General features: G+C 41.2%; 8 protein-coding genes, 1 long non-coding RNA gene and 1 other non-coding gene across 16 annotated transcripts in view; 4 read left to right on the top strand and 6 right to left on the bottom strand.

Annotated features, from left to right (window-relative positions):
• Positions 1–426: 426 nt before the first annotated feature.
• Positions 427–9158, bottom strand: zdhhc20b (zDHHC palmitoyltransferase 20b). Of its 2 annotated transcripts, XM_019274562.2 has the most exons (14): positions 8991–9158; positions 7824–7850; positions 7162–7256; positions 6963–7083; positions 6782–6851; positions 6652–6684; positions 6092–6212; positions 5535–5570; positions 5156–5288; positions 4840–4966; positions 4439–4528; positions 4196–4308; positions 4036–4083; positions 427–3894 (listed from the first exon to the last, which is right to left on the bottom strand). In XM_019274562.2, the coding sequence occupies exons 1-13, from the start codon at positions 9106–9108 to the stop codon at positions 4040–4042; spliced, it is 1128 nt and encodes a 375-aa protein (XP_019130107.1). In that variant the 5' UTR covers positions 9109–9158; the 3' UTR covers positions 427–3894; positions 4036–4039. The 2 variants fall into 2 exon arrangements, with proteins under 2 accessions (XP_019130107.1, XP_010731881.1); XM_010733579.3 differs by lacking the exon at positions 5535–5570 and having other exon boundaries at positions 8991–9157.
• Positions 9159–10178: 1020 nt separating this feature from the next.
• Positions 10179–11697, top strand: LOC104921141 (arylamine N-acetyltransferase, pineal gland isozyme NAT-10). Its single transcript, XM_010733599.3, has one exon. It carries the CDS (start codon positions 10373–10375, stop codon positions 11234–11236), a length of 864 nt encoding a protein of 287 aa, XP_010731901.2. The 5' UTR covers positions 10179–10372; the 3' UTR covers positions 11237–11697.
• Positions 11304–23976, bottom strand: marchf6 (E3 ubiquitin-protein ligase MARCH6). 2 transcript variants are annotated; one of them, XM_027274278.1, is made up of 26 exons: positions 23864–23976; positions 23528–23662; positions 23027–23126; positions 21084–21157; positions 20737–20880; positions 20105–20177; positions 19790–19958; positions 19479–19668; positions 18372–18433; positions 18200–18232; positions 18037–18088; positions 17632–17690; positions 17456–17536; positions 17221–17289; positions 16870–16944; positions 15623–15757; positions 15315–15535; positions 14985–15122; positions 14647–14869; positions 13787–13856; positions 13395–13576; positions 12978–13112; positions 12729–12818; positions 12463–12595; positions 11983–12118; positions 11304–11882 (listed from the first exon to the last, which is right to left on the bottom strand). In XM_027274278.1, the coding sequence occupies exons 2-26, from the start codon at positions 23544–23546 to the stop codon at positions 11795–11797; spliced, it is 2751 nt and encodes a 916-aa protein (XP_027130079.1). In that variant the 5' UTR covers positions 23547–23662; positions 23864–23976; the 3' UTR covers positions 11304–11794. The 2 variants fall into 2 exon arrangements, with proteins under 2 accessions (XP_027130079.1, XP_027130078.1); XM_027274277.1 differs by having other exon boundaries at positions 23832–23972.
• A 710-nt stretch (positions 23977–24686) lies between these two features.
• trnat-agu (transfer RNA threonine (anticodon AGU)) lies at positions 24687–24759 on the top strand. Its single transcript has one exon. It is a non-coding gene; the product is annotated as a tRNA-Thr (tRNA).
• Positions 24760–25504: 745 nt separating this feature from the next.
• On the top strand, positions 25505–27622 carry cmbl (carboxymethylenebutenolidase homolog (Pseudomonas)). The gene is made up of 6 exons (XM_010733621.3): positions 25505–25662; positions 25875–26089; positions 26196–26303; positions 26403–26545; positions 26806–26897; positions 27095–27622. Exons 2-6 carry the CDS (start codon positions 25875–25877, stop codon positions 27272–27274), a joined length of 738 nt encoding a protein of 245 aa, XP_010731923.3. The 5' UTR covers positions 25505–25662; the 3' UTR covers positions 27275–27622.
• An 88-nt stretch (positions 27623–27710) lies between these two features.
• On the bottom strand, positions 27711–32183 carry cct5 (chaperonin containing TCP1, subunit 5 (epsilon)). The gene is made up of 11 exons (XM_010733634.3): positions 31938–32183; positions 31450–31510; positions 31109–31273; positions 29921–30119; positions 29606–29798; positions 29197–29346; positions 28982–29101; positions 28619–28804; positions 28388–28525; positions 28095–28275; positions 27711–28005 (listed from the first exon to the last, which is right to left on the bottom strand). The coding sequence occupies exons 1-11, from the start codon at positions 32040–32042 to the stop codon at positions 27878–27880; spliced, it is 1626 nt and encodes a 541-aa protein (XP_010731936.1). The 5' UTR covers positions 32043–32183; the 3' UTR covers positions 27711–27877.
• Positions 32184–32330: 147 nt separating this feature from the next.
• Positions 32331–58487, top strand: mtrr (5-methyltetrahydrofolate-homocysteine methyltransferase reductase). Of its 3 annotated transcripts, none has more exons than XM_027274092.1 (15): positions 32331–32475; positions 32911–33055; positions 33231–33384; positions 33553–33670; positions 33782–34292; positions 34370–34483; positions 34583–34739; positions 34873–34961; positions 37160–37340; positions 41723–41765; positions 45240–45420; positions 46112–46230; positions 51303–51395; positions 55797–55994; positions 57291–58487. In XM_027274092.1, the coding sequence occupies exons 2-15, from the start codon at positions 32912–32914 to the stop codon at positions 57433–57435; spliced, it is 2247 nt and encodes a 748-aa protein (XP_027129893.1). In that variant the 5' UTR covers positions 32331–32475; position 32911; the 3' UTR covers positions 57436–58487. The 3 variants fall into 3 exon arrangements, with proteins under 3 accessions (XP_027129893.1, XP_027129892.1, XP_027129894.1); XM_027274091.1 differs by lacking the exon at positions 32331–32475 and adding an exon at positions 32700–32816; XM_027274093.1 differs by lacking the exon at positions 32331–32475 and adding an exon at positions 32766–32820.
• Positions 39542–41716, bottom strand: LOC113744460 (uncharacterized). The gene is made up of 2 exons (XR_003461552.1): positions 40642–41716; positions 39542–40598 (listed from the first exon to the last, which is right to left on the bottom strand). It is a non-coding gene; the product is annotated as an uncharacterized LOC113744460 (long non-coding RNA).
• A 38266-nt stretch (positions 58488–96753) lies between the features above and the next one.
• On the bottom strand, positions 96754–213941 carry sema5a (sema domain, seven thrombospondin repeats (type 1 and type 1-like), transmembrane domain (TM) and short cytoplasmic domain, (semaphorin) 5A). 2 transcript variants are annotated; one of them, XR_003461587.1, is made up of 23 exons: positions 213269–213941; positions 182350–182561; positions 172854–172953; positions 170366–170411; positions 161567–161629; positions 158289–158387; positions 153727–153940; positions 151248–151533; positions 149253–149388; positions 145001–145205; positions 139956–140163; positions 138032–138149; positions 135042–135223; positions 134193–134336; positions 129702–129849; positions 120283–120508; positions 107954–108163; positions 105816–105986; positions 105440–105595; positions 103297–103341; positions 101784–101995; positions 99153–99391; positions 97883–97956 (listed from the first exon to the last, which is right to left on the bottom strand). XR_003461587.1 is itself a non-coding variant. In XM_027274323.1 (22 exons), exons 2-22 carry the CDS (start codon positions 182495–182497, stop codon positions 97837–97839), a joined length of 3237 nt encoding a protein of 1078 aa, XP_027130124.1. In that variant the 5' UTR covers positions 182498–182561; positions 213269–213936; the 3' UTR covers positions 96754–97836. The 2 variants fall into 2 exon arrangements, 1 of the variants encoding a protein (XP_027130124.1); XM_027274323.1 differs by lacking the exon at positions 99153–99391 and having other exon boundaries at positions 96754–97956; positions 213269–213936.
• A 30447-nt stretch (positions 213942–244388) lies between these two features.
• timm21 (translocase of inner mitochondrial membrane 21) overlaps positions 244389–249862 on the bottom strand; it is an 8025-nt gene continuing 2551 nt past the window's right edge. The window contains exons 6-7 of one of the 2 annotated variants that reach the window (XM_027274126.1): positions 245462–245515; positions 244389–245231 (exon numbers count right to left, since the gene is read on the bottom strand). In XM_027274126.1, the coding sequence (XP_027129927.1) occupies positions 245109–245231; positions 245462–245515 (177 nt within the window). In that variant the 3' untranslated portion in view covers positions 244389–245108. Of the gene's footprint in view, positions 245232–245461; positions 245568–249862 lie in introns of both variants that reach the window. The other variant, XM_027274125.1, reaches the window with a different exon arrangement.

Genomic DNA, 249862 nt, shown 5'->3' with positions numbered 1-249862 from the left:
CATTAAAAAACGGAATTTGAATCACATAATTTGAATTTGTATTGTTCAATTTGAATCATTGCATTGAAAAACTGAATCTGAATTGTAATTTGAAATTGAATTTATTAGTTTGAAAATTGAACATTCAATTCTCACAGTTGAATTGTGAGGAGGTACTGATTGGCCGAAGAGGCGTCCCGTGTATCTGCGCTCGATTGCTCTGCCTCAACTACCCGAATGTTTGTCACAGAAAATTTAAATTGAATTTTGAAAACTGAATTTGAATTGTGAGAACTGAATGTTCGCAGGTAGGCAGGTTTAAACAAGGAAGAAGAATGTGTGTGAAATTTGTAGTAGTGAAGTGCTCCTTTAAGTGTGTATCTTAAAATATTTAAAAAACTGAGAGCAAGGCAAAACTTAGACTACTACTACTACTTGGACTTAGACTTGGAGGTTTAAAAAAACATTTATTGTTATTTTCACGTTAATTGTGTGGAGGCATGTACTTCATTCACAAAATAGGAACAGTAAAATTAATCAGACAAGAAAAATATATATGTAGTCTTCTTCATACATTATCAATATATATACACACATTGTAAAATAGGACATTGTAACAAAAAGAAACCAAAATGTAGCAATAAGCAAGTTATGATAGGCTACATCTGCAATGTGAATACAGATGTAAAATTGTCAGTCAAAAAAAAGAAAGAAATTTTTTAGATCCTTCCTCCATTTTTCAGGAGTTTTTATGGCTTCATTTATAAAGTTGTGACAAACCAGAGTAAAGCTAATTTAAAACATGACGCACCTAGCAATAGTTGAAAAACCCCAATGTCTGTTTTAACGCCAGAATCCCCCGTCAACATGGTTATACACATTTTTACAGAAGTTAGGCGCCATGCTTTTGAGCATTAGTCAGACGTTATGAATGTACACAGACATGTAAAAATCTCACGGCTGCACAGAAGCATTTCTCCCAAGACGACAATATTACAAAAGAACACTCAATTAAGCATTACAAAATACACACGCGCACTTTAGTCTCGAGGCCAAACTGCCCAGAGAGAATATAGGCAATTTGTAAAACAACAAGACGACAGGTCCAATGTTTCAGAATCAGTGGCCGTAAGTGACAAGTGGAACGAGCCAGGCTCCTTACCAAGATAGATATATATATTTTTTTGTCTTTTTCCTTTGACGAAATGTTTAAAGGTCAGTGTGTAGAATTTAGTGGCATCTAGTGGTGAAGTTGAATATTGCAACCAACGGAATACAGCATAAAGGAGAAGCTACAGCGGTTTTATAACTCATGAAGTCTGTAGTTATTAAATGACTCAGTCTAAGGTAACAAAAACAAAATGATTTTTATTTGCAGGTGATTATACATGAATGAAAACATAGTTATATATATTTATGTCAATAGATCCCCTTAAACTTTACACACTGGACCTTTAGGTGTGAGGTTTAAAAAAAGATCTACAGATGACCAGAACACAACCTTGGCTTGAATCATGATCTCTGAAAGTAATTTAACCTGCTATCATGAGATCAAACCACAGTGCGATTCTGAGATTTAGCCACCATAATTAACACAGTATCCTCCAATCACCTGTTTGTAAAGAGTAATTATAAATACACTTGGGCTCAAAAAGGTCAAACATGATTGGTAGGATAAAACGTAAACATAAAGTTCAAAGAGCAGGCTGTTTTTTTTTTTTTTAAATGCTCCGTCATTTCGATCAAATGCCCTCACTGTCCCGTCTGTGGTACGTCCAGCACGACTGTGACAACGATTACCAAGAAACACACCGTACAAACACCACTAACTCACTCTACACGATAGAAACAGCTGTAAACATCACAGGAGTCTGGTGGGATTTACTTAGTAAGAGGCTCATCCAGCAACAGTCAGGGATGTAATCAAGTAGAGCAATGTCAGACATCAGGAATTTGCTGGTTCTCCTCCAATGTGTATCGGAAAGTTGCATATAAATAACAAAATTCCTGGGAAAAGGGTGTTAACTCATTCCTGAACAATTGTTATTTGGTTAAACCGACAAAACAGTCCACTCTTCTATAGATATTCATATATTGTGATATGCATGAGTCATAAAATCTAATTCTCATCCCAGATGTTCAACACAGACGCGAGACAGTTCGCTGAGGCGCCTTTAACAGTTCAGTAGGTCACAACACTGAGCCGACTTCCGAAGTACATACTGAGTAGACAAAGTGAGCAGAAGCTGTAGTCGACACCTCTATTTTACAGTAGATCAGATGGGTTCAATTCACTTTCATTTCAAATTAAATATGAATATTATCACAGGGAAAGAATGCATATTAATGACATATTATGAAAATATTGAATTCTGAGGAAAGCTGCACCTGCAAATTAGACTGAAAGTGAACTGAGCCCTGAGCCACAAGTCGATGAAGTTCAGAAAAATCTCCATCTGTGAGGGCAGATAACAGGTGCACTGTCGCCACATGTTGGCCAGCACTGGTATTGCAAGGACATCATGGCCCACAACAGGCAGGAGGGACAGATGAACCTTGTATAAAACATTGCGCCACGACGACTTGTAAAAAGAATTTGGTTACGATGACATTGGCCCGTGAAGATAAAGCTAGGATGCTGTAAACACTTCAGAGGTCAGAGCTTCTGACAGGTCAGCCCTTATTTGGCAATGAGTGTTGGTGTGTTAGTAAAGGTTGAAGCTGTAGAAAAAACAGGATGAAGTCGTGATGGGCTATGAATCACTGATCGGCATATGACATAATTAACTGAGTCTAAAAGAACAGGTAGTGGCCGGTGCCGCACATTGCACTGTGTGAAATACATCCCAGGTCATACTGTCTGTTTATAAGCAGCATGATTTAACACGAGTTGGCCACAAAACACATAAAGCCAATTCTTTTAATTTGTTAGAAAAAAAAGACTGCCATTGTAACTGTGAAACACATTCACACACACAAACAATACGCCATGAATCACTTGATCATTCAACATCCGTTATACCTGGGATGCTTTTTGGACTTGATTTTTTTTTTTTTTTTAAAGCAGCACATTGTTTGATGGACATTGATTAATCTACAAAGTGCAAATGTGCCATCTTGTGCTCTGATATCCAAAACGCCATCCAAAACCCAGCTACAGTCTTCACCTGTGTCGCACCGGTTCAGTCCACTGAACAGTGGTAGTCCACCGGATTTTGTTGGGAAACACCCACCGGAAAGGGTGCGGACCACAGATGAGCTCCAATATTTATGAGTTAAAAAGAAAGAGACAAAAAAAAAGGTCACGCAGGTAAACTAATCCATTTCCATGGGATGTACTGCCTTTCTAAAAAACACAAGATAAATGTTCAAAACAAAAAACACACTGCTCCAGCTTATCCCCCACTCTTCACTCCAGCTTTGTGCCTTAAAAAACAAAAGAAAACAAAAAAAACAAGTCCCGGTGCAACCAGGAAGCTTTTGGCACCAAAAAGTATTCTCATCTAAAAAAGAACAAAAACACCAAAAGCAGCTCATATTCTCTTCCAGGATTCGTCACTTTTCTCGTCATCAGTGAATGCCCAAGTGGCGAGACAAAAAAAAAAGAAAAAAAAAGAAGCTTAACAACAACAACACAATGAAATATGCGGAGAGTGTTGGATGTGTGACTGTTAGCGTGTCTGTGTGTTGGTGTGTGAGTGGACTAGTTTGTCCTGTGAGGGGGGGGTGGTGAGATCTGCATGCCAAAAATGCCAGTGTCATAGATGCATTAACTGTACTGCGATGGGCAAAAGAAATGCATTTCCATAGTTACTCTGAATGAGTCTGTGGGGATGAGGTTGCACTGTTGCCATGGTGACAAACTGAACTGTTGCGTTGCTTAAGGCATCGTATTAGATGACTGAGGAGTTTCTCCTGTGGCAACAAACAAAACAAAGATAATTAGCAACATCACCGTTGATTACACTCAAAATTGACATAATTGTGCACGCAGAAAAAAAAATCTGTATCCAAACATTCAGACCCGACTGACTCAAGTGGTTCACTCATAATCACCTGGTTAGGACTTGCTCTCCATGGAGATTGTAATGGTTTCACTGTCAGCTGTGAAGCCAAACAGAAAAGGTGATAAGGTGAGACCCCAGACATTTAGTAGATGATTAATTAACTAAATTAATTCTGTCTGTGCAACACAATCATCCTTGAGAGTCCTCACCTGATTCGAGGGTGTTGTTAGCCAGATGGTCCCCGATACTGTTGGCGTGCTGGTCGTTGCTCAGGAGACGATTCTGTGACTCGCTGAGGGGGCTCACGGGGACATCAGTGACACTGGAAATGTGCCCAACAAAATAATGATTTTAAAAAAAGCGAAATGAAATCAACAGAGCATCCACAACATAAATCGTTTTGAGAGCCTCATGTCAAATAACATATCAGTTATTGCACCAACATTCATCACCTTTTATTGGGCTCCGGTTCCAGTGTGACCGTGGCCTGCTCTACATCAGCGTTGACCAGCCGTGTGGGGAATGTCAGACCATCTCCCTGACTGCAGAAAACAAGGAAGATGGAAGAAATTCAGGATCAGGTGCAGTCGGTCTGCACGGCAACAAACTGTAGCTGGGTTAGATTTCCACTGGAACTACAGCAAAGGTAGATATAAGATCCACTGTTTTCAACTTGTTGTTTAGCATGTAAACATCTGTGGCAAATACATTTAAAAGTTTTTTTATGGCTGTATTGTAAATTTAACAACAGATTGCACAGATGGGGAACTTAGCCTGAGTCTAGTATTGTTGAGACTGCTACAAATATCTCCGCGCCTCTCTTCAAAGTCTTAGTTCTACACTTTGTCTCTACCTGGTGAAAATGGGCAGCAGCCAGTATTTCTTCTGGTCTCCAAAGACCTGAGCGATATTCTTCCGGAAACCCAGAGAGAAGCCGTTCTTATCAGAGCCTGTCCTAAAGACTGGAGCTCTGAACGCCTCTGCAGAGAGGGACGAATAAACAGAGAAGACAAACACAGATGACATTAAACAACCAACAGGTGAAATTTCATTTGATGAAAAAGGAAGAAACTTAATTTAAAATGTTAAATTCAATATCAGTGCTCGATAAATACATACAGGGAAATGTTTTTAACCGGTTTAACACTTGTTGAACGTGTGTTTGTTACCTATAGTGGACCTGTTCTTTCCTACAAGCCAAAGGTGGTAGCTGAAGAGGGACAGAATACTGATGCAGAACATGGCTGCCACAAAAAAAAGGAACAAGACGTGGAACTTGGCGTGAGTGTCTGGCAGTTCGTTCTAGGAGGAAGAGACGAGAGAAGAGAAAGGAATCAGTGACGACTTCACATTGGAGGATATTTATGGAAAGAAAGAGAAACAGGAGAGTAGACATAAATAAAAAGAGAGAGAAGTGATAGAAATAAGGAGAGCGTCATGTGAACCACGTCACCGCACGCACATAATGACAAAAAAAAACAAAAAACAAACATGGCACCAATGGTTTAGCGGTTCGACACTAAAGGCTTTGGAGGACAGCTGTGTTACCTTTGGGCAGTTCTCTGCCGATTTCCTCCGGCAAAGCTTTAGTACAAACAGAAACGAAACTGGTTAGCAACACCAGGAGAGAACAGGTGGGAGGGGAGGAAGCACTTAGAAATCAGCAAGCAAACACACGTCAACGCCAAGTTGGGTGAAAGGGGGAAGGGAGGAGGGGGGGAGAAAGCGAGTGGGTGAATGTACAAAATGTGCCCAGAATGGAGAGAACAAAGGGATGAAAGAAGGAGAGATGAGAGGAAATGGAAATGAAACGGCTACGGAGAGGAGAGGAGGTGTTTTGCAAGCGCATGAGTGGTGTGACTGATGGTTCGGATAGTGGAGGGGCCGAAAGAAAAGGGAGAGATCAGAAAACAATGACCCAGTGTGTTGACAACTGGGGATAACAGAGGGGGTCGGAGGGTGAAGGGTGAGAGAGGACAGAGAAAACAGAGGAGAGGTCAGCACCATGCACAACCGACACAGAGGATGCCCGTCCGTCGCTTCGACGTGCAAACCACATCTGTAACGTTCGTCTACATGCTGCGTGTGACCACGTCGTTACTCACTGTCCAGAACTTTATGAAATACTGCAGCACGGTGGCTGCAATGAACAAACAGTACACCAGCGAGTAGGCCAGGAAGAGGATGAAAAACTTGTAGTTGGAGAATCCCACACAGTTGTTCACCCTGGAGACACACAAACAGCGAAAGGTCAGGTCTGACATCACTTCCTTTGAGTGGAAAAATCTTATCGATGTGACCTTCAGGAAGGTGGAGGCTTTGTCGTTGGCCTTATGATTGCATGAGAACAAGATCCGCGCAGATAACCGGGTAGTTTTTGAACAGTTTTGGAAAACATGAAGCTGCAGGGTTTGTAACATTAACTATTAGCTCTTCAAAACGGGTAAGAACAAATGAATGAGAATCAATGAAGAAATCAGTTTGCTCTATGAGGAACCGCTGACTGATCAGATTTATCTCCTTAAACTTAGAAAACAAACAAAAATTCATCAACGTGATGGGAATGTGTGGCTGCCATGAGGTGTGAATCATCCTAACTCGAGAGGATTCAATTGTGAGATGACCTATTTGCAGTATATCTCTTTATTAAGCATGTCTTACATACCAGGGACAATGGTGGTCCATCTTCAGCACACACCTGCCACACACAGGACAGATAAAAAAAACAAATTGAAGATGGTTTAAATGTTGAGAAACTAATGGAAGAGAACTAGTATTCAATTCAGTTTCCTTACATGTCGCACGCGGAGCAGTGATGGCACCGGTCTGGCTTGATTACTTGACAGCGGTCACAGTAACGGATTGCTGCAACATGTCAAAAAAAAAAATAAAAAAATCACATTGTTGGACAACTCTAACACAGAGGTGCAAATCTACATTTGGACACACACACACACACACGTATTGAAGACAGACCTCCGGCTCCTGTGCGGGTGTATAGAGGCAGACTGGTGGCGACCCTCCACAGGATCTCTTGCTGGGACTCTGGCCTCTCTTCCTTCTCATAACGCTCCTTCTCAGCCTTGGGCAGGCAGAACTGGTGCAGAAAAAAAAAATCAAGTTGGCTTTATAGGGATAAGACAAAGGTTTGTTTTGGAGACTTGGGTTACTGTACCTCTTTGGAGGGGTTGGCAGGCTTGGTGAAGATGGTCTTCCAGTAAGACCATACAAACATGACGAAGGAGAGATGGAAGAAGATCAGGTAGACAACTAGAGGGAAAGATTAAACAAAGCGTCAGCATTGGAAAGTTGATCGGATAGTTGGAAACACTGTACAACTACATATTAAATTAATGAGAGTGGAAAGCTGAATGAGGAGCTTCTCTGCTTTCGGTGGACCAACCTCAGCACTTTGAGAGATTTTCTGTGCCAGCGCTTTTTTCTTTTTTTGTCTTAGCCAAGTGTACAGAGTATATTTCAGCGGACCTTAGAGAAATTATCAGATTAAATAGCAAACTGGCTCAGTTGTGTAAACTCCCATTCACAAATGTATTAAATTAGTGGTTCCCAAACGGTGGGGCGTGCCACAACAGTGAGGCATAAAACCACTGCAGGTAGGGCATGTATGAAAATTATGGAGTGACGTAGAGGAAATAAACAAACAAGTCTATTTCTCTGAGGTTGCTTGGTTGCTTCCCCTATTCTTGTTAATGATTGATAAACTTATGGAGTAGGGTGGCGTCAACCTTTTTCTGGCTCCTGAAGCGAGGCATGCCCCGAAATGTTTGAGAGCCAATGTATTAAATAAACATTCTTATGATTCAGCAAGACACTTACTCTTCTCTCCTATACTCGGGATGGTGACTGTAAGAGAGGAAAACAGAGAAAACAAAAATATGTTAAATAAAGAAGAGACTGGCATCTTGCATTACGTAACGGCTGATTAAAAAACGCCGGATATAGATCTGACAGTGAGATTAAATGCTTAATAAAGCAAACAAGAAATCCAAACAAAACCAGGCTTGCAATGTGTCTCCGATTGACAAAAACAGTCTCACATGGTCCATTCGGTGACCGTCCTGAAGCTTTCAGTCTTATGACACAAACTTCCTCTGCTGATCGGCTTCGCCCAGTTTTCATTTTCCACACACACACATGGAAAACTTTAAGGACTTCTCATACCACATCGTTTCCTGGGTCAAGCGTGATCTCTCGGTCTCGACTTTTTGAGCAAATACAGGATTGGAAAAAAGTCCTTAAAGTGCTCATGAAAATGAGATCTTGGAACATGTTAAAGTTTACTTATAGCTCCTTGAAAAACACTTTCACCTCTCCAGACACGAAGGTGAAAGGAAAAGAGAAATCACTGCTCATAACTCATCAGCACAATAAGAGCATATAACCTGTAACATGGTGACCACATGGTGAACCCTGACAACAAATGTATGTGTGTGTGTGTGTGTGGGGTTATCTGTGATGCTGATATAAGTTTGGTGACTCCTTGAGTACACATGTACACAGTTCAAACATACCTAATTTCATTCCTTAACTATAATCTTACATTTTTCTCTCCCTTTAATACAAAAACTCTGCTGGCCAAAACAACCCGTACCAAGCTAATTACCGGTACTCTAATTAGAGGGAAGTATTTATCTGGTCAGCCGGCCAGATGGCGTTTACTAAGCGTTTTAAATTCTTCATTCAGCTCGACAGAAAAACACACAGACAAGACGGGCAGCAGTGTTAAAACAGCACGGTGAAAGTTTATCTTTGTCCAAAACAATTACCCCCCACATACACACTAAAATACGAACATATAATTAGCTGTATCTAGATTTGAACTCGGCTTGCCAACAACCATTGTTGGAGCTGCAATCCACTGACTTCCTGCTGGCCAGCAGCAGCAGCAGCAGCTGTATGTTTGTGTGGACAGCACAATAGAAACAGGAGCGGGTTGAAACGTTTTAAAACAGGCGGACAGACTGCGGCAGGACGTCTACTTACATATACAAAGCTCCACCACGTAAGCGTAATAGGACCAGCAGACGACCAGGGCGATAAAAATCACAGGTATCCATGCTAGAAACCGTTGACAGCATCTCAGTACGTGTATGGGCGCCATCTTTCTCCCTCTACTGGGGGAAAAGGGAGTGTCGACGCGTGACGTCACCGGAGCAAACTGAGACGGGAGGAAATCTGAAAATATTATTTAAAAAAAAAAATTTGATTAATCAATCAAAGCATTGATTGGAAAGTTATTATCATACATAAAGTCCTTATACATAACAAGGAAATAATAATAATACAGGTAATGTATTCACGCAATTCAATTTAAATTGATTTTATTTTGAAAAATAAAGTTAATCTAAAGTCTTTTTTGGATTTCCACCCCTCTTATATTTCAACGCTCATCCGTCTTATTTTATTATACTTCCGTTTATATCATTTGATTGTGCCCTGTTTAACATAATATGAGAAATGGGAAATCAATGACCAATGATCAATAAAGTTTTGACAAGTCTACTACTCCAGTTTGGTAAATTAAATAAGATAAATTGATTGGAAAGCCTTGTTGATAAGTTGACACACAATTCTTTACAACATTTTACTGACTTTAAAAAAAAAGGTTAATCTGCATTTTTTTCATTTCCCCCTCTAATATTTCTACGTTCATCCTTCTTACTTTATTATACTTTCGTTTATATCATTTGATTGTGCCCTGTTTAACATAATGAAAAATCGGGATCAATAAAGTTTTGACAAAAAATGTTTGGAAAAAAGTGAAAAATAAAATGTTTTTTAATTAGTCTTCTACTCCAGTTTGTTAAATTAAATAAATAAATTAATTGAATATATTGATTGGAAAGCCTTGTTGATAAGGGAAAATGAAAAAAAGTTAATCTGCATTTTTTTGCATTTCCCCCTCTAATATTTCTGTATATATCCTTCTGCTTTATTACACTTAAATTGATATTATGAATATGAAATTATATGGAAATCAATTATCAATAATGATGACAAAACGTGTTTCACCAAAAAGTGAAAAAATGCTTTTCAATGAGGCTACACGACACTAATTAACACAAATCATTAAAGCCTATCTTTATACTTTAATACTTGTTGTGTAGTAGGCGCTGACGTCAGAGCAGTGTACTCTTTATCTTATGGTATTTTGACTTTGCCCCCAAGACCAAATAAAAAAGTCTGCAGCAGGAAGAGAAGGAAACTGTAAGACGGGAACCACGATGGTTTCAGCTGCTCGGTGAACTTTATTTCTAGACTTTGTTCAAAGTCTCGGGGTCCGTAATTAAAAAGGAAGTTGAGTTGAATGAAACTGAAAGTAGTGACAAAGATTCTTGTAGAGACCTTTTAAAAAAGCAGCGACGATGACTTCCGTCGACATGGATTTGGGTAAATATTTGTCCCGCATTGGGTTCTCTGGCCCGGTTGAGCCCAGCCTGCAGGTGCTGAGGTCGGTTCACACCTGTCACCAGCTGTCGGTACCGTTTGAAAACCTCACGGTACACAGCGGCGGTCGAGTCCAACTTGACCCTCCTCTTCTTTATGACAAGATAGTGAACCAGCGTCGAGGAGGTTTCTGCTTTGAGAACAACGGCCTCTTCTCATGGCTGCTCGACAAAATGGGCTTCCAGGTGACTGTGCTGTCAGGCCAGGTGAGGAGTCTTAAAACGGGTCGTTACGGGCCACCTTTCGACCATCTCATCCTCATGGTGAACCTTGACGGCCAGCGCTGGCTGTGCGACGTCGGCTTCGGTGTCCCGTGCTTCAGCGTCCCCCTCTCACTGGAGACCAGGGGCCTCCAGGAGCAGGGCCACCGGGTGTACCGCATCAGGGAGGGCATGGGGATGCTCTTCTTGGAGTGGCAGCGGGATGAGAACAGAGGACCGGATGGAGACTGGGCAGAGATCTACAAGTTCACCCTTGAACCCCGGCGTTTGGAGGACTTTGCTGAGATGTGCCAGTACCACCAGAGCTCCCCATGCTCCATCTTCTTCTGCAAGTCCCTCTGCACGGTTTTAAAACCAGGCGGAAGGCTCACCTACATTGGCCGCAGATTGATCAGCGTCACATTTCCAACAGAGGGGACAGGGAGGGAGGTGGAAACCACAACCAGGGAGCTCAAAGATGAGGAGATCCCAGGAGTTTTAGCAGAGCATTTTAGGATTGTGTTAAAGTCTCCACTCATACCAAAGGATGAGACAATCACACCACCACCAGTTATGTATTGATCATGCTTCCATGTGAGGTATCTCTGTCGTACAACAAGATTTATGAGAACATGCAACAAAAAAAGATAAATTGTCAGTTTGATTTAATAAATTATACATACACTTTTAAGATGTACAATGGTCATTGCATTAATCCATATCCATCTTTTTTCTTTTTTTTTTTTAAGACAAAGTCTGCGTTCAAAGTATTTACACATGTACAATTATCAGGCAGCACTTTACAAAGCAAGGCATGAACGACAATACAGATGTGGAGCTTCAAATCAAACCTCTAACCCTCACCCTCCTGCCAACTCCCATTTCTTCCTCTGATAGGATTTACTCAGCTGTCCCATGGTTATAATACACTTCCCCCATCCCACCTTTGATGGGCGTGAAAGGGAATTCAAGCAATTGAACGACATCCATTAAATCCACCAAGATCCATGGGAGATTCAAAAGAATTAAGGTCCGAGGACTGAGCTGAAAATCAAAAAGGGTGGTGGTGGTGGTGGTGGGGTAACTGGGAGTACGCAGGGTAACAGGTGCAAAAATGTGGCAACAGGTGACACAAAAAAACTACTCTGCGACAGGGTTGGGGGGCGGGACTGAGGTTGCTCTTCCTGCTTTCCGTTCGTAGTTCACCAGCCTCTGACCAACCAGGTACCTGTAAAGAGAGAGCAACAGAATATTTATACCATGATTCTTATTGTTTTCAGACTTTTAATGACTGAAACAGACGGTCTACACTAAAAAAAGATCCTTACTTGTCGTTCTTGATGTGCTCATAAAGGCGTTTAAACTGTCTGATCTGGAAGGACAGGATGCCGATAAGCGAGACCACCATCAAGAGGAAGGGGTAGATTCTCCTCTGCATTAGGATCTCCATCTCTGGCGTAACTCCTGCAAAAGTGATGCACAATGTTTAAGTCAAACACTCCGTGATGCTGACCTTTTAGTAACCACAACAGTCATCTGAGGTGAGAAGGAACATGATAGCTCAGAGACATCTCTGTAACTTCATAGCACATTCACAAGATTTACTATAATGGAAACTTTAAGTGAACAAGGCCAGTGCTTCACTCCTCTTCTTTTACAACTGTGATTGTATGCATCACTGAGCACAGAAAAGGGTATTTACTTGTCTCTTAGGGTGATGTTCCAGTAAGTGAACAGAGTTGTTGAAATGAACAAACCAATAGAGAAAATAATAAACTCCCTGTGTACACATGTTCTCAGACACTCACCTACAGCAGGCACCACCCCAGCAGCAATCACATACGGCACACACAAGGACAGCAGCAGCACTGAGATGACCGGAGCTGCCAGTTTTCGGATGATGAACTGAAGATCAATGTTGCGAATTCCGTTTGCGTAAACCTAAAGGGAAAGTTTACAGTGAAAATACTGTTTAGCCAATTGCAACGCAACTTGGAAATCACCTCGCCTTCAAGCTACAAAACAACACCTATGGACGTGTTTTGGGTTGTCTTAATATCAATATGAAACCCACCTGCTCAATAACAGTCTTCAGCCACCACTGAGGGCCCATTAGAGTAATGGCAGCGATGATTTTGGCATGGAGCACCCCAAGAGCCCAGTCCTGTAGGCACCAGACAGATCCAAGCATGAACATGGATGTAAGAACTGTAATTTCTTATTATTTAACGGGTTAAAGGAAGAATTAGTCATGACAATGAACCGCTAAAAGGAGAACAGGTAGAAACAGATATATCCATACAACTCATACCGACAATCATACCTGCCAAGGGTAGAAGAGGGGTGTTTGGTCTAGGGGTACCCTGAGTGGAGCCACAATGACCAGTTCAAACAGCAGGCCCAGAAGCAGCGGGATGACTCCAGCGACCAGCAGAGCTACGACCAGGGTCTTCAGGATCTGCACAAACAAAGCAGCCAAAGTTAAGTACTTTTTTTGGTCCCAAATTTCTTCCTTCATGGGACAAAACTGCTGCAGCACTGCCAGTGCGTTCATGTTAGTTAATGAAGCTGCAAGGTTAGGATATTACTACTTGGCAGCTGCCAGAAAAATTTGGGATATCGGCTAATGAGCTTGTAATAAGCAGCCAACCATTTAGCAAAATCATTGCATCCAGGTCCAGCTCGAGACAATCTGAGTTATGATGTTTGACAACAATAGAGGCTGCACATGGAAACCTACCATGAGCGTCCACTCCTGGACTTTGTGCATAATGACGGTGCGTCCCTGGGGCATCCAGGCCAGTAGCACAGTGACACCTCGGATAGACAACCAGCATACATACAGGCCGCAAGCCGCCGTGTACAGCTCATGGATTTTGGAGCTTCCTGTCCAGAAGGACATCAGCCAGCGCCCGGTGAACACTGAAACACACGTGACCAACCAACATGAGCTCTCACTTCAACCATTCCCAACTTCAAAGCGTTCCTCAGACTATTTGAGCTAGCACTTCAAAAGGAACAGCTCAAACAGCAGAGATGTGCATATATATAGATTCACCCTTTAATTATGGTTTGGGTGTGGGTCTACAAAGTAGAAAATTGTTGGCTGTGCTTTATGCCACCACATCTCACCTGGTAGGGTTAGACACACCAGACTGGCCACCAGCAGAGTGATGCACATGAATGCTATAAGCAACACAATCTGGAGAAAAGAGAATGCAAATTTTAGAATAAAAGTGAGCTTGGACATTTGATTTTGATTCTGTACTGTATTTTATGAACGACAACTGGAATATATATGCCAATTCTAACAATGTATATGTTGATCAAAGCCTTTTAACGTGAAGGAGGAGGGGTGTAATAACTGGGAGTTGAGTTGTATGGCCTCAGATGTACAGTAAGTGGTGCCTTCAGTGTCACGTCTAGAAAACCACAAATAATGTGTGGCCTGAGTCTATTTTACAGTCAGTTATGAATGATGAACACATTTAGACTAACCTTACACATGCATGGATGTATGGAAAGAAGGTTGTGCCAATTATAGTGTCTTACTAAAACTGGTTGTCTTAAATATACATTGTGATTTTGTGGTTCTGCAGCCTATAGGAACCATGGTAATTACTGCAAGTTTGCAAAACCAGTCATTATTATGATTTCAGAAAAAACTGCACAAGTTCATCTATGAGCTGGAATCCATGCATCTATGAATTGTAAATTTTAACTAAAACTTCATATAACTGGAAATCAAACATACAAAAAACTATACTAAAAATGGAAAACAATAAAACGTATAATTCATATATGTGTTTGGGTACACTGGCGATGATAGAATGAAATGGACGTTTCATTTAAATGCTTTTAAATGAACTACCTTTGTTTCTAAAGCTTGGAAAAAAACCATTAGGATGGTTTATTTGTTTAATATTATTGGTCTTGTAATGCTGTTTTTATGTGTTTGTTTCTGCTCTGGTCTTTTTCTAATTCTTTCTCACCCTGAACGGGAAGCGTAGGGGTCTGTGGTAAGGCTGGAATCCCACTGGTCCCCCTTGCTGCAGGATGGCCTGATGGGCCGCATGCAGCCCTTCGCCAACGGCTGGTGCTGGATTGTTATTGTTGTTATGGTGACCAGGAGGAGGGTTGTTATTGTTGTTGTTGTTCACAGGCTGGTTGGCATCATTGTCCTCCTGCTCCCCGAGGAGGTAGGAGTGGAGGTCTCTGTGGAGGTCAAGGTGTGTTTGGTTATAGAGGAAAAACCAGTGGCTTTGTAAGAAAATGCGTGAGGCGAATTCATAAAAACAGACTGAAAGTGTATTAACACGTATACACTTACAATAAATATCCAGCACTGACTGTCCAGGCCCTGACGAGGCCTTTGAGCCACTGGCGAGTGTGTCCTTGCTCCAACAGAGCCGGCAGTACAACCTGAAGTAATAATAGCTCCAAAGACAGCTCGCTGACGGGGGCATCGCTGAGGGGAAAGAGGTGGACAGGGTCAGAAAAAGCCATTTCAACAGTGTATGCCAGGGCATGAACTACATGTTTACACGGAACAGTTCTGGCATTTGACAAAATGTTTTGGCTCTTTGGCTGCAGAAAAAGCGGCAGCTTTCAGACAGTTTATCGCTCAGTGATCTATGCTTCTGTCATGCCTCCTGATTACCTGTAGAGCATGACGTTGTATGGGAGGAAGGTGGGCAGCAGGAGTTTGATCAGCCTGATGGGCAGCCACAGCATTAGCAACACGATAGAGCCGAACACCACAACAGACAGGATAAACCGCCGCAGGTGTCTGTAGATGGGCAGGTGAATCATCTCCTGCACTGGATTAAAATCTGGGTCATTGAGGTTTCTCAGAAACCACAGCACTCCAGGCCTCAGCACCTGATGGACAAACAACGACAGAGGTTAGCAGCAGATTTATTTATTTTTTTACAAAAATGTAAAAATGTGTCATCATTAGAAAAGTACCTCTCTCAGTAGGAGGATGAAAGAAGCAAAGTAGAAGACGTAGACCATTCCTACAAGCCAGTGCAGGAACATGGTGGTGCCAGGGGCGGATTTAAAACTCAACTCTCGGTCTTTCAGGGAGGCATCGAACATCTCCTGCAGGATGAATAAGTAATGTTAAATAAAGAAAGCATTTAGACTGACTCATATTCAGTGTTTGTTCTGAGATGATGAATGCACAGTTGGCTGGATGATCAAATGTGCTATGAATAACATTTGCACATGCCATACGCTGAACAGACTAAAATGAGACAAAGCTCAATAACTTTGAGGGATGATGAAGGATTCATCTGCTGCTGTTCACAGTTAAATCCCACTGTGTGCTTTAGTGCTGTTGTGTCCTATATATTTTAAAAATGTATTACAACTCCCAAAAACAGCATCGTAGCAGAGACTAAACTAGCTTTGTCATCGAAAGCTTAATTTAATTTACGGGGCAAACTGAAAAGATAAAGATAGCGTACTCCACTCAGTCCTTTTCCAGGCCAGTTAGATTTTTTTTTTTAATGGGTGAACAGCTGCAGAGCAGGAAGGATGTGGTTCACTTCTGCTGTGTAAGCTGCTCCACCTGTTCTGAGGTGCTGATACTCGCTTAGTGCCAAAGAATGAAAACACACCGACACGCAGAGAGACTTGCAGATAATGAGGGAGAGGTGCGACACGGAGACATATGCCACTCTCTCCATATATCTATGGCAGTTTTTGTTTTCTGTTTTTCTGTGTTATTAATGTATGAACTGTGCGATCAACAGCATCTGCTTCTGTCTCTGCCAAACAGCCTTGTTAAAAGCCACTTTAATGGCGATGTGACAGACACCTCTACAGGGTAGAGAACACCGCTCTCGTCTTAGCAAATCATGTTAAAACAACTATAAGCAACCACTCAAATGTCAACAGGAAGAGAGGCAAATTGAGAAAATCAGGTTAGCTGTCACTGACACTGGAGGAACCCTTCGAGGCTGATAGAAAACACGGATGCTGTTTCAGAAAAGCATGCGTCACTCTGAAATATGGTGCTGTACCTTCTATCTAACTCAATCAGGCAGGAATTCGACCGTGATATTAATCCAAATCTTAACACTGCACCAGTTGAATGAAATATGCAGACAAGTGTGAGGAACTGAGGCTCTCACAAACAAAGATTGAGCTAATTTAACGGAGCGAAACAGGTGTGATTCAGAACAACACGTTGAACGAGGGAGTCTTACTAAAGAGCAGATGTCAAGCCACCAACCACAGATGAGTGGAAAAACGCCAATTTCCACAACAACCAGCAGAGACACCTGGAATGGAAGCAGAGTGTCTGTCAGTGGCACGTTACAGCTTATGCAGACACATGGAAAACTCATCTCTATACAAAGGTGATGAAATACAGTAATGTGACACCTTTTTTTTCTCAATTCAGGTTTTTGGAACAGTTAGCGTAAGAAATCTGATATTTTTAGGTCATACTGTATTAAATTATCGCTGATAGCACCTCAGTTAGCAAATCTTTCTGTTTGTATTTCCACCATATCTACATGAGTTACACTAAGCAGAAATGCACTTCGAGGCGTTACCTTGACAACAATGTAGCAGACTCCCAGGAGACGTCGGGAGCGCTGGAACCTGACCAGAGCAGCAAGTCCCTGAGACAGCTATTAAGGATCAACACTGCTTACGCATTTGCACCTGCACACACACACAGTTCATTTTACATGTCTGTGCTTGTAATATCGTGAGACTACTGTACAACCAAGGGGTTTCGCATTTCAGTCGAGTGCAGGGAATTGACTGTGTTAGATGGAAGGATACATGACAGAGGATGAGCGTCATTGCGAGCAGGATGTAGCCAACTATGGTTGTGATTAAGCCCTCGAAGTGGGAAGCTTGGACCTGCAGAGAAGTGCAAAGTTGGTAGTTGATGATTAGTCATAATTGAAGAAAAACGATATTGCACAATAATGCCGAGTTGATGAGAAGTTTCTTACATATTCCTCAAAGCCGAGACCCACAACGGAGAAGTGCCCGATGTGGTACGGACAGAATGCTGAAAACAGAAAACAAGACATTTATCTATTTATGGCATGTAAACTAAGCCAGTGCAATAAAAACACACCATTACAGGAATAACATAATATATTAGAGTGGATACAAGTCTGAGATATTAGAATGACAAGTATCAGGATCATATTAATGTACAGTATTTCATTTTTTGTTTGTTTTTTGTGTTGTATGTTATGGTCCACAATGGAAATAAGCCCTTTTAGACTTTATCGTGTTTAAATACATGAAGATTGTATCTGCTGCTGTGCAGGTCATTGAGTAACATTAATTATTACATAAGTTCAATCAAACAGTCTTTATACATATGATAAATCTTTATGTCTACTCACCAAACACCAGGATGAAGAGCGTGTTGAGAGACACTACCCAAAAAACATGCTCCTACAAGACAAAGACACAAAGAGTCCTCAACTGGTTGGGTTTTAACTTTCAAGCTCATCATATGAAACATTTGTGGTGTAAAAAACAAAAATTATGGATATAAAGACGTACCAAAAATACCAGTGAACCATCCAGGCCAAGCATCTAAAAGGAGAAATGGAAATATTTATTTAAATGTGCACAGACGTATAAGAGACACAGAAAAAACCTCTGATAAGAGCTTTGTAAAGCGTGTACTGGGAAAGGCCGTGTTTGCAGATAATGTAATGTTATGCAGAGTTACCCTTTCCCAGGTGAGCTCCTCTGCTGCTCTGTCCCACTCCAAAGCATTCCAATTCATGTCATCTACACAGAAAGATATCAGCTTGAATTACAGTGAAGATTAACACGCTGGCAACAGTCAGCGACTTAAAAAAAGTATACACAACATAAGGGAGAGCCCATCTATCATTGTCAAAATAAATTCAATATCCTGCTTGTCAGATATGGCCACAGCATTACAGTGCGCCACAGAGGAGACAGAAAACACTACTGTTTGTCTGCTCAAATGTTTTTGAGTTGGCTTTTAGCTAAACGCAGACAAATAATAATTGAAAGGGTGGTTAATGTTACATTATTAATGAAAATCTGTTAGTGGAGTCAAGAGAAACCTATTGTGAAAGTTTTCCACTGCATTCATTTAGCTGTGGCGACACCCCACAGCTAGAATAATGTATAATACAATCCCAATTCATTATCAGCCCCCTTTCTTTTTTTGCCTTGCCTGCTGCAAAATCAGACCATTAACCACAGTAAAACAAAACAAATTAGTGTGATACGAGTGCTGCGGGTAGCATTTTGACACGTCATTGTATCATTCTCAAATTAATTGTGATGCCTTGGCAAACTGACAAATGGGACCATTGTGGAAGGCATTTGTATGCTGTAATGCCTGTACTGTTTGTTCTAGTTTTTTTTTTTTTAAACCTGCATTTCCAAAAACCCTGTTGTTCTCTGTTGCGAAAAGATGTTACTCCAACAATGGTCTTGTTTGTTGGAGACGAAACGTTTTGGAAACACTTTTAATGATGTTCTGCTCTGTTTCATTTGTGCATGATCTGCACTTTCTCAGTGTTTTGTGATGACAAGCAATTTGATTTTGTAAGGTAAAGCATTTCAGCATATCTCCAAGAAACAGGGCCACGCAGAACAACATGTGAAATGTGATAAATTGTCAGGCAGAGTGCCACTTGATCACTGTGTTTATGCTAATACACGTCAAACATGTCTGATAACTTTTCCAACTTCAATATTGACCACAATTACAACTAAACCTGCCAGAAAATGTTTCATAGTGTGGTTTATTTAAATCAATGCTAAAGTCAATAACAGCTCCTTATTCAATTCTAACCTTGTGCTCCATTGTTGGGATCTGCATCTTCAGCTGCCGCTCCCTCCTCTTCTTCCAGCTCTGGGTCATCGGCCTGGTCTGGAGGGACATCAGGGGGCTCGGGCTCTGCTTCATTCTGGGCTGGTGGATCAGCTGGAGCTGGCTGCGCTGCAGGGGGCTCATCAGCTGCTCCCTGGCCTGCAGCTTGTGCCTGAGGATGAGGGGAAAGGATGCGTGACTTTAATATGGCGAGTTAACAGTAAGAGTGATTTGTATATAGATCAGAACAAAAACGTGTATATATCTCATTTGCAATGAGTCAAGCAAAGCACCTCATTGGCTTGTCCGGCTGCATTTGGTGGTGGCGGCTGGTGCTGCTCTAACCATTGGGGAGCGCCACCGTGGACTATCTGTTCTCTGAGCCACACCAGGCTGATGAATGCGCACAGCGTGCAGGTGACCACGAAGCAGCCCTGTAGACAATCTGCAAGCAGGTTCTCTCTGCAAGAGGCACAAACATTTATTTCCTTTAAAAGTTAAGCCAATTGGAGATGAGTCGAATGAATAAAGTAAGTAGAATTCACTTAGTTGGGCATCATTTTTAATGTGTGTGTGCAGTGCTGGAAAATAACAATGTCATTACTCACGTAGAGAGCATGTCCAAAGGCAGTGTCAAAAGTGAGCTCACAGAGCCGGTAAACAGACACTTGTAGATGCGACCTGTGAGGAAAATGACCAGGTAAATGCATTAGTGTCATTCTGAACTCATTAAATCGGTTTAAACTGCTGCATGGTAACATCTCACATAATGTGAGAATTTAATGTATCTGGCCGACGTCTCTTGCATTGAGTACTGAGGGGGGATTTACATTATCTTGGAGCACACACGACATTGCCTGATATGTAGTGGTGTGAGAGCTGCAATTCCCTTAAACGTGTTAAACCATAACTTAAGATAAACATGTAATCGTATGTCATGGTCACTTCATAACTGTGTTATGTGCTACACATGTGCACAAAAGTGAGACGCCTCCTCTTGCCCAAATAGGGACAGAACCGTAAATATAAAGTTTACACTTAAGGGGTGAACATGCAGTATATTAAACATCTGCTTTCAAACCTATGGAACGACCTCAGTTCTACCTCACTGCTTTGATGAACCCATTTATGAAGAGAAGACATAGTTACATGTTTAAGATAATAAAACCATGACATCAAGGTGTAACCCAGCATTTAAGAGGTCACTGTGGCCTTGTGTGTATCTCTGTGTACTACTTACATGCAGTGAGAGGAACCACCCCGAGCCACGCGAAAGCCACCAGTGTGTAATGGAACCAGTAGCGGATGGCTGTGCCCACACTGGTCAGCAGGCCGGCACAAATGTCCTGTATGGGCAGACGTGAGGGCATGTCTGGGGAGTAGACTGAAGCGCAATGAAGAAAAGAGTCAACCAGAGATGTTTGTGTATTATATTATTCAACAAAACAACTTTCAATAAATGAATAATCATATTCAAAAGGACTGCTGCAAAAAGGAACCATATGGCTCCATCTGTGAGGTTTGTTTAGGAAACTTGAGGCTTGCTTAATATATTAAAGTGGATGATTCATCAGTGTCAGTACTTACTTGGTGTGAAAGCAAATCGGTGCTTGCATAATTCGCAGTACTCCTTCCTGCTGTGCTTCAGCCACTGGACCAAACTGTGAAGCAACATTTAGAAGGTCAAAAGTAGTACACACCTCACCAACTCAATTCAAAACATGTGCTTGAGAGCTTTTTAAATCACGACTTGGTATGGCAGGTGTAAATTAAGAACTGGATATCACAAAACAGAATATTTACATCAACAGCAATGGGAACCTGCTGTAAAGCACAGATCAATTCAAACACCAAATGGACTACATTTGCAGGACTCAACTTCATACTGTCCCAACAAACAATTCCAGTGTTGCAGATTTAAACCACAGTCTGGTCTACAGTCGTCTTGACCCAACATAATTTCTTGAAGAACACCACAATGATATGATGAAGACATGCTCAGCTGTGATGACCTCACCAGGACCTCTGGATGCAGTGCACACTTGACTGTGAGCACTTATCATGTTTCATCGGTGGTAAAACACTCACACCTCTGATTAACAACTAACAGAAAAGGGCGTATCAGTTATTACCGAGAAGAATTGTGCTCATATGTTTCCCATAATAACACCATCCCAGCTCGTGGTGACATAGGTAAGACTCAGGGATTAACAGCTGGGTTATGTAAGAGAGTCCAGCTGATTCCAACACATATGACAGTATTAGTCATGAGACCTACAGAAGAGGGTTTTCTTAAGTTTTCACACACATGACGGGACAGGTTTCTTCCTTCCTAGTTTGTTAACAGAATTTGTTCAGTTTAGAAAAGTTGTACCGAAAGCAGCACAGTAGTTCGTCCACAGTTGGGATTTCTGTGGGAAACTGGTCATGCCTACTTGACCAGCTCAGAAATCAATAAACATATTCTGATATATGTCTATAAAGGGAGTCATCTGAAGAAATTTCAACCTATAGGACATGAAGCAAGCCTGATATCTGAGTGTTGACAGCTGGTTGTCTGTATTTCATTTTTATTAAACAACCACAAGAAAAGAAGAGAAAACATCAGCAGCAGCCTCTACACACTCAGCACAACAACACTTTCCATACACAATAGACTGTTATTCTAAACTTTGCAGGGGGGTGACCGTGAACTAATATGAACACAGAAAGAGGTTCAACAATTACCACAGAACAATCCAGACCTGGCCTCCGCCTAGGGATTTCCATGCACCTGACCCACTTGTAACCAGTGCCGCTCACAAACAGGACAGATGAGGACAAAGCATCATCTGCGAAATACCTGCAGGGGCTGGTATTGTTTTCCAGCAGGTCAATACCACACCTAAAGACCAGTAATCTAGGATACCATTCAACCTGGATGGGATAGAAGATGAACCTGTTCTGCGTCCTTTTGTGATTCTTCAAATCACATTTGCCGTTAGGTCATCACTATAGGAATATGCCTCAAGTTATCCACTCAGACACCCTGTAATATAACAAATCATTATACTGAACTAATCCTGTTAAAAAGGTAAGCATGGAAACTGATCCTGGTTTCTATTTTTAGACTGAACGAGGATTAGGAAGAGGACATTCTTTTGATTGTGTTTGTGTGCAACCATATTTAATGTGTGAAACACTATATGTGTTCTTTCAGAAATTGTAATGCGTGCATGTAACACGACACTAGGTTTGAAAAAAAAAAAAAAATCACAATCAGCTCTACACGGTGTATCTTTATTCAGCCATGCACTGGAACAACGTGTTCATTTATGGAAATACGAGTGACGTTAGTGTAAACTAGGGTTTCTGGAGTGACTAAAGCAACAAGTGTTCAGCCTTAGACTAATTAATTACTCGCCTAGTGTCAAAAGTCTCTCTGCGCACTACGTGAATGTTTAATAAGGGGAAAGTTTTCTGCGGAGGGGCGTCTGAGGTGAAAAGGGGAGGTCACAGTAATGACAGCTGAAGAAGCCGGACACACTTACCATTCCTGGTGGATGAATTTGATACTGCCAGTGCAGACACAAGGGTGGTACAGGGGTTTGTCTGGGGTCCCCTCAGAGCGGCACACACGACAGATATCCGCTGCACACACACAAACAAACAAACAAACAAACATATTATATGTTAATATGACAACAAGAGATTAGAGACTGGTACAGGTGTTTTTAGATAATAGGTGTGCATGCATTTAAGTCTCTTATCTATATGAGCATACATACAGGGTAGTGATGACATCACCAGTAACTTCTAGTCTTTTCTACGATCTCTGCTCTCATGACAGCATTTAGCAGCCATGTCCCACCTGCCTTAATAAACCTCGCATTACACTGGCAGGCTATTGAGCTAAGCTAAGTTAACCCACTAGCAGGCCAGCCCGGCAGCAGCAGTAGCAGCAGCAGGCTTGGTGATGCACTTAACGAAGCTAACGCTAACCCACAGCCACACGCAGGAGAGCAACAAGCGACGGCTTCGGGTCCGTTTACCTTCCTCGGCGGTGTCCATGTTTGTTCGCTAAGCACCGGTCACCGTTACTTCCAGGAGTATGTTGTACAGCGAACCCATCCACGACAGCAGACAGCTTCGTTTAGCTAGCTTCAAGCTAGCGAGACGAGTATATCCTGATGTGTCGGATGCATTGACAATCAGAAAATGGTTTCCACACACACACACACACACACACACACTCAACTCCAGCGCTGTGTCCTCTCACATCCACAGTCTTGCTCCGCCAACAGGTTTTTTAAATTCTCAACGGTGTAATTTTGTTTTGTTTTTTAAACAACAAACCTGTTTTTTTTAAAAAACAAACAAAAACAAACCCGGACACGTTACATCCTCCGTGTTGCTGAAGTGACAGTTTGAACCTGGGAGACAAACGGCTAACGGCTAACGCATGCGCTAACGTCACTGCTAGCTCCTGTCACAACAGTTTTTTTACGTCACAGCAGCGGTTGACGTTTTACGGCAACGGGCACTTCCATAACAACTGTCACGTGGTTACCAAGGCGCTGGCTATGAATGACTCTCTTACCAATGTGCATGCATCCACATATAAGATAATATTTTTAAAAAAATTATACACAGATAAAATGTACACTTGTATTTATTTAAGGAGTTCTTCGCCTTTATTTTTCTTTATTATTCTAATCTTTATTTATTTCTACAAATTGGGTGTCAAATGCTAAACAGCGACATCTGCAGGATGTTACCTGAACAAACATTTGACTTGCAGCTCTCAGCATAACGTATAAGACCGAAGTAGAGTTCAACCTCAGTTATATATATATATATGATTAGATTTATAGATTTATTTAGACTTGTTTTTAGTTATATTATATGGATAATATTAATCCATTCATTTTTATCTTCTTATTTTTTCAATAGTTATTCTCCTTTTTTGTTTGAATGTCTTAACTGAAACACCACATGCTGTGTTGATGTTTCAGACAACACAATTATATTGTGACATAATTAATTAAAAATGTAATTTAGTCACAGTGTAGATGGGCGATGAACCTTAATTAGAAATGTGAGTAATTACGGTAAGTATTTGATTATATTAAACTTTAATAACTAATATCATTAATAACATTAGCATAGTCTGACGGGAAATCATAGTGTGCCATCGCGGTCCACAGCAGCGGCGCCGTGGTTAGTTGGTTAAAGCGCCTGTCTAGTAAACAGGAGATCCTGGGTTCGAATCCCAGCGGTGCCTTTTGAGAGGACGGTGTTACGGGGTTTTATAAAGTAGGTGAACGACTCAGAAAAACCTCCAGGCGTTGTTTGACGCTGTGAAACATTAACTACATCTTTGGTGAAGCCATACGCAAACACAGAACTCGCCGGAAGTGAAGTCGTTTCCTCACCGCAAAAATCACTGAAACGCCACACAAAGAGGGAAATGACGAAACTGACGTCCACTTTAGAAGTTTATAGCAGCTGCAGTATTAAGACAAGAAAAGCTCCACAATGATGACACATTGACAAATTTATTACAGTTTACCATCTTTAAAATTATTAATTAATTTTAATTTAAAAAATTTAAACTTTCATAAAACTACAGTGAAATTGTTCATGTGAGTTTTATTGCTGTTTTACTGTTTTAGTTTGCTGGAACCAGGCAATGTCAGACCAGTAGGAGAGGTAGTCATCTCAGTGGCATTATAATAGTTGATATGAGTAAAAACCACATTGAGGTATGTTGCTCTTTGTGTTTTTGAATTAATACACAGTGTTTTTTTTTTTGGTTGGATCTACAGAAAGAAGAGGCAGTATTTCGACATAAATGACACATTGTAAATATAATGAATACATGAACAGATACATATATTATTAGCTATGGCACTTTGATTGCAACTACATTTTCTTTCTTTCTTTCTTTCTTTCTTTCTTTCTTTCTTTTTTTTTTTGAAGTTTGTTGTTTGTTTCAGAGCTGTTACAGGCTACTCAGAAAATGTGGAAATTTGCAGCTTTTATTGTGAAGGCCATGACAGGAATTTCATTCTTTAACATTGATCCCATTAACTTTACAATGACTGGCTTTTCGTGAAACTTTTGGAGCTCTGCAGAAAACCTCAGGTTGTTTCCTTTCTCATCGAAAAAATTGCAAACCAGCACGGTATGTGTTTTCCCCCTCTCTTTTCTTTGAGACTAAGAGGAGATAGTGGAGAGAATCTAGAGCTGTTTTTGCAAGAATGCTTTGTCATTGTGCTTCAAATCAAGTTTAAGTCACTCCCAGGTCAAGCACAAGGCAGAGAAATGAATTGTTGCTTTTAAATGTCACCCAGCTGACCATTCTTTCCAGCTAACTTTCCATGTGCCTGTCAGCAGATGGCAAATGAAGCCAAACCATGCCCCTGTGATATTGGTGATCGGATGGACTATGGGGGTGTCGGCCAAGAAGTCCAGATAGAGCACATCAAAGCTTATGTAGTGAAACCATCCTCTGCATCAGACAAGGCCATTATTGTCATACAAGACATCTTTGGATGGCAGCTTCCCAACACCAGATACATGGCTGATATGCTGGCTGCCAATGGATACATGTGAGTAAATCACTGCCAACAGAAAGAGTGGATAGTGATAATCATCAGTGTTGTCCAGTTTGATCTATAACAGTGATTTCTTCTGCTGTCGTTCTGCCCTGAGCAGTGCTGTTTGTCCAGACTTCTATGTTGGAAAGGAGCCGTGGAGTCCGACACATGACTGGTCCAAATTTCAGGAGTGGCTTGAAGACAAAAAGCCAACAAACATTAATAAGTAACTAAAAGCCTGCTTTCATCTTTGATATGAGCTGGTGTTTTGGTGTTTGCTGATTTTGTATGCTTAAGACATTTTGATCATATTTCCTTCCAACAGAGAGGTGGATGCAGTGCTGCGGTACCTGAAGGAGCAGTGTGGGGCCAAACACATCGGCGCAGTGGGCTTCTGCTGGGGAGGGGTCGCCACACATTACCTTGCCCTGCAGTATCCAGAGATCAGAGCTGGCGTGTCAGTTTATGGTGTGTCATTAGTGTCCGTGTCTTTTTAATTCCATTACAGTATTACAGATATGTTGTTTTAAAATTGTACTTTGGTGCAGAAAGACATGCCAGAATGACAAATGTGCACAACTTTGTCTTGGTAAACATGTTGTTGCTGGAAAAGACTAATCACATCCAGATATGTACACACACCATTCAGTCGGTGTGTGTTCAAGCAGAAAAGTATGCTGTGGTTGCTTGACAGTCGTTTTATAACTGATTTATGTGATACTGTGCAGGAATCGTCCGTGAAAGAGAGGACAGATATGACCTAAAGAGTCCTACACTCTTCATCTTTGGGGAAAAAGATGACGTTATCCCTCTGAACCTGGTTGGTAGTATCTTTCATAAATATACTCTGGCGTTTGAGCACCGAATTATATCCTTGCAACATCCATAAGCCTCTAATATGTCAGTAAAAGCTAAAATGACACATGGAATTTGTATGGTGTAAAAGTTCACTTTAAATGCCATCATCTCTGCCATATAACCACCAACACCCTGTCCTTACATCCATTCGCTCCTCAGGTGAGTGTCCTTGAAGCAAAGCTGAGTGAGAAATGCACAGTGGATTACCAGGTGAAGATCTTTCTCGGTCAGACTCATGGGTTTGTTCACCGCAAGAGAGAGGACATCAACCCCACCGACAAACCGTACATCGAAGAGGCCAGGACAGACATGCTGAACTGGCTCAAAAAGTACATGTAGATAAGGTCGGACTTATCAACACGTGGAGTAAAGGGACTTAGTTACACCTAGTGTAACATGACTCTCACAAATGGAGCTTGTGTTCTGTGTTTCTACACAGGATGATGTGAAAACAGTTGTTTTACATTTATCTGATCTGACCCTTTATTTCAGAGGTCTGTATGTTTATGTATGAACCTAAATGTGAATTTTAATTGTGAAGTCAAAACTATTTAGCACTTTTGCCTTGTGCCAAAAACAAATATGCAGTATGTTGTCTTGTTCATGTAAGAACACAAGGAGTAACATTCATAGAATGTGCTTTGTAAATTACTTCTCACACATCAGCAATTTATTGTGTGAAGTTTTATAAGACATGTAATGTACACCTGATGAACAATGCACCAATAAAGATCCAGTATTATCAGGTTGAAATCAGAACTACAGAGTCTGGAAATGTCAACTGACCCACATTTTAATGGTGACTTTGATACGACAACAGCTTGAACACTTTGTTATCAAATGATAAATAGCAATATGCAGTGCGGTTTGGACATGGTGCTCGGGGGAAGTGCCTAAAACCTCTAGAACAGCACAGAAAACTTGAAGTGTTCCAGAAGGCCTTTAGTCCTCGCTCTCTCCCGGGCTTCGGATGTCATCAATCTTCAGGATCATCTTGACCACCTGCGTAGCCAGTGAGATCTGCTGCTTCTTACCAATCAGGGTCTCGACCACATGTTGCTGCTTCATGTCTGTGTAGGAACAAAACAAATAATAATTTATGATGAGAATGTGAGCCACACTATTGTGCAGTGTTGTGACTGACTGTTCGTTTTCTTACCATTGGTGTTGTTGTGCAGACAGTCGATACCGAGGAAGGGATTGGACTCTTTGACCTGTCTGGCTCTGACCTCTGTCATGGTCTGGATAGGGTTCAGTCCACTGTTCTCAGCCAGCGCCATGGGAATTACCTCCAGAGCATCTGCAAACGACCTCATGGCGTACTGCTCCAGTGATGGGCACTACAAAAAGGAGGGGGACAGAAATAAAGATCGATCGAAACAAAATCTGAAAGAATACCATACTTCATTTTGCTCAATCCAGAAACAATCTGTGGATTTCAGGGCTTCTTACCTTATCTGCAGCCTCGTTGACAGCCAGAGCACATGCGATCTCTGAAGCTCCTCCTCCATACACGATACGGTTGTCTTTGACCAGATTACGAATTACACACAGAGCATCATGGAGAGCACGCTTGGCCTCTTCAATGATCTAATGATATGGATAAAATTAAAAAGGTGAACCAACAGCAATGGATTTGCATACATAATACCTTGGCACGGATTAAAAATTTTTTGTGTGTACCATTTTGTTGCCTCCACGGATGAAAATAGTTACAGCCCTGGTGTTTTTGCACTCCTGGATGACCAGCATGTGATCCTTTGTTGTGCCAAAGGAGATCTCCTTTACCACACCAGCTGTGCCAAGCTTCTCAGCGGTCAACTCACAGAACCTTGGCACAATGCGGCCTCCTGTAGCTATGGCAATCAGCTGCAGAGAAAACACATTTGACATTGGATACTTAAAACACAAACCATTCTGCTCCATAGTCTCTGCCCACCAACACATGGTCATAAAATAGTAATACATGATTGATTGTGTGTGTGTGTGTAAGCATTTTGTTCAAGAGTAACTTTACATCAAAGAGTTCCATCAAGCGTCTCTCACCTCAATCTCAGGCCCTCCGACCCAGCGGACAGCCGGCAGCTCATTCTGCAGCAGAAGGTGGTTGGCTTCATCATCAAAGCCCCACTGGCAGATGGCCAAGTTCGCCCCGTTGCTTTTGACCTAAAAGAGAAAACAGGAGTTTTAAGATGAATCCCATGTGCCAATGTAGACGTGAAGAATTAAGTTTCTAGATGCTTCGACGCTGCAGCACTAACCTGTTGGATCATCTCCTCAAACTTTTCCTTTTCGTATTTCTGAAGGGCTTTGTAGTCCTCCACAGAGGTCACATCCAACTTATGCTTGGTCTTGGGCTTAGGGGGCTCAAACGGGCAGGTAAGGATGGCGATTTTAACATCTTTCAGAACCTGAGTGATGAAGAATAAATAATTGATGTTAGGTTATATTGCACTTGTCTTTAGTGTGGCCACAGTAAAATAATAAGACTGTTAAGTTTGATTACAGCAAAGCAAATATCTGCATCACATAATACTGGGATATTTAGTGATAGATATATAGATGCACATCAGGCAGACATGTCAGCTACTTGGTTTCATGTGATCAAAGAAAGATCACATTAGAGAGCAGATGACATCGTCTCACTGCAAAATAGCCTTCTGATTGTACCTTGGGCATCTGAGGGTGGCTGAACTCCTTGTCAACTATGACTCCCTTGATGAGCTGTGTGTCCTCCAGCTTGCCTCCCACTTTGCCTTCCATCTTGATGAGCTCAAAGTCTACATCCTTCCTCTCCATGTCTGCCACAGTGAGGATGGCATTCACTGCGATCTCTGCCATCTGTCTGTGGCATCGGTTGATACTGAAAGATAAGAGCAGGGCGAGTGTTATTATATAACCATGTCTTGTAATGCTGAAAGCTAAACCAAAAGAGATAGTTCTTGTTGTATTGTATACTGTATTATAGTGAGATGATAAAATCACATTTTGGATCCGAGCGTCGTCATGGCGGTCTCAATGAGCGGTTCTGTGTTGTTGGGGTCGCAGGGCAAGGTTTCTGCAATTTTGTCCAGCTGCTCGATGGCAATGCGTGCGGCCTGGTCATAGCCATCAGAGATCCTGATGGGGTGGATCCCACGGTCCAGCAGCTGCTCAGCCTGCTCAAGCAGAGCCCCAGCCAGCACTGAGGGGGAAGAGGAAAATACATTCAGATAATAACACCAACAATAGCTGTAATATGCTTGATAAACATCAGGCTGTTTTGGTCAAAGCTGCAACACTCACAACATAATTATGATTTAGATATTTCCAAAGCACCGTTTTGTTTTGATATGGCTACAGGATGCTCAAAGGTTTCAGCGCATTTATGTGCCAACATCCTCAGTGCATCAAGACTATGAGATGTGAACCCATAAATACCGTATTATTTATATTATAGCACACCACTGCTGTTAGGTAATAACTAAAGACAAAGTATCTGAATAAAATGCAGTCACACAAAATCCTGCTGCTTTTAAAAGATGAAGAATGGCTCAATCATTTCCTGCTCTACAGTAACACTGAATTTATTTTTTATGATCCAGTGCAGCCAATTCCAGGGCAAGGTTTGGCACAACTATCACTTGGTCTCAAAGAGGGGGTGTATAATGATCGCACAGCATAAGAATAAGCAACAGAACTGGATTTTGATACCAAGTAATACCAGGATCACCACAATACAGATACCTTCTAATTGTTAGAAGTAGATAATGTACTATTATATGACAGTGACATGTAATAATTACCTATAATTCTATTATTGATTACATGAAGCATTTTCTTTTATTTTTATTTTTTTACTATTTCCTTTGTGTGCACACACAACAGCAGCACATGCAAGAAAAATGTTAATGTGTTCAGGATGTTATCTAACATTTGATGGATCTATGTTTGTTGCCAATCCTATTAACTTTAGTATTGATATAGAATAAGACTTTGTATCTCTAGTATTGATCTGCCCATCTCTTTGTCTCCTTTATAAAAAAAAAACAAACAAAAAAAACCATCTAAGATTGCATGTTGTCATGATCACGGGTTAAATCCTACACTAGGAGGACTCTCAGCAGAAAGGTATAAATCCAAGTTTACAGCCAATAGCCAAAAGCAACCCCTCCTTATCTTCTTTTATCGTACCAACAACTCCGGTGGTTCCATCACCAATCTCATCATCCTGGGACTTGGAGAGCTCCACCATCAGCTTGGCAATCTGGTGGTCCACATCCATCAAGCTGAGAATAGTGGCTCCATCGTTGGTGACAGTCACCTCTCCATCCCTGTCCACCATCATCTTGTCAAGACCTGGGTGCAAACATGGATCAGCAGTCATTACAAGTAGAAAAAGCAGTCACAACTGTATGTAGGAAGATTATCAAATTTACATATTAAAAAAGGCAAATGCATTATTTATTCAGTCTACACCTCTTATATGATTAAACCATTTGGACAGTTTGAGGAAGTCATTTTTTTTTACTCACCATTAGGTCCCAAAGATGTTTTGAGCGTTGACGCCACAGCCTTGGCTGCCATAATATGAGACTGCAAAACACAAACACATCTCCACATCAGCTCACGGTACAAGTAAAGATCTTACTCTTAGACTGTATAAGGAAATATAGATTTAAAGTCGTCACCTTCAGGAAAACTTAATGCATAAGCTAAATGATGTATTAAAAATGATGTGCAGTCACAGTGACCATATCGGGCACAGCCCTGTCTAGCAACTCCCCCCTTAGCTGGAGAAGCACATGGGCCTCACTGTTAGCATGACTGGTTAATCGCTTACTAACGCTATCCTGATGCTATTACACCAGCAGCTTAACTTGCCAGTCGAAAGTATGCTTTAAAAAAACATAACATGTACAGCTGTGTTTAACGTTACACACATAGTATGACTTGACGTTTTTAACGCCATGCAAACGTGACGCCTGCTAAGCAACGTGCCATGCCAGCTAGCCCATTGTACCTTCAACGCATCAATTCCCGATAGCCGTGTCTTCTTGTCCTGGTCCTTAATGATGATGAAAGGCCTCCCATACTCATCAAACGCCAGTGTCCCCATAGAGGACATGTTGACCGAGTGATTAGGACACTTAGCAGGCGTCAAAAAGATGAAACTGTGAGTTTTTAGGATGGAAACCTGGAGTGTGGCTTAGCTACAAGCCGCACGGGTCTGCCGGCGACTTCTGGAAGGCTCCACGGGCGGGGAGGGCGGAACCAAGTGACGTTAAAGTGTGTCTTATTACACGTTTAAACACACGTTCATCCAGAATCACAACGTGAAATAAACCGAACTGGTAAAGACTCCTGAAATATAATTACAAGCTTTCCATGAGGAATATTTTTTAAAGAGGGGGACTGAAAATATAAATTTTTATGTACTTTTGGTATCTTCCGATCACGTTTTCAATCTGAGGCTGTGTGCGCAAGTCTCGCGTGATTTCCGCGGATGATAAAATTCCATGGGAAGGACTGTGAGAATTTCTACAGCTGGTTTAAAAAAGGTAAAATATTTATTTTATGACACGAAACACAGCCCGTTATATCTTTATTATGAGTTTTAAACATATATACTCTTTTCTCGAAAAGACATATTGGCACTGGAGCTTTGCCTCCCGTATGTTATCAGCTGTCAGTAACATTTAGCTGAACACATGTTGCTCTGTTAGCTCCGTGGCGTGATTGTTGTTGATTTAAATTTTGGATATTAATAATAAATAACACGCTGGTGTCCACGTGCACTTGGGTAATGATTGTCCAAAGTGACGTAACGTCCGGGACACTTCATGGTGGTTTTCAGGTTGGTCAGGACTGTCTGTGTGTCACCTGTCAACATGTACAGCATGTAGGTATGAACACATGAATTAACCCTGTCGGCAGTGTGCAGCTCTGTATCGTTTCTGACTACATTGCATTGTTTTTTTTTCTGGATTCCTCAGCATGCCCTGTGAAGTGAAGCCTCGGTTCGTGCTGCTGTACGGGTCTCAGAAGGGTCAGGCTCAGTCCATAGCAGAAGGGATCGCTGAGGTTGCAGAGGAGCATGGACTAGTCGCTGATCTCAGCTGCTTGGACAACAACGACAAGGTAGATTTTGCCCCTTTTTAACTCGAGGTAGACCTGTTTAACCCCCCTTCTTCTGTTTGCATGGCTGCTGACACGCACTAACACATCAATATCTACCTTTTGTTGATATTAATGTAATGTTTCACACTGATTCGTGGAAACACCAGTCACCAATTAATCATATAACTGGTTCCAGTACAATTTGGAGAAGGAGAATGCCCCAGTGGTCTTTATTGTGTCTACTACTGGAGACGGGGAACCGCCAGACAATGCCATCCAATTTGTAAAGCGCATCAAGAAGAAGACTCTCTCCACTCATCACTATAAACACCTTTGCTATGCACTTTTAGGTAAATTCTGTATAACCGAGGTCTGAGGTAGCTCGTTTTTTTTTTCCTTTACTCCGTATAAGGGAACTTAATTTGCAAAACACATTAATGTAAATCATTACAATGCAGAACACTGCGCAGTGTTTACTTTCTGGCTTGAGAAATCCGTTTTTCCTCTGTCTGCTCCAGCTTTAGGAGACACAAATTATGCAAACTTCTGCAACTGTGGGAAGACAATTGAGCGACGTCTACAGGAACTCGGAGCCAAACAATTCTATGCAACGGGATATGCAGATGATGGTGTAGGGTAAGTTTTTGCAGAGAAATGAAGTATAGACCTCCAACTTTCGTGGCCTTTAACCTACCCACCCACTTTCTCCTCTTTACACTGCTGTGTGTCATTTTGTGGTTTCTCCAGGTTGGAGGTGGTCGTCGACCCCTGGCTTGACGGACTGTGGAAAGCAATCAAAGGAGTCTTATCAAAAATGGCTTCTGATAGGACTGGTTACTTGAAAGGAGAAGCAGGGGATTCACCAAAGGAAACTCCTGATTCATCTGTGCCAGACATCCAACTAAACCTCTTAAGCATCACGGACCGCCAGAACTGCGAGTCGGTCAGAGCGTCCACAGAAACGGTTCTCAAATTTGCATCTGCTGCTTCAGATTCTACTACACACACTGCAGTTTCAGATCTCAGGCCAGCTTCTCCTACAGTGAGCCCTGGGTTGTCATCCAACTCTTGTGGCGCTGCCAGTGTTTCTACATCAGGAACAGAAACACAGACGGGGGATGCTGGAGTTCCCCATGTTGCATTGGCAGCCTTACTGACACGCTCCCTTCCACCGCTGTCTGAGTCCTCTCTTAATGTTCCTGCTCTGCCTCCCCCTTACCTGGATGTCTCTCTTCAGGAGGTGGACACTGTGGATCAGGTGAGTAATGGTACAGCCGATAAAAACAAGTATTTTTGCCCTATTTCACCCTTCATCTCATAGATGTTTTCTTTCAGATTGTTGGACCGTTAAACCAAGAGACTCTTCATGAGGTTCCCATATCCAGGGCAGTTCAGCTGACCAGAGGAGATTCAGTCAAGATGGCCCTTCTCTTAGAGCTGGACATCTCTGTAAACTTGACTTTTTTCACATTTTTCTAAACCTGCAGTATGAATTTAAATAGATTTAGATTGCAGTTTGTACTCAAGATGATTCATTGTTATTCTTAGGCTTACCCGACGATGACACATCTTCCAGGGGATTCGTTTGATGTGTTCTGCCCGAACAGGGAGGCTGAGGTGGAGGCTATGCTCCACAGATTGGGTCTCCATAATCAGAAGAACCACAGAGTACATATTTCTCTACATAAAGACACAAAGAAAAAAGGTAAACAGTAATATACTCTTGATAAGAACATTGTAGTGTAGCATTCCCCCCCCTAAAGATCCTAATTTTTGTGACATTCCTGTGCACCCTAATCTGATAACTAAATAAAATGTTCTTTGCCTCATGGTTATAGGTGCCAAGGTGCCGCCCTACATTCCCCAGAATATTTCTCTGCTGTACCTGCTCACATGGTGTCTAGAGATCAGACATGTTCCTAAGAAGGTACTGTGTGTCAACACATTGCTCTACAGCTACTTACCTTGTAAATTGCATTGGCTATGGCACTTTTTGATGTGACATCCAACTTGTTGTTTTAGTGTATCAGTATAATAGGAGGGAAGTGTCATGTTTTCTGTAGCTAGAGCATGCTGCTTTTATTTGTGTTGTCAAAGCCTGGAGGAATCTGTATTGTATTTCATGAATAAGTGCAATTATATTTTGACACAGATGTTCATTTATTTATTTATTTTACTGAACAGGTACAGTACATGGCTACTCAAACAGTCCGTCAGGACAGAGGAAGAAAGATTGAAAAGATTTGTTCATACTTTTTCATCAGCTTAAGCAAGACTGAATTTGAATTTGAATGTTGTTCCGAGGCTAAAATAATAATTAAAGATGCCTGGTCGTTGGTGGCAATGGAGATTAACACATTTGTTTTGAGGAAATGTCAGTGGCCTTTGTCTTGAGCTTTGGCAGTGCCTAACCTTTGGCTGGGACTGGGGTCTTCACCTGAATCTTCAACCTTTGCAGGAGTCTTACTGTAGTGACCGTAGCTAACTTTCTGTACTATTTGTCCTGTTTCTTTTTTCCCCCACAAAATTACATCCTGTTTTTTTTTTAACTATGCAAGTTAAATTGATTATTTAATAAAAAACATTATAGTCTAACCAAATGAATACCATTAATTTCCCTCTGGCATGAGCTGCATCAGTAGTTTATCGTTCTTTGTAAACTGCACGCTGAATGACAAAAGGAAGACAATTTGTAAAATGTCAAAATATGGCAACAATCCAATTGCTTCTTAATAATTACAACATTTTAAATACTGCTTGCTCAGCATGCAGTATTGCTTAAAGCATAAAAGTACACAGCTCTTGGAACGCAGTATCTCTTATGGCACAGTGTGTATCTTCTAAAAAGCATTTTACAGTTTGTTTTTTAAGCATCTAAAAAGAGACCATGAAACATTTACTCCTCTCTATGCTGATTTTATTGGAGAAGCGTCCAAAGCAAATTGACAATGTGTCGGAAACATGCTAATTTCAGCCCAGTCCAGTTCCTTGCTGTGTAAGACTTGTGTACAGTCTTATTTTCTCTTCCGTGCTGTTAAATTCCTGCACAAAAATGGACTGTTTCAGGTCAAACAGTTACTACAGACTTACAAGCCTGTGAGAGTTTTATTTTACAACACCCATCTGTATAATACAAGCAGTTAATCTGTTTTACTAAAGCATTTACAGCACTATAATCTTTATACTCTGTGATTTCCAGGATAGTGAAAGATAATCACCTTCGCCTCTTAGTAAGTGCAATTCCCAATGATGTACATAACAGCGTCAAATCAAAAAGAGAGAGATATAATTTGCATGTCCTTGTTTTCTATTTCTGCTTTGACAAATATGAATGTTTTAACTGAAGCTACCCAGAGACGGTGCCAGATACAGACACTATATTTTGTCACTATTCAAGTAGTGGTGAAGTGCTGTATGGATTTTAGGATGGGGATAATAATTATTCCAGGGGAAGCTACAAGAATATGCCACTAATCTCCCCATACATGCAGTCTTAAACTATAATGAATCACTGAAATTATACAGAACACTTAGGCATGAGAAATATTCAGAAGTTTTGATGACTGTATCCAAGTGATTAATGGCTGAGGAATAAAGTGAAATCACGCCATAAGTTGCTCAGGAGTTGCATTTTAATATTTATTCACGATACTTCTTAATCTTGTAAGTGACATCACAGCCTAGAAAAGGATCAACGATAATTGATGCTGTACCAGTTAAACAGCAGCTTGTCTTCTGCAAATTTAACATATTAATTGATTGCATAATTGATTCTGATGAATTTTGTTTGAGGATTAAAATAATGCCTCTTTGATTCTGCTAATTTCTCAGCCACAATGAAAGCATTTTTAAAACTAAATGACTATTTTATGAGGACAGAGAGGATTAGAATGTGTTGGGCTGGTATCAAGGTCTACAGTTTTTAAAGGAAAGAGAAAACTAACTAACCCATTTTTTTTTTATTTGACTGACTCACTGCAGTGTCAGAAAATGTATTAAATTCTTCTTCTTTTAACGGCTGCGAATGTAAACGTCCAAAAAACTGGCAAGTCACGACCATCCCTGCTGACAGAGGTGCAGAACAGCTCCAAGTAACTTTCCCTTCAATTTCTGTCTCTCTGTCAGGCTTTTCTCCGGGCGTTGGTGGAGCATACAGGCGATGGTGTGCAGCGGAGGAGACTGCAGGAGCTCTGCAGTAAACAAGGCGCCGCAGACTACAACCTCTATGTGAGAGACCCGAGCCTCAGCCTACTGGAGCTTCTCACAGCCTTCCCATCCTGCCTGCCTCCGCTCAGCCTCCTTATAGGTCAGAGTCCCCGCCGCTATCACTCAGTCAGTCAGTCATGAGGTCTATAATAATCAGGGTTATTGGCTAAAAACGATCTTTTCTAGATAAATTACACAACAGGCTGCGTGAGAAACACACTGCTGCACAAAATCTGACCAAGTATCACATTTTTATTTAACTTGATCTTCGTGTCACATGAAAATAGGTACATTTAATGTGAGACTGAGAACCCAGAGTAATATTCTGGCATATTTTAAAGACATCCATTATTCTAATAGTTGCATGTATAATTAAACGCCGGCTCTCACTGCGCCTGAAGCAGTTGGGGAATTACAGTGATTGACATGAGTTTGGGATTTCAAGTGTACCTGTGGAAAATTATCAGAGGGATAGATGACTTCAGAACTATTTATCTCACTGTTTGAAAAGACCTCAGGTTATGCCAAGTCTGTCTGCTGTATCTGTCACTCAGGCTGGATAATTTCTGACCTGTAGGGGTCACTGTAGCCCCAGAAAAGCAAGCTGCGTGAGCTCAGTCTCAGGGCTGATTTTTGTCACAGCGTTTAATTATACTGAATGGTCAGACAGCGTATATCAGAGGGCTCCTTAAAGGATCAACACTCATTTCCTCGTCTCATTTTTAAGTACATGTAGGCTTTTGTGTCAGTTTTTGTGACTATAATGACACCCTTGTAGCTGTAAGTCAAGAGATATTTTATTCATTATTCCCACTCCACTAATAATGATAATGATCATTTTTCGCTTCTGTCGGCTGTTTATCCCATCCTGGATTTGACCCTTTGAGCCAACTGTTGGTAGAAAACTAACATTTTCTCTCAGCTCATTAAGATAGTTGGGCGGTCATTCAATATAGATCTAATAAGCTTTGACTGAAACTTACCAGACAGTGAAATTAGTTGGCTGCAGCTTTACATACAAGTAGAGTTGTCCTCTAAAACAGCTGTGTCACAGCTCTTGGCCTCCCCCAGTGTCAGTTATTTTTGGTCTACTTGCCAACCACAGCACCTTTTTTTTTTTTTTTTTTTCCCCCTCATTGGTGAACTGATGCAGAAATTGGGAATCGTGGCGATCGTACCCTCGTGAAAAATGCGGTGTTGGAGGCCCTTCAGGGGCAACAGCTGTTATTCAGTGGCTGGTGGGGGCGTTTACTGGTGGGCCACCGAGGTTTGCAAGGACGGAAGCCCACAGGGTCAGTTAGGATCATAGGTTAATGGTCAACTCTGACTCAGTGTATTGCTGCTAAAGTATACTGCAGCATTTTTTTCCCGCTCTGTTCTTGGTTCATTACCCCGGCCGAAGGGGAAGTGTTTGCTGATCAGAGTTTATGCATTTATACACTAACTATAAATAATGAGGAGAGAGGTGACTAAACCCAGATGTCTTTGGCCAAGTGCACGCTGGGTATAAAAGTAAATGCTGGGTATAAACTGAGAAACATAACTGTCTCCCAGTGTGCTCTCTTGTTATATGGTCCATTGTTTCACATAGTGGGTCAGATAAAAACTTTGGGGTCATCGCCCCAGAGAGCTGAATGCTGTCCATGACCATCTTTTTCAATTTACTTTACCACAGGGCTCGGATGAAATTGTACCAGGGTGCAGTTTTATTATTATTTTTTTTTCCCTCCTTAGCTCGATTGTACCTGTGGAAGAAACTGAAGCAAACTGAAGTAAAGTAAAGTGTCCCTGTGCTCTCCCTCTCTTCAGAGAAGCTTGAAATTTTAAATCAGGTTTCCTGGTCACAGAGATCGCACTGCATATTGCATATAATCCCATCTTTATTCATTTATGATATAATAAAATGCCAATGTAAAACTTTTAAATAGTTTTGGGAAAACCATGAGCTTACAGGTCCTTTTCTCAGACGTAACTTGAAGTTCACATTTTTAAGCTATTTAGAAAAAAAGGAGATTTTTTTCCTAATGCTAACAAACTCCCTAATTTTTTCCTTAATTTAATCAGCAGCCAAAGAAACTATCCATATATCATAAGAAGTATAACTTTTATGTTCAACCACATTGCTATCTAATTTTTTACCCACTAAAACGTTACCTCTGCATATAAATAGCAGCGCAGAGAAACTTGTGAGATGGAATAGATTATATTGTTGTGCAGTATGATCGATGATACCCCTGAAAATGATCATTTTTGAAAACATATCTGGGATCTTTGGACTGTATTTTTTTCGGCACGGAGAACTTTTTTTTTTTTTTTTCCTTTCCTGAAGTCCTTATTTTAAGATGTGTCCTTAAGCCACTCACTGCAACAACAAAAGCACTTTGCGCTTGAGGTTTACGAAGTGACATATCCTCTGTGTCTCTGTGTCTACCAGCAGTATCATCATGGTGCAGTGATGTGAGATGATGGATTGATTGTCCTCTGTTTCGGACATGTGCTGTCACTCTCTGATAGAAAGACAGGAACTTGAGCACTGTGCAGCTACAGTGGATTGTGTTAACATACACGATACACTGTCTGATGGAGAGGTGTGTGTTTCCACTGATGGGAGGATTGCTGGATATATTGTATGTTAAGCTTTTGTCCTTTGGGGTTACTTCCTGTCCTTTTCCATTGTGTTACAGCTCGGTCCTAATTCATTCTTAAGATTTATTTTCAAAGTTGCATCTACTTTACAGGCATATTGATTATATCAAAGCAAGGCCAGCACATAATCGTGGCTCTCCTTGATAATTTGCCAACCTTCCACTCTTAAATACACTTCAAGCCTCAATTTACAATTCAAATTTTTTCTTGTACTTCTTTCTCAGAATAAAACTTCTAATCACTGAAGTTTGTATTTACAATTAACATTTGGCCCAAGATACTGCCAACGTATCAGACATCACAAATAGAACAGTAAGGATTAGCTGATTAATCAATTAGCTCAGTAATCCATTCTCTGGTGCCAGCTTCTCAAATGTGAGGAACGGCTGCTTTTCTACTTTCATATGATTGTAAATAGAATATCTTTGTGCGTCAGAGTGTTGGTTGAATAAACAAGCAATTTGGGCTGCTGAAATTATAATGGATATTTTTAATTATTTTCTAACATTTTGTAGAGAAATGATTAATTAGGAAAAGAATAAAAAAAAATAATTAATCAGGAAAAGAAAAAAGAATTAATGTAATGACAGTGATGGTTAGTTGGAGCCCCAACATATGTTTAGGTAATTCATAGAGTTCTGCACAGAATAACAGAAGAAAGAAATTGCTACAAGTCTAAAGTTTTTGATGATGAAGGGCTTTTTTGAAGTACCTGAGTCTAAAGTTTTTGATGATGAAGGGCTTTTTTGAAGTACCTGACCACCTTTAGTGTGTGTGTGTGTGTGTGTGTGTGTTCTAAATGATTAAGATGGCACATCTTCTTCTCATCTTCCTCCTGCCATGCAGTGTTTCATTGAGTGGTCAAGTACCAGGTCCCAACTGGGCACAAGATCTTCACCATTAGATAAATTATAAACAACAGAATTATCGTCTTTTCTGGAAATGTGTTTGCAGATTTTGTTCAATTCATGTGTCAGTACAGTGGGCCTGTTCCTTACACTCTATACATCTTTGGACAACTTCTGTGTTTTTGTTCAAAAGCCTCTTTCAACTTTCACTGTTTCATGAATCACCATTTAAAAAAAAAAAGAAAAAGAAAAATCCTCAGCTCAAAGAGATGAAATGGACGTCAAAGTGGGGAGCTGTCTTGTGAACACCCTGAGCTGTTTAGATGTCAGAGAAATCCAGAAAAGAGGGGGGAGAGCAGATTTAGTCCAGCTGTTTGTCTTTCTGAGCAATTTAGCAGAAAAATGTGTTATTGTACGGCCTCAGCTGGTACATATGGTGCGGCTTTACTTTACTCCAGGTTCATCTATCACCAAGATACAAACAAAATGTAAGGGAGTACATAGCAAGCACATCCCACAGCTCTCAATCACTGTTTTTGTCCGCATCTAATAGTTGGATGTGGTTGTAGCATAGCGAATGGCAATTCCTGACGCCTCAGGGTGGAAACTTATCTCAAACTCTTCTAAGTTTTCCTGATTTCTCTGACACATCCTCACGGATGTATTGCACACTACACATTACCCAAAAGAGGGCACCTTCATGGCTGGCATTGAAATAAGGTCTGCATAAGCAATCTGTTTCCTACTGGCTCCACATCTGGACACTTGGGATTCCATAACCCTGAGTTTGTAATTTCATAAATATAGAAGTGTGTCCTAGAAACAAGACTGTAACCTGGGTGGGGGTTACTGAGGATAGATTGGTAGGTAGGACGTCTCAATGGACCGAGATGACTTTCACTTATTTTGTCTCCTCTCTGTCATGGGTGCCTGTGTAACAAAATCTTAGTGATACACAGGATGATTGACGGATGTGCTTGCCTTTCAGAGCATTTGCCGAAACTGCAGCCCAGGCCTTATTCAGCAGCCAGGTAAGGTGACAGAAAAATAAGAATGCAGCTTACATTTTGTACCGCATGCAATTGTACAAAGTGTGCTCTTATATATTATTTATTTGGAATAATAAGTGAGTGCATATGTCTTGACCATGGAGGTACGTATATATGTTAAGAAGTTGTATAAATTGATAGTTCATGGAGGAACAATAAATTTCAATTAAATCTGCTTAAGAATTCATAAATAGAAATAGTTCTGTGAATTTCTTTGACAAACTCCTCCTTTTATTTATTTATTTATTTTGTCTTATGGTGACTGAAACAGAAATATGATTTCATTAATTTATTACGACATTGTTCAATACCCCTGATTAATTCTACTCAGAGATCTCTGACACGACTGTCTTCTTCCAAACATGTCAGTTTTCTTGTTAATAGGAGACACAGAAACAGTATTTCTTAAAAAAAAAGATTACAGGTACAGAATTTATTACAAATGCATATGATAATCTGAACGATTCTAGGCTTAAATGGCAACATTACTGCCAAACAGAAAGTGACAAAGAGGATATATTTCTCAAATCTTCTCTGTCTCAAAGTTCATGAATGTTTATATTATTTACAAATTAGTTCTTTTTAAAATGCTGCATAGGATGTATTATAATCTAGAGAAGATGCAAAAGATTAATGGTAATATGTTATTTTTATGAAGAAACGTGGCCGCTTTGTGCATATATTTTGGTCTTGTGACTCCTTTTGAAAATCCGTTCTTCATATTTTATCCCTGTGCGAGCATCATGATGGATCTCTAAATCATCAACTTTGTTTATTACGTACTATTAGACAAGACAGCGGAGTTTGTGTGATATAATATGTATCGATCTTTCACTATTGGCAGCTAGGAAATGCATTGCTTTCCACTGGAGAGCTGCTATTTTGCAAACTCCTTCACAGTGGTGGATACAGCTTTCAAATTATCTGACATTTGATAGGCCTTTATTAGAACATCAAAGGGACGCTCCTTGAATAACAAAGTGTGGTAATTTTCATATGAATTTAGATCCAAACAAAAATTCATGGTGTGTAGACCTTATTGTAATTCTTTGGGAATATAATATGTGTTTCAGTATACGACCCTGACTCTGAACATCCATGTTTTGTGTGCTTTGGATGGGTATTTATAGATTGGTTCCCTGATAGCTCAGTGATTGATTGGGGGAAAAACAACATGCACAAGTGAATGGACTGTAAATATTGTGTAGCCTTTAGCAAGTTGTGCTTAGTTTAAATAGACCCAAGTGTTCCCTCTTTTTGCCTCACTTAGCCAGTCATTGATTTGCTCTTCCTGTTAAGCTAGTACCCATTAGGTCTGCTTTAAAGCTCATGTGGTACCGCAAAATCTAACGCAATGTCAAAACTTCTCTGCTCCTCTCATTAGTCCTCTCTTAGCTGTGTGTGTGTGTGTGTGTGTGTGTGTGTGCAAAGAGACAGGGAACGGACAGGAGAGATGGTGGCTGTAGTTTATCAGATGGTGCAGAGACATTAGAGGCCTGCATTATTGATGCTGTGGTCAATAGAGGTCTCTAGTGGCCCACAGGAACTGGAGAGTGAAGGATGAGAGAGCGTGAGAGTTCTTCAGCCGGCAGTGTAGACTGGAATGGAGAGGAGGGAGAGGCAGTTTTATTGAAGCAAGACAGACGGGAAGTTATTTTTTGCTCACTCCTAGCTGTATTTTTTTTGTCTAGAATGTCATTGTGTAGATCAGGGTACTTTTATTCTAGGTGGCACTTCTATTGTTGGCAGGGGATATGTGGAAGGATTATGAAGTAGCTCGATGAATTGAAAAACAAAACAAAACAATTATTTAATGTTAATCTATTGTTTGTAGAATAAACTACTAACTACAGAAGGCTGGCTGCATGGTACCTTCCAGTGGTACCAGTGCTCACGTGTACTGTTATGATGACAGAGTAGTTGGCCAAAAGCAATGGATAAGTGGTTAAATCAGTTAGCTTAAAAATAGTGGATAAACAGGTGAAATAGTTAATATAAGGTTAAATTGGCTGAAAGTAATGGATAAATGGTTGGAATAAGCGTAAGTGATCATGTACAGCGAGCAGGTTATTGTATTGACAGGGTGATGCACGGGTCTTAAATCATTCTGAAGTGGATTATTTTGGAACAATGAATAGCACACGGCTACTCATAAGAGAAAATCAATATTTTGTGTCCAATCATTGATTTAAGAATTATTTTGTTAAATTAAAAATCATTTTATTGCATCCTCTGTGGCTCTCTGGAATCTATGATCAGAGCTGCATCCATAGCAACGGCCTGTTATTCATTGTAGCAGCCATACACAAATAACAGATTGTCTAAGGACAGAGGGTGTCACTCCCTGTACAGATTGTAAAGCCCTCCGAGGCAAATGTACTTTGTGACTTTGGGCTATACAAATAAAATCTAATCTGATTTTAATTTATCGTAGCCTTAAGTGATAAATGAATGGTTGAAATGATGGCCAGGTCGTTAAATTAGTTAATGTAGAGTAACTTTGCGTAGAAATTTTTTTGCGGTTTAGTGCCTCCAGTTTCAGAGTGTAATGCCACTCTTGTAAATATGTACACATGTACTTATGATCAAAAACTAGTGAGCTGACAACTTCACTTTAACAGCCAAACTTCAAGAATGTGCAACAACACAAGACATAGCAGCCAGCTCATATTAGGGACTAGCCCAACAGCAAGAAGCCCGGCTGTGTCTGTCTCTCAGCCTTTTTATTTCACAAAGCTTGACAGTTTAAGAAGTCAGTCCCAATGTCAGCTCCCTTTCAAAAGCGAATGCCTTGATAGCTCACTGGGTAGAGCGCATGGTGCATATTCAAAGGCTGAGTCCTTACCGCAGCGGCCCAGGTTCAAACCCAGGTTCGTTGGTGCATGTCATCCCATCTCAATCTCCCTGCATTCTTGTCTATCTTCAGCTGTCCTATCAAAATAAAAAGATAAAAAAATAACCCCCTGCCAAAAGGACCAAAACGTATTTAAAAAAAGAACAGATTTATAACATGATGGGTGGTTGATGAAGCGGGTACTTGAGCTCATCTGACAGGGCTGCAAGGGGTATGTCAGACACAAAAGGTTGGGAACCACTGGCATAGATCATAATTTAGTGTTGTGTTATGTTTCAATGTCATGTCTGTATTTGTGCATCAAATGTCTTATGTATCCATTTTTGATCACCTTGTTTAACCAGATTTTTCTAAAGGTGCTTTGTTTGACTCATTTGTATGAGCATTGTTGTCTCTTCTTGGGAATTTATCCTCCCTCGTCACACCCGTGCCTTTCTGTACCCTTCTGTTTTCCCTCTGCTTCTGTATTTCACTCTGTTTTTCACTTCATCTCCCTGCTTGTCACTGTCTGTATGCCTTGCACACACGCTCACACACACTGTTGTTTCTCTACATCTCTTGTCTTCTTCCATCTCAAACTCTCTGCGGCATCGTCTCTATAGCTCCTGTCTTAGGCACCCAGGAAAGCTGCATTTTGTCTTCAACGTGGTAGAGTTCCCAGCATGCTCTGGGCGGCCTGCGGGGAGGCGAGGCTTGTGTACCGGTTGGCTCTTTGACCTCATCAATCCTGTCCTGGTTTTCCCAGAGAAAGCAGAATCCTCTGGCAGCTCGGCTCTGCCAAAGGTAATGAGTACAGTGGAAAAAGAGCTGAAACTAGATTGTGCAAATGTGTGAACCCTTGGTCTTTACTGATATATTTCCTGGCTGATAAGTGCTCACATTTGTGAGTACAAGCGTTCAGGTGCTATTACACTTGTAACCCCCCACCGTGAGAAAAAAGGGGAAAAAAAACATGGCTGGGTTGAAATCCTGTTACACCTTATTCTGTCATCCATTTTTTTGCCTTTGTTCTGTTTCGATAAAAAAGGCCAGTTGTGCTGGGCCACCCATTCCCCTTCAAATATTACAGTGCAAGAGGTTGTTGTGTAAAACAGAAGGCAAGTGTGGAGCAGAATATCAGAAAATTGTGCAGCGTCTCTGAAAAAACTGCAAGAACTCGAGGCATTGGGGATTTAACCTGTTTTACTACATGTTGTGGGATCCTCTGGAAACTCAATTTTAATGTTTGAGATGCTAAAAAAAGAACAAGCTCAGGGCCCGTTGGTTAATTAAAAAATTCATTTAAATTAAAGCAAGTAAATCCTCTCTACCACAGACTCTATGGATTTCTGTTGGAGCTCATGTGTTTTCCTATTAGTATGTCTTAGAATATTAAGTAGATCAATTAATAGATTGGTAGTCCCACAGTGGCTTCTCAGCATTGTTGTAATTACTCTCATTATTTTAAATGCTTGTTATTGGCCTCTGACCCTAGATCCATGTGAGTTTGAGACCCACCTGCCCCTTTCGGCCTCCCTCTGACCTGTCGGTGCCCTTCGTAATGGTCGGACCAGGCACAGGAGTTGCGCCTTTCATCGGCTTCCTCCAGCAAAGGTATGGCAAATTAGATAACACATTATAATATTATCTTGCACCATTATACGTGACATCTCCCTCAAGAGGAATCAAATGCGTGTGGTAATGTACTTGATGTTGCCATTGTTATAATACGCAGCTGAAGTAGGTCAGCTAAATGTTCGTGTTGAGCGTCAGAAACATGCAGGTTACATGCTGATTGTTGCGCCGCGTGGCAAAGATTACACCAGCTAAAACTCTGCACCAAGTAATGAATATTCACACTGTTCAAGTGAAGTTAAGTGCACATCATCTATGCATGTTTTTTCGAGTAATCTGCAGAGACAATTAAGTGAGACCCTGCTCAAAGCCGATAAAAGTTGACTTCATGTACATCTCACAAGGCATAATAAATCTAGCGGCGGGGGCTGCGATCACGTCAGGGATTATTTCAGATGCTTCACTCGTCTCACCAGGAATAAATTAGGCCCTCTCTCCGATGCACAAGTTTATGACTCTGGCTTGTAATGAAGAGCCAAGAGTCAAAGCAGCACATGGAGCGTTATTGATTTGAAAGTAAAACGTCCAGCAGGTGGTGGCCACGTTGTTGGAGTAAATCATTTCTTGTAATTGCAGAAGAAGCGGTGTGAGGATATTGACTGTTAGCTGAGTAGGTCGTAGTTCTCTCCTACTTGTTAAACTCTTGCTCTATGCGCAAATGCTTGAAGAGTTCCATTGTTTGGTAGAAAACGTGACATTTTATTTAATTTTCTGAGCTTCTGAATTGATGGCTAAATCAAAACCGTAATACGATCTTCTGATACGAACCTATCAGAAGGGTTTAATGTGACTGAAGCTTCTGTATCCAAGATCATGCTTGTGTTGAACGAAGCCCACAGCCCACCATGACTTGTTAGAAACCGGAGTGAGCCTTTTTAGTCAGACTGACGTGTCTAACTCGTGGGTGGCTTCGTATAAATGAGGTTGTGCCCCAGTCAACTCCAATTGTCTCTAAATTCCCCGGACGTCCACTCTGTGGAGGCGAGTGGCGTCAGCTGGTGATTGCTCTGAGAGGTGACATGACACCAGCTGAAGTGATGGCAGCGGTCGATTGTCTGCAGCACATTCGAGGAGGGGAAGGATGAGTGGTCATCTGGGGTGAGAGGGGTTTGCGCCTTTGGGATGCAGGAGAACCGAAGATAGCGCACGTTTTTCGGAACTGACCTGGTTTACACCGCTCCTCTTCTTAATGATCAAGGTTGAGCCAGAGGGACGGTGCTCTGGTGGAAGGCAGTGATATGAACACATCACATCAGTCTCACTTTGATCCTTCCAGCAGTGTCCAAACATTTCTCTCTGAAAGATATTACAATACACGCATTTCAGTGTTTTTATTCACGGTCTGTCCTTGCAGGCCTCCTTGTCAGTACAAGCAAAACACTCGGACCTTGATTGAGTCTCGAAGGTTTCGTTTCATAATACAACAATCACAACCCATCATTTAGATGCACTCTTTAGAGTTAAATGTTGGATTTCTTTTATTTTTATTGCACTATTTTTATTCAATTTCAAACGTTTCTGTTTTGTTTTCCTTCAAGAGACTCTTCACTGTTTAGAGCGTAAACTCGTGAGATCCAATTCATCAGCTCGCCTGTCTCCTCAGTCTCTTCTCCCTCTCTGCGTCTCTCATCCTCTCCCCTGCCGGCTCCGCATTTTGCTGGAGGATTGTAAAAACCTGTCATGGCGCGCGGCATTATACAGAATCTAACTTGAGATTCCGAACAAAGCTTCGCCGGCTGACGCTGCACTCTGATCGGAGATAACAATCACCAGTTTGTCAACGGGACACCGTATCAGCCTTCGAGGCTCAAGAAGGGTCCTGTTAGCCACAAAACAACACGGGCACATTTCGATCTTCCTACCTGAACCCCCCCTCACCCTCCCCAATTTAACTCCCACTGTTAATCAATGGCTGGTTTCAGAAGTACTTTGTATGAGTTGGTAGCGCTGTTAACAAGTGGAAGAAGAGTCTCTAAAGGTCACAGGCTCACTTGGTGGTGCCAGGAGATTTTAATAAGGCCCCCCAGTAGTCCTGTATTGATTGCCGTGGTTTGCGTGGACGGATTTTTATAGAGAATGTGATTTTCAGTGTTCTTCCTGTATAGCTGGGAGCTGTGACAGTTAAACAAATATTATATTTTAACTGAGTGGTTAGCCTTAATCTCCTTAACAGCTCCTAACAAGCTTTTCTTTTGGAAAATATCTGTTTGCTCAGTTTAATATTTTGGTTTGCCACTAGGCATACTTGGCACATTCAATATGACAACCATTTCATTTAAGTTTGCTTGAGCAAATATTGAGTTTCCGTTTATCATTCGAACCAGACAGATGATTACAATTAGACTAGAGCATCTTGCTACTCAGGATTACACTGCATTATGGAAACAATTTGAATTCAGCGTGACGAATGTATACGGGTGTAATTCTGCAATGTAATTTCAGTGATTAAGCCTTGAGTTGTTGTTGTATTTAGGATATTTTAGTTTTGTTCTTGTTGTATTTGTATGCCTAAAACCCCACTCATCACCTCTCATACGGAGCTACAAAGAAAACAGATGAAAGATATGAGCTAATTGGGATGTTTACCAAGTCTTCACCTCAGCTTTCCGTGCAGCTTCCCCCTCCTGCTGATCATCTGAATGGTGCTGAAAGGCAACCGCTTCTGATTTCGACCCCAAATGGAGTGCTCTGTAGATGCTGCCTTTCCCCCTGGGATTGTATTGCAGGCTGTTATAGTGTGGGTATGTGATGTGATGTGATTTGTATTCAGAGAAAGGCGCCGGTGTGGTCTACTCAGAATGGAATCCAGGTTTTTCATATTGGTATTGATCCCTTTAGGGCAGGCGGCGAGAGGAGAGAGAGACGAGCCCACTAAAATGAGTTTACTTGAGGCTGTTTGCAGATCAGAAGAATCTCGTCCAGGATGCTAATGGATGGGATCTGAGCGCTCGGATCAAGTCAGCCAGACAGCTATGTTACTGAGCCCTATTCACAGACACAGACACACACACACACACAAGTTCAAACAAACTTATTCTCCAAAGCATTTTTATTAATTAGTCAACTTTGCATTTAATTAATGAGGGACTTTTTTCAGTATTCACAATTAGACTTGAATTAATTTAGTTTTTTCACTAAGGCTGATTAGTGAATAACTGCAACTAATGATGATGATTCTGTTCATTATTTAATAATATGTAATAAATGTGGTAATAAAAAATATCAGAAAACCAAAAAAAAAAAGTCAGCTCCTAGAAACAAAGCTGACATCTTTCACATTTTTGTATCCAAGCAACAATCTAAAAAATATTAAATTTACAGTAACAGAGGGGCTAATGACAATTTTGCTTGCTGAACTTCAACCAGCAGTTCTCAAAACTCTTATCATGCTTACTAGCATACTTTTATCATATTTAGGAGCACTTTATCAATCAATAACAACTTTGGGGGCAACACAATCAGTGAAAATGAATTAAAATGTAGTTAAATTTGATCCACTAAACTGAAACTTTCTGTAAACAAAGTTTCTCCTGCTACATTTCTTTTATCCTGACTTTGCTTTTGATGTTTTAGACTTCCATCACCTGTTTTTCATTTCTTTCTTGTCAAAGATGTTTCCATCTTGTTCTTGTACATTTCATCATGCTGTCAAAAAAAAAATCCTGCTAACATGAATTCTGATAGCCTCGCGAGTGTGAAAACAATCTTGTTTTGTTTATTGTTCCCACATCAAACGGATTCATTCAACTTTTAATTTGACTCCACACTTTTTGCTGAACTGGGAAAAGTTTCTTTGTACTTAACTTTTTTAATTAAATTTTAGGACTTGTACAAGGGCGTTAGGACATACAAGCAAGTGTTTTGTGACGTCACAGCTGGTTTTGGAGGCCAGTCATGGTGTTCAACTTACACAAGTGTGATTGGAAAACCCGAAACATTTAGTAAAAATACACTAAAAACTGAGTGGAACGGAGTGGATGAAGACTCGGTGCATATTCATAGATTCTGGAAGAAAGATTAGATGGAGATTTAATTTTAGCATTTGTAATTTTATTTCTATGTGTTTTGAAACCTGTCTGGAGGAGGTTTAATTGTAAGTAGTTAGTGTTTTAATTTTCGGTCGCTTAAACGCATAAATTAACCAACTTATCATTTCAGCACTAAATTAACACGTTTTCATGCACCATACGACTCCATCAAGCTCAAGAGTTGGCCTCCGTTTTAATTTTGGAAAACACAAAGCGTGGTTCAGTGTGTAGGTGAATATCAAAGGGTGGGGTTTAGGGGAAGCACCACCTTATCCTCGGAGTGCAGCAGTAATGCACAAAGGGCTCAGTCTCAGTGCCTGACTGTGGCATTCCTCAGCCCCTCGTCGTGGCTGGTCACTTCAACACCCCTCTCTCCATTCTCATCTCCCCTCCTCACTCCAGATGAGGGGGGGGGGGGGGTTACAGATAATGCCTGCCTCTTTAGAGAGTAAACTGACTGATGGCATCATGAAAGGTTGGGGGTCAACTGTTGTTATCTGGGAGAGAGCTGTCACCTTTGCAGCAGGTGTGCGACACAGATACAGCATCCTCAGAGCTGCTTTGTGCCGCTGTGTTGCCATCGCCTGCAAAGGATTCTGGGAGCTTTGCCAAACTCCCAAGCCACAAGAGGAATCACTTTTGCAGGAGCAGTTCTTTTTTCTTTTTTTTCTTTTTTTTTTTGCACTCAAGCAGTTGGACACACACAAACGTACGCCAAACACACACCCACACACAAAACACAAGCCCCAGTTTCATTTTCAGGAACTGTTTATACTGATGGGATCTATCCTTCTGTTTGGGTGAAATTTAATAATACATATAATGCCCTCTCTGCAGCCTGCACAGTCGTTTCCGTGCATTAGGCAATTGTGGCACTCAGTGTACTGTCATTGCAGACAGTGCTTAATGGTGTCACTACTCTTCTTTAACCTCTGCTGCGATGAAGGACTCCCTCTCCTCCATCTGGTCTGGTCGTCTGTTGGTATTGATTGGCAGCTAAAAAATCCGTTGTTTGACTTTCAGAGAAAAGGAGAGGGAGGAGAACCCTGAGGCCACGTTTGGCGAGACCTGGCTGTTCTTCGGTTGTCGCCACAGAGACAGAGACTACCTGTTCAGGTAAGCAGTGTTTCTGTTTTTCAGCCTATAAACTTATATATTCACATATTCTATACTATACTTTCCTGGATTGTGTGAGTCAGATATACAGATCTCCATACCCACAACCCTCTCCACCTTGCCCCTGCATATTATATGTACTGAAATATGTGACCTGCATAATGAACATCTCACTGTCTGTATACATGATGTGGGTGTCCGTATGTAGACTTATGTGAGATTGCGGACACTCTATTGAGCCCAAGAATGTATTATAAAATGTACTGAAAATAGACATACAGAGCTATATTAGCAAAGGTAACCGTGTCCACTTGCATTAGCATGGTATTATGATTGCCATTGGCATGTTACATAGAGGTTATGTGACTTTGTGTCATGGTTGGATCCTGATATGAAATTCTTTTATCAATCCAATGCCATGTTGATGAAATATCCAGATTTGTTTGCTTGTTAAATTGTAAAAAATAAAAAGAGTAATGTTCAATATGTTTCAGGTAAACATTTAGCTCAGTAGCAAATATGTAATATTAAAGCTGTAAAAAGGGTCACTCATAGTGACAGACTCTAAAGTCCTCCTCGGCTATATGCAGCATTTTAGCAACTTTCAGCTTCATTGTTTTGGTTTTGTGGCCCCCGACTTTACTGTTTTGTTTGGTTCTCACTGCTCCTGTTGGTGTAGTTTCTAAGCACAGGAGGCAGCAGTTTAAGAAAAACCTTTTTTATAAAACACAGTGTAAGCGGCCTCCAAGCACCAAACAGCAGACAGAAAGATCAGCAGTTAGCTGGTGGGTATAGTGTAATGTTTAGCAGCTAAAGTGCTGGATATTTCCATCATTTGTTGGTCGAGATGGCAGGAAGTAAATTCTGGCCTTACATTTGTCAGCTTGCAACCAGAAGCATGACTCCTGATAAATGTTTATGTTCTGTGTGGCTGCTGTTTGCCATGTAAACTGAAATGTTGAATATTGAATGCATATCCGCAGGCCAGTCATGCCTCTGCCGCCTCCCGGCCACCTGTAGCGGCACCCACCTGTCAATCGAAGCAGTGATGCTGTTTATCATACATACCTTTGAGCCTTAATAAAATTTGAACATGTTATATATTAGCTATATTAGTCATAGACCAAAACCACTTTTTGTACCAGGCTGTAAACATCAGACATTTTAACATGAGGGCTTATGGAGACTGACTCGTTCTGTAGCCAGCCTCAAGTGGACGATTGAGAAACTGCAGGTTTTGGCACTTCCATCTTGCCGTTTTAGTTGAATGTTCACAATTTGGCACTTCCATCTTGCCGTTTTAGTTGAATGTTCACAAGTGGCCAAAAAAATCATTTAATTCAGCTTCACAGTTGTTGAAAGCTAAACCTAAATAGAGTTGATAAGAGATTCGAAAGGATTCAGATTGAGTGCTACAAGCAGATTTGATAAAATGCTATTTAATCTCAAGTGTTCATGATAGCGCTCAACACTGACACAGGTATTCTAGACAGGAACTGAAACTCATTGTGATAAAACAAACTGAATCCAACTAAACCACATGAATATTATACTACCTTTCCTGGACTGACCTTTTTGTTTTCTTTAAGCATCATTGTAAACAGACACCAACCTGTGAGTAGAGTCCTCTGGATCAGTTTGTTTTGGCTTTATTCTGTCCTGACTACACACAAATTGATCGTCTCTCGCTAGTATGAGCAGCGTGCATGTACTCAATGCTGGCACACTGATCAAGTCCTTTCGCAGGATTAAATAGTGGGGATGGATTAGCATCCTTAATCACACAAGAATAGATCACAGAGGATGCTGTTTGTTCCCTTTTGTTTCCTCTAGCCCTTAGTTAAATATCAACTCACAGCCAGGTAGTAGGCGGTGTTTGCTCACAGTGTGGGTTTCTCTGATGAACACCCCCACAGTGTTGACCAAAGCGATTAGTCTGTGTTTTATGAGCCACCCGTGAAGAGTTGTACTCAATTTAAATAGGTTAGCAGAATGAACAACAGAAAGAACAACATACCTGCAGTTGAATGACCTGACTGCATTCATCCCCGTTGGGTTTCTCTCAAAGTAAATGCAGTTCGATGTCTTGGAGCATAAAAACCTGCTTTGTAGCACATTTTCAATGTCTGTTTAGCTGGAATGTGAACTTACATACATTTATTTATACAGCCTATATAGCATAAACTGCTTTTTATGCTTATAAATAACATAAAATGTTGAGACAGGACATGACCAATTCTCTAAAGGCGCTATGAATTTCCCAGCAGCAAAAGAAATAAACAAAACAAAACAAGGCTTTCGATGCGCCTCAATCAGCCGAAGCACTTAACATCCCTGTGAGAGGTTGATGCCAGTCTGCCTTGCTTGTCACATCAAGCTTGTCCTCCCCTCTCCCCTCTGACGAACCCCTCCTCCTTCCCTCCCGATTTCTCAGCCTCTTTATGGCAAGTGATTTCATGCTGTAGGGCAAACATAACTGGAAGGCCTGCTGGGTTTAAGTTAAAGTCCGGGATATTGCCACAGGCTGTTACACCGAGGAGTCTGGCTCCCATAAACTCTTGAGTGTGTGTGTGTTTGTTTTTTTTTAAGAAATCAACCATCTTTTGTCCTCCATCAGTTTCTGCACATATGACAATATGAATCTGTGATGATTCATATTCAGACGTCAAAGAAACAGGACTCAGACATTCCTTTTCCTGGTGATTCATTTTCCTGTTCTCGTGTTAAATCGCCTTTGTAATCACACACCTTGTTCCAAAGACTCGTCCTTTAATGGCTAAAGGTTAGATGGTAAACATCGCAGGAAATGCAATAATGCTTATCGCTCCCTTTAGTATTCACATTGCAATGCCCTTGTGTTATTGAAAAATGCCGTATGTTAGTCTAGGGGTTACTGCAAAACACAGATCCCTGAGGCAAAGACCTTCACCCATGATCTCGAAGCCACGGCTTGTTGAGAGTGTGCGCACGCAGTTGTGTCTGTGTGTGTGTGTTTCTGCTCATTCTGACTGCTTAACTTTAAACAAGATTCTCTGAGCCCTTACTCCCCTATCACCTTCCTTTCCTTCTCTTCCAATAGCACCCCAGGCCCTGTAAAAACACTAAGGCACAAGAAGGAGTAGTTGGCAAGCAGACTACAGATGGGGGGGGGCAAGGTTACACCCAACTACAAGGCTGGGAGGATTGATTGTAAAAAAAAGATGCTTATAACAGTGACTCAACCTTGCTTATGAAATCCATTTTCATCCATTTTTTTTTTGTGCTTCTCATGTTAAACAAGATAAATTGGTTGTCTGGCACAGTTTTGCACAGACCTTTTGCCCATCAGTGTTCTGTTTTATTGAGCTTGACAGGTTTTTTTTCTTGTTCTTTTTTTTGTTCTCAGGAAATGTTCTGGGGGGTCATATGTCTTGCGAGGCGGTTGAAGCTGTTGCTAAATATCTTAAGGGAGTGTTTGGTGTGACGGGATAACCAGCCACTATGTAAATCATGTTGCATTCTTGGCATTAATAGGCCAGCGGTTTCTATATTTATTTCTCAGTTACAATAACAACCCTTTTCCCACCATAAAACCATGGACAGATGCACTCCATTAATTGTGTATATAAAGATAGATGACACGACAGTTCCTCAAAAGTCAAAACATTTCGATCACCCCCCGGTGTATGAATATAAGTCATAAAGCTCTCCTTGTTAGCAAATGGGACAATTTTTCTCCCAAAGGAGGTTTCTGTCATTTTAGTTTCATTGACAGCTGAGACATTGCTGCTGCTGTTTAACTTAGGAGCGACATGGTTGATGCACTTAGCCTCCCTTTGAGGTTCCATTTGCTCCTTGTTTGTGAAGTCCACATGTTCTTGGATACAGCAACAATCAATTGTTTTCCATCCGTGCATAAACTTGAACAATACTGTGGATGTCCCTCATGAAAACCAAACACTGCTCTTTTAAAAACAATCTTTACCGCCACACCAGTCAAAATCGCTTTGCCCTTTGCCAACAGCAGTGACTTCCTACCTTTTATACCAAGTCTTTGATTATTGCACCATGACACCCACTGTACACACAGGAAACAACAACCTAATTTAAGCCATTTCAACAATGTATTTGGCCCTTTATAAACATCACCTGCACAAGATGGCTGTGATATTTTGGGTTCACTTTTATATAATGGGAGGAAGTGGAAACACGTCCATCTTTTCGGGCGTCTATGGTGCTGCCATTCACGATCACATCTTCTCTCCACAGCGTCTTGCCACTCTCGATTTTAGCTTTGGAAAGACTTTTCACAAATGAGGAAACAACCTGTCCATGCTTACAGGAATAACCTCGTAGGAAATTTTTATTTATAATGACCTGAAATGTTTGGATGTGTCTCTGCAATCTTTCACCTCTGCCCAGAGAGGAGCTGGAGGGCTTTGTGTCCAGCGGCACTCTGAGCCACCTCAAGGTGTGTTTCTCAAGAGATGTCCAGGAGGAGAAGGAGGAGACTGCCAACTCTGCAGCACCAAGCAGATACGTCCAACACAACCTGCTACTTAACAGCCAACACATCACTGACATCCTGCTCAGACGGAACGGTTGCATCTATGTCTGCGGGTAAGACACTGATGATAATTCAATTGTAAATATGAATATAATTCATCCTGAGTCATATTTGCTATTTTTTTTCCCCACCCTGATTTACATTCATCCCAAGGTTTACCTGGCATGGTTGTGTCATGTTCTGACACTCCTGTGTGAAAGGACTGCAGAACATCTCACTCGCAGCTCCTTTCTGCCCTCCGGCTATCTTTGCACAGCGGGTCTATTTTTGTCATGTCACCACCGCGTCTCTCAAGACTTGAATTTACTTGTAAATCAGTATAGATGGCTTTCTTTGTTCACAATGGAATTGTATTTTATAAAACACTTTGTTACCAGAAGGACTCTTGAAATATATCACATGCAAATTCTATTGAAAATGGCAGCGACAAAAATGCAGAAATTCAGAACAGACTCTGGAAATACTGGATCAGTTGAAACAGGAGAAATGTTTCACAGAGGCAGACAGGAAGTTTAATACGATTTTAAGATGAGAGTGACTCTTCCTCTTCATTATCAGCACAGTCCATGCAGTGAAGGCACACTAACAGCACTTCACAACAATGTACAAATAAAGGTGATAAATCTACATGACATGAAAATACAACCTTTATTTCTTCTAACATTGCTCTATCAAAACAAATAACTGATAAGATATTTTTTAAGCTGACTCCACCAGTCGACCAATGAGCTCTGCTTTTAAGCGAGGTGATTCATAAAATATGAACAAAAGGTGCAGAAGTGCCTGGCGTAAAGTCCCATTTTTGAATCTGAGCATAATCACAGGCAACCTTCTGCGACTGCTGACCTTGCACTGACTGTCTTGTATAGTTTGTAGCATTTATGGTGTGTGTGTGTATAGAGCCCTTTTTATATCACAACACATTGTTTCTGTCAGTACAAAGACAAGAAGACAAAGAAAAACACACATAGGCATTCAAAGCAGGTCCTGTCAACATTTGTATAGCTCAATATTATCTTTTTTTTCTCCTCTCTCATCACTACCAGGCTGCGTACTACTTTTGAGGAAATGATCTTTGAAACATCAGACCTGTGTGAATTCCTCAGAGTAAAAAAAAAAATATATATATATATCACTTCAGGTCCACAGGATGATGAATCTCCCCCAATATGCTGCAACAGCAAGATAAAGATTTCAGCAATTTCCTTCCAGGAGGCACTCCTGGACTGGCAGCACTTGCTGCTTTTACAAAATATGAATTTGCCACTGAGCTTAGAAAACACATAAGTCTGTCTCAAAAAACATATCTCATTTATTCTTAATATATTCATACATCTTTTCTTCACCAGAGATGCTAAGAACATGGCTAAAGACGTGAACGACACCCTGATGGAGATGATCAAGTCAGAGCTTCAGGTGGACCAGCTGGAGGCCATGAAGAAGCTGGCGGCGCTGAGAGAGGAGAAACGCTACTTACAGGACATCTGGGGCTGACGGTGGATGACGAGATAAGAGCATTTTGCAGCATCCATTGGGTTTTTTTTTTTTTTTTTTTTTTTTTTTTTTAAGCATGCTCAGCTGTAACCTCTAGAACCATAAAATTGTGGATGCTGAAGCCTGGAGTCAGTTTACACCACCCAATGCTGCCGAGATGGAGTGTACCATGCTGACCTGGGGGATATCGGTTCACTACATCATCTTGGGCTTTGCTGCTTGAGCAGAAATGACCTTGGTCAGGGCAATAGTGCTGGAGATTGGTCCAGCAGTGTGAAAATGCTTTTAGTGTAGACAAGCCTCCTTCCCTTCGTCCTGTCTGGGGAAAAGGCATTTACTTCCGTTGGCTGTGATGGAGTGATTTTGATGAGAATGAGAGTGGGATATCGCCCCAACCTAGATGGAAACACAGCAATCTGTAGTTCTTTAACCACTCTCTCTCTCTCACTCACACACACACACACACACACACACACACACACACACACACACACACACACACACACACTCACATACACAGACCGTAAATTGGTTATTATTCTTTTTTTTTTTTATTGTTGGAATATGTCAAACTTCCTCTAAATGCACCACGGTATACCTCTGAAGTCATCATTTCTATCTAAATAATGAGCGAATATTTTCTAAAATAAGTAGTTATCCTGCAGTATCGTGTAGTACAATATTTTTTATCCAAAACACTGTGGATACATTCAACTATTTTTTTGCTGTTTTGGAGATAATGGAGACACATTTATAATATATGTGATCTTAAAAAGTGTCCTGTGTAAATGAAGACCTTGGAGATGAGGACAGGTTACAGTGATCTATGATTATCCTGCATTAAATTACCACAGAGGGCGTGTATCTCAATGATAATGTGCTGCTCTAAATTGACTTTGTTTGTGTCCGTCTGCCCCAGCAGCTGCCGATTTGGAAACGGTGAACTCCAGCTTTTTCTGCAAACCCGACTGAAATCTCACAAACTGTGGTTAAAACAAACACAACTGTGCCTTGTGTGTGATCAGGAATTAAAAAAGACATTTCAGGGTAAACTCTTATTGTCTCCTGCTTTCCTTCCTGTTTGTTGGTGACCTTGCACACATGCATTCGAAGTGTGTGTGTGTGAATGTGTTGTTTGTTTGTTTTTTTCTTAGTAAATCATTTGGGAGCTAATGAACTTTGATTGATTTGGAGTGATTGTTTTATTTAAATTTGGAGATAATTTAATTGTTCAAGGTGACTTTGGTGCAAAAATGAAGGCATACTTCGCTAATTGAAGGCTTCTTGCAATAGGCTTCTTAGCGCAACGCAGAGCCCCGGAGAGAGGCTTCTCAGAATTAAATCTTCTAACAGCAGTCTTTTTTTATTTATCCTCTTGTAGGGAGGGGAGAGGAAAAACATGTTTACAATCTCTGCCGCCTGCGCCTTTAGATGACACCCCATTCGCTACATTTTTGAGCCGAGTAAACAAAACATGGACTGTCGTGGAAAACAATCCCTGATGGCGATAATTGGTTTAATCCAGTGTAGCCATAGGTGGACCTGTCCTTGTGTTTGTCCAGGCGGAGATGGGTGCTCCTCCTCGCCCTCATCTCTCTGTGTCCTGCTGTTTAACCAAGTCACAGGAGCAGAGGACAAAATCAAAATAATGATGTTGTGTGTACCACCAATCTCATCTCGTACACGCATAACGATACACAGCCTCCATTTACTGCAGGACTCCAATTTGTTGTTGGAGAAACAACTTGCACGCATGCTGTAACAAGGCAAAGTTTCATCAAAGTGATCATTAATAGTGAGTCATTTTAGAACCGTAAAGCACACTTCCCTTATTTACCTACATGCCCTCATCTCCAGCAGCTTATGTCACCCTGTCCTGCAGCCACCGAGGACTGATGAAGTTTTAAATTATGTCTTCATAATTAAAAAGGTTCACAGTGGCGTTTTTTCTTTTTTTTTTTTTTTTGGTCCCGCAGCGTAAGCTGAAACGGCTGTGGAGACGGTCAGGAATAAATCAAGAGCGCCGGAGGTCAGTGCGACCGCAAAATGGGTAGCACCTCCATGATAGATACCCCTTGTTAAGAATGGCTTAAATGAAGCAGAAAGATGTGTGCTGAAGATAATGACTGTTATTATGGAAGCACTGAGTGAGCCAAGTGGGGAGATGCACTTTATGCCAATGAGCTGAGAGATTTTTTATTTTTTTTTCCAAAAAAAAAAAAAAGACCTACTTAACATTCCGTTTCTTGGTGCAGAAAGTGCAAGTAGTGATGATGAGGAGAGTAACTGGAACCTCCCACACTCTCCCTCCCAGAGCTCTGCAAGGAGTGCACCTTAATTAGGCGAGTGACAATATGTCCAATTCATTTGGCTCAGGTCTGCGGGTACGACTGCAGTTCAAAACATTCGTAGCAGTACTTTTGGGAGTAAACGGCAAGTTGAAGCCAAGTTATAAGAAAACTTTAGGGGAGATTCAACTTTGCAAACACGTATATGAGTGTGCATGTTGCAGGAGCTGGGGAGGAAGGCGATGGGCAGCATACTTTTTTTTCCTGTTCGACTCCAAATGGTTTTGACTCCGATAACTTGATTTTATTTTTTTGCTTGTGGATACCCAGCGTTGCAGTTTCTGTTTAGAAAGATGAGGTTTTCATTGAGTTTGAAAGCTGCATTGCTGTGGTGAAGTCCTCCAGTCTCCTTGCATTAGTGCAGACAGCATCATCTTCTACAAGCTCTTCCAGCTTTTGCCTTCCTCCGTGTTTTATCATTGAAAAGGACACCACCGCTCTGTCTTTGCTGTTCTCATTGTGCAGTCAATGACCCAGGAGTGTCAACTCAGCTCTGTGATGTGGCATCAATGATGGACCTGCTAACCCACACACACATACACACACATACACACATACACACACATTCAGAGCCACAACCAGCCTGCTCTCCAGAGTCACAGCTGTGCACAAACAATTTAACTTCAGCATCTGTCAGGAGTGCTGGAGGAAAATCTATGTTTTTCTAAAAAGGCTCCAGCTCTTCTATTGAGTTTCCTGTTTTCACTGTGAGATATCCGTGTTGTTCTGCTCTCTGTTTATTGATGGAATAGGCGAGATACTCCTGCTTCCGATTCAGCAGAACAAACATTTGCTGTAATTGATGCTGGCAGGAGAAGTGAGTATTCAATAAGAAAGTATTGCTCTCCCCAAGGGTTCAGAGAAATATGTTAGATTCAACAGGCCAGGGAGAGGAGTGTCAGATTTACTTTAAATGTTATGATTATTAACATAACGAGTGACCTGTTTAAGACGGATTCCTCCACAATCAAGTAGTGTATGTTCGGATTAATTAAGTAGAAACTGCTAGGCTCATCAAACATATGAATGATATATTAGTGATGGATGCTTTTTCTGTCTCCATTCGTCAAAGAAATGAAAAAATTGGTTGGGCTTTTTTAAACTCACAGCGATGGATGAACACTTAGCAGAATTTATAGCCTGCTCCGTCCTCACAGCCATAATGACTTATGCAAATTGGAGGTTAAGTACTGAGATGAGACTGTTCAGCAAAAAGAAAAGAGAGGGAAAAAAACAGGGATGCATGTAAAACCAAGATGGAAGGTTGGAAAAACACAAATGAAAGGATGAAATGATAAACTGTGCCCTTGACATTTGTTTTTATTGGTTGTGTGGGATACACGGAATGCGTGTTACCATGGAGCTCGATCAATACTTCCCACAGTTATGTTGAAAATTAAATAGATTCTTCACATGCTTTGTCTCTTGTAGTGCGTCTGTACAAAATGTGTGGAGTCAAATATAAAAAGCAACGTGGGTGTCAATATTAAAAACGTAAGTTTGATCTCGTGGAGATATTTTTCCGCAATAAAATGACAAAAAAAAGGTAAAGAACAGAAGACGAGCAGAGGACGTAGAAGGTCGTTGCAGTAATGCTTCGTTTTTAAGCAGTTAAACACAGATCTCAATGTACCAAATTGCCATCTCGGCCATTGTTTTCGGAATGTGAATGGGTCTTCTAGTCTTTATAGAAGTATCTGAAAAGTGATGACAACGTCTTTTCAACGTCCTTTTGCTAAAACTCCACCACCATGGCACCAGTGACTGTCCAAATCTTACCCGGTGCCTGATAAGCAGTCCTTGAGCTGTCTGGTGAGTTCTGCTCATCAGTGGCAGATTAATGACAAGCTGTACTCTCTGCACCATGCTGTGAACGGGATGAACAAAGGGAGGCAGAATGACATTGTAAAGAGGGAAGGATTAACTGTTAGGACGTGAACATTGGGTAAAATATATACTGAAGGAGCAGAGATTAAAAGCGGCATATGACAAACAATCTTTCTCCGAGTGAAGGAGGGATGAGCAGATAATGGTGCCGAGGATAAAATAGTGAATGACGACAAGTACAGGTAGGAGTGCAACTGCAAATTTACAATCTCTGACTTTGAATTTATTCCTGTGCTTTGTGTGCAGGTGGGAGGTGAGTTACAACAATCACCTGACCCTTTTTTTTCAGATGTGATTCCTCTAGAGGTGGCCTGAGAGTCACCCCGCAACACTCGCACACCTTTGGACATTAATAAAAAATACACATTGCGTAACAAGGGTCCAAGAGCGTTGTAAAAACTTTATACCTTCATCAACCACAGAATGTGGAAAATAGATGATATATAGCTCCCCGAGGCGAAAGAATGCATTAAGGATGTATTTAAAAATGAGCAACTGTTTGTGTGATTAATCATCTTCCTGTAACGTGACAAGCCATGTGCATGTAATGGGACAGCTGGGATTTTGCTCTGTAATTACTCTTTTATTGAAAAATCTATATGTACGAAGAGCAATTACACAGGTTACAGCGTAAACTGTTTGTATTGCACTATATCAGTGTTCAAGACGAATCATGCATCAACACAGGTTTTCTGCTCATCCGAGAAATTGGGCATTTAATGACTTTGATATGCAGAAACACAGCCTTAATGCAGTGTGTATTACAAGTGGGTATCAAAAATAAACTGCACAACAACACCACAGAGAAAACAAATGTACAACAGGAAAAAACGGAGTTTTAGTCCACCTGAAATCCACTTTAATCCAGTTTGTTAGTTTGAGAGTCCAGTTAAATGATATTTGCCATCTCCTCTAGTTGCCTGGCAGCCACAAAGACAGCAGGAAATAGTCTGGCTCCCTTTACTCCCTTTTTAGATTTCTATTGCTCCCCACCAAGACTCAATCAACCAAAGTCCCAACAATAGACCTTTTTTCACAGCGGCCATTTTGACATGAAATCGTTGGTAAGCACAGTCGTTACCAGTGATACTAATTAATGCTTCATCGGAAAGTCTCTGCTGCAATAAATGGAACAGAGCCTTCATTAGTATAATTGCAAACAACGTTGACCATTTCATGTCAAAATGACCGCTGTAACAAAAAAAAGGTCTATTGGAACTTTTTAGCATAGAGTTTCAGGAGCAGAACCACACCTCAACCAGACCACTTCAAACATTATTATAAATACCCTCTATGATCTTGTAATCTGCACCTTTCTTGTCCATTTCTTTCTCCTTATTTCTTCCCCTCCTTTCGTACTCTGCGTAGGGTCCTGAAGGGGTTCATCGTGGCCTGGTAACAAAGTACAAAAGTTCAAATCACAATCGTCTCACTTTAGATAATAAATCATTTAAATGTATCTTGTTGATGCCGTCCTGGTTCTTGCTCAGAAAACAAACATTAAAGGAGCTGAGAAAGACTATGAACAGGAGCAAGAACACAGGGACAAGCACAAAGACTGAACAGACACTGAACTACAGGAAAGACGGGTCAAAGCCAGAAAAAAACACATGGACTAAATACACAAGAGAAGGCAGAGGTGAAAACGAATCAAGCTGGAACAGACAACCAAAGTTGGGGAAACAATGACAGGAAGGAAAGTTAGAGAGAGATAAAACAGAAATTTGATCCACTATTAATATAAAAGAACTATTGATTAGTCCATGAACCCAGCCCACACACGCATACATACAGTACAGCAACTCTTCTCAACTCAGGTACACTTTACAGATGAAACTGACCAAGTGAACTTCTCTCACGGAGCAGCACAATGAGAAAACCATTTTTGAGTATCGCATTACAGAATCCATTACTTCAAAGGACCGAACTATTGCACACCCACACACTCAGTTAAGGATCGCATTTTTCTAGAGAGTCATTACATAGGCCTACTGGAGTTTGATCCAGAGCCAGTGATTAAAAAGGGCTTAAAAGTGGCAGCTTTCTTTTGGAGACATGATGGTGCTACAATACACTTGCCACGTCTGTTGCTAAGTAACTGGTATGGTACCTGATCATTCCATCATTGCTCTAATATTAGAGAGAACTTATGTTATGTGCAGTTGGCACATCTTTAAAGTAGTTACAACAATGTAACTCACGTATGTTGTAATTTAGACGACAGTAATGAGTTTCCTCCACCATAGCACTTCAGTGAAGAGTGTCGGTCCACGCGGAGAAGTTTTCTGTTGAGTATGAATCAACAAAATCTGCATGCAAATATTATAAGTCAGTTAAATTGACAGAATATTGAATAGTTTTAATTGCATCTTATGCGGCACAGTTTTGTTATAATATATATATATATTTATATAGTTTAAATGTGCATATATGCATTTTCAATAATTCTGTTCACTAAAGTAGCAATTCATTAAGCTGATTAATGAATGTATTCTCTGCTCTCTAGTGCCTCATTGTTCATGCATTTCAGACTTCTGTATTGACGGTTAAGCTTCTGTTCATCAAAAAGAAACTGAAGTAAAAGTTGTTTAACAAAGCATGTTTTTGAGGACTTGTCCTTAATTTGCCTTGCTACAAAAAATACTGTGCCCAGTGTACATTGTAGTAGAACTTTCAGGGGAGCAGAACAGGGTCGAAAAGAGGGGACTGAGTATACAGGGACCTCGTGAAGAGGGCGCACAAAGACGCTCGAATGAATAGCCATGAATGTGGAATTCTTGCAGAGAAAATGCGTATGTACAGGGTCTAGAGGTTTTTTGAAAGTAACCCAATTTTCTGACAAAAGCAAAGATGGCAAGCAGAAATATTACTTTATATTCAAATACGTCATATTTCCTTTTAGGTCTTTTTTATACCACACAACATTTTGGTTTGTCATAGCAGGTACACTGTTTCTAAGAAGGATTGAAGTGTCCCACAAAAGAAAAATCCATTTGCAGAGTGCTATTCAGAATAATCAAGAGGGAGTCTATTAACAGTCTATTTATGACAAGCAAAAGAGTAGTTTATGTTTATTTAATCTCATTTTGGCTCATTGTAGTGTATCAAGCTTTTGTTTTCATCGGGGTAATTAGGTCAAATCAAATCAGTTGCTGACAGGTCACAGATGAACGTCTTTGATCTGCAGCATGTAATTACTCTTTCTTGTCTGTGCTAAAATCAGTCTGAGTTATGCCTCTCTTTGGAAATCGATAATGTTGCTCCAATTATTTTCACAAAATAATTTAAGACTATTGAATCATCACATAAATTCACTTAGATCTTAGCGCGTTCAATTTTGGTGAAAACCATCAAATGAATACTGAAATGCAGGAAATCTGGAAACCACCATCATTACTAGTTTCCTTCTTTCACTTTGATTACACTTGAATACAGAAGCAGGATTCAGACCGACCCTCTGTAGAAAGAGTTTTAGGCATCTGTCCCAACAATTTCCCCAGTCATTCTAAACTGTTCTATTTAAATATATATTAAAAATGAATTTGGGATGTTTAGTACAAATACTTTGACACCATTGAGAGTTTTGCGATGTCAAATTCTTAACTTTTCTCCCGCCCAGATGTTCAGATGACCAGCTCAGGTCAGGTTTTGCACACTTGCAGCTAATAGACTCATCAGGTGGATCTTTGCTGGCTTCCTCTAACAGCAGATATTTTGACATGACAGGGAAACACAGGTGTAACTAATAGCTTTAATGATGGCCAGTGGCACACCGTCATGAGACAAATCAAAAGATCCGAGCCATTAATAACGTTATTAGTGACACTGGTGCTGTTCCTGCTCTAACAAGTCAACATGTCTACCGTTATATTACTTGAGTGCTAATTAGAAAAATAAAAGCTGGCTTATCATAGCAGCTGCAATAGAATTAGCAGCAGATTTTCAGTCCCAGTGTAGAAAGTATTGATATATTTGGGTCATACTTAAATGCAACAACATGCAAGTTGTAATATCCAGGCCATCAGGATGATTGATTTCTCTAGTCAACACTGATTTCTCTAGTCAACATGCCCAGAAGCGACCAATTTTAAGGAGCAGCCAAGACTCTGCGCAAATATATCACATCTGGTGTGGCTTTACTCTCAGTCCACTTGCTCATGTTGGGTTCCTGTACTGTGTTTTAACTTCAGCAATATACTATCATGACACTTTATTACAATTCTTCTGTCTTCTGTCCAGTGCAGTGGCTTTAAATCATGTTCCTCCATCCCACAGTGCTCACAGGACTGCTGATTTTCTCACCCACCAGCTAGTCACTCGCAGTTAATTGTGATCACCTCTAGGTATAAATCACACCCTAATTGAATAAAAACCAGCAGGCTCTGGGCCCCCAAGGACCGGGATCCAAGGTTATCGCTGCAGCCACGCTCCTCTTTCTCATCACTGAGCAGAATATCATCAAAACTAATAAATTGAGTGGGCTGGTTTTCCTACCGTCCTTTTAAAAAAACTAATCACAGTAATGTAAAGTCATCTAATGTACGAGTCTGAGATATATTTCCCTAAAGAGCTGAAAAACACGCCTATGTATGCATGTTTACATGCCATGCACACGCACGTACACACCTCGAGACAACTGCTGAGGCCAAAATTCTGTCTTTTTTTCCCCCCAGCAAACTGGCAGTGGTTGTGTGATAAATCACAGACTCTGACAGGTATCTCTGGGTATCATGCGAGCTCATGAACCTCGCCCTGAGAAAAGGAGGAACTGAATGAGACATTTGAGTGCTGAGACTATTTCCCGTACGCCTCAGAGCAGGCTGAGCAAGGAGGCTGAAAACAGTTGAAATAGACTCCAATCGGCTGAATGATTGCATTTTGAGAGGGTACAGTCTGTGGTTAGACAACACATGCATAATATCGACTCCCAAACTTGAGTCTGAAAGTGTAAGAAATAAGAAGTGTTTGCAGCTGAATGTACTGGTTTAAGACGAGATGAAGTGCTGCTTATATCGTTGACACAGTTGCAGTTTTATAGTACCTTATTATTCTGATCCAGTACCCAAGCAAGAGAGGTGTCACAGCAGTACCATGCAAATATTTGCATAATAATTCTGGAGATTAATAAAGCAAACCAGTTCGTAGCAGTCATCATATAAAAATGCACTGCACTGCACTTTAAAACAGTACAAGATAATGACAAAGAACAATCCTTATCAAGGTCTTGACTCTCTCTTTATTCCAGCTTTAATTAGAGAGTACCGGTACATCGAGGTTCTTGTTCTCCCTGATGCATACAGGAGCGTCACTCAGGTTGTTTGTGTCTCAGTGGGACCTTATAATACAATACAATTGTGTTTTGGATAGCAAGCCTTGAGGAGAGAGAAGGGTATGTCCTTTACAGCAAGCAGGAAAGGTTGTACTATATGTTATGACCCTTGTATCACATGCAGATCTTTATTATTAATTTCTTTGTTGTGTGGACAAGCTGCAGCTTCATCAAGATTATTTGCCAAAGCAAGCAACTCTTGAAAACACACGTGAAAGTCTGGAGTGACACAACAGTGAGGAAAATAGCTCCACCTGACTCCGCATGCCTCGAGCCAGCAGTACGTCTCATTCCTTGATTTGACTGGAGCACACCTGGAGGTTCTGTCTCTCTGCTTTCCCACTGCTAACAAAATCCCCTCACCTATCCATGATTGGATCACATGGGATATCACTTTTCTTTAGAAGAGATCTCCAACAGCAGAGCACCAACAGTATACTATATCATATATGTATATATATGCAGACACACTGCAGTGCATGGTTGTATGAGGTCTACTACCACACAGAAAGCATACACTATGTGCAGCGTTACTTTAACAAGATAAGCGAATCAGTCAAACATTAAGATGTAGAAGTTGGCTTGAATTATACAGTGATTTCAATGCTCAATGTGTGTAACACCGTGGGGGATCTTTGTGGTGTTAGTAGTCACCTTGGACTCAGACCTGGCCTGAAAAGATTTACCTAATCTAACCCTGTGTGAGTTGGTCCTGTTGTACCATGAAGCATGCAGAAGCAGAGGCAGCTAATTCTGTATTCCTCCGTGTGGTGGAGAAGATGAGATGGGAGGGCAGATATGCATACAGTGATATCCAAATGATATGCCACTCAAATACTTGGAAACTTGGACCACCCCGGCGGCCTATTTAATAGTCTAGTTTAAAATTTGCAAATACTTTTGGTCGCTGAGGAAAAGAGGACAACAGACAGCCGAAACTATAAATATTCCTCCACTTCTGGGCTGACAAAAATGGGCAAAAACTGGACTGTGTTTTAATGAAGAATCAAAGATTCAAGACCCACAGGACGGAATTAAAAAAAATAATAATGACAAGGTTTTCATGTTTGCAATTAAGTTTAATGATCGTTTGTGCCCAGCTGCATAATGTGGAATAATATTTTGGCAATATTCCAGTGTATACTGAGTAGAAGGAGTGCAGATAAAATACCTTGAGCAAGTCCAGTTGAACTGGTGCAGTCCTGCCTTGAATGAAGTGAATGATTACAGCACTGACATATGTCCAAATCCCAGTCTTATTTATAGAGTTATTGCTGCAGACTTTTTAGGATTACTTTGCGTCTAATTGATTGGATCGTTATTTGAAATGTTTGCTGATTGAACGTAATATATACCTGTTAAAAGGCTGGAGTGCAGAGAGCTAACTTTTGCAAAAAGCTAGTTTGGGAAAGAGTCACAATTTATATGGGTCATTCTTAGGTTAATAGACCTTGGATGCCTTTAACCCAACAGACCCTCATCCTCATCTTCAAAATCTTATCACAATTAGATTTTTTTCTCAGACTGCCACAGTGCTGTAAAACATAGAACAGTCTCTTGGAGGCAAATATAACCAGGCGTGTGCCAGTGTGATTAGGTCTCTTGGAGGCAAATATAACCAGGCGTGTGCCAGTGTGATTAGGTTTATGCCAGTTAATTTAGGCCTGTTGGATTCACAAGGTGCTCCACATAATAGTTATGGTTCTAATTATATATAAACTATTGATGGTCTTTTTGATAATTATATTATATTTAAAACTACTATTAACTGTAAAATCTTGGATAATTGCCAAACGGCCATGCTAGCAGCTTTGTGGGGCTCTGCTTATCCTGCTGGACCATTAATATCTGCACCAGAATCCATTGCAATCGGGTCTGATGAGACATTTCAATCATGACCAAACTGGTGAGCTGTCAGCTTTGCAGCTAGTGTGGGTTAAAAATGTGTCCTTACTTAAAGGACCAGTACATAGGATTTAGTAGAATCTAGTGGTGAGATTGCAGATTGCGACTAACTGAATACCCCTCGCAGCACCATCCATTTGAAGCATGGAGGAGAACCTGCTACCTCGCTTTGTAGATATAAAAGCTCATTTTAAGGTTACAAAAATACAACAAAATACTATATAATATACAAATATCATCTTCCATTTCTGCCATATTCTGCCAATAGACCTTTACTTACAGTACATATTGGACCTTTAACATCGTAACACAAATGTCCTCACTATCAAAATAATAAAAAAAAGGATATGATTGTAATTACATTAATCTCTAACCAAAAAATAAGATACTAAAACTTGTTTCAAATATTGACCTAAATAACATTTGCAACTAAACAAATGGGCTCAATTTGAAAATAGTAATAAACAAAAGAGGAAAATCATAAAATATTACAACCTTGACATCCTCCCTGTGTACTCACATTGTTGTCTTTAATGGAGAAAGGACGAGAGCGTGCAAGGGGACCAGGGGAGGGAGGGATGGAGCGGGGGAGGCAGGGAGCGATGGAGGGGGGTCTTATGCAAGCGAGCGATGAAGACAAGGAGGCTCAACCTTGGTGTGGTCCTGAGAGGGATAATTGCAGGGGCCAGAGATGGAGACTGGGCGACTAATGAGGCAAGTCACTAATTAGCCGGCGGTGTCACTGGCCTTTTTACTTTCACATGCCATAGCATGTGTGTGTGTGTATGTGTGTGTGTGTGTGAGACAGAAACAGGAGGAGACAAAGAGTCTTGCCAACACCATTTCAGCAGGTATGCATTTTTATTATCTCTTTAACAAAGAAAAACTTAATGAATGCCCTAATTGTTTGCATTTATAGACAGCATCTAATAATGCAAAAATGCCTTCTATATACTTCATAGCATAGTAACATAATTTACTCAGGTCCACAGCGTATCTACTGTGACACACTGTAATAGGGCTGTCAGAGGCAGGTCTTTAACAAATGTGTTGGTATGGTTAGTTTCCTCCATAGAGAATTGAGGAAAACGTGTGACATTCATACAGCACAGCAAAAAAGTTGTTGCCAAAACAACCCTCAGCTTTAGGCGTCTCTTCTTGGGTTTTAGAAAACACACAGCTATACCCTCCTCAAACTCTTCCTCCCAGAGTTCAGGTGGTTACAATCATTGACATATGCAGCCCCCCCCCCCCTCAGCATGAGCTACTTTTGGTCCTCAAGGCACTCTCCAAGGAGCCTTTCTAACCGAATCCCCCCCAAGCTGTTGTTTAAGAAGACTGCTTACATCAGCCAAGAAGGAGAGCGACCTCTGTGCTCTCTTGGTTCATCATCCAAACTGCATGCCTGGAGGGGGACTACAGCAGCGCTAGACTGAGGTGAAACCCAAAGGCATAAAGGAGCGCTTTAAAGTTCTGGACGGACCGCATGGATACTTTTTTTTTTTTTTAATCCTCCACCTTACTGGGAAGAAATGCGTACAACAGTTCTTCTCTGTCTGTTAGGCTCATAGTGTGGACTTGCCCGCTGGGTATGTGAGGGCATTTCACAGGCCTGGTAGTGTGTCACAGTCTGCTGCACGAATATGAAGTGGCAAATTGTCACATAGTTGGTGAGATGGCACTTAGTGTGAGAAACTTCAGCTTCGGCGTTAGCTTGAGTCATGGGCAGTTACACAAACTTCACTGGGTCCACTTCATGTCAATAGTAAAAGGTCTGGCCCTTGTACACACTTCTCCCTGATCCCAATCTCGAGTTAAGTATTGCAGTGTAGGTCCTCTCCCTATGGAACCTTGACTGAAGCAGTGGAGACCCACCTAATGTGCAAAGATCTTCAGACATCATTCTGGCTTTGCTATTTTTTCCTCTTTAGCTCCTTATCTAGAGGGCAGAGGAGATGATAATTGGTATAGAACAGAAAATTGGAGAGCTGCCAATGTAATTGCTTTCTATGTCTGCAAGGCCATCAGTCAATGGTTGGAAAGGCTCTCAAGAGCTTTGACTTGGATGGATGTAGTTCACCTTTGTTTGGATGCAAGCTTTGTGTATTTATTAGCTGTAAATGAAAATAATGCTGCTAAAGAGGATATTGAAATCCTAGAATGAGCGATATATGCCCATTTCCCGGAATATTTTAAAGAAGATTGCTGCAGTAAATCAGTTTGAGTTATACTTAACCTGGCAGATGATATATAACAAGTTCTTATTGCTATTTTATTCCGGTATCTCCCACTGGAAATAGCCTTTTTTTTCCTTTCCTGTTCCTGCAACCTTTTTAGTACAAAAAACATACTGGGTGATTATCACACCCATGTGATTGTCTTGGTAAGTATATGGCCTGATAATGACGTGCGATAATGAGCTTGGCATTTTCTCTCCGGCCTCTCACACTGAGTCACTTTATGTTGAGAGTGTTCTTGATCAAAATTACCTGCCGCCATCCATCGTTACAGGAAATTGTCCTATTACCTTTCCACAGGAAACATCGCTTCATCTCATAGCACAATGCCTTGTTGTGGAAGCTTTGCCTGAGACATGAAAACTTTGAGATTATACCCCGACTCCTAAGGCGCTGATTGATTGGAATAGATCTGTGGCACTTTTACAGCTGCTTCCTCTCCTTGGTGCTCAGCGCAGCTCTAAAATGAATCTTGAGTGAGTGATACAGAATACTAAACACACTGAAAAGGTCAGTCAATATCTAATTGCTTTGTCAACTCTGCCTTTATTCATATCTTAAATATTTAATATTGTCATAAAAAATTCAGAGGTGGGATAGTCTAGTTTCCAATCACACGGTGGTATCGTGGGGGAAGATCTCATTAAGCATTTTTCATAATGAATGACATCTTTCCTGTCAGTAACAGGCTGCTTAACATGGAAGCTCACACCTCCAGGGGAGATCACCTTGCCTCAAATGTGTGAAATTTAAAACAAAGGAAATGAGAAAATGTTTTATCTTATCACGAGGATAACAGATAAGAAACCCTGCAGCTGCTGTAGGCATAGTAATTCCACCATTGTCTGCCTCCAACAGGGAAATGTGATAATGTATTTATTTGATGAGATTTGGGTTTTTAAAAAGGTTCACTATACTCCTTATCTTGCACACTAGAAGAGGAATTTGTCTCAATATCAGCAGTTTTGGGACTTCATATTTCTCTATTCCCATAGATGATAAATTCACTTCAGTTTTTAGAGTGAGTTGCCTTACGTAGTCCTATCAGCTGTAAGACAAATTCAGCGCACGCCATTGATGTGGTCCTGGCAGAAGCAGGCGAAACCAGGGGTGCAGATAAAACACCACGCTCTCTGAGTCACACACCTGAGAGCAAACTTTGTCAAGCTGGATTAACACTCGCAAGCTCCCGAGCAGGAAGGCAATTACTTGTGTTAACACTGATATACACTGTAACGCCCCTTGACGACTGATGAGAAATCAGTCGTCAAGGGGCGTGTCTGCGAGTGTTTATGTCTGTGTGTGTAAAGGAGAGAAGGAGATAAAGAGCTCTCTTGCCTAACATGGTGTGTATATCCCATTGAGACTTAAACGCAATAAAGACAAACAAACAGTAATGAGATGACACTGAGGATGTGTATATCTGTGAAGGAGAGGATAATTTGCACCTCTTGTGCACTCATGGCTTCATTTTAAACTCCATTGCATTTGAACTATATTCCATGAAAAGCTCCGAACCTCCTTTCAATTAAAAGAAAATGTGTGCACACCAAGTGGTAATTGCGGTGCGGAGGTCTTATTGTATCTTATACTTCATATACTTTATCTTTATGCATAGAAAAGGTGGCCTCTGTTTTCAAAGGCTCAGCTTTTTAGGATTTTATTTCTTTTTTGCCTAATGTATCGTTGAGTTTATTGAGCTGCTTTTGAAGTCTTTTTAAGTTGCTAGAACTGCAATGATGACAGCGATGTGGTTCATTTGTTTGTGTTGGAGGAGTGTATTTATAGCGTTATTGTCTTAACACTTTACACATGGGAGTTGTGCCTGAACTGAAAAGTTACCAGACATAAAACTTTTACCCGAAACTTTCCCCCCCTCAAAAAAACAGCCGTGGGAGTGTTCTTTTTTTGTTACACCCGTCCCAAACTTCTGTGCTCGCTTTTTGTCTCATGTTGCTTTTTTACTTCAGAGACACTCAGATGTTGCTGCTGTGTAGCAAGGTCACCCCTACCAGCAGCACCACCTTTATTTATCTTTTTAGGCCTCACACTGGCAGACCCCACCCCTCTCACACACCTCCCTGCACCACAGACACACACCTATTTATGCACAAGCCTCATGATCTACTCAATTCACTGCATGCCTTCCACGTTGCCCATGCCAGGTTGATTGACAGCTGATCACCGTGGCTGACTTTCGGGGGTTTTATTGCTGACAGAGTCTGACAGAGACGATGAGGTATAGAGAAAGCAGTGTGTACATGTATATTAGTGACAGATAACAACTGCTGAGAAACAATCAGAAATAAAGAAAAACAGAAACAGAGGCAGACGAGAGACAAAGAACATGAAGCAAAAGTGTGAGAGAGAAGGCAGCAGCAGACGCAGAGATAACAAAGCGAGACGGAGAGGATTGAGTGTGCATCTTGAAGACTGCAATGGCTGGCGTGTTGTTGAGAATTTCAAGTTGTATGCTGGTGCAGTTGAGGTAAGAGTGTGCACAGGAGATGTGTGGGTTTCCTCAGAGGTGAATGAGGCTTCTGTGGTCACTGGCTGAATGGCCGGTGTGGCACCGCTGGGCCCTCAGAGTCATTAAATGCTACAAAGCCTCTTAATCAACCTGTGTCTCCAGGGGGACGAAACATGCAACCTCGACCCGGTGTGCCATCGAAGCCCAGTCAATACAAACACATGCCCCCACACCAGAACCGAAGAGCAAATTTTCAAAGTGAATCTAAAGAAATGAGAAGTGAAAGGTGGAAAGTATAATGTTTTTTTTTATCTGTTCAGGGCTGTGGGGCGAGGTGGCTGACATTTACTTTTCAAACTATACTTGAATTAATTATTAAAGGTTTTTGAATAAATATGGTGGGCAGTTTCATCACCTCAGGTTTGAAACTCATCGTTGAAGTTATAAGAACAGATTCAGCATCATATCCACCAGTTGTTGTTTTTTTAGAGTGGATGATTTCATAAGCACTCCTGACTGACTCCTGACATTTTCACCCCACCCCACTGCACAGGTATCAATCCATAATCCCTCACTGGCGTCACACATACTGTATAAACCACAGTAGTAAAGCAACATAGTTCCTGTGACGTCACCCACAGGTTTCGGAAGAGCTGGTGTCTCCGGCAGCTGCCCACTAAACCGAAAATAGGCAAAGAGCTGGAGCGTGGGTGGAGCTGAGGTGGGCTGAATGAAGCCTGGTTGCTTAAATAAGCCACCTGTGATAGCACCCACCTGTCAGTCAAAACCATTTTTGTACTGTGGTGGCTGAAAATAATGATCTGGAGAAAGGGAAGCCCAGCATGAAGATGATGATTGTATATTCTTGGAAACACCCTCACATTTATACTTAGAAAAGAGGATTAGTCAACCACTCAATCCGATTCACGCCAACTAGCCACTCAAGTTACTTCTGTTCAGGATCGGCTTCACAGCCAGACAATACAAAAGAACACCAGGGTCTGGGTAAGGTCACTTTGACCTGCTGTAGCTCAAGCAGTTTTGGGCATTTCTGTGTTGGCTTCACTTCATAGCCAGCCACTTCTGAGATAACTGACCAGTCTTTCCTCTCTATCACTCACTTGGGTGCCAGCCTGAGATTATATATTCGCAAATATGCAGATTTTTCTAATTCAGTCAGTTCCCTTTTTAAGTGTTTCTCATTCCATTTTAATGTTTCTTTTTCCCTTTTTTTATGTTGGTAGTTCCATTTTTTCTATTTCTATTATGTTTCTATTTCCCTTTTTCTAGTTTCTATGTGCTTTTAGTGTTTCCACTTGCCCTTATGTTCCAATTTCTCATTATTAATCTTCCCCTTATTTCGGGTTCCCATTATTTATTGTTAAATTTCTGGGTTGATTCTTCTAGCTCTTTTTTTTTTTAATATTTCCAGCACTCCTCTTATGTTTCAAGTTCTCTTTTTAATACTTCTTTGATCTCTTTTTCTTGTTTATGTTTGTCTTGACTTGCTGTGCGGTATGATTGATCATACTTGATTGATTTGTTCAGTAATGAGCAGGACTTTGTAGAGGTCCCCTGGTTTCTTTCCTTCCCTGCTCATCTCCTTTGAACTTGTCTTTTTATCATAGTTTTCATTTTGGAAACAAATAAAGACTACAAAACAAACACACACACAAAAAAAATCAGAGGAGAGAGAGAAGAAACATCGCCTGTCTCGTTATTTTTCGGAGTGCCCTGATGTTAGAGTGATAAATTCAAATCGATTCTGAAATTCTCGTAAAATAAGTTCCCAAAGACAGAAAGTACATTCGATACAAGACACACAAAATCCCCCACCTCTGTCTGCGGATTCTAGGAGTCACTATTGTCTGTACTGCACAGCAATTCTTGCAAAAAATACGTAAGAAAGTCTTGGAAAACAGTAAAAAATCCCTCTTTTCTCCTGAACACCAGAGCCTGTCTCTGTTCTCTTCACATATCCTCTGCGCTCTATTGATCGATCTCTGAAGGAAATCTCTCCTCCTGTCTGTATTCATGTCTGAGCCTGGACTTCACTATTGACATGTTTAGTCGAAGACAAGGAGCTATGGTGGACACGCCTCAGCTCCTGATCGAGCAGCCTCTCTGGCTGATTTCTGACCTCAGTCATCTTGTAATTGAGATGTTTTCAGGGGCAATACTTGCACTGTATAGAAACACAAAACTGAATAAAATAAAGTGATAAATCACCACAAGGATTTAGGATATCAGAAGATAGACACAACATCCTATCTCCCACTAGAAATAGCCTGACAGTATTTGAAGCCGAGGATGTGTTTCCTGTTCTGGTCCCATTATTTCCTAATGATGAATCTCTGCTAATGGTTACTCTCTCCTGTGCTGCACTGTGGTGCTCACAATGGGCTTCTTGTTAATTGGCCTTTTGACAGTGATGCCCACCCACCGTTGGCCAACTGGGGTTTGATAAATGAGGTGCTCACTTTACTTGCGCTCCTTCCATGCTTCATGTTTTGAGAGTTGAGTGAAGTGGGTGTTTGTTTTCCATAGCACTTTATGAAAGGCAAAGTACGCTTTGATGCACACGACCACTCATAAGAACCACAAGATGAACAATGCCTGTTCGGGAGCGTGAGTGTGTGTGTGTGTGTGTGTGTGTGCGTGTGTGTGTGTGTGTGTGTGTGTGAGCTCTCTGAATCCACCTTAAAATGATGTAACGTCTAAAGCAAATACCTTCACTTTTCTGGATCAGATGTACACAATATAAAGTTCGATTGTGGAATATTTCCTGGTTTTATAACCCATCAGTGGAACATGTGAGGTGCTTTCAAGGATACAAGGATAAATCTGTTAGAAAAGAGGCAGGGATAACAGTTTATCCACCAATAATAAGAACGCAAGAACGCAATGTAGCACATAACTCAGATTTCTTACCTGGCATTGTCTTACATGCCTATTATGCTGTGTCTGCATGTACAAACAACAAATACTGACAACTAACTTTCTCTGGCATGAACATCAAAATTTCAGCCACGTTCACAGGACAGACTTTCTGTATTTCTTTTGCTTTGTCTGTCCTCAGGTATTAGAATCGAGCATCCACAGTTGGGAAAAGGAGTTGACATTCCTGTGTGCTGATCAAGATTTAGCAATATTTAGATGCAAATATGATGACTCTTGTGTCTTGTTTATTTGCTTATGTTGGCAGCATTGGCTCCCACGCAGTCCCGCTGACGCAGCTGAGGTTCTGAGTCGTAAACTTTTAATAATTAATCCCGAACAAATGCATTTGATTTTAATATTAAACATGATTGGAGAAATATTTAACCGTGTTGTCAGGGCTTTAAAAGTTTCAGTAGATGAGGCGGGTTGAGAGAAATTTGTTGCCCCTGGCTCGAGTTTATTCAGTTATACATCAAAATGTGTTTTTTTCCTGTAAATGGTCAAAGTAATTAATATTGTAGAAATCGGGATGCGAAAGCCAGAGTTATTAAATTGCTGAAATATTGTAGTAACCTCCAGGGGGCACTGAACTACCAAATTAACCTCAGGTCAACATAATTTCCTGGAGAGGGTGTGCAGATTTCAGCAGACACTCTTGTCATTTCAACACACATCTCACTAAGGTTGCATTTTTTCATACTTTCTGGTATGAGTCCTGCTACAATAGCAACATACCTCCTGTGTCCTTGCATGCTGAGGAAATATTAGTTCAAAATGTGGTTGCTTTTAAAACTCCAGGAAAATGTCAGAGGAGGTAAGGCCAATTAACATGCCCAGCATTTTTGGCCAAATCTTCTTTTAGCACTTTAACTTACTACAGCCTTTTAATGTTTCGCCTCATAGCCTTGTATCCTTCATTGCTTCCCCCTCTCCTCCTGCATGTCTCCTTCAGTTTACTTTTAATTCCTTCTTGTACTCTACTCCTCTCTGTACACTGTGTTTATTTCCCTCGCTTGTGCTGTGTCTCAGCCTCTTAATGGATTGATCTAAGTGCTCTCCCGGTGCTTTGCAGCTGCTTGTTGTTCTTTATTGCGGCAGAAGCTTGGCCTTAAGGCGTTGTAGTTTCTTCTCTTGTCCCACAGTGGGGCAACGACTGATGCCCTTGATGAGATGGCCCTGTTGCTGTCAGACTCATTAGCTAGCAGATGTGAGATGTCACCATACATCACAGCATCAGGCACCTGTGGACACCTTTTTTTGCCAAGGTGTGAATAATATATCAGATTTTGTTTACACACTCCTCTCTCTTCAGGCATTATGCAGTCGGCACCACTCCTCCGCTATCTGGCGCTGTACAAACTCAAGAGCCACCAACTCGCCTGAGGAAAGATAACACTGCCAGAATACTTCCAGTGTTCTCTATCACCTTGTATTCAGGCTAACAGTTGCCAAACAGTGCGTGGTGACGCCGCCCTCTGCAAGACACACTGGGAATCGCTGGGTAGGACATGTCACAGTGTGTGATAATATCTCAAAGGACGATCTCAACAACAGGAGGTGTGTGTCCTCTGGCCTCCCTCCAAATCCCATTTGGATGGAGAATCTGATTAGAGCATCCCTATGTGAAGAGGCCAAATCAGATCATGTTTGCTGCTCCCAGTTTGATTAGGGATTAATTGAAATGGGGAGCAAGCATCCGGGGAGTAGAGTGGAAATAATAAGGGTTAAAATGCTTCACACACACACTTCACCTCCCTCTCTGTCTTACTTTTTTGCTGTCTTTGGTTTGGCTTATCCCGCCCTAAATACACTCTCATCAAAAGGTGGAAGAACAAAACAACTCCCATGCATAGTTATCCATGATAATTGCTAATAAAGCATGCAGGTGGCTTGCTTAAAACATCCCTTTATCCCTGTATTTCATAGAGCATGTCTAATCTTGCAGGTTATCTTCGCCTCAAAACAAAATATATATTCTTGAGCTGATGATAATGGGGGGCGATTTGCCATGAATAATGTCAGTTATATTTGAAACAATGGATCATTAATTTCACACACACCTTTTAATTCTACCCCGCGACTGTTGACTTTGTCAGCTGGTATGACAGCTAGATAATTGAGCTGACGTTAGTACCCCAAGTTTGTCTGGGGAAAAAAAAGTGTTTTGATGACCGTGTTGTCATGTACAAGTTTAAATATGCACTTGATGCCCACATACATGTCATGTTAGAAGACTGAGGCAAAAGCTGCATGGCCCAGGCAAAGAGCAATGATCCATGTGGAAGACATGGGAACAAAGAAACACTATTGTTTGTGTGTTGCAGAGTAGAGGTAGTTATCCCTGGTATTAAAAATACAACACGGTAAAAGATAAATCTCATTTAGCACAGCTGTTTGGTTGTCTTGCTTATATCCTTGGACAAGCATGACACATCAAGTGAGATTTAGACTTGATTGTCCTGATTTTGTTTCATTTTAGTGTTACAAGAGAAAAGGCTTTTATGATGAGGACTAACCAATGTATTTGATATTGCACACTTGAGAGTAGTGCTACTTTATGTCTCAGTTAGGATACTTCTCTTAGTACACTGTAGTACACTATGTACTTCCTTGCAGTGTTGTCAATTCAAGTTACCGGAAATGATGATCGCAACTTACCGCTTCTCCTTCTTTGCAGAACTGCAACCGTTGTCGAGCATTAGCGCCAACATTTGTTCGCCAGAGTATAAATATAAAACATATGTACAACCTCTATAACCTACCTGTGTCTTGAGGTATTCACTGCAATCACTTCAGCCCCTTGGTAGCTGTTTTCACAATGCTGGCGAGGCCTCCCCTTTGCCTCGTAGCCAAAATGTCGCCCATTGAGTGTGGCAAGTATCTAGCATTCCACATATGTCTTTTTAAAATCAGGGGTAAGCAGAGCAGAGTTCAGGGTATAGTTTAAAAAGGATCCATTTATTAGAAAAAACTAAGATACAATAAAAAAAAATACTTAAAAAGGCCCCCCATCTCAGTCTTTTTCTCCACCGTTCTCCAGCCACCGTCCGCCAACCGCTCAGCCGCTGCCGTCCACCACCTGCCGGACTCCCTGGTGCTAGGCACCGGCAACTGGGCCACTCAACTCTCCGTCTCCACGTGTCTGTCTCTTTAGTAAAGTGCGTGGCTGCTTCCACACACTTGAAGCTCGTTGCCAACAAGGTGAGAGGTTCAGGACCAGTAGGAAAGTACATTCCGCATGTAAAACACAACACTCAATCAAAAACACAAAGTTAAAAGCATGCAAAATACCATAAAAACTGACCCTACTACACACACTCAACTTTTTGACCCTCATGAGAGCACCATTTGGGTACTTGGAGTTCTGCATTTTGACATAATTGACAGTGTGAACACACTTATGTACTTAAAATAGTAAGTGACACACTGTAATGCTGGGGTATACTGGAGCTAATAAGCTAGTTAGGTTAGAACAGACAGACAATTAGGTTGGAACAGACAACCCCCCAATTTAATCCATTCCTGACAGTTTCGTTCTTTTATTTTTGGTTTTAGGCTAAAAAAAAAAAATATTAGTAGACACCACCTTCCAAACTCTTATGGCATCACTCTTCCTACAACCCCATGCACATCACCTCAACATGGAACATTGAAAACCTCACCTGGAAACTTAGTCAATTCATGATGGGAGATGAATACACACGTTAATATGCAGTAATACATTATATCTATACTTATTATACTTATTCTAGTAATTTGCATCTCAACAGTCAAACTCCATAATAATTATGATACCACTTAGAATAATTTGCATCTACTAACAAAGAAATGGTACGTAACAATAATGGAAAGAAAAGCACTCTGCTGACTTGAACTGATATAAAGCTTTGTGTGTGTCCATTAATACTTGATAAAAACAGCGGTTGGTTTAAGTGCTCTTAAATAGTCACTGAATAAGTTGAAATCCTCCGACCTCCTTTCCCCACAGCAGGGGTGATATTAGTATTGTATTACACTGTGAGAACTGCCTGATGCTCAGCCATTGTAAAAGCCTTGATTGCTGTCTTGCCGTTTGATATGGGTCTACTACCACCAGGGTTGCTCCATAAATCTCCCTCGTTCGGCTGCTTCTACTCCTCTGATCCTCTGTTCTCCTTTTGATGGAAGCCATTGACCAGAAACATTAATAAGAAGAAGTGCTTTAGTCATGCCCCATAAAGTTACTCTTTGCAGTCTTTAAAGAACACTGGGATATTTTTGATATGAATTGTCTCAAAGACAGCTCAGAGGCTAATGGAAACGAAGACAAGCAAACAGTTTGGGTTCTTAAGTGTTCTGAGATGCCAACGCCATGTTCTGAATGTTTGAAATTTGGTTTGGAGATCCGAATTTATCACATTATGTTTCATCATTCATCATGACTGGGTACATGGTTGATGATTTGCCATCTGCAAATTAGCATAGCCAGCTTCTAGTTAGTTGTGAAACATTTGTCGTGTGTAGTCAGTGAGTCCGTCTGAGCTTTTATTTTCCGCCTGGTATCTTTGGACTTGCAGCCTCAAAGGAGAGTTTTATTCTGGTTGCTGACTGTCAGTATGAGTGGAGCATGCATATATGATTCTTCTTCAAGGATTGGTGTACATTATCTACTTACCCCCATCTATTTCTTCCCACCTCTGTGCCTTTGTATGTAGTAGATATATATATATGTGTGTGTGTGTGTGTGTGTGTATGACTGTGTCCTTGAGTCCTGTTCACGTGGGTGTAAGTGTGAGGTTGTGTATTAATGCCAGTGTGTGTTTTTCTTCTCTCTCTTAGGACGAGCAGTCCCATCCGTCTTCCGTGCTCAGTAATGGGGGCTCAGGGTGGCTTACGCTCGGCCCCCTGATCCGTCCTCATTTGGTTGGCATTTCGTTACGGGCCAGACACTCTTCCTGTGACATGGAAAGAAACCCAGACTACCCCTCCTCTCCACCTGCCATCCTCTCCGCTATTTCTCTTTTCCTTTTCTTTTTCCTTTCCTCTCTCTCTCTCTCTCTCTCTCTTTCTCTCACACACACACACACACACTTTGTCTGACAAAAACAAACACACACCCAGACACGCACACATTTTCTTCCCTTGTCTGCATCTCAGCTTTCACACCACTACCACAGGATGAGGCAAAATGAGGACAAATTGATATGAATCCCAAGGAAATAAGCCAGCAGGTAAAAAAAAAAAAAAAAACAGAAAAAAATGTAGCAGCAACCGCCTGCAAGGCAACTGCAAGCATAAATCCACTGATATACTGCTGTGGTGTTCGCTCTGTAAGTGCGTCCATTCCTCATTATGATGCCCATAACGGCAACACAGGAAGAACTTCTAGGACGACCCAATGTCACACCAGCATCAGATGCAGTGAATCATGAGCTTTGATTCTGAATTTGCCATCAATAGTCCCCAATAAAATGATAGTAGCAATTGAATTTCAGCTTAGAGGCTGATGATGTAGGGGTGCATCTCCAAGCTCTGTGGCTCTGAGTGATGTTTCCAAACAGGATTTGAAAAAGGGCTATGCAATACAAATAAAGGTGAATAGAGTCAGCCCCGAGAGAAGTGATCTGCCTCGTCTGACCAGGCCGTGTGCCGCAATGCTCGCTGAATACCCTGCGGCTTAAAACAGGAGCCGACAGCAAGCTTAGACGAACCTCATCTCGGTTAAAGGCAATTCCCCTTCATAGTGGTTCTCTAGCCCTGAGCTGCTGGCCCCAAAACAAAGCCAGTCAATCTAATCATGAGAAAAGGTGAGTGGGGAGGCCAGGAGAAGGGAAGAGATGGAGAGGTGGCTGAGAAAGAGCTGTGTATGTTTGTGCCTGTGCATGAGAGACAGTGAGTGGGGAATAGGGCTTTGCATCATCAATCCTATGAACTCAGAGGCCCCTGGCTGGCTCACAGAGGTGTTTGTGTGTCTCAAACCCAGAATCATCCTGTCCACTGCTCCCACTGTCTCGGAGAAAAACTGATGCCCGTACTTGCCTTTTCTCAGCCCACTCTTAAAACTTCCCCTCTGTTTTTGGCATTGCAATACTGGCATCTCTCTTGTTGCATATTGCGCGCCCACATATACTATGCATCTACGCACGGTGTACTTATGCAAACCCACACTTATGTGCAGTGAAATCCAACGTAACCTTTAAACCCAAAAGCACATGAGCACATGCACAAAACGCACATGCAGACTGTTCTTTTTTTTTCTTCTTCTTCTCTGCAGCACATGGGAATAAAGGTCCATTGTGTAGGTGTATGCGGTGAGGTAAGCTCTCAAGTCTAGTCAGCACAACATGGCTTCTCCGAGCTGCTGGATAGCCCGACTGCTGAGCGCTGCAAGTACAGTACATCTCAATTTGTTCTGCGAGGGATCAAATTCTACTGCCTTGCAAATCTTACCAAGCAGCAGGCGAGGCGAAGCACACAACGAATAAATGGAGAACTGTAGGAAATATAATAGAGCCATGTTTGAACCACTACAATCCAATTGGAGTCTGGATCTCTGTATCTATAAATTATCTGTGGGGAGTCTGGCCAGGCTGGATGTGAAATAAATCAATGAGGTTCAGGATAATTACAGGCTGCATATCCAGCATAATTGCCGATCATGTTCACATCTCTTTGTAGATGAAAGGCATGTGCTCTGTAAACATCACTTAGGTGAATAGTAAAAAATGTCAGTCTTCTCCATCCGCGATGACAGTTCATACAAGTCTAAAGCCTTATTAATAATCACAGCCTCCTGATGGATGTTATTAATCTTTCATTCAGTACAGGCCCGAGACAGAAAAGAATAAAGTACTTAAAGGTCTGGAGAAAGTTGAAGAGCAGAGGTTGAGAAAGGACAACTCCATCCTAATTACCATCATCACTCACTCTTGCCTCTAATGTATCTGATTCTCTTTACCGGAAATAAAAAAGAAACCCTCATCACTGATAACTGATATCATATAGCTGAAGAGGACTTTTACCAAGCAAGACCAGTTCTAGCTGATGTTCTTTGTACTTCAAGGTGGTTAGAGGTGAAATGAATCACCATTTCTTTGCAGAAAGGAAAGGACATGTTGACAAACTAGCATTTAAGCCGGAAGGGTTAATGAATGATTAGCGTTCGTTTAAAAAGGTAAGCCGTTCACACTGTGAACTTTGCTTTCACTCGGCAAGTTTGGTCTTGGAGTGCCCTTGTATAAGTAAAGCAAGCACACTAAAATTATTTAATTGTGTGGCTTTCCTAAACTTTCCAAAACTTTTGGACTGATTAGATCAAATTTTGATTGCGAAACGAGTGATTTCTGATGTTTTACAGCTGCTTCTTTCACAATGTGAGATCATGGGAAAAAGTCTTTTTGGGTCACGAGGTAAGATGATCTTCACCAAGTAATTTTCGACTTGAAGGGTCACAGTTTGTCTCCTGCATTACTTTGCAGATTATTCTTTTTTTTTTTTTTGCAGTGTTTTGTTTGGCGTAGCCGTCTCTCTTACTTCCTGAGACACCTTGCTGTAGATCAATAGCTCATCACAAGGCCCATTAGCAGAGAGGATGAATCTAATGGGGTGGTGAAATGAGAAAGAGTTGGTTTAATCCCGGGCAGTAAAGCCTGATTCTAATTGTTAGACGTAAAGAAGTAGTGAAGGATGGGTTACCAGTTGTTTTTGAAATGGGGTACAAATTAACGCGGATTAATCCTCTAAACAGCTTTTGTGATTAGCTTAACTGAAGACTTTGAAAGGAAAAGATAGCACGAAGGCTTCATATTAATTTAAACAGAACTCTTATCTTTGTGATATCAATGTTTCATTTTGTTGTATGATCCTGGTAATCAATCTTCTGTGGAGCTAACGTGTGCTTTTTAGTGATGTTTTGCTCTCACTTATAAAACCCATTAATACCAGATTTTAATTTTTTTTACAAAACATGGTGATTGCTTTCCTGGATCCTGTAATGATCGAGAAGTAAAACAGGTGCCCAGTCATTACACTTCCTCATTCTCTATTGTTTTCTAGTTAAAGGTAATCAATTTTCTTATGAGCGGAAATCCCCAAAGTGTTTCACTGCCATGTTGAGTGCTTTCATTAATCAAAAAGACAAACCATACCTCAGAGGGATGTTCGGCTTGTTGTAAATTCTAAAAAAAAAAAAGGCAGTAAAAACAAAAGAAAAAACTTCACATTGTGTAAAAATGAAAGATGTTACAGCACCACGAGAGGCAATAATAAGAGCAACTCCCTCTGTCTTGTTTTGTCTCTTGCCTGTATCCATCTCCGCCACCTCCGCCTCGCTACTATCTGTCGACTTATTTCTTTCTCTAACTTCCTTTTCTCTCTCATCTCCTCCCTTCCTGTGGCTCATGAAGGGCTTCATTTGTCATCCAGCAGGTGATGAGTGCAGTGGTTTTTCACACTGACCTCTACTCCGTCACTAATGAGATATCAGCTATGCTGCTTCATGCTCCCACAACCAAGACTGAGACCTGAGTAAAATAATATTTGAATATTTTCGGGTAGTTTAAGCCTTCTTAAGTATCAGACGTGATGGATTTTTCCACATGGGAGGTTGTAATGAACGGCAAACATTTAGAGCCGTCACCCAGACAATAAGACAAATGAAAGAAAATTAGTTTCCATGCCTGGACAGCTTACCTGACACAATATGAATGACAGTAGTCAGCCAAACAGGTAACACTATTTGTATAAACGCTACTAAATCCAGGTTTGAAACCGCCTCACCAACAGTAATATACATGTAAGAGTTTAGGAGTTATGAAATAGCAGCTACATCAATCCAACATGCGTCATCAATCCACCACCTACGCCTATCACGCATAGCACCTCTCCTGTCCCCCGCCATCAGTGTCTGGAAATGTGCAAGTCAAAAAACTTTCATCGAGCCTTCACAGTCAGAGCCGTGTGCCACGACACACGTCATGTCTTTTGTTAAAGTTCTTATCTAACCTGTCACCATCAGTCTTCATGGTTTTAGTCATCCACTCTGCGCTTGACCGGTCACGGTGAAAAACAAACCAGCAGGATAGCGCATGCTGTAATGGCATGAAAAATGAATATCAGTGCCTCGGGGAAATTAAATTCTTCTAGTGTTGGGACAATAGATGAGGGTGGCACCTTAAGCTGAACTTTTAAACATTCAAAGGTTTTCTAATAATGAAGAAATCTTTTCAATAGGACTACCAACAAGGTCTTCACTCTCCTTTAACAAAACACATGAAAAACCTTTCTTTTTCTTCTCCTTGTGCAAATAAACTGAAACAGCCTCACCTAAAGAAATAACGTAGGTCAGTGGTAGGGGACTCTGGGAAAATATGAGATGATGAAACACACCTGGACAAAGATCTCGGGGGAGTGTATTATGAGCATGTACACCCCTAGGGTTGAAATCGAGTCTTCCCTGAGATAGGAAATATGAGTTTGTGCCAAGAATGATGTCACGAAAACATTTCCGTCTAACATATCTCAAATGCCTGCAGTGGTGAAAAATGACTGAATACTCTTACTTAAATACATTGCTACGCCTTACTGCTACTCTAGATAATGTGCTTTTTACTATAGTTACTGGTTAGTGTGTACATTTTGCTTGTAATGCGTCTTAAAACCGCTGTAGTTGACTTCTTTTTTGGCAACATTGACATATCACCTTTTAAGCTGATGTGAACTTGCTTATTTATACATCCAGCAGTTATAGAGCAACATAATCCTTCATTTGGAATCGTGTTTGTGTCAAATCCTGTTGTGCAGCAAAAATGCAGATTTTCCCATTCATTTAAATGTGAATAGCGCGTTTTGGCTATGCAACAAAAAACAAGAACAAAAAACAAGAACAAAACCAAACACAGCGACCTGTGACAGAGAAGAAATATAAAAAGAAGAAGAAGACGAAGATGATAAAGAAGAAGTTGAGCCCAGATTAGAGAAATGTACCCCAACGTCATGCTGCAGTGGCAAATCCAACAATCACAACAGTCAAACTCGTCCATAGTTGGCCTGAAATATCACTGAAATCAGACTGCTATCCAGGTCATGGACTAAACTATGACACTCTCCCAGTTGTGTTCTGGCTTGGTTTGATCATTTGATATACCCAACTTCTGTAATTGTGTTTGGCTCGCAGTCTATGCTGCAAAATAACAACAACAAAAAGTTTCCTTTGGTTTTAGAGAGAGAGAGAGAGAAAAAGCAGTGAGTGTCAGTATTGAGAAAGCCAGAGAATTGGCAAAATCAAAAGTTATTTTCTGACTGTTGGTTACATGCTGCACAAAAAACACACACCCCAGCACCCATCCATTACCTTCCAAACCCCTACACACTGCTGCACAACCCTGCAGCAACTCCCCCGATTTGGTATGAATACTCATTTACCTATGACCTATGTCCTGCTATGTAGGAATATAGGAATAGCAGAATGCTGTTTCAAATCTCAGCTGGTGGTGAAATAGGTATTGTTGAAGTGGGAGTTAGTTCAGGTTAGGTGACTCTTGTAAATATCCAATGACAACACATTTACAGGCTCAAATAAACAAAGAGCATGAAGTATGTCATCAGGTATTTTTTACCACTGGCTATAAGTAGGATTTAGTTACAGCGGGGCACAGTAAGTATATAATAAGCTTTGTTTAGATGGCTGGCTGGGCCACAGTACATATTCCCAGATATTCAAACAAGACTTGACTTTACTGTTAAGTTGTGAAAGTTACTTTTATTTTCTACCTGATAACAGCCTTGGAAAACTGAAAGCAAAGAGTGCTGGATATTGTTTAAAGTTTTACATTCTGGGAAATACTCTTACTGCTGCATGGTATCAATCTTTCCATTTAATTCTTGTCAAAAGAGCAAACTTTAATATTTCCCAAATGTCAAGCTATTTCTTTAAATGACAGTTTATTTAATATGTTTTGAATATTTCTATTTACCCCAAATTACTTTAGAATGCCTTTTCCTGCTTCCCATTTTATATTTCTGGCTGAGTAGTGCAGAACGTTATCGAATTAACTTTTTAAATTTGATTTTTAGGACTTAAAGATCCAGCGTGTAAGATTTAAGAGGCTCTGTTTGCAGAATATGGAAGAAATAGAGTATAATCTTTCTAACAATGTTTTTCATTAGTGTATAATCACATGAAAATAAGAACTGTTTTGTGTTTGTTACCTTTGGATTGAGCCTTTTATATAAACAGACATTGTGGGTCCTCCAAGTCTAACCACCATGTTTCTACAGTAGCCCAAAACCAAACACTGGCTCTAGTGGTTTTCTTGGAAGGGTGAGGTGACGGGTTTGCAATCAGCTACTACACAGATAGTGTTATAAGGCCTCATAGTTCCCAGTTTTTCCCCTTTTCTTTGGTTCTGTTTGTCTCTGTTGTGTTGTCTCATGGCCTCTAGTTACTTTGTTTTTGTGTAATTTCGCATATTCTGGTGTCCCTGTGCTTCTGAATATCAGCTGCCACGCTCAGTCCTTTCTCATCTTGCCATTGAATTCCCTCTCAGCAAAATCTCCATCTGTCCCTGCACATTTCACCTCTGTTTCTAAAAGACTGTTAAACTGTACTTTCTCTGTGACTAGTGTTTGTACGCTGGGTACGCTGAACGTTCAACAGTAACGGATAGATGCCACTAAATTCTACATACTGGACCTTCAGGTTGAAAATGATTGCTGAGATTTATTTATTTATTTGAAATTTGCAGTTTTGGTAACAGTGCACCCAAACCTCACCTTCATAAATACAGACAAGAATCAGTGATTCTGTTGGCATGAAATGTATATTTTCTTACATTCCCATCCAGTAACTTACAACAATACTGATTGAATATAAGCCAGATGAGACTTCTCTCAAATGTGTGGTTACAATGAGGTGTCCAGTGGCTCGGACAGTGCTGCTAGTGCTTAGTGCTTAGTCATCAAACGGCCAATCTGTCCATTGCTGCTATTTAGAATAAACTGAAAACCTTTTTTTATGAGAGGTCAAAAGGCAAAAAGGTTAGAAACATTCGCAACGCATGCATATTTGGTATGTAAAATCTTAATCTGTAAAATAGGTCTACTGTATCTCTGTGGTGGTAAATGTTAAATGTTCAACACATATGAGTGATGACTGAGGCTGAGGGAAAGTCTCACACGCTGCCACAGACATTAGGAACAGATGATTCATAACAGCACTGAAAAATTGCTCAGTCTTCTGAGGGTGACAATAAATGGTATCCTGACTTTGTGGATGCAGAAATAATATCCACAGTGAGTCACAGGTATACAGGAACATTTCCCACTTCATAACTGTCAGCTCTGCAGCGACATACAAGTTATTTGGATGTAAAGGTTTCCACAAAGTCAATCTTTTGGTTTGTTGGTTTTTTTTAAAGTTTAGGTGAAATATTGATTGCTAATTTGCTTGCTTGATTATTTTAATTTGTCATGATAGAATTTACAATAGGTTGGATCTACAGATGTCTGTCGACCGTATATTAGCAGCTCGTGCATTTCCCATCTTAATAATTTTTGTCAAGCGCTGGAGAATGACACTTGAAAATTGAAAAAATAAAAATAAAAATCCAGAAGACACCAGTAGAGGATCTGGAAAAAACAACAAAACAAGTAGGATACCAGAAAGTGCCTCATGTTTTGACTGGACCCCAACACAAAAAGAATTTTATTCCAGTGAGGCTTGCATCTGCGTGATGAATGAGGCATGGAGTGTCAGGTTAAATCATTGTAAAAGAACATTTAGTGTTTTTATGAGTCATATTACTTGATTGGTGGCATCAATGGGTCAATGGTTGAACTTTCTGACTTTTTGTGATAGAAAACAAATTTATTTTCTGAACAATAAAAAATCCTTCACACAAACAGCAACCTAACCTTGTCCTTCAAAATACATGTGGGATTCATTTTTACTGGTTTCTTCTTTTCTTGGAAAATATCATCATGAATTTTATGACAGCTTTGACTGCTTTCTTCTATTTACAAAGAAAACAACTCCTTGTTTTTTTCTGTCTGCACATTTGGTGCAAGAACCAGATTAAATGCTGTGGACCTGACAGCAGGGAAAAAGAAGCAGAAGATGGAGAGCCGGGCCCGAACTGCACAAAGACTGAACTGCTGCTCCGAAACAATGACATAGAACTACTGCAGAAAGAGATCGCAGGTAACATAGACAAATGACTCGAAGTTAAAAGGTTATATATCACTTTTTTTTTTGTTGTTGTAAATCCTGAGTCAGTCACATAAGATAACGTCTGTGCCATAGTTTTTAAAGACTTAATTTATAAAACAATGTTTTCCATTTCACTTAAAGGACACATAATACTGAGCCCCAATTTCTCAGATATATACTGCAGATAGAAAACAGATATAAAGTTTATATAATTCTCTTTTGTTTCCGGTTCCATACCTCAGTACCAAAATAAAGTAAATGCTAGTATAAACCAGTGTTGTCAGTGCACACAACAAAATGATCCCAAGGCTATCCGGGAGTAGCTTTCGATCCACCGTCCACAGTTTTGACACTTTTTTTCTAGCCGTAAGTAGCTCCTCTGTTTCTATTGTGCATTGCAAAGTGGGACTTTGGTAAACCCGTGGAATTACAACATATTGGCATAAAGCTACTGACACAATAGGACAGACAACTTGGGACCATTCCTGCTGCGGCATGACCTTGTTGAAACATATATCCTATTCACCCTTTGGAAATAGTGTCAGAGGAACTGATTTTACTGGCTGACTGAAATATGTTTGCAGCTGTTTTCGAAGGAAAGTCTGGGAATTTTAACCGAAGACCTTGAGGGTAAATTCACCTTTTTCTAACCTGAAGGCCTTTTTATCTGAGTGATATTATTATTATTTACTCTGTGAATAAAAACGCAGATGGCATAACAAACACAGTTTAACTGGAAATAAATATGAAAAGTAATTATTTGAAAATTGAATCACTCATAAAATATAATATTTCCTACAGGCAAGACCGGGTTCTTTGTGAGTTTGACCGATCAGGTGAACCCCAACTCAACTGCAATAAAATATTTACCAACATTGACAATGCTTAAAGTCCTATTCCAGTAACAAACTGTTCACATTTCTAACTGTTACAATGCTTTATAAAATCCTCTTATTCAAGCAAGTTAATAACACCAGTCAAGGGAGTTAACTGCCTCTACTACTTGATGAACAGTTGGAAACTTTTCGGTCTTCACATACCACAATAACAAGAAAATAATGCTGAAGTGGAAACACAACAATAATGAAGGCCATTTGTACCTGTCCAGTGCATTAACTCTTCAATTGAATGAGGGAGATTTGGCGTACATCCAGTCTCCCTCTGGGTATAGTCCTAATGATGATCGAAAATCACTTGAAAACACGTTCAGTGGCTTATTCTTTGGTGATCATGTGGTGGTCAGACTGAGCTGCTTGTTTATGTTGTACCAAGACATGATAAATACTTAATGATCAGCTCCTGAGTCCTGAAGGATTTAACTGTACTGTTACTAAAAATTAAACAGTTTTTTGACATTTTTGAAACGTGGTTGAAAAAAAAAAGTAATTTCTGATAAATTAACTGCAGTCAAGATTTAATCTGAGTTGTATGAACTACAAGTTAATTTAAAGACATATCATTTCCTTGTGTTCAAAGATAATTGGACAACCAAATGGATTGCTTTGTTTGGATTAAATCGATCTTTAATTACCTTTATGCAGTCATCTCATGATAAAAACCACTTGAGAGGTGTGTTGTGAGATCTGCTCAGTGTATTTACCAAAATACTTGTAGTGCTCAAAAAATGACAAGATAAAATAAGACGGTATCTATTCCAGGAAAATGTCAATATAATGTATTTGCTATCATCTATAATAAAATTGGAAAACATGTTTTTACATGTGGAACAAAGCAAGATGCAAATTACAAATTCAACTTTGAAATTCATATATCACAGCCTCATACAAAAGTGTTTCAAACAAAACCAAAACCAAAAAGAAAGTTTGTTTGTTTGTTCGGTTTTGTTCTGTTTTGTTCTGTTTATGACACTTGTACCATAACAGGTGCTTTCGTTGGAGCACAGACCTACATATTTCATATAATGACATGTATGTATATACAAGCGTATGTGTATGTAAGAAAATGTTAATAAATATATTGTTAAAAAAAAAAAAAAAAACACTGCAAAGATAGTAGGTCCTCTGTTTGTAGCCGATACTGCCATCCTGTGTGTAGCTGTTTTGAGTATACTAGGATTTAGACATATTGGCTGTATTATGATATAATAATTACAGCCATGTGAGCTGCAGATTACAGTCTGGCGAGCCGCATGTGGCATATTTTTGTGCCAGTTCATCCAACAGTTGTTGAGATATTTCAGTTTGGACAATATATTTGGTTACTGTGTTATAAACTATAACTAATAATATAGAAATGCTGCAGGCTTTAACAAGGTTAATCACACTGAGAGTGTATATTGGTTCATCAGTGTTACGGATCCTTTGAAAATGTCTTGTCAACAGAAACACAGATGGTGGTTTAGAACACTCTTCAGATAACAAATGATCATTATAGCTCCGTTTTCAAATATCTGTAATCATTTCAATCAACATGTTCAAACAATGTGATTACATCTCTCGGTTGGTTCATTCGACACCGGTATTTGCCACTGACATTGCACTTTTTGAGAGACACCTTTACGCTATTGATAGGCCCTGCTGTACTGAACACCATAGCAGTCATCAATAGCCCTTGTGAGTGGATCTAGCGCTGACAGAGCCCTTCTGTTCTGAAAGGTCTCCCTCTGCAAAGATACCGAGGAAGCGGAGCAGCGCCAGAGCAGCTGGGCACGCTGAGGAGAATCAGGGCTTGTGGGGAAGCTGGCAGGGAAAGATGGAGGAGACATAGTGGGTAATTGGAGCGCAGCGATATCCGCCATCTTGGCTCGTTACCTAAATAACAGCTTTGATTGAGGTGAATAGGCCCATAAAGGGTTGTGTTGGAGCTGATAAGCTTCAGTGTGGCTTGGCTGGTGTTGCGCGGCTCTTGGCATACACTCGTACTCTTGGCTTCCTGCAGCTGAGACCTGGATCGACGGGACGGGCACCTGGGATTCCAGATGTCTTGGGGTGGAATCTATGGTGGCATCCCTCAACTGGCATTAGCGCCTACGGTGACATTCATCCTTCAGCCTGGCGTGACGGAAGCGGCAGCGTCGAGCCAGCTTCCTATCTACCCACACATATCTGTCTGAGAGAGCGCTGCTGGAAGTTTCGCTTCCTTCTGTCTTCAGAGTTTGTGCTGGACTGCTGAGCTATCTGGAAACTTGGAAAATTACACAGACAACAACAGATGCTAATGTAATGAGCGCAGGAGTCTGAATAAGAAGCACAGTTTTCCTAGAGGATGTCAATGAAATTGAAAAATATTTTTTTCTTTAAGGACTGCAGCAAGGGCGTTATGGAGATTAGAGCTGCTTTGAAAAATCTCTCTCATCTGTTTGCTTTGAATACATAGAAATGTTAATCTGGGCTGAAGCTGCATTAAGGAAAACATACAAGCACGGAGAAGAAATACACTTAAGGGGATGCTCTAAACCATCAGGGGGTAGTTAAAGAATCTTCTGTCTGAGTCGGCCTATTTACACCCTCAAAGTAACGACAAATAAAGTGGTAAATCCACACAGCTTCACCTTGGCCTCAGGTGGAAACAGATACAGAGGGAGTGTAAGGTAGCTACACCTCACCACTGCTTTGCTGCGAAAACTCTGTAATTTAAAGTGTCTGCGTGTGAGCAGATAAACGTGTACTAGCTGTAACCCTCCCTGCTCTAGGATCACACTGCATGACAGGCATCGGTAATCACTGTTATTTTCCTACTGAAAAATAAAACACAACATTTTATGACAGCTCATAAATTGTTCAGTAGTCTTCCCTGGGGTTATTTAGTCAACATCTACTTCCATCATTTTTCCTGCCTCATACAAACATAACCCAACAGTACATTTATCACCAGGCCTTTTTCACAGACCACATGTGGTCCCGCACTTACTGTAGCTATAACTTCCTCTAATTCTCCACACAATCAGTGACTGTACACTTTTGGATAGATTAACAACTGGCACGGACTAACAGCAGCAGCTGCAGTGGCCACTGAGGACATAATTTTGGGGCATTTGTGTAGTTAGTCCTGCCGATATATTACAGTGCGGACATCATGGTGGATCTGCTCAAGGAGTTGCTGGGAGGCCAGTCTAATGCACAGTGATCCGTGTGAATGAGAGAAAATCTCGTCTCGAGAGGAAAAGGAGGTGTTTAATGGGATGTTCACGCTCTGTTACCTGCCCGACAGGAACAATCTCACTCACTCACCTTGTTTGCCACTCTGACGCCTCTGTACACAGGCTGCTAATTAACAGAGCTCCTGAATGCTTCATGAGCAAAATGGTTACATGCACAGAGAAACCTGGCTCATATTTGGAGAAAAACTATTTATAGAAAATGTGTTTCATATTCAAATCACACCATATGGGTATCAATCAAACAAACATTTCGAAAATAAGTAGCAGAGCTTTTGCAGTCTGGATGTTTATGGGTCAATACTGATATTGATAGTGTCATACAGGGACGTGTGCAGACATTTCTGAGGCTGGAACAAAAAATAAAAAATGACCCAAGCCCTGCTGCATATTTATGTGTTAAGCAGCTTGCATGAGGTGATGCAAATGTGACAAGTTTTGCATTATTTACACAGGGCATCCCATCCTGTTCATTATTAAACTTCAGAAGATTCATGGATTCCTCCAGTTTGAAGTGTGTCACATCACAGGGTTTGTTTACTTTTGCCTGTCAAAGAGTAATAAAAGTTTTCATTTGAATTCATTTGAACTTAACTCATACATGTATGTGTTCATGTATCATGTATGTAGCTCAGCGAAGAGGCCAAATGAGCAACCTTAACCCAGCTTTGTGCACATCCATGTTATCATAGATTTGAACTCATTAATTTCCCATAAAATGTTGGTACGTATACAACTGATGGATTCTATTGTATTGTCAGTTTAGTTGTTTTTGCAAAATCCATGGCCAAAATTGCACCTTAACAGACTTAACAGTTGTTGCACTGCCAAACTGACACAACAGGTGAAAACAAATTTAACTCATTTAATAGTATTTAACTTTTTTTTCATTCATATTTTATTTATTTATTTCACATCTTGTGTATTCTGCATACAGACGTCATGGTTAACTCAAAAAGTGTGACACTTAGAGACATACTAATATATTTAAAAAGTTTGCAGCCACGCTATCTGACTAATACTGAGCTAAAATGCTAAAGTGAGCGTGCAAATTATGAATGCAAAGTACATCTGATGGGAATGCCGTAGCTTTTCAGTATTGTAGTGAGTAAAGTATTTTTCTTGATGAGCGCTACATAAAAACTCCAGGGATCGTTCGGCCTCCCAAGACCTTGCAGCGGCGCCAGGAGGAAGTTTACAGGGTCACCGAGGTCAGAAGGATGCGCCATCTGGGAACCCTGATGGTAAGTTGATCTGTTTGTGGCATTCTACGGATCGCCAAAGTCCGCAGCATTCATAACCTGGGCATCATGTGTGACTGTCCACACTACAACCCATCCAGCAGATGTTTAGGATATTCCAATTTGGACCAAAGTGTTTTTTTGCCACTTCAAATAAAACCTTCTACATACACATACATAAACATGCAGATTGTTGTCCATCTCGCCTCGTGAGTCACATCTCATGACACTTTGACTTCTTTATACACATGCAAGCACTCACGCAGTCAGTTTCTCTGACAGGCACAAGCCCTGCTCTCTTGACCTTTAGTTGTGACCTTTAGCGGTCCCTAAATGCCACTTTGGCAAAGTCATTTATTGTCCTCGGCCCTGCTGTCAAAGTGGAATGTCACATGTGTCTGACTGCCTACAAGCTGCATAGCTCAACATTGCTGACAAATTCACGATACGATGAAAGTGCAAGAGGAAAGCTTCAGCACTTCTCTGCTTGTTGTCGCAGATGTTTGTGTGTGTGTGTGTGTGTGTGTTTGTGCGTGCAGGAAATATACATTATGTGTGCGTACACTAATGACTCATCAATCAAGGTTGGGAGAGGTCAGGGTGGAACAAATGGCTGTTTTACACAACGCGCACATAGTTGCATATAGAGGAATATGCACATTTGCAGCTGCTCACACCAACTTTAAAAACACACACACTTTCCTATAGTCCCTACATGTGCTCATAGGACCATGCGTGCGTCCGTGTTACTTTCTGTGTCAGTAAGTATGAACTCAAGGTAGAGAGATTGATTCTCTGGAGCCAGACAGCGCTGGGCCGTACATTGGGCTGCATCAGCACCCCCCCTCCCCACTCCACCTCCAACCAACCAAACAGCGGAGTGATTAATAACACCCCCTCCATTACCCTCTGCACACAGATGGGACGTCAGGTTGAAGGTTGATGGAGAACAGCACGGTGTGTGGTGTTACACCCCATCATACAGATTAGAGTTTGGACTTCAGACAGCGCCCCCCCTCCACCTTTACCCTGCTGCATCGCGCGATTTGTATCCTTCAGGTATCCTTCCACTGCTGCCAATGCCATTTGTCACTGCAGGGCCCTGCTGAAGACTCCTTTTAAAAAACGGGCAGAGGGAGTCCTCCACTCTGATTCTGAGTGATTTATGAAGTGCTGGTGTGTGCTTACGGTGCTGTGCCTTTACAGTGTTTTGCTCGAGGAATATCAATGTCTGCAAAGTTGTCAGAGCAAAGCACAACGGACAGAAGTGTCTCACATTTGTAGCCGAGTGCTCTATATCAGTGCTTTCACTCTCGCTTGAGCAATCTTTATATAATAAGCGGAGAAAATAAAACTTTAGATCAAAGCTTCACAAATGAGAACAAATGCATCCGTATAACACACGCTGACAAGTCTGTTGTGTACGAAGCAGTTTTTAATTTATGCACAGTAACACAAGCAAACATGTAAAAAGAGTTAGTTGCAACTGAGCCATTGAATAACCTAATATTTGGTTATACACTCTGAACAAAAAGATCTCAACTTGATGAATGGGTTTCATCTTATAGCATATGGGTAGCACTCCAGTTGGGGTTCAGGAGGATAGTCTTTGCTATGCTCCGTCTGTACAGTAAACGCCGCTAACAACCTGCTCTCACAAATACATATTGAACTCAGAAGCCAAAGAAATAGCGAACACTATCAAAATTCCAAAACATTATTTTTTTTTTACAAAAAATATAAAAAAGTACGGTGGCAAAGACTGAACTTGATGCAGGCTGATATGAATACTTTTCTGAATGCACATAAACTTTGTTTCTTTTCAAAAGGAAATGTTTTATTTTTTTTTAAACACTTGAGACATTGAATAAATGTATTTAGAAAAAAACTACAGACATAAGGCTTTAAACTTAATTTCCTGTACAGAACATACAGTATGTACCTTTAAAAGCAAAAAAACAACAAAAAAAACTAACAAAAAAAATCTAAAAAATTTTACACTGAAAGTTCAATCACTGCTAGCTGCTAGAGCCCGTAACAGAAAGAAAAACAAAAAAAAAAGTGGACAAACTTTGACCACAGACTTCAAATATCTACATCCTGATTCTAGGCCTGGGGGGCGGATATTGATCCATCTGGAGATTGCTGCAGCAGGAAATGGTACAAGCTGTCAGGCATCACGACAGTCTTTGTCATTATGACTTTCAAAACCAATCCTGAACCTAAGACCAGCAAAAACACTGCTTGCAAGTCCCCAAACCCTGGAATGCGATCAACCATGCAAAACGAAACAGAGAAAACACGTCAGATGAAGTCATGCAAAGCGGTTTTTGTGGTTATTTCCCATTCATTACAAATACAGGTTTTTTTTTATTTTATTTTTTTTAGAGGCGTCACAGGAAAGTTAAAAGGGATCACATTTCCCACAGTCTCTTCTTATTTTTTTCCCCCTTTTTGTCCACGTTGGGAAATCCAGTTGTCCGTTTCTCATTGAGAGTCAAAAAATGAGCTTTCCAAGTGTACCCCAAGGCACCTGAGAGGAAGTGGGCATTTCCCTCTGTTGGCAACACTGTGTGTCTGTGTTTTCATTACATACCAGCTGCCATAGAGTCTCAGTGGGACTATCCCACGCATGGTGTCACGAATCTCAATACAAAGCACAAAGAAAAGAATACAGTCAAAATGGATGATAGGGTTGGTGTCCCCTCTATGGTATGGATTCAGAACGGCCAATTCGAGGGTTAATAGTCATCGTAGGTGTTGAGGTCGGTGAAGTATGCGTTGGTATAGGTCTTCCCGGTAAGCTGTGGGTTGAAGTACTTATTTCTTTCCTCCAGAATCAGATTGTTTTTGTTGAAGGCCTGCGGATGGAAAAAAAAGAGATAGATGGAGAGGAGAAAGGGAGAGATGTCAGTATGGACTTGTTTGCGACACATGAATCAAGTGATTATTTAGCTCAGATGGCAAGGTAAAAGCAAAAGCAAATCCATCTAGCCCCAAAGAAAAAGAAAGAAAACAAAAAAAAGGAGCAACACAAATCAATGGGAGGCCTCTCGGTGAATGCAACATACATTTCACAGAGCAAGGTCAAAGCATTTGCAAAACAGGCTGGAAAAATGATAAGCCACCACAAGGCTAAATTATTTTGATGTCCGTATGTCCACCTCTGTCATCCCTAATACCCAGCATCAGCAGTTTTTATGGCCCTCGGATTGTTGGTCCTCTAGGACGATCTAAACCATAAAAATCAATCAAAAGAGGGTCTCTTCTTCTGTTTAACAATAAGGAAGAGCCATGGGGGCATCTTCTTTGTCCCTGTGTGACATAGTAAACATGGAATGAGCTTCTGATGTGGTGCTCAATACAACATCAGCAATTTGGCAAATGGATGTGTTCATATCCAGTCTGTTTTGGAGAGTGTGTGCTTGGAGTCCCTTGGGGCAGTGTAATTGAACACTTGATGATGCTGCATTTGCAACTGATGGATGTTTCCGACTGACACTGATAGGGAACAAGTGTGCTGGACAAAAAACTCATATATTATGCCTCTTTCCCATTATGTGATTTGTGCACAAAGGGAATGTAATCAACACTCCCACAGCCCCAGAGACGGTTATGTGTCTCTGCAGGTGGCCCCATGGCTGCTTTTAAACAGCTGTGCTGCGATGCTTGTTAGCATCATCTACTTTGTCTTCTCGCCTTAAAACCTCTTTAATTGGCTGAAGAATGATTACATTTGAGTTTTTGGCGCCGCAAACAAAATGAAACTATGAAGTGGCATTAGTGACAGAGAGGTAACAGAGGAGTGTAATAACACAGCATCACAATGAATTGTCTTCTTGCACCCCATCAAACCAAAGCTGTTAATTAAAAATAGAGGACAAAACAAGAAAGACTGACATGAAAAAAACATGCAAATGGAGAGAAACCATAGAGGGGGGGATACACTGCCTTCTCACAAGCCGGGAGGGAGAAGGGGTGGGCGGGGGGGGGGGATCGTGATGGAGGGATGGAGGGGTCTGAGCAGAGAAAGAGAAACTAGAGTCTGTACTCCAACCTGCCACACACACGAAGTGCCACAGGAAGTGGAAGGGCGGGGCACGATGGGGAAGAGGAAGTAGTAGTGGTTGGGTTCAAAGAGTTGTTGGGAGGGGGGTCAAGAGGCGGGATGTTGTAGAGGTCAGAGGTCAGTGGTTAGTAGAAAATCTCCAGGCCACGCATGGACACCCCCATGTTAGCAGAGAGAGGCTGGTGCATGGCGGGGTCGTCCAAGGGCAAGAGTACCGACACATCTGGCTGCAAGGAGGAGAGGAATGGGCAACAGTCATCCTCAAAGAAACCCTAAGACTGTCTAAAAGGAAGCCTGGAAATATAATCAACTTTACATAAAACTACAGTTTAATGGCGACTTAAGTTTGCGATCATAAACTAGTCTGCTGGAAATACACCAGTTGGCCAAGAAACCAGCATCTATTGTACATTGTGCATAATAATAATCACTAGGATCATCAGGATTCGAGCCAAAAACTTCAAAATTTGGCATCAGGTGTTCATCATTCCTCCCTATAAATGCTCAAAGGAGGCATATTATGGTTCTGAACACTTAATGGTTGAAAATTCACTGCAACATCCAAACCGTTTAGGCTCAGTAAGAGAGGGTTGGAGGCAGAATGTGCTTTTGGAAAATTAGACAGTGTTCATTTGTCATGCAGCTCCTTTTGTATCTTCCCATACACTGTCTATATTCATATTCACTGCTATCTGCAAGAGAACTAACTGAATTATGCTCGATGCTCCTGACTCTAATTGCATGACAGATGAACGCTCCTCACACCTTTATACCACAATGAAATTACATTTGGAGACGTTTGCCCCGAGCCAGAGGATCTCTTCTCTCTGTGGCGGTTTTACAAAACACTTTCATATCTGTGAAGGAGTTTTTCCAAACAGAGATCCAGGTATTCACTTAGTGTATAATATATATCTGATATTGATGTTTTCCTGGAGGAATGGAGGATATTAAACACAAACAAAAAGAGATCCCGCCGAAAGAAAGATGCTCTATTTACAGTGTTATGGTAAATTCAAGTTGACTTGCTACCTACAACAATACCAAGAGTTACTAAGCCTAAAGCTGACATCATCCACTCACTACATCAACTTTTGGTGTTTTGCGAAAAAAGTTTAAAACTCAACTGTGTGGACTTTAGAATTTAGGCTAACATTAGCAGCTTCGTTAAGCTCTTTGTTGGACTTGGGGAAGCTTACGCACCAGCAACCCCAGCCCATGTCACGTTTGACAAACACAACGGTTGTTCCTCAACCTGAAAGCCTTTTCTCGAGTCACATTAAAGTTGAAAATGTATTTAAGCAAAGCAGCTAAACTGGGTTACGTTTGAACAAAAACAACAGTAAGATCTTACATTATTCCTAATCATATGTTCAGACTTGTCTTTTACATGGATCAGCTGGTGAAGGACGGGACATTCAGCATTAGCCTCGATATGACGTATATAAGTGCATATTTTAAAAGGAGTCAGCTGGAAACACATGAAGCTAACAAGTTAAATAAGCTAGATACAGTTACATAACTGTATATAAAGCTAATAAATCTGAAAATGAAGCCTGCTTTTGTCCACATCTGTTTGAAATCAAAGACAAATTGTTTCAAACATTACTATAAATCCAACACTGTTATTTATAGTAAATTGCATATCTGCAGTTTAGGATGTAAATTAGATGCAGCAAAAAAAAACAAACTAACTACAATAACTTTGCAAATGGTCAAACTTCTCCATGACTATGATTTATGCCGTGTGGTTTTGCATATCCAATAGCTGCATATCAACAGGAAGATCAATGGGTGCCAGAGCTTTTAAGTTGCTTGCCAGTGGCAGACTATCTCAAAAAAGTAATTTGTAAGAATATTCTGAGGCAAATTCTTTTATTGGTATAATCTCATGATACCAGATTGCTTCTGAAACTTCTTCTTAGGGTAAAAAAAAAAAAGCACAGTGTGTAAAGTGGTTGAAACACCCTTTAACACAGAGCACTGGGAATCCTTGAAAAAAAAGCCCAGCTGGGACAAGTAGCTGTGGACGAGCACTAATCAACAGCTCAGCCTGGCACTGATGGCCTTGATGTATCAGTGGATAAGAGGCTGTTGGTGCCATGAGAGTAGCTGGATCTCTGTCACTGGCTCTGGTACATCTGACTGTCTGCAATTTTAGGATGCAATAATGACACAAAGAACCCGTCTAAGCGGGGAAATGTGCAAATGCAGAGTATCTTCGCTGATTACCTACCCACGCGGCGCTAAGTAATTGCATTAGTATGTTATGAGAAAGCAGTGTATGACCACTGACACAGAACAAAGTCACACACCGAGACACACAGCAGAGGAGCACACGGAGAGAGGACGTACGCACAACTGCTCATCTGTCACACGACTAGAGAGTGTCAGTGCACGGCAGGAGGTGATGTGACAGTGAGAGTCATGCAGTAAGAAGTGTATTTAATCACAACTGACACTGGTGGGAGAGGCAAAACGTTGCTCACTGACTCCGAGTGTGACATCAATTGATTAAGTCAAACAGTAAGGAAATGTTACTGCAGTTTTTGCCTCTACACATCTGGACATCTGTCAAGCGTGACCCGCAGTGAACCCAGTGCAAACCCGTCCACAGACCTTGATGGCTTCCACCGAGTCGTACTTGTCCAGCTTGTTGATGTGGTTGGTGATGCTGGTGTTGAGCGGGGCGGCCGAGATGGGGTGGATGACGGTGGCGTCGTGCGACTGCTGCTGGTACCGCTGGCAGTACGAGTAGACGAGCAGGGTAACCAGACAGCCGAGGATTGAGCTGCTGAGCCCCACGGCGATCATGTGGAAGAGGTTGAAGTCTGGAAGGAGACGGAGGGGAGGGGGGAGACGGTGAGTCTCTGTCGGTTCACACATGTAGATGTGGTAATTGAAGCTGCAATTTCTGTGGTAATAATGGAGTGTTCTGCAATAAAGAAAACCCTTCGGGACCGTTTTATTTTTTCTCTCTGGCTTCTGTTCGTGTTTTTATCGTGTGCCATTGGGACCTCCTGAATATCACATATGACAAGTGTTGTTTAACATGTACAGCATGCAATCCCAAGACATTGTACACATCAGCTATAATTAAAGTACGGATTTGTCAAATATAAATCCAGCCACTTATTCCTTTAATAAATGCTAATTTATATTTGAATGGCTCTGTGTGACATGCTGCTGTGATATTTAAGAGCTGTTAAGAGCGTAAAATAAAACGTAAAAAAGAAAAAGAAAAGCCATTTACTGTATATTCATACGCTGCTATATCAAACAATAGCTACAGATAATAGCAGTGAATACATTCACCTCCAATTATGGTAGTCTAACATAATAACTGCTATGGTTCCAGTATTATTAATGCACAATCCCTATTGAGCATCAATTCAGCTGACATGTAACTTTGCTATCAGTCTCAAATTATATACTATGTTAACCAGAGTGCAGTCCTCCACTGGCTTTTATTTATGTTCAAAATAATGTATAGGAGAGAACAATAGTTCTTCTGTTCTGAGCATCGTCTGCAGACAAGATAAATAATGCCAGTAAGAGCAGCCTGTGCGAGAGGCAAAACCCGGGGTGCAAAAAGGTCCCGAAAGCAACGCTTTGTCTTCATGTTGCTTATTGCTGAGGGTGCAGGTGCCTGTCGAAGGCAACTTAGAGGAGTCCACCAATCTGGATTGTTGCAGCTGGGCAGTAAGATGACACTTAAGAGTGATTTTATTGATTCACTCAAGCTCCAGCTATACCAGTGGAGATTGGCGCTTTGGTCTTTAAATGTTAAAGTTCAGTTAAAGTTTGTGATGGCATAAACAGAGATATTGTCTGCTGTGCTGCTTTTGAGAGGAGGACGCTGATGTTTACAGCTTGAGAAGTGCGGTGCAGTTTCAGAAAACTTGACCAACTTCACATCTTTGAATAGCTATAATCAGATCACCATTTTTCTTTTGTGCACCTTGGCACCTTGGGTGCGTTTACAGCTGGATTTATGTGCTGTCAGGCAGGACTGAAACGCTTATAGCTGAAGATGCTGTACATGTACAATGCCAGGTGTTACCCCCCCGCCCCTTTCTTACACACACACACACACACACACACACACACACACACACACACTAACAATTACCTCCACAGCGTATCTCCTCCTGGCTGGAGCGTGCAATTGAGACTTCTGACAAAGGAGAGGAAACAGCAAAAGGCAGCAGAATTAGGGCCAAAAAGCATGTACACTTACACCCCTGTTAGCATGACAAATTGTACCCTTGAAGGTGAGCGTGGAGATGAAAGCTGTACTCAATATGAAACAGATTATCGTAAAATCTGCGAGCTAATCACGGCTGTGGCACCTGGAGTGGTTTATGAAAAGTATCAGCTCTCATTAAAGGAAATGAAGTACAAGACGTTGCTAATGAACCTTAATGGACTACCTTTCCCATTAAAAGGGATGGATGATAAGGTGTAAAGGCAAATGGGTGATTCTAAAGACCCGTGAAGGCTTTTTTCATGACTATTAGATCCCTGTTAATTAATACAGAAAAGGTTACACGTTTATGCTTCAGTTAAATGTTTATTTTATCTAATAATTAATTATTTGTGACTCTTCTCCTAAATGTTTAACTTTCTCCCAAATATACGTACATTTTATAGCAGCTGCAGTGATACAATGTGAATAACATAAGCACCCTTTGTTACAGGGAGGTGTTTTAATGATCTCTGCGTGGTAGAGATCAATGCTCTCGAGTGTCTCGCATTACTAGATGTCAATAGCGTGATGCCTGTCTGAGAAGATATCAATACTAATGTGATGCGTGTGGGACAGGTGTCTGTGTGTGTACGTGTGTGTGTACACTGCTTTTGAAAAGTTATAATGTTTTTCTTCTTCGGGGTCAAAACAGGCTATTTAAACATGCTGCGGATGCACCAAATTTGAAAAAATATAAACTAAATAATTTAAAACTTTCATTCAGTTGTTGCATGATTTGTTAGCCTCTAGTATGTTCAGCTGATATTCTGTGATCCAATTCCAATAGTGCTAACCTCAGGTTAACCTTTATTTGTATGTAAGTGTGTAGGTTTTTTGAATAGGTTTGCTAAAGCAACACTTACCAACTTGTCACAGTAATTATTGGGCACACAGTCATTTTAAAAAACATCTGCATGGATATTGATCCTGAGCTAAAACTGCTGCTGAGTGGGATCTTTGTCTCTTTTTGACTTTTTCACTTGTGAGTCTGGTTGAACCTTTGCACTGGATTTGGCTCTCCATGAACAAAACTGTGAGAAAATGAGCTCAATTTGTAAAGAGGACTTTCAACAACCAAAAAATTCAGCTGAATGTTAAATCCTTTAGCTTATGACCTGTTATAAATGGTGTTTGTATGCTGTTTCAGGGTTTTTTTAAGTTTCCAATTCATTAAACAAGCAGCTTTCCACAATATACGTTTGATCCTCTAGTCTGTATGACAACAGAAACGTATTTAAGACCGCTATGCTTGAAACAAATAAAAGTCAGACAACTCACAAAGCTAACGTTATCTTACCTTATCAATTCTCTTAAAATAAAAGCCCATGGAAGCATTTAAGCACTTAAGTTAAAGTGACATTCAGGAAGTTGTTGTCAGTTGCGAACAGAAAACTCCTCCACATGATGTACTTAACGCTGCCATTATGGTTACATTAAGAGAAAGGCTGTATTATTAAAGAGCAAAACAATCACTTAAACATGGATGCCAGAAATAGTAAAGTAAGAATAGAAGTGCTTACATGATCGGACACAGAAAACAGCAGACAGGAGCCATTTTTCCCTTTCCGTCCAACATTTAAGTAAAGTAAAGTAAAACTGCTCGTGTAAGTGCTTTTTGCATGGCCTGACAAGGCTCCTAGGCTCATAATGAAACTAATATAGCAGCAGGGACGTTGGAATGAGTAGCGAGACTTCCCTTAAGTGTAGCACCTGGGTTCACGCCCCCGTGTAATCACCTGCCACACTCAGTAGTCCTTGAGCAAGACACTAATCCCCAAAAGTGCCGCCCTGTCGCTGAACCTGACCTCTGACCTGACAACAGTCCCTCAGAGGGATCAGTAACGTATTTCATTATCACAGGATTCTTGGAAATGGACTGAATTACCGCTGTGGGCATATGGTAGTGGGTGGTGTAGAATAAGTGTGTGTTTGTGTGTATGTGTGTGTTCAAAGTTGAGTTACACATGAGTGACCAAGACTTTCCTGAAGAGAAAATGCGACTGTGTAGGTGTGTGTGTGTGATCACCTGGTATGAAATTGGAGTCTGGAGAGCACGGCCTGGTCTCGCTATTGTTTCCAGAGCACTGGTTTCCAGTTGGAAACAGGACATCGCAGTGACGCACACGCATCTGGGCCCCGTTGGAGTCACAGTGGGACCACTCCGACCAGCTGGACCAGCTCTCTGGAAACGGCGATGACACTATATATCACAGCCTATCCAGTCTGCGTCAACATATGTGTGTTTGTATGAGTTGTGTGTGTGTGTGCCCTCAGCTGCGCATTAGTTATGCATGAGCGCCCTCTGAGAGACTAAAGAAAATAAGCAATGAACCTGTGATGGATTGGTGGCCGAGTCAGAGCCCTAAGCTGCTTATCGCTGAGGTGTGTGCGAGTGTGTGTACCTGGACAGGGTTGTGTGTTGCACAGTGCCTCCTCAGTGTGCAGGCCCAGGCAGATGTCCCCTCCATAAGCTGGCGGAGGGTTACTGCAGGTTCGTGTCCTCATGTAGTGTCCCCCTCCACACGTCACAGAGCACTTGGACCATGAAGACCAGCATGACCAGCTGCCGTCCACTAAACCGGGGATATCAAAGTCATATTGTTTATGTTAACACCTAAAAAAAACCTGTAAGATTTTATTAGTCCTAACATTTTTTTTTAACAAGTGTAATTGATGTAGGACATCAGGGAGTAGTCGCTACATTTCAGTCTCTTGTTTTGTAGGATAATATTCCCTTTTAGGTTTTCAAGGATTTAGGTTCCAGGTCATTTGAAAAGACAATTTCCTCCGAACATCAAGTGATTGGAAGTCATTCCAAGCCATTTCAAACAGCGATGCGTAACGCACAAATATGAGGCAATTTGAATATGTGTGTGTGTGTGTGTGTGTTTCAAAGTGACAGGAAGTGTGCTTCACACAGCTGTTACAGCAAACTCCTGAACCCCCTCCCACCCCATCCATCTCGAACTCAACAATCTCTCCTCTGATTAATAAAGATAAATGAAGCATCGCAATCCGCCGCTGTTGTTCCTTCCTTCATGTGGTGCCAAGTGGCAAACAACAGGCCGTTACAGGCCGCTTGAGAATTGCGTTTAAAGACCTGATGATGGCTGGCAGCATAGGGCAGGTAATTGAAGTTGCCGATGCTTTTTGTCATCTCACTGTAATTTCTCTATCACAAAGTGACACATACGTCGATTCCTGGCCCTCGATGAGGAATCGTCTCATCTCGGTGTGCAGACGCAAGGAAAAAAACACAGATTCATTTGTTTCCAAAGCAGATGGATGGTAGGCATAACACTCTTTTTCTCTCCTTCTCCTTCACAGTGCGCTATCGCATTTAAAAAGCACTGGATTAGCTATGGGAGGATTACAATTGGTCTACCAGCCTCAAAAATAATATCTCACTTTCAGAGGGGTGCTAATTGAGTATGCATTAGTATTCATTGCTACTAAAGCTGGGTTAAGTCTGTTCCTTTGGGGACAGGAGTGCGAGGAGTTGTTGCATCAACACACTCCAGCTATGGTATTATCAATCAACAGAATAGGCATACTACACATATTAGCATAGCGATGGGCTGCAGGAAAATCAAAGTACATTCACTCGACGTTTTACTCAGGGGGAACACTTGTGGCAACCATACAAGCAGAGGCACCCTGAATAAAACAAATCTGCTGCTCTTAGATCCATCCAAAGTCTTCATCTGCAGCTGATAATTGCTTATCCTATTAGCGACAGTGCTCAAGCTGTTGGTAGCTGAACGGCGTGCACTTTCACTTTAGTTAACAGGCTGTAAAAATAGTATTGATGGCTGTTCACCCTCTTGTGTTTTTTCACTTGCTTACAGCGTGGCAGCAGCAGCTATGAAGACAGATTGTGGCTGCTGAAGATGACGCCCAGATCCAGGTTTTTAGTGGGATACCTAAAGCCCTACTCCAGGGGGCTTGATTAATAATCATCTGAAACGACGCTCTTGCTTGTCTGCTTGGCGCCCGTGCTGGATACCAGGTGTGCTTTATGCCAAACTAAGCACTGGATTTCCATTTAGACATCTTACTTCCCTCGTCAGACAGAGTATTCTTTTAATTAGAAAGATTCCTCTCGCCGTCTTCCGCTTTGAGGAGTGTTGAAAATGCATTGTCTCAAGGCTTTTCACAACAGAATATGGCCTCCCATAGCTGGCAGAATAATTACCCAGCAATGTAATTACATACTGGAGCGCCACAGGGATTGCCTCTGATTCCTGTTGTAAATTGGGGTCTTTGTCACACCTCTTATCTGCAACTGATTTCTTTTGTGGTTCCTGATGATTTGAAAGTCATTTTGACAGTATAATTCTTTATCCATTAATCAAGGAAAATACAGAGCTTGATCATGATGTAGAGTGGTGTGTATTTATCTGTGCATGAGTAAAAAAGACAGTAAGTGACTCTAGGTCTTGTATACTTATCTCTGTGTGTCCTCTGTTTGTGTGTACAGTATGTGCGCCTTTATGACTAAAACTAGCGTGTACAATGTGTATATGTGTGTATTTCTTACCTGGACAAGGGGTTATGTTACACTCCTGATACTCCTGTGCAGGCCCCAGGCAGGTCTGACCGCCGTATCTGGGCTCAGGGTTACTGCAGGTTCTCTTCCTGCTGCGGATTCCCCGGCTGCAGTCTCTGCTGCACTGGGACCAGGAGCTCCAGGACGACCAACCACCATTAACCGTGTGGCCTGATATCCTCCCAAGACGAAGCACCTCTCCTGTTGGGAACAGAGAGGGGACAACGTAAAAAATGTAACTACTGCCAAGACAAATTCGACTGTACATCACCCTGTTGTTAGTTTTTCCTCAGTGTTGAGACAACATTTTCTCTAAAAACCTGCAGTTTTCTGGAAGAAAGCAGATGATACCTCCCTTCCTGGCACCACTGTGTGCATTTGTTTTGAAGAGTAAGAAGAGGGCAGGGAGTCAAGAGCAGCTCTTGATAACACTGCCTGTACTCTAACGCTTTTGGAGTATCAGGGTCTCTAAAATCTGTTTTGAAAGAGCAGAGCCCACTTCATGTTTGTGTTGTTATTAGATTATTTTGTGCTTTAAAGCAATTTGACAGATTTCATTATTGTGTCAATTATATCTGAAATCATAATGATGTCTGAGAGGAAAATAAAAGCCAATTCATTCATTCAAAACCATTCCTATTAGCCATGGCAGTGACTGTGACTGGCAGTGACTCTAGCGATGTCAATGGCTTGGGTCTGTCCACCACTTTGAAAGAAGTGTGTGAAATTAAAGTATTTAAGAAACTGATCGATTGATGGATTGTCTTGAATTTTGTTCAGACAGCCATTGTAACAAGAAGGTGAATCCTAATGACTTCCTTTAGCGCCACTTTGAGGCTATCATTTGTGGTTTTGATTATCTGTATGATTATATGTGACAATTAAACTTAACTTAACTTGTGAGTGTTGTACTAACATGTTAATTTGAAGCCCAAACCAACACTGTTCAGTAGGTACAGCTGCTATCAAGGCTATATATTCTTTTGTACTAGTACTCTTTCATTTAACACATTTTGTTCTGTGAAGCACAGTGGGCTGCATGTCTGCATGAAAAGTGCTACATAAGTAAATAACACTTAAAATGTCATTTTAAATGTAAAAAAAAAAAACATGATTTCTTTTTTAGTGCTTTCAAATCTTGTATGCCACGTTAAAAATGTGTGTGTAAATCCCGCACAGAGACAGATACCACACTGACGGCGTCAAAAAATCAGCTGCACAGATGTGATCCATCATTTAATTCTTCGCAGATCTCTTGTTATTCTCCAAAGACTGATTCGGCGAGAGCCTGAGTGTGCCCTGTCAACACCGCGAACACGCCCCCTCATCAAACAACATCAGCTCACTAATATTTGTACTCTCATCTGGAATGAGTCGAATAGAGGATTCCTAATGAAATATGAAACTGTAATTTCAATTAAACTATAATTACTGCATGCATTAATCAGCGCCGTAGGAATGGGCAGAGTGAGCAGAGAGGGAGAGACAGAGAGAAAGGCTTCCGGCCTTTTTGAATGAAAAGAGTGAACTCATCTGTTTGAGTGAATGATAATCACCTCCAGTGAAATTACAGTCACTGTCCAAGCACTTCTCTGATGATTCCCTCGTTCAACAGTCCGAGCCATTATCTACTTTTTCATATAACAATGAATTCATTCTGAGCTGCCTCCGCTTTGTGTCATTCTGCACTCTGCACTGCCTTTAAAGGAAAGAGCGGATTTTTGTGTTGTTGAAACAGAAAAGCAGAATCACACAGGATCCTGAGTCCATTCACTGTCATGGAAACCTTCCATTTTTGTTTGATTCTCCTTCAAATCTCTTGATTTATCTTTTTTTTTTCTTTTTATCTCATCTCACCTATTCACTCCCTCTCTTCATCCCTGTCTATCTTTCCCATTAACCTTCTCCTTGCTTTTTGTCTCCGTCTAGCTCCCTCTCTCTCTGTCCTCCGAGCTGGCCTCGTTGTTTTGTCAGCATGCTCTTTTCACTGACAGTTAGCGTGGCACGGCTGCTTTGTATTCCTAGGGAGAGGACACTGTGTTTACCTAGCCCAAATCCTCGACCTCTTCATAACTACGGCCGACCTTGGCGGTGCACAGGCCGACTCACCCCAGCATCAAGCTGGTGTGAGCGCTGACAGGCCCGTCGAGGCTCCCGCTCTTTATCGATTCCGAGCAGGCAGTTGCACGGACGGTCCCGCCTGACACTGTGACCTGTAGTCTTTATCAAGGCCTCTGTACCCCCGAGAGAGGACTGCTGTTAAGCTCTAATGGCAATAGAGTACTTTATAACCGTCTCACATCACAAGATCTGGACACATATGCACAAATGCAAACATGGACACTACACCAGTGCCGGCTTTACACACTTCGCTTGCTCAAGCTTTGGTCTGTGAACGCTCTGATATACTGTTTGTATTGTTAATACTACTTCACATGGGTTGCCCTCATGTCGCCAAAACAAACAGCGTGGCGCCCTCCCTCTTAAATAGGTAGCAACTGGATCTATCGATCCGCACAAGAACCACACAGCCGGAGAGGATTAATCCTCGCTTTCCTGACGAGCTGGGCCGAGCCAAATCTAAGAAGGACACAGCACAACATCCAATAGTCCCCGCTGCAAAGAAACTAGGACATGAAAAAAGTTCCGTCCTCCCTCCCGTTGCTTAACCTTACACCTCGCTCAAAGGCAAAATACACTGTAAACAAACTTATGGACTTGTGTGTGTCAAGAGGGAGAGTATAGATGGCCGTGTAGGTGAAGAAGAAAAAAAGGGAAGGGGGACTGACCACATAGATACGCAATGCTGTGCAATCTAGTGTAGTGTATGGGCAACTGTAAAAGAGGTGAGAAGAAAGAAAGTGAGAAAACGAGAGACGGAGGCAGCGACGGAGATGTGATGACATCTGTGAAGTGTAGAGACGACTCTGCTTTGAGACGGACGGATGTGAGAGACGGAGAGGTGGAAAAAAATCGCTAACCTTCAGCTGAGAAGAGAGATGCACTGTCATGTGTGAACATTAGAGTAACCCCGGACCACACTGAGAGGAAAAAAAAAAAAGGTGCTGCTTTCAGACTGTCCTAGATTCAGAACTGCACATTTACTCCCCATTACTCTTCCTCCCTCCTCCTTTACTTCCCCTATCAGATCAGCAATGTCTCCCTGCGGAGGAACCTATTTCTCTGTATGTGTCTGTTTGTGCATGTACTACATATTTACCTATCTATATCTTAAAAAACACACACGCGACTTTTGCATGTGTCATGTCAGATAAAACCATAAAACGAGGTTTTGCTGTGGCAAAACATGACAGCACACCCTGAGCTTTTCTGAAGTCTGCCAGGAGATGGTCGACCCAGAAACCCTCTAGAGGGACGTCCTCATGGCAGAGCCAATTAAAAGTTTGTGAGGGCACAATTAAAACCCCAACCCCGGAGAGCATGAGGGCTCAGTGCACATGTGCAGAAACATGGATATAGAGATACAAAGAGTGGCTGGCAGTTTAGACTGAAGTGGTTTTATTCACTATTTGTCTGCAACGTTTGGACTGAAAGAACAATATTAGGATCCGCATCTAGCATGAGCCATATTTGTTTACTTTGTGGCAGTTGCAGCAGGTTAAACTTCAGTTTATGGCTGCATTTCTAGACCATTAACTTCAAATCACACACTGTTTCAATCACTGCCAACATCTGACATCCAAAGTTTCCGTCAGCTGCCAAACAGCAGCCTTTAGATTCCACAAACAACCAAACCCGTGTTATTGCTTTCACAATGTTCGTGTTTGCTTATTGCTTCACTTCCTGAGAAGGTAACTCAGCGTGACTGACAATTTGCCCTTGAATGCGTCATCAAGGAGAGTGTTGAAAACGCTCCATGCTGCCTCCAAACTGCAACAAAAACACGACTGTGACGACTAAATGTTTTCTGTAATGGATTACCTTCTACATGCATGTTTCAAGTCATCACAAGTGAAATTAACTGAAACCGGCACCTGGTTGTAAAGTGGAAAATCAGCTTTATGGTATATTAAACCCATTTAACTTTAATTGGATGCTTACGGGTTTAAATAAGCACATTGCTTTGAGTAATTAATTAAATAAAATATCGGACACATTTTCAACTTTCTAAAGCGAAATTCCTCGCTCTGAATTGGACTCGACCTTGGTACATTTGCACATTAGCTCTCATAACCAGCTTTTTGTCGCTGTTTATGTCAACACGGCAGAAAAAACAAATATCAAGAAATTCAACACTAGTTTCTCTCCACTTATCCCTCTTGCCAATACAATCACGGTTAAAACAAAATACCTGCTGGTAGTACTGGCTGCAGTGGTGGGCTTCAAGTGCGCGTTTGTGGTAATTGTAGGTGTTTTCAAAAGAATGAGCCAACTCCAACAACCTGAAATTGGCAACTAACAGTACAAACAGGATTGATTTTTTTCCTCCTACCTAGGGAAACTTGCTTCCATCAAAGAAACAGCAGAAGAAAATGGAACAAAGAACATTTCCTTCTCCTTGGTAATTTGAAGTACCACAGCACTGCTCTCTCCCCTCAGAGATAGCATCCAGCCTCGTTGGTCAAAAAAAAAAAAAAAAAAAAAAAAAGCACCAAAGCGGAAAGTAAACCAGTGTCAGAGAAGACAGGTGAAGACAAATGTGTGAGAGCAGAAACTTTTCTTGTCTAAATTTTTACTGCTGAAATTGCTTGATTAGTACTGTCAAAACCTTCTGTTGTGATGTTTTTAGGAGCCCAGAGCCATAATTTAATGCAGGCACGTTGAGCAAATAGTTGCTTTGTGCCAACAGAGTAGTTTTTGTCTGACAGGCAGTCGTGTTTTTTTTTCACCTGCGCTGATTTGCTAATTTGTTGACTCTGATGTCACCAAAATCTGGGCCACTCTGTGAGTGCCATGCTGGGGGCAAATGTGAAACATGCAGTTTGTCTTTGGCAGTCCAATGGTACCCTGCAAATTTGGTGTCAAGGATAGTTGCAATAAGGTTGTGAACTCCATCTGACAGTAAACTGGGGAGAGGGCAAGGGTTACACACTTGACTAAAGTGTAACAGACAGAGAGAGACATAGAGGGAGAGCTCTTGTCATCAACAGCTTAGTGAGAGCTACAGTGTTATAAGCAGAGGTTAAAGTGGCATTTGGCAGGTGTGGAAACCCCTAACATCCTGCGTAACCCTGTGAGCTGTGACTGACTGTGGCGGGTGAATGTTGTAAGGGGTTTTAGAGTTTTTGACATCAGAAGTCTATGGAGCTTATAAACCAACATAATGTTATAAAAATGTAAGTCAAAGTCAAAAGTCAAATAAAAATGTTTATTTTATTTAAAAATAATCTCCTCCTTTAAAGTCTGTGTAAACACAATTCTGAGATTTCTTTCAAAATACATTAAATATGTTGGAAAATAGATGCTGAAAACTTGTGAAAAGACTTTAAATGATATTATTATTCAAATGTAGAGTTAGAGGTTAAAACAGTTTTTCATCAGTTTTTAGTCCAGGATTTTTTGGGCGGTCCTAAAGGGTGGCTCGATGACATGCTGAGGCCACCCTGGCTAATTTATAGATTTTCACTGGCTAACGGCCAACGGGGGGCACTCTGTAGCAGTAAACGCAAAAGTGAGAAAGACGTGGGGAAAGATTATCTGCTAAAGAAGACACTAGTTTTGATTTTGGTTTTGAACTGTCATTTTGCGCATCATGCACACACCCTCTTCATGAAAAACACACAAAGAAGTGCATATGATGCAGCTTTTAAGTTAAAGGCAATCGACCTGGCCGTCAAAGAAGGAAATAGAGCTACTGCACGTAATCTTGGCATCAATGAATCAATGCTGCAACGTTCTTTTAAAATTTAGCTGGTGCGCTCAATAGTCCGAAAAAATTACGGTACTTTACACAAACTTTAAGCTCTGATCAGTTGGTAAAACCTTTAATTTCTTTAACCACCAACAAGTTGATCAAACATCTAAAAACTAAACTTATTTTATTCCTCCACTGAAGCTAACCTTGGTGATAAAACCACACCAGCCAGTGCAGTTCATGTTAATCATCCATATATTCACTCAGTATATTATTTTTGCATTTACAGTAACAAGATTTGTTAACACACTTGTCTGGATAAGAGATGCAGTAATATCACAGTTTATGCAGTGTGTCCGAATGATTGACGAAAGGAGTGAAAAAAATGGCACCTACTGTGTTTAATTTATGGTAATATATGCAGTTAAGTGTAACAGCACATGTGGTTGTTATATACTTTTTTCAAAATTAAACCACACCCTTGAACTGTTCATCATTGTAAGTTTGTGATTCTGTCTGTCAGACTTACAACCTGCCAACACCTCCCTTTGTGGGAGATTCAACTCAGAGCTTCCATTTTACGCCTACTGGCTTTACTCCACCTTCCCCATCATCAGCGTCTAGACTCCTGGGGAATGTGTCCTATCCTCTAAATTCATGGGCCTTTATTTTATGAGGATGCGTCACAGCGGTGGACTCTAATCACCAAAGGCTTTCTCTATCTGAATAAATGCTGTTACGCATTACTTTTCCATTCTATGCTTATTGAAAAAGATGATGTGTAAAAAATTCAAAAGGGAAGAGGAAAGTACACGCCGTTTGTGCCCTGACAAAGTTTTCATATTATTCTGCAGCAGTTTTCAATAGAAACCTCAAGGACCAGCCTTGTTGTATAACTTTGCTCGACCGTGTGTTCAGTTATTAGCTCAACTAGTTCTGTTTCTTTCTTGATAAACACTGAGTCGACAACAGAAAAAGACAGTGCTGACTGTTGGGAGTGAGTGAGCTGGACACAAAAACAGAAAGACAATAAGGATGCTGGAATGGTTGCCATCCGTCAGAGACGTCCCTCAGCACTGTCCTGCGTCTACTCAGTGTCTGCTCATGACATCCGTGCGGGGAGAAACTAATCTGTCGCCCATGAGAAGGCCCTGGCCTTGATATCAGATCAGCTCAAGTGAAACACATCAGGCTGCTGACACGCCACCATTTCTCCCTGGGAAAAAATGAAACCATCACTCACCGACACAAGCCAGCAAAATTACAAACTCACAACCTTCTACAGAAATGTCTTTTATCTTTCTTTTCCCTCGTCGTGTCTGCTTCTGTCTTTGTGAGATGCAAATAGAAAAAAAAAAAACTTGGATGAATTGTCTGATTTCAAAGCCTCTTTAAGCTTGATATTACTACTGCTGCTCCATAAAACTAGCAACATCAGGCAGGCATATTTGTTTCATAGACATATGGCTTCATGGAAATCATCATTTAAACTGTTGCTTCGTGCAGTCGGTTGGCCTTTGGCTGCAGAGACAAAGTGACTAATAACTGAAAAGTTTTTTAGTTGGAGGCTGACTAATGAAAGACAGGTAGTGGCTTTCATTCCTGGCAACAGGGGGGAGGGTGAATTCCAGCTCTATACAGACTATAGCAGGCTGGCTGGTAATAGCAAATGTCTGGTCAAAGCTTAGCAACCGAAAGTATGCACAGAGGGCCTGTCAAGCTCTGAATATTTCAACATGCTGAAATGGTTTGCAGGGTGGTGCGTTTGCATTAGCCTTTTAAGAGTCGAAATGTGAGGAATGAAATAAACAGTGTGTTTATCAGCTCTAACGTGAGCTGCATGTTTGCCCACTAACTGACCACATGCAGTAGAAATCGAGAGTAACATCCAAAGACAGGAAGCACATTATTACTTAACTATAGTATAGTTATTTTCCTTATCATACATATATCATACATACTCTACAGGAACAATACTCATTTATTTACATGTCAACACTTGGTTGAGGATGCTGAATTGTAGTTTTAGCCTCAGTCTTTTAGCATGTTTTTATGTAGCTATCAAGTGCTTCTTTACAACACCTTAACTCAGGGGTGCCCCTGGCTCTGGAGGTAGAGCCGGCCCTCTACTAATCAGAAGGCAGTTTGATCCAGAGTGATCCTGCTCTTCCGGTCTGCAGTGTCCTTGGGCAAGATACTCAAACCCCAAGATGCCCAAAGGCTGTGCCATCGGTGTGTGAATGCGAGTAGTCTCTGATCAGTGGTTGGCACCTTGCACAGCAGCCTCTGCCATCAGTGTAGGAATGAATGAATGTGACATGTAGTCTTGCTTTAAAATTTTCCGGAAACATAAAATAAGGCAGCTGAATACGCTGGACTGTTTTTAATTAGCTAGATACTTACACCTGATAAAATCATCTGGAGACAGTTGTAATAAGGTCGCCGGTTAGAAATGTGAAACCCGTTTTTGTCTGTCCGAAAATAGGTCCGAAAATAAAGTACTAATTGTTTCAGAAATTACTAAGGATTTCCCCAAAAATTCTGCTCCGATTATCACTGTAAACTTCTTATATGCCATATTGACAGGCATAGCAACAGTATCCAAGAGAGAGAGTGGGATTTAGCACTGCCATTTGCATCTTTAATACATTTAATTCTGCATAAGTCTCTTTGAGTGTGACAGTCTGGTATGCTACACGGTTACACCATCTATAGAAAAACGCTTAAAGTGATTAGAGCAGTGTGCAGGATGGGGAAAAAACAACTGCCTTGTGTAAACCACCTAGTAATATTAATTTTTTGTTTAATAATACATACAGTAAGTGTTACATGAAGACATACTGTATTACTGACTGAAGAGAAAAGCCACTTAATAAGCAGAAAAACGAAGGTCATGTTTTATAAACTGACTGTAGGATTTTCTGCTTAAAAATACATGTCTATACAGGCAATTATGCAAATGATCAAATGTTTGGTTTTTCATTCAGGCATGTGAAATGTGATAAAAAGGAAAATGGATACAAACGCTACAAGAGTAATCACTGGGCGTACATGACAAGAGAGGTCTTTAAATCACGACAGATCTTAAGTAATTAACTTATCGCTATCATTAAGCTATGATCACTGATATGAAACAAGTCAGTATGTTATATAAAAGCTCATTGTGAATGCTTGGCTAAATCATATATCTCTCATAATAAAGACAGATAGAGATCTTAATATAAGAGACAACCAGACAAAAAAAAAAAAAAGAGGAGCTGGGGAGAGGTTGGGAATGTCGCAAACATATCTTAAACAACAATTTATTCTCCTCAATGATGAGGGGGATTCACTTTCCATATCTGTGCGTGCACAGATGAGACTTCCATGTATCTGTCAATAACAAGCTCCGCAACACTGAATACAATCTCGATCATCAAATGTCAGGTTTATCTGATAGTTCTGATGCTCAAAGCTACAAAAATGGTGACATTCTGCCCCAGCAGGGAGAGACAAAGAAGATCTCAGACAGCATGACAGTCGGCTTTTTATTGAGTAGCGGGGAAGTGACATCGGTGCGACAGCGAGGTAGTCTTTCAAAGTTCACGCATCGGTTTAAAATGAGAAAACAAAAAGAAAGACAGTTTTGGCTGTCCATCTCGTCCCGGGAGACAGAAAACTGGCTTACTCCTGAATGCTAAAGAAGTTTGGTAGAAGAAAATTGTTTTCTCAACAACTCTACATTCTCTAAACATATTTGATCTCACTGACAAGCTGTATATCATTAAAATATATGAAAATGAACCCGCCCATTCATAGAAACATACACAACGTGTCAACATATGCAGTGTTTATATATATGTATATATTTTTAACTGACCGTTGAGGGATGCGTTAGAAATCAAATGTTCCTCTCTGTAGTTTAAAAGTTTAAAAGTCTAAAAGTTGAATCTGTTTAAAGGAAACTTTCATGAAGGTTAAGCAACGAAAGTAAAGTAACAAGTAATGTCATTACATACCTGCATTTAATTACCTGAACTTTGTTCATATGGCACTGTTTTATAACAGAAAAGTCCAGGTTGTGTGTAAAGCTCTATTTAAAAACTAAGCGGCCTGATTCAAATAGTAAATCTTTATCCAGTGACACACTATTCCTTTTCGGTGCTCATCTTCTCAGAGGGATCTCAGCGTCCTTTGCCCCAGTAGAGGACATCAATACGCACCACCACTGTGGCAGTAATTATTCTGCAATGGCTGCCTGCTTTAAGCAGAGTTAACTGCTGTCCCAGGGGCTCAGGCACCCCATGCATCTATGAGAGGTGGATGGTGGGAGGAGGATATATTGGAAAAATGTCATGAACACACACACCGACACACACGCAGGCACACAAACAGACCCGCCCACAAAAACTGGCCAAAATGCACGTCAAGACGCGCCCCCAACACACACACACACACAAATACACAGGGCAGTTCTCCTCAGATGGATGGCAAGTTTGATAATGGTTGAAATAAAGAAGTGGATCACTGGAGTCCATCCTCTTTTTCGACAGTTATGACCTAAAACTCCTCCGAGAAGTGAATCATATTGAAGTCTGGAGATGAACAATCAACACGGGAAAAGAGGGAGAGTAGCACACAGAGGCCACGTACACCTCAATAGGTCTAGTTCTCGCCCAAGCTGTGCAGCACAACTGGAGATTTTAAAATAAAAGAACAAAGTGTTTTATATTCTGGACTCAAGTTTTTCCCCCTTGCACGTACACCAGTTGTGCTTTTTAGAGCCACACTTTTGAGTGAACCTGTTCTGATGTTGAAAAGAAATTTGTCTCACTGAGAATTAAAAAAACAAAACAATAAATACATTTTTGATTTAATAAAATTACACTTATATTCACATGGCCATACTTTAAAGCAATGCAGAGCAGCAATGCTGTTTGCACTGACGTTAATTACTTATCTAGTGAAATGCCAATAACCAACGAGAGGAGTCTAGTGCAATAACCGCTATAGCATCATGACAAATCACAGTTGCTGATAATCTTTGGCACTAATGAAGTCTCTGTCTATTAACAGGAAAATTATAACCTCCTCCGCCCAAAAAAGAGAGAGTCTAAATATAACCTGCAGCACTGCCGGTACATAATTTGCACCTCAGTGATCTGAGTTAACAGTGTTTCCAATTTTCCTGACGGCAGATTCGTGAAAAAACAACACCCCTGTTTGTACACTGGTTGTTGAAGAGGTTTGAAGCTCATACATCACTATCTGTAGCCTATGGGCTGCTTACATTCTACATCGCAGACTGACACATTGTCAAAAATGAGTGCTGAACCCTCAGCCTTTTCTTTTTTTAATTGTTAGATTGAACGACGAAACTAATCTGATGCCAACGCTTCTTGTGGCAGCCCTTAATGAAACACATAGTGTCTGTTACTTCCTCCCGCTAATCAGAAACAAGACAAACCCATTAAAGCTCGAGTCTTTGTTCGCTAATGTCGTGGATGTGTGGCTGTCACTACTCTTAAGTCTGCAGTCAGGTTTTCTCTGTGCCTGCCAGGGCTCATTTAAAAACCCTTCAGGAACATTTAAGCTTCAAAGTGTGAAAAGAACAACTTGTACCAGCGACAGCACTGGAGGAAAAACAGAGATTAATAATCAGAAATAAGGAGGAAGAGAGAGATCCAAAGAGGGAAAACTCCACTGATAGTGTACATAAAAGCTAAACAGCGTGTGAATGCTTCTGCGACAGACCACCCAGAGACACAGATTGACTTGAAGACCACCGCAAATTAACCAGGCGCTAACTCCAGAGCCTTAAAAAAAATCTGCTTTTCCTTCTGAGGAAAAGAGCAACACCATAAACAAACTTTAACTGCTGCATCCATATCCGAAGCCTCTTTGCTGTGGTGGTGTGGTGCCACCCCGCCTGTCTCCCCTTTAATATGGATCCTTCTACTTGACAACATAAACAACTTGTCAATTAGCGGCCTGTTTGTACAGACGTTTACAGCATTTAATTCACCAGGGGTGTGGTTGACTCTGGTGCACCGACTCAGGCAGAGGGGAATAACTGGATTGATGGATAAAGAGTGCGTGTTTGTGTTTCTTTGCAAGACTATAATTTGAGTTTGAGCATTTGCGTCTATGTGTGTGCCTGTCTTTGTGAAAGATAGTGCGGAAATGAGTTGTAAACTGCTGATCGACTTTGTGGGTTGGAAGTTCATTAACACAGCTGTTGCTTTGATCCGCTGATAAAGTCAAAGAAAGACGGGACACGAGGGCTGATTAAGATCCCCCTCCTTTAACTTTTTCAGGGCAAAGAGAGGAGAAAAGTTTAAAGACGCACGAAAGAAACATCTAATGAACAACAGACACACACAGACAGGGCGAATGGCTTGAGGCGAGGAGGCCAATAACTAGCCTGCAGAGACAGAGAAAGCCAGTTGGAGGGAGATAACACAGAAACATCCAGAGGCTGAGATAGCTGGAAAAAGTCCATCAGTCTTTTCCACTCTGCACTCACCGTCAGTGGAGCAGCCGGTTGATCCGTCGCTGGAGCAGTAACGCATCTCGATCCTCTGCCTTCCCACTTCTAGCAGGCTCGCATCCGGTATGCGAGCTTTGCAAGTGTAGCGGAATCGTTGCTCATAGTGGCCGCCGTTGTCTGAGATGTTGACGGGCGTCCAGGGAGTCCAGGGAGTGGTCTTCTTCAGGTCGGGACATGGCAGGGTGTTGCACGACTGGTACTCCTGCAATCACACAGGTGGAAAACATTTTTACTGCGTTTAGTGTTATTTCATGGCAAGCAGGCAGGTGATTGTGCCACGTCTAAGCGTAGGGAGAGATAATCACAAATCATTAAAAACAATAATTAAGCGTGGCAGGCTGAGACAGAAATTCTTGGTGTGCTTCCCAAGCATCATAATGGACAGGACAATGGCTTTTGAAAGTCTTTTCAGTGACTAATGTAAAATTAAACAGCTTATTTTAGGAGGAAATAAACAGCCTTTCATTGTCATTCATCCTTGAAATTCTCTTGATTCCTATTCTGGCTGGTTTACTGTATTGTATGTTGCCAGATCCAGTTCTACTCACCCCTCAAAACATACCTTAGATACAAACCAACCAACCAAGCCAGGACACAACATAGTCCGCCAGTCACCTTGCACGCACTGGCTAAGAATGCATTCCCATTAGACTGCTTGCTGAACATGGCAAGAGGCAAACAAGCCAGGCAGAAAAGGTCATTGATCAAGTTTAATTTATAGCCCAGGGGAAAAGGTGTGAGAAAGAAGGGGGATGGGCTGGTAGAGACACTGATGGAGAAATACGGGAAAGTAAAAAAAAAAAAAAAAAAAAAGTAATAATGGCAACTCTTTCTCCCATCTGCATTTCGATTTGAGAGCTGGGCAGTAAAAATGAAAAACACAGCACTGAAGCTCCAACAGCATGATATGTGACTCTCATTCAGAAGTCTCATAAGTATATATTTTGCCTCCACTTCTCTCAGCCAACTTCTATTTGGGCTAGCAGTTGAGATAAAAAAAAAAAAAGTCTGCTCCTTCTGTGGTGCCATATATGATGATATGACTCAGGATGATAATAGGTGGGTAATAGGCAGTCCTGACCCCTTTTGCGCCTGGCTAAATAAATAAGAATCCAGAGGTAGTGATACGTCTGGAGAAAATGACACCGCGGAAGAGGAGGTGAAATGGCTGCTATTTTCCCTCACACTTGTTTATTTATGCTGAATAGCCCTTGAGTGACTGCCAGACCTTGACAAAATAAGATAAGAGTTCCTTTCTGCACATCCGTCAGCCTGTCACATGGGATAGGCTGACAGGTCAGCCGAGGAGAGGAGCACAATAGCGTGCAGGTCTATTTTTCACCATCTTACCTCGTCTTTTATGCTCTCTCCTGGTCTCACTTTCCATCCATCTACCTACCTTTATATTTCTTTCAGTGTCTTTTTCACACACTGTTCATAATTCGCTTTGTGTCAGCTTTCTTTCTCCCTCTCCTTGTTTCTTTTCTCTCTCTACCTCCGCTTCATCTCTCTCTGTCTCTCCCTATACACTCTCGTCTCTTTCTCCTCACTCGCCTCTCTTCCCTGGGGTACCAAGGTTAAAAACACAGGGAGGATTTAGATTCTGTTAGGGCCCCGTGATGAATGAGGGTGTCACCTCCACCGCACTTCCTGCCTCCCTCCATCTAGCGCAGTAATCATCTCCAGACATTAATATTTAACATCATCACGCATCACAGACCGGCCCACAATCTGTGGTTATCAGCCAATAACAAAAAGGATGAAAAAAAAAAAAAAAGTCCACCTCAGCGTCTCGCCGCCGCCTAAAGCGACAGCAACACATGGCATGAATGAAGGGGAAAAGGCAAACGATCTGCGGGTGTTTGTTGTGTGAGTTGTTGATGGTGGCCAAACACAGTAAATATTTAATGAGGCTTGTCTGGTAAGCGTTTTTTCCTGTACTCTCTTAGGATTAGTGTCGATGCAGAGGGCTAAGGAGATAATTACTGGGTTTAAAGCAGAACCTCATTCAAGGTCTCTGAAGGCATTCACGTCTACTACAGCAGTGGGCAGCAGAAAAGTGAGGCCGTCAGTGTGTATATGTAGCAAAGATGTCACATTGACTGAGCAGACATCAGATTCTGTGTTGCTTGTTAAGAGGACTCACACCCGTACACAGGAACTTTACATAAATAATTAAGTAGGTTTATTTTTTGCTTCTTCTTTTGTTGTAAACTTCTGGAAACTTTTGACTTCTTCTCCAGGCATCACTAGAAACTCTTCAGCAGCAAAACCATTGTTTTCTTATGACACGGCGCCCCAGGTGTTTACTCCTCTCTTGTGGCATGTTTTACTACTTGGTAGATGTGATAGGGACGACTTTTCTCAGTGAATCATACAGTATGAAGCAGATCTGTGTGTGCAAGCAGTTAAAGTCTTTTAACTACTAGTTAAAGGCCTGCCAGTAGCTGATGGTTTAAAGGTGCACCAGCTGTTTCGCCAGACATGCTCGGCCAAAGTGTTTTTGAAGCAGCTGTGCCTGTAGCGGTGTGTTTCTGTCTAATTCGCCCCAAAGGATTTAATATGGGCTGACAAACAGATATTATCTGATTTTAACACTCAAAAAAGGGTTGGTAACTACTGCTACTACTACTACTAAGGTCTATGGTGGAATCGTAGGGATTGGAATTTGTAAAAAAACACTTTTCAATCCAGTAGAGTGCAGTTTGTTTGATGAACGATGAATGTCTGAGTCCTACATGAAAACAGATTTATTTTAAAGTGCAATGAAAGATGTTAACTATATCCTGCGGTTAATTGCTTTCCATTGGAAATGCGTCAGGATTGAGATAAGCACGGCAACAATGAGTTCATACAACTAAGAAATAGCTGTTCAGTGAGCACCATGGAAATTTTAATTTGATATTTGCATGAGCCTGTGCCTTACTTATTCATTTATGTGGCAGGGAACAAGCAATTGTTGAAAACTATGTGTTTGATGAGAATTTGTTTGCTGTTGACTTTTATTTTGAGAATTCAATAAAAGTAGCTGAATAATAATAATAATAAATAATACTGGTAGCAATGCTAATAAAGTAGTATGTTGAAGATATAGTGGTGGTCCCCACTATCATCCCCTGTACCACCTGGTGGTCCATGATATGAAAGAGAGGCTGAAGACCCCTGCTGTTAACTACGACATCCAATAACACATGTCGAAGGGCAGTGGACAGTTTATTATCTTTCCTGCACAAAAGAGTCCTTGTTATATTGAACGCACATGAATAAAAAAAAATATCTGATATAATAGCTTCTTGCTTAGAGTGCCAATTTTTATGGTGCTTGAATAATGCATTATAACTTGAGAACCTGAGGATGTGAAATAAATCAGTATAGCTCTGTCCATAAAAAATCCTTCACCCAAACACACACATACACCCATAAGCAAATGACATTCACTGAGTCAGAGCGATGAATAGGTGATCTTGGGCATACATTACATGTCGACCATCTAAATGTGCTTCTGAACAGAGAGACTGTTGAATTAAACTTTGATTCGAACATGGAGATAAAAACGAGCTGATCAAAAATGAACTACATAAATGTCTCACCCCATTCTTTCAATGAATGAAAGTAATAAAACTACAAGAACACAACAACAACAAGAAAAAAAAAACAGTAAATAATTCCTCCGCCCTTCACTCAGCCATACTTGCAATCTCAATTTCAGAGAAATTAACCGAAAGTGAAAACATGGCGGAAAGCAGTCGAACGTGACAAGTGGCATGTGGAACACAAAATTGGATTCAATTAGTCCGCTGATTTCGACTCACATCCTCGTCCCTCACCCCCTCCGGCGTGAGTGGTGATACACATTATAGGCAAATGGAGACCAGCGATTTTATGCTGTGCAACACCTTTAACAGGCAGCTGCTCAGAGGCGGGCGGCAACTGTAATGTGTTTTTGGCTGGAGCTCAGAAGAGCTGGGTGGGAGAACGCCTGATAGCATCTTTACTGCCTCACACAAACAAGCCGCCTGGTTGGTCAGTATGGAAACGGTTGTGGTCTGTGTGTGTGTGTGTGTGTATGTGTGTGTGTGTTTGAGCGTGTACGCCTGTGTCAAGTTGACTAAAAAGTGAAAGTTTGACTTAAGGCTGGCACTTTGGCGATGATGTGTGTGTGTGTGTGAAGCGCGTGCATGTTTATAAGTTTATGCACGGCTGAGTTATGGATTCAGGCAGCTCCTATCTCAGTCCGTCTCCATCCACAGACCTTTTCTGCTTATTTATTTTTTTTTAGGTGTTATAGGCTGAGGGGATACAAGTTGAGGAGGAGGAAGAGCTAAAAAGAAAGAGAGAGAGTGTGTGTGTGTGTGTGTCAGTATAGTATCTGAGTGCTGGGGGAGTATAAACCCTCAGCCTCTCTTCTTATTTTTACTGAAGAATGTATGAATGCAGAGTGGAGAAAGAATTACACTGTGTGTCTTTACTACTGTGTGTGTGTTTGGAGGGAGTACAGAGTGTGGATGTGTGTAGGTACAAAAGGCTCTCTGTGGTGTCTGGCCAGTTGTGGGAGGTGAATAATAAGGAGTCGTGCCTCTCCAGCCTCCTACCATCATTACACTCATTACACTTCTTATTGGATCGGGAGAACTGTGAGTGTGTACGAGAGAGAAGGTGAGAGTGTGAGAAAAGCATGTGTGTTAGTGCATATAACTACACACACACACACTAGCACCAGACATTTAAGTGAACGGTCCAGATGTGAGATGTGAGAGTGACTAATCCACTCCAGTGCCTACATCTTTATCTATTGTGGTCGCGTCTAGAGAGAAGGGAGCCCTAATGTTCCTCAAGTCTGTGTGACACATCAGTTCAATTAGCAGTACCAACCACAACACACTTTGTCAAACACTGACTTCTCTCTCTCTCTCCTTCTCCACACCAGCCTGACTCCATAATGAAGCCTGCTGTCGGCCAGGAGTGGGTCTCCTGGCTACACTGCACATACACACACACACACCGACTAATACTCAACAATACAAAAAGGCACAAGTGTGTTCACACATCAGTCTGCCTCCACGAACACTGGGTACTTAACTTTCATATCACAGCCTGGTTTGCACTTCTGAATTTATCGCAGGTAAATAGAGCAGCTCTCAGTGTCATTAAGCAGCTTTGTGCATCGTAAGTTCCGCCTGGCCCATATTTGACTTAGTTAAGTCTCGGTGGGAGAGTCAAGGTGTGCAGTTCAACGGAGAAGAATGGTCCTTTTGATCACTGGATGTGAGAGATATTTGATGTACTTTATGGTATAAAGCACAAAGAAGACACGTCTGAAGAAGGTGTTCTTTCATCTAATACAAGTAATTAAAAGAGACACCGTTTCAATTTCTCTCTTGTATAATGTAATATATAACTATTTACCAGTGCGTAGTATGTGCTTATTGGTATTAAATATGCAAAACATTTGAGAAAAGATACTTCCAACATCAAATATCAGATAACAAAATAGTGTATAAACAGATCTGTTGGTGGACGAAGTCTTCAGATCCTTCAAGTAAAAGTACTAATACCACACTCACACAGCACTACTTGTCAAAGTCCTGCATTAAAAGTCTTACTTTAAAAATATGTGGACATACACATCGCTCATTTTATGGTAACAAAACAGAGCGATTGTCTTTTTTGCCTATTGTTTTTGGTGATTATACACTAATTAAAACATTTCTGCCAATCTTCCTAAATGTAACATACTAGATCTTTCAAGGATGGAAAAGTACTCATTGTGTAAATAGGTCAGTATTTTACTATAATACAGTATATGATGTTTTTTCATGAGACTAGAACAGTAACATTTTAATTTTGGCATCGGAAATAAAATTTGGGATTTAATAGAATAATAAAAAAGGAAACACTGGCTTTGAAACATATTGTTGTTTTGAAAATGAAAAAAAGTTCTCCTAGAAATAATAAAATAAAAACATTTTGTGTGTCTTTTTACAGTGACTTTTCCTTCAGTCAGAACAAACAGATGAATGAGCATGCTGAAGATAAACCTAAAAGTAATCAGCAAGCAGAGATTCTGACTAAAAGTTTACTGTTACTGTTCACCGTGACTGACATTATGTGGGTTGAACAAATCTGTCGAAGGTTGTTCTCTTCGAACTAAGATTACTGCACCATCATGAATCATAAAGAGACAAATAGATGTCGTTTTATGCTTACGAACAATGATTCAGCCCTAATCAACTTGTCATTAACTTCTCATTCAGTCTTAATAAAAAGCATGTGGGTTTCAACATGGTGAATAAGCTGCATCAAAAGGATGGTACAAATACTCTCCTTCCTTCTAAATGTTTGATATTTAATAACATGTTTTTTTTTCAGAAAGCCTATTCTTTAATGGATAATGACTCATCACTTCATTTATTTCAAACATGTTTTTCTTCCAATTCATCCAAGGTTGCCAGACGGAGCTCATGTACTCCTTTTTTATTTTTTAGCTGTATTTTGAGTCACCGCACAGGAGAAGATAGGGTTAAGTACTGTACTCGTCGTACAGTACATCACTGCCGAGCCACCGGAGCCTCGCTTGTTTATTTCCAGCCCAGATTTTGCTAGCTCCTCTGGGGATTCAAACCTGTAATGCAGATACAGTGAAACGAGAGAGACGAAGCAGCGCTGCATGGACCAGGGCTCAGACTGATGAAGTTGCAGTCATGTGGCCTTTTGCATCAGCAAAATGAGGCACTGAGCACCTCCGGACTAAATACTTCCACGATGATAAGACTGCTGAGGCTTAGGGCAATGACACACCGGGCAACATTAGGGCAGGTTTGATGGAAATTAAGCACCTAGGGAGTTTGTTCTTTTAATTGTGCACGCGGCAACATTTAGTTTTTGGGGTTACAGGGTTGCAAAGTCAGTAGAGACGCTTTTGTTTAAACTGAAGTGTCCTTGACCTGAATCCCTACATGCTTCGCTTGAGCTATTCTGTATCTGACTCTGGGCTGAGCTCCCTGTGGTGCAGTTATGAGCGTAGAAAATTTTGCTTTTGAGATCAATAGAGAATCACGAAAAGAAACAATTGAATAGATTTTTTTCGCTTTACAGCATGTTATGTATTGAGTGTTGACCTGAAACTGGTATTACCAACTTCTTTGGTCCAACTTTCTATACTTTTCAAAATAAGTTCCAAAAAGCCTGACATCTTTGTAAAACACCAAGCAGATGTTAGCTCGCCGCTCTTGATTAATGTCTGACAAACGCCTGGAGCTGACCACGGGTGGTTGCAGTGATCCTGACAGGTAAACATGAGTGTATCCACGAATGCACCAAAAGATGTGTTCGTGTTTTCAGGTCTCAGTAGGGTGCCTGATTTAAAAAAGTAGCTGCGATGACGGAAGCTGCCGTATGTGTGTGTGTGTGTGTGTGTGTGTGTGTGTGTGTGGTCTCCTTCTGTTTAATTAAACGTGGATCTGTCCAGGGGAAGAGAACACAGACAGATGGCACATAAAAAACTGAACTCCATCACACTTTTCACTGTTTTTGGGTGGGTCCTTGATGAAATTAAAAGAACACATTCTCCGTCATCCTTGATCTTCAAGTGATGAATGCAAAGTTTATTGGAAAGGTGCATAGTGTTCCAAACACTGTTTTCTGTCTTGAACACTCAAGCTTCACTTCTTAGGGGCTTTAAGTGCAATGAAGCAATTCTTATATATTAACAGCTGTGTCATTAAGCGCCTTATCGGATTGCAAATGAAAGGCAGCAAATGTTTCTTTCATCGGAGTAAATACGCAGCTATAATACAAGTCAGCCAAGCTGTCCAAATAAAGTCCACACTGGGAAAGAGAAGGTGTCTGTGAAATCTGCATGTAATTACAAGTCTGGTGGCTGAGATGGCCCCAATTAAGTCCATGTCGCCATGCTTGAAGACGGAGGAGCCGATGAGAAAACAAAACAAAACAAAGTAAAGAAAAGGGAGTGGGTGAAACAAACAGAGAGAGCGTTTATACAAGATGCTCTTTTGACCTTTCCCACTGACCCAGCTCAGCTCGCTCTAGTATGTCACTTCCCTGTCTGTAATCACAGATCTGTCCCCTCAGCTGACACCAATAAAATCTCCCGCTCAGTGAGCCCAAACCCATCTCCAAACATCAAAAATATCCACACCTACAGACAGCCGAAGACAGGCTTTCCACTTTTGGAAACAGCGCTGACGAGCTACTCAGATTCCCTTGTGCTCGTCGTCGCTTTACTTTACTGAACAGAGTTCCTCCAGGAATGCCACTGCATTCCCAGGATGCTTGAGTGAGGATAATGGTCACTGTGCAATGACAGAAATACGACAGCTGCCGTCCGATGGGAATGTGAGTGTATGTGTGTGAGAGGGAAAGTGGGTAGGTACACGTAGCAGCAGATGATATAGTGTGAGTGCTTAATTGTGACTTAATGGGAGGTCAGTCTTTTCATTTGGCCGTTCTGCAGCTACTAATGTGTCATGGGCAATTATCAGATACTATGTATGCTCTTGAGGTTACAGGGTCTTGTGTGGGATGTTTCATAACGCTGGCAGTGTTACAACAGGCCATTACACAACCTGTGGGATGTGCTTTTTCAGCTAAATGCGATTTGGGTCGTTGAATGCTTTTTCAGCGTTGGGAATAAATTTGATTTTATATACAGTATTTTAAACACATTTCACCCCTTTAATATGATAGTATCCAATCATTTATTCCACATACACTTCCACGGAGACACAATTAATGCAAATATCAAAGATGTGGCATGTGTGCAAAATCCTGATTATAACCCTGAATCGAAACCAGCCAGCGCCTTTTCCCTAAATCATCCCAAACTCAGATTTTCTCTCAAATAGGAGAAAAACAAACAAACCAAAAAACACACTTCTATCCATCCAAAAGACCCTGACCCATATTCTTTAATCCATTTGCAAGAGGGACATGAGAAGCTACAGCTATCATGTTCATTCTCTCTTATTTTTATCAGCACTGTGGCTGAGGGTGTGTGAGTGTGTGTGAAAATAGCAACAGAAATAACACGAGCATCACATAATTCTGTCAACACGAAGAACCCGCATATTTCAACATTTCCTTGCATCAGCCTTGCTTTGGAGAAAGCTTTGTGGCAGAAAATAAGCCTATTCATATGTGGAGTGATTACTGCATATGTGTGTGTGTGTGGTATTAAATAGGTCTTGGTAATAAATCTGATGGCTGCTGCCACTGTATAAATATAGCCAGGGGATTTGGTCGTGTTAGATGTTCCAATTTCATCACCACTTACTGTTTATTGCATCAAATGACTCAGTTCCTAAACAATGAATAGACAGAGTGAAAAATGGATAGAAAGATGGTGCCTGTGAGAGCTTTTGTTTAGTGTGACATACCTGACCACACCCTGGACAGTCGTTGCCGTTCTCACAGGTTCTGCGTCGTGATTGGATGCCTCCACCACAAGGCACGGTGCAGCGTTCCCATGCCGACCAAGCCGACCAGTAAACGTGCGGTGGGCAGGGCAGGTGTTCATTACAATACCTGGGAAAGATGAGAAAAGTCAGCAGGCAGCAGACTATAATGTAGTTGTATTGTTTAATAATTTGTCAATATTTTCAGGGACTCCAAAATTTGAAATGGAGAATAATCAGTGGCAATATTGTAAAACACGGCCGTAATAATCTAAAATATGTTTTCATGGGAGAATTTCTGACAAATACTGTACATTATTTATGCTTGATATGACCTTAAACCACAGTGGTATAAACAAAACAAATAAAAACAATCAAAGAAGGTTATTCAAAGATGATGAGAGAGCTGTTTGCAATTTATTCCAATATAAAGGAGAGCAGTAACGGTCATACTGTATACCTACCAAGACTAGTGCGTAGCCATATGGGAAATCTAAGGTTACGCCTTTGTGAATTAATTTTTTTGGCCACTTGGGGGCAGTGCAACAAGCCGTAAACACAATATTGACATATTATCACATCTCAAAGATTTAGGGAGGAAGGTGTTACACATCAACGTGAAACATGGAGCAACATTAACATTTATTTTGGGTTGTGTTTCTGACCATTTGATAAATGTAAATCTAGTTCGCTCTCTTTTCACCAAATCCTGAAGGAAATACATGGCTCTATAGCTGCAAAATGTTCATCAGCTAGTCAGTGAGTGAGTCGTGAGAGAAAACCAAAACATTCCTGAAAATCAAAACAATGAGCCTAAAGACACTAAAACTGCACTAAAAAACTCAGAAGTGATGGTAACTGTAGAGCCAGAAGTTAATTATATGTGGATTTGTGATTACAAGTGATCCCTTTCACATTACACAAACTCATCTTATCCATTGTAATTATAAAAGAAATGATGAATGTAGCTTCAATTACTGTAATTACTGGTTCATGTACTGTAGTTACAAGAGTCAAATGAGGTAGTTTGCAACCTTCAACAATAAGCTTAACTCATACTAGGTACGTACAACTGGATCACGACCTCCTCTTTTTTTAGTTGTCTGTGGAAAATGGAATAACAACTTTATCTCAGAGAGCACTAAAACTATTTGTGAAGGGCACTGAAGACGTCACCACATTTCTTATAGTTTGCCAATGAATTGAAATAGGTACAAGGAGTTCATACCACAAGACAGGGATGTCTGAAGGCGTGTAAACTTCACTTAAAACAAACTTTAACAAACCCCAGCAGGTCTCTCTGATGTGGCGATGAAGTGCAGAAAGCACGGTGAGTGCTACAAACCAGAACATCTGATTGACTCATGCCACTCGAGACAGGTCGGTGCTATATTCCTGTGTGTGGCGTAATGGCCGGTTGCATGAAAGCACATCTAAGAACATTACATCTCAGATCTTAATGAACGTGCATATGCATTTTGCATAATTCATTGACACAGCCTATTAAAAAAGCCACAAAGATGCATGCATCATCTCTAATTACATCGTTTTACAAGACAGGATTACTGCTATGTCTGAAATACTTAATTACTCAGTCCCCATTATACAATAACGACAGAAGACTGCCAGGCTTATTAGAGCCATATAATTTATTTTATAACTTTTACGCATCCTATAAAATAGCTTTTATTGCTATTTTGTTGTGTTTTGGCACATGGCTGCCTTTTGAGGAAAACTGAGTCTTCTTGTGCTAAAATAGCTTTAACTGTATACCCTTCCTCCAGAGGCTCAGGCTGGATATTTCCATTGTGCTATTCCCCCAAACTCTATTTTTTTTTTTTGTTCATGGCAAATCAAAAGCTCCACTCTGCGTACTATGGTTGTAAGAATCCTTAGAGCAGAATGTTCTTTTACACTTCTACTAATCGGCACGCTTGTAGTGGGATGATACAGTGGGGAAGAAAAGCATGGAGAAGTGAGGAAGAAGAGTGTGGATTTCAATCTCACGCAAGCCTGAAAGACGGAGAAAGACACACACACACACACACACACACACTTTTGCACATAGGCTTGTATGCAGATGCCAAATACCCCTGCTGCACCGCAGCACAATGAAAAACTGCTGCGATCAATATGAAGCAGATTTAAAGCTTCAAAATCTTCATCATACACGCTTTAATCATTTCAGATAACTCAGAAGCTTGAGTCCATCTTATCCTCTTCCCTTCTCCTAAAAAAGACGCGCGCACACACGCAGAGCTGATCGGACTAAAACGCTGCTAATTACTCGCTATAGGCTGAGTAAGCATTGTGGACGTTGTCAGTATGCTCAGGGAAATACCAACAGAAGGTTCATAAATGCAGGCATTAACCAGCCAGATTTAAGCCCATAGCGCTGCTGTGCACAATTGGTTTCAGAACATTTGCTTTATCTTTAAAAGCTCTGCCTGCTGCAAACAATCAGGGCCAAACGTATGGGAAGCCTGTTGGCTAAAACACGCACAAAAAAGAGGTGAGTAGGTTTAGTTTTTGAAGATTTTTTGTTTTTGTTCTTGTACATATGTGCGCCTGTGTACATATGAGCTCACGCCATATGCATGCATGTTTGAACATAAGTCTGGAGCATTAATCTGAACAGAACACTCGAGGCAACATGGGGAAGAACAAAGTGAGTGTTAAGGCTTATTGTAGCTGCCTAACACCTCTGAATGGAGGCCTGCGCCCTATAAAATAAAAGCCTTTCACGGCATTAAAAGAATCGTTCAGTGAGCGAAAGCTGATAAAGTGCCAGTGCTTTTCATGCTATGTGGATTAAAGCTTGTACAGAAGACTTTACCTATTTCACACATGGGTAACTATAAACAACAGATGTGGTGAAAGTTTTTTGGACACTGTTACACGGGTTGAACATCCAACGAGAACTTTTTTTTCCAGTTTTTCAAAGCATCGCTGATATGTCTGACACACCTGGATATTCTCATATTGAACACACACCACATTTTCAAGCATCTCTACCCTATCCCTTTCTCCCGTAGGCACATTCAAATTGACACAGCATAATTCATCTGTTAACACGTTTTCTCTATCTATCTCTCTGCCTCACTGTTTATCTGTCTGTCTCTCTATCTGTCTCTCTCTCACCAGAGCACACACATTTATATATCCACACAAAGGCTCCTCTCCTCTCACTTCTCCTTTACAAAGATCTTTTTCCAGCCCTCACAGCTGGCCCCTATCTGGCCTGAGGTGTTTTAAATAGCTGAACAGAGCGAGTACTGAGAGCAGGAAGGAGAGATGAAACAAAGGAGATTAAAGCTCAGAGAAAGAAGAAGAGAGGGGGTGGCAAAAATCTGCTTCTAGGCCTCCTGTGGTCTTCAGTGCCAGCCAGCGTTTTTTTGCTGTGGGTTTTCGTGAGTAACTGGACTGCAGCGGCCACTCCATATATTTACCTCAGAGCTCCGGGTGGAGCAGTCCTTGAGAAAAGGACTGCTCCACCAGGAGCATCAGTGAGTAAGAAAAGGAGGGTGGGAGGTTAGATGAGGGAGAAAGGAAATGAAAAAGTGCAGAAAAAGGAGAGAAAAAAAGGATCTAATATAAGGTTCATCCTTGAATGTCGTATCCAATTACTTGTCCATCGCAATGCTGTTTCTGTTGCCATGGTAACAGTTGGTAACAATTTATTTCTCCCTTTTCCTCCCCTGTACCCTCTGAACTGTATTTATTTGCACCTTTTCTGCTTCCACCTCTGGTTAACGACAGGAGTTGGATGAAAAACATCAGCACAATGCCTCGCTGGGTAACCCAGACACTTAGCACACAGATGAAGAAACCCTAGTCTCTATTAAGAGGGAATTGATATAATGTAATATAGCCACACATCTAATATTCAAACGCCACAGAAGCTGTCAGAAGGTTTTCCTCAGTCGGATTTGGCAAACTAAAGTTTGAGTTAACCAGAGCAAATTGATAGACATGCAAAACTTCTTTGAGCTCTTGACCTTGTCTACCTGGGCTGCTTTGTATTTCACTTTGTACTTCTTAACATTCCCTTTCCTTGAAAAACTGATTTTTTTTTTCAGGCCTGGAAAGGTTGCTTAGAAACCACACAAACATCTTTAAAAAGGCGATTATTCTACGCCAAAGCCTCCAAAGCTTCAAAACGCAGGCTCTGTCTGTGTGTGAGAGCCAGATAATTACCCAGGCACAGGCCTATCCCACTCATTCCTTAATTGGCTGTCAGAAAGTTGGACAGAAGTGAGACAAAAAAAAAAAAAAAAAAAAAAAGAAAAAGTCACAGTCAAAGTCATACTTTCAAACTGCAGGTTGCAAATTATGGAACAAAATGCTTTTTTCTCTTCTTTTTTTTAAATATGCCCACAAATCTAAACACTTCTAAGTATTTGCTTTAATCGGTCCATGTAAATGAATGTGTAAACATATATGTGTATGTGTGTTTGTGTGTTTGTGTTATACCTTTCCTCGCGGTTCTGGCCCACACACACTCTTCCGCCGTGGCGAGGGGTCGGGTTGCTGCAGGAGCGCTGGCGGACCTGGAAGCCAATGCCGCAGCTGGTGCTGCAGGGAGACCAGGAAGTCCAGGGAGTCCAAGCTCCGTTTCTATGGAGACACACAGAGCAACATCTGTTTAAGCTGCTATAGCCACCGATGGAGAGGTCACTGTGAGATTTTAGCGCCACATGAATGTCGTGAGAGAAACGCCTTTGTTTCCTCGTAGAAGGATTAGAATATGTTTTGAATTTAAGTTTTAAAAGCAGATTTCAGGGTGTAAATTAATGAAATAAAAATTACTGTTTTTCTGACAGATTCTGCTCAATTTATTGTTCAGGAAGGCATAAAGACATAAATAGAGAACCCATTCCTTATCATTGGTTTCACAATATGAACTGACGAAAGAATAAACAAAGCATTTCTTTCATTCAGCCTTTTTCTGTTTCGGGTTCTTTCTAAATTCAATGTCTTGGGCTCTGGAAACTTGCTCTGACTGATAAACAGCAGCAGCATCCGAGTTAATTTTAACTCTGAGTGTTAAAAAACAGTATCAAATCAGCTGAATGAGTGAAAAAACAAAACCCAATCAACACTTGCTCGCCCCAAATAACTCACACTGAATAAACAACGCGGATCAATTAACTCTCTGAAGATTTCTGATGAGTAGGTGTAAAGATGCAAAATTAAACTTTTTTTAACCATCACCCTATCCGTCTATCACTTCTTCTATATTTTTATATAGAGACATGTATATTCATAGACTGCTGACAAACACAGAAGAAAGATTTACACGTGTATCGCCAAGGAATTTACCTGGAGCAGTTGGCAACCTCCACTCTGATGCCATGGCATTGCTGGCCACCACACTGAGGAGCTGGGTTATCACAGGCTCGTGTCCGACACAGACAGGACCCTGCGCTGCCTCCGTCATTATGACTACACGTGGACCAGCCTGACCAGGCACCAAAGCCTCCATCGACAGTCACATTACGTATCTGTTAGCAAAGAAAAGGGGGAAAAAAAGACATTTAAGAGTAATGGCTTTTCTCAGAAACTGGTCAATGCATTAGACTGATGCTCTGATGTGTTGCTCTGGGATACGGAACCCACGGTTACTACGGTGGATGCAAAGAGAAATCAATTTTTTTCACATAGATGCAAAAATAACTGCATTACATCATCTACGGCATATCCAAAATTGTGCAGTTATACGGACAAAAATGTGCTGTAAACAGGATGTATGAAAATTGTCCCAGGTTATGATGAGACTGAAGAATAGCAAAAGAGAGGTACAGAGCAGCAAATCAATGCTGTGAGTGGACACATTCAAAGGACAGAAATATGAGGAAATAAAAGAGGCAGCATAAATAGATATCTGAACCAAAACAGAATGAAACAGGAAGGCTCTGATATTACAGGAGCTATGAATTACGAGTGATGTCCTGGGCATATGAGCTAAATACAAAAAAGCGCCGGCGCGAGATTCAGAGCTGCAGATGATATGAGGCATGTCGCTTCTACATTTCTGGGTGATTTAAAAAATGCAAAGAACACTTAAATACGAGGGAGAAAAAGAGAGTGTGATCATCAGCCTCTTTGGCAGAAGCAAAAATAACGTCCACCCTCCGCTCTCACTGGTAATTGAACTCTGGCGTGTGTCTGAATGGGGGATGCTTGGCCAAGACAGACAATGTTTGCATCAATAGGCTCAACAGAGAGCAAACAACTATACAGAGACACACAATATCACATCTGTTTTATGCTGTTTCATGTCCCTAAAAACATACATATATAAATTGAAAACACTTTTACTGGTAATGTCTTGTATTAAAATATGAAAGCAGAATGGAAACTAGAAACAGGGTGATAGATCAATTCTGAAGGATGATGAAGAGCACTCATGTTTTATGTAATCATTTCAACTTTATGTTTTAGAGTGAGGATTGATTAAAATGACTTTTTTGGCAAAACGGGTTCCTTTAAAAACATTAGTCGAGTAGAAATTTCCATTTTACCTGAGTGAAAGCATACAGAGCAGTGACTAAGACTTGTACCTTTCCTTAAAAAGAAACAATGTTTTGCTTGTTTCCATTAAGATGTGACTGTGGTGCCAGATGGCATTTGTGAACAGGTTGGTAAAGCGTGTCTCCTGCCCACACAATGCAACTCAGTGTGCAAACCTTTGACTGGACTCCAGCTTTAGACTTACATACATGCAGCCAGTTTCGCCTTTTTTCAAAACTGCTAATGGACTCATAGGGAGTCAAACAATAACTGTGACAACTTCCTGTTTTTTCACTTTTCACATCTTCGCATCAAAGCGTTGCCAGCAGAGACAATTTTCCCTTCGGGGTTTGGCTTCACAAGCCTCATTGTATAGCCATTTCTCTCTGCCAGCATACAAAGTTATTACTGCCAAAGTTAATTCATGCTCACTCTAAATGGATTGGACCTGGTTAGACCAAGGTTAAGTGAGTAAATACATATTCCATCACTGGTGTGGGCAGTGGTACAGTATGTGGCCAAATGTAAATACATCAAACTAAAGGATTGGTGGCTACTCTGCTGGTAGAAACGTGAATATTATCTTTACCCAAATCTGCCCTTAAAGTAATAGTTTAGACATTTAGCGTAACTTAACTGAGGCAGGGCAAAGCTAGCCTTGCATATTGTATCCAGGAAATCATTTATTTGTTGTATGGATTAAAAAAAGTGATAAATCAAGCATACAATTAGTAGTTTTTAAAAGGCAAAAGAGTAGCATATTCCCCAAAATGTTCAACTATTCGAATTGATTCATACTTTTATCTTTGGATAGGGCTGTTTCTACCAGTTTCCAGTTGTTATGCTGAGCTCAGCTAACCAGTTTCATATTAACTGTATGGACATGAGTTTAGTATCTATCTTCTCATATAATTCTCAGCAAAACAGTAGTATATTCCCCAAAATCTTTAACTATTCTTTTGAAATATGTACTATAAGCAGTGCATCTAAACTCACTAGTTTCAGGTTGAGCGAGCTTAAATGAAAGTAGGACTATGTTTGATGTTGTAATGACTACAAAAAGGTTGAATTCTAGCCAAGAGTGACTTGGTAAAATTATAATGTGTGTCTGTCTATTTATCCACATACGCATGCATGATTGCACGCGTCCATGTGTATATCTGAATGCATATGTGGATGCAGTGCTGGCCAAGTTTCTGCCAGAGCTCTGATGACAGATGCCCCTGGGTGCTCAGTGGCTCGAGTGCCAAATATATCCTCTGAACATGAAGCCACATTAAAGGATACAGAGGCACACAGCACTCTCCGCTGTGACTGGCTTGAAAATGATGTCTGTGAAACGTTGAAAAAAAAAAACAGAGCCATGCTGAAATTGATAGGCTTACCACCCCCTAATACTGCTCCCAAATTTGGTGCACGTTAAAATAAATGGAAGAGCTGTTTCACTAATGAACAAGCAGTCAGAGGTGAATGATTGAGGCAGCACTGTACATCATTCCCAGGGTACACATTGCTCCCTTAAAAGTCAAGTTGTTCAGTCCCAAGACGCCCTTCTTTGACGAGGATGTTTCTCTGCTTTTAGGGGCTGCTGCTTGTAAGTTGTGAGTGTATGCAGAGAATACAGAACAGGCTGTATCTTCCAGAGGAGATGAATGTATTAAACTCACGTGAGGAGGAGAGCGAGCATGGAGGGCGAGTAAGGATAAATGTGTTTTCCACCAACTTTAAAGTTTCAAGGTATTGACGGCAAAGGAAGCCAGAAAGGAGCAGGTGAATTATGATGAGATAATGCAACTCACGGGGCATTTTGTGATGCTCTGCTCCCATTGGCTCATTCTGACACTTTCCTCCAGTGTGGTGCATTTCTTCAGCAACAAGTCCCAACCACAGTATGGGTCCCTGGCCCCCACACAGGCTCTGGAAAAGGACAAAGAAAATAAAGTTCAATTTTTTTTTTTTTTTTTATTAAACTGTCATATATGAATGCAGATAACTCTGTATTGTGACATGAAATCAAACGTCATGTTTAGACAGGAAGATTAAAAAGAAGGAAGATTTCGGAGAAAGCTGGCCGATAAGGTGGTAGGAGAAATAATGGATGTAAAAATAGGAAATGGCAGAGATAAGATGGGAGAAGAAGGCAGAGGAGAGAAGGGGAAGCATGAAAGGAGAGCCTGGAAACGGCGAGAGAGGAGTGTAGAGGATGAAAATTAAAACAGAAGAGAGGAGGGAGGGAGAAGCTACTCGAGTGACAGAGAAGAGCAGAGAGATAAGACAGGCAGGAGAAATACATTATTATTTGTTTATGAATGTGGAGTATTGCGATTCTTGACAATGCTTACATCGCATCAGTGTCCTAAAATTATGTTTTAACACAATGTGCTGACTGATTTCTCAGGTAATCTTCAGCGAGGCACAAGGATTATAGTTTTGTATCCGTGCACACGCACACATGCATATTTCTGGCTTATCAGCCCAACAAATATTCACTGTGGGGATACCGTAGCAAAGATAGCTTGATCTGTCTCTGCCGTATCTGCTTCAGGTTGTTTATTGAGCACAATAAAAAAGCCTGATGCTAGTCTTTTCATGCAAAGACGGGTCTGCAGTGACAGCACAATGACATATCTCTGAGCCACGAGAATCAGTGCAGCCTAGCATGAGTGAAATGCAACCAGGATTGTGCGTGGCTCTCACAACAATGAACTGAGCTCAGACACAAACACTTGTGCACTTATGCAAGGACACAAGATCATATGCATCCATCCATATGAAAATGCAGAAATACTCTAGCACTCTAGCGTGGACGCAGGGTGGCTGACGTAGTGTCTGGGTGGGTAACAAAAAGCCGAGAGTTATGGGCAAGGATATCAGGAATTACGACAGCAGTGCAAAAACAAAAAATAAAACGGAGACAGAACAAGCTAATACCAGCCTTTCGGAGGGCCTTCAGGGTCTCGCAGATTTTACACTACCCATCAATGAGACACGCAGCCAAACAGGGAGACTGCCTTCTAATATTTCAAACAGCAAAACCTCAAAGAATATCTCCCTGTGTTGTAGCTGCCAGTCTGCGTGCAGGGTTTTATTTCTTCTATTTGTTTTGTTTTTTCTGACTCGCAAAAAAAAAAGAAAAAAAGAAGAGAGAAAACACTGTGAAAGAGGTAACGAAGTGACATAATGGCTGCACATATATCACAAAGCCGTAACATGACGCCTCTTTTCTGTGTATCATTGTGCAAGGGATAAGGAATGCAGGTGTGATTCCTTGTCTGCATGCGATGATAGATCGGATCCCAATCTTATGGTGAGTCTTCACACCCCAGCCTCTATCTCAGGTTTGCTTTGCCAGTATTTAGGCCATGACAGAGCTTCTTCCAGACAGACAGAAACTCAATACAGAATATCTGCTAAACACACAAACACACACACACAGCTGCAGCAGAAATGTGAGTGAGGCAGAAAAGCCATGGTTCAATAATGACGAGGAAGACAGTGAGACGGACAGACAGAGGGCAGCCGTGGGCACCTCCAGTGGCTCAGACAAAAGCTGATTTACAGGGTTTAAATCTCAGCGAAGGCCTCTGACCAACACACAAGTCTGCCCCCCTCAGATAAAAAGCATCTTATGAAAGAAGAAACTTAAAAACTTTGCTGTGTGCATATTTTCTTATTTGACAGCTTCCGTTGAGATTAATGGTGTTGGTTTGTGCATGGACTCACTCTCTGCTCTTGTGGTAGCTGCATCTCTTAAGCGGGATCTTGATGACCTGGTCTCTTACACCTACATAAAGCTCGCTCCGGCTGTGCAGGATCAGCAGGCTTCGGATCGGCTGCCTCTTTCTGGGCGGGAACAACTCGAACTCCTCCAATAGGCAGCTCCCCGTGGACAGATTGAGAGGAGAAAGCACTTTCCTGATAGTACCGTAATCTGGAAGAGAAAGAGGTTGGAGAGAGAGGATTTTGGTCACAAAGAGGAAAAAAGGTGTTTATCTGCACAAGAGAATGTAAAGTAGTGGAGAGCAAAGGAGAGGAGGGGAAAGAATAGCAGAAAGCAAGCAACAGCAAAAAATATATCCCGGATGAGCAAAAACTGCACAAGAACCGATGAACTTAGTGTGAACCACACAACAACCAATTCCTTCTGAAATAACACTGTCAAAAAGACTGGTGGTGGTGGCTGTGCCAAGCTTGGCTATGTCATCAACATGCAAACAGTAGGTGCAACCAGGGAATTGGCATGGCATCTGAATACATGATTTCTGGCCTGCTTTTTTTTAAGGGATTTTCTAGGGAAAGAAACCACTTTGTGGCTCTGCTAAAAAAAAAAAAGAAACTGACTGGAAATGCATGTCATTGTGAATACGCACTGACCTTTATTTTGTGTGTAAGGTATGCCCCGTGAGATGAAGTTTGAGGCAGATTTTCTTTTGGCAGAGCAAAAACAAACATCATCTATTATACATAAAATCCCCTGGGTGAAGAAAAAGTAATTAGGTGCACATAGTGATGCCAACGGAAGAAAGGTGAATTGCTAATAGACAGTTTCAAAGTAAGGTATGTAAAAGTTAAGTATTGCCCCAGGCAGAGTTGGGCAGTGCTGCATTACAAACACTGTAAGAGATAACAACTGAAATTCAAAAGTGATATTATAGTTACTAATCTAAATAATAATACTTTAATACAGCTTTTTGCTGTCTTATCAGTGAATAGACTGGTCCGGGACATGCGAGTAAGCTTTGCCACTACCACAGGTTTCTGAACAGCTGTTGTGTCATCCACCTTCAGCTAATCTATAAAATCGGTGAAGAGCTGGAGCATGGGTGGGGCTGAGGCAGGGTGAATGAACCCTGGGTACTTAAACAAGACACCTCCTCTACCTGTTAATCAAAGCGATGATGTTAATTATGCATAACTTTAAGCCTTAATATAGTTTGAATGAGTGAGTTCTATAAAAAATCAGTACACACAGAGACCAAAACTACTTTTTCTACCAGGCTGTAAACATACTTATTTATGCTAAGTTGGGCATATTAATATGGGGGCTTATGGAGACTGACTTGTTTTGTAGCCAGCCTCAAGTGGCCGTTTGAGGAACTACAGTTTTTGGCACTTGGCTGACTTCACCTCACAGCCATGGACGTTTGCGCTTGTCCACCACCCCAGGAGGTGGGGCATGGTGTTATGGTGTTACGGTAATAAAGTGGTGACATCTAAACCAGGAATTACGGTCATAGAACGATGGTGATAATGTCAGTCCAACAGAACCTCCTCATCCCAACATGAAGCAGTGTAATGCAATGATCTGAGTTCAGTAGCAGATCCGCTATTCATTATTAACACTGGCATTAACTGTAAGGCTGTCACTGTTCAGAGATCAGTGGGGAAGTTTTACTACGTCACATGTAATGTAATTTACATGAGCACACCTGAGGGAATTTTTAATTAGTTAGCTAAATTTATGAATTATATTACGGATGGATTTGTAAACGTTACCAAACGTCCACAATTGAGTCTGTGCAGTTAGTGGTGTAGTGTCTGGACTGACAATGGAGTGTGTACTCTTCCGTTATGCCTCCATTTTTTTAAAGCATCATGTCCAGCAAAGAAAAACACCCCGTGTTTAAAACAGTGATATGTGATATGACTACTCTGACATATTTAACTCAATCTATCTAGCAAATTTAGCAGTATTCGCACACTGTCACCTAACTTATGCTGCTTGAGTCCAGGGAGCAAGGATTGTTACGGAATTTACATAAGTCACGGTGGAGGCGCAGATTTCACAATATATACTGACCCACAGACGAGTCGAGAGACAACTACATAAATATGCATTTTGATTCAGTTCAGTTTTATTTATATAGTGACAAATCATAACAGGTCAGACTGTACTTTTTATAATATTTTGAGTTAATTTCTTATTTCTTAGTCCACATACTGGTTGTTTATGTCCTGCCTTCACCACCATAGGCAAAAAAAAGTAGGTAAACCTGATGCTGACTGAAAAATAAGCAGGTGTACTACCTGTGTATATTAAATTAACCATATTTTATGTTGGAGAAAAACAATAGGCTAGGCTGAGATTGAAAGGAAGATGATGTGAAGAGGTTTACTAGCTTTTTGTGTCATCCAAAGCTGCATGCCCCTCCACTTTAAATAACTAACTACTCCAATCTGGTCTTGTTTACATTTCGTGTGCTCTTACTAGCCACTCTTAATAGGGACTATTAATATTATTAGTTCTAATGACCCATTATTCAAATTCTGAAAAAACAAGTCTGAAAAGAATCATCATGAGTCATGAGCTCATGAGGCAGGCTCTGTTTATTCTTTTTATTTTAGCTGTAGGTTACTTTGAACAGCAGCATACATAAGCCTAGTGACTCTGAAGTAGATCTACAATTAGAACATAGTGTTTCATTAAGCAACAAAGTCTGCATAGGGAGGAGGATAGGGTAGATAGATGGGTCCACAGGACTTTCACACAGAGACAGATTTTTGTAAAATATAGCTGTAATAAAGCCGTTAATTCAACCCAGATTGCCTTTACTTAACCCCCCAAAAAATAGTTTCAGTGCCTAAACTGTGACCGGCACCTAAAGTGTCCCTCTGCAAGTTTATTTTGAAAATCTAACTGGATGTTGCATATTTATTATTGCTTATTTGACCACACTAGAGAATACCATATCAAAGTCATGTTTTGCCTCACCTGTGCATGAAAAGTTGTTGATGCTAAGTAAAGACCAACAAAGGTCTTAAATGCTTGTAGTTTGTATGATATTACTCATAGAAATACATTACATTACATTATATATACCATAAAATATAATAATATAATACATATCTTCCTGTATCATACCACACTACAAATGATGTCTAACACTTTGTTAACTTACTGCTGTTAATGTTCTGCTGTAAGTCACTGGAGATCAGTGAAGGCGCAACCTATCTTTAACGTGTCTCTTTCACATTCTTCACGTGTTGAATAATTTTCATTTTAGTAATTACTAAAGCTGTGCATCTCAATTAGTGGTATGCGACAAGTGAGTATTTATGCTTTTTTTTAATATAACTTGCAGTACCTGCACTAATTCTCAACTCCACAACTGGTTAAAAAATTGGCACTTGTGCGAACAAGGATCTTTGACAAAGCTTTGCATTTAAATTAATTCTATTTACATCAACAGCGAGAAAAATGCTGCCGCAGGGCTGAAGTTACTAACGAGGGCTGAATAACAAAGGAGGTGAAATGTGCTCCAAGGTACGTGTCTGAATAAGAGAACCCTACTGTACACCTTGACATCTTTGAAACTACCAGCTTTTCCACACCGGCCCCAATCAGCAGAGAGCTTTTAGGCGTTAATAATAGCATGTGATTAGGTACATTATGTGCACCACCCAATGGCCTTGGCAGTGTTTCAGATGTTTTCATTAGCGTCTGGTTATTGTCTGGGGAACTTGCAGTGTGGGCAGCTCTGGTCCGACGCTACATTGATCACAGCAGCATGCAAACAATGAAAGGGGAGTTTTTGAGCGAGATGTCAAGCATAGAGCCAGTGAACTGGAACAGGCTGTGTGTGTGTGTGTGTTCATATGTGTGATATCCTAAAATAACACTGACGCTACAACAGGAAGATCATGTTGACATTTCCCGGTGGGCCTATGGTACATTAGCACGGTGAAGTGGGTCACTACGTTCGAATTCTGTTCAGTACATCCTATGATAAGCCACCCAGACACCAAGCGCTGATGTGCATCTGGTGTCTCGCTGATACTGTTTTCAGCGCACTGCCTAGCCTAACATCACATATTGTCACACCAGTATGATCAAACAGTCGACTGATAAGCAGGCAGAGAAAACCTGGAGGGGTTAAATCAGAGCTGTCTGTATGTGTGTGTTATTAATTACCCCGTCTGTCTTTTGACACATGGCTGTTGGCTGTTTCGTGGTGTCTACGATCTCTTAGTGAGGAATTGCATGGAGCGATATGTGGTGCGATGTGTGCGTCAGTGCATATGGAGGACATATGGAGGTAAAGAGTGATCAAACTTGTGTCAGAAGAGCTTTGATGTGTCTACAGAACTACAGATCTATTGTTTTCATTATTCTTCTTGCAGGCCTATTTTTTCCTCGTGCTTGAAGTGCATTTCAAGGGCTTAAAGCTCCTGAAGTTTTCATATCTTATTTATCAGTACTACAACAATAAAAGCATCAATTAAAGCAAAAAGCCCAGCATTAATGTGGCTAAATTAATTAAAAGACGATAGTATTTATGAGCTCCGATATTACTGGTTCTTTTATCTGTACTTTTTAATGTTTTCTTATCATTTATTATCACACTGCAGCCTCTCTTCTGCTGTCTGTGTTGGGGTTGAATTCCTCCACGCACACACACGAACACACAAAGAGTTTAGTCGACCAACAGCAGAACCGTGAGGTCTACAGGAGACGGTAAAGCAAAGCAGATGAAGTGAAGATGTCTGGAAGATTACTTGAGTTCACAACAACTGTGCTCATTACTGTAAGTAAGTGTAATAAAACCCCACCCACAGTGATCCTGTAAAAACAGAGATTAAAAAAAAAACTTTCATAATCAAAAAAGTGTATTAATGTAAGACCTTATTGCTCATATTCACAGCAGATACATGCAAGCAATTAAAAAATATGCCAATGAATAATAAAGAGAGCAATATGGAGACAGAAATACTGTATATGTATGAAAACATTCACTCAAAATTCACAACACACAGTGCTAAGAACCTACCAGTAGCCAAATATATGATGTGGAACAGCCTGTCTTTCCCCTGCACCACATCCACTGCAACATGAGTGAAGCGCACGTTGTCCTCCATGAAGTAGGGCACAGGAACCACAGGCTGGACCACCTCGTGCATCAGCAAAAACTTCTGGGCGTCCTGCAGGTTTCTTTCAGTCAGGTTCACGTAGGAGCCAGAGTCAATAGTGCCGCACTGTAGAAGTGGGGAGGACAGAGAGGACAAGTTTGACTGACTACATTAATAAAAGCCGAGCTCTTTTGGGTGGCAAGCTATGGTAATGGGCAAGTTTTTGTCCAGAAGTGCTGGCATTGATGGGAAACGAGAGGGATTGAATGATTAAATGAACAAGGCTTTAAAGTCGATTGCCGCCTCATTGTGATGGTTTGCTATCCTCCCAACCTCATGGCTTTGTAGTCAACACACCGCGGCTGATAGAATGAGAGTGGATGAATGTTTGACTGAGCAAGTAGTTATCTCTTTTATTAGATTCTTCCTCATATGCATATATATTGCTGGTGGGTTTTATTAGTACCCTAATAGTAATGTTCCCAATTATAAATTTTCTTTAACCTCAAAAATAAACTAATACCTTAAACAAGTTTTCATCTTCAGAGATTCATTATTGCTTTTCATATTACATGCAAACAAATGCTTTATCTAAATGCTGCAATATGATTCAAACAAAGGACTTTCCAAAAAGCTTGAATCAAAATTACTTGCACCCTAAAACACACAAACGTGGCTCAAAAACAGTCCATCTGGAATAACAGAAGCATCTCACATAAATAGGTAGATTTCATCGTCATAGATTAATTTGCTTTTATTGAGCATTGTTGGATCCAAGTCCTCATCCCGAGTCCCAGTGGAGTTTTTCCTTCGAAGATGAGTCGGTGCCACAGCTCTTGGTAATACTGTCAAATATCTAATATCGAAGATATTTCCCCGACTTCTTTTAATAAAAGAAGTTCAATAAAGTGAACAGTCTCCAAATGGGACTTAAAAGAAGGAAATATTCAAAAGTATAGTTTATATTTTTGTGGTACTGAAGCTTGCAAACATATATTTATGCATAAAATTGCTTTAGTTTTAATGACGTTATTTTAATCCAGTTTTTTCTGCGGAAACAAAGTAAAAAACGATGACTGCTATCAGAGGCAGGCTGTATTTTCATGGCTGTAGCACTACTAGAATACTAAAAACTAACAGTGAGGAAAACGCAATATATCTTTGAAGCATATTGCTGCTTTCCAGTGAAAATCTACAAATTCTGAAGGATTATGTGTGTGTGTTCGATGTATCTCCTACTTCTTACACCAAAGGAACCTTTAAAGAAATCCAGTGGATTACCTGAAAAGTTTTCATCAAAAGTTGACATTTTGGAGATAGACATTTTTCCCTAGGACAGTGACAACATTTATTTTTTGATGTAGTGACATTTTTCCTCCAAGCAGAACGGGACAAAGTGAGCCATAAAGCCAGCCCAGCTGAGGCTGAGCTGGATGAGTAAAGCTAACCATGCATGTCCTTTTCAGTAAAAGAGGTCTCAGGCTCAGGTCAGGATTGTGGATTGAGGTGCCATCCACAAAGAATAGACCTGCTCCAAGACACAGAGCAGAGAAAACAAAAATAAGCTGTGCTTGACAATTATACTAACCCAAATGACTGGTACTGTTTTGTTTTGAACACAGTATCGCAGATGAGCTGCACGAAATTTGCTGAAGGCTAACCGTGCAAGGCCTCGCCATACTTTCGATGTGACTGGACCTTGGGTGGCGATTAGTTCCCGCTGACTAGCTACAGTTGCAACAGCACCACGGACACTTTATACAGATCAATCCCTGGCCTTCCCTGGGCTGACAGATGAGAGTCATAGTGGGCTTCCCCGGAATGGGCAACGGATCAGTGCACTCGCCACATCAGGAGATGGGAAATTAAAGCCCTGAAGGACAAGGAAACGCAACAGAGTGTGTATGTGCCTCGAATGTGTAACGTGTGTGTGGTGTGGGCTACATAATAACATACGTCTAAGGTTTCCTTTTGGGATTTGTCCTTGCGTTGCGTGCATGCGTGTCTCGGCGTCTGCATGATTGTTTCTGCCATGGCGAAACAAAATTAGACGCTGACCAGTGATGGTTTATGACAACTGTGAATGTACAGTGAGATGGATGCGGTGATTTCCTCAGTACAGTCAAGGTGAGGGACAGAACCATCATTTGGCTGAGGGCCCATCCAACACTCAGCTGTCCCGCTCATCACCGGCGCACTGTGACCTGCCAGGATGATAAGTGCCACCGAGAAATATGGTACTATTACAGCATGTTTTTGCCAAATGAGCTTTTGTTTAAAACGCTCTCCACACTATTTAACATTCCAGCATCCCGGCAAGATGTGATTATAATATATTGTCAGTTTTGGCTCGAAATGCTCATAAATAATAACAAAAAGCAAAGCGAAGCGCAGAAGACACCTTATTTTTTTGTCCCTGAGATGACAAAACTTTGCGTCAACTTTTGGCTTAGACACTAACGGAACATATTCCCCTACATGTGGAGCTTAAAAATACATGCATTTTACAGTAAGCAATTACAGTTTGACAGGAAACCTATACAAAACAGAGACGGTATTATCTGCTAATGCCTGACGAACATGACTCACAGTCTGAATAAAGCCAGCAGGATCAATCTCTGTGGTTCAGATAAATGGGAGGATTTTCTCTGCAGACACACAGGGAATTATGCTCTCAATCAATGATCAGTTTGTTTGTTGAATGATGAGTTCACAGTCATAATTATCTCTGTTTGGCCGCAATCAGCAACCCTCTATTTTTGTGGGCGTACTTTTGTGTGCAGCACGTGTGCTCGCTAGTGGTCTTTTACAGGTGCTGGTCTTCCTGTAGGTGTATGTGTGTGTGCCTGTACGTGTCTGTAGGCCATAAATCCTGTGCTCGTAAATCTAATCCCCCAGCATTGACAAATGGTTGATGAAGATGTCACTGAAACCTAGATAAAGTGTGCATCAGTCCAGCAGTGCAGAGTAGGTATTGTGCTGGAGCTTAAGTGGAGAGATGTGGATGGAGAGCAAGAACTGATCCTGGTTTATCCTTCGCAAAAAACAGCCTTATGGTGTATAGCAACCTCTGTGATGTAACTACAGTATGCTGAACAGGATAAATCTGTGGTCAGCACTGACCAGATATAGGAAATTGGTTTTCCTGAAAGGTAAGTGAATTTCAAACATGTAGATAAGTGCATGACAGCAGTGAGGCTCTTTCTGCGTTACAGATTCATGGGTATGTATACGTCACAGCCAGCACTTTTTTCTGCATGAGCATGCCATTATAGATAACGTGTGTGGAGCTTCTCGATAGGCAGGCATTGCAAATGCTCGTGCATCTGCTGGCTTGACAGAAACATGATAGAGCGGCCCGTGATGGGAAACATGTGTGGAAGTAAGGCGTGTGTCACCCATTGGCAGCCAGACCTCAGAGGGAATTCAATCCCTCATGGAGAGCTGTGTGGATTAGCTCCCTCACTATCTGCTAAGCCCATGACAACTGAGAGCCACTTCTGCTAATAAAATATTCCCACTGTGTCATCACTATACAACAGCGGCTAAAATGGGGGGATAAGATGCCCCTGTACTGCTCGGGTTTTAAGGTTTTAAACATAAAGTGCCACTTGTGCAAAACAAGGACAGTTTATTAGTAAAGGACTGCGGTTCACAGAGCGAGGCCGTGAAACATCTTAAAGGAATGATTGTGCCATTGTAAAAAAAATCACTGGGTTTCATAACGATCGCTCGTAATGTGTGTCTTCGTGAAGAGAGGTAGAGAGGGGTGATTGAGTGAGTGAGGAAATTAATGAGAGTGAAGAGCTTGCTGAGACTTTGAGGCAGGATCATCAGGGCGAACACACATTTATTTATCCCGCACACACACACACACATACATATATTTTCTTTAGGCACTCATTTAGCCACACACATTTTGTGGCTTATTGGGCTTTGTGTTGGATCTAAACCACCTCAAGCATGAACAAAGATCATTAAAGATCAGCTCTGAACTTTAACTCGCGTACACACTTCATAAACCCCGTTAGTGGATGTATTTTTAGCTACACTAGGGTGTTGTGTGTGTGTCTATTGTGTTCGCAGCTGTAACCTCAGCTTTGTCCAGTGCTAATTAGCTAAATTGTCTGCCAAACCAAGCGAACAAAACAAAAAAATGTATAGTTTTGTTACCTGAAAATCTGGGTTGGGGTTGGGGTAGGGCAGCCACGCTGAGCGCGAGTTCTCCTGGTACTTGAAGGGCCCGTTGAAAACCTGTGATATGGCACTGAGATTGAAGGCACACACCGCAGATGCAGCGATGCTGTTTCTGAATGTCAGGAATAGAAAAAAAAAAAAGAAAGGGAAGAGGGACCAAACAAAGTGGGATGAGAGGATGGAGGGGTGGATGGATGAGAGTGGGAGAAACAGAAGAAAGTATTAGAGGAAAAGGACGTCATAGAGCTGGAAGAAAACTCTTGCTCGGTACCTGTAAAGCTGATCTCTGTATGTTTGCGCTGCTTCCAGCCAACAATACAAATCAAACATGGGGCAGACAGACGCAGACGCCGGCCCAAGAGCTCGTCATTATTGGGTTATAAATCCAGCAATAGGACACAATTAAGCTGTTCGGCTTGTCTGATTAACTGTACAGATCGCGGACCTGAAATACAGCTTTGACTTTTTAAGCTGTCAGTTTCAACAAGTACTGGTCTCCTCCCTCCGAAGAGAAACTAAAGAATGAGAGTATTAACTCTCAACTCAAACTGTGAGACTTGGGCGATGTGAATTATAATCCAATGCGGCTGTTCATTAAACTCTGTGCCTGCAGGGGGAAATGTTTCCAATACCCTTCAAAAGATTTCTTTTTCAGCAATGTGAAAGCATTGACCATAAAGAATAGATTACTCAGCTTTTAATAATGGTTTGTGCGTACGTGTGTGTGTGTGTGCATGAGTGTGTGTGTGTGTGTTTGTGAGTGTCAGAAAGTTTAAAAAAATAAAGAGAGACAAAAAGAGGAAAGGATGTTTGTGAAAATAACAGTTTTCATCCATGGGTGGATCCATCTCTTACACCCCCCGTGCGCATGGTACAGTGTACACTTTTAATATGTGATGATAAGCTTCTTTTATGGGGTTTAAACATGAGATGATGCTGGAATAAGTGATCTTGTTTGTTTGAGTATTTATGGGAGGAGATTTCTACTGGAAATTTAATTTAAGATGCACTTGTAAACACGCCGCGTGAACATAATTGACATGTATCGTTCAATTTTATATTCTCAGTGTGCGTGGTACAAAAAGGTCACATGCCAAGTGAATGCAAATGGAAAGTGTTTGTTTCCACAAATGACAATGCGATGCCAAAAACACTCTGAATTATAAATGAAGCTGCATTAAAACCCACAAAAAAGGGAAAAATCTGATATGTTGGTGTTTTCCATTTGATCTCAAATTGCTGTGGGCTTGCTCTCACTTTGGGTTATCCTTCGCAATGTAAATGATACAAATGATCAAATATACCAATGAGGGAGACTGTGGAAAATAATACTTTTAGTTTTAATGAAATGACTTGAGAATTGATTATTTGCAAAGGCTGCATTTCTTCCAAAGAAAATGTATGCAAATCACAATGCAAAATAGAAAATAACAAGGACTTGGAGGGGGGGACGGAACATTTAATGAAAAAATTTTAAACAAATCAATCACGGTGGAAAAGAAAAGCAATTTGCTTTTTTTTGTTGTAAGTTTGTAAATGCAAAATTGAAACAAAATCAGAACAATAAAGCCAATACCAAAACTTTATCTTGCTTGTTAAAACTATAAGCTAAATAGAGTTCTGTTAGACTGAAATAAGAAAAATATTATACTACACCTTTAACATACTTCAACACAAGGACTAACTTGGTCTACACTGCAAGACACTTTTAAAATTTTCTAGAGACAGCATTTTTAATCACCTCATGGAGGAAACGGGAGCTGAATTTTCTTACTAACCACAACTAAGTTGTGGCTCTAAAAAGAGACGGCTCCTGACTATAAATCTGATGATTTTAATTGTAATTAAAGTGTAATTGTAAACTTCATGTTCAAGTAGATACCTCGACAGGTGTAGCGACAGTAACTAAGGAGGTGGATGTGTTTGTACCGTGTCATACATTTTGTTGTCGTACAATGTCATGTTACTCACACGTTGGTAGTGAAAATGCCGTAGAGTAGCTCCAGCTCAGGCAGGTAAAATGTTCCCTGCAGCTCGTTGTAGTTGAAGGGGATTTCACCCGGTCGGGAGCAGTTCAGCCTGGCCTTCATGAAGGTGGTCCATGTATCCTCTAGGAGGAAGCGGCCGCCGATGTCATTCTTACAGACTCGCCCAGCGCGGGAAAATACTGTCCGGCCACAGTCATGCTCCACCGCGTTTTCCCGGAAGAAGAAGTAGGTGAAGTTTCCGATATCATAGGAAGAGACAAAGTTCGGTTCTGTCGAAGGTAACAAGAGAGAGGAAATTGAGTTGGAGGGGGAAGACACCCGAAAGAAAAATTGGTGAAAGCTAGTAGAAAGACGAAGTGCTGAGAGAGGGAAAATAAATACAAAGAGGAATATTTAAGGCTGTGGGGGTAAGAGAGAGCGGGAGAGCGACTGCGAATGTGTTATGACTGATTGACTTGCTATGTGTGTGAGCGTGAGGCCCACACAACAGCAGGTGATCAGGATTAATAACTACAGGCCATGTTATTAATGGTGTTGTGTTGTAATAAGAAAACTCATTTTTCACTCCCCAAACCTAAAGGTTAGGATGAGAAATGACCAAAACAGGTGTAGCGTAATAGCTCTCACCCTATCTGAAACACGCGACCTCCATGACACTGTCACAGCTAAGGCGTTCATCTTTATGTATGACATTATTGGATCTAAACCGCACACTTTATTCTCACTGACAGTGATTTAATTCACCTTTAAATGAAAGTGTTCCCCCTCCTCCTCATTTCAACCCTCTTCTCCTCTGCACCTTTGGAGGGCAGTGCAGGGGGGAGACAGAGGAAGAAAATCAATTCCCCATAAAATTAGTTATTAAACCTTTTCCCAGAAGGTTGCTGCAAAGCGATGTATGTGGTGGCTTTTAATTTATTTTTTCAATTTAGCTTAAATGTGAATCAGATAAAAGTCACTTGCTGACAAGATACTGATTGACCTGCTCCTCTGTAGGCTGGACACCTTAAGCTGTCTGAAGTTCTCCAATCTGCTCTGGCGAGGTTTGTGCTTGAAGTGGGTCTGAAGCTTTCAGGGCAAAAGACATTGATTTCTGAAGAATTCACAATTTTATGGTCCTCAAAGAAAGGGTGGGATAAATAACACAATTTTTTCTAGTTGCTTAGTAACTTTAGAAATAATTGTTTTTCATGATAAAATGCAACAGAACAATTATGAAGTGAATTTTTGAGAGGCACCTGGCTGCAGACCTCCACTGTCACGCACCTACCTCCACTGTCACGCACCTCCACTGTCAGGCCCGGAAGTGATGACGTTTTTTGGGGGATGGGGAGGTGGAAAGGACGTTTTGAGAGGGTCATTTTCATTTTCAGATGAAAATTACCCTTTTCATTTTCAGATGAAAATGATTTTCAGATGCCTCACTGAGCAGGTTGGTCTGTTGCTGTGTTACGTTAACGCGTCCGCCATATTGGATGTGGCAGATCTGCCCGTAAACTAATACAAGGAAATGGACTGAACTTCATAAAGCGCCTTTCTACAAAGTTCTTTAAGTTAATGCCTCTTATACACCCATTAACACACACACTAATATATCTGGGAAACAAACAGGCACCAAAAACAACGTATGTAACTTTTAAAGTGATGATTATAAATGTTTACTTCTTATGTAAGCACCAAACCAACGCATGTATTTTTCTAATGCTGAGTGTTTACAGCTACTAATGTGTGTAACACTGTTACTGTGATGATAAAGATTGAAATATTTATATTTAACATTTAATCGGTGTCTATAATAACCAGATCCTGAAATGTAGATGTGACATGAGGGTTTTCTGAATAATGAGCACTAGCGTTTACATTTAACTGATTTTGATTAATGATTAATCATTGATGAATATCAATGATATCCCTTGCATTTCCGGGCCTGACAGTGGAGGTTTGCAGTTTTATTTTGAAATGTATGCCGTTCATTTACGGGCCTGACAGCGGAGGGGCCTGGCAGTGGGCGTCTGCAGTTTTATTTTGAAATGTATGCCATTCATTTCCGGGCCTGACAGCGGAGGTCTGCAGTTTTATTTTGAAATGTATCCCGTTCATTTCTGGGCCTGACAGTGGAGGTGCGTGACAGTGGAGGTAGGTGCGCGACAGTGGAGGTCTGCAGCCAGCATCCCTTGGAATTTTTAACACTTGCTACAATACTTCACTTAGCGCAGTGGTTATTTCACTGGGAATACAAGCCTTCAACCAAGAGAGACAGATTCAAACTCCCATGTTGGATAAGCATCTGCCAAGCTTAAGTCTTCTTGAGAAAAACACTGAATCTGCACCAGCTGCGCCACTGATGTTCAATAGCTGTGACAGGGGAGAGATTCATTGTGTTTCTTTCTGTATAAAAGCCCAATTTATCTTTATTCTTTATTCTTTTCACTTATATAAACTCTAAGGGGCTGCTTCTTTACCGTTCAGCCACTTGGAGTTGTACTGGGCAGTGCGTAGAGGCGGCAGGCCTCCCAGGCTGCGGTAGATGGCGGGGTCTCGTCCAGAGAAGTCCATGGCCGTGGCAGCGTAAAGCTCCCCGCTGGAGGTGATGAGGGCAGTCGAGTTGTGGAGGGGGTTGTAGGGACATCGAGCCATCCCGCTGATTTGGTCGTGGATCTCTGTCAAATTTGTCAGCTGCAATATAGAAAAAGAAGACGATGAGGGTAGGGGTCGAAAGTGGCAGGTTTGTAATGGAAAGAGGAAAAATGGGCACTGACAGAACGCCGACGCTGCCAAGAAAATGAGTGTGATTGTTTCTAACAGGAGTGTTCCTGGAGTTAAGAAATGAAAACAATAAGATGTAATATACTCAGGGGGGGTAAGATGAATTTTCTCCTCATTTCTAAATAATGGATCACAGTAGAAAAAAAAAACCCTGCATAAAAATATTGGACAGAGTATCAAAGGGCAAAATTAAAATGCAAACAGCAGAAGTCGGGTAATGTTTTGTTTGTTCCTGCCAATATGCAAATGGAGCAGGCTAAAAAAAAAAAAAAAACTTCATTCTCATTATGTTTTGTTTGGTTTACATCTACTGAGAAACACGCACAACAATATATATATGAGCAAAACCTTCAGGAGCAGAAAACATAATCAGTGAATGCATTTAGAATCATTAGCAACATAAAACACACAGCTGCTTTAAGACCAATGTTAGGAAACCACCTGTTAAGAAAGCAATATACACTAATTCCTAAAAGTGGCTCCTTAAATGAGGTTAGGTTGGCTGCTGTTCTTCCTCGTTTAGTTTCTGACGTGTCTAAAGGACAGCCAGCTGTTTGTGTCGTTGCAACATTATTATACCATTTCTTTGAGAGATGCAGTCTTCCCTCGCATTCTGCCTTTGAATATGAGACCAAATCCGACTCCGCTCTTTTTAAAAATACTTTACAGCATGACCCTGGCTTAGCCCTGACACACTGCACTGGTTCCTAGTTTAAAAAAAAAAAAATATATATATATATATATACAAGCCATGGCTCACTGACTCGAGTCTTGAATACCAAGAAGGAGTAATTCATTTTTTAAATCCAAGTTGTAATTATATTTTATGGTGCAAAAGTAAACACAGTATACAGGGATTAGCTCATGGTTTGTGCTTCCATCCAAGTTCATACAAGTTCCGAGGGCAAATGCATGACGCAAAGTAGAAAAACTGCACTAATCTCAGGTTTTAAAATCCACAAATTAGAATTATAAAATGATTTTACTTGCAATTACTTTTCCATCAATCATTTCGGGGACCCCACAGTGATGGCACAAATCTCAAATGATTCACAGCTCAGTTTCTCCTCACGCGTTTTCACATTTTTACTAAATAAATCTGTGGGCAGCTTTTTCCACACAGGAGGTCAAACTCCATTCAGTGCATGTGTTGGGGAGGGGAAACAGGCGACGTCTTTAGCCAGTTTCCTGGAGCCGGTCGATTTGGATCAAGGGTTCTGTTAACTCCTGCCACCTCTGCTCCACCCGAACCGCAGTAAAACAGAGCGGCCCTGTCTGAGCTCGGCCGGACTGAGATGAAAGCCTGGTATTGACGGGACTCATTCTGTGGGCCGGAATAACCGCTTTTAGGTCAAATGGGTCATTTAGAAAAACAAGAGGGAGAGTGATAAATAGATAGAGTGCAGTGCATCCGTTGCATTTTTAGGAAGGGGGAGTGAAAGTCGTCTCTATGGTGCACCCAGCAGCTGTGCGACAAGGACACTGAAGTGACTTTGAATGCCTCTGATTGAGACTTTTTTAGTAAGAGACATCTTACAGCTTAGACAGGCTGCTGCATGAGCCAGTTGGATGCCGTGTATGGTGCTACTGAGATACTATTGTTGCCATTGAGAGAATATTTGAGCTTTATATAAACATGACACATCCTCGCAGCCATCTGTGACATGAGTGCACACAGAATGAAAGAGTTGTGACAATGAATTCTGGTGTTGTACGTGATCTATCATACTAGACTTTTTTTTTTCATAATAACCACCTTTATTATCATTCTGCACAACAGAAATATTATTAGATTCGATTTTATCCTATAAAACCAAGTATACAAGCAAGTATATACAAACAACAAAGACTTAAAGGCATTCATTTAGCATTTAGCACTTCTGTTTGGAGACTTTTAATTTGGTATTTGAATACAAAATACTAAATCCTTAAGTCCAAATATATAAATTCAGTACTCTGTTATGACATTTCCCTGGCTTCTATTCTTGTTAATGACTTATCACACATAAAGTCCCACCAAAAAAAATTCTCTCATCGCCTTTAACACTCTCATTATCACCATCATTGTCACCGTCGTCAGGGGCAGCGCGGCTAAAAGTCAGAGAAATTAACAGCTGTTTAATCTATAACCTCCGAGCACTTATTAAACTAATAAAGTATTCTGCTCCCTCGTCTGTTCATCCATCACAGCTGACAGTAAATCTGTCGGAGCGTGATTCCATAGCTGTTGTTGTGACCAACCAGTGTTTCACATTTACGGACGTTCAGTGGGTAAATATGACAGCGCCTGATGAAATACTGCTATAATAATGCCATGACATTTCAACTATATGTATTTTCACAGCGGTAAACAGTCATTATGAGCCTGTGACCTTTGGATGCAGTGCTTTTGGACAAAAACAAATGTCATCATAATAGTAAACTTGTGCCTCCTCCTCTGAAATCCCACAAAGTGGACGCACATATTTGGGGTATGTTCTAAGGTAAGCACAATGACATTTTATTTCTATACTTGACTTTAGAGGGGACGTGTCCCACAACAATGGATAGAAACTTTCTTAGCTGACACTTCATTTACAGAGAAACATGGTTATTAGCACTGTACCCTTTTATATTAAACTGAAAGGGTGGTGGAAAGTTGCAAACCAGTGGTTAGTACACAGAAAAAGACTTGTTCCAAGAGTCCGCTGACATGCAATCACAACTCAAACTTAAAAGTCTGACTTAACATGGCTTTAAAGCATGAGATTAAAAGCTAAGAGGAATTTGCACTTGCTGCAGCGTGCTAGAATTAAATGTAGAAGACGAAAAGACAAAATTATTTAATACAAAGAATAGAGGTGACATAATTGCAAAGACTCATGAAGAAGGGCAAAGTAGCAAAGATGAGGCGAGGATATGTTAACTTGTAGGCCAACACTGAGATATCAGGTATAATGAGTTTAAGGCAATATTTTGATTATGACGTTTAATAAGTTTGAGGTAATACAACTTCTTAAGTGAGCAGGCTTAATAAAATTCATCTTATAATTAGTCTACATCCCTGACTGCACAACAAAGGAGGCGAGAACAGCTTTAAGAGTTCATACAGTAAACCCTGCGATAACAACATCACGACTTGAATAAATCTGTTGATCAACCTTGGCCTTTTCTTGTGACACTGTCAATTCAATCAACACTTCAATTTTTGTATTTGCAATGTTATCAGACTTCCCTAGCTCGAAATATCAATGTTACTGAATGATAACGAATGAATGATAAAAGGTAATAGGTGTTCTTTGATAGACTTTTAATAAGCACCGGAAAAATGAATTTAACATATTACGAAAAAAGAAAGAGACTATGGTTGCTGTCACCTTCCGTCCTGCGCTGCTTGAATAGATGTTGTTATGACCTAATCTAAAAGAAACCTGAAAGAAGTTCAGTACGCATTTATAAGAAAAATACAGGAAAGCTTCATTCTGACGCTTCTATTTGGTTGTGACAAAACTTATCATTGTGATTTAAATGTAGTCAGTGCCAAAATCCTTTTTACACTTCATTATCTCTGCATTGTCCCTCTAATTCTCTAAAGTGAGTGGAACCATTGTGGCCAGCTTACAACAAATATGAGGATAATGATGAGTAGATACAAGTATTCAAGTCACTCAGTGATGTTAACATTAGTCAACATTAGCTACTAGGTTTTACTGCACCAAATGGGGCTGGATCCCAAACCCTGTGAGTGTGTTGAACAGAGAAAAGCTGCATTTTATTTCTCATGAATTAGTCTTTTCATTTGTAATGTGTTACATCTTCTTTTACATCTTCTTTTATGTGCGTCTACTGTTCAGAGAAAGACTCACACCAACCCTGTTCAGTATGTAGGGCATGTCTGTGGGGAAATCTTAATATGCTAATGAGGAGGAAAGACAACATAGACGTAGATACACCATAATGCAGTTTTTTGAAATATAAATTACAACTGAAATATATACTTTATAACCAAGAATGAAAACAGAATCGTTAAACCCACAGCTGTGTGGTTTATTTAAGAATGATAGGCAAATATGTTGGGCTTTGGTTTGTAGTGTCACCGCAAACACTAATATATTAAATATTAAAAATCGATTGCATGGACTAGACAATCAAATTTCTATGATAATTAAAATAGAAACAGAAACCTTAATTGAATTAAAAGTAATTGGCATTTATGTAAACAAAAAAAAGTAGCATGCTATAATCACGCAGAAAAACAAGGTTTAAAAGAGAAACTTACCGTCCGGTTGGTGCAGATGGGGGTGAAGGCGTTGGTTCCACAGGTAAACAGCCTGTTCCCGTTCACCAGCAGCACCCTGATGTAGTTCTGGCACTCCTCCTGTGGAAACACACCAGCAAACACACATATCAAAGTTAGCAGTTAGCAGCAGTGCCATTATCTATCCATCGACAAGCAGCGGCATTAGGCAGAGGGACAAAATTACACTTTATGCCAATAAATGAGACAAACACCTGCATCCGCGGGAAGGCTACTCTAAAACGTGGCCAAGCTTGACAGAGTCAAATCAAGGCTAATGCCCATACGGCTTAGCCATGTCACATCTTAATTCAACAGGGACCAGATTTGGAGAGGGATCTGAATGAGGTGGGGAACAGATAAATGCAGCGGGCGTGGGAGAGGACCACTCAGGATTAGTTTAGAAAATTGCCTTGGCTTTGTTGACTCGTCAAAAAGTGAAATGAAAGTGTAGCCTCTGATATGCTTCATTCGAGTATGTTTCTCGCTACATTAATCAATCCAAGCCACTTTTCTCTAAATTATGGTGGAGTACACGCTCACCACTCTTTTCTTGGCTTGCTCCTCCTCTGAGGTTTTGGCCTGGGTTTCTAGCAAACCACTCAGCACTTGGTCAAAAGCGCACGACAAATAAAGTGGGACGGACGGAGTGATTTATTGAGTGAATGATTGATTGCCACTGAACGCTGTGAACTTGCAACATTGCCGTCGGGCTTTCATGCAGCTTTGCCGGGGATTTCTATCAACAAAACTCATAGCAAGTGTAACAACGGCGGTAGTGAGTATACGTGTCAGAGAGTGGCATTTGTTTTTGTCCTAAGAAAAGGTAATAAACTCATAGGGTCTACTACATCTGAAAGAGGCCACGGCTCGGTCGGTGAGGGCCCCTCGTAGAAATTTAAAACCTTGTAAATCTGCTATTGTCTGAGCCACTCGTGGTGCCCAGGGCGACCTTCTCTCCCCTTCCTCCCCCCTCTCAAGGGTCTGATTTAGGACTGGAGGGCACTGTAGGAGAGATGGAGGAAGGAGGGGAAGGACTTTTATTTCCCTCTATCAAGATGGAGGTTGACTCATAAAACAACTCGTTTCCTGGTGCTAAGCACAGCCTAAGCATGTGTGCATGTGTGTGTGTGTGTGTGTATAGTAACACTTGTTATATATGTCTATATATCTGTGCTGTTTGTACAGCTCGTTATGTTCTGCACGCTCGTGTATATGTGTGCGCATGGGTGTAGGAGCTGGGATGGGATGCGTGGGCGCTGCATAATTCAATTCTTCTCTGCAGTTTGTTTCGACGGTAAATAACGGCATATTTAATATTTACCCAGCCTCACAGTCTTGACTTGTTTATGAAAACTTCCTGACAAATGTTCCACGTCCGTACTGTAATACAGAAGCTGTTATGCTTGGCTCTCGCATTATAAAACAAAACACAGGCAGCAATCAAGTCCTGTCAAGTCAATTTAACTCTCCTTTCTTCTCCCGGTTGAAATAAATCAAATACACAAGAGAAGAGCGGACACGTGCATAAAAAAGAAAAAAAAATACAATCACTTGTAAATTCATTCGAAGCACAGGCATGGTATCTGTGTAATAGCTTAAGTGATGGTATATTGCTGCTCGCGGGGCTAGGTAATAAACCATCGAAAGCCCTGTCAACAGCGGGAGAATGAAGTCTTTTAATGCTATTCTTAGCGTACAACACAAGAGCTGGTCCTTAGACAATAACAGTGAGCAAATTCAACTCTCAAGGACTGAGGTAGCTTAAGTCTGTAATTCACAACAGTTATCTTGTGCTGGCCAACCTATTATGGGCCCCTAACCACCTTTCACAGGAGGATAAATACACACACAGCAGTGCACACATACACACAGGGACCAGGGCTGGGCAGTTCACCTACAAGTCAAGTTCAGCCTCTTAACCAGCTGTTTGGTACACAAGAGTATGGAAGCTAACCACATACAAAAACATACACTTCTGCATAAAAAGAGCCTAAGAAAAACAATAGGAACTCTGCTTATACACGGTCCAATGAGAGTTGAGCTGCGGTTGGAGGAGCTTTTGACTTCACAACAAGTTGATTTGGATCCTTAAAGACAATCCCACGTAGGGTACAGGGATTCCCAGTGAGCCTGTTTGAGCTTAATAAAGAATTCTGTGTTGCTTTCAGGCTTCAATGTGTTTCATCATAACTTTTTTTTTTCATCTTTAAATTTTAGTTGAGCTGTTTGATTGATGCGATGTGTTCTTTAGAAAAATGTAATTTTCTCTAACCATTATGTTTGATGCACTGGTGGGAAAGTCAAACATCTGGGGCCTTCATTTACTGGTAAACAACATTCATTCATGTGTTATTTTTGTAGATAACCAAACCCACAGGGAAATGTTGTGAACAATCATCAGCTGTTTTCAAAGCTTGTAGCTTTGTAATTTCGAGAAGCGGTGGTGACAAATATTTGCTTTCTTCTTAGTGTTTTCATACATCAATACCACTTTATTAATTGTCTTCCAAAGTTCTGGAGGGAGCTTTGTAACGTCTAAGAAAAAAAAATAGATAGATTATCTATCTAGCTGTGCACGGACATTCAACCTTTAGCCAAGTTAGCAACATAGGACATGGACTGCTGGTCGGTGGTCAATCCTGTGATCTGATCCTGTGCGAAAATTGTAATTTGCCTCATATTTTATTGGTGTATGACCAAATTTAAGCAAAACTAATGAAGGTCCCATCATCCTCAGCTGTTGTTTGTGTCTAGTGCTAATTAGCAAATATTAGTTATGAACATTATACCTGCTAAACATCAACAACTTAGTGTACCAACATTAGCGTTCAGCCTTATAGAGCCGCTAATGTGGCTGTGAACTCTTGCATTATAAAAAGGGCGTGAAGTTTGAAATAAGTTGGCATTTAACAGACATAGAGGGTCTAACAAAGATATGTTTTTCAGCTGCATTATGGGAAGTGTAGTATGTAGGGCTTTTGTCTCTCACATCAAATTTAATGGAATACTAAATTGCTGGAACACCCCATTAATTGACTTTATTAAAACCAATTAGCTGCTAAATTACAACCATGAACCCATTTCATGAAATAAGCCTAAACCCTTTACAGAGGACAAGATGTTTTTTTAGTTTTTTTTTGCCAATACTGAAACTATGACACTGACACTGTGTTGTTTTTCTCAAAATAGAGACAAGAGTCTGATAAAGCAATATAACAGTGTGACATTTCAAAAACTCAGGCATCACTTTAACTCACCTCAGATTTTCCACGGCTGAAGCAGGCTCCCTTGGTGAACTCATCGCAGTGCCACTCAGCCTCCTGCAGAGAGAGAGAGAGAGAGAGAAGCAGCATTGAGGCTCCCGGTAAACCATCGAGAAGAAGAAAACATCAGAGACATTTGGCGCCATGTCACTATGAACCACTTTGAAGACCACTCAGGGAGCCCAAACACACTTTGGCCTGGCTCTCAACTGTGGAAAAAAAATCTACCTTTCTGAAATCATTTTGATGTCTGGTGACTTGATGTCTGTAGATAGCCCCCAATAAAAAATGGCACTGAAGACTTGAAAACAAATGTGAAAGATAACTGCGATGAGTTACATACACTGGCTCACAAACTGATTTCTGGGTGCTGACTATTCTTTGACATGTGTGGGAGGATTGGATTAAAACAGAGATGAATAATAAACGAATTTGACATTACATCGTCACTGTACTCCCATCCCACATACACACACTCACATGTACACACTTACAGTACCCACAAGTTTATAAGCCATGTTAAATACAGACATAGAATCCAATTAAGGTGCATACCAAGCTGAGACGAGAGGCATGTGCACACAGGGCTGAATGCCAATTTGATTTATGTGTGAGGGAAAAAGAGGGATCTTAAGACATAACACGAGAGTCCCCAGAGTAGGATGTCAACGTGATTTACATGTGAGGGAGAAACAGAGGGAAGCCTTTTACATTTTACTACAGGAGGGAGGGGAATAAAAAGATAAAACCTCGACTCGTCCCCTCCGAGGGTGAAGACACCGCCGTGCTCCAATTTCTACCGTTTAATTTCTGCGTGACCTCTGGGGGGGCTTTCTCATTGATGTAAGTTCTCTATTCATGAAATGAGTGTTGGCCTTGGGACAGCAGCGGGCCAGTAAGACACTCACGCTTGTGACAGGCAGAATTAGCCGTCACCGCCACCAGCTCTGTATGATTGGCAAAGAGAGGAATACTTAACAGAGAAACCGACTGGTGCAATAATAATGCCGAACACCGAGTCACGAAAAAGTCTCCAAAAGTAAAACTATTCAACTTCTTTCTCAGCCACTCGAGATACAACTTTCTTGTAGCAATATCTTTTGCAATTGGCCAGAGGTGCAGGACTCCACTCTCTTTGGGAATACAGTAAATATCGCTAACTGAAAGAGAATATTAGATTTCACCTTGATATCAGGACTGTTTTATGCCAGGACAAGAGGGAACAAGGAAAACTGAGCCCCCCTCAGCACTTAGGAGGACTTCTTTCATTTCCTCTTTGAGGAGGCTCTGGGAGTTTCCTCTGTGTGTTTTATGACAAGGCCTTTGCTTTCTGCCTCACTGGCCTTTGGGAGGTGTAGAAACACCCCATATGTACACACAGGCAGTAACAGGAGGGAGCTTAAAGGGAGGAGAGAGACTTCAGAGTGTGTGGTACTGTTCAGGGAGGATAAGATATGGAGTATTAATGGAAGCTGGCTGCTTCTCTCTTTCTCTTCTCAGTGTGTGTGTGTGTGTGTGTCCGTTCACATTCCAGGCCGAAGCAGGCTATTCTGGGGCCATGAAGCCACCACAGACACAAACCACACACATCAGCACAAGCAGCACAGCCTGCACACACAGCACCACAGTGCGTCCCAGAAGAGTTGAATATGGGCGCTGAAAAGTGCTTTCACTAATCACGAGGGAGGGAGGGGGGAAACCTGTTAATGGCCCGAAACCTTACTCACTCATGTTCAGTGTAAAAATCAATCATAATACGATGCAAAATTACAATCTGAGATTGCATTATAGGGAGCAAAGTGGTTGCTTTTATCATTACGGGGCGATTATGTGATTTATCATCATCTGGAATAGTTCAAAGCAGATTTTCAGAATGCTATATATTCCCATTACATCTTTAAAACATAAAATCTATGACTATCAAAGGACCTGATGTCCATAAGCCTGTAAGTGGGGATGTGCTGGCATCATTGACCATTAAAGCCAACTTATCTGACTCCCTTGCCTCAAATGGTCCAGAGTAAAGAACAGAATCACAGGCATGAAAAGGCAAGCGCCAGTATCATTAAGAAACATTAAAAGCTCATTAACATGCTATTGTTCAGCCATTGTGCTGATAAGATGAATCTGCCTTGAACAGAAACATGTTTGGATTGTGCTGTCGTTAAATAAATGCCCTTGGTTTTATCAAAAGGACATTTCTTTCTGTGTCTTTGTCACCTGGAAGGGACTGAAATGGAGACTTAGAGGAGAAACAAAGAAGATTAAAGAAAAAAGAGAGGACCCGGATTAAATTTAGTGAGCTGAGCATTGTGGTGAATTGGCCCAGAAGAAAGAAAAGAAATTCATCATGACACTATAATCATCTTTGGAGGAAAACATCCATTAGATTTTGTGGAAAAGGAAGAGATATACAGCTGTTAGGGGATAATTATGGTTTATTGCAACTATTTATTTTCATAGTTTTGGTCATTATTTTCATTGGGTATGATAGCATCGCTCTCACCAAAATATTGAGAAAGATCTTCAGCAATGTCTGAATTGAAAGGTCAGATGATCCGACAGGTTATAAATAGATATAATAGTGGATAGAATAGATACTTTATTGATCCCTTGAGGAGGAACTCAAGTTTTTACATGCTTCTTACCCAAAATACAACCACCACCACAAATATGGAGAGATGGGCAGCCACTTGGATCAGTTAGGGGTTTGGTAACTTGCTAAAGGGCACCTTGGCAGTGCCAGGGCAGTGAACTTGCACCTCTCCAGCTACCAGTCGACCCTTTATACTTTGGTCCATTCTGGGTCTATAGACAGAATAGAATAATGCAGCAGAGGGATTCAAACCCATGCCTCCATAGAGACTGGTGCCTAAATCCAACACCTTAGACCACTCGGCCACACTACCACTACTTGCTTTTGAAGTCACCCATTTGAAGCCTTGAGTTTGGCATCTTGTTTTTTTTCAGAGTCCTAAGTGACGATATTTGGAGAGTGTTGAGCTGGTGGGCGACATACTATGAGTTGGGCTGCACTTGGTTTTGACCTGAGGTGAGAAACTGGCAACATAATATCAGAATCTTGATTCATATTTGATTAACACTTCTCAGTTTTACAGTTCTGAGATCTGAGTTTCGTGAGCCTGGTGCGTTAAGCTGGACGGACTCACTAAAAAGAACTTGTCAGTCTGGTCAAGGTAGGCGCGCCCCAAAGCATACCTTGTTTTATCGTCTATTCTAAATGGGACCAAAATTTAAGCCATTTCTGTGCTCTGCCCACAAAATACACTGTCAATGTCTGTAAGGCAATATTAGTGTGGTTGCAACACTCTGTATTGAGGGTGATGATGAATTTCCCTAAAAGATTCCTTGTATTGGAAGAACTAAATGCAATAGAATTGTAAAAATCTGTAAATTCGGGCATATTTGTCATTTTTTTTGAGCCAACTGGCTGAGCTTGAGAAGGTCTGTAACGCACATGCTCTCAACCAACTTGGCCAGAAAAGGACTCCAGTGCTCATGCTTTATGGGCCAAAAAATGGATAATCTCACATTGTGTGTCTTGTTTGGCTTCATTGAGTAACTTTCATAGGATGTAAAGTGGCCTCCACTCTGGAAAACTGTGTCCAGTTTTCTTGCATAGAACAAACAGACGATTGTCTGATTGCTCCTTTTTTTTTGCCACGTCTGACAATATTGCAATACTCCTCACAGACCGCAGCTTGGTAAGTAGAGTCTTTTTATTACTAAAAGATACAGTATACTAGCCAAAACCAAAAAACAAGACCAACCATATAACCAACCAGAATAATCCCTTAAGCTAGATAAAGTGTGATTAAGATTTAGAGAGCGGCAGAGGGAATTTGGAATGGTTGGTGGCAGTCATTTGTTGCTTCAGGGAAGCTGAAGAAAAAAACAAAACAAAACACCTCTAAGATATGTTATGTTCCCTGCGTCCACCCTCTCTGCTGTCCCCTGTAATGGGTGCAATCCTCAGAGATGAACCATTGTGCTCACAGTCTAATCAGCCTTCGCACTGAGGGGCTATTGTCACCACGAGGTGGGTGCATGAGAGATACCAATGGAGAGAGTGGGCAGACAGAGAGAAAGAGAGAGACAGAAGAAAGGACAGAGAAAGGAAAATAAGGGACAAACAGACAGGAAAAAAAACAACAAAGAAAAAACAGTCCAACTTTGGACTCGGCCAGAATGAGAGAAACAGTGTGGGCAGGGTGAAGTAGCCAGTGAGACAGAGGAGGGAGCGAGGAGCTGAATTCCAAAACAGCACTGTTTCCAGACATGATATTGAATATATTTTGCATAAAGAGGGTCCAGAGAACACACTCACTGCTGACAGCTGTCTCGCTTTATGAAATGACTGGCTGTGTGTGTCTCATTACAAGGGGACGGTGGGCTGAGACTGAGAGCTGGACAAACCCTGTCAGGGAAATCTAATCGGTCTTATGAATAGCTGATATTACCTTTTGATGTGCTGGCTCAATATTTACTATTCAGACTGATGTCTGCTGATGTAAGCTGCTGAAAGATTTAAACGTGAAATTGGTCTTGATGTAATGTCTGAGCGAGGGTGCGGGTCTGATTCACTACACGTATCGTAGCACCATAAATAGACAAGTCAGTGTTGTAGTGATCCCTTGCTATGACCCTTTCTGCTCACAAAAGTCTTGCTTAAACATCAGACACCATAATATTGTTCAACGTGCCGTTATCTGCATCTCCAATCCCACTGATGATTTTTATTCTATGCATTTAAATGGCCGAGTTAGCAGGTTCTAGTAATTGAATTAGCAATGCTTCCACAGCTATGGAGGACGGTTTCTGTTAGCCACTGATTAGCAGGGCTAATTGTCTGCCTGACAAAGTGTAATTGCAAGAGACAGGCCCATAAAATACAACATGTGCGACTGGAGAGAGCCTTTTGTTTTCTTTGGATTCCCCTTCCTTCTTAACGACACAACAATACGAGGGGACGTGAAGAAAAATGGAAGCACAATATACATCTCAGCACCATCCACTCTCTATTGGCAAGGGGGGCTGTTATGGATAGTGTTTTCATGCGCCAGTGCAGGAGGAGAGAGAGAGACTCTGGAGTGAATATCTACTATTTTCCTCCTCCTCTGGAGCTGTATTGAATGGTGAACAATGCCAGCGATCCTCTTCATCCCAGTGCGTATTGACTAACGCTGTGCCACAGTGTTTCTGTTGAAACTCAGCCTCAGTGTCTGCATCCTGTTTCGATTGCGCATGGAAAAACAAGATAATATTGGGTTCTAAAAAATTCATTCTTTATTTCTTTATCGATGTCAATTTGATGTTCATTTCTTTTTTCTTTATTTATTTATCCCTTCTTACATTAGCACCTTTACTTTGGTTGTTATGAGTTAAACAAGCTTTTTATTGTGCATGCAAATTAGACACTTTGGGCTTTCAGGACCAGCAGAAAGTGTGCAGCCTGTTATTAGATCACGGAGGGGGGAGGAGAGCGGAGGATCACTGTATTAGTGCATTCAGCGATGTCAAAGGACATTATTTGGGAAGCTCACGGGCAGACGGACAAACAAGGCTGAGTGGTACATCGAGCCAATTTGGTCATTCATCAGCACAATGGCAAATTGAACACAATGCTAATGCAGAAGGGCCAATTCATCAGTGTTTGTCCCCTCTCTGCAGTAGACTATGGAAGGTGGATAATGGTGATGCCAGCGTTGATTCGACTGCCCAAGGTTGGCAGCTGAGGGCAGGGAGCTGAATGAGGGACAGAGGGCGTAGAGGGCCGACACTGAACAGATGTGAAATATAAAGTAGAATTAAACTGTAGATAGAGGGAGAATATATTCCTATATTGCTGATGTTTTTATAGCTTATTCTTTGGCCGCAGTGGCTCTAAATGTCTCGTTAGTTGTGCATGCTGCAGAGTTAAGTCCTTGTCTTCTTTTTGTTCACTTCAGCTGCACAAGTTTGAAAGTGGAGCAAGAAGAGTATCAACCTTTTGTACTTGACAGTGTTTTCCAGATCAGTGAGGAGGAGGGTAGAGGTTGACAGCGAGAGAGAGGCCTCTTCAGGCTGTTGAGACACTGCAGAAAAAAAAGCTTTAAGTACCAGATATTAACGCCAATCAAGACCATATGGAAGGTGACTCTTCCCACTTCAGTCCCTGGTTGCTTTCACTGTGAGTACATACTAGTACATACCATAGTTCATGTAATGTGAAAGTAAATTTAATTATTTTTGTGATTCCTTGTCATATAAACAAACTTTTATAGCTCTCATAAGTGACTGAAGCCTTTGAGGGACTGACTGAAGACCAAGTGGGAGGGGTGGCCAGAAAAGACACACAGGCAATGAAAGCGAGGTCCTCTCTCTCTCTCTCTCTCTCTCTCTCTCTCTCTCTCTCCAACTTCCGATGTTCTTGGCTCTTTTCTGTTTTTTATTACCTCCAAGCAAGGAGGACATTTACTGAGGAGATTACGGTTGCTGGGCTCAGGCTCTATCGATCTCCAAGTCTTCAACTCGATATGTGCAGTAGAGCGGGTTAGACCAGCAGTGTTTAGCTACCACACCAATGTCGCTAAACCTTCCATAATGCAATAATAAAACTACCAAGTTCATTTTCTGCCTTGCAGAATGTTGTGAAAACAACTCAAATCATCCTGGAACCAAGGGCAGGAGAAGTGGGTGGGATTCATTTTGCCTTCATGCAGCAACAGACCTTGGTGGCTGTTTTCATAAATGTTTCATGGACGTACATACAAGATGAGATCAGCCTGTCATCGATCATATGGTAATTATATCCACCTCTTTAGAGTATTATAGGCTATTTGTATTACGCCGACTCTAAGCCTTGTGCTCTGTCAAACCATACACAGCCCTCTTAGTGCTGCCAGCCATGCAAGAACAAATCACTGCCACTGGGCGTTATCTGACAGGGCTGATACATGGGGATGGGGTGAAATCACAAAGACAGGCGTAGGTGTAGCTTTTAGCTTGTTTTCCTTCCACAGGAAAGAAAGAAAACCTCGGCAAGTCTTCGGCGAAACCGAAATAAAGCGCGTTAAATTACTAAGGACTGCTTGCGCTCCAACTTTCTTTGTTCGCTCCTGCACTTTCGGTACAACGTTCCCTTGTTAATCTATTTGATCAATCAGGAATGCATGTAAAGTGAGTGGAACAATGGTGCCAAGGGGGAAATCTATTCAAGTCTTTCATATCCAACAACAATAACAATGACAAACATATGTAAACCCAGCCACAGAGGCAACCAAATCTCTGTGTAATGAATCTCCGGTTTTATGCCAGGATGAAAAAGGAAGAGGGGAAGAAAACGATTTCAGAGAGAGGTGAAAGGAAGAATAGCACTTCAGCAGTTGAACTTGGCCTTCCCCTTGACTCTATATCCCTGGTCCAGTCAAATGCAAAGCAGGGACTAGTGCATAGGTCAGCATAAATTGGCTCCAGGCCTTGGCAGGGATTACCAGGTCCTATTCTCTTAAGAGAAGATGTCTTGGAGAAGAGTGGTTGATTGGGTCGGTGGAATCTCCTCGCCGATTCTGCAGCGCCAGCCGAGCGCGGGATGAAATAAAGAAGGAGGTATGACTGGGCGCACGGATGACACAGAGCATCTTTTAAAAAGCATCTGTGTCCCAGTGAGCGGCCACAAAAGGCGAGCGCTGCATGAATCCTCGTCTCTCTCCGTGGGGGGGTTCTCTTCTTTGTTTCCTCTGTCTGTCTCACTGCTCACTGGTTCCTTTTCATGTGCCGCGCTCCACCACTTCCCATCCAACAAGTTTAGTCTTATTTCATCTGACCGTATTTCTCATTTTGCCTAACCAGACGGATTTATATCAACCCCGCTCCCTCCGGTTTCCCTTTTGTTGCACCCAGCCCATTCTCCCTCCACTGTTTCTCTTTCTCTTTCTCTTCGTCCTCATCCTCTCCCCTGGTTTTCTGGGGTGTAAATGGCAAACACCAGGAGTTGTCCAATCATCAAAGAAGCCTTGCTGCTACCACTTAGAAATAAACCCGTCGATGTGTCAGTGTTTGTATAGTAACTCAGTGGGTCACAAAATGTTTAACTCCACAGGAGCATATCTGAGTTTATGTGAAAAAAGAAGGAAAGTGAGAAGATGCAGAGAGAAATTAGAATGACAGACAGAAAAATGTAATTGCAACCTTGACCATATGTCATATATTCATATTTATTTATGCATGTTTTGTGTAAATCTGTTATCTTAAGCAGAAACTCCTGCACCAAAGTTACTATTCTTTAATTTCTGTTTAGTATTTCAGACCATGGTTCTCTCCTCTGAATATTTTGACCTTGCTATCTTGAGGAAAACAGCAGAGTTTAATAAAAATTTTGAAATTATATTAGAGAAATTGCACAAGGTTTTAATACCCTAGAAAAAGCGAAGAAGTACAGGTGCACAGCATATGTTATGTTCCAGTTTCAAACTGGATTTAAACACTCTTTACCTCCCTCTGTGTATCAACCCACAGCAAGGCCGACCAAACCCACTGTCACTCCACCAGATGGGAAGTTGTTGTGACATCTAAAATGTTAAACCGTTTTACTGTAACGGCTTTAAGTTGTGGGAGCTGGCAGCATGCTACGACTACAGCACGCTGTTTGTTGGAGGTAGGCAGTGCTCGGGATGCTAGTGCCAGCGTGGCTGTAAGAGTCGTATGAGCAGACAGGGTGAGGAGATAATGTGAGGAAAAAATGTTGAGTCAGTCCGAGGGAGAATAAGAAAGAGAGAGAGAATTAGCACTCACCTGGATCAGCGTCAGGTCTTCCAGATTGAGCCTGAAGAGGTGATTTCTGAAAAAAAGAAGAAGAAGAAGGAAGTATGTGAGGTGATGGAGATGTTTTCTTTAACTAAACCAAGAAAAAAAAAAGTCATGGATATTATAGCATCTCTGCTCAAAGGCCAATGCTCTGTACACTTTTTATCTTTGTTTTCTTTCTTGGTCTTTCATCCACTCTCAATACATAGCGCCACCAGAACAAAGACATTCCCACCTCAAAAAGACTTACAAGTTGAGGGTGATGGTTCACAGGATGTCGACACACTTAAGAGTACTCAAGCAATTTAGGATACACTTCAGTCAAACTCACAATATACAGTCTCAACCTGTCACCTATATTCCCACAATACAACTGACCTCCAGCAGTTAAAAATGTGTGTTTTTTATGTTAGCTAATAAAATCTACAGAGGTCACTTCTTTCAAACTCCACACCTCCAGATTTTCAACCAACCCTGCCTCCAGTGATGTCACTTGAGGCAATTTATCCGATTTTTGCACAGCTATACCTGGAGTCACAAAAATAATTCAGACAACTTTGATGTGTAAAATCAGTGGAGCTGCTGCATCTAAAGCTTCCCCACTTGGAAGTTAAAACAAACCCTTTCATTGGTGGCATAAGGAGTTCAGTCTTGGGTGCTCACAGGGACCGAATTCAGTGGATGGTTGGATTCAACACCTGCAGCAAATGATGGACCCCAAGGTTATGCCGACCCATAATTGGGAGACAGAAAGTAGACAAAGCAATGCTAAACTGTTTTACAGTGCGCTCCTGTCTCCTGGAGTTTTGCGCCTACAGGAAGAAGGGAGCAAGAAAAAAAAAGATTGAAAGAAAATCAAAGCCTGGCGGTGAAACCTCACTCTAATAAGTGCCTATCCTGCCTCGCCTGAGGCTTTTCAAATTTGCACAGCACAAACAAAACTGTTTCGTTGGCATTTCCAACTTTTCCAGAAACATTAGGTTCTAATGAATGCCCTCCCAAGGGGAATATTTAGTATATTGACTAACGACGTCTCAGGCTGTCTACTAAAACCATTAAACACCATTACTAGAATGAGATCACATGAAACTTGACAATTAAGACTTAAACCATTATTTATTATGACTTTTTTTACCCCCTTGACATTTCTACATTATCCATATTTTGTAGTTTTTCTACCATAAGCCAATTATGATCCAGGAATATTGTCGGCCCATGCCACCAAAGGAAAATCATCTTAAACATTCAAGAAAAGATTTTTATTGTGTTGATTAAAAAAAAACTGTTTTGCAGGCAGAGATTTTGCAATAGCTCTGACAATAACCCATAATGTGTTTTTTTTTCATGAAGTAGATGTCTCATTTTAGAAGTAAAAACCTTCAAGCGTGTCCACACACACACACACACACACACAAACAAACACACAACCACACACGCGTATGAACAAACCCTTTCGCAGAGATCTATCAATCTCCTGAAGAGTGGCTATCAGCCAGGTCGCAGTGTGGCCGCGGCCCCCTGTTTTACTGTATTGATATTTGCATCGATCCTCCTTTCCTTCCATTATCACTCATACTTCTAAGGCAGCCTGCAGCCATCCATCTAACCACATCGCCTTTCACAGTTAGACACTCAACAGCCATCGAGTTGGCACCGAAAATTGAACTAAATCTCTTATTTGATTTTTTTGAGTGCTCCAAATACCATGTGTTGATAGAATTGGATTAGTTTTAGCTAAAAATAAAAGATTGCCAGCGAATATATATTGCGTTTCTGTTGTAGATTACATTACATTAGCACAATTTTTCCAGCAGTTTCAGTGGGAATTCACAAACTTCTTCGACCTTTACTCTTTCTACATCCACACTTTCCCTGATTAGCCTTTTCCATCTATGTTCCCGCGGTGCATTAGTAAATTCCCTGGGCTCACTTTGTTTCCGTTTGTTTTGCTGCTCTCCTTCCTGCTGGCTCCTCTGTTGTCTGCCGTTCGTGTTGTTGTGAGTGTTTTCTTTCTATTGACAACTAAGCCATTAAGAAAAGTGCAGAGCGCTCTTCATCAGCCAGAGACTCACACAGTGTGAATGTTTACACTCAGTCCTCACACACAAACACACACACGGGCTTAAATTTGATCACATGCATGCATGAACGTTGCAAAAAAAAAACGCACTGTTTATCGCCAAATGTGTTCAATCCCTTTCAAATTCAGTGACTCAATCACAGAGGAACTGCAGACACATCCACATGCACACACTCTCGGCTAGGCTTCACAAGGACAGTAGACTTGGAAACAATCAACAAAGCCGTTTTTTCTCAGGCTTTTGAAGACATCTATAGAGAAACTGATCATTACTCATGCAACGCACCAACAAACACTGAAAAGAAAACAATGGGGAGTGACCGACAAGACAATAAAAAGACAGACAACAAAAAGAAAAGAGAGAGAAGAGAAAAAATAAACTCAGATATGGGTTACCTGGCACCGACGATCAGTTCGTTCTGGCCAGGGTCAAAGGTCAGCTGTGAGTAATCCACCGTGCCCTCTGCCTTGAACCTGAAGATCCACGGCTCCATCTCTGCCAAAGACACCGCAGGACACAACAACAGTTAGCCAATGAGAGCGCAGAGTTTATGGGTGCAGATGACAGCTGTGTTGATGAATTAGCTGCTTTCAAAAGGCTGCAGTAACTTTTCTCAAGACACTCAGAGAGCGAGGTCCTTAAAGGCCAAATTTATAGTAGCAGTAAGTGTCTGCCGCTACTGCCTTTGTTCTGATTTTTATCTTTCCTCCAAACTTCCCTTCGTGTTTAGTGATGTCATGTAGCATTTGGAATGTAAATACCAAAGCAGTAGGTGTGTTTCAGACTATAAATAAGATTTTAGTTATAGGGCAGTGATGCTGTATTATTGGCAGGTGTGAACAGTTGTTTCCATACATACAGTAAAACCTGCAATAATAGACCGAAGAGGAAGGAATAATTACATATAATGAGCTGCGTGGGGGGTCCATGTACCTGCCATATACAGTAAGACACCATATCATAAACCAGAAAAAAACACATCATACCTGAGCAAATGGACAGTAATGTGAGGGGAAACACTGAGACCTACAGTGGTGGAAAGTACTTTTGCTCAAGTATCAAAGTACAATAAGATGTATTTGTGAATTTTTATGCTTTATTTCAGCAACAGTCTTACACAAGGTGAGAATAAACAAGTTTGGGATGGAAGCACACAAAGCGTAATGATAAAACTTGTGCTGAAGGGAAACTCTTTGTGCTTTCTGTTCCCACATGACAGGAACAAAAAATGTAGGCATGCAAGTGTACAGTGCTTTACGGCTTAGAAACTTTATGTGAACTTTCAACAACCTCAACAAGCCAATGAAAATTGCACATGTTTCTGCATCGATGAACTTTCATTTTATGAACAAGTGGGAATCAAAATCATCTCTGCTCGGTACAGTTTTTGCTTGTACAGACTGTAAAGTCCTCTTGGAAATTTTCGGCAAACCTGACTTTGACCCATCAATTGTGTGTTTTTTCTTTCAAAGAAAACATTTAATTTAATTATAATTCTGTGTTATGAAGAAGTGCAAGAGGAACATTTGATTTGTGTCAAATATAATGTGTTATTTTACAAAAAGTCAGATTTTCTAATCAAAAGTCCTCAACAAGGAGGCATTCCTCCCAGCCATGATACAAATACCAGCCCTCTTACTGAAGGAAATGAAGGGGAGATGGAATAAAGAACAAAAATGCTCAGAGCTGTCCTTGTTTGATAAGGTCACTCATTCCAAAAAAATCATTTTGCACGGTTCACAGTACTCTTTCATTAGTGCTCTCAGACCTGAGACCTCCAATTTATAAGTGAATGTGTACAAAACAGTGAAATTCAATTTCTTGAGCAGTCCCTTGATTTCTGTAACCCATCACCCCTGTTGATTTCATAGAAGTGTATACGGCTGAAGATTTGCCTTTTATGGATATTGACCTTGTCTCCTCCAGGGTGTAGTATGTTGAATACGTGCCCAAATAAAAAGAGAGCAAGAGAGATATCCCAGACAGACACTGACATCTTATCCACAACATGTCTTTTCTCATGGCGCCCAACCCATTAACCCCTGACCAATCGACTCACAGGCCCCCACCCATGGTTGTCGAGCGATGAGGACGGCCTGTCTACCGTCTGGTTATCCGATAGGTTTAGTCAAGGGTGGTCAATCAGTCATGGTGATGTGTTTTCTCCTTCACTCATCACATGCTTGCACTGTAGTCATAATAACTTACAGTACTTTATACACAGGTTGGATTACACTTTCCAAAAATCATTACCTAATTGGATATTTTCTCCAGCTAGGTAGTAATTTGTATTTTTAAATAAGGTGTTGGAACTCTAACAAGGTGGAATTTTTAGCAGTGGTTGCCACAGTAATTTCATTCATCGCTACATCTGTGAGCTATTCCCAGATAAAAGAATTTCAAAGGGACTTCTTTAATTTACCAGGGAGCTTTCCATCAGGGCTGGAACAGAGGGCGAGGACAGCTTGAATATCCTCCTCGAAAACACATTATCTGCTTCTTCAGGCACACCTGTCAGACAGCGTTTCAATGAAAGCACGCTCTCCCTTCTTCACCGCATCAAAAGCAGGCAGTTCAGGTTTCTGTGACAAACGTGGGATTTCAAGACGAGGACAAACAGAGCAAAGAAAACGGGAGCTTCCAAAGAACATCTGCCTCCTCCAGCTCACGTAGTGGGACCAAACTCTGGCTCTCCTAACAAAACAATATCATCTGCTGCGAGACAGCGCCACTGTATGTGAAGCTGTTTCCCCCTTGTTCTCTTTCAAGTCTCCAGTGACAAGTACAAGGGAACTGCGAGAGGAAAAAGCGCCCTGCGTCTGGTTTCGCAGCGCTTATACATTTTCATTAGCCGCAGTGAAATAAATATCTGGGAGATCACGACCAACTTCACCCCAGAAGAATTCATTTTGCTTAATGGCTGATGCTCTGCTATTTCTGGAGGGACACACAAAGTTTTGGATGTGCCAATCCTTTGGCTCCACTGGGCTTGTTTTTCACGCCATCGAGAGGATCCCTGGAATACAAATGTAGCTGTGACACCCCCCGGGGGGAAGACGGCGCTTGACGAACCCAGTTTCTTCCCATAAATCTCTCTGACTCACAAGGGGAGGCTCGCTAACGGGGTGATGGAGTGTGTGTGCCTGGTTGTGTGAGCGTGTGAGATAGAAAGAGAAAAGAGAGGGTGTTTGTTAGCAAAAGGGGCAAAAGGTTTTAATTGAACACAGCAGCACTCAAAGGATTTATGGCCTTTTGCGACAAGGCCAAGGACTATTCCCAAACCTTCATAACCGGTGTGGATCGGCCCTCCCAAGGCTGTGAAGCTTCACAAAGTCAAACTCATGGAGGTTTAGCAGATCATAGTCGGGGGTTTACTGTATTGGAACCAAACTGTGGCACACTTGGAAAGATGTTTCAAATAACACTGCAGGATGCTGGTTTCGCTTCACCACCGAGACTAATCACACCGATTTGAACTCTGATCTCACTTGTGATATTTATTTGTTTTTGGATGGGTTGTAATAGCTCATTTTAGGGGCACCCAGGGAGGTTTTTATGTTTTATGTTCCCATAAAACCAACCTTGTCATTAACCCTGCATAAAAAAAAAAACAGTAGGTCAACCTCCGGTTAATAAATGTGCCGCCCCCCCACCCAGACAAAAAAAAAAAATCCTATCCTTATCTCACTTCCTCGACTGCACTTTAAATGCATGCGATAATGTAATCACATCATGGCCATGCTTGTACAGAAGCTGCCTGAATCAGGGGGATTGGCTGCCGATGAGACGAAGGCATAATCACACACACAGACACGCGTGCAGCCTAACCCACACAGGGATTGGGGTGAAAATGGAGCCAGGGCTGAGGGCCAACATGAAACCAGTGAACACCCTCCTCCCCCTCCGTTTTCTCAGTCGCATCTTATCCCCTTAACCCCTGTCTCCCTCCTCCTCAAAATAGAACAGCCCCATCACTCACATCCCGTTTGTTATTCCACGCTCTGACACGGAGCAGTTGACACAAAGACAAAATGACAGGATGAATAAATATTTACACCCTGCATCAGAGGCCACGCCAGTCTTCCGTGCGCCAGCGCTGAAAGTTAGTGCTCTACAGTACTGGCAGGCAGGACGGCAACAATGGGAACATGTGGAACCAATTCTGAAACATGAATGGTTTTTCTTTGAGTAGTGTAAATAGAGTGTGGCAGCAGGCGCTCGCATAAATGAAGAGCCAGTTCGCTCTAAATGCAGCCCTGTGGTACTGGGCAGCAGAAAGAATGGCAACTATTTGGTCAAGTTGATGTGAGGAAATGATTTGGCCGAGCGGTCGAAAAAACAAACACCTGCTCAGTTTGAAAATGTCTAAAGCGAAAGCCAAAGTTGAAGGCGTGTATGTTTTCTTCCTATTATGTTATTTCAAGCAAGAAAAACATGCACATTTTGCAGCCTACGACTCGGATTACCGTGCCAGTGCTGTGGCCCCGAGTGCAGCAAGTGAATCATGCAAAACAAACCACCGTGAAACCACAAATAAGTGTCCAATAAAATATTTAAATCTAATGTGCATTTAGGAGTGGAGTCCCATGGTTTGGAGGGGTGCTGGAGAGGAGACAACCTTTTAACAAGATGACCAAAACTCTTCAGGCCACTTGACAAGAAAGAGATGAAAGTATGGAAATGACATGTGGGACTTTTATTGCAGCGGGTAAATGAAAGACGTACAAATCCAAAAATATGGACAGGCCCTTCTTCATGCCATCGGCAGCCTGTCATCCATTAAAATAAAACATGGCTAGAACATAGCTGACCTTAGACATGAATAGAGCAGAGCCAATGTTTTGAATCGAAGCGAAGAAATCCCTTTGGAGGACTTTAAATTTAAAATTACTCCCAAATGACCAATTAAACGATTTCTGATACTAGTTTTAGCCTGTTGCATTTATGAATGCTATGAGACCATTTGTTGTTGTTGTTTTTTTTTGTTTTTTTTTCTAGCTTTCACTCCCCTCTCTCTAACGATGTGTTAGCCGTTCAGGGATGATAAAAGCTCAGCTCAGTCTGTGGCTGTAAAACAAGTCTGCCGGTTCCACTCCTCAGAGACATGGCCCTCAGCTTGGCCTGTGAAGGCATTGTTTACACCACAGTTTATAACCTTTAAAAGCCTTCAAGTCTACACCCAGGAACACTTGTTAAATACAAACACTTTATTAATACAGTATATCTCAAGGGTTTTGAGCTACAATAACGCGACAAATGCTCGGTCAGAAAACCTTTGCCAAAACATATCATATACCAAAATAGGGGTAAAGTCTTTCGACACCCCTTCCTAAAATATTCTATAAATTACACACATTTACATTGGACCTCTGCTGAAGCTATATTCAGACCTGTTTTGGTGAAAGCGTACCTTTTGGGTAAACATTTTGAACGTAGCTGCTGAACTGTACAGTGTACTTTCTTTCTGAAACCCTACATTTCTAAAACCGCCACACCAAGCAGAAAGCGGTCTTTAGACTATAGCATCCTTGCACCACAGTAGCAGTTCTGTCAGCCAAGTGTTATGCCAAGTCCGAAAACCACCATCCCCAGTGGGGTTAAACTCATGTGAGCCACACCCTGCCACAGTCAGGCCACAATCACACAGAGAGAAAGAAACGCTGTCACTGGAACACACTCAGACAAACCTTGACCTTGGCTTCTCATGACGGGTCACGACCACTCTTTGAGCTCTGCGTTGTTTAACTCGTTTTTCACCAGATCAGCTGAGACTGTGAGCCTGCTGAGACTGTTTTGGTGAGTTGATATATTTCACCTACTGTCACCCCCAACCTTGAACAAAAGGAGACAACGTTTCTCTGCCAGAATAGATTAATCTATCTGCTGTTAATTAATCTGTTTAATATTTCTTCCAAGTCATTGTTCAACCTCTAAAATGTTACAAACTTTTGAAAAATGAACATCGGATTGTCTCAGAGTCCAAGGTGATGTTTTAAAATAACTACCAGCAGTCCAAAATCCTAAATTTGAGAAGCTTAAAGCAGATATTTGACACATGAATGAAAAACATTCGGTAGATCAATTTTCTTTTTTTGTTTCAGCTTAGTGTTTACTAGTTTAGGTATTAGTTTTATTTCTGATTTTATTATAATATGGGGTGTCAGGGGCAAGATTTAAGAAGTTCAGAGAAGCTATGACAATACAATACATACTTTATACCAGTATCAGTTTGACTCACATATTAAAGTGTCAACAAACATGCCCTAAAACCTCCTCATGCTTCTTGCAGTTTTTAGTTTAGATATGACCTCTGTAGGGTACTAGGTCTTTATGCTAAGCTAAGCTAATCAGCTGCAGGATGTAGTTTCAAATTTAGTTACATTAGAGTGGTATTGATTTTCTTATCTAACTCTCAGCAAAGATATGAATAGGTGTATTTATGTATTTATCAAAATGTCAAACTACATTACATTACTACATTTATGTCCTAGCTGTAAGACCCAAGGCAATTGCCTCTAAATGTATGTCCAAATGGATGAGCCAGTAGAGTGGGAGTGTTGTGCTGTTGTGATCCGCAGGGGTATGTTTAATGTGTTTGTAGTCCTCCCAGCTCGGCTGAACAGGAGCCATGGCAGCCTCATTCTGCACATTCTCAAAAACCAGGGATTACACTACATTACATGGAGCACAATGAGTCACAAAAGAGAATGATAATAGGTTTAACGAGAGGTTTCTCTTCCTTCACACACTGTTTGGGTGCACACACATGCGTGCGTATGTGTATATGTGTCAACGTTTTTCTGTAACCATTGTTTTTTGTGTGTTCATTGCAAAAAAAAAAGAAAAAAAAGCAAGGGCTGTAATTTGGCAGTCTCTGAAAAAGCTTTGTCTAGCGTACAACTTGCAACAATGAGATGTCTAAGGACCACACAACGACTATCATCAGCCCATGAAAGGAAAGTTATTAAAAAACTGAGCCAAAATATAACTGTGAAGGCAAAGATTAATGGACATCTTTATGAGACTATGGGAATTAGCAGCTGCTGTGCAAAGGTGCTGATTCTGACAAGGTGAGAATAAATATGTTCGGGGTGGAAGTAAACAAAGCATGATGTTAAAACTCCACGTGACAGCAAAAAAAAACATGTAAGCATGCAAGTCTGCAGAGCTTTAAAGCTTAGAAACTTTGGGTGAACTTTTAGGGGTCAAGGTAATGAAAATTACCTTGCGTACATGTTTCATTTAATGAACGATAACTCCACCTTTGAATGCAGATAGGCGGCACTGAGTTGACTGCCTCTGGTTTTCCGTGTAACCCAAAAAAAGCACACAGCCTTACCCTCGTTCACACACAAACTAAATTGAACCTCGAAATATCATCCTGGCGTCACCCACCGCAAATCACGTTGCCCAGTGGAGCGACCTGGAGAAACTGAGAAATGATTCAACTTCCTTTGAAGCGTGGGAATGTCAACTAGGAGACAACCAATTGTGCTCATTTGGATTCCCTTGGGAAAGAGAAGCACAGTTGTTTTCCTCGCCACTCAATTACGTAAAATTACTTGAGGAAAAATCATCATTGTGTTCATTGCTTTTTTGTTGCGTGAGGGTATAGTAGAAGGGAAGGAAAGAACTGCCCAGTCAGTACGTAAATTACCGTCTCTAAACACCCCCTCAAGTTTTTGGTTTTGTACCAGCGCCACAAGCTGAATTTACTGTACAGGCATGGTAGCTGAAATTTCAGGGACAAACATTTCACAGCCGGGGCGAACAAAACCAAAACTATGTGTGTGGCTAGATATCTCAAGAGGTAAGTGAGTACATTCAAGTTAAACTGACCTTTTAGCTTTAACCATACAAAATCTACTAAACCACTGTGTCATCACAGCTAATCACTCAGATCAAAGACACTAAACCACAGACGGCGAAGCCTCTGACTTCCTCTCGCTTTCTTCTTTCTTTTTCCGTGTTCATGAACCATGTCTGATTACTAACTGTACTGTCGACCCTTTTTTTTAAATTAATGCTTCTATATTTCAACCAAAACATTAAGCCACTGGAGCTTAATGGGCCATTCTGGTACATTAGAGAACAGAAATGCATTGACCACAGCTGATCCACTGGCTGGTCTATCCTCTTCATGCAGAAAACACAAGGCAGGAACGTATGACGTTATCTGGGCAGTTCGTCATCATCACTGCACTCAATCGGTGCTGAGGGTCGAGTGCCACCTCAGCTAACAATGAAGTGACAAAGACTGAAGAAATATGGAGTGATAGAGGGAGAAATGGATGTGGAGGGGGAGTCCTTTTGTCTGTGCTGGGTGGTTATACTTAATATAAGTCTTGGCATGCATGTGGATCCTTGTACACATGCAGTGACCTTGCTGTTATAGTCAATTTCGCCCTAGACAGAATGCTATGTGATTATCTGACTGGGACTGTGCTGGACTAAAAACAGCTCAATGACATTTTGCTGCTTTGCAATGGGTAGACAGGACCGCATTGATCGCTATTGATTCTTTCTTTCGACTAAGTTTCACGGCATTTCATTACAGTTTAGTTGTTCGATAGCAATGTAAAATAAAGGATAAGGACGATGAAATCTGATGCGTCGTGTACTGTATCTAAAAACTGCAGAGCCATGTAGTAATTAAAGGCCTTATGAGGAAGGTTGTGTCTGCATTGTGTCTCGAGGGAAGGAATGAAGATAGAAAAAAAAGAAAGAAAAGGAAAGGATTGAAGAAAGAGACAACCTATAATCTTAAAGGATCTTGACAATAAAGAAGTAAAAGATGGCTGAGCCTCCTTCTCTTAGTTACTCACAAAGCAAATTTGCAGTTTACATGGATTTACACATCAAAATTCTTATTAATCTTCTGTTTAGTTAGGGGTAGACAAAAGCAGGCTTACATTTGTAGACCACCTGTATTGCAGCTGAAATGACAAAGTTAAAAAAACCCATCTCCGGCTGACTTTTTAATGTTTCCAGCTGACATCTACATGAATTTTGTAAATAGGGTCTTAAATATGCACTTCATGACTGCATGATATTGAGGCTAAGGCTCTGTGTTTCAGACAACACTGGTAAGAATAGGTTTAGTACATGCTAGTGTACTATCAAATTCATACATCTTTGCTTTGGTGTTTTTTGGTTTTAAAGAGGTCAAAGAGAAGACACCAACCTCTAGAATTCTTTAAATATGACTGCATATAAACAACAGTAGTGCAGTGTATATGCACTGTCTTTTTACAGTTGTTAAGCCTGCACACTCTTTAAGGTAGGGGTTTATTAAACATTGACTTAAACAAGTATGACTACATGGTAATCAAAGGTTTCGAGTAGACTTACTGTTTTCATGTTAGTGTTGAACAACTTTATGATGACTTTTATTTGGACAGTGCTTTTCAGAGTGTTTTACTCCAGATTACCTTTGTTACTGTTTACAAAGTAGACCTGATAACAATCCCAACATTACGGTCAATATCTCGTTTGCAGCCATGTGGAAACTATCAGACATCCCCTCAAAAAGGCAATTGCTAACTAGATGCCTAATAAAAATGTCAAAGTACTTTACTGTACTATTTTAATTTGATCATCACTTTGCTGACGACTAAGAGCTGATGACATAAGTCCAATAGTGTTTGTCGCCTAGCAACAGTAACAGCAAAACAAAACAAGAAAATGTCGATAACTATATATAAGCTTGTGAAGAGTGAAAGAAGGGCACGACGGTGAAATGGATGTAGAAATAGGAGGATATAAATAACTAACTACAGCGTACAGAAATGTTCACATGATTACAAAGGTATATAAAAAACTTAATGAGTCCAATCCATCATCTCGCCCTGCAGTGTGTGCACGTTTATGCGTGTTTCTCCGAACACTTACCTGAATGTGGGATGAGCGGATGCTCTGTCTTGTAACAGGGCGATTCAGGCAGCAGCACCGGACCTCTCCTACTGGCCACGCCTCCAGGCCGCAGGACCAGCATGCACTGCAGGAGCAGCAGTGCATGCTGAGTGACAGGGCGTCCCATTAGGGCCTGGGCTTGGCTCACTTCTCCTCAGGCCTCAGGGGCCAAGAGCATAGGAGAGACACACCTGAAAGGACAAAAAAAGAGGAATTTAGGTTTAAACAAAGACTTATTTTATATAAGTTTTATGCTTGATATAGTGTAGCACCTCTGCAATCTCCAAGGATTCCCTCCAGAAGATGAAAAACAGGAAAATAAATCCTTAGATAAAAGTCAACGCGAAGGTGAGAGGTGCAGGGAGGAGAGTGTGACAGATTGGGTAAAGTGTGAGGAGTTTTTGCTGAGCCTGTGTGCTCCTCGCAGACAGCCAACCTCTCACCTCTGACATGAATCAGACATGGCTTTCCATTAACTCACACACCTCGAGTGTGTGTACGCGTGTGTGTGTGTGTCCTCTAATATGTGAAATGATGTGCCCTTTGTGCACGCCAGGTCCCACTGTGGAGGAGCTTCGTTGTATGCAACGATGAAGGGCGACTGAACGTGTGCTGTGTACGTTCATTCATGTGTTATTCATTACTAAGAGTTGTTGTTTGCATATGTGACTGATATATGCACTGCACAGCACTCCTCATGGACCAATTACATCCTATAGCTTCTCCGAACTTCATATGTTTTTATTCACAATCAAACACTCGAATTGCTGCACGTGATTATTATATAATGCTTATGGCAGATTCATGCCTCCCAGAAAGCAGTTTTTAAATCCCAAGTGGTTAGGATTTCTTTTCTATGTGGGGGTGAATTGATCATCAGTCTAGGGCCATCTACATCATTACATTTTAATCACTGATGTGATGCTATTATAAATAATGATTCACGCTGCGTGCAACAGAAGAATAAACCTCTGTACACCACATTTTGAGCGGTGTGTGTGGTGGAGTAAAGACACTAAAGATGTTAGCTCTTATGTGCAAGTAAGGGTAAGCATTTGCTTCTCTAAAGCTTTCAGGACAGGCAGTGTGCTGTGTAGCTGTAACCCGTGGAGAATTCTTATTATTTTATGGTATGTGAAATAGGCTTTTCATCTGTCCAGTCAGTGGTGAAAGAAGAAACGATGCTCTGTAGAGCAAGAACAGAACAATCCTCCCTCCATGACAGAGTTGATTTAGTGTGAATGGTAGGTTGCAAATAAGCAAAAACTATTAATATTACATTTGTTATGGGAAGGCAGCACACTGCAAAAAAAAAAAAAAAAAAAAAGAGCTAAGAAAGAAATAGTGAACATTTTCTCTCCTCAGACCAACCTCATCTCCACTTCTCTCTGAAGTATGAATCCCCCCTAGTGCTGTAAAGCTCGGAGTAGCTCTGGGGTAAAACATAAGGGACCTCTCTACTCCTGCTTTCAAACGAAAAACCCTAATTCTGTGAGTGCCGTGGTCTTATTTCATTTTCTCCTTCGATGGAAAGTTTACCCTGCCTTTAGTGTGCACGAATAAGCTCTGTGACCTTGAGGCCTATATGGAATTCATTCAAAGTCCAGTGTATAAATGCACAGGCGGCAAGGATATGTGCTTTTCCCTAACCCACGGAGTAATGTAAAACACCTGTCAGCCACGGCAGAAAAAGCAAGTGACAGCCAGCGCCGGTTGCCTCTGTTTCTTTTCCTTTTCGCCTTGACGGTTCACGCGTCAGCCTCTGTACTCTTTTCGCAGTTTCTTTAGTCAGCCTGTCGTTTTACATGTCACTTTTCTTTGTCTGCTAGTTTTCTTGACAGTCTTTAATGTTTTTTTTTTCCCCTTACCAAAAAGCCATTTTACCAGTTCCAACGGTGAGTGAGCAAGTCATTTCCCCCAGGTAGTCTCCAGGACATTCTTCTTGTCATTTTTTATACAGTCATAAACTTTAATGTTCGCATTCACTTAGGGGAAATATTTCATAATCTGTTGGGCACAGATGTGAACTTGGATGTATGAAATTAGATTATTGAATTGTGTGTGAATGTGTGAAAGGGCTGTGGACACTGTGAGACACACACACACACACACACACACACACACACACACACACACACACACACACAGAGGGCTGGCTGACAGGAGCAGGAGCACACTGGTGAGTTGTGTGCTCTTTGTTAACCTCCCTCCTTCTGTAACAGCCCTGCACACAATCTCCTGTCAGCTCATACCCGCCTGCACACACAAGGACACACACACACACAAATACACACATTTGTGCATGTTCAGAAAACAAAGTTTCTCCATCTCATGTTCATTTTGTAACACTATTTAAAAAACAAGTGACTATGTGAACAGTTGTTGTTATTGTCAGTTATCACTCACTAATTCAGAAAATTTTTAAACCCTTTGTTGTAGTTCAATTTAATATTAAAGGCGCCCTGCTGAGATTTCTAGTAAACAAACAAAAGTTACACTTGCATTCATTATTTAGGATTATTCACCGAAGCACACACAAATGTGTTTCATATTTCCTTCCACATAAAACACTTGCAGAGCCGATTTGTGTAACGGCAATTCTGATATTTTTTTTCAAAATACATTGGAAAATAGTTGCCAAAAATGTGTGAAAAGACTTTGAATGATGTATTACTGAAATGTGGAGTTGGAGGTTAAAACAGTTTTTCATCAGTTTTCAGTCAAGGATTTTTTTGGGCGGACCTAAAGGGTGGCTCGATGACACATTGAGGCCACCCTGAGCATACTCCTGCACCCCGAGCAGAGAGATAGAGATTAATTCATCTCACTCAGATTGTTTCAAAGTTAGTCATGTCATTTTCTGAACTCATCTGACACGTTTCAGTCGCTTCAAAATTGCTGCCTGACTGCTCCCACGAGTGGGCGTGGCTTCAGCACATTCTCTTTGTCGCGCATTACAACCACCAACAAAATAGCGACAGAAATGTGTATTGAGTTGCTTGTATGTAATACAAATATTAAAACCAGATCATTAAAAATAATCTACTATAGCACTACTATAAGAAATCCACCCTCATTGTACTTTCTACATCTGGATCTAATGAATCTCAAAATATTTCTATCTCTCTTTTTTTGCATGAAAATGAACCCTAATGAAAACCTTTCATCACATGGTGAAGCAATTACAAACTCTTAAATCTAAAATACTGTAAATATTTATAAAAATAAAAAAAATGCGCATGACACATCTAACCTGATTTATGGGCACATGTGCATTTGCATCATGCCTTTTAAGTAACAGAGCAGACAGACAGCCGTGACTTGATTTAAAACCAAACCATTTGAACTGTTGTTTCATTTCCCTAAAGTGATCTCTGGTGGATCCTATTTTCTCTTTAACTCACCACAAGCCACCGACGGGTCCTGTGGGAGAAAACTGGAAGAGCTTTCTGTGCAGTTCGGTGGTCTAAACTCTAAATCATCTCCAGGGCATGAGTACAAGCCTCCGCAATACCTCCTCCTCCTCCTCCTCCTTATGCTCCCACTCCTACTTCTTTCTCTGTCTCTCTTTCACACCTCTACGAATACGGACACACAAAAACACACCTACAGTACAGTGTATTCACAGCACACACACACACACACACACACACATGCTAAAAGCACCCTGGGACCCGGTGATGGATATCATACTTGTGCATTCAGGGCACTAAACACAGGGAGCCCTACAGCCAACAAAAAACTAAACATAGGGTAAACGATGTTGACATTTGAATGAACGGAGCAGATAATACAGTGTAATTTCTTCCCTTTTGCTTCCTTCAAATTCTTTTGTTGAATTTTGACACATACCAATGTGAGCATCATCAGCATGCTTTATTACCCACGCGTTTTGGCTATCTCCACTTTATCAGGGTGGCATCTCAGGTTTGATTCTGCTTCTCCTAAACACAGTTGGTCAATCGGCCATGTGACTTAACAAAAGAAATATAAGTTACCATAAATACAAGACATACACAAGAAGATCTACAGCCATCAGTAGGAGGTAAAACTGTAATCACTCGCAATTTTCCAGTACAAAGCAGCTGATTCTACGCTTTTGCAGCGTTAGATTTCGTGCGGCGTTTTATCTTTTAACATTACGATAATCCACTGAGTCAGTCCTAATGATCAAAACGGATCACTCTTAACTGTCTGTATAACTCTAAGATGTGTTCACCATCAAATCCTCACACGCAAACTATTCCACACAAGTGGTGGAATGTAACTAAGTACATTTACTGAAGTTTGTATCGGAGTATTTGCACGGCCTGGTATTATTACTTTTACTTAATGAAAAGATCTGAATACTGGAAACAATCGCGTGTCGTGTGATCACTTCTACAAAGGTTTGTAGCCACAGTCTGTGAACACGGAACAGGCCGACATCAGAGAGGAACAAACAGTGGCAGGAAAAAGAAAAGAAGCAGAGACACACTGGGGATGGTTTACCATGCTGTATGTGTTCAAGTGTATGTGTTCCAAGAGCAAATATCAGAGGTGAGGCAGACAAAATGAAGCCTGGCAGGAGCATGCCTACAATACTCCCTAAACATGAATTCTGTGTTTCAGACATCACCCAACCATCACAATCACCCAAGTCCCTGATTTGAATGGAGACCTTTATCGTCACTTAGATGATATGAAATGCATATTATTCCTCCTGAAATATTGTGCTGCTTGTCTAATTTTGGTGCTGACGTCCTCTCAAACCCGACAATTAAGGACAGAAAGAAGAAAAGAATGCACTTGTAGGCCACTTGCAGGAAAAATGCACTGAGCAGTAGTACTGAATAGCTGCTTACTTACTTGATAAGTTGCATAATGGCATATTCAGCTGCGTATAGAAAGTATTGCACACAGACACGTACACACACTCACTCCTCTGCATCCTTGCATTTTGGGAGTTGAGGTGTCAGCTAACTAATCAATTGAAGTCTTCCTGCGGTAACGAGTGCAGAGAGGATCATATTAACACCAGTATTGATTTTGTCTGAAGGGGACTTCATGATGGTTGAATTACACTATACATAATGAACAGGCTCCCGCATAAAACGCCGGCTTTGTATTTGTCACGCTGACACATACATTCATATACAGACACACACACACACACACACACACACACACACACACACACACACACACACACACAGACAGGCTCACATACAAACACGTTTGTCAAATGTGAGTGCTGCAGTGATGATCCATCTGTCCAAACACAGACGGGGGAGTGTGAGATCGGGGTCACAACACAGTGCTGATAGATGCTTCTCTCTTTCGCTTGCTCTCTCTCAGGCCAGACAGGACACACACCAGTAAAATCAACCCAGACTTTGCTTTAGACCAGAGCACACAAAGACAATACAAAGCTGCCTTTATGCATTTATGTGTGTGTGTGTGTGTGTTTAGATACGATGGCCTGTTTATCACTCTGTCCATCAGACGGTTTATTGCCAGTTTATGTTTGTTATTCTTTGTCTCTGTCTGCCACTTGGTATCTGTGATTTTGGTGTTTAGACCAAAGTGCACATTTGCTCTTTACTTTGCCTTTGCTGACTGATCTGATTTTCTGAATGTCAGACTGAATGATTGAACCAAATTATTGATAAATCAAAGAACAAAACGGTGACAAATTCAAAGTCTAACTTACTTACCGACTGGCAAGTGAACAACTTATTCACTGCGACTGTGAGTGACCGACGGACTAGAAGATCGACTGGCTTGCTGTCAGTCTGCAGGGCTGAATGACAAACTATCTGACAAAATAACGAACTAGGTGACTGACTGACAGAGAGACTGGTGAGGCACATGAGTGAGTGAAAGACTGCATAAAACTCAAAATGATTGACAGACCGAGTGGCCAGCTGACTGGCTTTTCTTCTTTCCTGGCTTTTTTGCCACTGTCGGATTCCTCAAACTTCTATCGTGCCCCTTTCTGTCCCTACCTTTCACTGACCTTTTCCCTCACTGTTTCACTGGTAGCTCAGTCCAGCGGGCGTCTCATGGGATCTCAGAGGAGGTTGACAGAGAGAATGACAGAGTGATGATACCGCCATCAAAGGCTCATCACCGCACAGCGGGGCCCTTTCCACTCCATGACCCCCCAGATCAGAGGGCAGATTAATTCAGTACGAAGAAATGTTTGTGTCTCTCCAAGAGTGGGAATGAAAAGCACACTTGGATCTAATGACTTGCTTGTTTTGAACCTTATCTGAGCTGCACAGTGTGGCTTTTGAAGCCCAAATCAAATGTGCACATGTGCAGTTTCTCTCTCTCTCTCCCTGCTGAATGCATTTCACACTCCAGCTTTCTTACTCTGTACGATATTCCTCTGCATTCGGATCGAATAAGTCATTCTGCTGCTGTGGAGGAGAGAAAGAATGACGCACACTGGGGCCTGTGTGAGGATGTCATTATGTATTATGTGCAATATATTTTACTTTACTTTACAACTGTTACAGATTTTATTTAGTGCCTGTTTGCTCATCCATTTTCTGTTTTGAGCTCCATTATTGGACCTGCCTGAATAAAAAAATCTTATTCCCTCCTTCTTATGATATATTTTGGACAATTATTATATTTTATTATGAATCATTTCAGTCAAACTGGACTTAAAACAATTGTTTCTTATGAAATTAGTATATACTGTCACCTTGATGTTCATGTATGCTTGAACTTATTTGGTCCAAACAGAGATGTTTAATACATTTTTTCTGCAGTGACAGCGCCCCCTACATTAGTGCCCTCCATTGAGTATGAATTTTTTTTTTCATGCATGAATTTAAAAAGTTTGTAATGACCTATTTTAGAAACAAAGACTAACATCTGGTGAGAATCAGTGCTAATGTTAGCAAGTTAAGCCTCAAGCTTACAGTTTTTGAGCGGAAGATAGTTTGCCTAGCTCTCTAGGACAAACAAACTTCCCAAATGTCGAATTTGGTGGACTTGGTGGGAATTTTGAAGAAGTGGAAAACCATGTTTACTCAGCTTTCTATGACTTGTACTTTGCTGTGTTTGTATGTTTTGTGTCTCTTTTTTTATTTTTATTGTATTTGTTCTTATTGTGTAAACCACAGTCTCCTAGCAACTGCTGCCATATGGGACACACACCCACCAAGAGGCTTGAAGCTTCACACAGGTATGTCCAAAAACAGGTCCATGCTGAAAAATGGAAATATATGCACAATAGCCACAGAATCCTTATAATTTATACGTCCTTGCACAAAAAAAAAAATGCTGAGCTTTCCAATTTCAGTTCAACCTTAAAGCCCAAGTGGATGCACGACAAAGAAAGTCTTTGTGCTGGAAAATCGCTCTTTGTCTTTCCTATGTTCACACGTGCTCTTTTCTTTAGTGTTATCTTTGCCTGCACACAATCTGAATCTGAGGTTGAATTCCATCGTGTTCCACAAACAACTCTTTATTAGTATTAACATTAAACCGAACAAATAGTGGATCAGTTTCCTCCTGCCGGAATGACGCTCCGAGATTCCAATCTGGTGTTTGATTTCCGACCGCCCGAATGGAGAGCTGTGATTTTCTGTGTTTTCTCTGCTTTCAGGGAAGGGACCCAGCTGATGAGACACAGAACACGCTGGGGAGCAGCAGGACAGCAGCTTCTCTGGTGGTGGACTGAAACTAACACTGCAGGAACTTACTCATAGTTTGTTCCACAAAGCTTCTGCTGAAACTTTTAAATAGTCTTGGGGTCAATTTAAGAAAATGTCACCCTCCTCTGCTCCTGAGTAATGGTTGTGCACACCTCAGCCCCTCTGGTATTCTTCTATTTTTTTTCTACATACTGAAAAACACAATGAATCTTAAACACACCAGAGTCTGTGTACTGTACTGAGCTGAAAGGCTTTCTTTTTTTTTTTTGACCAACCCTGATGACTCGTATGACCACAACCAAAGCTTTGGTCCAGCTAAATCTGGGACGCACATCACACACTTTTGCCACAGAAACACACACGCACACACCGACTCTCTCTGCACTGTCTTGCTTTAAAAACACACCCAGCAATTTCATCCGAGTCCCACCCTAACTCTCCAGAGGTTCCCAAATCCTGCTGTTATTTTTACTCAACTCGCTTAGCCTCTAGCACTTGTGCTGATGCATTACCACGTGCCTGAATGCAGTCTGCGTGTGTGTGCACACAACACAACTCCAGACGTGGAAAAGCTTCAACAACATGCAATATGTGGCAGAAAAAGAAAAAAGAAAGTGACATCATGCCTGAAAAAAGGGAGAAACATTCGTGTGAAAGCTCTCATGCGGCACTAGATCACCAGCATGACCTGGACCTGTCTCGCTTGCCTGCATGATTGCTGAAGGTAGATCAGTACGACCTGTGACTTGCAACTATTATACAAATTCTCTCAGGTTAGCCCTTTGAATACAGAGCAGGGCTTTTAAAATTGTTCACTTCCAGATTTAGGTCAAGGTAAGGCAGAGTCAGGACTTGTAGCCTACACAGCCGACTTCATAATTACGGAGAATTAATCATTTCGGAGGGTGGTTGGTTTCTTCTCGGCTTTAGACAAGGATACTTTGAAAATAGAAACACTGAGTAATCTTTTCATTTTTATTCGTTTCTTTTAGGAACTGTGCCTCGTTCCTCTTAAAGGAAAAGTTGGACTTAAATAAATATGCTCTTTTTTTTTTTTTTTGTTAAATCTGCAGCTCGCTGATTTAGCTTAGCATGAAGCAGAAACAGGGGAAACAGGCAACAGAATGTGCTTACCAGCTCCTCTAAAGCTCAGACATATCTTGTCTGATTTATTAGAACAAAACCAGAAAAACAATGTTTTTGTGTTTTTTTTACAAGAGCAGCTACAAGACAACCAGCTGAGATACCAGGAAATAACTGTTCCCGACCAAGGAATAGTCCCACGCAAAAACGTAAAATGGCAATTTGTCATTCTTTTTTACAGATGAAACAACCAAGATATAATCTGTTAATTACTGAGCTCTAGGCTACGTTCACACTGCAGACAAAAGTGGTCCAAATCTGATTCTTCTGCTCATATGTGACTCATATTTGTATTTTGTTGTCTTGACAGTGGTCCCAAGGATGTTTTACAACCTCAGTGTGAACATTCAGATCTGAATTCATGTGACTTTTAAGTCACTTTAGATCAACATTTGATCAAGAAATGGAGGTAGGCATCGGAGATACAGTGAGGTGTTAGACCTCGTAGGTATTTATGCTGACACTTCTATATAAAAACATCAGAGGATGTAGAGAAACCAGGCTGTGTTTGCTCCAATTCTGCATCCACACACACACACCTCAGCACCAGAAGTAGCAGCTTTTGTTACACTTCACTTCTCATCCTTGTTATCGTCAGCTCATGAATTTGACAGCTTCCACATCAACTTCTAAATGAACAGACAATCGTCTCATCAAGCTCTCGGGCAAGAACGCAAATATTGGACAGCACACTCTCTGCCTTTCAGTGCCAGTTAACATTATTCCACAAGCTGTCTTTACCTCTACGACCAGGGCTGCAGCTGCTGAGAGATGTCTTTATCGGGGCGGCAGTAGCTCAGTCCATAGAGACTTGGCTTGGGAACCGGAGAGTGCTCGCAGGGCTGCCCATCTCTGTCCATATTGCATGTCTATGAGCCCTTTGTTTGTGTGTGTGTGGTTGAGTTTCAGGGTTACAATGCATGTAAATATAACTGAGTGAAAAAAGATTTTAATAAAGCATCTCTTCTTCTTCTTCTTCTTCTTTATAACACAGCGTCTGTCAACTTTGTGACAAAGTCCTGTGGCTGACCCAGGTACTGATCGTCTGTTGAGACGGCAGCTCTGACACGTAGTCCAGACCCTCAGGCTACTGTCTGAGCTGCTCTCAGTGTCAAGAAAGCGCAGTTCACAGGGAGGAAATTGTCACAACAACCTTGCAGCTCTGGAGTGGCTTAAATCTCAGAAAAGAAACTGAGTTTGTCACCGCTGTCCCACAACTACATCTCACCGTCAGTTGATATTTCCCTAACAACCTCAGCAAGGTACTACAAGGTTACCTCTCTGACAGGAAAGCAAGTGTAAAGTTGCTGCCAGCTCCCTTATATAAAGTTACAAGGTGCTTCTTCAATGCCAGTGTCATCGATGACTTTGATTTAACAGGTAGCACCAAAGATGAACACAGGCCCCAAAACCCCTAAACTGATTTGCATGCCTGAGATCAGTTTTCTGTCATTTTCTCAATGTTTAACTGCTTGGGTAAAATACTGCCATCAAAGATATCTTGCACTTCAAAGCTTTTGTTCTCCATGCGGTGTATTATCAAGGCCGATCCACATGAGAAGAGTGGTGTCGTCTGACACCTGATCAAGCTCTGCAACAAAATAACTCGCCTCACGTGCCGAAAACACAAATATTAAACCTGTGCACTCGTACCGGCACATGCACACTCACCTGGGACTGCAGCGATAAGGGGCATAAAGCCCACCACTGAGGGATGGTGACATTTTTAAAGCTTTAATTACATGCTTGGCTAACGGGTAGGCGACTGTCTCGCTGGGCGCAAAATTACACTATCACAGTCTACAGCTGTGCAGAGAGACGAGTCTAAAACTGACTTGCCATTCACACAAACACACCTACCCACTGCACCGCTGAGGCGAAGAACTGAAAGTGAGGGCGCTCGCTGCTCTGCCAATATCAAGGGTAACTACTAACCACAAGATCAGCTCATTGATCTATACTTTCAAAAGGACACCGGAGAATGAAATGCTACCTTGATGCTAACCAGGCTCTAAATGAAAAAGAAAATTGCAGTCACCCAAGGGTATATTCCTCACGTTCAGCTGAGAATGTGGAAACCAGTGAGTGGAGCTGCATTGAATACTGCAGTTTTGAATCATCCAATTACTAATATCGTAATCAATCATATCAGCTTTAGCTGTGACAGGATATGACTGGAGGAATGATGGATGAAATCTCTCACAGATAGATTTCACTGCAGGGGAGGTCGAGTCTCTATGGTTACTCTTGTGGTAAATGTACAGAGCTCTGAACTGTGTGTAGTGTTGCATCTTCTCTAGCAAAGCTGGAAAGTTCAAAAAGTACATTTACTCGGGCACTCATCGAAGTGTTTTTTGTCAAATTAAAGGCTGCACTAGTTAAGAGCTACGTGTAATGCAAACGGGGTCACTGATTATGCAAATTATTGCTCATGTCTGCTGCTTTTTAGGTTTCAGCCCATAACTTCACTTCAATGTTTTGATTCCGTCTCGTCGTGTTTTTTGTTGTTTTTGGAGCCACAGCAAGCTTTTATTTTTCTTTTCAGCAAAAAAGTTAAAACCCAGAAATAAAATGCTACGTGCCCAGCACAAATTGGCAGTGATGAAGTTTGCGACTAGTTGGTGAATGCACCATTTAACCCAAGAGCAAAGACCAAAAGCAGAACTATAAGGAGAGTGAATATTGGACTCGCGTGTCTCGGTTTCTATCGGGCTTTCTAGCTATCAGGTTCACCCTATGAGCTTAAAAGGTCATCACATGTTATCTCATCTTTTGCTTCCCCCTAGCAGTTTTAGCAAATTCAATGCTTTTCATGCGACAGCAACAATAGAAAAGTATGATGGATTGGTATGGTTAAATGTAAAGAGTTTGGTTTCAATGTAAGTTTCCAGTTTTCTACATAATGTATTCTCTTTCAGTGATATATAATTACTCTTTAAGCACTTAAGGACAAACATGCTAACTTAGTATTTCTCACACATGGAGCTCTGCTCAAAGCGTGTGATTCTTTTACTTTACTGAAGGAGTTGATTGCTTAAAGTTGGTGAACTAGGTATAATCTGCATGCCAGAAATCTCATTTGCTCACTTTTTTTTTCTTTTTTAAACTCTGGTCCTCTGCTGACAAAAGTCCCACTCGGTCAAACCCAAAGGAAGGCAGGGGGTAGGGAGACGAGTACTATAATCAGTCTTCCCACATGTTTCTTGCAATCAACATATCCAAGATAACAAGCCTAACAGGCTGCCAACTCCTACAGCTCAGTAATTATATGCCTGAAAAACAACAACAACCACCTCTTTGGCAGGAAAAAAAAAAAAACAAAGCATACACTCATATACTTTGACACACGTGAAAAAAAAAAAAACCTGCAGATGGGGAGGGAGCCATAAGGAAGCTGCCTTCAGATGAGTCGTCTTCCTGTATCTGAAAAAATGTGGCAGGAGGGATAGTAAATTAGCTCTTGGCTCCACTGGAACCAATTAATTACCCGAGCGCGTGCGTGTGTGTGTGTGTGTGCGTCCTACGTGTGTCTGTTGAGTGTCCTGGCCTTTGTAATTTGTCCCGTTAACGCCAGAGACAGGCACAATAGCGGAGAGTTATGGCATTAATGAGATAGGAGAGATGGGTTTGGTTAACGGCAGCTGTTTTAACACAGAAATGGATGCGGTGTGTGTTTGGGTGTTTATGTATGTGTCCGTGCGTGTGTGCGCCTGCCTGAGTCTCCGTCTCTCAGAGCGCGTCTCCCAAGGGTAAACTGGAACAACAGAGGAGCAAAGTCAGAGACAGAGCCTGCAGGCATCCGATGTGATCGTGTCTCTGCTAGACCAAGCAAACAGATGTAGGCCTACAGTATCTTCCTGTCTCGACTCTATCTTTCTCCCCCCCGTTTGCCGCCCTTTCTTTCTTCTGAGTCTGAAGGATTGTGTTTCAGCGAGAGCTGAATGGACTCGTCCACCCTGACAGTTAGTCCCCTCAAAAATAAAGACGCCTGAGACTTTGAGACACTTTCAGAATCAACCTGCGCACCTTAGCCTGGGGCAACTTGTGTCTCTGGATCTATTAAGGCCATGTACAGGCACAAACTTCAGCCTAACTCTGGAATGCACTACTTCAGTACTTTTTGTCTACTGGAGCAGGGCCTACGGGTAAGGGCTCTAATTGGACATTTGATTCCCAGTTGGAGTCCCGAAGAAGACTTTATTAGTCTGCGGTACAATTAGGAGACACCACACTTGAAATGCAGTGATTCAGCACTTAGATCTATATTACATGCGCTGTACACACTTGCATAGAAACAGATAATGACATGTTGCAAGCTCCTGCATGCATGAAGAAATATGATGCATCAACAGCAAACCTCAAGTTAATTCGCTCCAAGCGCCGGTTTTGGAGGAAGTTTGATATGTTTGTCAAACATAGGGTGCACACGCACACTTTAAAAAAAAAAATAGAGTTAAATAAACAGATTCACTGTAAATATATTAATTTCGCTGGTGTATCTTTCGAGTCAGTGGTACCTCTTGAGGTCATGCGATGCACATATTCAAAATGACTGGTTAATAAGCTTATTTACATCCTGTGAAGATGGGAGTGAGTAAATCAAATGGTTTGTGCTGTGTCTTTGAAATTCAACGCATTAAAGAGGCTAACTTTTAACGTCTAAGCTCGGTGATTAGGAATCTGCTGGGAGGCGGTAATTGCATTTCCTTCTGTGTGATCCAGTGTATTTTCCCCTTGAGGGAGAACAGGCTGTTTTTTTGATGAAGCACAACAACATATACATCTCGCAAACAAACTCTCAGAGGGGGGAAAAAACCACGAAAGCAAGGAAGAGTATGGGCCAGCTATCACAAGTATTAATAGATGGGAGAGATGTCCATCATTAGACAGTCGCATCATGATGTCAGTGTAAGGAGTTTTTCACTTGAGGATGATAGCTGTAGTCCACACTGACCCTAGAATGACAAAATGGTAAAAAAGCGTCAATCAAACAAAACGTTTTCTTCATCGCAAACTCTGCACAATGCCGTAAAAACACTGCTGTTGACTACAGCTCAAAAATAACTTATTAACCTTAATGTCGCCCTACACAGTGCAGCATGAATATTCAGCAGTACTGTAGCTGACAGCTTTAACAACCCATATTTTACATCTTAACACTGACTCATTTAAGTCAACACATCTGGTAAAAAAAAAAAAAAGCTTAAGACCACACCACATATGGCCCCGTCATTATCTCACCAACATCAATAGATGCCATTATCTACATGCTTAGGTCCAAAGGCTTAATGATCAAGATGTCCTTCACCGTGTGCTCATTAACCACTGTGACAAAGCCTTTTGTGCAGGTAGATTTCCTCTGTAAATGCCAGTTGGAAGGTCACAAGAAGCAGTGAATTAGAGCACAAGTTGACAAAGTGCCAAGAAGGAAGCAGTGGTTAAATTAAGGTTTTGCCCTCATAAGAAAGCGCTTGTGGGGATATGGAAAATGGTTAACCAAACTAAAGGTGAAATACTAACTATCAAATGGAAATGTCTCTTTGGTGTAGCCTTTACACAGGAATGACGCACTTTCATAGCAGCATGAGGATGGGAGGGAGCGAGGGGTGGGTTTGGAAGCTGCCACACTTTGTAGACAACAACAGGAGGGGGGACATCAAACTTCTAAGGGAAACAGAAAACTGAGGCTCAGCTTGATTTTCTTCGGTTGTCATTATTGATGCTGATCCCTCGGCACGTCACGCTACACTCTCACCACACTCATCAGGTCTCACTATAATGTTTCCACACTGTCTCTCTCTCTGATCAATGACACTCTGCCCTCCTTAAAAGGCTGAAACTTCAGACAGAGAGCGTGAACTGTACAGTTAAATCCAATCCGCCGGTGTGCTGCTAAATCATCAACATGCCACATTAGATGGATGGGGGAGGATGTAAAGCAGGCATAGATCACAGGTGTGCAAGTCATATGATAGGACAAGAGCTAAGGAACATCACATCTCTGAGCCCTAAAACACACAATCAACTGTGCTGTCATAATCTGGAGTAGTGATTATGTCGGTGTTTTACTGTTTGTCTGTTCTTAAGTGGTTTTGTTTGTGCTCATATTGTTATGCGTTTGCTTTTTTTATTTGTCTCTGCTTATGAGCTTTTGTCTGTTTTCTCATATGCCATCAACCTGCCAGTGACTACAAATGAAGATAAGGCTGCACGACTAAATCTGGCATACTTAAATGATGGATTCAAGTGCCTGTGTTAATTAATGTGCATTATTCTTATTTAAATACATGAGCAAATAAACAAGTAAAGTAAATACACGCACACACACACACACACACACACACACACACACACACACAAGTGGCTTTGAGGAATGCACCAGTTTTACCTGTTATATCAGTATCTGAGATCCTGGCCAAACATAATGTTCAATGTTTTGCTGTGTTTATTTGCAGTGGTGAGCAATTTTTTGAGACAATAAACTACTGCAGATATAAAACCATCACTTCCTGATGGTGCTGTACAATAAATGCAGTTTAATGTGAGCGTGGTAGCTGAAGGCCTTCACTGTGAAACCGAACGAGCTGACGATGCTGTTTGCAGTTGGCTAATGTGACAGTGTCTGACAATTTCATTTAGTCTAAAACGTAATTTTGAATCATTGCATGGATAAATAAAATAGTGTTATTACCAAAACTTAATAAAGTGGAGCAACTCGGCGAACGCAACTAAATTAAAAGAAAAGTCTCAGACTATGCTAGATGCTCAAAGTAGCTATTGGCTGTTCTAAAAGTTGTTAGAAGTCGTCACCCAATTTGCATAATTGACCGTGTAATCGCAATGGACGCTATAGGAGAGAGGAATAACATCGTGAGATAGACAAAAAAATCTAGCACCAAACTCAAAGTACAGGAGATCACCAACATGATTCCGATTTATCTCGAGGGTTATTATGAGTGTCTAAAGAGATTCCGATTTATCTCGAGGGTTATTATGAGTGTCTAAAGAAATTCATAAAAACTGAGATTTTTCACTGAAAAAAAGTGTAGTTTCGCAGTATTCAAACAAAATATCACCATATTAAACAGTAACTTACCAAGTCAGCGATCAATATTGTAAAATACTTTTGCAACAATTGTACAACAGCTTAAATACAAGCACACCCGCACGTACACGGATGCAGTCTTCAAAACAACAATGCTCTTTTCAGCTCATGTCATAACTGCCTTGTAGCGACAACGCAGCCTTTTAAGACTCCATATGACAAACATTTGTTGAATACTTGAGGACGTCACAGTCAAGCGACTAATTGCAAGTCTATGGGGCACGGTGTCACAAACACCGACAACACGAAACAAGTTTCCTCTAATTGACCTAAATGAGCAGTGTAACAAATAGAAATCACTTTGATATCATGTCATCACCTCCCTCGGAAAAGAAAAAAAAAAACAGACAGCGGGGGAGTAGAGGCTACAAAGAATTGAAAAAAAACACACCCTGTCTGTCTGTGAGGCCCCGGAAAAAAGTATGTGTCAGTGCACTAATGCTATCTGTCGGGACAAATCACATATCAAACAGGCTCGTAAACATTTCTACTTTTTTTTTTTTTGTCTGGGTGAAACTACAGACGTAGAATAATGAAAAACTCACCCCTCTGTCTCGTTCGGAGGTGGGTGGATGGTCTATAATTGTTATAAGAATGCATGTGTCAGCAGGCATACAGTAGGAGAGCAGGTGTGTATGTATAAACGTACTGAGCAGCTTCAGGCTTCATGTTGGTGTTTAATGAGCTTTGTGAGGGGTGGGGGGCGGACTCCAATGTTTCCGGGATAAAAGTAAAGCACTGTTGTCTCTATTTGGGCCAGTATTAACTCTGTGCCTTTGTAGCTGCAGGCTGCACTACTAACTTGATTAGCCGGGAACGGGCCAGGTGCATTGTGCCCTTCTTGTCACTGAAACGAAGGCTCGCACAAGGACAGGCTGACTCGAACACACAGATTAGTACACAAGAGGACAAACACGCCACAGCCATCCTTCTTTATACCTTCCCTCCCCATTTTTTTTATGTCTTTTACCTCATACATGCTCCCGAAATGCCACCCAGGAGCAAAAACAATACCGTCTAATCAGCAGCAACAGTTCCATCAACCTCCCCGACAGATGAAGAGACACACATGCCGATATGGCATATGTCTATAGCAGTGACAGGTCTAATTTAAGCTGACAGCTAAATATATAGCCAGCGACGATGGCCCTCTGAACCAAGCAGTATCATGATCCCTTTGATGGCTCAACATCAAAGCTGAATATCATCTCTTTTAACTCCCAATATATTCATTCACTTTCTATGTTTAGGTCCTGCCTCATATTGCTGTGGAGTTACCTTGTCCTTGTGATGCATATTAATGTAGGGTGCACATATCAGTAACACCTAAGCGCCTAAAGCCACACTCCAAAACTCCAGGCTCATCGGATTTTGGTCGCCTGACCCAAATTTCCCCGAAATGATGCCGCGTATTAATTTGGAAATGCCTTCCTGTGTCATTATGATAACAATTACAGGTTGTGGTCCCGGTTAATACCCCTTCACTGCTTTAAATCCCCAGGAGTCAGCCGCAAGAATACTAGGCGTATTTAATGTGTGGTCTCCACCGGTGTTGACACACCGGCCCCGGGGTCCATCTGCACTTGATTGTAGGCCAAAAACAGATGTTCCTGCCCACATACGTGTGTTTATGTGTGTTTGCATAGTTCCTTAACCGGTTTAAAGCATGCGTGTGTGGAGAATATGTGTGTGCGCACACAGCTGTCTACCTGACCCAAATATATCTATTACTGCTGAAATACCTCTTTGTCAGTAAGAGCGTACCTGACCCACTTGTATCAGTTTATGTTTACTTGCATGTTCCTCTGAGTTTCTGTCCGCGGCCTCCGTGTGTTTATTTTTGTTTTATATGTTATGCATTTTTTAAGGTGTTGTGAGCAGCTGCTTTTCTGATCATGTTTATTAGTATTTACATGTGTCTTCCTCGACGTGTGCAGTGGAACGTGGCATTTGTGTTTCTTTAATGTCTGCAAAAACGCCTCGAAACCCCAAAGAAAGAGTGTTTTGTAGAGCTGAAACAATTTGACAATTGACAGTGATTTAGTTTTGTAGAGCTGAAACAATTTGACAATTGACAGTGATTTACGATTTAGCTGCGATTTGCTTATACATCACAGGGAAATGTGTGGTAAAACAGTAAAAATATCTTTGGGTTTTGGACTGCTGGTCGGATAAAAGGAATTTAAAGACATCACCTGGGACTCCTGGAAAGTATAAAGAGTGTCTTTCACTGTTTTCTGATATTTTCTGGACAGAACCAAGAAATAATCAGCAGATTAAATAATTATGAAAATATTCAACACTCCTAGTGCTGCGTAAGCTGTAAAAATATCAGTTTTATATGTGTTATATGCGTCTTCTCCACTGTGCTTGTATGTAAATGCACACAGCAGTTGTTCTTGTGTTTCTTTTATACTTGTATGTTGGGGCGTATAGTCCAACCAGAAGCTGTGTCACATTTAGCAAACCACATTTTAAATGAAATGCTGAAGAAATCAATAAACAGAAATGAAACAACTGCATCCATGAAGGATGACAAGATGGGCAATCTAATGGGACAATTCATCCCAAAATCCAAAATACCGATTTCTCTGTAATAGTGCTATTTATGCATCACGTTTCGGTGTGAGTTGCCGAATTTTGGAGATATCGACTGTAGAGATGTCTGCCTTCTCTCAAATATAATAAAACTAGACGGCACTCATCTTGTGGTGCCAAAAAGAAAAGAAAAGAAAAACATTTGAAAACTCAACAGCAGTGTCTCTTTGTTTTGAGCAGTTTCATGTGGGAGCTATTTTCTTTCTACCTAACTACACCTGCCCATTGTGTCACCACATCACCTAGCATAGTGTGCATCTGCTCACGGACCTGCACTGGGATACAGTTGGCAGATGATGTTCGTTTCTTTTTGGCGTTTTGAGCACCACAAGCAGAGTGCCATCTAGTTCCATTATATTTGAGAGAAGGCAGACGTCTCCAAAACATGGGAGCTCACATCAAAACAATCTAGATGGATAAAAATAGCACCACGGGGAAAGAGGCAAAATATATGTTTTTGATTTGGGGTGAACGGAAATCTATGCTCTGTTAAAAGATAATGTTTCTTTCAACTCTGAAAGAAACATTATAGAACATCCTGATAGGATGTTAGATCAACTAATCAGCCTGCTTGACACACAAGTATTTGAATATGACTGCAATATTTCTCTGTGTTATCTTTATCTTGGACAAAATCCTCATTATAATCATGTTTTTTGTTTCTTGTGAGCCTTATTCATGTCTTTTCCTTTCTGAATCTGACAAAAATCTCTCTTACAACATCAACTTAGTATTTCACACAGATCTACGTACACACATTGTACTTATTCCCAATTGTAAAAGGTCTAAGTGATGTCATTTTTTGTATTTAAATATATAATATCAGACAAGCTGGGGGTATTTTCAGTCCCGCAGTAGCATAGGAGAATCGAAAGTATCCAAAAGTGCATGATCACACAGTTACACCGGCTGGTGTTGTTGAGACGCGAGCAGTCGGTGGACAAAGTCAGAGCAAATTTAAGTGTGTACGTGCGTGACAATGCCATATAACTGTGCTGCGATTTTATGCTCCGGTTGAACACTCCAGTGAGTTCGTCTGGGCGTCTGCATATATTATTTTTGCCTTGTCTACTATTTTGGTTCTAGTGAGCGTATATGAAAATATGCACACACACACACAAAGACATGTCCATGAATGTCAACATGCACGTGAGCAAATGTATTCCTGTGTCTGCCAGTGAATCTTGCTGAGGCACCGGGACTGAGAAGACATGATGTAGTGGAGTAACGGCTTTCAGTACTCACACTGACCCGCTCTTCAAAACAAGACAAGAGAGAAGCAAAAGACTGAGAGAGAGAGGGTGAAGAGGGTGAAGAGGCGAGAAAGTCGTTTAGGGTCACTTGAGGTAGATTACTAAAAAGAGGGCCGGTAATAATGAGAGGAATGGAGGAACAAAGGATGAAGGGGATGCAGGGGGAGGATGAAGAGCAGAGGCTGGGTGAGATGAAATGAAGGGGACAGGCTTGGATGGAGGGAAGAGGAGAGGGGTGTTAAAGAGGTTAGGCGGGAACAAAAGGAGTGGTGAGTGAGCAGGAGAATGGAGAGGATTAATAGGAGATGAGTGCGAGATGGAAAGAAAGAAAGGAGTCTCAGTGGAAGGAAAGAAGGATTGTGGCCTTGCTATGAAGAGAATCTGGGATCACCATGAATAACACACACCACATGCCATAAAGCTGCGATTCCTCATATCTCTGCAGTCCAGTGTGTGTGTGTGTGTGTCGTGTGTCAGGAGAGTGGTCCCACAGAGGTAATTGAATCAGGACATGAAAACAACAGGGGAACAGATTTGGGGTGAGGTGGTCAAACGCAGCTGGAAAAGCAACAGTTACCCTTCGTTTTCAACTAAAGGGAAAGGAAACAGCGTTTTTTTTTTTCTGGGTATCTGGGACTGCGGTGTCTAGAGAGCTGACTCTACATGGCCTTTCACAGGAGCCACAGCTCCAGGTGCAACACAGTGCAGGTCTGTTTAACATCCATTTCTTTTCCATTTCCCAGTGTCTTTTATTTCTTCAGCCCCCTCCCTACCCCATGGGTCTCTGTTTTTATGAACATACACGGCTCATTTTCTTTTTGTTTTTGTTTCATTTTACTTTATGTAAATTGCAGTCACATAGCGGTGTGAAACGGTGACAAAACGGGTGGAAATTGATTCAAACACGCCCCCTGACAAGGAAAAGCAGACTGAAATAACACATTAAAAAAAATACCTGGCTTTTACAGGCTAGAAAATATTCAGGTGGGAGAAGCCAGAAATGGGTGAAAGGAAGCTTAAAGTGCTCTGTTTGCCTTTTCTTTTTTTTTAAATCCTGGCTCATCAGGCAAACTACTGCTATTGTAAAGGGGAAATTGCCTGTAAAAACTTCCCCTCTGCTACCTCATCCCTCAGACCGGAGAAAATGTGGATACGAAGGTTCATTGCGGCGGCAGCTTGTAAATAAACATAAACAACACAAGGTGTAAATGAGCCTAACAGGAGTGAGAAAATAAATAAATAAAAAGGGGAGGGTTCTTAGTCTCTGCAGCTGGGCCAGACTGTTAATGTCTGCACTTTTTCTATTAGACGGGACCCCCTGGCTGCCTCATACAATTATGTTATTCTTCTGGGGCTGTGAGTGTGGGTGTCTGCATTGTGAGACTATGTCTGGAGGTGATAAAACAGCAGAAAGCACATAAATAATGACTTAATGATCCCCTCCACCCTTTGCTATAATGATGACGACGGAGTTTTCCAAAGCGGGACGCGGGGGGTGCGGGCAGGGTAACCCACATGTGGCTTCCAGGTGTGCTCACTGTTACTTCTTAACCTCCCAACTTGCAAAGGCCACCTCTACTTTGTCTTTATTTTCTTATCCCGCATCACCCGACATCCGTTTATGAGCGTATTCTCTCCTGTGTACATTCATCTTGTTGCAGTTGCAGAAATATGTATCTAATAAGTGCGAAACCTTTCCATACTGTAGAGAACGACACAGCTGGATGATCTGCATTAATCAACCCGTCAAGTTGCATTCTTCTGTACACAGTAGTGGGAGTGTGTGAAAGTGGTAGATGTGTGTGTAGATGTGGTAATGATGAGGTAAATTTGACTGACAGAATGTGTGGGACCAGACACCGAATCAGAAACGGCTAAATTGTAGTCCGGCTGATCAGGCAGGAATAACAGTTTGATTTGCATAATTGTTTCGTTAGGTGCGTTCTGCTACCAGTGCTTTACAACAATAGCGGTAAACCATGTGACTGTACACTACAATTAAAACCCATTACCTTCTTTCAGAGTAATCATGCTCAGCAGTTAAATATGGATACAGATCATTCGTGTCAGAAATACATGAGCCTCTTCTGCTAAAGGTATTTTTTAATTATTTTGCCAGCCTCTAAAAAAGCTGCAAATTCGACCCGGCAGTCTGAAGTTTAAATGTCATCGATTCACACTGTGAGAGATGGTAAAAAAGAAAGATTAGCAAGATGCACTAAAGGCTGAGAATCAAAGATGAAATAAAGTGACTGTAACCTGCCAATTACTATAATTGCTTCAGCAAAAAGACTGATGAACCCTGGGTATCCGAGAGGGTGAGAAATCACACATGGTTGCATGCGCGTGAGCTCATATGCAATTACTAAAAACACCAGGCCAATGCATATATTTGAAAGGAGAATGTGTTAATTATGATGTATGGAGGCACGGGTCGGTGTGGAGCTCCGCTGATGACATGACAGGTTACAGTGGGTCTCATTGTGTGCAGAGAGACCTGCCATCGCCTGTGGGCGTTTGGCCAGAAATGGTTCCAGAAAGCAGGAACTGCTGTTGTTTCATGCCTATTAAAACACAACACAGGCCATAAAACCGAACACGAGGGTTGTAAGTGTCCTTGAGTAAGTTACTGCATCGCTCCCAGATCCAGCTGACCCTGCACTCTGACCTTTCCGTATTAGAGGGAGAGCGGACGGAAAGATTATTTGCCTCTGGGGATGAATTAAATGTGTTGTATTAATATAATGGTTTTCAGTGCAGGGTGAGGAGATGGGTGGGAGCTGTAACGAGTGTTGAAGGAAAAGACTTCAACACTTCAGAATGGTTTGTAGATCTCCAGCTACAAATTTTAGGTTTTGTAACACTAGCTGAGGCATTCAAAAAAATACTTTCTTCTGAGTATCAGCAGCTGGATGGTCTCTAGCTACAGTTTCCTTTTCACATTGTGCGGTATAACTCCTTTTTTTGTGTTCTTTTCTAAAGTCAATAAAAAGACGTCGACCCTGCAGGAAAGAATCCCCCTTTGCCCTTAACTGCTGTGGAGAAGGGAGTACTTTTCTACCCAGAAAGCCTTTGGGGAACAGAGTGGAGCGCAAAATAGATCAGAATGCTACGGGGCCCTTGCTTCAGAAGGGCAGAGGTCTATTTTTAATGACAACAAGAGCACTGCAACAAAGTGTTGTGGTTGGGCAAGTCCAGAGGAAATTTATCCTCCGCGTAGGAGTTCCTCCCTCGCTGTGCCTGTCTTAATAGTTCTGCAGCGGCTTAAGTGAAAAACAACTGCAAAGGTTTTTCTGTAACAAAATCCATTTTATCCTTCATTTGTAATGATTTGACGCCGCTGATCTCGGCTTATCCTCATTAAGGAAATGGTCTTTTCTTCTCTTAGACTCCTGCTGCTTGAGCGCTGAGAGAGCTTTCATGCAGCTGCACACCTTTCTTGCACACCTATCTCTTCGAAAGGGCAGCGTCCACGTCAGGTGGTCCGGGTTGGGGTCGGGTCTGGTCAGGCTGAGGTCGGCTAATGGGGTCTCTGAGAAAGTGAAACTGGAGCTTTTCCTTTCAGTCACCCTGCTGACCCTCCTGACACATGCACCTGAGAGGAGAGCTGCATGTGAAATAAACAGGACTATTAATATTTATTCATGCAGGGATATTTTTGTTAGCGTTCTTGGGGATTTATTTATTTGTATCATGTCGATGTCGATGTGACCTCCTCTTTCTCTATCGAATCTTAGTCTACATTATACGATGCTGCTGGGACGTGGCTCCATTTTTTTGGCTTTTTTAGGTATTTATTTATATTTGAGTCCTCACCCCCACACAGAAGAACAACATCTCATACTGGAAAATCTTTAAACAGTCCACTTCAGTCCCAAAAGGGCAGAAGATGCACGGGCAGAGAGTCAGCACAACTCTTGAACTCACTTCTCTGGGGAATCCAGTAACACAATAGAGCCAAAGCAGGAGAATAGAAACATTCTCTTGTTTCATGAACAGCATAATCAGACTACTGTATTAGCTAACCAAGACTGTGTATGGAAAAAAAAAAGGACACTCCCGGCAATGCCTCTAGAATTACTCCATTGTCTTTTACAGCAACTGATATCCTTATCGCTGAAGCCCAGTACCTGGCTAGACTTTTAATAGACTTAATGTTCCATAACAAAATATCCCTTGAAACCAAACTCCCACTTGTGAGTATTAAACTCCAAATGACCACTTCCTCTCAAGCACTTAGCTTCAAAAAAAAAAATAAAAAATCAAAGTCACATCAGTTTACCGTGCTGTAAGTGTGCAATCAACAAAATATGGTGTTCATGGCTGGCAGACGGCCAGGCAGCAAGGTTCCTAACTGAGGGCTCATTCTTCCTGATGGTTTATTCAAGGCAAGAATGAATTTTTTAGAAGGAATAATAAGTGGTTTGTTATTCACTGCCGGTGGTTTAGATCAGACCACACATCCTCTGTGTGGTTTCACCTTCAGAACTGAGGCAGCATTGTGTTTACGGCGGGGTAGACTACACATTCGCATTCATGCCCGACACCAGACTAGTAAAGGACATGACTCAAGAGAGTCTAACGTCTGGAGTGTTTGCAAGGATTTGGAAAACAATACAGTAGGTGTGAGTGTGTGCGCGCACGTGTGTGTGTGTGTGTGTAATGGAGTACTCCACCATCAAGACCACGCGACTTTGTTTTATTACCTGTTTCGAATCTTAACGCCATTGCTGCATTATTAATGCGGTGCTCAAAATCACATTTAGTTCCTTTGATATTGACTGACTGAGACTTTATGAAAAATAATGCTGCATTTCCACATTTGCTGCTTTTGATTGATGTTTAACTCGAGCATGTTTTAAGAAGAATATTAACTACGAATACTTTTTTCTTTTTTTTTTTACACAAAAACCATGCAGGAGAGGTGTAGGTTGCTGTGTAGTGCCTGCAGTCCTCCTCTCAACCAACCTCCTGCAATGAGGCTGGGCAGTGCAGTGTTGGGATAATCTCTTAGAACACTCCCATAATTAAAAGTACCAACACAACAATAATACTGCATTACATTAAAAGTCCTACCTAAGTAAAAGTACATATTACACAGACATATTATTAGCGGATAACCGGATAAATGGCTCCTGTGACATATTATGATTCATTACATTATTAGATTCTTCTTACTGATGCAGCAATGCGTACGTTTTGCCGTCGTCCCTGGTCCAGACAGAACTAGTTTTAACTTGAAAACCAGTTTGATATTTTAATCACGCTATGATTTGATTAATGGTAATCTCTGGGATACACATTTGTATTCATTTTCATGCTTTTTTTTGTGATCTATTGGATGATTCCACCTCTTTATGCAGACACTAATTACTTAAATGAAAGCAGCGACGTTTAGAGGGAAGAAGCCCCAACTTAGACACTGCTGCTCTGAAAGAGGCCACAAGACAAAAAGATTGAGAACCTCTGGTGTCTTTTTAATTTAAAAATCTGAATCCTTAACATAGCTAGTCAAATAAATGTAGTGGAGTGAAAGTCTTCTCAACATTTTTGTGACTGTGGTGGCAATTGACATTTGCATTTTAGTGTGCTGGCAGAGAGGACTGGAGAGGGATTTTAGTGAGTAAACTGAAGAATCTAAACTGAAATTTTTGAGACATGTTCCCTATTTAAATATGCCTTTGATTTATTTTCTCTTTCCTCATCTTGTTTTTCTCTCGCTCTTCTGTCCTTCCCCTCTCTCTCTGCTCACTTTTCTCTTTCTTGTCTCTCCTTGTCTGTCTGTCTCCGTCCGTCCCTCTCTAAGGACCTCGAGCGCTGACGGATGAATCCAGCAGACAGATGCATCCATGGGACCGACTAGACCGCTGCCTCTGGAGAGAAACTCCTCCTTGTATATTTAACAATTTTTTTTCCTCCAACCCGCTCGGCGTGTCTGAGCGTCAATCCTCGTATCACGCCCTTCTATCTGGACATAATTTGTCTTTCTTTTTCTTTTTGCCCTTTTCTTTTTGCGCTCCAAAAGCGGGCGCCTCCCCTCTTTGTCTGGGAAACTTTAGTTCTTATCTTTTCACCTCTATCTACGTCGTCCAATCTCCCTTTTCTCTATTTATATCTCCCCTCTAATCTCCCTCTGTATCTCTCTTCCGTTCCCATTTTTCCTGCGTGGCTGAACTACAAGTACTGGGACGCTTTATCTTTTAGATGTTATCGTTCAACTTTCATATGAGGTCGGATAAAAAGAACCAAGCTCTGCAATTTCTCATTCATCTGCTGGGGCGTAGTGGTGGGGGGGAGAGGAGAGCATCCTCTTTGCAACTCGAGTATTTTTTTCTTCTTCGAGGATATCGCTCTGATTAGCCCTTCGTAATGATTTCAAAGAAGAGATAAATGTTTTCATTTGCTGAAGATTAAAGGATTTTCTGTATTTATATCCTCTCGCTGATCAAATTAGAGCTTCTCTGGCTGTTTGCGGCGGCGCAATAGATGGAGATCAGATAGTTCTAAACACATCACATCAAAACAGTTCCTTATCGTATAATGATATGCTCTATAAAGATAACACGCGGCGATGAACATCCCGTGAGGGGTACAAAAAAAAAAAAAAAACAACAACTCATGAAACACTTTAGCCGCATCACCTCCTGGCGATATGAAAAACATACGACAGACACAACATGGCATGACGCACAAACACATTTACAACACACATATCCATGCACCTGCTTTAGTAATAGGTGCGGTCTGCTAATTTGGCTGTGACTATACATAGCAATGAGTGTCAAAGTCTCGCAGGAGGCAGTCCACTTTTTGCTCTCACCTCAGAGGTACAAGCTGCAGTCTGAAAGAAGAAGAAGAAGAAGAAGAAGAAGCGAAAGCCCCTGTAAAAGAGAAATATACGACCGGAGCGCGGCTATCAAATGATCTTCTCATTCACGCTTTGAAGTCATTCATCTTCCAGAGAAATACAGCCGGGTGACGGCTCAGAGAGGAGAAAGAAAAGTGTTTCTCTGTGTGTGTTTGGTGACAACTCATGACTCATTTCACCCTTCAAATGGCCCTGTGGCTGTCAATAAACAAAGACCAGCAAAGCCTCTTCGCTCCTTTTTTCCTCGATCTCTCATTTTCTTTTCCCCCTGACTCATTACACCCCATCACACGCTCTCCACCTTCTCCTCCTCCTCCTCTTCTGTTCGGCTGCTCTCCCTCGCTGCCGGTGCCGCGGCGCAAGACACGAAGCTGAGCTACAACAAACTCCAAACTTAAATGAGTTTACAATAATCGCTTCTCCTGTGGTCGCAGAAGTTTTGGAGCCATCTGTGTTTAACCTTTCAAAACCACTCTTGGTTTGATCCCCCAGTGAAAAAGAGGCTTTGGGGATTATTTAATCGTGACCCAAATAGAGTCTCCTTCTTCTTCCTGTACTGGCATGGTGGTTAAAGAGACACATTCCTCTGCTACTTGAGTGGGCTTTGAGGTTGTAGCGGAGAGAGCGGGACAGAGCTAATGTAGCGTAACACTGCTGGCGAGTGAAGGCTGTATCAGCGCCGCTAATTCCCTTTGACGTGTGGACATGAAACTGGATGTTTCACTCAGACCACAGACATTCGCTCTTGGATCGGAGCAGTAGAAAATAATAGCACATCCAGGATCGCATATCGCTCGCCTGTTCTTCCCTGAACTCAAATTATTCCCTACACCTGCCCCATGTGCAGTTTCCGCTGTTTAGTTATGCAGCGTGAAATGATCACACTCACTTCCCCTTGCCTGTTTAACAAGGATGCATCCCATCAGAGAACTGCTGCTTGTTTGTGTTCCTACACAAGCTCACATCCGCCCTTTATCGCTTTATTCGCGGCTCTTTGCACGGATCTTCTTTTTGAAATGACATGAAACTTCCACAGCTGACCTTGATTGAGGTCTGTCCTTACGGCAGTATCATGCAGACTTTTGTGAGGATGAACAACATGGCATTGTGGTTGATAGCTTCCTCGCGGTCTCTATGGCAACCACCCTGACTCTTTGGCCTTTAAAGAGCAGAAGTTGCGTGAATGATAAACTTTCATTTTGCCAATGTTATTTTTTTTCATTTCCTTTGTGATGAGTGTTGTACTCAAATTCCCTGAAGGGAACCTTGGTAGCCATAGGAACATTGCAACATTTCACTACAGAACGAAAGAGAAAAAAAAAGGACTGTTTGCTTGAACCGTGGCAACTTTCTTTTTTGTGCATACACAGGTCAGAAATGTATCTGAGTGTGCGGCTGCTGGCACTGAAAATGAACGTAAACATTGTGAATCTTCTCACTTGTGGGATGATTCTCTGGAGCTACTACAGGCTTGAAATGAGAAGTGGCAGAAAGTACAAGGGAGGGATGAGATAATGGCAAAGTGGTTGTGATGTATAAATAGTCTGCGGTAGTGAGAGGACAAAGCACAGTAGGGAGGAACAGCAAAACCCTTCAACTATTGTTTGAGTCTCCAAGTCTACTTGCATAAGCGCAATAGATCATCTGCTGACAAGAGTTTGTAAAATCGGGGGGCTTCCATGCAATTCACAGCCAATAAACGCGGATCTTTTGTGAAGCTGTGTGTTCGGGGACAAACTATCTCTAAGCCCCATCTTGTTTTTGTCAGATAAATAAGTAACCAAAGGGGCTTAAAGAGCGCAGAGGGGGCCAGAGGGTAATGGCTGTTTAGTTTACACGTGCATGATAATGCTTTTCACTTTCACTCCCATCAGGTCTCGACCCCCGAGGGGATGCCGAATCACAAAGGTCGACGACAATGGGCTTGTCATTCAATGGGTTACCGTGGTGACCACACAGTCCGCTGAGGCCACCGGGGTCATTTTCATCGTGGATTTCTCCTGGCTGGGACTAATTGCCGTGTTTGTGCTGGTGTTGTGTGTCAGAACACACACCAGCACCTCGGGCGAATTCCCAACACAGCGCAAATATCAATCATGCTAATCATATGCTCTTCACCAGGCGCAGGAATGTGCGGCTGGGTGGAATGGGCGGCTGGTTTCCATACTATGTGTCTGTGCTGTGCTCATCTCATGCGTGATGACTCTATGGAGCAGGAGCGCAAGTGTTAATGTCCTTTAAAAGGCTGCAGCTAATGATTTGTCGATTGATCTGACGATTATTTTCTCAATTAACTAATTAGGCCTGTAAAATGTCAAGTGCACATCACGTTGCGATTCAGTTTTATCCAACCAACAGTCCAAAATCCAAAGATGAAAGATCAAGACTTTGATGATTAAAAGGAAATAACTTTAATGATTTATCCAAACAGTTAATTTTCTGAAATAATTACTTAATAGCTTAGATGACAGAGAATTTATCCGAAATATCTTGTTTTGTCTGACCAACAGACCAAAAACTGAAGATATTTGGTTAAAATTGAGATAAAAACGGAGAAATGCAGCAAATCCCTACACTGGAGAAGAGTTTTTAGCTTAAAAAAAACGACAATTATAAAAGTCAAAGACAATTAATTGACCGTTTCTGCAATATAAGCGACTTTAGCCAAAAGGCATCATGTCACATGATTACTTGATTCAGCACTTTCCCTCATCGCCCCCCTTCTCTCTCTCACTCTCATTTCGTATTTCTTTTTCATCTCCCTTTTCCTCGGGGGGGATTTTAGCATCCAAAGTCTAATAAAGGTCTGAGAGTCCAAAGTAATTTCACCACCTACATGAGGGTCCCCCTTTTTTTTTTTCTATTGGTAAGCACAGTGTGACAGGACATATGAGCCACAGCATCCTCATGAGTCTGAGGCCATAAGATCAGAGGAGGCTGACTGTGTTTATCAGAGCTGCAGCTTTCAAGTCCTGAAAGCCTCCAGCCTCCGTGACCAAAACAACCACAGAGCCGTGTGAAATAAGAGTATCAGCATGGTGCTTTATACTCTGGACACAACATCTGAGTAAAAATGTGCATGTCTTTTAAAAAAAAAGCTTGAGGCTTGTAAAAACACTGGCGAATAGGTGACTTAGTTAACAATTATGTGCGGTTAATCGTACACTAATCAGCACGAACAGGGTTGGAGATTTGCATTCATCCAAACCTGCTAGAAGAGCCAAGGACAGAGTGATATGGAATATGCCATGCATAAGAAAACTTAAAGCTCTTATCCTCTCAATGAAAGAAGTTTTTTTGATAGTTTAGATAGAGATAGATAGATAGATCGAAACATTCAAGGACTCAGCCCTGGCACTGTCATTGTGTGGAGAAAGCCTGAAGTTCGAGATGTATGGCTGGAAGGTCTGAAAACCTCGACAAAGAAATGTGCCGGATAAAAGAATCCCGGTACATCACTTTCAATTCATGCAAACTAAACGTATTATACCGTACACAATCAGCGTGTCTCAGTGAGGTCACACATTTCTGCTCACCTCCTCTGAGCTTTCAAAACAGTGACATCATTTCACCAAAAGCAGAACATTTTCAGACTGAACCAAACACAGCAGCAGACACTCTTTAACACTCGAGCCACCGATGAAACACTGATGTTATTATCTTCACAGCCAGGAAACAACAGTGTGAACAATTCCAGATTTGCATTTTGGACTTTCAATGACATTTTCAGCACTGGTGCACAGATTTTACCTGGACTATTTTCTCTTAAATCCTGGGCTCTAGTATTCTTTTTTTATTATTACCTTGTGCTGCAGTGAATACAGAAAAGAAAAAATATTGGCTATGATGCTAGAGTCTAATCAATTGTCATAAGATATTGAAAGAGAAAGGGAATTTGCAGAATATAAAGATTTTTGCTGAAAGCTCTCAGGGATCTATCTGGTGATGGCTGCACTCTGCCAGCACCACCAAGTGGCCGCACATCGCAAAGCAAAATGCAAAACTTCTAAAACTGATTATTTACCTTATGAGATATTTTGAATTTTAACATCAGTGTATGATTCCAGTAAGACGCCAGCACCTTCTCCTTCTGCAGTATGTTTTTGCCCTATTCAGACATGTGATCTGACTGCACAATCTGCACCGAGACGTGCAGTAAAAGAAGTCATGGGTTTATTGTCAGGAGAAAAACAAAATATCTCGCGTATATGCCTGCAGAAGCATGTCTGAATCATAAAAGCAGCTGCACAAATCCACAGCAGAATATGTTCAGTCTTACCAAGTGAGGTGCCCAACTCCCGTTCATCTAGTAGGGAGCGAAGCTGCGTGTCTTGTCCCGGTGAGAAGAGTGGTACGGAGAAAGAAAAAGAAAAAATACTAAAGATGAGCTGAAGATGATATATCCTCAGTTCTGCTGTGTCACTTGTCAGAAAATCGACCTCGGTAAAACTCCTTCTCTCTCTGCAGAGATTCCTCTGTGCTTTCTTTCGTCCCTCCGGAGCCCCGTGTGCTATTTTCTGCCCCACAGAGAGGCGCTCTGTGCCGGTGGCTCCACGGCGCACGGTTTGTAATCGGACACCGCACTGTCGCGCTGCGCCACAGACAATGTGCCTCCGCTTTTTGGGAGGAGGTGGGGTTGAGGCTGGTGCCAGAAGATACAAAAAAATTAAAAAAAACAAAAACAAAAAAATGATAAAAAAAAAACTGTCCTTCAACTAAAACATTCAGAGCTTGCGCACAAAAACCGGAGCGATGTGTCCAATGCTGCTCTCAGTCAGTCACAGCTGCGCATCTCAGGAGCAGAGGGGGGGGTTTTGATGGCTGAGGAGTGCGCCCCCACTTTGCGCGTCCACTCCAGGAGCGAAGAGAGACGTGGCAGCGGCGCACAGCTGTTCTGCAGGTGGAGGGAGAGGAATTATAAGCTCTGGAGCTACAAGTGGGATGAGATGAGATTTGGACAGTCAGACGATATTTACCTCAATGCAATATGGCGCTCCAGCCGTTAAATCCTCCTGTGGTCTGTCTCTGCCAGGGAGGTCAGAGGTCAACATCAGCCTCAGAAAAGCACTCAGCCCTTGAGTATTGTTATTTGCTAGTGGATCTGTGGGTGTTAAGCTACATTTAGGTGTGTAACCCTCAGTGAAGACATAAAGAAACTTTCTTTTTTCACTTTTCGCCTGCAAAATCCTTAAAATTGCGCTCGCCTGACTAAGCTGGCATGGATTCAGTTTCAAGGACACTTGAGCTGAGGATGCTTACTGTGGGGCTTGAACCCTGTCATGCATATCTGTAACCACTGGGATCTAGCTGTCAAAGAGTTTTTAACAGAGAAAATAAGCTGTAAATAAAGGTTGATCCCTCTACTCGGCTGTGATTTGAACAACAACAAATTAATCTTTTTAGAAAGTAAATATATTTCATGTCTTGTATGAGGTGTGTGTGTGTGTGTGTGTTGATGTCGGCGCTGCCTTTCTGAGCCTTTGTGTGTTTTAATCGTGACATCCTCAGTTCCATTACCTATTTATCCCCCTTGGTGAATGCATGCAAGCCTCTATCAAGCTCCAACAGCCCAAAGAGTGTCGTACACAGCTTTAGGGCTACGACAGCAAATGTGTGTCTGTCTTTTTGACAGACACGTAGCGGAGTCAACAACAGGCTGTTAATACGCCTCTTCGTTCAACAGGAACGTGCCTCAGTGAATGCCTCCTGCTCCTGTGTGCCTACATCTGAATTCAAATCAGGTAATTTTCATAAAAATGTAGCTACCCACAATGGAGAGGGAAGCAAAGCTGAGATTTACATTTCGTGCGGCCTCCGTGCAACTCTGGGAAATGCGTGGGTAACCTTTTCCTTTTTCAAGCCGCACAGGGAGCAGATCTGCTCTTTCTTAAAAAATTTCAGAACAGATTGGATGAAGACGTGGAAAGCCAAAGGCGGTGACACATCTAATGAAGAAACTAAAAGGAACAATAAACTAAGTTAGACACAACAAAACTGCCTCTGCGCTCGGGGTTCGAATGTGAGCTTCAAAAACCAGCCGTCAAACGTAGTTTCATCCTCTCAAAGTGCCGTGACCTCCGAAACTTTTTCTTTCAGGAATTTCAGACTCTCTTTTCACTCCGCGTGGTTTGCTCTCTTCTACAATGGATGTTTTACTTGCTCACAGCTAAAGGCATAACTCACAGAGCTCCAGCTGAACTTCAGAGCGAGGCTTCAGCTGTCTAAAGCGCCACAGAGCGACTTTCATCAGTCAAAAACAACAGAGTGTCTTTGAATGAGCCATCAGACTCAGCCATGGATGATTTTGAGTACATTAGTTCATGAATCAAATGCACACAGGCATTAAATGTGTGCGTGTGCGTGTGTGTCTGTGTGTGTGTGTGTGTCCACGTTGTTGCCAGGCAACCGCAAAAAAAATAAGCAGTTTCAGAAGAAGCCTCCTATATTTCAGCTGGCCATATAAGATCTCAGTAGGGTGTATTTGAGCGTGTACGTGCAGGTGTGTGTTATTCGAGCGTGTACGTGCGGGTGTGTGTTATTTGAGTGTGTGCGTGCGGGTGTGTGTTATTTGAGTGTGTGCGTGCGAGTGTGTGTCTTCTGTTTCATCTCTTAGCTTTTTTTTTTGAACAAATGGTTGGGTCTTTTTTTTTTTTTCACTCTACTGTGCAGTGACCAAATAATATTTTCAAAGTAATGTCACAATGAAAGAAGCTGAAGGCCAACTTTTATCTGTACCCGAAAAAAAGGCACATCAGAGGGGCAAAATATTAATTCGAGAATGTTCCCTGGCATGTCTATTACTTGTTATGTTTTCTTCTTGTGAATGTGTGCATCTGTAATGGCTTGTGTGCTTGTTATGTGTGTCTGTGTATACAGTGATGGAAGGAGTGGAGATACTAACAGCAGGCCAGCCCGCTCCTTTGATGCCAAACCTCAGTTGACCGAAGCCGAGCCCCTAGATCCCTCTCTCAAACAGGCCATCTGTCATGCAATTTCGCTGCCGTTTCAAGCCCCAGGTCAGCTCACACCTTGCAAATACAGTCAAACCAAACAGCTAGCCACTGGGATATGCAAAACACACACACACACACACACACGCTCGCTGACACATAAACGCAACATTTTTCACATGTGGTGGTGGAGATACCGGAGCTCTCTGATGCTCGCACACAAGCATGATTGTGCAAGAATGACTTGTGTGTTTGGAAAGGTGAGAGTACAGGTGAGTGAGAGAGGTGGGAAGGGGTCGTTTCCCGGGAGAGAAGGAGCTGGTTGCTATAAGAGGAGTGAGGGGGGGAGGCAGACATAGATAGAGGTGAGGAAGAGTATGAGAAGACAGCAAGGGTGAGAGAGAGAGAGAGAAAAGCTGGCCAGCTGTGAAAGACTGCAGTCATTCTTCACTCTCAGCTCCATACCTGCAGACTCAATGAGCCATCCTACGCTGCAGCAGGGCCAAAGCCATACGATTTCTCAGGCTTACTCAGCCTTACTGCGCCCCTGCAGCAGCAGCATCCAGGGGCCTTGTAGTGCCAGGACTCCACAAAGTCTGCTTTCACTGCCACGCTCCACAGGAGGAAGGATTGGACGATGATGCCGTAACTGTCAGAGTGTCAGAGGAAGTATGTCTGCGACAGCAGGGGGGGGTGGAACAGCAGTTCTGGAGGTGACAGACTCAGCAAAAGAGGATCAGGTTTCTGTAGGGGCTAATTCGTCAGATCCAGAGAACGATCTGAGATAATACTGATTGATACTTCGACCCCCTGCATCTTTTTTTGACATGTTAGAGGTATGTCAGTCACAGTGGCTACCACTTTGGTCCAGACTGAAATATCTCAGCAAGTATCAGTTGAACTTCCATGATATTTGATGAAGGTATTCATCGTGACAAAAGGATGAATCCTAATGACTTTGGCTATCTCCTGACGCACTGCCAGCTGGCCAAAAATGTATTTTTACTTCTATTTTTGTAAATAGATTTGTGGTTTCCAGATGATGTATCCTAAATGACGAGATCTCCAGACTTTTCTTCTAGTGACACCAGCAGGTTAGACTCACAAGCAAAGCAATTCTGAGATTTCTTTACGAGGAACGATTATTTCGTCAACCCCAGTTAGCAAATCTTATGTTAACAAGCTCAACTGTGATGATCAGCATTATGCTGTACGTGGTAACCATCTTAGCATCTCATGTTAGCATTGTCGTTGGTAGTTTGACTGATTCTTAGTCGTTTTATATTTATCATTATTATGAGAAACAAGGACTGACTCTGTCACAGAGTAGAGTACTCCCTGTTCTAACTTATAACATCACAATGGAAGTTTACTCCATCTTCCTCTTGTTCTTATGGGTCTGTCCAGTCCACCTCAGCCAATGCAGTGTAGTGGAATGATAGAGTGTATTTGGGGTCCAGTTCATCCAACGGAAGAGAATGAATGGACTGCATGAGATAATGAAATGCAGCACCAGAGTCCAAGGGGTCATCTTTCTCGCTTTCTGCCCAGATTCTGGCTGGCTGTATTTGTCTTTGTCCTCCCCTCTATGGGCCGTGATGGATAGTAAAAAGAATATGGCTGATGGTGAGAGTTTTTTTTTTCTTTTTCTACTCTTCTTCTTTTTTAGTATCTTCCTTTTTTCGATCACCATTAGGGCTGTGGCAAAGTTAAGGGCTGGATGAACTCTGTGAAATTCAATCATGGGAATTGAAGGTTTGGAGGCGTGAGGTCTTGGCCCCATGGGCAGTTTGGAGATTGCTTCAGATTAATTAATGTCAAAATGGAGAGGGGTGAGGCTGTAGAGGACAATTATGTATGTGACTGCTGGCCATGGTGTTTGCCATTCATAGTAAAGAGTGCAGTCTGCTGATTTTCCTCTGTGTTAAGAAGATATTTTATTCCCAGACAGTCATTTTGAGAAGCCCAAAGCAATTTAAGTGAAGATAAAGTAGGAAAAAGCTACCCATGGCTAAATGGATAAAAAAATAAAGCCACTTATGTAAGTACTCAAGGCGAGTATAATCCAGAGAAGCCACATTTGGGAAAACTAGCACAGTCTCCTGTGCATTGTAATCTCCTGAATGCAGACTTGGAGTAAAAAGGCGGTTAAAGAATTCATATCTTTCTAAAGCTTAAAAATGTCCAGTCAAAACATGTGAACCACCATATGACCATATCATACCGTGTGTATCCGTGTGTTTACATAGGATATTGTATTACGATGGCAATGCTATCAGCTAAAAATGTAAACGTATCTGCAGAAAATCATCCTCCTGTCACAGCCACTTTCCCACTTCCACTTCATACTCCGTTGAGATTTACATCCCAGATTAAGCGGACAAATAAACTGTACGCTGCTCCTCCTGCCCACAGAGGACTGAAATGATTGTTCACCAGCACTGACCAAACTGTCCCAGGGAGCTGGAATAAATCCTCCAATTTCTAGCTCAGCAAAAGCAATTTGTTTCTTTCAACACCATCTTGTGTTTCAGGGTGATTTTCTCTGGCCTCTCAATGCACAGCGGTCACGGACATCATACACTCCAATATTATATACACAAACACTAGATTAATTCATATATTTGTGCACAGGCAGGCACACATTCTCAGATGTGCATGCTTTATGCCTTTGTCACTGTATATCTTGCTCTCACATGCAAACACAAAACAGAGCTCCACCCCACAGACGGACCGACGCAGAGGGGTGTTCGTATTTGCGTGAACCGTGATGCACTCCGAGCAGGTGTGCACAGGAAATCAAGATTGGAGTTCTCGCTACACTGCCCTTCTATCTCCAGAGTTTTGGAAACCTTGATTTATGTGTGCTTCTCAGGTCTGCAGAGGAAACAAAAATGTCAAAAAATCTGAGGGGGCTTTTCACAGTTTGCTAGTCTAACGGTTATACACAGACTGAAGAAGCTGAACAGCTTCGGATGAAATGTTTAACTTACATTAAAATATGTATGCGCTCGGTAAATGGCACACTGCTGTCTCAGATGATATTCGTATCTGTGTAGATAAGACTGAGGTTCATAAACCACCCAATAAAAGGAAGGGAAATAACCAGCACGGCTGACAACAGCAACCAAAACTTGCATTAACTGATAATAATCATGCACATTACCGGGATATTATCGTTTCTTATTATCCTCAGCAATGCAGATCCTGTTTGTAATGAGCCTGCAATGTGGCACAGGAACTCATTAGAAAGAAGGCACCATTGGAAATACAGACATCCATCATCTCTGCACGTCTCCTGTAGGGGCCAACTGCAAAGCACAGTAACACGCTATCCATTCTTTTCATGAGAAACGAGCTATGTTGACAAGCAAGGCGGTGCTTGGGTAATTGTTTTTGCCTCGCTTTAGACAAGTTAATTAATTTCAATTACTGGCAGCTCTCCGGTTGTAGGTTAGAAGTCAATGTTAGTCCAGGCTTTGTAGTCTCATATCTATATTTCCACTCATCAGTAACTGTACGCTGAGGTAACTTGTCAGTATGTTCAGACAGACTTCACTCTGAGGATGCTACCGCCAATTGATGTAGAGGCTGAGCTTGTGGGAGTCGAGCTGTCTTCACACAGGAGAACGGAGGGCCATCAAAATTGTATCATAAGATGGAAGCACCTGTTTGTTTTCAGGGAATTTAGGCCACACTGCAAAAACAAAGAGATTCTTTCAGTTCAGCTTTGAACCAGATTTTTTTTTTTTTTAATTTTTTTTACCTTCCGCCTTCCAGTGTCGCTTTCACCTTTTCCCATCAGTGAGAAAATGCCTTAAGACAAGATGAAAGCAAATGCTTGAACACTTTCAGTCAGGGCACGCAGGACAAACTACACGTAAGACAGCTCATGTGAAGTAAAGTGCCCTTAAAAGCAAGAATTCAAAGAAGAACAAGAGACTGCCGACAGTTTATAATGGTTTATTGGCCACACTGCCAGTCAGATCTCATGCCTGTCTAAATTATTATTATTATAATTTAAAGGCGTCTCTAAGCTAATTGATACAGTAAGTCCACAGCCATACTAACAGCTCAGTAAGGCTGCATTCAGACGTTTAGCCCTACATGAAGGAACACAGCCCTCTCATTCACTATTATTAGTCATTTTGCAGTGTTTTGATGTCTGATGACACCTTTAAATGCATTATATTACTAGAAAATGCAGTTGTTTCTGGGGGGGAAATCAAACCAGGTCCCACTTTTGTTGTAATGTAACATAACATCCTCCAGAAAGGTGTTGGTCAGTCACAGTGTCCCTGCCTTGTTGTTTACTATTTCTACTGTTTAGCTCAGAATTATTGTGACAAAAAGTAAATGAATTGTTGCTGCGATAACTTTCCGGTTGTACAACTCTGTTTGCAGTATCATTAGTCATTTGGCATCTAATAAGATTTTGAATGCATTATTCTGTTACTTTTCTTATTAGAAGGTGGGTTTAGCTACGAACCTAAAGCATTGAGCACATTTAAATGCAGTCCTGATGATGGCTCTAGATGATAATTCATCTTGAATATCATAAAAGTTTTCAGGGCAATCCATCCAACAGTGGAGGAGACATTTCATGCAAAAACACAAGTGTCGACATCATGGTGGCGCTACAGGAAAAGAGTCTTCATGATTCACCATCTGGGAACTATGAATGTCTGAGCAACATGTTGTACTAATGATTAAACCAGATGTGTAGATAATTCAGAGGATAAGTGAGAATGATGTTTCAGTCTGGACCAATGATAATAAAACATAACTAATATCTACAGTCTACTTACAAAATATGATTATCCAGAGTAAAGACATCTTAATCCACAGACTACACTCTTTTTTAAAAATGTGTTTAAACCCCCGGAGCGAGTTAAGTGACAGCCAGTGAAGATGTCGGTTATGTCAGCTTGCTGTGAATAGACCTGCTTTTATGTTGCAATATTTAATATTAGATCTTGAGTAGGGTTTTTTTTTTTTCTTCTTCTTTTTTCGCATCGAGAACAGCTTCTGTGGCAATTAGTCATACATCAGCGTCCTCAGCACTCAGCGGTGTTCAACACCTAATGGGGACGGTTCCATATGTGAGACATTTTGTTAACCGACGTCAGGAGATAAATGCCACTCTGGTCCTTATGAGTGCTAGAGGTATATAGCTTATGGGCTTTTTAACGGTATCACATAGCTGCTGTGAATCATGCATCAGTGACTATTACAAGCTGTTTGCAACAGATTTAACAAATTAAATATTTATTTCCTCCCAATCCATTATTAATTTAGACATTCATCAGATGTCTAGGAGAGTCAACAGCAGTAATGGAGGGCTTCTGGAAACGTTCGTTCTCAAGCCGGTCATGTTAAGAAATTTTCATTCACCTTTAAAGGACCACAATGTGTTCTATTGCCCTCTATGGCGATAACTCTGCAGACATTATCTCTGCAAGTCTATGTTTTAAACAGCAAAATGCTAATTATTTCTTAATTGTATACTTGAAAGCTTTCCCTGAGGAACAGCACTGATTTCCCATGTGCGACCTCATGGGTGGAATAGGCAACGGAATTAATAAACAGCCTGACTTCGGAGCTTTGTTGAGCAGAGTGCACGTTTCTCACTTTGGCAACACATGTATTACCATAATAGCTACACTGGGTCCAATCAACCCCCTGATTGATTGTTTAATTGCTCAGAATCCCTCAACTGTACCCCGATGGCCAACTGGTGTCGCCTTAGGGATCGTGGGATTTGTGTCAACATTTCCCCATGCCATCTCATTCATTCCCCCTCTTTTTTTTGCTGCTCTTCTACAGAGCGTGAAGCATGAGATTGGATTTACAGTGTAATGGAATAAAGCACATTGTTTCTCATCTGTGAGAGAGGAGGATAGAGCCGATAAAACCTCAGACTTGCCCAGCTGGAAAGTTGATCAAAAGCTGCACATGCAGGAAGGAAAAATTGTGTTGGTCCTGCTCTCTTGTTAAGTTTACTACACCCCCCCTCCCCGAAAAAACAAAAAAAACCTCTACATCTTTGAGTTTTTCTGTGCTGTTTCTATCGATTTGCTCTGCTGTCATACGCTCGGTTTCGGAAGAAGAGTAGGAGTGAATAAAAGAGGTCATCATCAAATGATCAAAGGCTCCGATGTGACAGGTGTAGTGTTTTCTCCAGGAAGCTTGTCATGCAATTTGTATAGAAATAGACATGATGAGAATCATACTGCTCGGTTTAGGTCATTGCCGTGGCGGCTGTGATGAAGATTACTCAGCGTTCTTGGCATTCATGCTATCCCAGGGTGAAACTTAATCAGGAGGAATAAAATTATCTGCTTTTCTTTGAGATCTACAGAATGTCCATTTTTCTCTTTGACTCCCACCTTTTATTTCCATTCACCGACTTTCATCTCGGTGAATAGAGTGCCATTATCAGTTAATTAACTCTTATCTGCTTTACTGTTAGAATAACACTTTCCTGTGTCACGCTGAAGCGTAATCTGCTTAAGTTACAATGTTGCCGGGACCATCTCTTACCACAACTTCACTTTCATTTCCATATGCGCGAGGTAAAAGCATAAGAGAAGGACATCTATTTGTTCGGCATGACGCAATGAGAGTGGAAGGTCAGGCTAGATGCAATTAGTCAGAATCCTAATGACTTTTTTTTGGAAACTGGCGCTGTAGTCTGTCCCTCAATTTATGCTCTTGACTTTTCAGTTGCTCTTTATCAGTGTGATACGGCAAAAGTTAATCACTATCTCGTTACTATGGACTTGGATGGAAGCTGCAGGTGCCACAGTCTGGAAATAATGTAATAATAACGCTGGAAATTAGCATTTTAATGCATTTTAATTGCACTGTAATGGGCTGGGCTTCCGTCCATACCAGTATAAATGAGACACAGAGTACATCTAGTCCCTTACCTGCTACTTTGTGGAAGAAAAACACAGAACAATAGCTTTTAAATAGCTCTAGTGCTACTCTAATGGTGATACTAAAATGGGAAGAGATGACGTGTTCAAACAGAAGATTGGCTTGATTCAATCTTACAAGAGAGAAAGTAAACATAGTTTCCAGCAGCTTTATTGCAGCCATTAACTTGGTTCAACACTGTGACTCAGTTGGTACTATGTCTCACTAATCCAGAGGAAAGAGCAGAGGAGGAATAACACAACATATTTTTCTTTGCATGTGATAAAAGATAATAGCTTCAGTTAATGTATTCTGTTGATTGATCAGTGGTCAAAAACATGTGTTGTGAATCATTTTTAAAACACAAAGGCTTGGTGGATGTCTGGTGGGAGATGAATTGTATGAATGCCGATCTCCTGACTTTTCCTCGACATAAATAAATGTGCCAAAATTTTTTTTGGATGGTTTACTATGAAATACGCTTCAGACATTCAAGAAAAATGTATAATTTGTTGGTGACCTCCCGACCTTTGGCTCAAAATATTTTAGTTTATGTGTTAATACCATGCCAAACTGGTAACATAAACCTCAGCTGTACTTTGTGTTTAGTGCGTGTTAGCAAATTTGTTAGCACTATTGTTATGACTGTCATTTTTTGTGTCGTAGTCTGTGTGCCTTTTGTGTGCCTTGCGTTTTCTGTCTATTTCACATGCAAATAGAATGTGCCATCCCCAGGAGGCGACTGGTGGACTAATTTCCGGTCCTAGCCCGTGATTGGCTGCAGCAGAAAGCACCTGAGATATAAGGAGCCAAGATGGTGGCTGTCAGGTGGACGCCGGCACTTCCTCATCCTCCTCCTCTCCCAACTAGCCACATGTCCTGTTGTGAAAACCTTTGCATGAGATTAGAATTAGCTTTTTGTTTGAAGAGTAGACGTGGACTGCCATTTTGTTTTGATCGTGTTTTCTCCTGTTTTTCGTTAGTTAGGAAAGTTTATTGTGATTTTGATTTCCTGAAGAAAGAGATTTATTTTCTAGATAGTTTGTTTTGGCCTGGGTCCACCCTGAAGTTGATTCCTTAGTTATAGTTGTTGGATATTTTGAGTTTTGTAAATAAACCATTTCTTTCTTTTGTACATAACACTTGTTGTAGTGGCTACTTGGCAAGGCAAGGCAAGGCAAGTTTATTTGTATAGCACAATTCGTACACAAGGCAATTCATAGTGAAAAGGAAGGAAAAACATTTGACATTAAGACAAGCAATAGCAATAGAAATAAAAAATTAAAAAGAGAAGAAAATTTAATTAAAAACATCTTGGGACTCGAAGAAGATTGGGACATCTATTTCGTGTTATGTTCTAGGCCCCTAGACTGGGGCATAACACTATGCCCAATCGCAGCCTCACAGAGCTGCTATAAGACTCGGACTGATTCCACGTTCTTTGAGGTGAAGGTTTTCTGTTTTTCTTTGCCACATGAGTGAAGTGTGAAGATTTAATCTAATGTTCTGAGAACTTGTGACATTTTATAAACCAAATATTGAATTGATTAACAGAGAAAATATCCAGCAGATTAATTCATAATGAAAAGAATCGCTAGTTGCCTTTCACCTCAACTGTATTTTCATGGTAACGGTGATATTTCTAGATTTAGCTGGCATTAAAAAACAGACAGGCATTATATTAATAACATTAGACAAACTTGAATGAACTTTAGCACTAACCTGATCATGTTGTCTGCTATAATATTCAAAATAGATGTAAAAGGTCGACCAGGTGCTGACGAATCACGCCTTTTAATCTCATATCTTATTAGGCAGAATCTCTCACATCAGCAGAGTTGGCCAGCATGCCACATCAAAGAGAGTTTAGGAGTGGACGCGTCCATCCTAATTAGATTGATAGAGCGCTGATCTGAGCACGCACACGCCCACACACACACACACACACACACACACACACACACACACACACACACACACCTTGAGCCTAACTCCAATTCCCTGCTGTCTTCACACAAACGTTCCAAGTATATCACTGCCGATGAAAGCATGAAAAATCTTGGCACAGTCAAACTCATTAAAATACATCGAAGCTGATGTGTAAATACACACACACACACACACACACACACAAAGCCCAGCTGTAGTTTTATGACAGTACTACACACACACACACACACAGTCAAAAAGATATTCCTGGTGATGGCTGCATGAGCAATCTTGGCACATGTGGTTGAATTCTGCATAGTCTATGAATGAGTCTGACTGCCTGTCATCTTCAGTGGACTCACACTTCAAGCCTGTAAAGTTGTTTCTCTGAAGGGGCTCCAGTTACTCAGCAAGTATAGTTTGGCTCAGACGTCAGGATTCAATTAAAATGTAAATTCTCACTAAGCTGATAAACGGGAACAACAGGGCTCTCGGTTCCTCGGGCGGCGAACAGAAGGCATCTTTCTTTAGAACGAGGTCCAACAAGCAAAAGGAGAAATTATTATGAGGTCAGAGGTCAGAATGATTGAGGCCATTCGGAGGGATTTACAGACTGGTCTTGTCTCTGCTGTTTCCCTCAGTGCCTCTCTTGCTTCCTGCACATCACGTATCTTCTGCGTATTGCGGGGTCTTTGTCTGGTGTATTGACAGCTCTCAGAAAGAACTCAATCTGGTCTGCACCTGTACCTTTGAAGTTTTTTTGCACAAGCTGTACAAGCGCAGAGACATTGTTTTCAGGGAGCTGACACACTTTTCCAACTTGTGGTTTAAAAAAAATAAAATAATAAAAAAATCAGCAATGCACGTCATGTCAAAAACCCAATACGCTGAAGGGCAAACGCAACATTTTGGAACGCTGAATCCAGACAAGAATTACTACATTTCTGAAAGTCAAATTGATATTTCTAAACTGGGTTTTTTTTCACTGACTTTCAGCTGGTTTTTGACAGTACTGAATAAAAAAAACTGCAGTGGGATAGATGAATGCCTTGCTTCACAGGCCAATGCTGAGGCGAGCTGCTCCAGGTCCTCCAGGAGGAGAGACTTTCTAATTTTCATCATTCAGATTCAAGAGAGTGGTGGATATAAGTCACAAACTCACTTGCCTGGATGACAACTTCCCATTTGGAGGCATTTTTGTGGGATTAAAAATGCAAAACATACTGTCTCCAGTGATCAACAAATTACCTTCTTGGACGAGTGCACCACTTGCTGGAACTATGATAAGCATTGGAGCTGTTAAAGAATAGGTCCTGAGGAATATTAATAATTATTATATCCAGCAGGTAATAATACATTCTTACAATGAAACAACCTCATATCTTGACTGCCACATAATTATGCCCAAACACATGGCTGTCTGCACCAGGTGCTCATCCTTCCCTCCTGACATTCAGACATCCTCACTTATCCTGTCATCGCACAGACACACAGCAGCAGCCGTGTCCCTGTCCTCTAGATCATATCTACTGTGACGGGCCAAGGAGAAATGATGAACCTGCTTATCATGCTGTTGACACTTGATGTTGATGACAAGAGCATTTAAAAAGGCACACACACTCAGTCCCATTACAGGAGAAACTTTCCTTCCATAACATTATAGTTCCGTCATCGTTAATCAATGTTTTCTTAAAGATAATTGTCATTGACATTAAACCACAAAGATAGACAACAGTCTAGCCAGAGGTGGAATCCTTTACTTCAGGCAGACACTTCAGATATCAATTTTTCATGCACTGGTCAGTTTCGTTGAAATGTTGGGCTCTTCTTCTATAACATGTCTTCTGTAGATGTAGACTCCCAGACCATATGTATGTGTAGATTTCTCCTATTTTCACCAAAAGTTAATATTTTTATTTTAACATAGAATTTCACAAAACTTAATCGACTATAGGGACATTTCATGGTTATATCTAATAGTTAAAATGTAGTCAAAACATATGTAAAGTGTGGATGGAGGGCACATGCAGTACAATGCAGAATGCTTTGCTGGAATAATGTATGATTTTAAACTCAGGGTGAATTAAGGTGAAGCTGTCACTTGTTTATCTCAGTATCCTCCCGCCCTAGAGAATGTGGAATTAAGCTACAGTTGTAACCCTCTTCTATCTGAGCCATGACGGTAACCGTCTTCTGTGTCCTTGTAGAGAATAGACAACTTTAACCAAGTCATGCCAGTAAGACGTAAGCAGGGGGGCAGCGGATGAGCTGAGACGAATCAGGTGACGGATATTGAAGGTGAAGGATATTTAACGACTCTGTTTTACTCTCTCTCACATCAACCAATTTGTGTGAAATCTGCGAACGATTTCAACAATAGTTACAATACTGTAATATTCTATAAGTTTTACACAAGGTTTGTTCATATTTCATTCACAGACAGCCTGATTTATATAACATTGTATTCCTAAAAAAACAAGGCAGATTTCTTTTACCGTTTAACAGTTTTCTGATTTATGAAGTGATAGGAAGAATTTCCAATATCCCCCGTGTAAAGACCTTTGACCTCTTATATGTTAGCAAAATAAAACAAGAATTTTGAACCTTGCTGTATTCATATTCATTGTTTTGTCTGTAAATAAATGAAAATTAGTTCATATTTAATTAGATATTGTCTCATGTGCATATGTATTTGTTTTAATGTAAGCAATCAACTGATAAATCTGAGGGGTCATGAGATGAATTATGTAAAGAAGAAAAACAAAGTTTTGTTATATAACTTTGTTGGAATAGGTTGGAATATTTTGTAATGTTTCCTTTTTTGGTGAAATATTACAAAATAATAAAACAAAAGTTCAACTGAAACATCTCAGAAGTTTAGTGGAGAAATTGCTCTTTGGTGGAACTGCTAACCACTTCTCAACATCTGTGACGTGACAAGAAGTCACGACTACATATTGTTTGTTGTAAAGTCTCACAAGCCACAGAACCACTCATTTAATCGTAAACAGTGGATTTTCTAATGTTTTTGTGTAAAGTCTTAATCTGTAACTAGACATGTTAAATGAATGTAGTACTGGAGTAAAAAGTACAATATATCTAATTTATCTGAGTTTTGTGTGCCACTGAAAAGCCAGAAGAACTGTTTCATTCCGCTGTTCAGTAATAATAATAACAAACATTATTTATAGAGCAGTTATCAAAAGAAAGCACAAACGGCTTCACATACAGGGAACAGAAATAAAGAAAAACAAAACAAAATGAATGATTAAATACATCAAGGGCATAATAAATAAAAAAAGAGGAAATTAAAAATCCACTAAAATAATCAGGCAGCTCAGATAAAAACAGGATATGCTTTCCAATAAATGCACATTTTTAGAAGATACTCGACAGCCTTATTTCCTCAGGCAGGGCCTCGGGCTCTGATGGCAAAAGCTCTCTCCCTTTTAGTTTTCAGCTTGGGCTTTGGAAAAGACAGAAGACTTCAGCCCAAGGATTGCAAAATTCATAAGAGATTAAAAGGTCTAAAATATATTCTGAAACCAGGTCATCAGGTAGGTGGGTAAAGGTAATTAAACTGAAATCAGTCCCAAAACGAAGCCAATTTAATGAGGCTAAAACAGACATGATGTAATCATCTCTTGGTTCCGGTTAAAAGCCCAGCAGCTGAGTTGCGCACAACCTATTTAAAGTTTCAGGGCACGGGTAAAAAATAAAGGCATGTACAACAGTTTCTGCATCTCTAAAATTTAAAATATTTGTTGAAACAGCTTGATATGTTGTGACAGGTAACCAATAGATGGGGCCAGATAACAAGTTCATCCACATAGGAAGAACAAAAATGGTCCAAGAACTGACCCTTGAGGCACACCATAATTGATATGGGAAACATTATGTTATTAAACTTCTCATTTGATAGAAATGATGAGAACCAGTTTAGTATCAAATATTCCCACCCAATGCCCCAGTCTAATATAAAAGAGTTCCATGATCCGTAAAGGCAACACAAGAAGCGAACACGTCAGCCTGTGTCAGCATTCATTAAGAGGTCATTAGTGACTTTGAGGCGGGCTGTCTCAGTGCTGTGATACTCACAAAAACCACATCAAAGCTTTTCAAAGACACTATTGCTTTGCACAGCAGCAATAACCTGCTTTATTCGAGAGTCTTAGAAGAAAAAAAAAAAGGCATTTTAGAAATCATTAAAAAATTATCTTGGAGGTTAAAATCAAACCCAGGATTTTTTTAGGACTGGAAGGAAATTTAAAGTAATCTGGGACACAACCAGGAGACAGCGGGCTGTTTAAAATAGCAAGCAAATGGGGCCAAATACAGTCCATTACCTCAAATAAAAACTTGGGCTGGAGGACACTCTCAAATGAGACATGATTTTTATAAGTTCAGGGAGAGTAGTAAAAGAAAAATATCTCAAAGAATCACAGGGCGGGTGATCAACATCTAAAAAAGTAGGATTGGGGGTTATATAAGTGTTGTTAACTCCACCTTTCCAGCAAAAGACGATAAAAAAAACGTGTGATCACAATCAGTAGAGACACAAGGAGAGGCTGGGATTGCTTACACTTGGACACGTGGGGAAAAAAACACAGGACATGTGCATTTTGTTACAATATGATCTATATGCTTCCTTCACCTGATAAGTAGGAAAAGCACTAAGAGGATAAAGACGTCACACTCCTTCCTGCGCTGACAGGATTCACCCACTCTAAGGTTTGTTATCTTGGGGAGATGTTAATGTTTGGACGCTGCATATATACTCAGTCACTATTTTTATATCAGCCAACTAGATTCATGAAACAAACATGATTTGAAAAAGATGACCCCTTGCCAGAGCAGACCCTCTGGCAAGAACTGAAGCTTATCAGGCATGCACAGTTTTCCATATATAATTACAATAGAAGTGATTACGATTCCTTATTGTTTCATATAATCTAAATGCATATCATAAACTGCGATGAACTGGATGTTTGGCTACGTCACACTGAACCAAACTAGGAAGGAAAGTAAGACATTAGAATAAAAAGTGATGAAGGTGTTCAGACAGAGAAATGAGGAAATCTATTAGGAGTTAAATGACCTGCGAAACTCATTAACGTTCCTTCTGTCCTTGAATCTGCAGCAATATAAAAATAAAAAATAAAAAAAACAGTGTAAAATAACACATGTGATCATGTTAGTGTTGGGTATCCTCGTTTGAAACTGACTTTTAGGTGTGAAATCAGTAACAGAAATATTTCTGACATCCATCCTCACCCATGCCTGGAATGCTCTGAATTCAAAAGGTGTGGCTTTTTCCACGGCCACCGCATCGCATGCCACCCTCAAAATACTTGTCACTTGAGAGGTACTGCACCTATACATGAAAGACTTGGGAGTGCAATACATCTCGGAGAAGACAACAGAGGGTAATTGAGCCGTCGCTTCTGTTTCTCAAATGGCCTTGATAGACCTCAGTAATCTCGAGAGAGATTCAGTGAATATCCTTGAGGAGAGTGTTCCGCGTTGTATCTATTATACAGCTGTTTACGCCGAGATGTAATGATCAGTAAAGTGGTTTACATGATGGATAGTTGCCTGTTTTCCAAAATGCAAATATTTCCCCCGAAAGCATCAATTACTTCAAAGCAAAACCAGTGCACTGCATGCTAAAGTGACACACAGAGTACTTATCTAACTGTGTTTAACACTGACAAAAGATATACACTCATACATAAATACATGAATCAATAAGGAGTGTATTATTGATGGATCAAGATCAATAAAAGCATGCAGGTATGCACTACTAACTATACACTTACACACATATACTTTTTCCAGTAATAAGAGGCATGAGAAAATAATCCCAATAGTTTCACATTTATGTGTCTTTTGTGGTTGATTTTTCTAGTTTCCTGCTGACAAATTGCAATTTATGTGATTTATCTCGCATGCAATATTTTGCTTACCGAAAAAGGTCCGTAATCAAGTGTATATACACACACACACTGAATTATTCCAGCTCAGCTCATTCATATGCAGCTTGTTGATGCGGCAGCTGAGAGGCTAAGATATGAAAAATGAACGTCCTTGAGTATCTACTCTGCTATACATGGCTGTACAATTGATCTTGATCGAGCCCGATTTTTTCTTTTTTTTTCCCCTCCCCCCATCTAATGTGTAACGCTGCGGAACAAATGTCAGTGCCATTTTCTGTCACAAGAACGTGTAATAAAAAGGCATCATTCTATGCTTAAAGTGATGCCAACCCAGGCTGCTTGTGTCAGGGCTCAGCAACAGGTGCAGGCTGCTCAGACGCATCATTAGTGCAATACTGCTCTCTAGTGGCACATCATAGGTTGACTTCCTTTAATGAAGTTTGTCCCAATAAAAACATGCCTGTATGTAGATTGAAACAGCTTTTTGCCACTGTTATCATCCCTCGTGTCCACTGGCTTTAAAAAATATCAGCTCCTAACAGGATTCTCACAGCTATCAGAGATTGTGGGGGATACATCTACAGTAGTTTCTGTGCAGTTTATCAAAGTTCAGTCAAAGTCAACAGTTAGACAAACCAAAGTATCCTACAAAAGTAGTGACTTTAGTACAAATTCCCCAGTCCTAACAAGGCTCGGACTGAAGAATCAGTTGAACTCAAGACTTAAGAAGGGGAGGAGGATTTTGTCCTCAATTTCTTACATTAGAATCACATGAAGAGCCGGTGTGTTCGTTCTCTTTTCTGGTTAAATGCATTTCTCGATACAGACCCCTTTTTTCTCAGAACTCTTGTCCTGACTGATGATTTAACTTTGGATCACTTCATTTTTCTCGACACCACCAAACCTAACCATAACCTTTCTTGAAATGTTCTCACCACCACCAAAACTCTGTATTTATTTTGCACATTTACGTACAAAGCTTGACTTGTTCTTAGTTTGTGCTGCTGCCTTTCTCAGCCAGGACTTCCTCGAAAAAGAGGTTTTTAATCTCAATGGGACACAAAAGAAATATATACTCTTTAAAACTATGAAGATACTATAAAAAGAAATACTGTTATTTGTAATCAGGTCAGGTCATGTGTCTGTCTTTAATGTTGTGAAACCAGGAAAAAGAGTTTGGTTTTTTGACACAGTTTGTGGTTTGACTCACCCCAGGCAACGCTGCATACAGAAGTCTGTTTGAACAACCTCACACAATGCCTTTTAAAAGGAAAGTGCATATAAAGTTTACCCGTCACGTGTGTGAATTTGTCTTCCGTAGCTCTGGAAGGGGCTTTCCAAAGTGTCACCAAGGCTGTCTCAGTTTAAAAAGGGGTCGTATGAAAGACACAGGTGCATTTTGGAAAATGTAGAATCCGATGTATATTTTAAATATATTTTAGCGTCTAGTACAATACTAAATCTACATTTTGAGGCCGATTTGTTAAAAACAGAACTGGTATAACCGAAAAACTAATTATCAATAGAAACGCATTATGTTAAAAAGTTTTCTGAAATGACTTCACACACAAGGAAAAAAATGACACGAGCAAAATTAGAAACAACAGTTTAATACAGAAGACACATTTCCCCCGAAACAGAAAAAAATAAATCAAATTCCCCTTTTCTCACAAAGCTACTGACTGAGATCTGACGTCAACTACTGCGGGAATGAACATGAAGTTAACAAACAGGACGCACGTTACGGTCGAAGCCTGTAACACTGGTTTAAGTAGTCCATCGTCATCATGCCGCTGCTGCTGCTGCTGCTACGTTAGTGATAACTACACATTTCACATTTTTACACTGCAGCTTCTCTGTTGCATCCGTCAGACTGTAGAACCACAGAAAAGATTTTTTTTGTTTTTTTGTAAGGCATCGGTGACAGATGCTCCACGATTTGTCATCACAATACGAAGGATTATCATTGAAATACATTTGAAATTCTCATCCTCCATGTAGATCCTCTCCTAGTTTATGTACTTTCCCCAAAGTCCCCAAAATACATTTATACAGCGTTGGTTTTGTTTGACCTTGTCTCGTGTAATGTTCAGAAACTGTACACAGATTATATTGTCACTGAAACAAACACAGGAGGTGGATCGTTTGGGCATTTTACAGTGTCATTTCCGGATTATTTGAAATGCAGTGATGCAAAAAAAAAGAAAAAGACGCTCAGTAATGACCTTTCCCAAAGCAATACTATACCAGAGAATACAAACAGAACACATTCACAGAGTTGGCAGACCTCTACCATCCTGTGGTAGATAAACATGAAGATTATGAGAAACAGAAGCTGTTGTTAAAAAACATTTTTGGTTAGTCTCATTATGCAACAATTATGAGAAAGAAAAAAAAAACTGAGTTTTGTTTCTTTTTAGCATAAAATGCGGCTCCGGCTCTTCAGCTTCATCAAATGTTTTGAGCCTTAGCTCACAGCCTTGTGTGCATTTCTTCTTTTTTTAAAATTATTACTATTATTATTCAGGATTGTTACACATTTTATTTGATAATATTTTTCTCATTTCAAACCTTCAGCTACACATTACAATTTATAAACATCAAATCTGATTATCTTACAGCTGGATCTATGACAGAAGATGTGCAACAAGTTATCCTCATACCTCTGAGGACCTTTCGTCTAATCCCATGATATTTTTAAAAGACGCGGAAACGGATAAACTCAGATTTCATACTGTTTGCACAGAGCCTTGTTTTCTGGTATGTAGGTGCTGTAAAGCAGCAACAGAGAGAGGCAATAATCAACAGAAAACAACCTCTTCTTCGTCTACTGCCACAAAATGTTCATTCATTTCTCCAACTTGCTCTCGCTCACTTCTGTTCACAGATCTAATAGGCACTCGAGTTGCCTAAATGTGCCAGTATAATCACCGTGATACATTAAACAGGAGCTGTTATGCTAATGAGGTCATTACTCCAAACAATTGGAGAATTCATTATCAAACAGTTCTCCGTCGACATACTTTGTCTTCGGATGACGCATGTGCGCAATTAATGAAGCTTTGAGAGTACAGTTTGGAGAAGTTGAAACACAATTTATTCAATATGCACATGTATGCCTGCAAAGTGCCAGAAAACCTAATTAGACTGTCTACACTCTGAATTTTCATCACGGGCTGTTTGAGTGTTCAGAACAAAGTCTATAGACAGACGCACACTGAAACACGGATTCTGCATCACAGCAGCAGGGACTAAAAGCTGTCACACACCTGCTCATTTCCCCAATCGTGTTTGAGAATGAGTCAACGGTTTTAGATCTATGAAAGGAAGTGGCCTTGAACACAGAGAGGGAAACTTTCAAAGTATCTTCCTCCCTGCTTATCTGTATCTCACCGACTCCCTTGAGCTTAGAGGTTAATCCTCATCCTAGCTGGGAGGCAGCTTCTGCGGTCCTGACTGAGGCACACAGGCTTGCTGATGTCATCTGTTATTGCCAAACCCATCAGATGACCACTTTTTTTTTTTAAACAATACAAAATAGAAAATCAACTTAGTTCTAAAAAAAAACAAAAAACACCACACACACCCACCCACACATACATACACACACTCATCCAAATAAACATCTGCTCTCATGTGATGAGAGTTAGGCTGGCAACGATCACTGAGGTTGAATGTAGGAAGGCAGTGCATGGAAAAGGCAAACTGGCATCAGGGACTGATTTAGACGGACCTGCTCTCTGACTGGGACTCGCTGTGGCTCACGCGGCTGTCTTCTTCGCTGACTAGTATAGACGGAGCTGGTGTGTAGGGCGGCGGGGCTTCGTTTACGCTAATGGAGTCTCCTCCGTCGGAAATGAGGGGAGTGTGATGGGACGGGCGGGGAGCGTCGGCCTCGTCGACGTGAGCGCACTCGCTGTAGGGCGGAGGCTTTAGATCGTCCTCTGAAAAGAAAGAAGAAAAGAGGCCAACAAGTCGATCAGCTGTTTAAAAATGATATACAAGTGTTGTATTTTTATTTAAATGAGTCACAAATTTTAACCGAGTTGATTGGAAATGCAAATGAATGCTTGTTTGCATCCACTAGTGTTTCACAAGTTCACAGGATAAGCTGTAGGCAGCGCGGTTCTCTGGCGATCTTTTTAATTTGTCATCTTGTTGCACCCTCTTCTTCAGTCGAACCTCGACCAGAAAAACAATGCAGATACCACAATGTTTCAGGTATTAATGGGAGGAAGGTTACATCAGACCCGTGTGGAGCAATCATGGATGGATTACAGAGCCCTGGGTGTGTCGGGAAGACTCGCATGACTGTCAGAGTGAAGACAGCTGGATCAGCTGTCTTCACTCTGACAGTTTAATGTTTGCTGCATCAGAACTTAGTTTATTTTAAAAACTGCCTTAACTTTTTTTCCAAGAAAGGCAAAAAGCACCCAGTAACAGTTAAAACAGTTTAAAAAAAAAAGTAATTGAAGAAATTCTTTCGAATTTGTCGTTTCCATCGAAATCTGCTGATGCAATACTTTCACATCAAATGTGTTTAGGGAACAGGACCAACGATTCTTTCGTGTTTGGACAAACTGTCCACAGAGAGAGAAGGTCAGGACATTGATGTACACAAGTCTCATGTCTGCGAAAGAGAAAGATTTCTAGGCATAGAAGAACGGACGTAAACACTGTCTGAGAAAACTGATGCAACATTTCTTCTGTTTTGCAACTTCTTCTTGCAAAGTTGCTTATTTTTCATTTGCATATTGTCACCTTCACAGCTCCAGTACACTCTCCCTCGCTGTCTTCTCAGTCTGACCACACACTATTGTCTCATTGGTTACCAGAAAATCACCTGAAAACAAACCCATGAGCAATCTGTAGGGAAGACTGGCCATTACCGTTATGTTTACAAAGTTACGCATACGTTATCATAGGTTATCAGTATTTACCTGGAAAGACAATGGTGTACAATATTTTTTTTTAAATCTCAAATGATCAAATTTGATAATGATCGTATGCAAAACTGTAGTGCAGAGGCTTTCAGATAAAATATTTCTATTACAGCGAGCACTGGGACACACGTGGCATCAGGTGTCTCCGATAGGGGAAAAAAAAAAAATCATATGTGGGGGCGAAAACATCTAGTGATACAATTAGTGCTGAAACGTCACCACTTCCACCGTCTAGAACCACATCCTGCTGTCAGACTGAATGAGCACATCAGATCAGATCAGAGGAGATACCATCTGCAAAAGAGAGGCCTGAAACTCGACTTTACGTTCACGACAACCGGACTTCTTTGATGAACTCCCAAAGACAGGCTGGGAAACACAAATCTGTGTCTAATCATGTGAAAGATACAGACGTTTGAGTAGAATGAAAGCACTATGACTGGATTGCCTCTTCTTTTACATGTCAACGTGAATAAAGCATCAAAGAGACTGAGGATAGAAATAACATTTTACAATTAAAAATGACTAAGATCGGTACATGGGGAATAAAGAATAAAGAAACCAGTAATGAAGAGCTGTCTGCTCCCGTGAGCCTCGCTTAGTGAGTTAGACGACAGCTTTTTTTTCGTCTTCTGGTTGCAAAGCTAAAAACAGATAATGAAAATAACTGACACATTAAGACGGCGTCTAGTATGCAAATAAAACCCTGTAGCTGCTGGTTTCATGTTATTGACCCGTATGAGCTCATTTTAATCTGAACTAGAGTTGTGGTGATTAACATGTCTGTCAGTTTCGTGTTTTTCCAGTGTCATCTCACGTGCATTAGACCTACCCTACTCTTGTGACATCAACATAAAAATTGACTCCCTATGCCTCGCCCCCACCAGGGTAGTGAGAAACATAGGGGTCATAGTTGATGACAACATGCTGCCTAACTCCTGACACAGACTGTGGTCATCTCACGACTCGCGATTACTGTAACGCCCTCCTGACGAGCCTCCCAGCCTGTGCAGTTATTCCCCATTGGTATAACGTGCATCCCTCTCTACCTACAGATCTTCTCTCTAACCTCAAACATGCACACACAGATTTGAAAATAATTAGGCGGACGGTAGTGCCAGAAGGCGCGATGCAGGTCCTCACATGATCTCATGAGTATGCTGGTGTAAACAAAATGGAGACTGATAACATCTTGCTCTAATAATGCTTTGCAGTGAGGAGAAAACTGAACAAAAGCTTTGCTGGGGGATGGGGAGATGTAATCGTCACATGTTTTTTTCTTTAGCGAGAACTGGAGGTGAGCTTTAAACTTTGAATATCTGTCAATAGTAGTATGCTAGCAAACTTCTGCTTGGCAGTACATCGGCTGCTCCGTCTCCTCTTAGACTTTCCACTCTCCGTTTTGTGGTTCCACTCAGAGTACTGGCTGAACCATGCAGATTTTAACTCCTAAAAAACAAACATATCTGATATAATCGGGCTGGTGCAGATGAGTCTGTGAGCAGTTCAGGAGCTTTAAAGCTGGATCTGTAAACCCCTCAGATTACCGGATAATTTGGATCACGGTCTTGAACCAGATTTCTCTTCTGGTTGTTGGGAGGGGTGAACCTGTGGTAAATCAACCCAAATCTCTACTCGTGTAGTCTGTAGTTTTAGGCTGAAGCTGGATTTATACTTCTGTGTTAAAGGGGTTACACTGTATCCACAGTGGAAACGTGCATAAACTCAGTCATGCTGCACTTCCTTAAAAAGAAAAAAAAAAGCCCCATATAGCCCTGGTGGGTAACAACACACCAGGGCTATATGGGGACTGCAAGAACCGTGATTGGACAGCTAGGGCTGCTCGTGTTTTCTCCTACAAGTTCCTCAGGCTCGTACAGATTGTTCAGAGTGAACACAGCATGAAACAGTTCTGTTCTCCTTTTCGGTAACACACATTTAGCAAAGGCAGTTTTCCTGACTCAACTCTTTTCTTTTGTTCAGCTTGATGAATGAGGAAGCAGCAGGCACATGGTGTAGTGCTGTTTTTAAGTGTGTGTGTGTGTGTGTGTGTGTGTGTGTGTGTGTGTTACCTCCAGAGACAGCCTCATATGGTGGTGGCATGTCCAAGTGGGAGAAGGATGCAGCTGGTGGCAGGGCTGTGGAGGGCTCTTCTATCGACAGGTCATCCTGAACGCCATACCAACTAGGCCAGACAGAGGTTTGCTACACAGGGAAGCAAACACAGGGAGAGTTAATGATATACACAAAAAAGCAGAAGCACTTATAAAATACACAAGGGTAAATACAGCGGGGTCCAAAGGTCCACTCGTCAGATTATTTCTGTTTTGTACTTGTTTTCTATGTAATACTACAATTGTTTTCATTACAAATAATAACACAAGCTTGACAACATGAGTGAAAAGCTTGGCCTTCTCAGTCTTCAAGTACCCTCATAAATGTTGAACGTGGTCAGGTAACTGTGGAGGAAAGTCACAACACTCAGAACTTGTTTGGTTCGAGTAGATCTTGCAAAAGTTTGAGGTGTGTTTGGGGTCATTATCCTTCTGCAGTATTAGTTTCAGTTTCACTTCACAATGACGCAAAACCAGAAGGTGTACTATGTCCGGACTGCTATTTGTCCTTGGTCAGAGTGGAGTCAATTCAGTGCAGGTTTCCAAAGTTGAATACTGTAATACTTGGTTTCATCAGTACTTTTTTCCCCAGGCATCCACTGTGAAACGCTGGTATATCTTAGTCTATCCCAAATGTTTGAAGTCTTGAGTTCTTTATTTAGCAAATTCTGCATCTGTTACGAAGCTGATTCTCTGTCTCTCAGGGAACTAAGGTTGGCGTTTTGATCTTCTGATGGTGTGGTCTCTTTTGGTCTGCTTGGTTGTGTCTGATCTGAAATGTTTTAGAGAAACTTAGAACCCTATAGTTCTTCTTTTGCTTTGGATTACTTCTGATACTTTCACTTATTTCCTTAATTCACATGAAAGTATTTTCAATGTGGTGTTAGATATTTTGACCACAATGCACATGTATAAAGGTTAGTGGGACAGGATGTGGGTAGATTTATGTGTGTGTGTGTCAAAAAGTCATTCACACACCATTTTTATTCAGTAATTACACATATACTCCTATTTGTTATGGTTAAAACTCATGTACAATCATTTCCCTTTAAAATACGTTCATTTTAAGCCTCCGGTATGATAGTTTAACATTTCCCATGTGGCAATGCTAACACACCCTTACCGCAAAAACATTCACGACACAGATCTATTAGCTAAAGCCAAGAACACAAATGTCAATACTGCTGACATTAGGATACCAATTTGGCTGGTTTTACTGCACACACCTCTAGAGAAGAGATTGCTGCTGGTTGTGACAATATTGGATTTATGCATTTGCTCTTCCAGCCTTCCTTTAATGTCTTTACTTCAGGCTTTAGACTGACAAGCAAGTCTATACACACACCGAAGTACAAACATCACTAAACAAACAGCGAGATAGTATTCTTGTAGAGGAACGAGATAGTGTTAGGTTTGATGGGCTGCTTCTTTTCTGTGTTTAAACATGTGTTTTCCGACATCGGGCTGACCAGCATGGAATGTTTTCACCCCAAACCCGATGAACCATGTCAACCGCCCGTGAAGTCGTTTAAACGAAATGCTGGAGCGAGACGTCTGCCGGTGAATCACATGCACAGGCGGTGGTTGTGTATGTTACACCAGACTGTGATGTTTGCAGTGTTAATATCGATTTCATAATTATTTTATTTGATAATATCAATCCTTAAAAAAAAAAAAAAAGGCTGAAATGATGAGCCTTAAAAATCAAGAGACGACGATGAGAGTGAGCAGCCACGGCCAGTCAGTTATTGAATGACCTCTTTAGCGGTGTTGAGGCCTGAGCTTTTAAAATTGTTCTCATGTCGTCAATATGTTTTACTCATGTAAAGGAGCTAATTGCAACAGTAACAGCAGGCAGCCACATGCAGGGCCGGTGATGATGGAGTGATGACCCTTGCAGACTGATGTCTTGCCATCCTGTTCTTGTGGGAGTAATAGAGAGTGATGAAGAAAGATGTAGCACACCCAGACCACGCTAAATTAAAAAGGTAATTACTGCAAATATATCCTTTAATAGTCGATAAATTCATATAATTATCGCAACACGTTTCTGCCTAATCAAATTGGATCTTCATGGTTGGGTGGCAAATGTTCCTTGGCTACATCTCTGTAGCATGTGGTTTGGAAAAACTACAACATGACAAAATAAAACACCATTGTATGCAGACCTAAAGAACAGAAGAACAGTTAATAATCCACAAACTATTCCAAGTCTTTGATCTCTCCACAGGGCATGCATGTATCAAAAGTTTTTCCTTACAGGTCTGGCTTTACTTTTCAGGTAACCGTGAAGAAGACTGTCCAAGTCAGTGAGTGATACTGCCCCCCCACCCCCTTTTGGTTCATTTAAGCCCAGGACTCGAGTTGCCTTGGCGTCCCTCCAGAAAACTTTCAGGGTGCCGGGTTATGGATGACCGTGGGGGCCTCCCTGCTGCACATTCCATTAAAATCTAAACAGGGAACATTATACACCAGAGACAGCAGAGGGAACAGGGGGGAGAGGAAGAAAGGAAGAGGAGCAGGAAAAAAAAAACAGAAGAGGAGAAAAGAATAGGATCCAAGAGAGGAAGTAGAGCGAACAGAAGAGTTTTAGACCAAGAAGAGATTAGGTGACGTGAAGAGGCTAAAGAGGAGTGAGAAGGAGGAAGACGAGGGCTTGTGGGGCGCTTACTGAACATGTAACTAGCCAGTGTACGCACATCTGATAAGATACCAAGAATGGCAGTCGTGGACTTTCTCTAAAATTGAACAAACATTTCAGATACCGCACAGGATGTTATAAGTGGTTTGGGGAAACCCAAGGTCGTAAGCCCAGGCACCTCTCAGTTTCAACTGCATCATTTATTTTTCTTTACAACTGGGGCATTTCCTGTTACACAAATATTCCAAACAATGCTAAAAATATCATAGTCTTCACCTCCCACAACTGAAAAATAACTCAAAAGCCTGGACAGTATCAGATTAACAGGAAATTACTTGATAGATTTTTTTTTATGCAGACTATCGTTTAAATTAATCGTTTCATCTCTTATTCTCAAAATACTTTTCTTGTTCATGCAGCATCTTTTGCAATGTCTTCTAAGAAGTGGACAAAGTGAGAAAATTAGTTAGAAAAACGTCAGAGAAACTTGTTTCATATGATTCACGGAGCATATTTTAGGAACGTTCTGAATCATGAAGATTGCTTCCAGGTGTTTTAGAGAGGCAGTAAAGCAGAAAGGTTCCTGAGGGAAACACGGTCATGATGACGGTCTAAACCTGTACGGCAGAAAAGACTCCATACAAACTGATGGTTGAGGGAAAGCGTTACTATTCTAGACACGTCACTGAAGACATAAACACAAATATAACTACGCTCAACTAGCACTCAAAGGGAAGCCTCATTTTGCTGCCAATTTTATTATACGTATAAAAGCATGTGTCAGCATGAAGAAGTTACAAAACAAACAGAAAGACAACTATCAAGGTCGGTGATCAAATGACTCTTAAGGCCAAGCCAGACAAAGCATGTAAACTGATCACAATCTCAAGAAAATAACCCACTAGAGGAGTTCATCTTTTCCCTCCCACATCCCTTATGATCTCATAGGACACATCAAAGTAACAATAAGAGTTCAAGGATCAATTACAGCACAAAAATATCAGTGGCTGGAAATCTGATGTTTTTAAAATGTCGGGAAATGAGACATACGAAGTGTTTAGGAATCCGTCTACTCCCCGTCTTCTTCTTCTGTCTCCAAAAAAATCTCACATGGATGCTTGAACAAACACACTTGTTTTCACAAAAAACAGAGCCAGACAGACACTCATCATTACTTTCTAACTGAAGAAACGTCAAAGCTTGTGACCGCCCCCTAACCAGACCTGTGATGTCAACAAGGTCAAACAAACTGAACAGGAAAATGTAAGCGTAGCTATTAATGCACATCCACACACTCGCTCGGTATGTCACTGAGTGCGAACTCTAAGTGAAAGCGGACAGTCTGCAAACCACACGCCCCCCCCCTCTTCAGAGAACAATCGACTCCTCCGCAAAAATGTAACAACTGTGACCTTATTTGACTTGCACTTACTGCAGGCCTACAAACAGTTCTAAGAATAGGACTTACCACTGTACACATAATCACATAGTATCTTATTGGCAACGGATGTTAATACAGTTGATTTTTCAAACAAAGCTGGCACAGTAACTCTCGGAAAAGGGCCATAAATGTGCTTCTAGTGACTGTCAAAGCTCCTTCAGGCAACCCTGTCCCTCCTGCAGAGACACTGACAAGGCTGACAGTAGCTTCTCATGGCTGTCTGTGTTACTGAGCCGTAGTCAGTCAGTCAAGTGTCCCCTGTCCCTCCTCATCACACACTATGTACCCACAAGGTCACGCCTCCCCACGGTCGCTGCCTCACTCCTTGCATTTTATTTTTAAATACGCCGGGGTATTGGGTTTTTTAAGCAGAATTCGAGGTTGTAGTTACATTGAAGCAGAGGTCCTGCCTTTGAATGCAATGTGTCAAGACCAAGGCTAAGTGTTGATAAACCAGCCATCCACTCCACCCAAAAATAACATTCTCTTTGCCATGTTTTTCCACTCAAAAACAGTCATGTTTGCAGCTTTGTTACTCTTTGTTCAAGTCTCTCTCAGTCCACACAAAGAGTTTCACTTTACTGCCCAAACCCTTGAACCTGGTGTATACTTAGCCCCAGCCATAATAAAGACATTTCCCGGAAAACCACTCGAGTGCCTGACAGCTGGATTACGAAGTAGTAGTTTGAGGAAGGGGGGGATCTGCACTTACACTCTGCCTCTCGCACATCTGATGAAGGTAGGCTCTTCCACCGACGATGACTATCTGAGCATTGCGTGGGTTGCTCAGGTATGCTGCCAGTTGCCTTTGTCTCGATCGGTACCAGCACACATAGAAGAATATCTTGATGATGATGAATATGATGACGACTCTGTGAAGGAGACAGGGAAAAAAAAAGAGAGGAAGGGTGTAATGGGACATTATGTTAGCAGTTTAATTGATGACTTTTATTGTATGTAATTACATTAGCTGTACTCACATGTACCAGTACAGCTCCATGTTTTTGCCAGATGTCAATCACTGAGTAGAGGCTCTCATAGCTGGCAAGACCACAACTCGCCCTGAGAACGGAAACAATTGAGTCATTTACCCCAATTAGCTTTTATTAAATATATATATTAACATGTTATGAAACAACCCAGAGGCTCAGGACATCTCAACACTTGAGCTGGTTTTAGCGTTAAACGCTCCGAGCACTTTCTGTAACTTAAAAACAAACGTTAAGTTTAGCACGACTTAACTTAGCCAACGCAAACACAAGAAGTGTTTTTAAAAAAATACTTACTTTATACAGCGACAACTCGACCTGTCTTGAGTTAGCTGAAGAGGTGTGCCATTCCCCTTGTGTCGTTTCGCAGGGATGTGATACAGAGTAACAGGATTAGCTCAAGCTAAGCGCGTTAGCAGGCCACAACAACAACAACAACAACAACAGCAGCCGCTACTCTGTTTACCCAAAACAGCCGCTGAAACAGACCCCCCTCACTAACATACCTCCACGGTGTTACAGACAAGGTCACTAGCTGTTTACCAAGCAAGCTACGCGTTGACTTAACACAGAGGAAACAACTAAACGAGTCCTGGAGACTTTCAGCTTAGCTCTGAGAGACTTAGCTCATCCCCTGCCGTTGGCTTCACACAGTGGGCGGCGTTCACGGCGCCGCTGCCTTCAGAGCTTCCCGTAAAGCCGCTTCCCCCCGAACAGACGCAGTCATCACAGTTATTAATCCGTCTTCATGTTCAAGGACTGTTGTTAATGTTAGAAATGTGCCTTAAAATGGCGCTTTTGGTAACCTTTATATTAGAGGCAAGCAGCACAAAGCTACTTGGGGAATGAGGAAAAAGCTATTTTAGGTAGCTGATGTTTTAGTAATTACAAATATATATATGTTCCAAGAAGAAAAATACAGAAAACTGTTTACAACTGGCAAATAATTAAAAAGATAGTAATAACAAGTTATCTGCCTTTTCGAGTAGCACACATTAGCACCAATGTTGTCACAAAAAATGCGATTAAAAAGATGATCGTTCCCGGGTTATTGCTACTGTTTTATAGACGTCCCATCATAAATGCCAGTATTTCCGAGCGTCATGGAAGGTAGCACACGTTCTTCTGACAAAGGCTCCAAATACTACAAACAATGTCATTATGTTCACGTTTATAAACATACCAAGCAAGGATTTATTCACAAGAGGAGAATTATTACATTTACGGTTCATTGTTCGAGTTTAAATCTGTTCCAAAATCTACTGAATAACCATTAAAATACCCTTTAAATTCATATAAAATGTAACTGACTGAGAAAAGATGAAATCATATAAAAAGGTCATATCAGGTTGTCCCTCTTGACTCCTTGCCTCCATCTAGTGGTCATTGTTTTATAATGCAAGCGAGCGTTTCAAAAAGGCAACCAAACACAGAATAGAGCTGTTAGGACTGTATAGACTTAAATAAATACAATGTTCCCCATAAAGTCGGAATAAAATATTTTTTCACCTGTTCTCATTAAATGATTGTGACAATGCAATGTGTTCTTGATAGATAAAGTGTATCTTCTCTAAACGTTATTGATAAATCTCTGACTACTAAACCACAATTAACCTGATGTGTATAAATAGGAATACACAGAGGAATGTGTCTGAAGACAAAATTATTCCAACTTTAATGGGCAACTGTGTAAATATGGAAATTGAACTGAAAAGCAGACCTAGCAGAATACAGAGGAGGTGGATGTGACTGAGTTCATTACTAAGCACAACACAAGGAATCATTTTCAAGATCTCTAAATTGACTTGCCTTGGCTGTACAAACACACAAACAACAAACACCTTTGAAGGGTTAAAAATAATTCAGAAAATTCAATTCAATAAATGTGAAAGATCAATCATAGTTTCTGCTCAAGACAAAAAAAAGACTGCACGGATACTGTATTTTTGTTGCGTCTGTTCCTCTGGATAACAAACATTTTATTACAATTCAAAAGCACCTTTGATTACAAGTTATTTCAAGATTCAAGCCATCCCATAGTGCTTTAGTCAAAACTTGAAATTTATGAAACAATAACACAGACAGTCAATGATCATTTTCTGTGAGAGTGACTGCTTTGCAAAGCTCTTCACCAAAATGCTAGGCAGTATATTGTAGTAGCCAAAACAGTCGATGTTTAACATAACAGCTTTTAATAGTAAATCAAAGTTAAATGTACAGCCATTTGTGCAATTACACAAACACACAGTGCGTTTTCAGTGAATCGACACTTGTGAGTCCATTATCTGTCGGTTGTCTTCCACAATGATGGTCCGTCTTGGATAGGTGTCTATGTCCACAAATATGTATCGAAACTCATATTTTCCTGTTTCAGGATTCTGTAAAGCAACAAGAGGTTAGAACAGTATTTCAACTTGGCAGATAAAATCATTTAAAAAAAAACTGTCTGATTATCAGCCTTGTACATTCAGTCTTGGCTATTGCACGTGGAATTACTGGTTAATTTTGACATAATTAATTCATTTCACATGTATAATTCTTGAATACTGGGATACCTTAACATCACTTCCATTACATAAACTGCATTTTAACGAAGGAGAATACAAACCTCTTTTGACTCTGAATGCACAGTTCCTTTGAGGCCAGGCTCAGAGCCCTCGATGTAAAACTTAAGCTGCATATGCTTCAGTCCGTCCTTCAGGTACTCCATATGTCTACATTGGAAACACACACACATACACACAGGATCAAAACACTGTAATACCTCAACACTACCACCGCACAGATACTTATGTATAGTACAACCTGTTTAAATGGTCTTGAACACTACTACTACTACTACCACTACAGAATGACACATGGAATAAAAGTATATAACAGTTTAAAGTGTCATGACAGTAATATACGACTTACTACAACATTACTTTAGGGCTGCAACAATTCCTCGGGTACCTCCAGTAACTCGATTCCAAAAAATGATCGAGGAATTTCCTCTGCCTCGGAGCCTCGTTTAATTAAATTTAAAGCTCACGTTTCGCACAGATTATTTTTACCTTCTTTGAACCCTGCGCAGCTAATTTATAGATTTTTTACTGGCCAACAGCGGGGGGTACTCTCTAGCAGTAAATGCAGAAGTGAGACAGACATGCGGGGAAAGATTTTGCATCAAAGAAGACACTAGTTTTGGTTTTGACATGGTTTTGTCATTTTGCGCATCATGCACACACCCATAATCATGGAAAACACACGAAGAAATGCATATGATGCAGCTTTCAAGTTAAAGGCAATCGAAATCGAAAAGGAAATACAGCTACTGCACGTAATTTTGGCATCCCATGTTGATGGCGTGTTGGTGCTGGCACAGTTTGAAAAAAAAAAAGCGTGTCTTATATTTAAAACAAACAAAAAAAAAATCTTCCGTGTACGGTCTTGTCTCTGTGTGAATACCTCATGTAACAACATGCGGCTTATATTCAAGTGCGGCCTATATATGCACAAAATGTATTTTCTTTTCAAATTTAGCTGGGCGAAGGCTCTGAGGCCGGCTCAAGGAACTGTGCACAGAGTCAAAGAGGTATCCCAGTATTCAAGAATATACAGTGAAATGAAATTATAGGTCAAATCAACCAGTAATTCCAAGTGCAACAGCCAAGACTGAATGTACAAGGCGATAATCAGACAGTTTTTTAAAATGATTTTATCTGCCAAGTTGAAATACTGTTCTAACTCTTGTTGCTTTACAGAACCTGAAACAGGAAAATATGAGTTCGTTACATATTTGTGGACAAGACACCTATCCAAGACGGACCATCATTGTGGAAGACAACCGACAGATAATGGACTCACAAGTGTCGATTCACTGAAACGCACGTGTGTTTGTGTAATTGCACAAATGGCTGTACATTTAACTTTGATTTACTATAAAAGCTGTTATGTTAAACATCGACTGTTTTGGCTACTACAATATACTGCCTAGCATTTTTGGTGAAGAGCTTTGCAAAGCAGTCACTCTCACAGAAAATGATCATTGGACTGTCGTGTTATTGTTTCTAAATTTCAAGTTTTGACTAAAGCACTATGGGATGGCTTGAATCTTGAAATAAAGTTAATCAAAGGTGCTTTTGAATTGTAATAAAATGTTTGTTGTATCCAGAGGAACAGACGCAACAAAAATACAGTATCAGTGCAGTCTTTTTTTTGTCTTGAGCAGAAACATGGATTGATCTTTCACATTTATTGAATTGATTTTTCGAATTATTTTTAACCCTTCAAAGGTGTTTGTGTGTTGTACAGCCAAGGCAAGTCAATTTAGAGTCTTGAAAATGTTAGATTCCTGGGTTGTGCTTAGTAATGAGCTCAGTCACATCCACTCCTCTGATTCTGGCTAGGTCTGCTTTTCATTTCAATTTCCATATTTACACAGTTGCCCATTAAAGTTGGAATAATTTTGCTTCAGACACATTCCTCTGTGTATCCTATTTATACACACAGGTTAATGTTTAGTAAGTCAGAGATTTATCAATAAAGTTTAGAGAAAGATACACTTTATCTATCAAGAACACATCGCATTGTCACAATCATTTAATGAGAAGAGGTAAAAAAAATATTTTATTCCATTATGGGGAACATGTATTATTTAGTCTTTACAGTCCTAACAGCTCATTCTGTGTTTGGTTGCCTTTTTGAAACGCTCGCTTGCATTATAAAACATGACCACTAGATGGAGGCAAGGAGTCAAGAGGACAAACCTGATATGACCTTTTTATATCATTCATCATCTCAGTCAGTTACATTTATATGAATTTAAAGGGTATTTAATGGTTATTCAGTAGATTTTGGAAGACTCAAAAAACCCAACAATGAACCGTAATGTAATAATTCTCCTCTTGTGAAAAATCCTTGCTTGGTATGTTATGAACGTGAACATAATGACATTGTTTGTAGTATTTGGAGCCTGTCAGAAGAACGTGGGCTACCTTCCATGACGCTCGGAATACTGGCATTTATGATGGGACGTCTATAAAACAGTAGCATAACACCGGGAACGATCATCTTTTTATCGCATTTTTTGTAGCACATTGGGTGCTAGTGGGCACTCGAAAAGGCAGAGACTTGTTATACATCTTTGTAATTATTTGCCAGGTGTGTAAACGTTTTCTGTATTTTCTTCTTGGAACATAAATATGTGAATTACTAAACATCAGCTGTGACCCTCCTAAAAAGCTTTTTCCTCATTCCCCAGGTAGCTTTAGCTGCTTGCCTCTAATATAAAGGTTACCAAAAGCGCTATTTTAAGGCACATTTCTAACATTAAACAACAGTCCTTGAACATGAAGACGGATTTAATAACTGTGAGGACTGCGTCTGTTCGGGGGGAAGCGGCTTTACGGGAAGCTCTGAAGGTACGGCGCCGTGAACGCCGCCCCACTGTGTGAAGCCAAACGGCAGGGGATGAGCTAAGTCCTCAGAGCTAAGCTGAACTCTCCAGGACTCGTTTAGTTGTTTCCTCTGTGTTAAGTCAACGCGTAGCTGCTTGGTAAACAGCTAGTGACCTTGTCTGTAATACCGAGGAGGTATGTTAGTAAGGGGGGTCGGTTTCAGCGCTGTTTTGGGTAAACAGAGTAGCGGGCTGCTGTTGTTGTTGTTGTTGTTGTGGCCTGCTAACGCGCTTAGCTTGAGCTAATCCTGTTACTCTGTATCACATCCCTGCGAAACGCACAAGGGGAATGGCACACCCTCACAACTCAAGACAGGTCGAGTTGTCGCTGTAAAAGTAAGTAATTTTTAAAAACACTTCTTGTGTTTGCGTTGGCTAAGTTAAGTCGTGCTAAACTTAACGTTTGTTTAAGTTACAGAAAGTGCTCGGAGCGTTTAACGCTAAAACACTCAGAGTGCTGAGATTTCCTGAGCCTCTGGGTGTTTCATAACTGTTAATATGTATATTAATAAAAGCTAATTAGGGTAAATGACTCAATTGTTTCCGTTCTCAGGGCGAGTTGTGGTCTGCCAGCTATGAGAGCCTCTACTCAGTGATTGACATCTGGCAAAAACATGGAGCTGTACTGGTACATGTGAGTACAGCTAATGTAATAACATCAATAAAAGTCATCAATTAAACTGTAACATAATGTCCCATTACACCCTTCCCCTCTTTTTTCTTCTTCACAGAGTCGTCATCATATTCATCATCATCAAGATATCTTCTATGTGTGCTGGTACCGATCGAGACAAAGGCAACTGGCAGCATACCTGAGCAACCCACGCAATGCTCAGATAGTCATCGTCGGTGGAAGAGCCTACCTTCATCAGATGGTGCGAGAGGCAGAGTGTAGTGCAGATCCCCCCCTTCCTCAAACATACACTTCGAATCCAGCTGTCAGGCACTCGAGTGTTTTCCGGGAAATGTCTTTATTATGGCTGGGCTAAGTATACACCAGGTTCAAGGGTTGGGCAGTAAAGTGAAACTCTTTGTGTGGACTGAGAGGAGACTTGAACAAGAGTAACAAAGCTGCAAACATGACTGTTTTGAGTGGAAAACATGGCAAAGAGCATGTTTTTTTGGGTGGAGTGGGATGGCTGGTTTATCAACACTAGCCTTGGTCTTGACACATTGCATTCAAAGGCAGGACCTCTGCTTCAATGTAACTACAACCTCGAATTCTCGTAAAAAACCCAATACCCTGCCGTATTTAAATTAAAATGCAAGGAGTGAGGCAGCGACCGTGGGGAGGCGTGACCTTGTGGGTACATAGTGTGTGTGAGGAAGAGACAGGGACACTTGACTGACTGACTGACTACGGCTCAGTACACAGACAGCCATGAGAAGCTACTGTCAGCCTTGTCAGTGTCCTGCAGGAGGGACAGGGTTGCCTGAAGGAGCTTTGACAGTCACTAGAAGCACATTTATGGCCCTTTTCCGAGAGTTACTGTGCCAGCTTGTTTGAAAAACACATGTATTAACATCCATTGCCAAAAGATACTATGTGATTATTGTACAGTGGTAAGTCCT

Source organism: Larimichthys crocea, chromosome XXIII, assembly GCF_000972845.2.
Source record: "Larimichthys crocea isolate SSNF chromosome XXIII, L_crocea_2.0, whole genome shotgun sequence".
Classification (NCBI taxonomy): Eukaryota; Metazoa; Chordata; class Actinopteri; family Sciaenidae; genus Larimichthys; species Larimichthys crocea.
Note: the sequence above shows the minus strand (reverse complement) of the source record. Positions and strands in the feature narration are given on the sequence as shown.

Coding starts and splice junctions, on each gene's coding strand:
- marchf6 (XM_027274278.1), bottom strand. Junction 21,158..23,026: donor AAATTCATCCACCAGGAATG/GTAAGTGTGTCC, acceptor GTTGCTTCACAG/TTTGGTCCAGTGGCTGAAGC. Junction 15,536..15,622: donor TCATCCTCCTACTGAGAGAG/GTACTTTTCTAA, acceptor TTTGTCCATCAG/GTGCTGAGGCCTGGAGTGCT.
- LOC104921141 (XM_010733599.3), top strand. CDS start 10,373: ATGACTTCCGTCGACATGGATTTGGGTAAATATTTGTCCCGCATTGGG.
- sema5a (XM_027274323.1), bottom strand. CDS start 182,497: ATGGGACGCCCTGTCACTCAGCATGCACTGCTGCTCCTGCAGTGCATG. Junction 153,941..158,288: donor CCATCTGCACCAACCGGACG/GTAAGTTTCTCT, acceptor TCTATATTGCAG/CTGACAAATTTGACAGAGAT. Junction 120,509..129,701: donor ACTGTCCAGGGTGTGGTCAG/GTATGTCACACT, acceptor GTGTGATTGCAG/GAGTACCAGTCGTGCAACAC.
- zdhhc20b (XM_019274562.2), bottom strand. CDS start 9,108: ATGGCGCCCATACACGTACTGAGATGCTGTCAACGGTTTCTAGCATGG. Junction 7,851..8,990: donor CGTGGTGGAGCTTTGTATAT/GTAAGTAGACGT, acceptor CCTCTCTTACAG/TCACCATCCCGAGTATAGGA. Junction 6,852..6,962: donor CACCCGCACAGGAGCCGGAG/GTCTGTCTTCAA, acceptor GACATGTTGCAG/CAATCCGTTACTGTGACCGC.
- cct5 (XM_010733634.3), bottom strand. CDS start 32,042: ATGTCCTCTATGGGGACACTGGCGTTTGATGAGTATGGGAGGCCTTTC. Junction 29,799..29,920: donor ACGACGCTCGGATCCAAAAT/GTGATTTTATCA, acceptor CTTATCTTTCAG/TATCAACCGATGCCACAGAC. Junction 28,526..28,618: donor TCCGTGGAGGCAACAAAATG/GTACACACAAAA, acceptor CCATATCATTAG/ATCATTGAAGAGGCCAAGCG.
- mtrr (XM_027274091.1), top strand. CDS start 32,758: ATGGTGGTTTTCAGGTTGGTCAGGACTGTCTGTGTGTCACCTGTCAAC. Junction 34,962..37,159: donor TCAGACATGTTCCTAAGAAG/GTACTGTGTGTC, acceptor TCTCTCTGTCAG/GCTTTTCTCCGGGCGTTGGT. Junction 51,396..55,796: donor GACAGAGACTACCTGTTCAG/GTAAGCAGTGTT, acceptor ACCTCTGCCCAG/AGAGGAGCTGGAGGGCTTTG.
- cmbl (XM_010733621.3), top strand. CDS start 25,875: ATGGCAAATGAAGCCAAACCATGCCCCTGTGATATTGGTGATCGGATG. Junction 26,546..26,805: donor AGCTGGCGTGTCAGTTTATG/GTGTGTCATTAG, acceptor GATACTGTGCAG/GAATCGTCCGTGAAAGAGAG. Junction 26,898..27,094: donor ACGTTATCCCTCTGAACCTG/GTTGGTAGTATC, acceptor TTCGCTCCTCAG/GTGAGTGTCCTTGAAGCAAA.